Consider the following 288,358-nt stretch of genomic DNA (forward strand, 5'->3'; position numbering starts at 1 on the left):
TACGCATACGCATACGCATACGCATACGCATACGCATACGCATACGCATACGCATACGCATACGCATACGCATACGCATACGCATACGCATACGCATACGCATACGCATACGCATACGCATACGCATACGCATACGCATACGCATACGCATACGCATACGCATACGCATACGCATACGCATACGCATACGCATACGCATACGCATACGCATACGCATACGCATACGCATACGCATACGCATACGCATACGCATACGCATACGCATACGCATACGCATACGCATACGCATACGCATACGCATACGCATACGCATACGCATACGCATACGCATACGCATACGCATACGCATACGCATACGCATACGCATACGCATACGCATACGCATACGCATACGCATACGCATACGCATACGCATACGCATACGCATACGCATACGCATACGCATACGCATACGCATACGCATACGCATACGCATACGCATACGCATACGCATACGCATACGCATACGCATACGCATACGCATACGCATACGCATACGCATACGCATACGCATACGCATACGCATACGCATACGCATACGCATACGCATACGCATACGCATACGCATACGCATACGCATACGCATACGCATACGCATACGCATACGCATACGCATACGCATACGCATACGCATACGCATACGCATACGCATACGCATACGCATACGCATACGCATACGCATACGCATACGCATACGCATACGCATACGCATACGCATACGCATACGCATACGCATACGCATACGCATACGCATACGCATACGCATACGCATACGCATACGCATACGCATACGCATACGCATACGCATACGCATACGCATACGCATACGCATACGCATACGCATACGCATACGCATACGCATACGCATACGCATACGCATACGCATACGCATACGCATACGCATACGCATACGCATACGCATACGCATACGCATACGCATACGCATACGCATACGCATACGCATACGCATACGCATACGCATACGCATACGCATACGCATACGCATACGCATACGCATACGCATACGCATACGCATACGCATACGCATACGCATACGCATACGCATACGCATACGCATACGCATACGCATACGCATACGCATACGCATACGCATACGCATACGCATACGCATACGCATACGCATACGCATACGCATACGCATACGCATACGCATACGCATACGCATACGCATACGCATACGCATACGCATACGCATACGCATACGCATACGCATACGCATACGCATACGCATACGCATACGCATACGCATACGCATACGCATACGCATACGCATACGCATACGCATACGCATACGCATACGCATACGCATACGCATACGCATACGCATACGCATACGCATACGCATACGCATACGCATACGCATACGCATACGCATACGCATACGCATACGCATACGCATACGCATACGCATACGCATACGCATACGCATACGCATACGCATACGCATACGCATACGCATACGCATACGCATACGCATACGCATACGCATACGCATACGCATACGCATACGCATACGCATACGCATACGCATACGCATACGCATACGCATACGCATACGCATACGCATACGCATACGCATACGCATACGCATACGCATACGCATACGCATACGCATACGCATACGCATACGCATACGCATACGCATACGCATACGCATACGCATACGCATACGCATACGCATACGCATACGCATACGCATACGCATACGCATACGCATACGCATACGCATACGCATACGCATACGCATACGCATACGCATACGCATACGCATACGCATACGCATACGCATACGCATACGCATACGCATACGCATACGCATACGCATACGCATACGCATACGCATACGCATACGCATACGCATACGCATACGCATACGCATACGCATACGCATACGCATACGCATACGCATACGCATACGCATACGCATACGCATACGCATACGCATACGCATACGCATACGCATACGCATACGCATACGCATACGCATACGCATACGCATACGCATACGCATATACATACGCATATACATACGCATATACATACGCATATACATACGCATATACATACGCATATACATACGCATATACATACGCATATACATACGCATATACATACGCATATACATACGCATATACATACGCATATACATACGCATATACATACGCATATACATACGCATATACATACGCATATACATACGCATATACATACGCATATACATACGCATATACATACGCATATACATACGCATATACATACGCATATACATACGCATATACATACGCATATACATACGCATATACATACGCATATACATACGCATATACATACGCATATACATACGCATATACATACGCATATACATACGCATATACATACGCATATACATACGCATATACATACGCATATACATACGCATATACATACGCATACGCATACGCATACGCATACGCATACGCATACGCATACGCATACGCATACGCATACGCATACGCATACGCATACGCATACACATACATACACACTTTCGGAAATACATACATACATACATACATACATACATACACACTTTCGGAAATACATAGTAGATTTAATTTATATCAAGAACGTATTCAGCTAGTTGAGTAAATTGGGGTTTAGAAAACGGGAACAAAATGCACTTTACTGCTCCGGCCGGTTTCCATTCAATCTTAGCTTCGCAATGACAATTAATAAAGCGCAAGGACAGTCACTTAAAACTGCGGGAATTCATTTAGAAAACCCATGCTTTATGTGATTAGTTTAAGATGTAATTATGATAAAGCTTTTTTGTACACAATATTTTTAGTTTATCTGTTTGGAGTAAGTATGTACAGGTTATTTGCAGCTCCAACTCTTGAGCACGCCACATAATGCATGGGTTTTCTAAATTAATTCCCGCAGTTTTAAGTGACTGTCCTTGCGCTTTATTAATTGTCATTGCGAAGCTAAGATTGATTGGAAATTGCAGGTGTTTAAAATCAAATGGCATATCGGTTGGTATTATGGGTATGTGTGGAATGAATAGGGCCCGGGCAAAAGTGTCTGCGTGACACAGATAGAGAGGGGGGGGGGGCTGAGAAAAGAGAACGAACGCAAGCGAAAAGGGTAGAAGGTTGTGACATGCAGCAGCTAAGTGAGGCAATTAGAGCCAGAGATATAAACTCCCGTGTCTCTTAATACCCGCGTTTCTTGACAGCGTGAGGTCATGGGTTTCGGTCTTGCGGTCACCGGTTATTGGTCCCGTGGTAAAAAACTACGAAGGTTAGCAATCTCAAGACGCTCCTATAACCTGACGGCAGGGGCCACAATGCCACAGGCCAAATTTCGTGCGAATCGGACAATTATCTTGGGCGTGCATAGAAGGTAACAAATCAATATATATATATATATATATATATATATATATACAAACATCCGATTTTATATATATAAAAGACAAACATCCGATTTTATATATATAAAAGACAAACATCCGATTTTATATATATAGATATATACATACATATATAGATATATACATACATATATAATCGAACGTTCTTAGTTACCCGAATACGTTCCTGATATAAATAATATGATTAATATCATATTTCTCTTCTCTCATCATTTATCGCAATCACTAAAAAATTAGCTAAGCTGTTTCAGTCCGGTTAAGTTAATTAAATTTAAGCTCTCCTAAAAAACGAACCACCCACCAGAGGAAAACCACCAAAAATCACAATTTTCTTCATGGTGCCGAAACCCGGGATCATCACAAGTCAACAAACGGTATGGGTTTTTCGGAATCCGAAGAAGAAGAGCCGCCAATTTTGGAAGCATCCGCTTCAGGAAGGACCGCGAAAAACGTGGAACAAATAACGGCAATGGTCACGGACAAAACAACCGCAGACAAAGACAAAGAATCAGCCGACAAAACCGAAAAAAAAGCCGGTAAAACGGGAAAAACACGAAAGACCCGTTAAAAATAGTGGAAGCCTTACGGAGAAGTGCGCGCTCTGCAACTACAAGAAGAATAAACAAGTTGGAGGTTTCACTACAAAGCGTAGACACCGTTTCAGTAGAGGAATTGGAAGATGAATTAAGCCTCTTATTAGAAAAAGAGCTAAAACAAGCTGACGCAGAATTGGAGCTACTCATCGACGATGATGTAGAACTGGAACAAGAAACCGACGAAGCGATCGTATATATGGAAAAAATCAGTGAAATAAAACTGAAGATCAACCGAGCGCCCAGAAACAAAAGAGCGCCATCAACCAGCGCCGGACTCACGCCAAACCATGTGGTCCAGTCATCGCCAAACGCCGGGCTCTCGCCAAATATCGGAGTCCAGCCGCAGCCACTAACATCGGGAATCAGCCGCCGCTATTACCGTCAAACGTCGGCGTTCAGAAATGGAATAACTTCTGGGGAAGATTCAACGCTACAATTGGAAATCACCCAAGGTTCCGTAACGTAGAAAAATTCATATATTTGATATCTTATTTAGAAGGGGACGCTCTCAGATCGGTTGAGGGGTTAGTGGAGGATGACGCTTCTTACGAAGAAGCCGTTAGAATACTTAGATATACTTTTGATAAAAACGAGTTAGCGATACATACGCGTATGGAGAAGCTAAAGCAAATTCAAGCCGTTAGCGACCTCAGTGACGTAAAAGGGTTACGCAGCTTGCTTAATACGTGTGAAACTAGTATTAGAAGCTTAAAGGTGTTAGGATTTAATATCGCGGATAGAGCCACGTTTCTTTGCCCCGCCTTGTTGCAATGTTTGCCTATTGACATTAGAACGGAGTATTGTTTAAAAAGATACCATACAAATCCGGGGGCGCATTGGGACGCGGAAGAACTGATCACTTTCATGAGGGCGCAAATTGAGTGTAGAGAGATGGCACACTGTGAAAAATAAAGGTATTTCGTTGGTATTTTAAAATACCAGAAGGTTTTTCGAAGTACCATTGAAGGTATTATACATATTTCTTCTATTCCGTGGTTCGAAGAAATTCCTTTATAGGTTTTTGTCCATAATCAGTATTTTTCTATGCCTTTCTTGGTATACCTCGAGTGTTGTGGTATGAAAATCTCTCTTTTGGGGTTTTTCCCCTAATCTCAAGAGAGAGACAGAAATATCTCGTACGTTGTCCGATGACTTTTAATACACGATAACCCCCGCGGAGAGTAGTTTTCATGCGCGGATGTACTATAATTTTCGCAAATGTCGATAATTTCAAGCTAGTTTTCGTGGCGTACTATAGTTTTAACTGCGTACTATTAGTACGCAATTTTCGGAAATTCCGCTAAGGTGTACTAAAATTGTACTATAATTTTCGGATTTAGCGGAAACACGCTCATCAATCCAGCCATAGGGACTTTTTACCCAACAAAAGCCACTGAGCCCTCGCTACGCGAAATTTCCTGGTTCTGTTCAGTCCGGTAACGGCCTACTTTGATCAGCTCGCTCTCTCGCCGAAAATTGGCTGTAATAATTTTAAAAGTTATATTTAAACCAAGCGAGATTTTTGGTTCACACAGTGGATATTTCGATCACGGCCAAGATATTTCAAAAGTAACAAATAAATATTTCTTGATTTATTTCTTGTTTCGTGCAAGTTTGTTTATTTCAATGATATTAAAAATCGAGGTATGTCTAAAAAAGTACTAAACCCGACTACACGCTAAGGCGCGATAATTTTTAGGGTTGTACGATAATTTCCTCGGCCTAGTAATTTGATTTTCGGGACCTGCCAATGCTGCTTGACCCAGATCACGGCCAACTTTGATCACGCGCTGTTAGTGCTACAGCGGCCAACACATTCCTGGAAATTCTGCGAGCAAGGATTCCCCCCCCCCCTATAAACTGTACTATAACGTGTAGCAGTTCAGCGCCACACTCGGTTTTTATATTGGCTTCAATGTAAAAACTATTATAAAAATAATAATCCTTAGGGGCGCTCACGTCATACACATCTTTTGCTCATAGGTTAACACAGAAACGTCAACGAATGAGATGGCCGCTGTAGCGCGAGATATCGAAGTTGGCCGTGCCCAGGTCGGCGAGGCCAGTGTTGCCAATGTGCGGGAAATTTCCCTTTTTGCGGGAATTTTCGTCGTTAAATTGTCGGGGAGGGGAAAAGGGAATTTTTCTCGAAATCTTCATATTTTGCGGGAATTTTGGGGGGATAAGAGCATGGACACTGTATCTCTAACCGGACGGGAAAAGCAGCCTAAAAGAGGTACCCCCTCACTGTCCGTTTGCGGCCTACTTCGTATTAGCTGAAATAGTCGGCCGTACTCGTTTTGCAGGGCCGTCAAGGTCATTCGAAAGAATGTAAACCTTATTTCTTTATCTTTTGAAATGCGCCATCTACTGGGGATTCGCTAGGTATTATTGGTATCAACAATTTCGCGATTTCTGTCTGCTTAGCTAGGACTGTATAAATCGTCTGCTACTTAAGTTATCGGTAAGGCTTAATAAGTTTAGGTGTAAAATACGATTTTCAAACGAGATCGAGAGACAAAACAGGTAATTTATAATAAATAATTTCGCCTATTTTATTGAATGTTCAATTTTTAATGATAGTATATTATTTACAGTTCTTCAGAAACTCCCAAAAGGGGAGGAACAAGATGATGTTGTGTTATCGGTTGTGGGAAAAACAGCTACAAGAGTAAAGCTAGCTTTCATTTGTTTCCAAGGGACAAGACTTTGAAAGAAGAATGGATTAGTAGGATTCAATCAGCTCCTCATGATTTCTAAACCATGCACAAGTTCAAAAGCAAATTTTGAAACTGGATTCCTTCAGCAACTAGCAAAATCTGCAGATACCATTTCAACCCAGCTGGAGTTAAACATTACAATGATTTTCTCCCTTGTTACTTTCTTTTGAACATATTGTTTTAAAGCCTTTCAAAGGTTGGAAATTAACTTATAAGTATTTATTTATTTATAATAAATTATAACATTTTTACCTTGTTTTTATTCACAGTACGGTTAGGTTATAACTATCTGGTTCTTCCTCCGGATGAAACGTTGTCGCTAAGAGCAGATGTTGTTATTAACAACGAGGAAAGTACGTTACCAGTACCACAAATGAGCATGAAGAATGAGTTTACCATCAGCCACTGTGAACATTCATGTATAATAAAATACCATTACTCATCAATTATTAATGAAAAGGATGCTTTGATTAACCAGTTGATATTTGAAAATAAGGAGCTTAAAGAGAAGTCTTCAACCCTAGAAAAAAATAACGAAGACACCTTAAATGAATTAACGAATAAATGTAAACAATTAATAAATCTTGAGATGCAATTTAAGGTTTCCAACGCCACTAATAAGTCATTCAGCGTAACCACTAATCTACAAATAAAAACATTGTCATATTAAAACCTACATAGTAATAGCAACGGTAACTATATTTACACCACAGTCTATCCACTATAGACTCTGTTTACATTGTAAATGCAACTTACTTGTTTTGGTTTTCCATGTTTGAAATATGTATAAGAGATTTCTATTCCTCACATTACCACCTTGGCTTAAATTTCAACTTTAACTATAAAAATTTAATATTTTGTATAATTTTATGTACGAAAACTATAAAGAATAGTTTAGGAATAAATTGCTTACCTGTTTAAAGTATTCAACTTTTTCATTATCATTAAATAACCCTTTAAATTACGAAGATAATGCAGGAACGATTTAAAAAACTATTCCTAAGCAGACGATCTTTCTGAAAAAATTTCAAAGAACTCTTGGGAAAATTCGATTTCCCATAATTCTCAGAATAATTTGAATTTATTTCACCAGGTGTCGTATTCAAACGATAAAGAACGTTTTTTCGACCACGTGACGAATTATATGGCCTTGACAGCCCCGAAACTTTAAAAATTCTTGAACCCCCCCCCCCCCCCCTTTACAGAGAGACGGTGGCGGCGGCAGGTGATTTTGTATGGTGGAAGCTACAGCTTTTCCCGTCCGGTTAGAGATACAGTGTCCATGAGTGAAGGCAGCATGCGATAGTTTCGTCATGCGCAGTAGATTCCGGTTTTTCTATCCCCTCAAGGTCAAATCTGAAAGTCGCTGCTCCGCCATTGCGGCTCTCAAAACACAATTTTATAGCTTATGCCTGGTTTTTGTTGTCTTTTATTTAATGCGTTTTGTCACATATATGTAATTTTTTTTAATATTTTTATAATTTCATTAAAAATGTTAAATATTTGGTCGCTCCCGAAATATTGTGCCTGTTTTCCGAGGAGTTTTCATGAATGTAAGGGGGTTGGGGTTATGGAGGGAATTTTTGACCCAAAAAGGGAAATTTTTACCTTCTGAGAGGTAAATCTTACTTTCAAAACTTGGCAACACTGGGCGAGGCGGGTGCCTAACAACAAACGTTTTCTTGCGAACGCCGAGGTATGACCACATCTCGATCAGTGGATTTCTAAAATTCCTTTCAACTTTATTTCGCTTAAATTTTGCATTGTGGGATATTAAGTTTTAGAAGGTAAATCTTTACCGGTTATTTTTCACAATAGGTACTTTTAGTTTTTGTTTATTTTTTAGGTTTATTATTTGTCAAGGATTACAGTAATGCCAAAAGTTTTAACCGCAATTTATTATTTAGAAAGATGTGATAAATATAAAATTGTTACTAGCCACTAATTTTTACCTCGAAAATTACGACATATTTCGAGATTTTTCTACGTGTTTGATAAGGTAGGACTGATGACGAAATAGATTTAACGGCAAGATATTACAAAATTTAAGAAATATTGAGTAAAAGAGAACCAAAAGAACGCACAGCAACAAAACCGCAATGAAATTTGGACAAGGTAAAGTAACCGAAATCAAAAGTAAAACTTAATTTATCTGTCTAAAGCCAAACTACAACCGATAAGCAAGTTCCAAACTAATACATAGTTTTCACCTAGGCAAGCTTCCCCCAACTTCGATCCTGGTGTAGTGCTGCCAGGCATCGGTTGAGTCAAATAAAGCAGACGCCGCTTTTCGCGTGGTCGTAACTTTGGTACTTTTTGCCGCGTTTTCTCGTAGCGTCCAAGGCTTAGCAAACTCTACGTAGTCATTTCAAATAATACATCTAAAAAAACAAAACACAAAAAAAACAAAAGTACCTATTGTTAAAAAATCCCACGTTTTTAACCAGCGGGCACATAGAAAAAATCTGGGTAAAAAAATTTAAAGAGGACCATGTACTCGTCATAGGAAAAGTAGTCTTTGACCATTCTTAACATAGTTCATCCTAGGCATGATTTTTAGTTAACTTCTTGATTTAGGTAAAACATTCGCAAAAGGCCAACGAACCCCCTCTTCACAATTGGATTGTTGCTAAAGAGTGTGGAGTTGTGGAAACTGCTCATTGTTCGTGCATGGCGGGATTAGGGGAGTCATGCTCTCATGTTGCCGCAGTATTGTTCCTAATTGATGCTGGAGTTACACTTTTAAAAAATCAGTCGTCTACTGAGAAACTGAACAAGTGGCTAGTTCCACACTTAAAGCAAGTTCCATTTAAGCGTGCGCGTGATATGGACTTTTCTTCTTCAAATCAAAGGAAAAAGAGGCTAGATCGCTTATTAATTGAAAACTGACCATCTACTGTAGTAAACGTTAAAAAGAAAGCAAAGCCAGAAGTTCCTAAAGTCACAAAAGATGAATTAAAAGAATATTTGGACTGTCTTTCATCATCAGTTTCAAAGCCTGTGATATTATCATTGATTTCCCCTTACAGTAGTCAATATATACCTAAATCAATATTACTTCCTGAACCCTTAACTGGGCTACGAAATGAAGAAGCCAAATTTTTGCCATTTAACTGATGTAGCAAACCCCTCAGTCAGTTTACTTAAATTAATTTGCAATCCGGGAAGTTCATTTCAAAGTAATGCCACCGATTGGGGAAGAAACAATGAATCAAATGCTGTGATAAAATACTGACACTGTGAATAACAACCAAGATAGTGCGTTATATTGTTATTGTCAAAAAACATCTAGTGGAGATATGGTAGGGAGCGATGAGGAAAATTGCCCTTTTAAATGGTTTCATTTTAAATGTATGGGTATTAGTAAAGCACCAAAATCTACATTTTGGTATTGCCCCCATTGTAAACCAAAGAAGAATACTGGTAAAGCATAATAAAAATTTTATTTACCTGAAACTTAAATTTTTTTCATTAATCAAATGAAACATGATTTAACAATTTTATCTAGTTTAGTAACTTTTGCATCATGTGAGCTTTGCAGGTAATCAATGGGAATAGTGGATTGTAGAATTCTATATTTGTTGCGTACATGTCCAATAACCCTCTCTACATGAATTCGTACGTTCGCTATTTTTCTGGTACAATCAACATCTTTCGCGGATAATTGTTTTTTTCCTTTCGTAAACGCTGGTACAGCTACTTAGCACAATAAAGGCTTACACTTTCGGCTATGTTAAAACCACGATCAGCCAATATTAAATCTCCGGGAATCAATTTTTCAAGGATTTTACATTCTTCAGTTATATGTTTATCTGACGCTCGTCCACCCCATGCCATAGAAATGAATGAAACTGAACCTTGTGGGGTCACACCGATAAGGAATTTCATGGTGTTATGATGCTTATAGTGAGACCACGTCTCTGCCCTCGCATCTAACGATGATGGCCTTTCAATAAATATCTCGAAGCAGTCAATTATGACCACTACTTTATTTTCAAAAGCTTTTTTAAAACAAGTTGGCATTGTTAAACACAACTCTTCTCTAGATGGCCATCTAATTAATGGATCAAGTCTCACACTCATTACTTCTAACCATTTGTCACAAACTCTTGAAATAGTAGTGGTAGATACGTTAAACCTATAAGCGAGATCTTTCATGTCTAAATTTAGCCGCAGCTTCATAAGAATCACTATAAATTCTTGAAACAATGACAGCTTTGATTGTGCATTGACTTTCATATGAGCAGCAAGCAATTTAAAAGTACCCATAAGAATTGTAAAGGTTGTTAATCCAGTGTAATATGCCTGTCTTTCCTCATCCAATTTGATAAAATTTTCATCTATAAAATGGTTGTCTTTATAGACTTTAAAGGCACTATCTAAGTTATTTATGTCATCTAATGTTAGATCAGTTTGAGTAGATTTATTCTTGCCTTCTTGATATTGGTCAAATGTTTGGGTAGCGGCTTCTAGCTTTCTAGGATCAGTAGTCTGAATAGAAGGGGAACACTGGCAGGAAAAATCCATTAAATTGTTAAAAGTGTCCACTTCTTTGTCCGGATTACTGATACTTTTAGCAAAAGCCCTGTCTCGTTCATCAAACGTTCCAACACCTTCGTCTAAACTAGCATTGGCAATAATACAGTCAACTTCGTTGAAGCTCATCGAATCATCAATCTTTGTACCAGTGGATAACAATCTTTTTCTCTTGGGTCGTTCCAAGGCTCTGTTATATCGAGACAATTTAGATTCTGGAGTACTAGTTATTACGACACTATAAATTTCAGGGGGGTTTTAGGGGAGTCGTGGAGATTGGAAGGGAGGGAAGATTCAAAAAGTTCCAAATGTAACCTTGAGAATCTGACCCACGCACTAAACTCGAGGGAAATTTAAATACTATTTCCCCGTGCCGTATGTATCGAATTTATTTGTTCGGGATCCTTAGTGTCGGTATTGTCACAGAGTAGGTAAATGAAATCAATTGAAGTTATGCAAAAATAGAACTCTTGGTTTATTATTGGATTTATAGTGACAACAGATTCAGTTATGGTAATTATATAAACATTGGTAATTATTTGTAGATAATTAATACTTAAAGGCTATGACGGGCTCCTTGGGGTGTACAATGATTATAGTAGGGGTAACTTTGGATTGGTAATTAATTAAGTAGATTGGCTATGGTTGGCCGCATCTTTAAGTTAAATTTATACAAAATACACTTTAGAATAAATAACAAAAGAATGGAAAAATAACAATAGTTTAAAAAGTACTTATCGTTCTTCAAGTAACCGTCCTTAAACCAAGGAACGAACCGCACACAATTCTCTTCACCAAGAATTATCACGAAAAACCACGAATCCGACGCGAAATACCCGCACAAATACCGTGCACTTTAACCTTCACGTCGAACCGCGTCACCGGATGCTGTATACCACATCCTGATCAATAAACCCTTGAAGACACGATTGAAACAAAACTAAAGAAAAACTCAATGTTGTCCAAAGCTGACTTGGCTTTATATACTAGATAAATAGATGACCCCTTATCTTATCGGGGTGTGTAAAAATAAAAAAGCTACGGGACTGCCAGAATAGGCCGGAGAAATGAAATTAAACAAAAAAAAAACAATATAGGAGTGGTCCCTAGATGGCTATACTGCGGAAAAAACGATAAAAAGTAGAAAAATAACAAGATGATCACTCCCGAAAGTTAAAGGGTCGTGATATAGTGCAAAAACCAGTTTGATAACCCAAATGAAGTGATGGTACCCAATCAGGGTGCAAATGTTCATGAAGTTGAGATGGTTTTCCTAAGGTAGTTATTAGAAAAAAGTTTTAGATACTAATAAAGTTTATCTAATGTATAATATAAACAATTACCTGAGATAAAATGCTTACTACAAACTCTATGCCAAGTTTTAATTTCGAAATCCGGTTTCGCAAACTTCTCCAGATTTAAGGCACTAATCCATGCATTTCTTCTTTTTATAGAAGCCTCTTTTACAAAAGCCCCATTGTCACTAATTATGGCAGGTAATACGTAAAACGATAAACCTTCATTCTTCTCAGTACGACTTTTACAATTTAATACTAAACAAACAACCATAATAATTAAGTTAAACAAAGCTTCGACCGAAATGACTACGTAGAGTTTGCTAAGCCTTGGACGCTACGAGAAAACGCGGCAAAAAGTACCAAAGTTACGACCACGCGAAAAGCGGCGTCTGCTTTATTTGACTCAACCGATGCCTGGCAGCACTACACCAGGATCGAAGTTGGGGGAAGCTTGCCTAGGTGAAAACTATGTATAGTATAACTGAACTCGTAAACGAAGTATTGGCGACTAACGGCGTTGCGCACTCGCTTCGATCGAGCGCCAGTGAAGTCGTACCTAGTTTCTAGCGAATAGGTGGTTAAATTAACCCCTCTCTGACTGTCTTGCCCCCTGTTGAAAATGCTGCCAGATCCATGCATAGAAAATTCTCAGCTTTGGCAGTATAAAGATAAACCATAGACAAACAGGTTATAAGTCCAGTAGCGGTAGCACAAACTCTATAATCGGCGATGGATGATCTTTTATTTAAACGCCTATTGAATTCGCCGTAAAAAACACATTTCACTTTGCACACTTTTTAAAAATTCAGTAGTATCTTGCCGTTAAATCTAATTCGGCATCAGTCCTACCTTATCCAACACGTACAATACTTAGGTTTACGAGTTCAGTTTTACTATTAGTTTGGAACTTGCTTATCGGTTGTAGTTTTGCTTTAGACAGATAAATTAGTTTTTACTTTTGATTTTGGTTACTTTAGATTGTCCAAATTTCACTGGGGTTGTGTTGTGTGTTCTTTTGGTTCTCTTTTACTCAATATTTCTTATATTTAGTAATATCTTGCTGTTAAATCAGAGATACTGTTAAATCTTTTTCGTCATCAGTCCTACCTCATCCAACACGTAGAAAAATCTCGAAATATGTCGTATATTCCACATTGAGTTGGGAATAATACTATCTAGAGCCCCAATTCAAATTTTTCCCATAGGCTCTAACACAGCATTAGTGAAGATAGGAACGAAAATCATGGGAGGGTTATCAACTACGACAAAAGCCACCTATGATCGAAAAATGCAACTATTTAAATGAAAATTTCTTCGATGACCGCTGCCGCTACCTATTAGCGACTTTGTGAACTATTATAATTTAAAGCTAAAAAACAAAACAACGAAGTTTCTTGGTAAATCATATTTCATTTTGAAATAATTTAGAGTATTTTAAGAGATTAAATTGCACTAAAACTAAATAAAGTATGTAAAAAATGAATACAAATAAATAATAATGAATATAAATAAAAAAATAATGATTATAAATAAATAAATAATGAATATAAATAAATAAATATTGATTATAAATAAATAAATAATGAATATAAATAAATAAACAATGATTATAAATAAATAATAAATATAAATAATATACACTAACTATTACCGTTAACCTCAGCTAGTTTATATGGGAAGGGGAAACCGAAGACCTCGGGGGAAAACCCCTTTAACCAGTGGGGAGATAACTTACAAACTTTACGTAGAAGGAGTGGTTCCGGGTTTTCACCCAGTGCCACTAGCTGGGATCGTACCCGTCTCCTCTTGCTGCGAAGCGAAAGTGCTAACCACTCCGCCACCCCACTTTCTACTGTACGTTTTCTGTAAAAGGTTATCTAAGTAATGGTCTAATAATTTATTTTCTTCTTAAATAGTACCATGTCAGCTCTAAAATTTGTATTTAAGAAAAGTGAAGGTGTTGCGGTGTTTGAAAGCATTTTAAAAGTGGTGTTTTTCCTGAAGTCTTCCTCTGTAAAATGATCAAACTGCATCTGTTGCGTTTGGAACCCAGTCTGATCTTCCAATGGCTGTGAGCCTTTTTTGCAACAAAGGATTCACTTTACCTGGAAACCTTTTTGTAATTTTGAATAATTTAGAATAAAAATGTCTTCTATTTTTTTGGAATATTAGTGCTACTTCTACTTATGCCAAGAAACGTTTTTGTTTCTTCCATTATTTTCGCAAGACGAAACTGCACATTTCCTACCCATTATGCTTAAAATTTCACTCAAAATCGATGAAAAAAAAGTAAAGAACTCACAAAAGAAACCTTTATTGTGTTAATAAAGAGTTTTCAGATATACATGACTTTAATTTAAAAAACGCGTTTTCAAAAGTTTTCTTAAAAACGCGTCGCTTTCCCTCTTCAATTCAAAAGTTAAAATTATAATAGTTCACAAAGTCGCTAATAGGTGGCGGCAGGGGCCATCGAAGAAGTTTTCATTTAAATAGTTGCATTTTTCGCTCATAGGTGGCTTTTGTCGTAGTTGATAACCCTCCCACGATTTTCGTTCCTATCTTCACTAACGCTGTGTTAAAGCCTATGGGGAAAATTTGAACTGGGGCTCTAGATAGTATTATTCCCAACTCAATGATATTCCATGCGAAAACTATATTTGAATAATTCTCCATAATATAACACAGGTTTAATCAAAAGTCCCCAATGGATTAAAAATCCTTTAATAAACTTAAATAACTCCTTCGATACTTGGTATGTCATGCGTGGTATAGTTAGAAATCCCCAGAAAAATCCCAGAAACTAGATTTAATTTTAAAATTATAAATATTAAAATTAAATTAAAAAACCCATAAAACGGAAAAGTCTATTTAAAACCATAATTTAGCGAATCTATTCTACTCATTGTCCCACCTTCATGTTACTTTCCCCAAGATAGACAATCCGGCGCCCAGAAAAATAGATAAGAAACTCAGAAGGCCAGATTGCACCATGAGGCGACAGTTCCAAACAGAAAAGAGCGTCCGAATCCCCCCCCCCTTCTCATGCAAACTATATAGCGGCCGACCTCACCCCTGCCTTACAGTGTGAAAGGTCATATTCGGCTCTGGAAAAATCCCCGAAATTTAGTTGCCAAGGACGAAAAATAAACAGTCATCCAAAAGGGGTAGAAACAGAGACCCCTCCAGTATAATAACCACGCCTTCCAAACCCCGAGAAGACGTGACCACCAGAAAAATACACTACCAAGCCTACACTTCCGACACCCGATTTTTCCACCCCCCTAAACGGAAGAAGAACAAAACCAGAGAACGCCAAGGAAAAAGTTAGATTCTAACAGGAAGAGGTCCGGAACTAGAAGAGATCCACAACCCAGCCCGGGCTTAGGCCGCGATATCCCAAGAACGTAGTCCCCGATGTCCCAATAAAAGATGCATAATGCACAACCCAAAAGAGGCGAAATGCCCATCGCGTTTAATTTCAAATGAATCCCAGAATCCAAGAACGTTTTTTCCCGTGATGGAAAAACTATCAGCAGATCGAGTCAACTAAAGGCACCCCTCCAAATCCACTGTCGTCGAAGTATCATAAGCGTGGGCGTGTGTCTTGCGTAATCCGGAACCCCGTAACCCGGAAGCTCCCGTCACCCGGAATCCCGTAAATCGAAGAGCAGCCACGAAGAACCAGATATTCGAGACATCAAGAAAAAGAGCCAGCGAAAAGAAGACCAAATCCCATGACAGCGAAACCGTAACGTTGAAAATTTCCTTGAAAACCCCCCCTTACTATCCCCTTAAACGAAAAAACTACGTTTAAGAATATACGCTAATCCACGACAGGTTAAAAGATTGAGTCTAGAGCCCTTAAAACCCTGTTAAATCAATACTCCCCAATAATTCCTTCAATACCAAGTTAAGAGTGTTTTGTCAATATCCTGTCCCAAGAACGGGAAAAGCCCCGTGTCGAGAGCCCCGAACAATACCCCTTTATTCCAACCCGTATAAAAGCCAAACCCCTAACCCCAAAAGTATCTTAACAGATTTTTACCTCGCCACCAGTATAGTTTTGAGCTCTCCCCAATAATTTTATTAAATCTTAGTAATAGTAAATTTAAGCGCTTAACGCAAGTTTCTCTCTCTATTTTATTTAATCGCCCCCATTGTTAAGCGTTATTACCACAATCATGGCCACCAGGTATCCCGAGGATACACCAGATTTGAGTAAGAAGAGATCCCATTTTTAACTTTTTGTTCATTTTGTTGATCTTTTGTGTTATTTTATATATCAATAAAGACATTTCAATCGAGAATTTCATTGAGTATCCTAATCACTGTCCGCTATCATCTTCTTTCTTTTACTTATTACCATCAACGCACTGCCACGTATCGTAAATAAGAATCGATATAGGCGCGGGGCGAAGGTCGTAATACCAACCGCTTACCAAAAATATTTCATTTAACAAAAAAGTCAAACCTTTTTAAAAAAATTATATGAACAGCTATTAGCAAAGAAAGACTTTGTAACTGAAGAAAAAATTGCAGGTAAAAATTTTCAACTATTTGGAAGTAACTATAATAATGCTACTACCATTGTTTTTCAAGGAAGAGCCTAATTTTCTATTTACTTTCAATGTAAGTACAATTTATTTCGTTATATTATTTGACATATTATTGCAATAATTGCTTTTTTTAGGCTCCAAGCAATAAACATGCAGTGGTATATGTTGACAAAACTGCCTTTTTGGACAAATCAGTTAAAGTAATTTTAGAAACTGCAGAAATTTCATCAGGAAGTGTGATTAAAGGGTTTGTCACCCTTTTCATGACCTACTATACTCTCCAAAATTGGCAAAAACATTGTAATTTATACAGAAAGTTGTTTTAGAAATAGAAACAAACTCGACAAAATTGCCACAAACTATTAGGCTACGTGCATAACCCACGAGAAATGTAACTAGGTTTTTTTGAAAATAAGATGTACTATTGAAAGATAAATTTGAAATGATTTTAAAAAAATGTGTTAAATCTTAATCTTCTAAATTGGGAAATACTATTTTCGTAAACATTAATTTTCTAGTATAGTTTTGTCAAATACAAAGGATAATTTCAGAACTTTAGTTTGATGAAATAATACCTTTTTTTAATAGAGTATTTTATAGTACCTTTTAAGGTACTTCATTCTATTTTCAACGCTAGATTGAATTCCATAAAAGGCAAAAATGAACACCTTAATTGGCTTCGCATGATACCTTTTTTCCAATGGGATTTTCATGAAACCTTTAAAGGGCTTTTTTTGAGACTTAGAAAGGTACAAATTAATACCATTTTTTCCAAGGGACTTTTTATAAAACCTTTTAAAGTATTGGTTAAGACTTCGAAAGGTTCGAAATGATACGATTTGCTTAAAAAGGTTATAAACTAATCCTATAACGGTATTTAAAAATTCCAAAATAAGGTTTCTAAAATACTTTAAATGGTACTTATGTGTACCTCATGCTACAAAACTATACCTTTTAAAGGTGTTTAAAAATCCCAAAATAAGGTTTCTAAAATACTTTAAATGGTACTTATGTGTACCTCATGCTTCAAAACTATACCTTTTAAAGGTATTTAAAAATCCCAAAATAAGGTTTTCTAAAATATTTTAAATGATACTTATGTGTAACTCATGGTTCAAAACTATTCCTTTATGTAAAGGTATTTTATAATACTTTCATAGAAAGGTTTTATTTTGCACTTTAAAAGGGTCGTCTGGGGACGCAACGTAAAATACCTTATTTGGAATGAAATAGACATATTTTTTTTCACAGTGCAGTGATGCTCGGGGGGAAGAAAGGCCCAGTTAAAGATAAATCGAGAGTTGAAAATCATTCTCACGAAAATTATAGGCATGAAAACAAAACCACTACCCCTTCCGCGCTAGCGCTAGCTACCCAGGTTAAAAGGCCGGGTGGAAATCAGTATTGTATTTTTTGCAAAAATGAAACGCACAATAGTATTAATTGTACCCATCATACATTAGAACAAAAAGGACTATGTTGAGGGAAAGTTACAGGTGCTATATTTGTCTTCGCTATGGCCACGGGTTAAATAATTGTAGTTCAAAAAAAAATTGCTGGCAAAAACACAATTTTGCAGTATGCCGGGAAAATCCCGTTAATATTCCTAAAAGAGAAAATATGACTGACGAAACTAGCGAAGTCAAAGTAGGATCAGTAGTCAATACAATAGGCGCGGGGAACGAAGAGGGGGTAGTATTACTCCAAACAGCACTGGCAGTGGTAAAGAACCCTGTCACACTGAACAATACCGTAACGGCCAGATGTCTTCTAGACGGGGGGAGTCAAGGCACATTCGTCACCGAAAGTATTTCCAAAAAATTAAATCTTCCAGAATTAGGAAAAAGAGTATTAAACGTTTACGCTTTTGGTAGCAAAATCCCCGAAAGAAGGACCTGCAAAATAGTACGATTAAAATTAGAAAATCGCGAAAACCCAGACCTCAGTGTCGAAATTATAGGGCAGTAGAGGTTCCATATATCTGTCGCGCAGTCGAAAAAATGGACAGTGCGGATGTAAAAACTTGGATGCAATCGAAAGGGTTACAAATAGCAGACGGAAAGGGGGGCTCTGGAGACGCTTTAGACGTACTCATCGGGAGCGATTTCTACTGGAAGCTAGCTTCCGGCCACAATGAAAGAATCGGAGAAAATTTGGTAGCTGTAGAAACCAAATTAGGTTGGACCGTTCAGGGGGTCGTAGGGAAAAAAGTATGACAGTCAGGTGCTGTCCATATCAACAATGCTAGTTTCATTGGGCCACAAAATGGTAAATGAAACGCTAAAGTCGTTTTGGGAACTTGAAAATTTAGGAATAGATAGCCGCGAATTACAAGAAAAATCAGGTGACGCTATTGTCAATTCATTTTTCAAAGAAACGAAATTTGATGGGGACAGGTACACTGTAAAATTCCCCTGGCGAGTAGACAGAGAAACTCTTCCCGATAATTTCAAGGTCGCGCAAAAAAGAATGGGAGGGTTAATTAGAGTACAAAAAGGTCATAGACGGGTATTTAGAGACCGTCGTTGCTGAAATAGTCCCGCCAAAGAAGTTGAAATAAAAAACCCGGCACTAATTACCTGCCCCACCAAGGTGTGGTTCGCGAAAATGTGGCCACCACGAAATTACGTGTCGTACTAGACGGGTCATGCGGTAGTCCCTCTTTAAACGATTGCATTGCCCCTGGACCCAACTTAAATATAGAATTATTTTATTAATTTTAAAATTCAGGACCAACAAAGTTGCCATTGTTGCCGATATTGAAAAGGCATTTCTACAAATTGAATTGGACGAAGTAGATCGGGACGCGGTCAGATTTCTGTGGGTCCGGGAGGTAAATGGAAAGATAGACCCTACGCAAATTGTAGTTTTACGAATGGCTAGAGTGCCATTCGGAGTTACAGCTTCCCGTTCTTACTATCTGCATGTACGATCAAATTTCATTTGCAACAAACCAAAGGTATAGACTCGATAGTCAAAGAAAAACTAGAAAATGATATTTACGTTGATGATTTAGTCAGTGGGGGAAAAGACCACAATGAGGCTTACGAAATCTCTGTAGGCGCAGCAGCTAGAACCCTAAACAAAGCCGGAATGCGTTTGCGTAAATGGGGGACCAACTCCGCAGAGTTAAAGGGGCTGGAAAGTGGGGTTTTGAAAAACGTCATCCGTGACGTCATTAACGAAATTTGGCGCGTAGAACTACTTTTTCTCAAGTTCGCGAAGACGTAAACAGGCACCGCTGTGTTGAGATTTTTGTATGACGAAATCCAGCGTGGTCTTGGTTAGTGTTATAGCTGAGCTCGTAGGAAGTTTTCAAATTTCATTAATCTTTATTGAGATTTAGTTTAGTGAACAACAAATGTTTAACGAAAAATTCATTTGAGTGATAAGGTCTTTTGGTAGTAGTGTGTTCGTAATTTTTTAAATTATTATTTACTAGTTTCATCGAATTTTGTAAAAAAACGCTAGATGAATCGAAGCTAATTTCTTAGGGCCTTGGTTTCACTGGAGCATTTTGATAAACCTTAGTACTACACCACAGTTTTTTGCCTTTTCCCACTTATCTAATTCGCCAACAAGAGATATTTTCGTATCATCACGTTTCCGTTTTTTATTTGAATTAAACTCGTTCATTAACATCATTATAATTAAATAAATATTAAAATACTAGAACCAAAACCACGTCCACGAAGGCCCGAATATCTTAGTTCGCGTATGAATACCTGTCATTAGTCTCTCTCGGGTCGCTCCTCACTATTTTCAAAACATCTCCGTCAGAGCCAAATTCCTCAAGCGGGGAAAAAAGGAAATAAAGCAGGGTCCGGATTTTTTTGGAGATACCACGTCACTAGACGATTTCAAAACCCCACTTTTTCGGTCCGGAATTTTCCATGGTCGAGATTGACCATAGGGGGCAGGAAACGAGCGAGGTTTCGTCGAAATCGACGGGCCTTGCACAGGTATAGTCTTCAAAAAAGACGTTAAGTTTAGTCGGTCTCCAAATGAGACAATTTGCCAAAGCAAAACCTTGTAACAAAACCAAATCAGTTATTAATAAATACTTCTCTTCTCTCATCATTTATCGCAATCACTAAAAAATTAGCTTAGCTATTTCAGTCCGGTTAAGTTAATTAAATTTAAGATCTCCTAAAAAACGAACCACCCACCAGAGGGAAACCACCAAAAATCACAATTTTCTTCAGACTCTACATTTTTGGTTACCTAAATATGTTTTAGCGTGGGATAACATAATCTCTGGCGTCAATCTAACATTTCTGAAAAACATTGATGCGTGTGTGAAAATGACTTTGCATTTTTCACCGTCTGTGAGTAAACAAAACTCGTTTGAGCTTTTGATAAACTTGAAATTTAGGTCTATCAGGTTAGTAATAAATCGATTTTGTTGACAAATATCTGCTCGTACAACTCCTATCATGTCAATAACACCTTCTTGGTAGGGGTGTGCAACATATTTGGTCAGACCAAATAATTCGATCGAATACCAAATCGAATATTCGATTCGTCGAATCGAATAGCGCTTGGAAAAGTTCGCGAACAGTCGAATTTTTTGATCAAATAGTCGAATATTCGAAAAGATAGGGAAAAAGTATTTGGTATTTTCAAAGAGTTTGCAAACTGGTCGAATAACCGCGGGTCTTTTTCTAATTTGTTGAAGTTCAAGGCCATCCCAGGAGAGCGTAGTGAAATTTCCGAACTAGTCCTTATTTCTAGCACCTCTCTTTAGGCCGTAGCGCGAGGCAAGGTTCGTAAAATACTGCGTATAATAAGGTTGGCTTATAGAGCCGGTTCTGGGGAACGAGAGATCGGCGCGCAAAAAAAGGGAGGCAAACAACCGGTGTTTCCCCTTTCATGACGTCAGTGGATGCCACTGCCGAATAAACGAGCCTTCGCGTAGTCGCAGTATTTTACGAACCTTGATTTTGGGGTACCACAACAAAATCGGCGAGTGGCGTGTAGCAGAAGTTGGGATTTTACCCATTCGGACCGTCTATTATACGCAGTATTTTACGAACCTTGCGGACCGTCGGACGATGGATTGTCATCATGGCTAACCAATTTATAATTCAAACGCAGGTAAATATAAATTTTTTTAATTTTTAATGTAGTAAATAGCTTCGAGTATTATATAGGTTATAGTGGTAATTTGCAAGCTTAGTGATTTTATTGAATAATCTGTTGTAAATTAGTATTAGTTATTGCCGAGTCTTAACTTTGAAGCCTTAATTTGACTTGATTATTTTGAATTTAGAGACCACGTTTCGCCATTGATTTAGGATAATGCCAGGTCAACGCTGCTCAGTTTCTGGGTGTAGTAATTTTTTTAGGGGTAAGAATGTGTCATACCATCGATTTCCATCCGAAATAAATATCCGACAGAAATGGATAAAGGTATGTGGATCTTTACGAGACAACCTAAATTTAAAATGTGCCAGGATATGTTCAGAGCATTTCATCGAACAAGACTTTCAAAGAAATTTGATGGCAGACTTAATGAATTATAAATCAAAGAAGTTATTAATACCATCGGCTATCCCCTCAATCAACTTACCAATCAATGAAGCCGCATGCCAAACCATGGGAAGAAAATCAAGAGACAGGCGAAAATCAAGTGATCAAGAGGTTTTAAAAAATTAATCATTTTTTCATTAAAATATTAAACATAACATTAATCAATTTTTAGGTTGAGACCATTTCCAGTGAAAAATCAACCCCAGATGAACTTCTACCCCCCGAATATAATCTAACTACTGAAGAATGCTCTAATGAAAACCCAATATCAAATGTATCTTGTGATATACAGCCTACTGAAAACCAAGAAATTCTGAAAGACACCTGTAGTGAAAAGATCTTAAATTCCACTTGTGATAACAACCAAAATTCCTTGAACATTAGGTCTTCAATAAACCAACAAGATCCAAAAGAAAACTCTAGTGAAAAAGGGAACACAACCTTTACTTGTGATAATAATACCAAAAGTTCCTTGTCTACGGATAAACCACATGAACTTTCAAAAGAAAATGGAAATTCAAATTCTATTTGTGATACTTCCAAGAGTTCCTATTTTAAAGAGAGTGATTCACCTCATATCTCAACTCGTGCCTATAATTGCAATAGCTCAATTTTCAAAGATTTTAATGGTTGTCAGTCCACCCCTATTAGAAATAATACATTTAAAAATTATTTTCAAAATTTAGATTTTAATGATTTGTTACCAACTTTGAATTCTAAGGAATTACCATCAAACCCATATAGTACAAAGTTATTTTCTACACCAAACTTAAATGAAACTAGCTCATTATTGAATGTACCAACTGATTACCAAGTTTGCTCGTTAGACATCAACTCTAATAACTACTAGCTTTCTCTCTATATCACCAACTGTGTCATCGCCAACTAACCTTTGTTCTTTAACTAACCCCAGTAGTTAGTTGTAACTGTAATGCAATAGAAATAATAGGAAAACTTAAAAATTGGAGGAAAAGGTCAGAAAAAAGGGAAAGTAACCTCCGTAAAAGACTGCGTAGAAAAGATAAAACAATTTGTGACATGAAATATAAACTTTTTGATTTAACATATTCAAACCGCCGGCTTAAAAATCAAATCAAATTGCTTAATAGAAGGAATATTTTGCTAGAAAAGCAGAATAGCCATTTTCAAGCTTTACTTGGAAAAGTTTTTACTCCATGTCAAATGAGAATGATAATGGGAAAGAGAAAAGTCAAATGGGGTGATGATGATTTAGCTAATGCATTTGCATTAAGGTATTTGGGCAAACCAAGCTATATACAGGGTCTTTTTTTTTGCTCGGAAAAGTGTTTTTTTTTCAAAAACTATTTATAGTACCGATTTCAAATTTGGAAGGTCAATTCTCTATACCGGGGGACATCAGTTTGAGAAATTTGAGCGTTTTCGGTAATGTGTTTCACCAATTTTGAAAAATTATTTTTCGACCACTAGGTGCGAGATAAAAAATTTCTATTATAAAGTTGTAGGCCGTCATCGAAAACCCTTAAAAAATGTTCACTCGACGAAAAACAATTTATTTATCAGTGAAAATTCGAGCTTGAAAAATTTACAAGTTGGTGAAGCCAAATTACGATTGTTTGAAACGATAATTGAAACCGAATTACCTAATCCAGTTGAAACTTTGGTTAAAAAAACGACCGGATTTAAAAAACACGAGGCTATAGGTCAATCCTAAACATGCATTGGGTATTTAAAGGAAAACTTTGGGAGATTATTATCAGTGTTTGATAATATTTCGAACAATGCCTCGTTATTCAGTAGCTGAGCGTACCGAGATAATTGCCATTTACTATGGAGAAGCAGCGCAAAACCTTAGAAGAGTGACTGAAATCTTCGCAGAAAGACATCCAAATGGAGCACCATCTGTAAATACAGTAAGACGAGCAATTCACGATTTCAATCAATTTGGTAACTTGCAACCTAGGTTTCGCGGATTGGGTCAACCGGATTTAGACTTCGAGAACAATGTACTCGCGTACTTTGTGGCATATCCTCGTCACAGTTGCGCTAACGCCGCTGCTGATTTGGGTTGTTCTGCAAATCGTGTGTGGAAAATTCTTCGTAAGAATCGCTATCACCCATACAGAGCTACGCTCCACCAAGGACTAATTGACGGAGACCATCAAAGACGTTATGAATTTAGCAACTGGTTACTAAATGCTGTCCAAGAAGATAGACAATTTTTGCGCCATGTTTTGTTCTCCGACGAAGCGTCATTTTCTAGAGATGGGCACTTTAATCATCAAAACAGCCATCTTTGGTCTGACATCAACCCACATTGGGGTTTTGAATATCATCACCAGGTTCAATTTGAACGGGTCAATGTTTGGGTTGGACTTGTTGGAAACCGTTTGATTGGTCCCTTTTTCCTGCCGACGAACCTCAACGGCCAAAGGTATTTACATTTTCTACAGAACGAACTGAGTGACGCAATCGACGACCTTCCATTGGCTGAAAGACGTCAGTTGTGGTTTCAGCAAGATGGCGCCCCTCCGCATTTTTCCCGGCAAGTAACTGAGCACCTCAACGAGTTTCCTGAAAGGTGGATAGGGAGAAATGGTCCAGTGCATTGGCCAGCAAGGTCACCTGACCTAACACCGCTGGATTATTTTCTCTGGGGATTCGTTAAAACAAAGGTATACGCCACGCCCATTGAAACTAGGGAGGAACTCATTAGACGAATAATCAGTGCTTGCCGAGACGTCACACCAGAAATGGTAGAGAAAGCGTTTGAGAACTTAATTGTCCGCGCACAAACCTGTGTTGCAGCCAATGGTGATATTATTGAAAATGTTTTGTAAAAATTTATGTGAATAAAATATCTGCATTTAAAAACCAAACGTGTACATTTTTTCAAGTGTGAAAACTCTACTACGTTTGTATTAGACTTGTTCCCTTTTCAATTATCGTTTCAAACAATCGTAATTTGGCTTCACCAACTTGTAAATTTTTCAAGCTCGAATTTTCACTGATAAATAAGTTTTTTTTCGTCGAGTGAACAATTTTTAAGGGTTTTCGATGACGGCCTACAACTTTATAATAGAAATTTTTTATCTCGCACCTAGTGGTCGAAAAATAATTTTTCAAAATTGGTGAAAAACATTACCGAAAACGCTCAAATTTCTCAAACTGATGTCCCCCGGTATAGAGAATTGACCTTCCAAATTGGAAATCGGTACTATAAATAGTTTTTGAAAAAAAACACTTTTCCGAGCAAAAAAAAAGACCCTGTATATCTCCGAGAAAAGCTACATTATCCATTGCCTCACATTTCGACCTTAAAACGCTATGCAGTCAAACTAGATTTTAGTCAGGGATTACTGCATGATGTAATAAACATTATGAGAGCAAATGGGCAACAATGAATGTTAAAGAGAAGCTAGTGGTTCTGACTTTTGACGAGGTGAAGGTCAAATCTGTTTTAGAATATAACGTTAAAGATGACCAAGTAATTGGACCTCATTCCCAGCTTCAAGTCATAATGGCGCGCGGTTTGTTCTACAGCTGGAAACAGCCAATATATTTAGGACTGGGTCAAAAAATGACAAAATCTATTCTCTCAGCTGCCATTATTGATTTGAAAAAAGCTGGATTTGAGGTGGTTGCTTGTGTCAACGATATGGGTGGCGGGAATCAGGGATTGTGGAGGGAATTGGGGATCTCTGTTAACAGAACTTGGTTTTCAAATCCGGCAGATTGTAATGAAAAAATTTACTGTTTTGCTGACGCTCCACATCTCTTGAAATTAATACGAAACTGGTTTTTGGATACTGGTTTTATACTCGACGACCAAAAGATATCCAAAGAACCAGTCCTTACAATGTTTAAAAGTGATGTCGGTGAAATAAAAATGTGCCCAAAGCTAACCAATCTGCATTTCAACTGTGTTAAAACGCAAAGACAGAACGTTAGGCTAGCAGCTGAACTTCTATCGCACAACGTGGCAACAGCTGTTAAGAGAATGGGGCTCTGTAATGAAACAGCAGAGTTTATAGAAACAGTAAATAGTTGGTTCGATGTTATGAACAGCTTTGTTAAATATGACACCCCAGAATCCAAATGTGGTTATGGTATTAATTTTCAGCTCAAAATGAAATTTTAGATAAAATGTCATACACAATGAATGCTATGGTCTGTGATGGGAAAAAAAACGGGATTCTGCAAATTTTCCAGAAAAGTATTATAATATCGAACAAATCCCTTAAAGGTCTTTATTATGATTTAAAAAATAAGTATGGAATTAAATACATATTGACCCATCGGTTAAATCAGGATTGCTTAGAAAACTTTTTTTCTCAATTGAGAACGAGAGGAGGGTTGGACGATCATCCTACTCCTATAAATGCCTTTTACAGGATTAGGATGATCGTTCTTGGTAAAAATCCAGGAATAGTGAAATCAAATGTTAACTCTGTGTCTCAATCCTGCGATGAATACTTTGTTACAAATGTTCTCAAGCAATCTGATATAATAGTAGATGACGAAGACATAATGGAAAATATTGATGACATTCCGTCCTTACTTTCAAATGACATTAATGTACATTCAATATGTAGTATTAATAATGTAGTTTCTCCCACTCATTCTCCTATTAAAAAAAACCCAAAGTTAACGAACCTCACAAATTGTGTAATATTAAGACCAAGTCAAATGTCTAAAGAAATATTTACCTCACCCCCAAAAAATAGTAAACATGTACAAAATGATAACTATTCGCCCAAAACAAACAATAAAACTAAAGAGAATGGCGAAAAAAATTTGTCCCCACAAGAGGAAGGTGACATGGAATATTTAGCTGGTTGGGTGGCAAAAAAATTTGTGGAGAAATACCCCAATATTGATCTGAAATGTTCTTCAAACACTCTAAACGACCACTCGTATACCATTCCTTCATGGGTTACTCAATTAAGTTATGGTGGTTTGGTAATTCCGTCCAATACATTCTTAAACGATGTCAATAATTTTGAAAGTTAATTAGTATAAGTAAAGAAAAGGGTGTTGTAAAAAATTTTACCGATAAAATTTGCCAATTATTTACTCAATATCCAAAATACATGAATATTTTTCTCTTAAATGTATTTAACCAAAAACATTTTAACAAGGTTGTCTTATATGACATTTTCCTTTTTTTTTCATTTAATTAGTTGCCAAAAATAATCTAGTGAAAAATAACATAGTGAAAAAGTATTTGTGATATTTTAAAATTAATGTTAAAATATTTTTTAAGATGTATGACTTTGATTAAGACCGTTAAAATTAAAAGAATTTTGAATAAATTTTCCAACATTTAATACTTCATTAAAATAGTAATAAATCAAAACAAATAACATGCTTTTAACATTAAAAGCATGTTACTTCCGATTAAAGTTATATACTCGCATATTTAGTCTTATAAAGACAGATATAGTTTGGAGCTAAGTAAGACGGCTAGAATTTTGTGCGAATGCGAGGTACCTCTAAGATTTGGCATCCATCTACGTCATTGGCGACCGAGCTTAGAGGCTTTCGTCAATATCCAACAGAGAGAAAAACCGTTACTACGAATAATCCCCCCTTGAGCGCGAGGGACCATATAAAGAGTAGCTTGCACGTCCGTTATCCATACCGTTTGTATTAAAACTTATTAGCGAAAGGCAGAAGCTGTGCAAGGTTACTAAAGAATTTCTTATATAGGTTGGCGCATAGCGACCCTTTTCAAACCAGAAATTTCGTATACTCGCTTTGGAAAAAAATGGGGCGAGATTTCGAGTTTTCCCCCTTCATGGCACGTCACTGGATGTCAACCAAAAGTTCAAAACCCAACAAGATGTAGCGCTTCGTTTTTCGAGAGTTTATAAACTTCTCTTACTGCGCAAACGCGAGTGACGTCGCCGGAGTTTTACTTTATTTCACCCCGCGTATTCATAAAGGAATAATGTGCGCTAGGTTTAAACCTGGTATCAGTTGGGATTTCTTTAAAATGAGTTTTTGTATACCTATAACACCGGTGACCTGACAGCGGGAATAACGGCCGCGTACGTTCCGCGTCACTGAATGAGAAAATTTACTTCTATTGTGAGAATTGAGGAGAAAGGCCAAGGTCAAGGTTACCAGAGGCACATGTTAACGCTAAATGACAATTGAAGAATGGTCAGTCCCTCAATAATTTAACCATTAAAAAATAAGCTAAATAGCGGGTTAAAAAAATAAGTATTTATTTTTAGTGTTATTGTTTGTTTAAATCTGGAATTATAAAATAATGTAGTTTAAGAGACAAGATACTTCATGACTCGTACATAAAACGAATTCTAATATTCTAATTTATGAAGCAGTATTTATTTAGTAAAATTGTTACTCCAAAAGGAAGTTTTGGGATGGTCTCTTTGAAAAGTAGCGGAAGGATCACTGTTTTCAAAGTTCATTTTAGCCCATTCAATTTTATTATTTTGCTTTTAAGGTATATTATTTTTCACTCTCAGTCAAGGGTTCAATTAAAGCCCTAATTTATGAAGCAGTAGTTTATTTAGTCACATTGTAACTCCAAAAGGAAGTTTTGGGGTGGTTTTTCGAGGTTTAACACAATACTAATAAATTTAAAATATATGATTTTAAATATATGATTTGTGTTAAACCTCGACTTGAAAAGGAACTTCGGGTGCGAAATATCGTCAGACTTATGTATTTTTATACATATTAAATTCGTTTTATATACCAGTCATGAAGTATCTTGTCTCTTAAACTATATTATTTTATAATTCTGTTTTAACCGTGACTTCTAATAAATTTAAAATATGATTAAATCTGGAATGTTAATTAATTGGTTTCAATCAATTTTTCATACTTGATTTAAATTAAAATGTTATTTTTTAAAATTTTATAATTGGTTTGTTACAGAAAATGCCTGGAACCAAATGTGCTGTATTTGGATGCGTCAATTACTTAAATAACACCAAGAATGAGGGAATATCTTATCACAGATTTCCTAATGATGAAAACACCAGAATTATATGGTTGGAAAAATGCAATAACGTTAAAATTAAAAATTCTAATTGTAGTAGAATTTGCTCTACTCATTTTACGAAGGAGGATTTTGAAAGAGACTTAAAGTCAGAGCTGCTAAACACCAAACCGAAAAAAATAATAAAAAATAATGCAATTCCAACTTTAAATTTGCCCACAAATGAGATTGTAAACACAATTACTCAAAACACACCTAGAACGTCCAGGTTGCAAATATCGAAAAATTTAAGTTGCAAGCTTCCTAAGCCAAAGACGTTGGAATTTCCAATAAAAAGCTTTCCACCGATCATTTTCTCTCCTTCAAAATGTGTTCAGAGCTCACCATTGATGAATTCTAAAGCCAGAAATTCTTCAAATGAGTTCAATAAACCTTCATTAACCTTTGCTGGAGGTTCATCAATATCAACTACCAAGGATTCTTCGATGCAACTTTGTCCATTGGATACAATCGAAGAATTTACAGAACCATTCTATGACTCTTCCCACTTATCTAAAAATCAAGATTCTACGGACTCATCATTAAGCCAAGATTCTTCCAACTCATCATTAAGCCAAGATTCTTCCAACTCATCATTAAGCCAAGATTCTTCCAACTCATCATTAAGCCAAGAGTCTTCCAACTCTTCATTGGTTCAAGATTGTTCCAACTCTTCATTGGTTCAAGATTGTTCCAACTCTTCATTGGTTCAAGATTGTTCCAACTCTTCATTGGTCCAAGATTGTTCCAACTCTTCATTGGTTCAAGATTGTTCCAACTCGTCATTGCTTCAAGAGTCTACGGAGACCTCACATTCCAAGAAATTATTACAGGCATCCACATTAGAACACTTTGCCAAAGAATGTCTCTCAACCAATTCCACAGCTGCAAAAACCTTTCCTCATTTATCAGGAGCCTCAACTTTTTGTAATTCTACAAAGACAATTGTGATAAATAATGCAAATAAGTTTTCTGTGATAAAAGAATTAAATGTGCAAAAAATGCAAAATGAAGCACCTACCATAGAAGTATTAACCAAGCCGAAAGTATTAAACGAATCTTCAATAGTCAAGAATAGTTCAACTAGGAAAAATAATAATGGTCAAACATTTCTCGAACAGCTAAAAAAGAAAGTCAATATGCGTGATATTAGGATAAGTCGTTTGTGCCAAAGCTTTAAGAGAACAAATAACAAAATCCGCAACCTGGAATTAAATTTAAACACATAAAAAATTGTTAACAAAAATCTTAAAAAGAATTGAAACGGCTAAAGAATGAAAATAGAGACCTCAAATCCAACAAGTGCAAACAAAACGCGTGTAAATATTTTGCTACATTGCAAAAAGCGTTCACACCAAGCCAAATAAAAGCCTTATTAGGTAAAAAGAAAGTAAGGTGGGAAAATCAGGATATATCAAATGCTTTCACAGTTAGATATTTAAGTAAAAGAGCGTATATTTATTTAAGAGACAAGTGCAATATTCCATTACCTCATATAGCCACCCTAAAACGATACGCATCTAAACTAGATTTTAGCCAAGGCGTTTTTTACGATGTTTTAAACTTAATGAAAGCTAATTCAGTAAATATGAATATCGTAGATAAATTAGTTGTGATATCTTTCGACGAGGTAAAGGTTCGATCACTCTACGAATACGATGTCAAACTGGATCAGGTTATTGGCCCCCATAGTCAGCTTCAAGTAGCTATGGCTCGTGGCCTTTTTTCAAAATGGAAACAACCAATTTACTTAGGGTTTGATGATAAAATGACTAAAGCTACATTAGCTAAAGTTATCAAAGAATTAGACCAATCTGGGTTTACTGTAGTCGCTTGTGTTAATGACATGGGGGGAGGAAACATGGGTTTATGGAACGAGTTAGGAATCAAAATTGATAAGACATGGTTTACGAATCCAGCAAATACTAAAAAACACATATACATTTTTGCTGATGCTCCTCATATCCTTAAATTAATTCGAAATTGGTGCATTGACGCAGGATTCATTATAAATGAGAAAACCATTAATATAGAACTATTAAAAGCTGCCTTTGTTAAAGACTCGGCCAAAGTTAAAAGTCTCTACAAGTTAACAAAATTACACTTTGATTGTGTTCGTACCCAAAGACAAAATGTACGTCTCGCAGCAGAACTATTATCTCATAGTGTTGCCACAGCAGTAAGGAGATTAGGAGTAGGAGATATTGGGGACGCCACTGCTGACTTTGTCGAGACAGTAAACGAATGGTTTGATGTTATGAACAGTTATGTTGAGTTTAACGCTAAAGAGTCTAAAAATGCATATGGTACCAATTTAAAATCTCAAATTGAAATATTGGATATAATGTCAAACACTTTTAAAAACTTAAAATTTGAAAAGAAAAATACCAATTTCTCAAAATTTTCCAAAAAGGTCTTTTAACTTCAAATAATTCATTCGAACCAGAGGTGGATTGGATGATCATCCAACTCCTATAAACGCCCTTGATAGGATAAGGATGATCATTCTTGGTAAAAATCCCGGATTAGTGCAAAATAATACCAATACGGTTTCTCAAGAAGTAGACGAGTATTTTGTCACTAATCTACTAAAACAAGCTGAAGTCATTCCTGATGACTCGGACATTGAATCTGACGAACCAGATCTTTCGAACAACCTAGAAACTTTTTCCAAAACGGTCACTCCTACACAATCACCATTAAAAAAATTCCAAAACCAAATTTGAAATTTAACTATGTAGGAAATAGTTTTATCACTTTAACGCCTAAAAGTCCAAACTCTCTTTCATCAAACTTAATATTAAATAAGCCCAAAGACTTTGAAAAGGGGGAGGGTGGTAGAGAATAGTATATACTAAATGTAACGTTAAAAGGAACCACCTATGGACTGCATTGCAAAGGATGAAAAAATTAGCGAATAAGTAGAGAAGTCCATTAAGAAAAGGGATAAAAAAGCTAAACCCTAAGCATATACTATTCTCCACCGCCCTCCCCCTTTTCGGCTTTAAACAAGAGTCTCAGAGTGTTCGTGATAGATGTCAACAGAATAAACGACGGTTCATGATATGCAAACGTTTAATTTAAAATCATATTTACAGGAGACGAACAGGATCAAAAACTAACCCCTTTTTGAGATTTACAACGGTTTTTATACAGAATTTAAAAAATGTAATATTGATTAATAAATGCTAATATCTGATTGATAAGCGTTAAAAACAATTATGATATAAGAAAAACAAGAAGTCGCGTACGCCCAAACACAGAGTATTGATCCAATCTCCAATAAAAAGAGTTAGTGAACGAGACGAAAAGGTCTATATTAAAAATAAAGTAGCAAAAATATCAGCGTCCTACAATCTTGCTCTCAGTAAGCTTGCTGGTATACCAGAGGAAGCAACTTCTACGTACGAAAACTTTGAAGAATTTACGAATTTAATGAATATGATGCTAATACCGTTCACGCATTTTTGGGGAAAATGATAGGAAAGGTTCAAATAAAATTTCCGAATACCACGAAAATATTTTACTTCAGTGATGGCGCCGCGAGCCAGTATAAGAATTACAAGAACTTGACTACGCCACCTGGCTATTGATCTTTCCTCTCACTAGATGTCGAAGTAATCTACCCGTGATGCACTAGAATTTTTCATATCCCGCGGGCGGGCTGAAATCAGTTCGATTTTTATTGCCTCCCTCTCCTTGTACTATGGGAAAATGCCCCCAAATAAAAAGGAGGTCGTTGATAATTTCGGTTCATGTATTTCTGACGGTATCGGTGGTACAGTAAAACGATTAGTAGCTAAAGCCAGTTTACAAGCGGTGTTAAACAAGTCTCAAATTCAAACACCCGACGAAATGTTCCTTTGGTGTTGTTTGAACATAAAAAACATTGATTTTGGGTACCTTTCCAAAGGAGACGTTGCCAACCATGTGACAGAGTACATTGGTATTAAGTCTATTCCGGGAACGCGATCACATCACGCTTTTATACCAGCTTTTTAATTTATTGATACGATTTTAATTATTTAATCTAAAGATACAAATGTCATAAAAATTCTTAACGAATGGTTTTAAAATTGTCTAATATTGTTGCTAATATGGCACATTGGTCCAGGAACGCTTTTTGCACGGACGGGCTCAAGAAAAAGGGTTAGAAGCTCAAAGATTCAACCAGCAGTAGATTCCTAAAAGACTAGTGTCAGATGGACTGGCGTTTGAGTCTGTAGATATACGGCTAAGAAAAGTACAAGAAATTTGTATCTTTAAATTTAATAATTAAAATCGTATCAATAAATTAAAATGGCTTCAAACTCATTTTACTTCTAAAAGTACATTAATGAACTTTTGCCATTTGCTATTAAAGTTTCTCGCCTCACGGATCAAAAACAATTGATAGTTTAATGAAAACAATTTGGTTCAAGGAAGAATATTGTTTGCCAGATTTAAGGCTGTGCCCGGTTTTTGGGGTAGTTTTTTGGGAACCCATATCTCTAAAACGAAGCACTTTAGGACCCATGTTTGTTGGACATTTTTTACTCATATAGACCCATAGAATGCATATAGCAAGTTTCGATACTCGTATCCGTAACACCCTGTATATCCCACATTACGAAACAATTTTTTAAACGAATTTCCACCAAGTCTATAAATGTTACAATTTTTTTCATAAATGTACTCCTTTATAATATTTAATTATAAAGGCTCAAACATCGCACTTTGAATCGGCGCAAAAATGTTACGTGCACTAACAAATTTTCAAAAGACCATTTCTCCAAAAGTTGGGCCTAAAACTTTGGATTTCTTCCGACATATGTTCATTTTAATCGACCATATTCCTATTTACGCCAAGCGGTGAAAAGGGGGAAGCTCATCGGGGGACAATGGAGTTTTTGTGCGGGCCTAATAGGTTCAGAGGGATCTGACCGATTATTGAGTAGTCTCTGATCGTAGATTGTTAAAATGGCGGCGTAGTTACACTCGTCGTTTGTTTTGACAGTTTTTTCGACTGCTTCCATTACGAATGTTTGTCGTACGATCAAAGACATAATAAAGAAATAGACCCACGATACGGGAGCGATAACTAGCAGACAACCGGTATTTGTTCCGTATTCCTGTGGTACCACGTTTAAGCGACGCCTGTCGATAAGGTGAGAAAATAAAAAATCATCACGTGACACGTCACACATGTTCGTGAACTTCGTGTTTGTAATCTTTTAGGTACTCTGACGTGATTCGCGAATATTTTGGCTGTGAGAATTTAAAATAAGGCTAATTTTTATTATAATTTTTAAATAAGTCAATTAATTCTTTCAAAACCCAAATACAATTAAGCAGCAGATAATCTTATAATTAAAAACAAAAAAATAATTGCGAAATGATATTTTGTCAAAGGCTTAAGTAACTCCTGGACTATCTGGTGTGTTGTGGCTTGTTATGGGAATATTCTGAGATTCTAAATTGTAAACAAAAGTAAATGGAATTTTGATGAAATGGATGATTCTACCTTGGATTAATAATATGACTCCAAGATTCTACTAAAGGTATGTAACTATTGTCCTTGAAATAAAATTAGCTTGGATAATTTAAGTCTGATGGCTTGACCCTTCATTTCTAGATTTTTGTCCTTCGCTAATTTGCGGAGTCTGAGCTTGCAATATAAATTAATAACTTACTTAATGATGATGTTCGATTCCAACTTCAGCATCAAACATGTTCGTGGTGATCTGGGAAGATGTCCATGCCAACAATATTTCGTAATACAGCAATTTCTTTTATAGAGAGAGGAATATCTCTTCATAACAACTAAACAAAACGCTTAAGAATATTTATCCGGTTTAAAATCAGACGCAAAAACTTAAGGTGTGAATTTGATAAACGGGTAGTACTTTTATGTTAGCTAAGATGTTTCATAATTCGTTTTGGTGATTTTTTTTATTAAAAAGTTATAGAAAAGGGTTTTCTACTAAAAATCTGTTTTTATTTGGTAAAAAAAGGTTAATTTTAGTGTTTTTACGCATTGCAATAACAAGTAAAACAATACCGGAAAAGGTTTCATTCCATAAGTAGGATTAAACTATCATATTATTTCGATAAATATTCATTCTTATTTAAAATCTTATTATAACTATAGGTTTCCCTTATCTAAACCTACAATACCTTCTCAATGGACAATTGCTGTAAATCGCGACACATTCAAATCATGACTTAATTTGTAATGATCACTTTTTAGAACAGGATATACAAATTGTAAATGGCAAAAGGTGGGTCACACCAAAAGCCATTCCAACTCTGGTTTGGTTTCCATAGAATTAAAACAAGTAAAAATAGTCTAAACAATTTTTTTATTTAATTTAAAGAAATTACATCCAGTTGAAAGTGGAATAGAAAAAACCAGTGATGCTAACTTCTCACCTTTAAATTTTGACCAAGGATCATTTCGTGTAGGTTTAATTATGTTATTATGAATTGAGCAAGATCTCCTTGGTTTTTAAAAAATTTGTTTAGTTGTTATGAAGAGATATTCCTCTCTCTATAAAAGAAATGTAGTCTAAGAACTAGAACGTGCTGTATTACGAAATATAGTTGGCATGGACATCTTCCCACATCACCACGAACATGTTTGATGCTGAAGTTGGAATCGAACATCATCATTAAGTTATTAATTTATATTGCAAGCTCAGACTCCACAAATTAGCGAAGGACAAAAATCTAGAAATGAAGGGTCAAGCCATCAGATTTAAATTATCCAAGCTAATTTTATTTCAAGGACAATAGTTACATACCTTTAGTAGAATCTTGGAGTCATATTATTAATCCAAGGTAGAATCATCCATTTCATCACAATTCTACTTACTTTTGTTTACAATTTAGAATCTCAGAATATTCCCATAACTCTTTATGTTCTTGACACCCTACGTGTTCGCCCTTTTGACTTCAATATTATTGGTATCGATTGTCTGGCCGGAACCGACCTTTATGGTATCGAATCTGTCGCGGTACAAATTACTACCCCAACCTTAAGTACAATTGTTTGTGTACTATACCGCTCTAACAATATCGCCTATACAAACAAGCCTTATGTTATCTCCCTTATTCATACTCTTTGCTCCCACTGCGATGCTAATCATCTTGCCCTCCTTCTCCTAGGCGATTTTAATTATCCATTTATTGATTGGTTTAACTCTACTGCCGCAGTCGGTGCCAATATACAAACCCAACTTTTTCTTGATTGTATTAATGAAAATTCCCTCACTCAATTTGTCTTATCTCCCACTAGACATGGCGGTGCAATGTGTCGAGACAATATACTTGATTTAATATTCTCTTCAGACCCAGACCTTGTCTCTAATGTAAAAACTTTGCCGCCTCTTGGGTCCAGTGACCACGCTGTTCTTAGTTTTTCCTTTGCCCTAGCTTGTGACTCCCCCGTTTTTCGCCCTAAGCCAAATTTTTTTAAGGGTGATTATTCATCTCTTAATGCTCTTTTCTCCAAAATTGACTGGTAACTCGTGTTATCCAGTAGTTCTATAACAAATTCTTGGGCCTCTTTTCACTCGATTCTCCACGCCGGCATTAGCTCTTTTATCCCGACTACCTATCCCCTTCGTCGGCCAATTCTCTCACGCCGTACCGCCTTAAGCCGCAGGACCAAAACCCTTGCTTGGCACCGTTTATCTCTTTCAAAGAAACGCCTAGCTACCCTTCCCGTTATCTCTCACCACCTCGATACCTATCGCAAAGCCCGGAATGGTCACTCAAATCATTTGCGCACTCTTAGACGGAAGTCTGAATCTGCTCTCTCCAATCTCATCGCTGATAACCCCAAGTCATTTTACTCCCACATAAATAAATTCCGCGTGGCACGCTATAAACTTTTTGAGGTCCAAAAACCTGACGGTTCCTTTACAGTTTCCCCTAGGGATGCTGCTAACATTTTTAATAACTACTTCGCCTCAGCAGCCATAATTCAACCATTCCTCCCATGTCCCCCTCCCATTTCCCTACCCGACACATTGGTCCAGGAACGCTTTTTGCACGGACGGGCTCAAGAAAAATGGGTTAGAAGCTCAAAGATTCAACCAGCAGTAGATTCCTAAAAGACTAGTGTCAGATGGACTGGCGTTTGAGTCTGTAGATATACGGCTAAGAAAAGTACAAGAAATTTGTATCTTTAAATTTAATAATTAAAATCGTATCAATAAATTAAAATGGCTTCAAACTCATTTTACTTCTAAAAGTACATTAATGAACTTTTGCCATTTGCTATTAAAGTTTCTCGCCTCACGGATCAAAAACAATTGATAGTTTAATGAAAACAATTTGGTTCAAGGAAGAATATTGTTTGCCAGATTTAAGGCTGTGCCCGGTTTTTGGGGTAGTTTTTTGGGAACCCATATCTCTAAAACGAAGCACTTTAGGACCCATGTTTGTTGGACATTTTTTACTCATATAGACCCATAGAATGCATATAGCAAGTTTCGATACTCGTATCCGTAACACCCTGTATATCCCACATTACGAAACAATTTTTTAAACGAATTTCCACCAAGTCTATAAATGTTACAATTTTTTTCATAAATGTACTCCTTTATAATATTTAATTATAAAGGCTCAAACATCGCACTTTGAATCGGCGCAAAAATGTTACGTGCACTAACAAATTTTCAAAAGACCATTTCTCCAAAAGTTGGGCCTAAAACTTTGGATTTCTTCCGACATATGTTCATTTTAATCGACCATATTCCTATTTACGCCAAGCGGTGAAAAGGGGGAAGCTCATCGGGGGACAATGGAGTTTTTGTGCGGGCCTAATAGGTTCAGAGGGATCTGACCGATTATTGAGTAGTCTCTGATCGTAGATTGTTAAAATGGCGGCGTAGTTACACTCGTCGTTTGTTTTGACAGTTTTTTCGACTGCTTCCATTACGAATGTTTGTCGTACGATCAAAGACATAATAAAGAAATAGACCCACGATACGGGAGCGATAACTAGCAGACAACCGGTATTTGTTCCGTATTCCTGTGGTACCACGTTTAAGCGACGCCTGTCGATAAGGTGAGAAAATAAAAAATCATCACGTGACACGTCACACATGTTCGTGAACTTCGTGTTTGTAATCTTTTAGGTACTCTGACGTGATTCGCGAATATTTTGGCTGTGAGAATTTAAAATAAGGCTAATTTTTATTATAATTTTTAAATAAGTCAATTAATTCTTTCAAAACCCAAATACAATTAAGCAGCAGATAATCTTATAATTAAAAACAAAAAAATAATTGCGAAATGATATTTTGTCAAAGGCTTAAGTAACTCCTGGACTATCTGGTGTGTTGTGGCTTGTTATGGGAATATTCTGAGATTCTAAATTGTAAACAAAAGTAAATGGAATTTTGATGAAATGGATGATTCTACCTTGGATTAATAATATGACTCCAAGATTCTACTAAAGGTATGTAACTATTGTCCTTGAAATAAAATTAGCTTGGATAATTTAAGTCTGATGGCTTGACCCTTCATTTCTAGATTTTTGTCCTTCGCTAATTTGCGGAGTCTGAGCTTGCAATATAAATTAATAACTTACTTAATGATGATGTTCGATTCCAACTTCAGCATCAAACATGTTCGTGGTGATCTGGGAAGATGTCCATGCCAACAATATTTCGTAATACAGCAATTTCTTTTATAGAGAGAGGAATATCTCTTCATAACAACTAAACAAAACGCTTAAGAATATTTATCCGGTTTAAAATCAGACGCAAAAACTTAAGGTGTGAATTTGATAAACGGGTAGTACTTTTATGTTAGCTAAGATGTTTCATAATTCGTTTTGGTGATTTTTTTTATTAAAAAGTTATAGAAAAGGGTTTTCTACTAAAAATCTGTTTTTATTTGGTAAAAAAAGGTTAATTTTAGTGTTTTTACGCATTTCAATAACAAGTAAAACAATACCGGAAAAGGTTTCATTCCATAAGTAGGATTAAACTATCATATTATTTCGATAAATATTCATTCTTATTTAAAATCTTATTATAACTATAGGTTTCCCTTATCTAAACCTACAATACCTTCTCAATGGACAATTGCTGTAAATCGCGACACATTCAAATCATGACTTAATTTGTAATGATCACTTTTTAGAACAGGATATACAAATTGTAAATGGCAAAAGGTGGGTCACACCAAAAGCCATTCCAACTCTGGTTTGGTTTCCATAGAATTAAAACAAGTAAAAATAGTCTAAACAATTTTTTTATTTAATTTAAAGAAATTACATCCAGTTGAAAGTGGAATAGAAAAAACCAGTGATGCTAACTTCTCACCTTTAAATTTTGACCAAGGATCATTTCGTGTAGGTTTAATTATGTTATTATGAATTGAGCAAGATCTCCTTGGTTTTTAAAAAATTTGTTTAGTTGTTATGAAGAGATATTCCTCTCTCTATAAAAGAAATGTAGTCTAAGAACTAGAACGTGCTGTATTACGAAATATAGTTGGCATGGACATCTTCCCACATCACCACGAACATGTTTGATGCTGAAGTTGGAATCGAACATCATCATTAAGTTATTAATTTATATTGCAAGCTCAGACTCCACAAATTAGCGAAGGACAAAAATCTAGAAATGAAGGGTCAAGCCATCAGATTTAAATTATCCAAGCTAATTTTATTTCAAGGACAATAGTTACATACCTTTAGTAGAATCTTGGAGTCATATTATTAATCCAAGGTAGAATCATCCATTTCATCACAATTCTACTTACTTTTGTTTACAATTTAGAATCTCAGAATATTCCCATAACTCTTTATGTTCTTGACACCCTACGTGTTCGCCCTTTTGACTTCAATATTATTGGTATCGATTGTCTGGCCGGAACCGACCTTTATGGTATCGAATCTGTCGCGGTACAAATTACTACCCCAACCTTAAGTACAATTGTTTGTGTACTATACCGCTCTAACAATATCGCCTATACAAACAAGCCTTATGTTATCTCCCTTATTCATACTCTTTGCTCCCACTGCGATGCTAATCATCTTGCCCTCCTTCTCCTAGGCGATTTTAATTATCCATTTATTGATTGGTTTAACTCTACTGCCGCAGTCGGTGCCAATATACAAACCCAACTTTTTCTTGATTGTATTAATGAAAATTCCCTCACTCAATTTGTCTTATCTCCCACTAGACATGGCGGTGCAATGTGTCGAGACAATATACTTGATTTAATATTCTCTTCAGACCCAGACCTTGTCTCTAATGTAAAAACTTTGCCGCCTCTTGGGTCCAGTGACCACGCTGTTCTTAGTTTTTCCTTTGCCCTAGCTTGTGACTCCCCCGTTTTTCGCCCTAAGCCAAATTTTTTTAAGGGTGATTATTCATCTCTTAATGCTCTTTTCTCCAAAATTGACTGGTAACTCGTGTTATCCAGTAGTTCTATAACAAATTCTTGGGCCTCTTTTCACTCGATTCTCCACGCCGGCATTAGCTCTTTTATCCCGACTACCTATCCCCTTCGTCGGCCAATTCTCTCACGCCGTACCGCCTTAAGCCGCAGGACCAAAACCCTTGCTTGGCACCGTTTATCTCTTTCAAAGAAACGCCTAGCTACCCTTCCCGTTATCTCTCACCACCTCGATACCTATCGCAAAGCCCGGAATGGTCACTCAAATCATTTGCGCACTCTTAGACGGAAGTCTGAATCTGCTCTCTCCAATCTCATCGCTGATAACCCCAAGTCATTTTACTCCCACATAAATAAATTCCGCGTGGCACGCTATAAACTTTTTGAGGTCCAAAAACCTGACGGTTCCTTTACAGTTTCCCCTAGGGATGCTGCTAACATTTTTAATAACTACTTCGCCTCAGCAGCCATAATTCAACCATTCCTCCCATGTCCCCCTCCCATTTCCCTACCCGACACATTGGTCCAGGAACGCTTTTTGCACGGACGGGCTCAAGAAAAATGGGTTAGAAGCTCAAAGATTCAACCAGCAGTAGATTCCTAAAAGACTAGTGTCAGATGGACTGGCGTTTGAGTCTGTAGATATACGGCTAAGAAAAGTACAAGAAATTTGTATCTTTAAATTTAATAATTAAAATCGTATCAATAAATTAAAATGGCTTCAAACTCATTTTACTTCTAAAAGTACATTAATGAACTTTTGCCATTTGCTATTAAAGTTTCTCGCCTCACGGATCAAAAACAATTGATAGTTTAATGAAAACAATTTGGTTCAAGGAAGAATATTGTTTGCCAGATTTAAGGCTGTGCCCGGTTTTTGGGGTAGTTTTTTGGGAACCCATATCTCTAAAACGAAGCACTTTAGGACCCATGTTTGTTGGACATTTTTTACTCATATAGACCCATAGAATGCATATAGCAAGTTTCGATACTCGTATCCGTAACACCCTGTATATCCCACATTACGAAACAATTTTTTAAACGAATTTCCACCAAGTCTATAAATGTTACAATTTTTTTCATAAATGTACTCCTTTATAATATTTAATTATAAAGGCTCAAACATCGCACTTTGAATCGGCGCAAAAATGTTACGTGCACTAACAAATTTTCAAAAGACCATTTCTCCAAAAGTTGGGCCTAAAACTTTGGATTTCTTCCGACATATGTTCATTTTAATCGACCATATTCCTATTTACGCCAAGCGGTGAAAAGGGGGAAGCTCATCGGGGGACAATGGAGTTTTTGTGCGGGCCTAATAGGTTCAGAGGGATCTGACCGATTATTGAGTAGTCTCTGATCGTAGATTGTTAAAATGGCGGCGTAGTTACACTCGTCGTTTGTTTTGACAGTTTTTTCGACTGCTTCCATTACGAATGTTTGTCGTACGATCAAAGACATAATAAAGAAATAGACCCACGATACGGGAGCGATAACTAGCAGACAACCGGTATTTGTTCCGTATTCCTGTGGTACCACGTTTAAGCGACGCCTGTCGATAAGGTGAGAAAATAAAAAATCATCACGTGACACGTCACACATGTTCGTGAACTTCGTGTTTGTAATCTTTTAGGTACTCTGACGTGATTCGCGAATATTTTGGCTGTGAGAATTTAAAATAAGGCTAATTTTTATTATAATTTTTAAATAAGTCAATTAATTCTTTCAAAACCCAAATACAATTAAGCAGCAGATAATCTTATAATTAAAAACAAAAAAATAATTGCGAAATGATATTTTGTCAAAGGCTTAAGTAACTCCTGGACTATCTGGTGTGTTGTGGCTTGTTATGGGAATATTCTGAGATTCTAAATTGTAAACAAAAGTAAATGGAATTTTGATGAAATGGATGATTCTACCTTGGATTAATAATATGACTCCAAGATTCTACTAAAGGTATGTAACTATTGTCCTTGAAATAAAATTAGCTTGGATAATTTAAGTCTGATGGCTTGACCCTTCATTTCTAGATTTTTGTCCTTCGCTAATTTGCGGAGTCTGAGCTTGCAATATAAATTAATAACTTACTTAATGATGATGTTCGATTCCAACTTCAGCATCAAACATGTTCGTGGTGATCTGGGAAGATGTCCATGCCAACAATATTTCGTAATACAGCAATTTCTTTTATAGAGAGAGGAATATCTCTTCATAACAACTAAACAAAACGCTTAAGAATATTTATCCGGTTTAAAATCAGACGCAAAAACTTAAGGTGTGAATTTGATAAACGGGTAGTACTTTTATGTTAGCTAAGATGTTTCATAATTCGTTTTGGTGATTTTTTTTATTAAAAAGTTATAGAAAAGGGTTTTCTACTAAAAATCTGTTTTTATTTGGTAAAAAAAGGTTAATTTTAGTGTTTTTACGCATTGCAATAACAAGTAAAACAATACCGGAAAAGGTTTCATTCCATAAGTAGGATTAAACTATCATATTATTTCGATAAATATTCATTCTTATTTAAAATCTTATTATAACTATAGGTTTCCCTTATCTAAACCTACAATACCTTCTCAATGGACAATTGCTGTAAATCGCGACACATTCAAATCATGACTTAATTTGTAATGATCACTTTTTAGAACAGGATATACAAATTGTAAATGGCAAAAGGTGGGTCACACCAAAAGCCATTCCAACTCTGGTTTGGTTTCCATAGAATTAAAACAAGTAAAAATAGTCTAAACAATTTTTTTATTTAATTTAAAGAAATTACATCCAGTTGAAAGTGGAATAGAAAAAACCAGTGATGCTAACTTCTCACCTTTAAATTTTGACCAAGGATCATTTCGTGTAGGTTTAATTATGTTATTATGAATTGAGCAAGATCTCCTTGGTTTTTAAAAAATTTGTTTAGTTGTTATGAAGAGATATTCCTCTCTCTATAAAAGAAATGTAGTCTAAGAACTAGAACGTGCTGTATTACGAAATATAGTTGGCATGGACATCTTCCCACATCACCACGAACATGTTTGATGCTGAAGTTGGAATCGAACATCATCATTAAGTTATTAATTTATATTGCAAGCTCAGACTCCACAAATTAGCGAAGGACAAAAATCTAGAAATGAAGGGTCAAGCCATCAGATTTAAATTATCCAAGCTAATTTTATTTCAAGGACAATAGTTACATACCTTTAGTAGAATCTTGGAGTCATATTATTAATCCAAGGTAGAATCATCCATTTCATCACAATTCTACTTACTTTTGTTTACAATTTAGAATCTCAGAATATTCCCATAACTCTTTATGTTCTTGACACCCTACGTGTTCGCCCTTTTGACTTCAATATTATTGGTATCGATTGTCTGGCCGGAACCGACCTTTATGGTATCGAATCTGTCGCGGTACAAATTACTACCCCAACCTTAAGTACAATTGTTTGTGTACTATACCGCTCTAACAATATCGCCTATACAAACAAGCCTTATGTTATCTCCCTTATTCATACTCTTTGCTCCCACTGCGATGCTAATCATCTTGCCCTCCTTCTCCTAGGCGATTTTAATTATCCATTTATTGATTGGTTTAACTCTACTGCCGCAGTCGGTGCCAATATACAAACCCAACTTTTTCTTGATTGTATTAATGAAAATTCCCTCACTCAATTTGTCTTATCTCCCACTAGACATGGCGGTGCAATGTGTCGAGACAATATACTTGATTTAATATTCTCTTCAGACCCAGACCTTGTCTCTAATGTAAAAACTTTGCCGCCTCTTGGGTCCAGTGACCACGCTGTTCTTAGTTTTTCCTTTGCCCTAGCTTGTGACTCCCCCGTTTTTCGCCCTAAGCCAAATTTTTTTAAGGGTGATTATTCATCTCTTAATGCTCTTTTCTCCAAAATTGACTGGTAACTCGTGTTATCCAGTAGTTCTATAACAAATTCTTGGGCCTCTTTTCACTCGATTCTCCACGCCGGCATTAGCTCTTTTATCCCGACTACCTATCCCCTTCGTCGGCCAATTCTCTCACGCCGTACCGCCTTAAGCCGCAGGACCAAAACCCTTGCTTGGCACCGTTTATCTCTTTCAAAGAAACGCCTAGCTACCCTTCCCGTTATCTCTCACCACCTCGATACCTATCGCAAAGCCCGGAATGGTCACTCAAATCATTTGCGCACTCTTAGACGGAAGTCTGAATCTGCTCTCTCCAATCTCATCGCTGATAACCCCAAGTCATTTTACTCCCACATAAATAAATTCCGCGTGGCACGCTATAAACTTTTTGAGGTCCAAAAACCTGACGGTTCCTTTACAGTTTCCCCTAGGGATGCTGCTAACATTTTTAATAACTACTTCGCCTCAGCAGCCATAATTCAACCATTCCTCCCATGTCCCCCTCCCATTTCCCTACCCGACACCCTTGATAAATTTAGTTGCGAACCGTCAGACATCCTTAGCCTTTTAAACAAACTAAAAACCGATAAATCTCCGGGCCCTGACGCTATCCATCCACTCCTCCTTCGCAACTGTGCTGAATCTCTTGCTTTCCCCCTCTATCTGCTTGTCTCCCTTTCCTTCTCATGCTGTACCCTGCCGCCTTCTTGGAAAGAGGCCAATGTAACGCCTATTCACAAAAAAGGTTCACGTTCTCTACCGTCAAACTTCCGTCCTATTAGTGTTCTGAACCAAGTCCCTAAACTTTCCGAATCCCTAGCCTACGACCAATTAAGTGCTTTTTTGCACTCCTCAAATTTTTTTTCCTCTGCCCAACATGGCTTTCTCCCGAAACGCTCTTGCCTAACCAACCTCATATCCGCCACTAATCACTGGTCGAGCTGGCTTGACAAAGGCTTTGGCGTTGACGTTATTTTTCTGGACTTCGCCAAAGCCTTTGATTCTCTCCCCCACCCTGCTATTCTCTCCGCTCTTCGCGATGCTGGTGTTTGTGGTGACGCACTTGCTTGGCTCACTTCCTACCTTTCCCACCGCAAACAACGTGTAGTTCTACATGGTGAGAAGTCTGACTGGTCAGACGTTCTTTCCGGGGAACCTCAGGGCTCTATTCTTGCACCCCTTCTCTTCAATGTTTTAATAAACTCTCTTCCTGCTGCAGTTCGCGAGGCTTTCGTCGCACTCTTTGCTGATGACACCAAACTTTACCTTTGCATTAAAACTTCCTACTGATTGCCTTAGGCTACAATCAGACCTAAACGCTGTGGTTTCCTGGGCTACCTCTAAGTGTCTCTCCTTCAACTCAGACAAATGTTCGGTCCTACACCTTGGTAAAAAAAAACCCTAACCATATCTATACCATTAACGACGTCCCCATTAAAACCACACTTTCTGAGCGAGACCTTGGTATTTTGGTAGACCCTGATTTAAAATTATCTAGCCATGTCAATAAAGTCTGTAAAAAAATTCGCTCAACCACTGGTATTGTCCGGCGAAACCTCCTTTTCCGCTCTCCAAAACTAATCCGAACTCTCTACAACTCCCTTATTCTCCCCCACTTTGATTATTGCTCCCCAATCTGGAAACCCTCTCTTCTATCTGACATTACTGCCCTCCATAAAGCTCAAAATTCATTCACTAAACTTTCCCACAAACTATCTCATCATCCTGCCCCCACCCGCCTACGCCTTCTTCGTATCGACCCTGTCCGCCTTCGTCATCACGTTAACAACCTCTGCTTACTGTTTGATTTCCTCCATAACAATTTAACCCTTAACCTTTCTGACTTCTTCTCCATCAATACCTCCTCTACCCGTGGTCACTCCCTAAAATTATCTAAACCAAGGGTCTCCTCCGCCCAGCGCCTAAACCATTTTTCATCCGGGGGCATTAATGACTGGAATTCTCTCCCACAAGACATAGTCTCAATTTCCAATCGCCACACATTTCGCCGCCATGTCTCTGATTTTTTACGTAACAAATGTCCCCTTGAATTATTTAGTCTTCCACTTGTTTATTGTTTTGTTTTTTTTTTCTACCCACTGCCCCTTTAGCCGTGCCATTTACTTGTCATATTCTCCTAAATTTTGATCTCTTATTGTCACTGAATCTGAAAATACGTATTTTTTTTTCTGTCTAATTTCTTCTCATTGTTTCGAAGCTCCAAGAGAAGCCCACTCTGTGGCTTTTGGAGCCTTTGTATATTTAAATAAATAAATAACAAGCCATAACCAAAACACCCGATAGTCCAGGAGTTACTTAAGCCTTTGACAAAATATCATTTCGCAATTATTTTTTTTGTTTTTAGTTATAAGATCATCTGCTGCTTTGTATTTGGGTTTTGAATGAATTAATTGACTTATTTAAAAATTATAATAAAAATTAGCCTTATTTTAAATTCTCACAGCCAAAATATTCGCGAATCACGTCAGAGTACCTAAAAGATTACAAACACGAAGTTCACGAACATGTGTGACGTGTCACGTGATGATTTTTTATTTTCTCATCTAATCGACAGGCGTCGCTTAAACGTGGTACCACAGGAATACGGAACAAATACCGGTTGTCTGCTAGTTATCGCTCCCGTATATTTTTGGCAAATCAAACTCCGCGTAAGGTGTCTATTTCTTTATTATGTCTATGCGTACGATAAAGATAAGTTATTTATTTTATTCTTTTATACTTGCACTTTACTTGGAAAATATTCTAGAGTAAAATTTGATTTCTATCGTTTTTTCCCCCGAGATATTTCTATCAAGGACTTGGAAAATCCCATCCCACAAGCTGAAGAACCAATTATTGATTCCCAATATGTATATTGGATCTGACTATAGTACTATATCACTGGCAACTTAAAGTACCAATTTGTTTTTCAAACTGAGGCGAAAAGGGGAAATTGACTTAAAATAAATTTCTATGCAGCGATAAAACAATTACATTTTATACTAGATTTCCATCCTATGAACAATTTTGTGCTTTCTACCAATTTTTGTTGCCCGAGGCAGCCTCCGTATCATACATTGGCCAGGAGGGTAAAACTAAAGAAGTGCTTGATGAGATAGCGAATGTTAAACGTGGTCCAACAAGATAATTAACTCCTATGGAGGAATTTTTCATTGTAATAGTGCACCTCTGTAAAGTTATTATTAAAGTAAATATACATTTGGAAAACTAAATATTTTATTTTGCTTCATTTTGTACATAGTTTCACAATATTTGAAAATAGAAAAACAATCGAAACTTAAATTCTGATTTCTCAAATTTTTTAAATATCTCTCTACCACATATGGCACATTAGCTTTTTAATAAAATATGTATTGTGCAGAACACCAGTTGTTGTATGGCTACATTATCACGCTTCTGCCCATTTCATTCTAACATCTTCATCAGTTGGAAACTGAAAGAAATAATGATTTTGTGGACTGTTCCCTGGTGTCGCTATGACATCCTACCACACAGCATACTTTAACCATTCTGCAACATTGCAAAATACCTTAAGACTTAAATATTAAAAGATCTTAAGCCAAAAACAGTTAAGTTTAAAAAAATCTAAGTTTGCCATTTTTAATAAGACAAAAAGGGATTTATAATAATAGTACTCCTATTATTAATCCAATCTTAAATAACCCTATAGTTCATGCAATATTTGCCTAGGCTTAAGGAAAATACCTTGGGGGGGGGGGGAAACGATAGAAATCGAATTTCACCCTAGAATCTTTTTCCAAGTAAAGTGCAAGTATAAAAGAATAAAATAAATAACTTATCTTTATCGTACGACAAAAATTTGTAATGGTAACAGTCGAAAAAACTGTCAAAACAAACGTCGAGTGTAACTACGCCGCCATTTAAACAATCTACGATCAGAGACTACTCAATAATCGGTCAGAGCCCTCTGAACCTATTAAGCCCGCACAAAAACTCCATTGTCCCCCGATGAGCTTCCCCCTTTTCACCGCTTGGCGTAAATAGGAATATGGTCGATTGTGTATGGAGTATTGGAGTTCCAATAAAATCGGAGATGGTGCCGTGGGGACGTTGGTCGATTTCACATGGAATGACCCATCTGAAGCAATGATTTAATATTTAGATTCCCAATTAAAAGACCGACTTTAGTAAAGAAATGGCTTGACGCTATATAGCCACATATGATGCGACACCTGGTCCACAACAGGAAGACGCGTTTTGTGTTATTATCTAACTGTTATTTATTTATTTTAATATTATAAATTACGAGGCATTGTAAACATGAAACGTTCTATTTAATGTCCAAAAAACGTCTGCCTTACTTCGGCAAGTGGCGCCTCTATTGAGCGCGTCATACATTGAAGCGCGCCAAATTCAAACTGATTATACACGTTTTGCGGGGTTCATTTTGATCAGTCTGCATATCGTGAAAACACGAAAATTAGAGTACATTGAAATTTTATTTATTTAGTGTTAAGACGTTCCCGGCTTGTGTACAAACAAGCCAAAAAGATACAACATAATAATACATTCATAAATGAGATCAAACTGAATGTAAAATAATGTTGATACATGAAAATTGCTACAAAAAATACAAAGTAGATTTTGAAAAAGAGTAAATGCAACCTTTTTAGGAAATCGTCATACAATTGATGGACGGAAATATTCCTAGCCCTTACTCAAAGATGGAGGAAGATGGCAACAAAATGCGAGTCGTGGCCTTATCGTGGAGTGAATTAAATCATAGAGAGGGGGTTACATACAGGGGAAAGAAAAATCTTTATTTTACACTCATAGATAAACACTACACAAAGTAATAAAATTTGGGGGAAATCAAATATTATGGTTCTTTATTTATTTATTTGTTTGTTTCACTAATAGGATTCTTTTGATTAGTAGGATAGTTAGGCCATCACTATTACTATTTATTATTTTTACTTTTAAGTGGGGGATAACATGCACAATAGATATAAAAATTAAAACACTCTGACTAACTGGTTAATTAAAAGATTTTCTTACGATTCTCAATAGGGCCAGTTCAAACTTCTTTCGTTCAGCCATACTGACTTAATACAGCGGAGGGAAACAAATAAAATGTATACACTAAACTCTGATCACTACAATTAAAATAAAATACTACAATTATGGCCGACTACAATTAATTGTAAACTCCAAAAATCTTTACAAAAATATACTAAGGCGAGGGGAAAAACACGATTGACAAAAATTGCTCCTAGCACAGTGGCGTAACTAGGAACTCCGAGGCCCCCCCGCGAAAAACGACTTGCGGCCCTTTTAAATAGCACAGATTTTAATCATAAACGTTTGGGGGCCCCCTAGTTCTTGCCCCCCCCCCACGCCGCGGGGTCTGCGGGGGCGCTATTTACGCCACTGTCCTAGCAGTATAAAGATACGTACGGTCGGAACGGATATGAGCTCTCGAACTAGGGGGTTTATTTTAACCTTTCCTCGGACAATAGCGAGGGACTGCATCTTTCTTAGAAATTTTCTCTCTACGTTTAAACAGTTATTTCAGACTTGACCCTGGGTATTCTACGGGGGGAGGGGGAAACGAAATTTAGTACTTATCACTAGATTTTCTTCGTGGCTGTTCTTCGCTTTACGGGATTCCGGGTTCAGCTTCCGGATTACGCAAGACACACGCACACGCGTTTTCTTGAAGGGGCTCGACTGGGGACTTCTTGTTCGCGATGACAGTTCCAGTCCGTTTGTCTCGATTACGGTATGAAGGTCCGGATGACGACGACAAACTTCTTACGAGTGGCGTAGGTACTTCGGGTTTCCTTCTAAAACTTCTGGCTAGGTGAGGGATCTATTTATCATATCGTTGGATGCTTATTCTGGGATCATAGGAGAATCGGCGGTCAGCTGTGAGTTGACTCGTTCGAAAAGACTCATGAAACTGCTCTGGCTGACTATTCGGAGACTCAGTTCCATAAGTGGTGACTTTTGGGGTATTGTGGGGTCTGACTGGCGAGACCGCGCATGGATTTAGCGAACGGTCATTCCGAACTTGGGTTCCGAACCTTCATCCAGGATCGTGTCCTGTCATGAGACGGTGACGTTGTCCGATTTACGAAAGGTCGTTCGGGAGGGGGGGAATGTCAGAGAGTCTCGACGTTCCTGATTTTCTGTCTCCAGCGGAAACGTCCGGGCGCCCTCTCGACCCTGTGGCGACGGCCTTGGAAAACGATCGCTTTTGTTGGGTTATCGCTACCTGGTAGTGGATTAGATGCCCGTGAACATGATAATGGCTCTATGGGAACGCTGTTAGCTGAGGGGATATTATTGGTCTAGTTTGGAAAGTTTTTGGGGAAAATTTGGTTCGAGATGGCTCGGAAGGTATTGCACCACGGTAATACGACGAGGGGAAATACGCCAATTAGCTCTATAATGTGAGGGCTCTAATCTTAGTATTGCTGAAGGCATGAATTTAGTTTTTAATTTATTTTAAAAAACGGTTTAATTGATTAACTTAATTTTTATATTTAAGGGTAGGTTAGACCAGATCCTATGAGCTATGTAAATTATACGGGATTCCTATGTACCAGTCATAAATTATTTAAATTCTTAAGTTTAAGTTAATTTTAATTATTTCTAACTCGCGGGGGTTATTATTATGTTTTAGATCTTAAAATTATAAGACTTTTGGTGTAAGGTACGTTACGAGGGGTCAAGAATATCCATTAAAATTTATTAAATTAATACAAACAATATGTACAAGACCAGATTGGTCTGACGCGGGGGCTTTGAGAATCGGTAATCAGAGTGCGGGGAGAAAATGTAATAATAAAAGTAAATAACTCGCAGAAAAATTTAAGTATGCGGGGGAAAGTGAACCTGAAGGGTTACATAAAGCACAGAGCAAAGGAATCCACAAAGGACCACAAATACAATTAAAATATAAACCAAATTACAAAACCTGGGAAAATTAAACTAAAATTAAATGGAAAATTTATAAATTAAGCTTATATTTAAGGTCCTTAAGGATATACTTTGGTCATTGGTAATGTTGCTTGAGCTGGTGCAGGAAGAAGGGATAAATATCATCAACATGATTATTGCTTAACAACGAAAGGCCTAATAATTCTACGGAATTAGCCTAGCTGATTATTATTATTAATCATGAAGGGTTAATTCATCCATCTGAGAGTGTTGTTGAAATTCTTCAAATAAAGGAAAAATGCATAAGAGGCATTAAACTGGAAAATCAAGGGGCCTCAAATAAATGCCTTAATTACCTAAAAATTGAGTTGCTGGTTCGAAGGTGCCTCAACCATGATCATTTGGCCACGATGAAACACTTCTCCCATGTTTGACCAAGAGGTTGGTTTGAACTCATTTAAATTTCCCCGTCCCTAAAGTAATTAACTTAAAATAGCGAAGAATATTAATGTGAAGGTGAAAAGGGAATGCATTAGTAAAATACTAAATTGATATTGTTCAAAGGCCAAAAGTTATTTTCATTCTAACAGTTTGGAGTTATGTTAGAATAATACAATATTTACTTTTTATTATAATCAGAATATTAAACGTTATTTTGAGTTTCTTCCCAGTAAATTAAATATCTAAATACAAATTACCACTTCGATACACGTGAACCAGTGCTTCCACTTGGACAATCTCATTTCTCCCTCTGTCGGTTCTAATAAATCACTTTCACAATTTTCTAACTAAAGCATTAAGATTTATCATTTTTAGGCCTTATATAAAGAAAAAAAAATGTCTTACAAATATTTTAAAATCTATAACATAGATATAAGAAGATATAAGAAATGTATATAAAGGTCTAGATAAATTTCGGGGCGTCTAAGCCTAACATAAATACGGAATTGACACCTAGAAGACACCGAGGAAGGGACGTGACCAAGAGCGCGAGCTCTCTTAGCATTTTAGTACTAAGTGCTTGACCTTTCCGCAGGTCGTAGTCTTTACACACCATCTGTTGGTGACTTTTAGTATAATTTTTAAGCAGGAGACAAATCAGACATTGTCTCTCGCGACGATAGCACGAGCTTTCTTACCGATAGATAGCGCCTTATAAGGATAGCCTGCAGAAATTACGCGTTTCTGCTACTGCTAGCTGTCACCTCCAGACTTGGAAATAGTGATAACAGAGAGTGTAAAGATTATGAGAGGCGTCTCTCTTTCAAAAAAGCGTACTAACTTTTTTTTTCCCAAAAATGTCCACTACTACCGTAAGAGCGATGGCGCCACCAGTGGCGCCGTTCTCACAGCGCGTGCGTTTTGATGTTAGGTTTAAAAGAGACGCAAAAACTTTCCAGATTTTTAATGCTAGTTTTACAAGGTTTTTAAATAATTTAGTATGTCTGGGGTATATTGTTCCGTTTTAAATTGTAAAATATCGAAAACAAGAAATTCTTGTTTATCTTTTTTTAAGTTTCCAAAGGAAAAAGCCTGGTAAATTCGCATTTTCATTAGATAGGCTTATTGGCATATTAACTTAATATAAATTTTAGTTCTATTTTGTGGCTGAAAATTGTAAATAATGATGGGCTTACAAATAAAACTACGGAATATTTACACGTTAACCATAGAATTTGCGCGAATCATTTCATTGATGCCAGTTTCATGAATATTAGAACTAAAAATAGGCTCACACCATCCGCTGTGCCAACAATTTTCAGTCTTAATGACTCTACACCATTGGAAATTTCAGAAAATGGTAATTTCAATTCAAGCCTTGCTACTCCTCTGGGAAGATCTAAATGATAATTTTGGTTTTAAGTTTTTATTAACGGACAGGATTAGCCAAGATTTTGTAGATAATTTTCTTGGATCTATAAGACAGAAAGGAGGCAACCGTGATCATCCCAATAGACAACAATTTCGAGCTGCATACAGGGCTGCCTCTGTAATAATCTCTTGAAACCACCGGATTCTAATTGCATTGAGGATTTGGATGAGTTCATTTTAAACATTGACACTTTTAAAACTGCAACTCCAGGACCGGATGAAGATTTCTCCAATTTTGAAAATCTTGTAGTCTCGCAAAGCCAGGGGCAATGTTCCGATGAAGACTTAGAATTTTGTAAATCTATTGAAAGTCCAAACCTGCGAAAACAAAATGTTCTTAGTTACATTTCAGAATATCTAATTCACCGCTGTTACTCAAACCTTCAATGCTCTTCTTGCATAAGTCAACTCAAAAAATACAATCCAATTGTTGACCCAACAAATCTGCTCTTTTACTTTTAAGCTTTCAAACCAGCAAAGAATTCTTCTATCAGCTGTTCAGCAGCCTCATCGTACCAACTGATAGTTTCGTAAAATTTGTAACGGAGACAAATGAAGTATTTGACACCAGTTTTAAGCTTTTATCGCACATGACAAATATTAAAGGACGTTTGGAGAGATTCATCATTCAAAGAATTGACAAGAAATATTTTAAAGCTAATGAAGATTCTCCATGTGCAACTGCTTACCAAAACATGATATCTTTTTTCATAGAATTCTGCATACATAGTTCCCTTAAAAAACAAGATCTCAACCATGAATACATGAAAACCCAGAAAAGATAAGTTAGGAAACTGTTAAAAATACAATATTAATCACATTTTACCAACTTCAATGTTTCCTCGTATTTTTTAACTTATACCGCTCTGTTCTCGTTAAGCCTCGGCAATTTCATAAAATTTCCAATGAATTTCCTTGGTTAATCAAAGAAATTAATTCTTTTAGTATCAAAATATTATAAATAGTCCGCTTTCTTGTACTTACGTTTCTTTATTTTTCATGGAATTGAATTTTATTAATTTTAAATTAGCATAATTCAACTATGTTTAACAGCCATGACTGATGAAAAATACTTTCCGGATGTTTACAAAATTTAAAACATTTCCAGTAGCGACATCGTGTGTCGGATAGTATCGTAACCTCTCCTATGGGCGCGTGCTCTCAAAATCTTGTACGAAATTTTAACGTTACGGGAATAGGAAGAGACGCCTCTCATAATCTTTACACTCTCTGGTGATAATTTTAACGGGGGCACTTCGGGCTCCCGACCCCCCCTTAAGTTTATTTTTAATGAGGGTCAAAAGCCCAGGGGAGGTGAAAAGGGGGAAAACATTTTAAAATAGGGAGATAAAATACAAGAATAAGAATTGGTTACGTTACTTACGTAAACATTTATTGTCTTTAAAACGTTAACTTTAACGCTAGATTTCGCATTTGACTAGGGTAGGAAAACAGCGTTTCAGCAACGGCGTAAAAAAATATATTTCAGAAATTTCCGTTAAATTTTTAATAAATATTTTTATTTAATTTGGGAGCCCAGTTGGCCCGCAACCCCAGTTCGAATGATTTATTATAAGGGCCTCTGATTTTTTTTAAGAGCCATTGGCCCCAGGACTCCCGCTATTTCCAAGTTTGGTCACCTCCGTATTAACTTCCTTTGAAATATATTATCTAGACCTTTATACACGTTTCCTAAATCTATAAGCTTGGAGGAGAGAAGTACTATAAGCAGACAATATTTGAAAAAGTATAGTTTTTAGGAAAAGATAGAAGGCGCCACCACCGAATGATAAAGTTTACAATATGTGAAGAATTTGTCCCACCACTGCCTTCTATAATAGAAGGCAGTGGCTGAAGCCGTAATTGTATCTCTCAATGGTATTTTTACAATAGACCTTCCGAAAGGCGTAAGATTAATATGCTTTCTTTGGTTTATATTAATTATGTAAACGTGTAGATATTGCGTTTACAGGGTTTTAAAAAGATTGTATTTTATTAATGATTTATTAGATTTTGTGTGAGGAGACGTTGTATATCTTAAAATACAAATTTATCCGAAATGGCAGCTAATATGTACAGAGTTGGTGGTAAGCCTTAACCAGATCTTTTTCTTTTATACCAATATTAAATCAAGAACGATTACAAGTAGTCATATAATGTTTTTTAGCTATGGAAACATAATTTATTAACAGTATAAATAATCAATTTTAAACTGTCGATAATTTGGTCGCTCATACACTTTTAGTGAATTTTGGCGCACGCGTCCATGTTCAGTTTAATTCCCATTTGCTAAGTTCCTGCTTATGGACAAAGGTAATGGCGGACATGCGGGAGGGTTAATGTTTGCATAGACAGTAATAGACCAATTTTAAAGGAAGTTTCTGATAAATTTACATGGTCTGTTGCACTATTTGGAGTTATTGGGTAATTTTTAAGCGGGCATGAGTTCTATTTAAATGGCTGGTGGAATTATAGTCCGAGGTTTCTTCGTATTTTTAGACTCTTATATATATATATATATATATATATATATATATATATATATATATATATATATATATATATATATATATATATATATATATAATTACAGTCTTGAACTCATTGGCAATGGTATTTGACTACGTAATGAACAAACACTGCTAGTAATGGTTTAAATAATTTTTACCAGAGTCCCAGCATGGATTCGTCACTGGTCGGTCAGTTGAAACAAATTAACTTGTTTTACAAATTTTGTGGAACCAGTGGTATCTAGTCGTGGGCAGGTCGACACTATATATGTCGACTTGTCAAAGGCATTTGACCGAGTATCGCATCCCAGGCTACTTGTAAAGTTGGCACATCATGGTCTTGCGGGAAACTTTCTCAACTGGATTAAAGATTACCTCAGCCAACGACGCAACTATATAAAAATTAACGGCGAAATTACCAAGGTGTCATATGCGGAGTTCCTCAAGGACCATCTCTTGGTCCTCTACTATTTAATGTCTATATTTCGGACATCCCAGCCTTATTTCGGTAACTACACTCGCGGACTGTAGACGACTACAAACTGATCTTTATGAACTTGGAACTTGGTGTACTAGAAATAATATACCAATTAAAAATGAAAAAACAGTAGTTGTAACATATACCAGGAAAACGATAAAAATAATTTATAAGTATCAATTTGAAGGGAAAACCCTGAGCAGAAAGGATAACGTTAGGGATTTAGGGGTACATTTCGACTCTAAACTTTTATTTAACGAACACGTTAATCAAAAATGTATTAGAAGTAACAAATTATTAGGCGCGACATTCAAAATAGCCAAGCAAATAAAATCAGTACCATGTTTAATAGCCCTATACAAGTCCCTGATAATGTCCTCTGTTTTTTACTGCTCGGTAGTTTTTTCCAGTACATGTAAAACGAATCTACAAAAATTAGAGAACATACAAAAGAAATGCTTCCATCTATGTAAAATTATTTTAAACAAAAATAGAAATACCGAAAATTTGCTAAGCTACACTGAGTTTTTAACCCAACTTCCCATACATTACTGAAACGAGATATCAAATTTGTAAATAATCTCATTTTTTCCAAATATAATTAATATATATATATAATATATTACAAAGTCCCGGAAAATATATATAGCAAAAAATAAATACACGGATAAATTAAATTAAATTAAGATGTTGAGATTAGCAAGATTGCGGTTTTGTCATAATAATAAACCAAGTCGTTCTTAAACAAAACAAAAAAAAAGAAAAGTTAAAATATTTAAAAAACTACAAATATACAGTGATATCCGTACGTACAAGGACAAATTCTAAGCACACCTTGGACTTTATCTAATTTTATAGCTTTGTTATTTAGTTTTCGATTAGAAAATAAATCTACTTTGGAACCATAGTCGTTACAATTGTTCATGACACGAGTAAAAATTGTGCTGTTATGTTTTGACATATAAAAAAGTCTTTGAGTTCTAGTAGATTTAAAATTGAAGTGAAAGTTTATATTTTCTGTATTTCTGGGGAAACAATTCTACCGTTAATTGCGCGATGAATGAATTTAATGTCGTTTTTTATCAGACATGAAGTAATTGTATCTAGTTTTAGAACGTTCAAGATCTTATCATTATTAAAATTTTTAAAAGCCGAATTAAGATTTTTATAAAGAAATAAAAATTTCTTCTGGGTGCTCTCTAAACTTGCTATTGTTGTATATGGTTAGTGTATAATAATTTACTGTCAAAATTAAAACCAAGGTCTTTGACATTTTGTGCTCTTTTCAATTTAACTCCATTTAGGCTATAAGGATAATAGAATGGGTTGGTCTTACAAGTATAAGTGATCACAACTGTTTTTTTTCATTAATAGGTATATTATTTGTATTACACCAGGCGTTTAAATTTAACAAGTCATTTTGTAGGGAGACACAGTCAGAAGAAATTTTAACTTCATTCGCTAATTTGTGATCATCAGCTAATTGGTAAAGATTGCAATTCTTTATAAGGGACGGGATATCGGAGATATGTATATTAAATAAAAGGGGTCCTAAAGACGACCCTTGCGGAATTCCACAGTTGACACCATAAGTTATGTCAGTAAATTCGCCATTGATCTTAATGCGATTGCATCTATTACTGAGATAATCACTGAACCAAAGAATTAGAGACTCAGATAGACCATGGTGGGCTAATTTGCACAGTAAACAAGGGTGGGACACCCTATGAAACACCTTAGAGAGGTCAATATACACGGTGTCGACCTGACCACGATTATAAATTATAAGATCCAAATAATTAATAAAGTTAAATAGGTTAGTTTCGACACCTCGTCCTTTTACAAAACCATGTTGTGTGTCAGGGATATGCAACAACCATTTAGAACGGTGATTGGTCTAAAATTGCTGGCTCACCCTTAAAACCTTTTTTAAAGACAGGCGAAACTACAGCGGATTTCCACTTTTTTGGAAAAGTGCCAGAAGATAGCGATAGGTTAAAAATGTATATAAGTGGCTTCGAGATTAAGTCTTTACAGCCCTTTAACACAAAATTGGGAATTCTGTCAGTACCGGAGGTAGTTGTTGGTTTCAGTTTGTCCAAACCTTTAGTGACGTCATCTACAGTTATTATCACCTTAAAGAAGTTGTCGACCATAACAGGGTCTTGATTAAAAATTACATTTGGGTCAGAGGTGTCGGTGCCTACATTGGAAAAGTGTTGAGAAAAAACCGTGGAAATCTCGTTATTGTCCGTGATAAATTCATTATTTTGATAGTGTTAAAGAGCTTTTCTTATCGTTTTTCTTCTTGTTTACAAACGACCAGAATTTCCTGTTGTCATACCGAATTGAAGAGCTAATTAATTTCATATATTCGGACTTGTCCCGTTTTAGGAGATTTTTAGACAGGCATCTCTGATAATTATAATTGTCATAATTAGTAGACGAGGAAATTCTTTTGTATTTTCTGTATATATATATATGGCCGCTATATATAAACCTTTCAAATTTTAAATTATATATTAGGGTGTTTAAAAAAATGCAAATATCGAAATGTTTTGGTGCACATTGATTTTCTCGTTCATTTTGGTCGGAAAATGACACTGGAAAAATGTTAGGTAAATTCATTAATATTTAGGACTGCCTCAACGAGCTAAAGTTATAAACAAACCCATTTATAAGCAAAAAATAATTATGTCACTCAAATACTTTAACTGAACGAAATATTTAATATTTATTACTTACTTAAATTTACACAGGGTTTATTATAGTAATAAGTACTGGTACACAATAAAATAATTGGCAGAAATCCCCACAAAACCAGGTCCTAACTTGTGATTCTCAGCAGTTATGACCTGGTTTAGTGGGGCTTTCTGCCAAATATTTTATTGTGTACTGGTACTTATTTCTATAATAAACCTTATAAAAACTTAAATAAGTAATAAATATAAAATTTTTGGTTCAAGTAAAGTATTTAAGTGACATAACTGATTTTTGCTTATAAATGGGTTAGTTCATAGTGGTAAAACTAAATATTAATGAATGAACTTAAAATTTTTCGTGGGTCAGTTTCTCATCAAAATGAACAGGAAAATCCATGTGCACCAAAACATTATATATATATATATGGCCGCTATATATATATATATGCCCGCTATATATATATATATGCCCGCTATATATATATATATGCCCGCTATATATATATATATATGGCTGCTATATATATATATATGTGGCCACTATATATATATATATGGCTGCTATATATATATATATATATATATATGGCCGCTATATATATATATATATATATATGGCCGCTATATATATATATATATATGGCCGCTATATATATATATATATATGGCCGCTATATATATATATATATATGGCCGCTATATATATATATATATATATGGCCGCTATATATATATATATATATGGCCGCTATATATATATACCCTTACCGAAAAACGTTAGCCTAATAATCGTTAAAAAGTTGTTGCATTAAATCTTCCAAAAATTGCCTTCAAAGGTTGTTAAAAAGTTACCGAAATATTGCTCCACAGTTGCGCAACGGTTGCGCAACTGAGGCCCAACGGTTGCCTGATTTTAAGTTGTGTAAAAATTGTTTCCAAAAGTAGCTTGAAAATAGCGTTAAAATCAATGGGAAATTGCTTATGAATGTCAAAAAGTTGCCCAACCATTGTGCGTATATTGTCAAAACGTTGCTCAACCATTGTGCGTATTGAACCACTAATTAGTAGTAATTGTAGTAAAATAATTAAAAAATGATATACAACCAAAATTAACTTTAATTAAAATTAAACAAACTTTACAAGAGACTAGAATATTCGGACATGTCACTGTCACTAGTTTTTTCTCCTTGCAATGGGTTCATTTCACCACCACACTTTTCCTTGGCTTTTATCTTCCTCATTTGCCTCACGGCCACAGTCACTTTGTTGTTAATCTTTTTCACTAAATAGTTCTCCTTAAATTTAGAAGTCTTGAAATACTTTCCAATGAATGCTAAAAGATATAAATGTATAGTAACAGCAAACTTAATTTTGATCTTTAAAATAAATTATCCCTTATTTAAATAAGGATCTTAAAATATTAAATTTCAGGAGTAGATATATATTTTCCATTACATTTTACATGTAATTAAATTAAAACTGGGTTTGGACATGACCAGCCAACAGGACTGAGCGATATAATTAGTCTACACTAATAAGTCCTTCAGAAAAAAAACCTAAATAAACATGTTCTGGAAAATTATAGTTTTAAAATGAAATATATCTCATATCAAATTTATATTAATAATATATTAAAATGTTTACAAAAGATAAGATCAATTTAAGGAATTCGCAAATTTTTCTTTAAAAATAATTAGTTTAATATTTTAAAACCATCATAAAAACCATACACACCAGTGATTGCATCCCAAACAACCGGCTCTATCCCTTTTTTTGCCCCTTTTCCTTTAGCACTAAGTTTCGCCAATTCCCCGGTGGTGTACTTCGATCTTAAAATCGCACCAATTGCGGCTGATGCACTTTTCTCGTAATATCAAGAATGTATTTATTTATACTCAGGGAGAATGAATATGTCGAGATTATTTTTAGCGTTTCTCCAATTCCACCCATTGGGCCCCCCGGTATGCTCCTCGACATGTTCATTCTCCCTGAGTATAAATAAATAAATACATTCTTGGTAATATAAATATCTGATATTACTTACTTTGCCTCTGTGGTTCCAAATAAAGCTTCTCGGAGAAGTTTGTTTTCCAGCTCTAACCGTTGATTATTGCTTTCTAAAACTAATCACATGCGAAAATTAAATGTTTGATTCGAGAAAAATAAGTAAATTATGTGATTTATGATAATTACTTTCGTATTTCATTTTCAAATCGTCCAAAATGGCATCGTTCTCCATGATATAAGTGAAAGAGCCCCACCGGTGTTTTGAAAATTCACCCAGAAAATCAGGTAGTGGACGACGCGTTGTAGCTTTCTCTATGTCTTCAATTCGCGCGGGAAACTGACGAAATTCAAACGCCATCTATTGCGCGCGAAGCCACTGATTTCTTATATTAATAGTCTTTGGCAACGTTTTGATAATTCTGTGGCAATTTTTGAAACTCGTCTTGTGTCACCCTGAGTAGTCCTTTTGCATATCCTATACCTTTTTATCATTTACTATATTTTTTGCTGAATATTCAGCCTGCAATGTTTTAACAGCAACTTTAAGGCAATCTTTAGGAGACAACAGTTGAGGTGATTTTTGACAAACATTATAGCAACCTTTAAACCATTAATTTTCTTTATAAGTACTAGAAAGTCTCAACAAATAAAGTTGTGTTTGGTTGCCTATTAGTTGCCCCAAAAAGTCGAAGTTTCTCTATAGTTGACAAAATATTGTCAATTGGTTGTGTGAAATTTTTGTAAGGGTATATATGGCCGCTATATATATATATATATATGGCCGCTATATATATATATATATATGGCCGCTATATATATATATATATATATGGCCGCTATATATATATATATATGGCCGCTATATATATATATATGGCCGCTATATATATATATATGTGGCTGCTATATATATATATATATATATAAATGTGGCCACTATATATATATATATAAATGTGGCCACTATATATATATATATATATATGCCCGCTATATATATATATATATATATATATGCCCGCTATATATATATATATATATATATATGCCCGCTATATATATATATATATATATGCCCGCTATATATATATATATATATATATGCCCGCTATATATATATATATATATATATGCCCGCTATATATATATATATATATATATGCCCGCTATATATATATATATATATGCCCGCTATATATATATATATATATGCCCGCTATATATATATATATATGCCCGCTATATATATATATATATGCCCGCTATATATATATATATATATATATGCCCGCTATATATATATATATATATATATATATATATGGGCGCTATATATATATATATGGGCGCTATATATATATATATGGGCGCTATATATATATATATGGGCGCTATATATATATATATGGGCGCTATATATATATATATGGGCGCTATATATATATATATGGGCGCTATATATATATATATGGGCGCTATATATATATATATGGGCGCTATATATATATATATGGGCGCTATATATATATATATGGGCGCTATATATATATATATGGGCGCTATATATATATATATGGGCGCTATATATATATATATGGGCGCTATATATATATATATGGCCGCTATATATATATATATGGCCGCTATATATATATATGGGCGCTATATATATATATGGGCGCTATATATATATATATGGCCGCTATATATATATATATATATGGCCGCTATATATATATATATATATATATATATATATATATATATATATGGCCGCTATATATATATATATATATATATATGGCCGCTATATATATATATATATATATATATGGCCGCTATATATATATATATATATATATATATATATATATATATGGCCGCTATATATATATATATATATATATATATATATATATATGGCCGCTATATATATATATATATATATATATATATATGGCCGCTATATATATATATATATATATATATATATATGGCCGCTATATATATATATATATATATATATATATATATGGCCGCTATATATATATATATATATATATATATATGGCCGCTATATATATATATATATATATATATATATATATGGCCGCTATATATATATATATATATATATATATATATGGCCGCTATATATATATATATATATATATATATATATGGCCGCTATATATATATATATATATATATATATATATGGCCGCTATATATATATATATATATATATATATATATATATATATGGCCGCTATATATATATATATATATATATATATATATATATATGGCCGCTATATATATATATATATATATATATATATATATATATATATATATATATATATATATGGCCGCTATATATATATATATATATATATATATATATATATATATATATATATATATATATATGGCCGCTATATATATATATATATATATATGGCCGCTATATATATATATATATATATATATATGGCCGCTATATATATATATATATATATATATATATATATATATATATATATATATATGGCCGCTATATATATATATATATATATATATGGCCGCTATATATATATATATATATATATATATATATGGCCGCTATATATATATATATATATATATATATATGGCCGCTATATATATATATATATATATATATATATGGCCGCTATATATATATATGGCCGCTATATATATATATGGCCGCTATATATATATATGGCCGCTATATATATATATATATATATATATATGGCCGCTATATATATATATATATATATATATGGCCGCTATATATATATATATATATATGGCCGCTATATATATATATATATATATGGCCGCTATATATATATATATATATGGCCGCTATATATATATATATATATATATGGCCGCTATATATATATATATATATATATGGCCGCTATATATATATATATATATATATGGCCGCTATATATATATATATATATATATGGCCGCTATATATATATATATATATATATGGCCGCTATATATATATATATATATATATATATATATATATAGGAGCCTTATTACAATTTTTGGATCTTATTTTAGTCTATGGTATTATATCATAGGTAGATGGCGATAGCATCTCCGCAGAATGACAAAATCCAAAAGTACACTATTTTTGAACAGTGCTACTTACAAGGAGAGTACCCGAGATGTTTATTTCCGATTTTGTTCAAAGTCGGCCAAAAGGGGACGTCGTACTACCCATTCGTTTTGCCATGGCAACTGAGAATGTTTTTGACCACTTATAACCAAAATAAGACTTTTTTCCTGATTTTACCCCAAAATGTTCCAATTTACCCAAACTTGGTTAATTTTTCCTAAATCTAGTCCAAATTATCCATTTCGTGATTTCAATTTTTTTTAAATTTTCGTAGGTAAAAATACCGAAAAAATACCATGCTTTTTTAAATGTAGATTTTTTGGTTTTAAGTGGTTAAAAGATTTTCGGTTGCAATGGCAAATCGAATGGGTAGTCTCCTCTTGGGAAATATCATACCTCATACAGGTCTACATTACGGCCGACTTTGAACAAAATCGGAAATAAACAACTCAGGTACTCTCCTTGTTAGTTCCTCCATTCCTCACTACGAGGGGTTATTTGTTGGTTTTAACTACCTTCCTTCCCCAAGGCATACTTTCCCTTCTCCCCTCCCAACTTGTATTTCGCTGGTAACATTCATTAAGAAATAGGTCCGTAAATACATCTAGACTGGCAGCCTTATGAGGATGTATATATATTTTAGTTAGTTTTGGATGACCTTGAAGACATGGTTCAAGGTCATTGAAATTCTTAAATTAAAACCCTAAATCCTGATGAGGATGTGTAGCAAATTTCAGTACTCTAACACGAGTATCTTTAGAGTTATCAGCTCCCGAACCTCGCTTTCGACACGTTATCAACTTAATGACCTTCTTGTTTTTCATCTAGCATTTCTCGGCTTCCTATTGGTCAAATCCGATCACGTCAAAGCTATTTGTACTTAAAAAGTCACGTGGAACGCTTTTCTAATTGGAACCAACTTTGTAACACTTACGGTTCTCGAGTTAGTTTTTGGATGACCTTGAAGACATGGTTCAAGGTCATCGACATTTTCGCAGTAGGTTTCCCCCTACATCTTGTATACGACTTGAAAATTTCAAAATCGTACCTAAAACACATTTTGAGATATTCGCTCTGGTTCATTTTTAGTGGACACCCTGTATATTAAAATTAAGCAAAATTATCATGTTATATATTTCAAATTTTAGATTATGTCTACTTCGAGATTTCCTCTAGTTTGCCATACCAAATTCGTCGGATTGAAGAGCTCATTAAGGTAATACTTTTTTTTAAAGTTTAAAGGTGTTTAGATTTCTGTTTTAAAATTACTTTGTGCCATGTTTATAGTTTTTGTATATGTTTTTCATTGAACATTCATAATCTTGAGTTTTGTTATTCTGTCTTCTGAATGGGAATTGTTTGGGGCAGTCTGTTTCTAAATCCATGCTTTAATTTTATTACAGACTCCAAATGGAAATGTTGAAGCAAAAGTTATGTGTTTCTATAGAAGAAGGGATATTTCAAGCTCATTGATGACTTTAGCAGATAAACATCAAAGTATGTATTTTTTGCTGTAACTTATACTATAAATAAGGTTAAAGGTATACATATCTTATGGCATATACACTGCAACTTATATGGTATTAAAAGTACGAAGTTATAAAGGGAAATAAACTTAAATCTGATGATGAGATTCATAATTTTTCATTTTTGAGGAAAAGTACTTACGTGATTCCGGCTATGATACTTCCTATTTTTGTCATGCCTTTGATGATATCTCCAAATTGTTACGAACCTTAATGTGTGGCTTAAGTCTTGTACTTCTATGCAGCCCATCTTTCCATATAACGGTACACATCCTAATAAGATGGTAAAAACCATTGAAAACGTTTATTATTTATGTAGTATTTTTGCTGATGAAATTTATGATTAACATAAATATCTCTGATGAATTCAAACTAATTTCAACCCCTCAACCAGATACTATTTAATGAAATGATAATAAAACGTTTTGATACTCTATGGCTTTCTCTTTGCCAATTGATCTAACAACTAGTGCTGGATGTATAAAAAAATATAATATTTGAGCCTTTCATGGACTATAAACCTCGTTCGTTGCCTGAAAGCCAAAACCATGCAACATGACATTTTTTTTCGCTATAAAGAATTGTAAGAAATCTATGGCACTGAAACGTATTTACAGCAAACTAACACATTTGTGAAGATATCAATTTTATAAAAAACATAATCCTTAATTATCACACACTGTTTCAATTATTTTATCAGCATTATGTAAAATGACTGCCAAAATCCTTATGTCAGATAAAATTATCAACCCGATAATGGACCAACTATGCAATATGAAAATATAAAATTACCCGGAAAAATAGCTTTTCAATTATTTACTCTGGGTTATTTTTTAGTGAACATCCTGTATACATTATATTCATATATGTATATATTATATTATAGGTATATTATATATATGCATATATGTAAACATATTATATGTAATTATTATATATGTACACATGCGTATATGTATACATAATATTTATATATTTGCATGTATGTATTTATTATATATGAATATATGTATACATATTAAAGGCCATCATTTTTTAAAAACCTTTCTTTTTAAATGTTTAACTATGAACTTTGAAATTTGGTCAATCATTTAAAGTAGATACAAACTATTCACTGTTTTTTTTTCTAATTTTGATGACGCACTTTTTAAAATAAATTCAAAAAATAATTTAAAATTTGAAAAATAATGTTTTTAAAAAAATGTACATATGTAGTATATCATTGGAAATGGCATACATAACTGAGTAAAATGACACCATTTGCAACTCTGTAGCGTAATTAAAACAGCTGCTATGGGGATTAGATTTTGGCCATTTTTTAAAATTTTAAACAGCCATATTTTGAAAACCGTTTGAGATAATTCAATAAAACTTTGCATTTTCCTTGAATTCCCTAGACATTATCTATATGCTGCAAAATTTCACCAAAATCCGAGATTGTCAGGATTTTTAGTGTGTTGATTTCACATGGAATGCCCCATTGGATTTTATTATAATTTAGAATTGTTAAACTAGCTTCTGAAGAAGGACCATGGTCCGAAAGCTCCTGTAAGTTTGTAAATAAATAGGTTTTCCTAAAAATTATTCCATGAAGTAGCAGCCTTTTGAAGTGCTAGTGGTTCTGCTAACTGGGGTATATGAACTATCTTGTTATAGGATAGTGTTTGATCTTTTACGTGATTGGTTTCACTGGGCACATTTTTTTGTTACAAAGGTGCCTTAGAAGAAGAAGAAGAACTTGACCTTGAAAGCCTCTCTGATGAAGAGCGTCATCAGCTTAATCATCGGGAGTTATTTCTTTCGAGGCAGGTAGAAAACTTACCTGCAACACACATTCGTGGAAAATGTTCTGTTACATTGCTCAATGAAACTGAATCGCGTTTATCATATTTAAATAAAGAAGTAAGTGATTTTATATAAGTTAAATTTAAGGCTAATATCATTACTATAGCATTAAGGCTAATATCATTAGTTTACTATTAAGGCTATAGCTTCAAATTTCTGTACTAATTTACCATGATCTTATGTAGAATTGTATTCGTTACGTCTCCGAGTCTGTGGCAACCACCTTGCTCTCTACCTTGTTGCCAAACAAACTTCTAGTACATGTAATTCAATATTCACTAGCAGCAAAAGTAAATAGAGGGAGAAAGTCTATCACTGCCTTCAGATTTTACCTTCCACCATGTTTGACACCCTTTTTAAAAAGCTAGTGATCACGTGATATTTCTAACCAATAAGGATAGTCGTGCATTTGTGGTATTCCGGTCCGCGCTCAAGCTGAAAATTTTGAATATTATTCCCTGGCAGCCATGTCACCGCCTCGTGATTTCAAATAGTCTCTCTGTCAAATGCTGACCATTATTTCCTTCGATAACGGTTGATTTTAATTAATAAATACTATATCAATTGTAAAATAAACGAAAAAAGCTCGTAGCTATAGCTATTATTTCAGTTAAACTGGCAAATTGTTAGGCCTTAACATCGTAGATATACCAATTAGTCCTGATCTCTGCTCTTAGATGGCGCCATGCCCTTACCAAAAAATAAGTTGGTTTTTAGTTGGTATTCACATTTAAGTTGATATTAAGTTGGTTTTAAGTGGTCAGCATATTTCAGTAAACTAGTTAAGTTGGTAATAAGTTGGTTTTAAGTTGGTGGGAAAATGCCTTTTTCTTTAAGTTGGTATTTAGTTGGTTTTTAGTGGTCAGAAAATTACATATTATTTTTTAAGTTGGCTTTAAGTGGTCTTTATTAAGTAACATTTTAAGTAAGTTTTTAGTTGGTTTTAAGTTGGTGGGAAAATGCCTTTTTCTTTAAGTTGGTATTTAGTTGGTTTTTAGTGGTCAGAAAATTACATATTATTTTTTAAGTTGGCTTTAAGTGGTCTTTATTAAGTAACATTTTAAGTAAGTTTTTAGTTGGTTTTAAGTTGGTGTTAAGTAGGTTTTTAGTTTGTATTTAGTTGGTATTTGTCTCAAATACAAACTTAAAACCAACTTAAATAGTTCTTAGACCTCTTATTTTTTGGTAAGGGCACGCTCTCCACGATTTAAGTGAGCGTTTTTTTAGTTACGGTTTATTTCTTTTCAAAAGTCGTGTTATTACTTTTTAAATGTCGCATTTTAGTTTCTATCATATATCTACTTTATTTAGGAACTAAATTAACCAAATTATCGAAAGCAAAAGTTTAATATTCACGTATTTTATAGATAACTATTTTTCATTGTGGCGGAGTACAACCGATACCTTTGTGTCCCTGTAAAGAGGCGAGGTAGAAGTCATTTCCGAAGGCCCAAAATTTTACCCCTCAAATAAGACTTCGTGCGGCTGGACCCAAGTGCCCAACTTTCTCCCAATATTTACTTTTGCTAGCAGTGCATAGTCTTACCCCTTATGACTGACACACATTTTGCCAAGTTAGAGACCATTCTATAACCATCTTAGACCCAAGTTGCATAGCAACCTTTAATGCCTCTAAATCAGGCGGCTGCAGGTTATAGTGTAAGAATGTATATGAAAAAATTCAACTATTTTGATTTTATCAGTACCGATTAAGTGACCTTTTTTCGTGAAACTTAGGTCAATTATTAATATTCAATCGGTTACTTCCATTTTATTTCTAACTTTTGAGGTTCTTCATTTATTATTTTTTTTCTAAAGTATAAAAATGATTAGTGGGTGGCTAATTTTGATTTTGCACTAATACTTTTTCCCTTTTTCAGGATGCATTCTTCTATTCACTGGTTTATGATCCACAACAAAAAACACTTTTAGCAGATCGAGGTGAAATCAGAGTTGGGCAGAGATATCAAGCTGAAGTACCATCGTCTACCATTTCTAAGCCAGGTAAAAGCACAACTAAAATTTTTTTCAATAAATTATTTGTCTAAACAAGTTATACATTACAATTCAGAAAAGGCAGTGGAACATGACTTAAGTGAACAATAAAGTTATTTCGAGAATTTAAATGAATTAGATATTATTATGATAAAAATTATAACACTTTAAACAAAAAGTAAAGAACTAGTGTATAGTGATCATAATAGGTGTTTCTATAAAATACGGGAGATCATGCACATGTAAATGTTTTTCTACGTCACTAGCTATAGTTATTGAAGATAGAGAGTGTGGGCTAGAGTCGATATAGATTTTGGAAATTAAGTCAATAAAGTACTAAAAAGCTTAATATCGTGACTGGAAAATATTTTTTCATGCTGTCTCAGAAACACTGTTTTCCTACCCTAGTCGAGAGCGAAATCTAGCATTAAAGTTAACGTTTTAAAGTAAATAAATGTTTGCGTAAGTAACGTAACCAATTTTTATTCTCGTATTTGTCCTTCCCTATTTTTAAAATGTTTCCCTCATTTCACCTCCCCCCCCCCCCGTAGGCCAGTGGCCCTCAATAAAAATAAACTTAAGGGGGCCGGGAAACTGTAGGGCCCCGTTAAAAATATCACTATAATAATAATAATAGTAATAAAATAAGCTTTTATTGGATAAATCCTACTAAGTTGAAAAAACTTTTTTACAGAGGGATCCATTACATTAAAATTAAATTAAATTTAAGAGATATACCAAAAATGATAAAATTGTCCAATTACGTAGTCTTTAGCATTCTGACGAAAACTCCCTAATGATTGACTATTTTTTAAATCTCTGGGCAGTTCATTCCAATATTTTACCCCAGAGACACTCAGATTTTGCTTACTGAATTTATTGACCTTAGGGGCCAGAGAGAAGTTAGTCAGTTTCTCACGAGTACTGTACTTATGATGTACATTTTTTCAAATAAGTCCAGAATATATTCTGGTACTTTTGATATATTCACCCTGAACATGAAAGTTAGAAGCATCCAAATGTATCTCTGTTCCAGTGTCATCCAGTCCAGTTCCGCATGCATTTCTGTTGCAGATGATCTTCTATTTTTATGTCACATAAATTTACCACATTTATTGTGGATTACTTGAAGTTTCCTGATGCATAATTTAGGTCCGTTCATATATAGAAGGTTGCCGTAATCAATTATTGATAAAATACGCGAAAAAGTAGATTAGTCCATAATTAAAAGGGATAATATATCTAAATCCTAAACAAATTTGAAGAAATTAAAAAACTTACTAATAACTCGTACCGATAGGTCTTCGAGCGAATATCGGATCAAATAGATCTTCGAGTAATAAACTACATAAAAACTAAATAAAATAGCCAGAAATTCCAACGGTAGACCGGTTTCATTCTATTTGGAACTCATCAGTATCGTGCGGGAAATTGGCTGGCGACTGTTATATCGAAAAGAGAAACTAAGCCTAAACATTAAAAATTTCAAAACGCATTGCATGTTTAGGCTTAGTTTCTCTTTTCGATATAACAGTCGCCAGCCAGATTTCCCTGAATGAACCTGAAAACTCTGCAGACGTCATTGCCGCATGTTGTACAGAGGTTAAAATCCCATTGAATTATGAAGAAGCCATTACGTCACCACAATACATGGAATGGACGAAAGCTATGGACCTAGAGATGAACGTTCTGGAAGAAAGACAAGTGGCTACTTAAACGCTGAAACCACCGGGAAAGATTATGGGCTGGAGATGGGTGTATGCGTTAAAAAGAAATCATGAAGGTGACATAGTCCGATACAAAGCTCAAGGCTACGGGCAGGTGGAAGGCATAGACTATGAGGATGCGTTTTCCCCTGTGGTTAATTTTTCACTGATAAGATTATTTGTATCATTATTTGTCATTTGTTTGGGATGGGTCCATACGCATATGGACGTCACGAATGCTTATTTGTACGGAACACTTGACAAAAAGGTCCTGATGAAACAAATCCCTGGCTATGAGAAGGCAGATCAAGACAAATACTGTCTAAGTATACAAAAATCACTGTACGGGTTACCACAAAGTGGAAGGCAGTGGTTCCTCGAGTTGGATAAAAGTTTTAGAGAACTGGGTTTCTCTAAGGTTATCAGCACGAACTGTATATACCATAAATCGTTTAACATAATAATACTTGTTTACGTTGATGACCTGGTGGTTTTGGCGAGAAATCAAGCTTTGGCTCAAGAAGCTTTTCAAACCATGTCTACAAAATATAAACTGAAATTGTTGGGTCCAATTCGAAACCTATTGGGTGTGGTTTTTGATTTTAGACAAGACGGAACCCTGAAGATGCATCAAATGACATATGTAAACAAGATTAGTCAGAAGTTTGGTTTTCGCGACAAAAATCCAGTTAGCCTGCCCCATGATAAAAGACATAATTTTAACAAAACAGGATTGTCCGGTAACAGAGGAAGATCGAGAACTAATGAAGGATATCCCATATCGACAAGCAATTGGCAGTTTATTATTTCTGGCCCAATGTACCCGTCCAGACATCCTATATGCTGTTATCATGTTATCGCAGTATAACAGTAATCCCGGTCAGAAGCACTGGTTTTATTTGCAACAGTTGCTGCATTACGTTATCTCTACAGCAAATTATGGACTGTTATATCAGAAAGTCAATAATCCCCAACTTGTGATCTACAGTGACAGTGACTGGGCGGCAAATAGAGACACGAGATGTTCCCATAGCGGGTATATAGTTAATCTTAGATCCTCACCTATAACATGGCACTCAGTGAAACAAAAATCAGTTGCGTGCTCAACCGCAGAAGCCGAGTACGTTGCATTGACAGAAGCTATAAAGGAACTGTTGTGGTTATATCCAATAATGAATGACTTAAAATTGTTTAATGTTCGCTTTAATAAGCCGTTTATCTTATGTGATAATCAATCAGCCATTGCTTTAACTAGAAATAATGTCGAAAACCAGCGTACCAAACATATTGATATAAAATTCCGTTTTGTCTGGGAGCATATTGATCGGGGTAATTTTTAATTGAAATATGTTAATACTGCAGATAATATTGCAGATATTTTTACTAAACCCTTAAACAAAACTAGTTTTCAGAAGTTTCGCTCATTGTTAAAAATTGAAGTTTAATTTTATTTTAAATGACTGATATAAGTGTACCCTAACTATGCCAAAAAAGGGGGAGTGATAAAAAACATGGTAAGCAACCCTGTATTGTTTTTTTTTTTTGCCATATGGACTTATGTAATAATGACGTCATTCTGAATCGTCTTTTTATGGGCGGCCATCTTTGTTTTTGCCGCCATGAATATTACTCACTAATCTCTCAACTGTCATTGACAATGCATGTATACAATTTCTTTAACGTTTTAATCCTTTACAAATAAATTATTATCAAGTTTAATGTTGATACCGTCGTTGTTATTAAATACCTCCTTCACGACTAAAGTATTAAAAGTTGTAGACTAAACTGTGATTTGAGTTTTGGTATTATATTATATGATGTATACAGCGGGAAATCAGTATTTTGTAACAAGATGAAATAAAAACGATGTTAAAGTGAAGTAGCGTAGAACTTGTAACTCGTTAAAGTGCAAATGTAAGTTGCACATGGGATAACGTTATTATAACATGTTTGAATTTTCGGGAATATCTATAAACTATAAAAATCCATACTAATTAATTTTCACGGCTAACATATATAGGATAAAAGTAAATAAAAATTCGAAGAAAAACCCGTGAATTAAGGATAAAAAGAAACTAGTAATTTTATTTAAAAAATGTTGAGATGTTTCAAGCCGTGGCTCGTCATTTTTAAATAAAAATACTGGTTTATTTTTATCCTCAGCTCACGGGTTTTTCTTCGTATATTTATTTACATTTATCTTAATAACTATTGAGGTTTTAAAATTAAATTTTCCTGTCATAGCCTAAGTAGAATCGTAGAATTAGCACAAATTAAAACTTATTATCTATAACGGTATATTAGTATTACCTAAAAAATATTATTCGTCTTGTGTGGTTGTGCACCCTACTACATCATAATTCATTAAAAAGTATGGAACGTTTGAGGGAAACGCGAAAGATTTAGTTTCACTTTCGAATACGTAACGTCCATGGTCCACCCTCGTTTGGCTTTCGATTTAAAACGGTTCATTCAGGATTATTACACTTTGTAAACCAATTAATATATGTATTATCAAAATCATGTAAATTTGATGAATTAATAAAAATACAGAAAATAAAAATAACTTACAAATAAAAATGTCAGCTATTGTAAACTGCCAAATGAGTGATGTACAGCGTAAAGAGTATCGAACTAATACTATCTGTATAATCAGTTTCCGTTATAGTAATATAAAGATTGAACATGTTCGGCTAAAACTTCGACGGAGTCGGACGGACTTCTATTTCACGGTTATTACTACATTAGTAGCCACTGGACCCAGGAAAGCCATATTTTTATTTGGATAATTATAATATGGATGCATTTATATTTATGTTTTATTATTTTCGAGTTATTCACATATGTTTTATTTTCGAGTTTTAGTGAAATATTTTCATGGCCCGAACCTTTTTGGCCAATTGACCCTAGGGCGATTCGCGATCGGGGGAATTATGTTTGGCGCTTTAGGGGCGCCGAGCCCTTTTTTAAGGTGTACTATGTAACTGGTTCTCTTGGGAATCTAGTGGTATTTTATGTAATGCAGAAATTCAAGACTACGCGTATACTATTAATCGTCCCAAAATTATGGGAAACGATTTGTTCGTTAGTAAAACCACATTGAAGAAATTAAACCAAATGGTTAAATGAGACAAACATATTTTTCGCTTTTAAATTGACCATTTAGCAAATAATAGTTTAATTTAGTTTGGTTAAACAATCGGCAGTAATTAAGCTAAACTTGTTTAAGACTACTTTACAAGTTTTGTACCAATTCATATTTAAATCAAGATTAAAATTTGTAAAAATTATTAGCTTGTGATATTTTATGATAAAATTTTAGACCGGTAGACTTAATTTCGTTTAGAGTATAAAGCTTGGTTTCCACTAGCACGCGTCATTATGTTAATTTTTTGGCGCACATAAGATATTCGGACACACCAATTTGGATCTGGCCGCTCTTGCCTTTGGCTTTAAAAATGTTTGGCGCCACTGTACAGGGACATTTGAAAAATTGAAGGGGTCTTCCGTAAAGATTGCTTTGCAGGTTATATTCCCTTTAAGTAAGCTCAAGTTGTCAGCATATTTCAAGTTACTAGTTGAAGGGGTAATAAGTTGTTATTCAGTTGGTAGGAAAATACTTCTTTTGCTAAGTTTGTAATTAGTTGGTTTTTAGTAGTCAGGAAGTTACATATTATTTTTAAGTTGGTTTTAAGTAGTTAAATGTAAAAGTTGATTCTGGTTTAGTTGGAAATAAGTTGATTAATAAAGACGATTTAAGTTATTTTTTAGTCCCAAATACAAACTGAAAACCAAGTTGAAATACAAGTTGTCGTAAGTGGTTTTTAGCCAACTTATTTTTTGGTAAGGGCAGGCCCCTTGGATTTATCACAGACCAAAATTATCAATTATGGGTGTGATAGTTGAGACTGAACATTGGTTGTTGTGTCCATCTTTCTTGTTTGTACATAATAACCATGGTCATCCCCAAAAACTATATCCATTCTGTTTGAAATGTGGGGTCAATATGTTTAATTGAAATATATCAGTATGTCTATTTAAACTTCCTTTAATCAATTGCAGATGATGATGATAGAGTTTTGGAAGACCTAGAGGAGCTTGTGTATAATCCGTATCATGGTTTACAAGATAGACAAATAGACCAGTTTCTTATTATTTGCAGGTAATTTGATGCCTTCTTTAAAGGTGTACTTGCGGAGTTGATTCATCAATATTAAAGTTTTTATTATATGAATATCTTACTCTTTTCTGTGTAATATTGTTTATAGAAGGTCACTATTTATTTCTTCTTACTTATAAGTTGATGTTAAAAATATAGATCTGTTGGAACATTTGCTCGTGCATTAGATTGCTCAAGTTCTGTGAAACAACCTAGTCTTCATATGAGTGCAGCGGCAGCCTCAAGAGATATTACACTTGTAAGTTATAATTACACTCATTACAGTAGATGTTTCTATAATGTAAAAAGTAGAAATATAAAATGTTGGTCTTACATCACTGGGCACTGACAGAGCTTTATTTATAGTCTTCTGAGCTTGATTTGCATGCACTTTAGAAAATCTTAAATTTTAAGTGACAGTGATATAAGAGTTACATTGAAACAAGTAGACCTGACATGTTTATTTTATCGAATTAACAATTAGGCTACCATCTTGACCTTGCCCCTTACCAAAAAATAAGTGGTCTAAGAACTATTTAAGTTGGTTTTAAGTTTGTATTTGAGACAAATACCAACTAAAAAACAACTAAAAACTTACTTAAAATGTTACTTAATAAAGACAACTTAATATGTTACTTAATAAAGACCACTTAAAGCCAACTTAAAAAAAAATGTAATTTTCTGACCACTAAAAACTAACTAAATACCAACTTAAAGAAAAAGGCATTTTCCCACCAACTTAAAACCAACTTATTACCAACTTAACTAGTTTACTGAAATATGCTGACCACTTAAAACCAACTTAAATGTGAATACCAACTAAATACCAACTAAAAACCAACTTATTTTTTGGTAAGGGTGGTCCCCAACCCCAACATTGGTACTGATGATGGTTAAAAAAAGAGGCTATTTTTTTCTCATTGGGGTTGCTGTTGAAAAAAATTTCAAACCAGTTTACATTTATACATTTTAGCTTGAATAATTCAAAAAACTATTTGGGCATTATCAAGGATTATTTAATTTCCTCCCATAAGTTTTGTTTATTATTCATTTCAAAATGGGTTAAAACAAAACTTTTAGCTCGATCTGTTTCTTTAATAGTTTCATGCTATGGATCTGCTTCATAAGCATAAATACAACATCACAAATGCCATTTCCAGTCTGGTGCCTGCCAGTGGTCCAGTTCTTTGTCGTGATGAAATGGAAGAATGGTCTGCGTCTGAAGCTAACCTCTTTGAAGAAGCACTTGAAAAATATGGCAAAGACTTCAATGATATTAGACAAGATTTTGTGAGTAATCCTACATTTTTCTATAATGCTAAAGTATTTATTTTTGGACCAATATATTGTTCTAAATTTTTCTATTGGAAATGGTTTGCATTTAAATTTAATTTGGAAATGGACAATGGGCTCATTTAGATTTTTTAAACTTTAAATAACAGTGTATACATTGTTTGTACTTTCAGCTGCCTTGGAAAAGTCTAAAGAACATAGTTGAGTATTATTACATGTGGAAAACTACTGATCGATATGTACAACAAAAAAGGGTTAAAGCTGTTGAAGCAGAGAGCAAACTTAAACAAGTGTACATTCCAAATTAGTAAGTAAAAATATAAAAATACTTTACTATTTAAGTATACAATCAGTCATTGAGTTCACTTATAATGAAAAATAAGTGTTATAGAACTAATAAAAAATATTTTATCCAAACTGGGTTTTGAATCAGGAGCTAATTACTGCTCAGATGTTTTCCAATAATTATTGGGGGGTGATTTTAATATAGTGAAGAATCCATACCACAACCTAAAAATTGCTATCTTGTCGTATCCTCTATGTTAAGATCTTGTGTATTGATTAGGTCCCGCCCACCCTCACCATACTACTGTCTTTTGTACTATTTCGTCTTGCATAACTTATGTATCAACCATTACAGTTTTTACACTTTTTTACTTGTTTCTAGTTGGTTCACTTAGTTTTAAATTATTCTTTTTGGTTTCAGCAACAAGTCTTCCAATTTGGAAGGAAGTGGTACCGTAGGTGCCGAAACTCCGGCTGTTGGTGGAAGGCCTTGTGAGGGATGTTGTGGTAAGTGTAGTTTTTTTAATGTAATTTTATAAAGGGTCAGTATCAGCAAATTTTGCGGTGTAAAGCCTTTTCTGTACTAAATTTCCACTCCTATTGTTAAGATGAACTTTAAGTAATTTGGTGTAATACAAATACTAAGCATTTTTACAGCTGTCAAGCTAAGTTTTTAGAACTTAAGCAACAACTTTGAAATTGAATTTTACTTTCTCATGAAACCACATGGAACTAAAGGAGCTAGAAAACATTTAAAACAAAATTCATGCAGCCCAGCTATTTGTGTAATTAAGGTTAAGAAATTGTTTGTGTTCTAGCAACAAGTTCAAATCAGTGGTATGCATGGGGACCTGCACATATTCAGTGTCGCTTGTGCCATAACTGTTGGGCATTTTGGAAAAAATATGGAGGCTTGAAGCTTCCAACACCAAGGCTAGAAAGTTTGGATCTTAGTTGTGGAAACTCGTCTGCAGACCGCATCTCAAATTCTTCTTCAATTCATTCAGGGTCATCTCACAGACCTCATCGATGTTCTGTAACTGGATGTGGAAAAGTAAAAACTGTCATTTTATTTTTCGTTTCTTAATAGTATAGGTGATCTAGGGTTTTGTACAAATAAATATATTTGCAAAGCCAGTAAAATTCCCATAACTCACATTGACATGAAAGACAGCCAATATTATAAAAATAACTGTAGAAACAACCCTCTGTTGATTGTAATAGTAGTCCGTTATTTATTAATGATTCATTTAATGCATTCACACAATATTTTTGTTATTTTAGTCTCCAACTAATATATTGTGCAGTTTTCATTGATAGAAGATAGAATTAATTCATGTAAACCCAGAATATGCAATTGCAACTATAGTCTCTGCTTTTGTCGTTTACTAATGATATTCAATCCTTGACTGTTATGGTTTCCATGTTGTCCAGGGCTAGATAGAAAGGAAACATACCATAGAGTGCAAAATGCCGCGGAATAAATACTTGGAATAATCTGCCAACTGTTATAAAGAAATTAAAACCCCTAAGTGAATTTAAACACCATTTGCGTCTACATATTTTAAAAGACAAATGATTTCTATTTAAATTAACTCTTAATTAAATATAGAAACTATTTTATAATTTATGTTACGGGCCTCCTTGTAAATCAGGCATGTCCTGAAGGTGAAACCCAATAAAAGCATTTTTATTATTATTATAGCTCAATCAACCATGCCAGACACCCTTAATGCAATAACTTCATTATTGCAATACAATAGCAAACTTGGATTTATTAATTATCAACATGGACAAAAGGATTGGTTTACCATTAACTACATATAGCAACAGTGATTGGGGTTTTGAATTCTATGATGTCATTGTGATTTGTGATTTTTGTAAATGCATGTGCCTTAACCATTTCTTGTGCCTTTACTAGTTAAGATTTCTTTCCCACTCAATTGGTAATTTTTTTATAGGAATTCAAACTCAAAGCACATTTAGCTAGGCACTGTGCAACTGTTCATGGAATGGCCATTCGTTCTGGTAGTCCTCGTCCAATTGTCAAAACTAGAGCTGCGTTTTATCTTTGTAGTACTAGATTAACGCGATTTGCTCGAAGGATTTGTAGAAACATTCTTAAATCTAGAAGAGCTGCTAGAAATCCCTTTCAGCCCATTAATGTAGCAGCCATTAAGCTTGAATGTGAGTTTTTAAACTAAAACCAGATGTTTCGCAAGTTCACTGAAAACACTATTTTTTTTAGGTCAAAATAAAATAGTTGAAGGTGTAGTTCCAAGTTTTCCAAAATTGCGGGAAAGAGAAAGAGGAAAAATTGTTGATATATCACTGAGACTAGGGACACCAAGCCTACCAAGCCCGGATTGGCTTGTTGCAACCCCGAAAGATAAAATTCCTCAACCTGATAGACTTGCTTTTCCACCTCCACCAAAGGGAGAAGGTATATATTTTATATTTTTCAGATCCTACTTTTATATCTAAAATTTTGTTTTAATCAAATGTAAGTGTGGCTTCTTTGATCACTTAGCTTAAACCAGCCAACATTAAATTGTGTACTAATTTGTAACTATTGGGTATTGATACTCCTCAGCATTGACCATTTGGTAAAATGACCTTAAAAAGAAGTAGAAAATATTGCTACTTGCTGAATAATAGGGACTTGAAGCTATTTTGTGGACCTTGTGGGAGCCCTTCTTTATTTAACCTCCCTCTCGATGTACCCAAAAGTCAACAGCCACTCTATCAAAGTACGTCAAAAACTAACTGACCTGCACCACTCCAAGCAAAACCTAAAAAGATCTGTCAACAGACAAATTGCATTAATTCTCCATATTTGGCAACTTTCCAGTGGCAATAGACTTTGCTATCTAAAATTACAATCTTTGTGTGAATTTCACATTCATAATGATATCTCTTAAGCCTTCCTGGCCCACTATAACGTCAACCAACTTTCCCTCTTCTACTTAACACAAGATACGTTTGTGCTATGCTTCAACCCATCATAAAAATAACTAAAATCCACATTTTCATACAGAATCAACTGCATTGGAACTTTCTTCCAACTGACAGAACAAAAGACATAAAACCAATTGAAAATCGTTTCCTTAATATGCTACCAAACGAAACTGTAGGCAACAATTGGTTGCTTTCGCACTCTCCTAATAAGAAGTACATTGAGAAATTAACAATGATGGTGTATAAAGAAAAAATATTGTGGGTAATTCCAGGAGAGTTCAACCAACACATTGAACCCTACCCCTTTCAAGTTTCTCCATATTTTGTATAAAGGTTTTTTGGATTGGGAAACTAATCTGAAAGTTTTACGGCTATTGGTCAAGGCATTCTTGAGAAACATCATTGACCTTTTTCTAAAAAAATTACCACTATCCCTAAAATGTTTTATTTTGTTTATCTGCTTGTATATGTCGGCCGTTAATGGGTCAGAGTGTGAATCGGGGTCCGGCTCTTGTAAACGATAAGGGCAGTGGTGCACTGGGAGATGTTAGCTCTGATCAAAAGGTCATATCTCCACTTCGGTCAGCTACGGGCTGGAAACTGGGTTTCTGCTCAGGCTAACGGAGAGGGTTCAGGAAAACTGGTCGCCTCAGAGGATTGGGTAGCCTGTGATGGGGTGGCAAGTCTCCGTATCAGGCGCAGTGTTCCTGTTTCTCGGCCTTTTGGGGTAACACCGGGTGTCTGGTGCCAGCTGTGCTGGGTTATGTGGGCCGCTGTGTGCCCGTTGTTCCCCTTTAGGAGCTCTTTCTGAGGGGTGTGGCTCTATTTACATAGGTAGGGTGCTGGCTGGAGTTGCTATAGCATCCACTCTCTATCCCACAGCTGTGCGCGAAGTGGAAGCTGGTTGCCCCATTGTTGTGCCATTTGTCGGGATGAGTGGCTTCCATTGAGGGTGAGATCATCAGTAGTAGGTGTTGAAAGCTAACTTTGACATAATGACATAATGAACTATTTATAGTGTAGCAATAGCCGTTAGATGGCGCTAGGAGCTAAGCTTTTGAACCATGTAGAGGTACAAGTATAGTCTATGGTGTATGTATACAGAGTAGGCCTAATTAGGTAGTCTTTGTAAAGAGTCAGAAAAAGTTGGCAACACTGAAGTAGACATAGTGGGTCAGTAGTCCTCTAGCTTTGGCAGTGATAACTTTATACTTTTGTAATGGATTAATCAATACTAATTATGCTAAATTAAATCAATGATATTTTAATTGGTATGTTAATTTATCCTACGAACCACTATTAACAGTAGGGTCCTACTACCCATGCTGGATTTTTCATCGGTGTGGGCTTGTGGACGCTGGCGTAGGGCATTCTGATGAGACCACCGGTGTAGTAGGCTGTTTGGTCGCTTGGAGCACCGGTATATAAATTTCTGACCACATGCTTGTATATGTCGTACAAAATCGTGCTAGTTCTCATTTTATAGAGTTTTTCCAGCCAAAAAATTATTTATTCAAATAATTTTTTTAACTTGGTTTTTAATTTCTTTTTCAAAATTCGACCTGTTTCTCTTCTTTTTTTTTCAAACTTTCCACCATTTTCAAATTTCTCAACCTCTCGTACAACAGCTCCCTACCCTAACTATTAACGTTAACCTCAACATGTTTTTATGCAATTGGAAACCGAATAGCTTGTGTGAAAACCCCTTAAACCAGTGGGGAGAAAACTTGCAAACCCACTCAGAAGTTGTTCAGAGTTTTCACCCAGTGCCACAATCTGGGATCGAACCTGGCTCCTCGTGCTGCGAAGCAAAAGTGCTAACCACTCCGCCACCCCAACTTGTTGATTTAGCAGATAACTATTCGTTTGTTATTAAAGATGAAACACAAGGATTTCATTGGGACAACCTGCAGGCCTCTGTGCACCCATTTGTTATACATTTCACTTAAGTTGAAAATGGAAATCTCGAACATAAGTTTCTGTTATAAGTGACACCAGAGTACATTCAAATCCTACTGTCTACTCCTTTATCTCCAAATTGATACCAGAAATTAAATAACACGTTCCCAGAGTAAAGAAGTTGATTTATTTTTCCGATGGCGGCCAGTACAAAAAGAGGTGCAATTTCGTAAATCTTTGTTTTCATACATTAGACTTTGGTTTGAAGGCAGTGGCATTTTTTGCCACTTCACTCAGAAAGGGCCCACGTGACCGTATCGTGGGAACTGTAAAATGCAAAACTGAGAAGACTGGTCTTCAATGGCATGTAGCTGGACAAATACTAACTCCCAAGGACATGTATATACCCTTACCAAAAATAAGTGGTCTAAGAACTATTTAAGTTGGTTTTAAGTTTGTATTTGAGAAAATTACCAACTAAATACCAACTAAAAACCTACTTAAAAACAACTTAACACCAACTTAAAACCAACTAAAAACTTACTTAAAATGTTACTTAATAAAGACCACTTAAAGCCAACTTAAAACTTACTTAAAATGTTACTTAATAAAGACCACTTAAAGCCAACTTAAAAAATAATGTAATTTTCTGACCACTAAATACCAACTTAAAGAAAAAGGCATTTTCCTACCAACTTAAAACCAGCTTATTACCAAATTAACTAGTTTACTGAAATATGCTGACCACTTAAAACCAACTTAATATCAACTTAAATGTGAATATCAACTAAAAACCAACTTATTTTTTGGTAAGGGTATTTTCTATTTGACAGCTTTTGAAAAAATTTAATTTATTTTTATCTCTATCAACAAAGTGATAAAAAATACCGAACTATTGAGAGAAAATTTTTTGAGCACCATCATTATAAAAGGAACTCAACGTTTTACCAGGTCATTCTTAAGACTACAAACTAAGTAATGTAGGCACCGTTGTCCTTAGACTATGTTCTAAAAACGGTGACAGTATCTACTTCCGGAGGCGGAAAAATTAACTTACCGGACTATTTAATTAAAAGTGACCATAAATTAAGAATAACTCATATAAAATTCAAATAACTTAAAATCATATCAAATTGCTGTTTTAACATAAAAATATTAAATAAAACCTTTGTCTTAGAATATTGAGTTTTTATATTATTTTTGGAAATTTTAGATATGAGGGGTAAAACTCAGGAACAAAAATTTTACATTGAGATTTTAAGTGTTTCTTATGCACAAGAAGTCGAGAAACTTGAAAATGGCAGAATGTTTGGAAAAAAAAGTATAGAAACAGGTCAAATTTAGAAAAAAAAATTTCAAAATTTTATAATTTAAAAAAAATAATTTGAATGAACAATCTTTTTTTTGGCTGCAAAATGAGTACTCGCACGATTTAGTACAACATATACAAGCAGAGAAACAAAAAACATTTTAGGGGTAGTGGTCATTTTATAGAAAATGGTCAATGCTAAAACTCAAATAGCAGTAAAGCTTTGAGAATCGAGTTTCCCCATCCAAGAAACCCTTTATACAAAAAATATGGATAATTGTTTTTTATTTTTTGGCTTATATTTAGAATAGAGTATATTATGATTTGTTTAAGAGAGTTATATAGTTAATATATTTTCAGATGGACAGTTTGTGTATGTCAGACTGCCTGAAAAAGAAGAACAAAAGTTTTCTATTCATGGTACTTTAGGCAGTGCTTCATCTTCAATACTAAGGAAGAGAAACTATGAACAAAGTGGTCCTTTGGGATTAAGCAGTGCAATTATAGATCAAGATTATAGTATTGGTAACTATCTTTATTTTTCTATGTGTTGTAATTGAAAGTTCATCTATTAGAGCAATGATAGTATGGAATGGGTTCAGCACCGTGAAACTCAGCCTCCACACCCTATGGCCAGAGTATTGGCTTTCTCATTACCATAATGCCATCTTTGACCACGCATCCAATGACATTTTACTTTATTATAAGCGCCTAGCTCAGAGAGAAGATCCAAGCAGCTCCAAAAAGTTAAAATTTATTGAACTAGAGCCTTAAGTTATCTGAGAAGGTTTTTACTTTTCCACATTGACAACACAGGGGAAAGAGTGGTGATTTCCTCTCAAGATCACTTAAGTACATTTCCCCATCAATGGCACATGGAAAAGCAAGTTTCTCGTCACTAGGTCATATAAGCACATGTTTCAATTGATGGGATGCTGAAAATAAGGGTTGCAGTGCTGATCTTGTAATTATTTTTCAAAAAACCATAAATGGCTGGACAAAAATAAGAGATGCAGCATTTAATAATGTAGGGTTTTCTGACTCAAATCAAAGTGATTTAATTCAAATTATTTTTATTTATTTGTACTGTTGTTGTATTGGAATTAAAAAAATTAGAATTTCTTGGCCTGGCTCTGAATAACACAATGACTAGAAATTTAAAACTTAGCACACAAAGGCTAAAGCCTATTTTGTAGTTTGGTTATTGCAACTCCATGACCTTACTACTAACTGTGCTCAGTGTCTCAGGAAAGGTACACGTGTAATAATAATCAGCTAAGCTAATACCCAAGGCACCACCTTAGGCATAACTCATCAAGCGGCTTTTAAAGCCATTAATTCAGGTTACAATGCGTAGGAGGGTGATGGCGCAAACTTAACTCAGGAGTTGTTCAAAGTTTTCACGCAGTGCCACAAGCTGGGATCTAAACCGGCTCCTCTTGCTACGAGGTGAAAGTGCTAACCACTCCGCCACTCTACCTTATGTATTGAATAATAACTATAATCTCATTGATAAGTGATAAACCAATAAATTTTAGTCATGTTAGGAAATAACCTTTACTTTTTTAAAAACTACTGCTTTGTGATATTTGTGCTAACCACAATTTTAGTGGCTGTAAATAGTTTTTCATAAATTCAGTTACGCTTGCAGAGCTTGTTTAATGTTGCTCTTATGTCACGATGTCATAGCTTTGACACATGTGGTTTGCACGTGCACGTGAAAATCTCTGCTGGTTTATCACGCACTGAGTCGCACTCGTAATATTACCAAGTTAACGTTCTGACGTAGTAGCTACATTAAAACAAGAAGGGTATGTTAATTTATAAAAACACCAACTGGATTTGAATAAATATTGTACCATTGTTAAAATGTGATGTATAGTATGAATCCTCAATGATGATTATCACTCAGGGTTAACATTAATTTAGGGTCCCAAAAGAATCAGCTTCACTCTCTTGTCAGGGCTGAAAATAACCTGTATACTTCAATTTCGTCTATCATTGGGGCAAAATGATTTTTACTAGACATGCAATTTTGTCACTCCATTTTCTCTTTAGAATCTAATGGATTTGAGTTATTTAACCATTTTAGACGTACTTAATACTTCTAAATAATTGTAATTTTCATTACAGGATCTACTTTTCCAAAGCGTAGGCTTATGTCAAGCAGTGTTATTAAGTCATCAGTAGGTGCAACTGTTCCTGACATTTATAGCAATCTTGGAACTCTTCCTCGGGGAACAAGTTCTACCTTATCTTCTGGAATTACTGTTATTGGGCAGCCAACTACTCCAGTAAATGGTCGAGCAAAGGTTGCTACAATAACTCGAATTGGAGGGAGAAAACAAATGATTTCTTGGGTTGATGCTCCAGATGATGTATATTTTGTGGCAACTGAAACTACTAGGTAAAATTATAGTTGGTATTCATGCATATTTTCTTATGATATGGCCATTCATAGTTATTGGTCACATGAGTGCAGTTTATTAAGGCGATATCTGTTGAAAACTTTAGGTTAAACAGGTTATATTAATAACTGGAAACTGACACTAACCAATAGAATATTTGAACCAAAAAATAATTGTGAAACATTCATTACTTACATAAGAAAAAAATAGTTTTAATTTGATTTTTTTATTTCAAATGTACTTATAATAATAGATTCTGGTTTGGGAGAGTTGGGCCTGCTCTGGCCCCAGGTACTAATTTATAGGTACTCTTAGTTTAGTTTCATTCTAAATAGTTAATGGTAAAACCACATTATTGCTATTGATGATACCTTGTCAGTTATTGTCCAACCTGCTATTTTGGCAAATTTAACATGGAAATTGTCAGAACTTTAGGATTTTCCACCTACTTGTTAATTTGTTAAAATTAACTGTTTTAAATTTGACTGATAACCGGTAATGAGTAAGTGTCAAGTGTATTTGCACAATTATAGAATTTTGAAAATATGTTGAGCTAATATCGAAACAAATCATTGAAATATTAATGTTAGTGACAAGTTCATGTTATTTAAAATAAAAATTGCATTTATTTTTTTTACTTATTGAACAGATTAGTTCGGAAACATCTGACTATTCCTGAACTACGGCGAGCAGCAAGAAGGCCAACTAGAAAACTAAACTTAAGGCTCCCATTTATTCCACCGCCCTCCTTGGGAATGAGCAGTCGTGCTACAGGAATTGGTGGCATTGTTTCTTCGACACTTCCACCTAATTTAGGAGGCATCTTGCCTCCAGCTTTAAACTTGGGGGGAAATTTAGATAGATTAACCAGCCAAATTACTGATCCAGTTGTAGTTCTAGACTGAATCCCTGTATAATATAACTGCAATTGACAGATTAGATCAAATTTAAAGATTTTTGGTAATTTCAGTTAATTTTTTTATTCATTACAGGCAAAATATTTTATGCATTTATGTACATGGTTTTAAATCTTGGTAAAACAATTTACTTATGCACGGTCATTGTGTAATTTTATATAAACATTTTATCATCACTTGTATTTTCCATTTTTAACTGAATTAAAACAGGGTGGTTTTCAAATATTTGCACAATCATAAAATATCCCAATTGGTATTTATTTTTCCAAACATTATCTTCATGATATCATATGAAAAAAAGATGCTGAAAAAAGTGATTAAATTTTATATCAGCATTCTATAAATAAGCATCAATACAAATTGAAAAAAACCAATCCACAGAATTATCCTATGCAGCCATGCAAAATTTTCTCTATTGATAATTAAACATCTTAAAAATTGAATAACAATAATTTCATGAAAGAAATTAAAAAAAATTGCACCGGGTTAAAAAAAAACTATTCGCTGACTCTTAAAATCATCTAAAACTTTAAATTCTTAGGTATATCACTTCTTCATTTGAATCTTGTACTGGTAATTCAACAGCTAAATTCATGTTAGTAGAAGTACCCGGTGTAGTATTACACTGACTTGCAATTGTTACTGGTAATTTAGGACCATCTGTACACTGCCTAGAAAAAATAATGTTAACCTTAGACTGAATTTGCCTGAATGAATAACTGCTACTGTTAAGATTATAATTTGCTCCCAATCCAACATTCTGTATTTCTTCATTGTTGTAACTAGAACTTTCTTGCAAATTATTTGAAGATAGCTCACAAAGTCTAGATCCATCATTAATTTCGAAATTTTTTATTACAGTATTGTCTTTAACTTTAGTTGCTGGTATTGTCTCTACAGAACCGCTTGAGAAAATTGTCAAATTTCTTAAATCTACTTTCATAACTTTGATTTGACCACTGCCACTAGGGCATGCCTCATTGGAATCAGGATCATTACAGAACATTGCAACCTTAGAATCTTCAAGCTTAAATACTGCACTTCCTGGTCCTTTTGTGTTTGTTCTGTCAATTCTAACAGTGCCATCTGCATTTAAACCAAGTTTTGCCATATGATGAGCAAATTTAGCTCTTTCTTGCTCTCTTCTACGATATTCCGGATCCTAGAAAACGTTTTACCAATTATATATTGTAATTAAATATTTTCAATACTAACCAAGAAATACTGTGGTGATTTTTACCATTCTAGCTCTTCTCTTGCTTTCTGTATTCCGTGCTTGTTCTTTTTTTCTATATTCTGGATCCATTCTTGCAACACGTTTAGACATTGTGTTTCTTTCTTGCTCTTTCTTCCTATAATCTGGATCCATTCTGGCAACACGTTTTTGAGCAGTATTTCTCTCTTTTACCTTCTGCTTTTGTTCTGTGTCCTCGTAATGTTCCAATGAACTACTATCTGATGGACAATTTTGGCTTTATAAAGAATTTAATTTATTAGATTTTTCTAAAAACATTCAAAATTACAAACTTAAGTAATAAGAAGCAAATATAATTTATTACTTTAATAAAATTATAAATAACCTATAACGTAATGCAATAAAAACTAAACTTCAAAGGGTCACAGAAGCAAATGTCACATTTCATAATTTACTTAATAATGGTTTTATGTTGGACAAATAACTCTTGGTTTATTGTTATATACTATGGAGACTATATATGGTGTAGAAATCTGAATAGCAAGATCACCATAGGGGAAGTAATCAAATACATCCCAAAATGAAGCATACGGTCAGTCCATGATGATTTTCCATGTTATATTGTCCAAACATGTAAAATTATTTTTCTCTAGAACACTTCCGTTGAACTGAATCTTTTGTTTAAGAGGTCCATTCATAACATATCACCCCAGAAGTGTCCACTCTAAATTTGGTCCAGTGTTTTTATGAAAAAAGGATTTTTCGAAATGACAGTAAGTGCTTTGACTGTACTCAAAAAACCACAAAAATTAAAAAAAGTTCAAATTGCTTTACGTGATATTGCTTGAGTGAGAAGTAGATAAGTAATTGCATAGAATTGTTGTTAATGAAAAAAAAACTGTACTTAGGAATGAATTGCTCTGAACTATAGAATATTACCATAATGCATTTTTGACGACAAGTGTTTACTCATATTGAGAAAATAATGCACAAGGTCGCTATGACAATAATTTTATCTAGCATAGGCGGTAATATAAGCAAGCGCGGGACAGGGGAAGTGTCCTATTTGGTCGAACGTACGTTTTTAATTTAATATAGTGGTGAAGAAATTTATTTGGAATTTGAATTTGGGTGAGAATTTGTCTCTCGTCTGCTTTTATATTTTTTTAAATTGACGCAGGTTGTAAGAGTTCGTCGCATACGCGTAACGGTTATTAAGTGTTGAAAATAGTAATTTCTTAATTGATTAATCATTCCTTGCTATGACCTCACAATCATTAACCCTAGGGTGGCTCCATCTAGTGGCGACATTATCACATTAAAGATGACTAATGTTTTTTATTACTAATGAGTTAGTTGTCAAGGAGAACTTGAGCTCACAGGGTGTGATGAATTAGCTTCCCCAAATACATTAACTAGAACATAGGCCTTTGTGGTCTTGTAAATATGTATAGTACTTTTAACTTTAACCTTAACGAAATACAATAATAAATCAGTTTATGTAAATCAGGTTTGATTTATTCACCTACTTTCCAACATTAAGGCTTAGAATGATTTTAGATTTTAAAATTTAACGTTTAATAAAATATTATGGAATAATTGAAATTCCTGTTAACTACAAATTACATTAAAATAAAAATTCAAATTTAAAATGTATGTAAATTTATCCCATTTGCTCTGCTGTTACTTTGGTGTAAAAACCAAGAAAATAGGTGCTCTAGTTCTAAATTTGTCTTAGTAATGGCAGCACTACACGACGTTCAACCAAAATGAAACAGCGTCCTGAGCTGGGAAACTAAAATTTTCCCCTCCAAGATTTTATAAACACTGAAATTGGGTTCACCTTTGTAATTTATTTGCCTGTTTAACTAGTTTACTTAAATGTGAATAAGCAAATGATAACAGCAACCACAAATAACTTTTAGTTGGTAGCTCTGCATTGAAATGAAACTTATTTCAATTCCACCTATGTGGTTCAAAACCTCTAACAAGATGTTAGGTTCCAATCTAAGTAGAGACTTAGCATTGTATGCAGTTCATCATTACTCATCGTTCTTATTGAAGTTTATATAAAAATATATTAATTGGAAACTATTTACCAAGGCAATGGTGTAGCTAGAAGCCAGCTAGTAGTAATATAATTATTAATAAATGTAATAGAATACCTTTTACGTTGGAATCTCTTATTATCTTTAATATCCGTAATAAAATCATTGATAACTTGATCAATCAAATTCACTTTACTCTTTCGTTTTCGTGGTATATGTTTCTTAGTAACTGTTTTGTTTTTATTTTTTGTGGAACTTTCACCAGCCATTTCTGTTTAACCACTAACTTTTATTAATTTACAAAGGCGAAATTGATCAACGTAATATATCAATGTTCGGTCCCTCTCCAGGGTCAATTTTCGATGAATTTGAACGAAAATGATTAACTACTTCAAGCAGACGACCCCTTTCAACAAAAGAAACCAGCAATATGCCACAGAAATAAGCCTTTCCATTTTGGTCTGGGTTAACCACATAACACCAATGCTGGCCTAATAGCATATGTAACATAATTACTCATAAGTATGCCACTGTACCTTTATTCCATTCAAAAATCTTCACTAACGGTTTGTTTCACCATGAACCAGTAAAAAGGTGGACTACGTTAGATTTTAACCTTTTTATTAATCCTAGTAATTTTGGAAGTCACCCTATTGGCTACTAACATATTTATTTAAGCCAATGGAGAACCTCTAAATTGAGAAGGAATTTTTTGCGTCGGAATTTTAGTCAGCCCAATCAGCTTTATTGAAATTTATAAACTCGCTCGGTTTGTGCGGATGAAGTTAAATAATGAGTAGATTAGAAAAATAAAAGGTTGGGGAAAATGACCAATACGGTTCAGTGATCGCTTTCCAAAAATGAAACAAGTTGTCGAAGTGGGATATTCCCAGAGCCGTAGCTAGAGAAAATGGCGCCAGGGGCGAGCTGCAATTTTGGCGCCCGCTAATATAATAATATGGACCAATTTTGGTGCACCTATACCCTAGCTACGGCGCTGGATATTCCACCAGCGTTATTAAAACCATGGATGTTCATTACTACATCCATGTTAAAACCTTTATCAATATCAAGCCTAGAAGAGTTAGGCCTAGGCTCAAAAGAATCTGCAAACTTTGCAAAGACTCCAACCTTGTAGATGCTCCAGAAAAGCTCAACCTGAATTTAAACTATTTTTTCCAATAAACCTGCTTCTTTTATTTGACAATGTAAATTTATTTTAGAACGTGAGTCTCCGAAAACTTAATTAATTTGCAAATTCATTGCATTAACAGCACTGGACACTATATTGTATCTCATTTTAACTCCTAAGCCTTGGTTGTTCAAACAGGTTTGTTTACTAAAATAATGGCCGTCGATTTATCAGACGTAGAGCTAATTTTGCGATTGCATAATCGGCATTCGAGATTCGATGACGTCAAATATTACGTAAAGTACGGATGACGCAATATCTGTGAAACAAACCGTTAGTGAAGAAATAGAGCTAGTGGCATACTTATGAGTAATTATGTTACATGTGCTAATAGGTAATAACAATAATTATAATCATAATAGGAGTTTATTGTCTTGTGCAATAATAAAATAAAATTGGTAAAAATAAACATGTAATAACCATCCCTTTTCTCCATTTTAATTTAATATTATGACCAAGGTTATTTTTCTCCATCTATAATTCGTGACCGAAAACTATCGCTACGACCCCTTTCGTTGAAAATAACGCTCTTATGACTTTTAAATTTGTATCATAGGCGCAACCTCGGGGATGACGACGGACATAAGCACTATACAAAGTCTTAAACGATTTAGCACTAAAAAAAGAGAAAGATCGCTTTAATAGATAAAGGGCTCTCATTCCCTGGGCAGAAGCAGCTTTGCTGTGAGTGTCCGAGTGTCCCCCAACATTCTGCCCGAGAGCATCACCCCCAAATCACGAATGATATTTTGAGATTCGATTAGTCTGCCACCAAGAAGATACTGGAAGAGGGGGTTGTTACTCCCACAATGCAGAACTAATGATTTGGTGGAGTTGAAACTCATACCTTTCGAGCCCACAAAATAATCTAATGCATTGACATCTGATTGAAGTAAAAGAGCATCAGACACAGAGGTGATTCCACGGCCAGCCTTGCTGTCATCAGCAAAAAGTTTCAAAAACGACTCCTTGACCACAAAGGGGAGATCATTGACATAAATTACAAAAAGTGTGGGGCCCAAAACAGACCCCTGGGGAACACCACTAGTGTCCGAGCACCAGGACGAAGTGACGGCATGAAGAACAACACGCTGAGACCTATTACTTAGGAAATCAGCAATCCAGTTAACAATGATTGGGGAAACCTCTAAGAGCTCCAATTTGCGAATAAGTAGGGAGTGGGGGACTGTGTCAAATGCTTTCCGTAGGTCTAAGTAGATAAGGTCAACGGCGTCCCCATTATCAAGACAGCGCGTGACAGCCTCCAAAGTTGAGAACAGATTCGTGAAGCAGGAGCGTCGGAGGAGAAAGCCATGTTGGTCATTAGAAAAGAACGACCGTTTTGAAAGGAAAGAAACAAGAGTGTCACGAACATGTGTTTCGAGCTCTTTACTGGGGAGACAGGTCAAACTAATAGCTCGAAAATTGTCTACCGAGCAGGAATTGGGGGACATTTTGATGGCAGTGACATTTGCCGGTTTCCAAATGGACGGCCGCCGACCCGACGCAATAGAGAGTGTAAATATCGATAACAGAAGGGATGCAAGAATGGCAGCGCCCTCTTTGAGAAGACGGGGATGAAGATAATCCGGCCCAGGGGATTTACTAATGGATAATCGATTAAGATAACGCTTTACAGTGGCATAAGAAAGACCAAAGTCTGTGGGGCAAGAAACTTCATACGTGGAGAGATTGTAGTTAGTAGACGAGAGAAAGTCTCCCAGCAGGACCGCTTCAGGATGAGACTCAACCGAAAAAACAGATTGGAATAAACTGTTCAGGGCCTCCACAATTTCAGACGGGTGACGGATGACCATCCCAGCTGAGTTCTCAACCACTATTAGAGGTTTTTTAGGCTTATTGGAGCGTGCAATGTGAGCGTATAGGGCCTTAGGGTTGCTAGGGATGACATTAACTAACTGAGCCTCATACTGGAATTTAGAAGAACGAATGTGACTGGTAAGAAGGTTCCGTTTGGTCGTGAAAGCGTGCCTAGTCAAAACAGACGGGAAGAGACGAAATGTTCTAAACGCGGCACGCTTTTCCCTAATTAAATCATCGGTGTCAACTGTCCACCACGGTTCCCGACGAAGCCACTGTGGGGATACTATCGTCGCGAGCCTCAGCGACAAGGCGTAAAAAGGTAGACATCATATCATCGAGAGAGGGGGAATTATGAACTGCAGACCAGTCTTTCGTTAAAAGGGAAGCGCTAAAAAGGTCGAAATTCCCACGGTTGTAAACAAAACGTACAGGCAAGGTAGGAGAACTACGGAATGCATGATTTACACGTGATCGCTTTTCCATAAAGGAGCTAGGTGGGCTAGATCAGTAATAACGTCCCAATCAAATGTAAAAATTAAATCAAGTATAGAGGGTAGGTTGGTCCCCCGTTGCCTGGTTGGGGCAAAGACAAACTGTCGCAATTTGCAGGAAAGGGAGACGTTTTTCAACCGATCGAACCCCTCTCGAGGTAGAGGCAGAGCTCCAATCAATACAGGGAGCGTTGAAGTCACCCAAAATAATAACTCGATTGGCCAACATACTGCCTCTCTCAATTGTCCACAGGAGTGTTTTAAGGAAGTCTAGGGAGGAAGAAAGACTACGGTAACAACAAAGTAGAAGCAGCAATTGATCATCCAGTTTAAGTTGGCAGACTAGTATGTTAGGGGAAGTGAGCGAGCGATTAAGAGAAGCAGCAAGGGACGAACGGAAGTAAAGCGCACAACCCCCACGATTGGTAGTAGCACAGTCAGAGTGAAAAATGTCATAACCCTCAATAGCGGGAAGTTCAGAGGGAGTGTCCTTCTTCAACCAAGTTTCGCTAAGCGCAATGATGTTTGGAACACGGTCCCAAATCAAGAGTTTTAGTTCATAAAGTTTATTAAGTAGTGATTCCACATTAGTTAAGATGGAGAAAGAAACACACGTGGTTGAGAAGAATTCGGCCGCACATGGATAGAGGGAGGAATGGAGAGGAGAAGATTGTCAGTGCCGCCGTTGAAAGTTAGGAGAGCCCAGGGGGAGATAATTGGGAGAAGCGTTAGCCCTCCCCCCCCCCGTGGGAGCTTGTAAGGTGTGAGGGGAACCCCACTGCCAGCTGGACTGGGAACGTTGGGACATCGGATATCGCGTGTAGGGATAAATGGGTGGCGGCCCCTGAGGGGCAGAGTGCCGAGAGTCTTGCGTTGAATGATCCGGCCCCTGGGAGCGCACGGGGGAGGATGGGCGGTTGGTAACTGCGGCAGTAATAGGCACTACTTTTTAGTTCCGGATGCCAGGACCACGTTCACCTGCAGTAAGTCGGGTCAGAGATGTGCTTCAAAAATCCCCTTTTTTGGGAATCGGTATGGAAGAGAATTTTGATTGGTCTAGGAAAACGCCCAGGAGGCACAGGCAGCGCCATAGGAAGCCGAAAGAAAGAGATATGCAGAGGGAGGTTACTAAATTTCAGATCTAACGGCGGAGAGCTCAGATTTCAACAGATCGGTCATACAAACGAATTGAGCCCTATTTGAAAGTTCAGCTTGGTAAAATTTCTGTTCCAGTTTGAGAACACTGGCGTTAAACGTAGAAATGTCAGCGTTAGTCTGCTGAATAGTAACATCAATGCCATCGATTCGAGAGTTAACCGCACTGTTATCAATTCGCAAGGAGGCAGTTTCACCGCGGAGAAGAGCAAGTTTATCTACAAGATCAGCCTGTGCCTTTAGAATACCACAAAGTTTACACGTGAAAGTGGTATCGTCATCCACCTCAAAGGGAATCGTGCCAAAGACTGAGGAGTTCTCAAAAAGTTCCCAACGGGGACAGGACTTATATCCAATCCAATCGATAGTAGAGGATACCACATCTCGTCTGGTACGGGCAGACCGAGAACCTTTGGTCAGCACCGACTTGTTGTCGTCCTTCGTCATAATGGAACCACGAGGCACAAAGGCTTAGCAGCCTGGCAGGAAATTAACAAAAGTTGCGGCGTACTCACTGCCAAATGACTTAGTGTTGATTGTCAACAAGTAGGAGAGGATTAGCGAGAAGTAAATTTAACACAATTTAAATTAACAGTTAGAAAAAAATACAAAATAATTAAAAAAACTCAAAACGTTTTTGGAGCAGGAAAAAAAAGCGTCGCCCATAAACCGGGTTGCCAAAAGTTCTCCCAAGAGGCGTCTCTTCCTATTCCCGCAATGCACGGCCCCCTGCACGCGCTCACGCTGCTCGCGACGATAGCGGCCCCGGCGATCGACTGAAAATTGCGAAAGTGAAATTAGTTAACTTTTTTCCTACATCGACCTTTGGCGCTGACGTAACAACTAAGAAATGGATGGAGTATATGGCGAAAACGTTCCAATTTTTAGAGTTTCATTAATTATTACTAATTGTGTAATTTTAGGGTTATAATTTCTTTCCGTAATCTTTAAATTACTTATTAATAAATAAGTAAAATACGTTTGGATATTTTTAAATCAAAATACGCGCCGAGAAAACCAGACAAAGAAGACGCTGTCGACGTTAATAATGTAAACAAAAGAACTAGTCATGTGTCCGCTTATCAGCTGTTGTTTTTCGATTTTATTCTTAGAGTTCTTTGATAGTAAGTTGTTTTAATATTTACAAAGTTAACTTCAATTTAAGTAAATAAGTAGTAAATGTAATGCAGATTATAAAACTAGAATATTATTTTTACAGTTAACAAAGTCAGACAATGTTGAAGATTGCTGAAAATATATGTATGAGACATGTAAGCATTCTAAATCACAGACTCACTAGCAGTGATGTTCCAAGCGGTACATTTGTACTTTTTTAATACATTTTTGATTTTGAAGTACAAAAATACATTTGGAGATTTTTAATACGTATTTAGTACATTTTGTAAATTTATGATACCAAAGTAAACTTTCAGATACGTATTTAGTACATTTTGAAAATATATGAAACGAAAATACATTTTTATATTTTTGACATATATTTAGTACATTTCTTTAATTTGGGGGATTGTTTTAAATTTAACCATCACAAATTTTCTGCTTATCTCCGAATTTCCATTGTAAACCCCCGCTCTCCCACCCTCCCCACCTCAGCCACCTGTATAGATAGCGAAATTTCGCTCATAGCTCGGACTTATTGGAATACTGGTTTTCAAGGGCAGCTGCGTTTTAAAGGCAGTTAATATTTCGGACTTCTTCTTTTGACCGTTCATCAGTATCAATAGGGGGGGGGGGGGTCAACCCCTTTTGCAGACATAGAGCAGCTTTAAATGCAAGAAATTGATAGTGAAATCTACTTGGCCACTCTGAATCACTCGCGGGGTAACAGGTGTACATTTGTTTTGTGGAATGTTTTGTGTACTTACTATTTTACTGTTTCTTTTCGGGTTTTCACCACACTATAGAGGGGGTGGGTTTTAGGAGACTTTGGACAGTTGGGCTTATGAAAATCAAGGAGACTGTAAACAAGTTTTTGAAAATATGCAAACAAATTTTAAGTCCACATTTTTGTTTCTACTCATTTCTTGTATTTACAATTTTCGCGTCCATCATCTAATTTTGTGTAATGTAACATCTGAGTTCTACCTACGAACATCTGCGTTATTAAAGTTTGTTCTTTTATTATAGCATATGTAACATAATTACTGATAAGTACATAGAAATCTCATAGGTAACTAGAATGCTGCCGCCTACGGCCGAGCTTGACGCCAGTTCGCCTTGAACCTTCAGCCAATGAGAGGCCGTAGAGTGGTTCCGCCAAGGAGGATAATAATCCTCCTTGGTTCCGCTACTATAGCGGGAGTTAGGTGATGTCATTCTCTCTGAAGGCATTAAATTCATGGCAGAACCACTCTTTGAGCTCTGATTGGCTGAGATCTAGCTATCGTCTGCCACGGCGTTTGGTCCATTTGCCAGTTACACGGCAGCATTCTAGTTACCTATGAGATTTCTATGGATAAGTATCCCTCTCAAAAATACAGAAATGCTTATAATCCTTGCGCTATTGAAAAGGTTACCATGGAAATAAAATCATGTGATCGCGAGGCACGAGCTAAACTTGACATGGGACAAAGCCAGAAACGCGTGAGGAATTCTCACTAACTTCCGTTTCCAATCGGTAAAGTTGATGACGCGTATTTCGTCACGGAGTTGTAAGTGACGTAATTTACGTCATATTACGTGAACGAAAATGCTTTTATGGCATCCTTATGAGTGATTATGTTACATATGATTATAGCAATAAGAAAAGTTAAAAACTAGAAACGTTTTGAAATTTCCCGCTCTCTTTAGTAATAACGTTTTGAAATTTCCCGCGCTTTTTGGTAATAAAACTCGAGGGCGCGCGCCGCTCAGCTTATAAACGAAAAGTACATTTTATCCTCCAAAAGTACATTTTGACCTAGGTGGAAAGTACATTCCTAAATCGCGGCGGAACATCACTGCTCACTAGTCTCAGAGATCCTGGCAGTGAGTCTGTGATTTAGGATCTCTGCTAGTCTCACTCACAGTTCACAAATCACAATATGGGTTAGGCCTAAATGTAGAGATTCCCATTTTTTTTACCAAAATTTAAGTTAAAATTGGTTTTGGTTAATTGCCTTTAATCCATTCCTGACTAAGAATCTCGATAACTTAGTAGTCCCACGCTCACATTAAAGTAATCAGCTTTTTTAAGTAAAATTCATTAAGATTCAATTAAAATTACTGGATGATGTAGGAACATGCTGGATGATGTAGAGAATATGCTGGATGATGTGGATAAACATTCTTTTCGTTTCTGATGGTAGTTATATTCGAATTTGAGACCTTATCGTATATTGGCTCATATGTAATGCCACCAATTAAGTAATGGGTAGTGACGTACATCTGGTTCCAAATTCTACGATTACGCATTAGCCTCACAACAGACTATCATTAACTGAAGTACCTTAAAATGCAAACCACAAACCAATCTTCCATGTGAAGTGTATGCTTCGTTGACTACAAAATCATTCCTAGAGATGCTCTTAATCCACAGTTTGTATAAATTTTCATCAGCGGGTAACTGATGAAATGACACTTTGGCCTTCTTAAAAGTAGATGAACACAATGGAACAGAACAATGCTGGTATTTTTTAATTGGGTAAATTGGAGGGGCAGGTCACTTCCTTGATTAACGACGCATCTCTCAAAAGATTAAATCGTGATTATTTTGATTAAATTCAATTTAATCACGATTATGTTGATTAAATCATGTTTAATTAATTAATATAATCTTTAAATCTGATTTAATCATGACTAAATGATTAAATCTTATATAAATGATTGAAATGATTAAATCGTGATTAGTATGATTAAATCGCGATTAGAAATTAGAACGAGAATCAGAATGATTATATTGCTGATTGGAATGATTATAATTGTGCGTGATTTTATCGAGCTTATTAGAATAATTTACTAAATGATTAGAATTATTATTTCGTATTTACCGCGCTCGATAAAATCTCGATTCGACCGATTATATTGATTAAATCGTGATTAAAATGTTTAAATCATGATTAAGTTTAAATTGTGATTAAAATGTTTAAATCTAATTAAAATGTTTAAATCTGATTAAAATGATTAAATCCTGATTAAAAAGATTAGATCCTGATTAGAATGATTAAATCTCGTTTAAAGCGTGATTAGATTTTCTAATCTTGATTAATTTTTGTTAAAGTCATTCAACAGTACTAGTCTGTTCTTACTAGTCAGTTTTCTGTTGTACTACCATCGTTTCATTAATTGTAATGTATATATATATTTTAACCAAGTCGAAAATAAACCGTTCATTACTTGTAGCTGATGTCACTGGATTTATTTCGGTATCTGCGCTCTGCTCCGTGTTGCTGTTGAAAACTTGAACAATTTTTTTAATTTTAATTACCCTGATTTAATCACGATTACCTTGATTTAATAATTTTACTATGATTAAGACGCACCCAAAATGGAAGTGACCTGCCCCTCCCGGTAATTTTCACTTATTAAAAAAACAGGATGTAACGCAGCCAGGGTAATAGCATTTGAGCAAAGTATTAATGTTTTATCTTATGCAAATTATAAAGAACAAAGATTGGTGAATATGACAAACATTATGAGCAGTTATCATAATTATAGTCTTAAATAACTACAAAATACAGTTTTTAATAACTTGAAAACTCATTGCCAATAAAAAACTTAAACCATTTATGGTTAGGCTTAGCAATAAAATGTTACCACTCAAAATATTGAGATATTTATTAAAAAAAAAATTTGAAATGAAAACTTACATACTTAAAAAGTGTTATTACTAATTGTTTGTTACAAACTTCTCCAAATTCAATAAAACAGTTGGAAAAAAACTTCACTAATGCAAATTCATCGCCATTGAAACGTATGTTAAACTTCCCGCCTCTTTGATAGATTCCGGTTGTTACACCAGCGTTCCAAGCGACGGAAAATCGCTGTCGCGAAAATACATGGGGAGGAAATTCTTTGCCGGGGCCGCTATCGTCGCGAGCAGCGTGAGCGCGTGCAGGGGGCCGTGCGCAATGTTAAAAGGACATCGCACTTCTTCTATGGGATTTCGCTTTCGACAGATTTTTTTCAAAATGAAACATGTTGCTAAGCTTGATCAAAGGAGCAAAATTGTCTATGGCCATTTTCCCTAGCTCCTATAGTTTGTCCAGTATCAGCGGTCAAAAGTGGACAATAGGAGTCAAGACCCATCGGTTAGCGCTCTACGCTCGCGCGTCGCTAGTCCGGGCTCACTATCAATAGAATTTTCTTGCCAAGATTTTTACACTCTACTTCATTATTTCTTTTCTCGCAACTTATTATTCGATGAATTTTCGTACGTGGAATTATTTATTATTCAATATTTTATGAGCAATAATAAAATAAAAGAAATACTAAAGAAATCAGAATATATATGAGTAACCGTTTCGTTGAATCCCACATTCAACACTCGCTTATAGGTAAGAAACAGTCTCTCAACAACAGATCAAACACTTATTTATCGATACAGCACATAGTCGGTTAAAGTCACGGTCACACACACGACAGTTAAGACTCAATACTTAACTATTTATCTACTGAGTTCGTTCATCGTGCGATCAGAACGTCGTACCAAAGATAATTTAAACTCGTACCCTAGATTCGAATACTGAGAGCTTTCCCATTTACGGGTTTGTTACGAAGCGTTTACCCTTTTCCGGTACGTGACCTCAGAAAAATCGGGCTCCATCGGTTGCGGTAAGGCGCAAACCATGGAGCGAATTTATTCTGAGTTCCGGCGGGAAGGGGGTAAACGCTATCGGCAAAGCGCGAGAGAGTGATTTCGAATCTAGGGTACGAGTTTAAATTATCTGGTCGCACGAACAGAACGAAAGCTTGGTTTTGGGAAGCACCCGAAATTTCGGCAAGAAACCTCTATTGATAGAGCCCGGACTAGCGACGCGCAAACATAGAGCGCTAAGCGATGGGCCGAGACCAGTGTTGGAAATAAGCTTTTTAAAAGTACTGGTCAATATGACCACAATACCCCCTACTTAAAAAATAATTTACTGGTCATGACCATTCTTTTCTACCCCACTTATCTCCCTCCCTATTTTATTTTTCTTTTGAAAGTTAATGGCAATTAGGAACTATAATGATATTTATTTAACACAAACCAAAGAGCTTCGATATTTATGACATTTAAAATATTTCATCATCTTGTTCTTCGAATAAAAACTTATCCGTATTTACAGTTTTAGATCATCTTCTAGTCCTTCGAATCAGTTTTACTCCTTTCTGACTTTCTTTTTGTTTCTAAAAGCCATAAAGAAATTGGCGGATAGGCATCAATGTCTTCTATGTTTCTTAAACATATTCTTAATGATTGTTCTAGATATTTTGCATTTAGCTCGACGAATCTGACTGATTGTAGCAGAAGAACGGCAAATTGCATTACTGCCAGCGGGGGGTAAAAACGTACGCGAAATGCGTTGTCTCATGCGATTCCCTAGTGGGAGAGGTGGGGGTGGAAGTTTAGTCTGAAAAAGTGAAAAGTTTCAGCGGGTTCGTCTGCTTCGGTATCTGGACCTCGTTCGGGCCTCGGGCTAAAAATGGATCACGCTTATTGTCAAAAGAAACAACCCAAATCTAAAAAGCCGAATGGTTAGTATTACAATTTTAATAATATCGATGTAGTCATAAATTGTTTGTTTTAAATATAATTTCTGGGGTAAACTTTAAAAAACGCTGCCCTCTATAAAAAAAAATCGGGTAGGGGCAGCTATTCTACACTTTAGCCCTTAAAACAAAACCTTTGAAATCCAATCAGTAAAATAAAGAAAATTTACGCTTCAAATCAAACTTGGTCGAACCCTTACCCTCGGGGCTCAGGCGGTCGGGCCTCGTCCTCCAGTCCCGATTTTTTTTGTTTAGACCATAGAAATAGAAATTAGACTAGAAGCACGATTGGATTGAGCGGGGTCGTACCAGCTAGAAGGCTGCCATCAGAGTGGAATCGCGATAGTTGCGCCATCTCATAGAAACAATTTAAACTAAATAAGTCAATATGGTCACGTGGAATAACATAAAACAGAGCTTTAGTCCCATTCGACCGAAATCCCATTCGACAGAAGGCGGTTTTTGAGGTGTCCCATTCGACCGAATTCCGCCGAAACGTGCGGTTTTTATGTGTCCCATTCGACCGAACGCTTTTAAAATTAACAACAAATTCAACACAAAACCAGCTTTTTTCCCATTTCTTCAAATACTACAGGATTTGCAAGTCGAATACCACTGCTTAAAGCTGGATCTGGATGTTGGTAAACCACCAAAACAAATGTCAAAGAAATACGCTGAAATGAACTTAAGGTATGCAGCCGCAATCAAAAACTACTACAAAGACCGCGAGAATCCTTTGAAATCTCAAAATGAAGTAGCACTCTCCCTACTAGATGCAGTAGCTATGAATTTAGCTATGCCATTTTAATATCTTTGTACTATGCATTTATTTGAAAATAAAATGGAATGAGCATGAATTATATTTTTATCTTCCCCTAGTCAAGAAAAGTAACTGAACCAAAACTGAAATAGTAAACTTAACCAACTCTAACCTAACCTAACCTAACCTAACCGAACCTAACCTAACATAAACATGGATCTTCGATAGTACATACCTTATAAATAAAATACCAAATCACCCCGCCAATTGGGCTACATTTTAAAATTCTTTCGGTCGAATGGGATTCGGTCGAATGGGATTTCGGTCGAATGGGAATAAACGAAAACAGATCGTAGGCATTGTAATAAAAACTTTTTTTTATTTATTTGACATTATATTAAGTTATTTAAACAGCTTTAGGAAAATCATAAAAATCTCAAGAATCTACTATATCTACCGTGTCAACCTTAAAGTCACCCGTTAACTTTGCGCAATCATTGTAAGTCTGAGATACCACAAATCATCACAGTTTAACTAAATTTTAATTATTTCAGTGTGGTTTAAAATATGCCTACATGAGATTCCAAAACCTTGATTTCAGTTTATTGAATAATTTTGTTGATTGTGCCGCGTTTTGACCATGACGGGTAGAAAACCCGCGGTGAAAAAAACGTCCCGTGAGATCTGTCGCTTGTGTAAAAAGAACATCGTACAATATGAAGAAACGATTCCTTGCCGACTATGTAAATAAAAGTCGCATGCAACATGTCTTGGAGCTACGACTAAAGAGGAAATTGAACTTTTTTACAACAATAAGATAAGTAATCATAAATGTAAACAATGTATATCGAAACGAAATGAAAATTCGCTAATTGACAGCCCAAAACCTCGCGGTAACAAAAATAAACAGTCCGAGAGATGGCGCGTACATTGCGATTCCACCCTAATGTCAGCCTTCTAGCTCGCCTGTTTCCCTTGGGATTGGCGGAAAGCGCAGTGCTTCTAGTCTAATTTATATTTCTATGGAGAAAACGTTATCATATGACCCGTGGCGCCGTCCATTATTTTTGAAAAAAAAATCTTTTAGCCGGAAAACGCGTCTTATTTGAACGAACCATTGAGAGATAGATGGCGCCACGGGTAGAATGATAAAGTTGTCTCGTCATTTGGGAGCAGACACAGTATTCTTATTTTTTAATAACTTGTTTCGCGAAATACTGAAATCCGACGTTTTGATTGGACCCATAGAAATCTCATAGGTAACTAGAATGCTGCCGCCTACGGCCGAGCTTGACGCCAGTTCGCCTTGAACCTTCAGCCAATGAGAGGCCGTAGAGTGGTTCCGCCAAGGAGGATAATAATCCTCCTTGGATCCGCTACTATAGCGGTAGATAGGTGACGTCATTCTCTCTGGTGACATTAAATTCTTGGCAGAACCACTCTTTGAGCTCTGATTGGCTGAGATCTGGCTATCGTCTGAAACGGCGTTTGGCCCATTTGCCAGTTACACGGCAGCATTCTAGTTACCTATGAGATTTCTATGATTGGACCTCTAGATTAATATTCCCAACTCAATGGTGTAGCTTCTACGAATGCATGTTAACTTTTTACTACTGCGAAAATTGACGGGAAAAGACTGAAATCTAAACAGAGTTGAGGTTCTATAAGCTTTATATGCTTTTAAAATGAGAATTTCAGCCTTTTGAAGATTTCCACCGACCAAAAAGTTGGAGGGGGCAATAACATTAGCTGCCCCTCCCCACTGTACATTTATTCCATTCAAAAATCTTCACGAACGGTTTGTTTCACCACGAACCAGTAAATAGGTGAAATACGTTAGATTTTAACCTTTTTATTCATCCTAGTAATTTTGGGAGTCACACTATTGGCGACCAACATATGTATTTAAGCCAATGGAAAACATTTAAATTGAGAAAGAATTTTCGGTGTCGGAATTTTAGTCAGCCCAATGTAGCTTTATTGAAATTTATAAACTCGCTCGGTTTGTGCGGATGAAGTTAAATAGTGAGTTATTTGGAAAAATAAAAGGTTGGGAAAAATTACCAATAAGTCGAAGTGGGATATTCCACCAGCGTTATTAAAAACATACCAAGCTTAGAAGAGTTAGGCCTAGGCTCAAAAGAATCTGCAAAGACTCCAACCTTATAGATGCGCCAGAAAAGCTCAAACTGAATTTCAACTATTTTTTCCAAATATCGAAGCTCTTTGGTTTGTGTTAAATAAATATCATTATAGTTCCTAATTGCCATTAACTTTCAAAAGAAAAATAAAATAGGGAGGGAGATAAGTGGGGTAGAAAAGAATGGTCATGACCAGTAAATTATTTTTTAAGTAGGGGGTATTGTGGTCATATTGACCAGTACTTTTAAAAAGCTTATTTCCAACACTGGTCTCGGCCCATCGCTTAGCGCTCTATGTTTGCGCGTCGCTAGTCCGGGCTCTATCAATAGAGGTTTCTTGCCGAAATTTCGGGTGCTTCCCAAAACCAAGCTTCGTATTTGGTTTCGTTCTGTTCGTGCGACCAGATAATTTAAACTCGTACCCTAGATTCGAAATCACTCTCTCGCGCTTTGCCGATAGCGTTTACCATAGAAATCTCATAGGTAACTAGAATGCTACCGCCTACGGCCGAGCTTGACGCCAGTTCGCCTTGAACCTTCAGCCAATGAGAGGCCGTAGAGTGGTTCCGCCAAGGAGGATAATAATCCTCCTTAGATCCGCTACTATAGCGGTAGATAGGGGACGTCATTCTCTCTGGTGACATTAAATTCTTGGCAGAACCACTCTTTGAGCTCTGATTGGCTGAGATCTGGCTATCGTCTGCCACGGCGTTTGGCCAATTTGCCAGTTACACGGCAGCATTCTAGTTACCTATGAGATTTCTATGGCGTTTACTCCCTTCCCGCCGGAACTCAGAAAAAATTCGCTCCGTATTTTGCGCCTTACCGCAACCGATGGAGCCCGATTTTTCTGAGGTCACGTGCCGGAAAAGGGTAAACGCTTCGTAACAAAACCGTCAATGGGAAAGCTCTCAGTATTCGAATCTAGGGCACGAAGTTTAAATTATCTTTGTTCGTACCTACAACCATAATGTTGAGAATGTACAGTCAGTCGAATTTGCCAGTCAGAACTACAGAAGGCACAAATCAAACACTCCAAGGAGTATAATAATCAGTAAGCCTACTAGGAGTACTATAACCAACGGGGGGGGGGGGGGGGAGTTAAAAAAGTAACTTTCTAAAATTATCGCAAAATATCGGAAATATAGTTAAATTATCGCAAAAAGCGTACGCGATTGAAATTTTAGTACGTAAAAATTGAAAGGATAAATTATCGCAATGTACTATAATTATAATACGGTTGGCAACGCTGATAGGGTCTTGGGCGATCTCAGAGCACCCAAGAGCTGGAAATGGAACACGCGAGTAATATCAGGTGCCCTTTTTCATATTACTGGTTCTAATTGAATACTTTACATTTAAATTATAAAAAATATATATAAAAGGCCAGATGGCGCCCCTTCGGAGCTCGGCGCTCTAGGGCTTAGCCCTAAAGGCCTGCGCAAAACTTTATCGGAGGAGATACGAGCACGCAAATGGAACATAAAATATTGATCAGAGCGATCTAGACTGTTCGAGAGCAGTCAAATAGAAAACATTATTACTAATCTGCAAACCGCACACACACCTTAAAGGGCAACGCAAGTGAGCTGGCATTTGTGTGACTATGTATGCAAAGTGCGAAATTTACGGTTAACTCTGCGTGGTCTCGCTAGTACCGAGCATAGATATCTTATAACATAGAATGATTCCGTATAAATACAAAATGGGCCAATTACATTTTCGGAGGTTTCGTCATTATTAGCCAATCACGATTCAAAGAGTGACTACGGCAACGACTCGTTGCCATCTAGTTTGAGTTACTGAAAATAATAATTCGATTTTAGATTACGTCACCTTAAGAACCTGCATTTGATTGGCCCACGTCAATTGAGTTAGGGCTCCCTGCACGCGCACACGTGAGCGTGAGCGCGTGCAGGGGGCCGTGATCGAGTTTAAAACATTATTAATCATGGTAGACTGTTTCTTTACTCGGCGGGGCAATTGGAAATGTTAACAAACGGCGGGCTTTCAAATTGATGATTTGGTAAAAATTACTTCAGGAAGCTCAGTGAGCCTAGTGGAACAATAACTCAGAACTATAATTACTGCAATATCCGTTTTTTAAAAAACACTTTATTTAACATAGTTAATATCGGTCTTCGTTGAGTACTATCTCTTATGTTGTTTAACAGTGGAATGTTGAATTTAAGCAGAGTGCGAGACATTGATCTTGGCTAAGCTTCTAAGAGAAAAAGCATATTATTAAATAGAAGGTAAAGTTTTGAAAAATAAGACAATTATCAGTATGATTGTTGCTGTTGAATTCAATGACTGTCGTCAATTCGTCATAAGTGTCATTCTTTAGTGTAATGTATTTTTTCTGGGATATAATTACTCTTTCATAAGGTTTTTGTTTATCCAAATTTCTACAAACATTATAATAAATATAATATTACTTACTTTATATGTGAAATAGCCTTTAAATACAAAGGTTAATATTAAGGACCTTCAGTCACTGCTTCTCCCAAAACTGCCATTGACATTGCCTGCTTTTTAAAAGTTGGGCCTATGTCAGGCCTAGGCTTAAATATTTTAAAAGTGATCCTAAACGAAATCTTATTTATCTTCCTCACAATGACATTTAAATATTCCTTATAATAAATAAATATGAAAACAAAACTAAAAGTTCAAAAAATCTTAACACTATTATTAAATAAAAATCCAAAAACGTTGAAGTGGTTCATGTGAAAAGGTCCAGCAAAAACCTATGGGAATTCTGCGAGCTTGGATCGGAGGGATCCTGTAAAAATCGTCTGAACTTCTACTATTTTTAACCGCCATGTTATGGCGCTAGCGACTTGCCGTAGTCAATGAATGGCCTCTGATTGGCTGAAGTTTAAGCAAAGACTATATGATCATTAGTCGTTGCTACAAAATGTCTTGGCGTCAGGTTCTCCCGTAGACGGGAGCATTCTAGGAAGGAGTATAAGATTTCTATGGTACCGAGTGGGGGTGTAGGGGGTTAAAAAGCACGGTGCTTTTTCTTTTTTTTTGCCACAGAGCTTGCGTTGCCCTTTAATAGGTCAGACTTTCCCACTCATAAAATATTTTTAATATATAATATCTTTCTGCAAGGTAAATAAGTGAGTCTTATTATTATAATACCTATCGTGACATCACAACCGGAAGAAGTAATAATCATTGAACAGATTCAACTGTTACGGTTTTTTGAATCGAAAGGTTGTTGAACCCATAGAACGTATTCCAGTTGTCACTAAATCCAGAGATCGTCTAAATCGGAACATCAAACAAAATAGGAAACAGCCCATATTTCGCTTAATGCTTTTGCACTTTTTCGGCCCACTATTTCTATTCTACATGTGCATACGCGTGATGGAACGAAGCGCTTCTGAAGTTACGTTTTCGTGAACATTTTTCGCAGATTTATAAACCGGCTAGAACAAACTATCCTAAATTGACACTCTTTTCAGAAATTCACGATTTTAATTGTAATTTATGATGCCTCTTAATATAAATTTAAGTAAAGTGGCGTCTTAGCTCTGTTTTGCTATGTCCAGTTCTAAACCTTGGTCTGTCAATTGAAATGAGACGCAAAGTAAAGTACTTGGTACTTTTGATTGGCTTCAGCACTTGGGTGATAACTGTTATTTCGTATATTCATCTTCACAAGCGTAATATTCAGGTAGATTTTTTGGTTTTTAACATTCTATGCTATGCCTACGTTTTGTTCATCTCACGTCTCATATTTACACCTCTTGTCATTAGTCCGTATTAAAACTTTAAATTCAAATTCAAACCATTTATAATGTAGACTGGTTACACCCAACAAAACAACTGTTTCAAAAAAGTAAAATTTTAAATATTGAGCAGATATGCAATTATAGTAATTTACTTTTAATTTTTAAAAACATAAAAAAATCTATAACTAGAACCAATAATATTTTAATTTTACCCCAATGTAAGACAACGAAAAAAATTTGTTCTATTTTTTATTACGGTGTTTAATTATATAACTCAATATCTGAAAAAATCCAAGAATGCAGGACTCTTCACGCAATTAAAAAGTTTTTAAAATTGGAAATTATGGAAAATAATATGTTTTAATAATGTTGTTTTTGGTGTTTATAATTTTTTGCTTATCATTCTTTTGGTTTTGTTTATCTAATTTTAATATTATACAATTGTTCTTTTAAATAATAAGTAATTACTTTTGTTATTCCAATTGGAATACAAATTTAAAAGCAAGGGCTATAAGTCGATAATCGACTTGGCCCTTAACACTAAAAAATGTATAAATAACGTATTAATGAATAAATTTGAATTTGAATTTGAATTTGATACAAATCATGGTGCTGATATTACTGAGAATGTTTAATTTTTTGTGATAAAAATATTATTATGATTATTATTCTGTACATTATATGGCATTTTGAAAGTTTTATTTTCAGTTTTCTTTAGTTATATTTAAGAAAAGCTGCTTCAATCTGTTAGGCAGAAACTTATGTTTTGACTATAATTCGCTACTACAGTGAAAGAAAAGCACTTACTTTCAGAGCTATAATTTTACATGGTGGAACTCTTTTGTTGGAAATTATTACTGTGTTGGATGTAGCAGCTTTCTTACTTCCCCTGTAACCAGGAGGCACATGCCCCCCAAGACCAAAATTCTGGCTATGCCACCGCTTGAAGGGGGTTTGTTATAGACTACTTATTTTGTGTAACACCTGCATAGTTCTAGTTGGTGTAAGTTACTATCTTATCTATGGACTTTAAGGTAAATTGATATACATTGTCAGAATGCTCTCCGATTGGATTTAATTTTCCTTTACTAATCTGAGACCAATTTCAATATTTATTTAACACTGAAGGAGTTATTATAATATAAATTAATACCCATCAGTTTTTACAAATTTGATCATTTTCCCTTTTTTTATTTAAAACATTTTTAAATATTTTTTTCTGGAATATGTTTTCTAACATTTTTAAAATCCATCGTAGGAACTACGCAAGGCGTTTTAAAATAGACCAATTAGCTCATACATAAAGATGGCAAAAACTTTAACAAAGCTTTAGCTCAAAAATAAACTATAAACGACCAGAGCTTTTTCCCTATGACCATGTTTATAGGATGTGGATCTTGGTTTATAAGAAATCTGTTCCTAGAGATGCAGACATTTTGGAGAAAAGTTGAAAAACCATGTGTTGTAACTTAATTTCCCTGAGGAGGCTCCCATTTACATAATAGGGACAAGGCAGTTGGGGGAGGTAGAACGTCACTACGCTCTATCTCAAACTCCTGAAAATCCACCCACTGGGGGAAAAGCGCGCTAAATTAGCTATAACGGTACGATGTCGTGACGTTTCCCTCCCTCAAAATGGCGTCAAGTGCCTTGTCCCTATAGTTAAAAGTGGGACATTTCCTATTTGTCTAGCTAACACTAATTTTTAATGAGTCTGTTTTGTCAATTACCATACAAATAAAAACAAGGCTAGGGAGTTAAAAACTTGCTCCAAGCTATTACTAATGTATGGAACTGTCAGGCAAAGATACAAAAGAAATCATACTTAAGTGTCATATGTATTTTTTATGTTCCTTATGCTAAGGAATTTTTTAGTTTTTAAAATTAATTTGTTTTGTTGGTTATGTTTAACACAGGATACAGAAAATAAGGCTTTACGTTTAAAAGTGACGTATTTATCTGAAGAAATCAAATCTGGTAGTTTTCAGGCACTCACACCCGTTGGCTTAGATAATGGAATATCTTGGCAATATTTTGATGAACAAGCGTACATAGATAAAACAGCAGTTAAACCTGGTGATGATCCCTATGCACGAAATAAGTTTAACCAAGATGCAAGTGACAAGATAGCTAGCAACAGAGAACTTCCTGATACTAGACATTCACGGTAATGTATGATACCATGTTTTAAAACAAATTTTTTCAGAAGTTAACAAAATTAGTTGGAAAAAAACTTAACTTTTTCAGAGTTTTACAAAAAATCAATTTTCATAAATTTTATTTAAGGTAAAAAAATTGAGGGTTTACTCTTTCCTTAATTTTTTTAGCTGTTCTTCCAAAGTATATCCTGATAACTTACCCGCCACAAGTGTGATAATTACTTTTCATAATGAAGGTAGATCAACATTGTTAAGGACTATAGTAAGGTAATTATACTTGTTTACTTTCATGTATATGTATGTAGTAAATGATGAAAGTTTTCTTTTGCTGTTCATATTTTTCTTTTGTTTTTAGCATTTTGAATAGGAGTCCAGAAAAGCTCATTAAAGAAATCATACTTATTGATGACTTCAGTAATGATCGTAAGTATTAGCTTAGTTTGGAAAATTAAATTCCTTAACCTAAATGGTCATAAAAAATTATCAATTAGTGCATGAGTGGGGAGGCGAAGTGGTTAGCACCAGTGGCGTAGCCAAGGGTGGGGGGTATCCGGGTCCAGACCTCCCTTTGGGCCTACCTTTGACTGTACTAAATTTCCACCCCCTTCTCAACCCCTCTCTTAAAATTCACATACTTTGACCTCCCTAACGCCACTGGTTAGCACTCTCGCCTGTCAGCAAGAGGAGCCAATTTCATTACCTGCTTGTGGAATTAGGTGAAAAATTGGAACCACTACTTCTGCGTTTAGTTTGTAAAATCTCTCCTGGCTGGTTAGATTGGTTTTACCCCAAGCTCTTCAGTTTCCCCTTTCCATATAAACTTGCTGAGGTTAACTGGTTAAAATCACCCTCCTATGCAATTTAAACCAACCACCGGTAATTATCTTCACAAATCACTAGTTGACTTAGACCTGTGTTGTTCCTTGCGTATTAGATTAGCTGATTATTATTATTGTTAGATAATAAAACTTTTCAGAAATTAATTTTTAACATCAGTATTTCGTTTATGGTCAGAGACTGAAATTAAAATTCAAGATCTAACCACAAACTTTTATGATAGTGAACTAAAAACTACATGTATATAGTGTAGAACATAGTAGTCAGATGGCGCCAGTAGTTAAGGTTTAGTCATTGGCCTTTGTAAATACTTGTCTAGGTTATTAGTCTTTGTAAATAGACATTATGCTATCCAGATTTTGTTGTTACTAGTAGCTCTCCAGTGATAAGATAACGAATGTCATAAATACCCCTGGTATGAAAGACATTCTCATGAAGCAGATACCAGGTTTTGAAACACATGATACCAACTCCTATTGTCCGAAACTTATAAAAGCCCTACATGGACTGCCACAAAATGGTAGACAATGGTATGTTGAGTTGGATTGCAAGAAACTAATTGCGTTTATTCTATGTTTGGGCAAAATATGAACAATGCCAAGAAGAAAATCAAAGGTAACACTTTAAAACTGGTAAAAGTAGAAAAGTTAATTGAGAAGATATTGGAAGTTATTATTATTATTATTGATGATTGGGGAGAAGGGAGAGCGATATGCCCATTCCTGCACTTCGACCAGTGGTCCATTGTGCAACCCCAGACCTTATGACTTAAAAAGTCCAATATCCGACACAAAATGGAGAATCCATTTGGCCGGCATGTTATAGAAATCAGATGTTTCCAACTGATGCATACCAAGATGCTCAGAACCTTTGGGCCGCGTAATAATAGCATCTACAAAGGACTTGAAAGGAAGTTTCCTACTCAACCTAACAAGCCCTACAGATTGGGTCATTATGGATTCCAATCAAGTAAAGATGTCTGTTAAGTAGGCAGTGGCCTGTTAGTAGGCCAACCACCAACCTGATACAGTGGAGTATAAAACCATATGAGAAGGAAATGACCTGCATGAAAGGAAACCTCAACTAAGGAAATAGGTGTAGAAAATAAAAAAAATTGTGAGAGCAAAACAAGGACTGAGACCTTCAAGATTAAAACGGTTGAAAGCCACCTGACATACTTCATTAATGGAAATTTTTAAGTGCTTTGTTCACTCCTATGCAGTTCAGAGAAAATGTGATTTGATATTAAATTAGTTTTTTTTTTAAATGTTTTTCATTGTAGCAAGCGATGGATTGGAACTTGCCAGTATAAATAAAGTCAAAGTGTTAAGAAATAATAGGAGAGAAGGTATTATTATATTCCAAATAGTTTTCGTGAAAGAAGTTGCTTGAAATTTTCTGTTGGGTTTTGATAAAATTGAGGTTAAAATTAGTTTTTTATGTTTTATTTAATTGATGAAAGTGGCAGACTCAAGATAAATATAAATTCACATTTTCTTATTGGGTTTCATCACAGGTAAAAGGAATTTAATTTCATTATAAAACTTAAAACTAAATTGCATTTGTCTTTATGAATGGAGAGTGGGTGGGATGTGCCAAACAATACACTATACAGGGTGTTTCAAAGGGTTATGGAAAAATTTTAAGGAGTTGTAGGGGGTGATTTGAGAAGTATGCCTGTTTTTTGCCATTTTCCTACGATGAGTTTAAAGAGCGCCAGAGCTTCAAAGTGTGGCCTACTAGCCCCTGGAAGTAGACTGCAACAAGCACAAAACCAAGCAGCATGGACTTAAAATACTGTTTAAGTATACTTTTTTATGCTGGTTACCTCTATTTGTTTACAAAGTCCTTTGTTACCTATGACACGAACCTAAACCTTAAATGTTTGCATTTCGCTGCTGCTTGGTTTTTTTTGCTTGCTGCAGCCTACTTCCAGGGGCTAGTAGGCCACACTTTGAAGCTCTCTGGCGCTCTATTAGGAAAATGAAAAAAACAAAAAAACAGGCATACTTCTCAACCCACTCCCTACAACTCCCTAAAATTTTGGCGTAACCTTTTGAAACACCCTGTATTTAGTAATATTTCTTTTATTTGTTTGAGCCATTAGATGAAAATGAGGATGGAAAAAAATTTAAATTAATGATTTAAAACAGCAAATTTTACAAAACACAACAAGCAAGAAAATTCAAATGGCTTAGGTATTCAGAAAGCTCTAACTAGGATTTTATTAAATTATTTTTGTAAAGGATTGGTTAGATCACGTGTTAAAGGAGCTGAAGCAGCTGCTGCTGAGGTTTTAACGTTTCTTGATAGTCATTGTGAGTGTAATGTTGATTGGCTGCAACCATTGCTAGCTCAAGTTCAAGAGGTAAAAACCATTTTTTTCTTTATTTTGGTATATTTAATTATGGTTTCCCAGTATACTATTGTTCTGTTGTAAATTTCCAGCTATTATTACCATTAATTTTCCAAAGTTTTTCCCCTTACGAGGCTGATGGAACCCTTTTAGGGTGATTTGAGGATTTTAATTTTGGTCATCAGCTTTTAAGGTTTTTCTTCTCTGGTGGTTTTCAACATTTGGGTGATTTTTGTGGTTATTTTGGTTGCTTTTTGACCTTTGGGTGAGTTTAATGAAACGCTATGAGATAGACTGTGTCCAAATATTTGCTCAATGGACCTGCTTTCCTTTCCCTTTACATCCCTGGTGGAGATAGCCTAGATACAATACAAGATTGTATTTATTTGAATTATATAATACTTCCAGTATTTCTCCCTCCACGCTGGGGGTAACTGCCCCATAAATAAAAAACGTTATATCCCACGTATACAAATATAATTTTAAGCATATTACAGACAGAATGTTTGTTTAAATTACAGAATCCATATTGCATTGCTAGTCCTGTCATTGATGTGATTAACATGGATGATTTTAAGTACTATGGAGCTTCCTCAGATCTAAGAGGAGGTATGCTTTTTTCAGATCTTTTTTATCATAACTTTCAATATGTATTGAAGATAGCAAGTAAGCTGGGTTGATTTAAATCAAGTGAGGTTTAAAAATGGATTTAAATCACCTCACTTAGTTTTATTTATTATATGTACGGTTCCCTTTTGAATTATTTTATTTTACTTTGTTAATTCATATGGTATTAGTTAGACATAAACCGTATTATATATATATATTGTAAGAGGGCTATAAGTCGCAAGTTGATTTGGCCCTCTAACCAAAAATACAAAAAACTTAAAAAAATATAATTGAATTGATATGTTCTTGAATGTATTTCTGAAAATATACAAAAGTAGATTAGCGCAATGTCAATTCAAAACAAACTAAATTAAATTTAGTTTTCATATAGTAATTAAATTGATGAAATGAAGATAAATTTTAATTAATATTACCGCTTCACAAAATTATATTTGTAAAGAAAATGAGGCATTAAACAATCAATAAAATTAAAAATGAATTAAAGTCAATTGAAACCACGGCAAGTAATTTTCAAAGGTACTATACCCTTACCAAAAAAACCACTTAGGACAACTTGTATTTCAACTTGGTTTTCAGTTGTACTTAAAAATAACTTAAATCCTCTTTATGAATCAACTTATTTCCAACTAAACCAGAATCAACATTTACATTTAACTACTTAAAAGCAACTTAAATCCTACTAGGGAAACATCTAAAAACCAACTTAAAAATATTATGTAATTTCCTGACTACTAAAAACCAACTAATTATAAACTTAGCAAAAGCAGTATTTTCCTACCAACTGAATAACAACTTATTACCCCTTTAATAGTAACTTGAAATATGCTGACAACTTGAGCCTACTTAATACCAACTCAATATCAACTAATAATGTGTATACAAACTAAATACAAACTGAAATCCAACTTATTTTTTGGTTAGGGTAGTAGATTTTTCCAAGATCATTTTTTAGGCTGTGGGTGTTTCATTTCTGCCCATAGGCCTTAAGTTCAATAAATAAATTTTTTTAAGTTATTTGAAATGTTTTCCTTCATAGAAGACATCCTTTAATTATTCAGCAAATAAAATTGTTTTTAGGGTTTGAATGGAACTTGGTGTTTAAATGGGAATTTTTGTCTCCTGACGAACGTCAAGCTAGAGTTAGAGATCCAACCAGGCCAATCAAGTAAGTAACGCAGTAACTTACTAGATAACAATACCTTTTTATTTTTTCACAAAAGGAGTTTTCCTCTGAGTACTTCGGTTAACTCTTTCCATAAAAACTTTAAGATATTTTAAAGTAATAGTTAGTGTAGGGACACTAGTAGTTATCTGTGACAGGGCTATAGTCACAACCTTCCCATCCAGACTTAATTTTCCCTGTATTGCAATGCAGGTTATAAACATTGTTTATTATTATTATTGCCTTTGTAAGGAGCTAAAGTCGGCCTTATGTGAATTAAGGGCAATAACGACGATTGCGTATTTTGTATTAACAACTTAGACTATTTTACTCACATATCATGTTAGATACTCGTTGTGGTCTGGGGGTGCTTCTTGTTTCGCTGCTGCTGCTCGCTACGGCGCCCAAAAACTCTCTGCCAACTCCCGACCAAACGTCCCCCGGGATCCTCTAAAGGGGCTAGGTGGCGCTACTAATTAAATTCACCGCCTCTATGGCTTGGCGCCACCTAGGGGCCTTACATCTCCCACCCCTCGAAATGCCTCCAGACCACAACTACAAACCAAATTAAATACTGGTCAAAATAAGTACAAAACGCGCGCAGAAAACCATAATAGGCCAGTTTAGTATAAACAATATTGAAAAGGTTAGTTCAGGGCTACACAAAATTCGAATATGTACAGAATGCGCACAGAAAACCAATTAGGCCAATTAATAATCAGGGTTATAAAATAGGAAAAGTCCAATAAATTTAATTGTTCAATTTCAATGTTAGTATGGTGGAGATCTTCTCACTGTACTTAATGATGGTAACGTCGGTGCAGCCCACGTATGTAGGAGTATGGTTGCTGGAGTTGGTGGTTGTCAACTGCTGTCAACCTGTGAACTCTTCACTGTTCATGTGTTCGAACAACTCGCCTCTGGACTTGGTACTCACGCACCCGGTGGCCTTTGTGCCCACACTTATAGCAATGACCTCGGAACGCACTAAGGCGTGATCTGCTACTTGCCGGCTGGACCGCGTGGTGACGGTATTGTTGGCGGTGTTCAGTTGCTCTTGTACTCACTACACGAGTGTCTCGGGTGTCAACACCTGTGTCGACAAATGTGACGGTCTAATGCACTGGCGACGGGCTGTTTCTGGCTTCGGAGGTGTCGGACAGGAGGAGGACATCTTTGTCCGTGACCTCGGGTATGGTGTAGGGAGGCTCTTCATAGTGTTTTTCCAATGGATTAAACAACGCATAATCAGCAGCGGCGTTTAAGTAGATTTTGCTAGCGCGCATGTCTTGCGCCACTCCAACTTGGCTGTACATAACGATGTCCCCATGGCATAACGGAATGTCGGACATAGTCCACTGAACTCCAGGTACGCCGTATCGTATCGGGTCGGTGGAGGACGTTGGTTTGGCTGCGGACCGCTTGACTCTGTCATGGACCTCTTGGGAAATGATGGGGAATGGCAGGTGCGCTAGTTTGTGGCTTTCTAAAGGCACCTCGTCTACTCCTACGAATATTATCATATTGCCTATCTGCAAAAGAAAATGGTTAGATCTTCCATTGCACTGGTAGCCTAGCTTACCGGGCATTTCTTATCAGTTCCTGTTGAGTAGTGGCCCCAGGAACTGGCTCAGGCTTAAAACAGAATGAATCAAGTTACATGTCTTTGACATATCCAGCTTCTATCAGATAGGGCCAAGCCCGTTCTATTTGTTTGCGGGAACGAAACTGCTTTGAAGTAGGTACAGGTGTGTAATAGTAAACGTCACCTATACGTCCCTGGTTGGCATTCTTGCGATAAACCAACTCTCGAGTTCATCCCTGTTTCAATGGTAATAAATATTGTGGTGATGACATGCGTATGGTGTTCTGGTTGTTAGGTTGTAAACCTTCATCGGGCTCTGGTTCTAGTATGCTTGTTTCGACCAATTCCTCGTCAGAATCAGGCTCAGATGTGGTTACTGCCCTCATTTCTCCATCACTCATCTTCCTCCGAGTCGTCCTCATCCATTAACAACGATAAGTGATCTGTTTGCTCGTCCGTTGGTGCAGCGTCTTCTTCATCTTGCGATATGAAGTATTTTAGCTGCTCAATGTGCCACTTTCCAGCATTATTTCCGGTTCGGACTTCCTCCAATTCATATGTCACTGGACTGTGCTTACGTATGATTTTGTACGGGCCTTGCCATTTGGGTAGAAGTTTTGCCATGACACCTGCAGCCGTGTTGGACAGCTTATGCGTACGTTTCCAGACTACTTGCCCTTCTTCCATTTCCGATCCAGAGTACTTCAGATCATAGTAGTATTTTTGTTTTTCTTGGGCTAGTCTGGCAAACTGCTGGGCATATGTGGTTCTCGGCCGTAAGTGAGGTAGAAAGGAGAAGCTTTAACAGTCGTATGATGAACGCTATTGATTGCAAATTGATGCAACTCCAACCCCAAATCCCAAGTCTTATGCGCATTACGAACATACATACTCATTAGTTCGCCTAGAACTCGGTTCACCCGTTCACTCAGGTTGGTCTAGGGATGGTATGGCGTGGTGAAATTCGGTGCTACTTTCATGAGGCGGCACATCTCCTGCCAGACTGCTGAAGTGAATTGCGTACCATTATCAGAGAGGACTCGTTCGGGACAACCGTGACGTGTGACGTATTTCACGAAGACATTCGCCACGGTACAAGCTGTAATATTACGTATTGGAAACAACTCTACGTATTTAGTGAAATAATGCACTATTACTACAATGAATCGATTGTTTCGTGCAGTCGTTAATAGGGGTCCCATCATATCAATACCTAATAATTGATTCGGGCCATTAGTTGATGTGTTGATAATCATTTTACCTGGGGTTTTCGCATTTCTGGCTTTGTATTGTTGACAGGTGTTACACCTTTTCAGCCAATCGTATATGATTTTTCTGAACCCAGGATAATAGTATTTTCTGGTTATCTTTCTTTCTGTAACCAGCCGTCCTCGATGTCCAGCGGTGGGGTGATTATGATACTGATCAAAGAGTCGTTCATGGAGCGACTGAGGTATCACTGCTTTGGCGGGCTTAAAAGGCGTTGACTTGCGATATAGGATATCGTTGTGCAATTCGTAGACGTCATGGGTTACACCATCTCGGAGAGTAGACAGGGTAGGACTCCAAAGATCATCTGCTTCCTGAGCGATCTTCAGATCGTCTAATAGAATAGGTTCGAGCATTTGTTGCCCTGCTGCAAGATAAATCGTTAGCAATTGTTTCAGTGGTATTGTCTTATCCTTTTCAAGTAACGTAACAGATCGGGATAGAGCATCGGCAACTCTATTTGCCTTCCCTGGAATATATACCACATTGAAGCTAAATTCTTGTAAGAGAAGCACCCATCGGATCAGTTTGCTTTTTGGGTTCTTAAGATTATTATTATTATTATTATTGAGTGGGGTGGCAAGCCAAACACTTCGACCTAAGGTCCATTGTGCATCCCCAAACTGGGTGACTTAAATAAGTCCTATTGCCGACATATAGTTCAAAATCTGCCTGGCCGTGATATTAGAGACGTCAAACGTCTCCAACCGATGCATACCCAAATGCTCAAACCTCTGGGCCGCATAGTAATCGCAGCTACAGAGTACATGTGAGGCAGTTTCCTCCTCAGCTAGACAAGCTCTGCAAATTGGGTCATCATTGACCCCAATAAGCGTTAAATGTCTGTTAAGATGGCAGTGGCCTGTAAGTAGGCCAATAACAATCCCAATACTAGCCCTAGAGAGCGAGAGTAATTCTCTGGCTCTCTCCCTAGAAGGGCCAAGAGTAAACTCTTTGGCCTGCCTTTGACCCTCAATCTCAGACTATTGTCTGAGTTGACGATCTGACATAAACTTGGAGATCAAGCCGCGCACAAGTCCCCGGGAGATGGGGAGAGCAGGTTCTGGTCCAATGAACCCAGCCCACGCACCCTACAAAATTGAACTTTATTGTGCAACCCAAGAGCGCAGAGGAAATCTAAGCAGCAGTGGTGCAAATTAATTTGCAGCACCTTTACACTCATCTTGGTTAAGGTGAGCTCGGTTGCTGGCCTTAGATGTCTATTCAGACACAGTGGTGGTTGTGGAGACCCCAACACACCCACCGGTCCGACTTGCATCCCCAGCCTGCCCCCCTGTTGCACCCTCCAGTGGTACAACCTCTTTTTTCTCGTCGGTGTCCGACAAGTCAAAGGCCTTTAGCTCCTCCACGAGAGAATTTTCCATTGGAATGTCCTCTCCGAAGTCCCCGCCAGCCAGAGCCTCGTCTTCCATCCTTGAGATCTCCAAGGCAGAGGGTTCGACTGAACCACCCTCCTTTACAGGATCGACCGGAGCTGTCGGGTCAGGTTCATGAAGTATCTTAAAGATACCACTGTCCAGACCCGTTAAGGCTCGGTGTCCTGCCTCCTTGATAGCCTTAACCGACTCTCCATCCACCTGGAAGATCCAGCGGATGGCAGTCGGCTCATCGGCTTTATTTACGACCTTCCAACATTGCGTATTTAGCGAGTTGTTGTAGGTCCTGAGTCTACGAAGGAGGACATTACCATCCTTGGTGTAGACGTCCTTGGTGGGGAAGGCTACCTTGAAGGGCTTCGGTAGGTCGACGGCCTTCATTACTAAAAGCCGTGACCCCCCGGAGACCAATTCCTTCTGGTCAAATCCTCCCACCAACCAATCCGCTGTAAACACATCCTTACAGAGGTAGTGAATGGCGCCCCCAACCAGCTGAAAGTTTCCAAAACGAGGTAGAGGGTCTCCCGAAGGTGACCCATCTATCCGCTTCAGGATCCCACGCTAGATGGTGCCCATTTCCTCTGCGGAGATGGTCTTCACAGGATAGCCTTCTTTAACGATGGCCATCTTTGTGGAGCTTAAGGTTTCACTATAGGTTTGGTCGTGAGACTTCACCTTTTTGGAAACCTGAGACTGGGAATCGGGGGAGTCATTTTCCCTAGAACGTTTTGGAAGTGATGGCGGGGGGTCGTCCTTACCAGAGACCTCCTCCTGCATCAATCTTTCCCTACGGCGTCGATTCCGCTTTTGACTTTTATTGAGGGGCTTATCCCCCTTGAACCCTTGCTTCACCGACTGGTTCTTGCCAGAGGCAGACCCTTGAAGGCTAGGCCGGGTTCCTACAGGGGTAAGTCCCCTCTCAAGGTTAGGAACCGGGGGGGGGGGGGTAGCATCAGAAGATGATACCGCCCCTTGCTTTGGGTCGGGTTCTTTTGAACCCTCCCCTTGCTTTGGGTTGGGTCCTCTCGAACCCTCCCCCTGCTTTGGGTTGGGTTCTTTCGAACCCTCCCCTTGCTTAAGGCCGGGTTCTTTCGAACCCTTGCCCGGTTTTTGTTTTTTTTGTTAGTTTTTGTGTTTCCATATTTGGTCCCACGAGAAAAGAGGAAAGTAAAAAGTCACCGCCCTTAATCCTCTGTCCAGGCGGAAGGCTAAAATACAACGGGGTGTCGCCTGGTGCCCCGAGGGGATCGTTCACGATACCGTATTTTCGCTTCCCCGGTACCACTCAGCCCTCAGCACGATACCACACACCTTAGCTTAAGGAAGAAGCAGAGCCTTAGTTGGCCAGCATGAAGGGTTGCCCCTCCACCTGTTACTCCCTCCCACCACGAAGAGGTACAAGGTTGCAGTTTATGGAAGGGGTTCTTAAGATTAAATAACCACGTCAATGCCTTGTGATCCGTGACAACAGTAAACTCTCGACCTTCGAGATGATATCTGAACTTTTCCAGAGCATACACGATCGCAAGACACTCCTTCTCCGGATTGCTGTAGCGTTCTTCAGCCTCTCGAAATATGCGGCTTGTATAAGCAAGTGGTACCTCTTTGCCGTCCTGAATCTGAGACAGCATCGCCCCTATAGCGTGTTGACTGGCATCCGTGGTGACGATAAATGGTTTATCTGGATCTGGGATATGAAGAACAACCGCATTAGCTATACTTTCCTTGATATATAGACAAGCCTTCTTCTCCACATCGCTCCATCTCCAGGGTATGTTCTTTCTTTTTAAGTATTGTAGGGTGCAACGGCCTCAGCGAAGTTAGGAATGAATCTTGTGTGATATGTCACCATACCCAGGAATGTAGCGAGCTCTTCTACATTCTTCGGTGCAACATAATCTCGTATGGCTTGTACCTTATCTTCGTTAATCTTCGCACCTTCACTGCTAATGACATGCCCCAATACATTTACCTTTCCGCATGCGAAGGCGCATTTCGATATTTTAATTGTGAGCCTGGCCTTCTCCAGTTGTGTGAACACAAATCTCAGTGAGATGTTCGGCCCATGTTTAACTGGCGATGATGTCATCCAGGTACCAATAGACTCCTAAGCGGTTTCCATGTTTTAGGACTTGATCCATGAGACGCTGACAAGTGGAAGACTAGTTTTCAGACCAAAAGGCATACACTTAAATTGGTATTTGCCACTGTCCACTATGAAACCTGTGTACTTCTCACTCTTCGGATCCATTGGAACCTCCCAGAAACCGGCTCTCAAATCCAGTCTTGTCACAAATGTGGGTTTCTTTAATTTCTCAAAAATGTCATTAATACGAGGCAGGGGATATGGGTCATCTTCGATTAAGTCGTTTACGGACTTGTAATTGACACAAACTCTTCTACCTCCGTCCTTCTTACCCACGATGTGTATTTGACTCGCCCATGGAGAAGTAGAAGGAACTATGACGCCATCTTGTAACATCGCTTCGACTTCCTCGTCAACGATCTCTCTCTCCGTGTGAAACGTCTTGGTTTCTTTTGTACTGGTTTCGACCCTGGTTTTAATTTGATTTCATGATGCATCCAGTCGGTACGTCCTACTCGATCGGTGACAACTGCTGGAAATTCTTTAAGCAGATGCATTAGTTCACACCTTTGTTGTGGAGTCGTATTATTTATATCTAGGACTTTGTGCACATCCTCCAGCACGTGCAAGGGAATGTCTTCCTGTTCCTTGTTTTGTTCACAGTCCATTCGGAAATCGTTAAATCGTCCTTGTTATATGTCATTAAATGGTGGGCATAAATTGGTAAAACATTATATTTCAGAGTAGTAACCAACTCAGATTGAGGTATAGGTTGCCTTAACATTAGGTTTTTTGTATTACTCGGTCCATGAAGTTACTGACCGTTTCCTCATTTGACTGCCGGGTGTTTTCAATCTGGAATCTCAGACTTTTCTCACGTCCGTCGGGATGAACATTTTCCCAAATGCTTGTTCAAAGTGCGGCCAAGTCCAGGTTGTTGGTGAATAAGTTGATTCAAAACCATCGTACCAGATGCGGGCACTCCCAGAAAAAATTGTCCTGGCAATAGCAGCTAAATCGGCCATCTCCAGTTGCTTAACACTCATGTATATCATTAGTTCCTTGAGAAAAGCTCGGGGATTGTCTTCCGAACCCGAAAAAGTTGGTATGGGTATTTTAATACTACTCACGCTTGAACTCAAAACAGTGGCTCCAAATTGTGATCCCATCGACGGTTGTCCTCTGGAACCAATAGTCGAACCCAAAGACAACCGGTTAGGTGGCAATGGTTGTATACCACTCTGGTGGTTCTGCTGGCCAATCGGGCTACTGAAGTGAACAGTAAAAGGAGATCCCCCTTGTGGAGCGGTAGGAGTTGTCAGGGGCTGAGTATAAGACCGTAGGCTCTGCAACCTTTGCATCATATTAGGTGATGCTGGTACAGGCTGTTGTGGCGTTCCGCCTACAGAGGGAGGTGGTACAGGCGAGGTTGGAGGAGGTGGAGAGACGAAGTTCATCGCCTCCTGCAATACTTTGATTAGCTCAGCTAGGGTATATATTGTTGCTGCTGTTGGACTTGCCATCGACCCACTAGCCGTTGGAGAACTTGACCCGGCTGCTGTGATGACACCTGGCGTTGACTGAGCTACCAGCGCGCCACTCGGCTGATTCGGAGCGGTGGTACACCAGGACCATGCCCTCTGATAACCTCGGTCAATTGTCCATAAACTAGGTATCACTATTCGATTACCAATAAGACTGGCTAACCTTAGCACCAATAAAACGAGCAGCCCAACCGTCAACGGGAACCAATCCATTATCGTAATAACCAATCGTAATCGATTGTGACCTGGCCCGACGTAATACCGCTTAGCTCGCAGACTGAAATAGATGAGGGTCCAACATAACACAACCCAAACCACCTTCTACAAATAATTATTAATGCCAGCATTATAAACCATTAATAAAGGCAATATCGATACGCAACGCAATAAAATAGTATTAATAACTAAAGATGATACATGCAATCGCCAAGGCTCAGTTGAAACTTATTAACAGCTTATTCTTTGCGAGGAGACCAGCCAACAACAGATTTGAGACAAATAAAATGGCGAACTAGTTGTTGTTTTCAATCACCCCCAAAAGACCAAATGGTCAAGCGTTCTTCCTCCCTTCTCATTGGCTGACGGGGCCACGTGCTCGAGTGAGTAATGAATTTGGCGCGAAAACGGCAGCACAAACAAATATGGTGGCGACGGAATGTAAGACCAAAACGCCCCCACAAACGACCATGAGGTTCGAACAAAATAAGGTAGGCGACTTTACGCTTTCGTAATATGCATTGCCCTTGGCAATTCTTGTAGCATATCCTCACTCGGGGCACCAAAATGTAAGGAGCTAAAGTCGGCCTTATGTGAATTAAGGGCAATAATGACGATTGCGTTTTTTGTATTAACAACTTAGTTTTATTTTACTCACATATCTTGTTAGATACTCGTTGTGGTCTGGGGGTGCTTCTTGTTTCGCTGCTGCTGCTCGCTACGGCGCCCAAAAACTCTGCCAACTCCCGACCAAACGTCCCCCGGGATCCTCTAAAGGGGCTAGGTGGCGCTACTAATTAAATTCACCGCCTCTATGGCTTGGCGCCACCTAGGGGCCTTACACCTTTTAAAGCTGAAATTTGCTGTATATCTTGTACTAACTGGGAAGCCTGTCCTTCGGCCTTGGAGTAGAGAAGTTGACTGGAGGGGAAAAGAGGGTGGGAAGTCTGTAAGCTCAACGTTACCCAGAAACCTTTGCTCCGCGGTAGGGGCGCCTTAGTGTCGCCCTCATTCGGGTTTTTATTGAAATAAAATTGTAAATATTCGCCAAGCTTTAGTTTTGAAGCTTGGAGTAGTTTAGAATTAATTTTTTATTTCCGATTGTATTAGTTCTTTTTATAATGGATTGTTTTAGTTTAATTTTTTTTGGATACCAACAGGCTCACACACATATCAAATTTTCAAAAATTATTAAAAAAAATGAAGGTAAATTTTGTTCTATTATCTAACATTGTACTATAAACCATGGCCTAACAAGTTTTTTTTTCTCTTTTATAAATTAAAATTAAACTAAAGGGGGTAACGTCCTTTCCCCCTCGAATTCATCCCCTGTGCTTCTCCCCGTACAGTACTGCCAGTAATTTGTGAGCGCGCTTTAGCAGTCGACGGTCTGACTCGCCATTGAAATTTCAATACAAGTCGTAGGCTTAGCTTCATAGATAGTTTAAAAATGAGTTCTATTAAATCAAAAGAGTGTTTAGGGAAAGAAGATAGAATATTATATAAAAAAAAGTATTTAAAATTTGTTGGATTTGATCCATATGAAGAAAATGTAGACAATTATACATCTGATGCTTCACAATGGCCTAAGGTGTAGTTTCCTGATATCTCAATGTACTTGTTGCATACTACAAATTCTGTTACGTTAGAGGAAATGAAGAACCATAAACGTATGGAATCACATACTTTCTTAACAAGCGGACATATTAAAAAAATTGTAGAAAAAAAACTAGATGGAAACTTAGTCCTCGTATTGGGAATGGTAAGTTATTATCTTAAATATTTAACTCTAAAAGTAACATTGCTAAAAAAAATGCATTACATTTTTAGGTAAAGCACTCTCAGAGAGCTAATGAAGAGTATTTACATAATTGGATCTTAGTGAGAAGCTGCGGTGAAATCTTAACTGCTCATTGTACCTGTATGGCTGGACTGGGGGAGTCATGTTCCCATGTTGGAGCTAACAAATTTTTTTCAGCAAAGATGCCGAAGGATCTGACAGCTTAGTTCGGCAAGCTGCTTTAAATTTTGAAGCCGTTACTCTACCAATACGTTCTGAGAACCAATCGCTACTTTTAGATTGCTCTCTCGTTTGTTCTTCAATTTTTTCAGACTCCTCGGTGGTTATTGATATTTTTTGTTTAACGGTCTTACACAGTTCCAATACCTTTTGCAATGGTAAATCGTTGGCAGATTTGTCTTGGAGACTAGATAATGGAGGTGGTAAAACAACGCACTTGGGGATAAATTTCTCATTGTATGGACTAGTAATAGATAATATCACAGGCTTTGAATTTAAACTAGCTAAAATATCAAAATAATTTTTCAATTCCTCTTGTGGTTTCAGGAATTTCTCGTTTCTTTTTTGGACTCTTTATCTCAGAAGGACATACATTTTCAAATAACAAGCGGTCTAGTCTTTTTTTCCTTTGCTTAGATGAAGAAAAATCAATATCACATGGCGTGCTTATAAGGAACTTGCTTAACGTTAAAGTTTCTCAGTACAAGATTGATTTTTTAAAACTGAAACGCCAGCTTCAATTAAGAATAACATAGCTCCAACATGGGAACATGACTCCCCCAGTCCAGCCATACAGGTACAATGAGCAGTTAAGACTTCACCGCAGCTTCTCACTAAGATCCAATTATGTAAATACTCTTCATTAGCTCTCTGAGAGTGCTTTACCTAAAAATGTAATGCATTTTTTTTAGCAATGTTACTTTTAGAGTTAAATATTTAAGATAATAACAACTAACCATTCCCAATACGAGGACTAAGTTTCCATCTAGTTTTTTTACTACAATTTTTTTAATATGTCCGCTTGTTAAGAAAGTATGTGATTCCATACTTTTATGGTTCTTCAGTTCCTCTAACGTAACAGAATTTGTAGTATGCAACAAGTACATAGAGATATCAGGATATTGCACCTTAGGCCATTGTGAAGCATCAGATGTATAATTGTCTACATTTTCTTCATATGGATCAAATCCAACAAATTTTAAATACTTTTTTTTATATATATATATATATATATATATCTTCTTTCCCTAAACACTCAAAATAGCCCTTATAAAATTCTTTTGATTTAATAGAACTCATTTTTAAACTATCTATGAAGCTAAGCCTAGGACTTGTATTGAAATTTCAATGGCGAGTCAGACCGTCGACTGCTAAAGCGCGCTCACAAATTACTGGCAGTACTGTACGGGGAGAAGCACAGGGGATGAATTCGAGGAGGAAAGGACGTTACCCCCTTTAGTGAAATCTATGTATTAATTGAATCACTTTTGAAATTTTTATAACAGCAGTACTTTTTCATTATGAACAATTCTAACTATGTCAATGATTAAACCATATAATACCGTCTTTAAAACATGATTTTGATTGTAACAAATTTGCCATTCAAACCTCTAAGTTCAAACCTTTAACGGTTTGTTCGGCCTTGGTTCTAAAAAATCAAGATCAAATATTCACAACACCCTCGGAAATAACTCTCTTTTTCGTCGCTAGAGTAAGGTAAAACGTAGGCCCCTACCAAAAACGCAATGCATGCTGTTGGGCTTAGGCCGAATTGATGGGTGAAGAGACTCAATGCTACAGATATGGGAATTTCCCCTCCAGTCAACTTCTCTACTCCAAGCTTCGGCCGGGCCCCAGCTAGAACTAAAATCCCGTGAAGACTGAGTCATGGCATAAACAAAACAAGCAGCAACTAAATTGACGGAGGCAGAAAAATATTGATCGTATAGGTGTATGTAGGTTGCAGGATTCACTGTACCTTTCCAGGGGCAGAAAAATATTGGTTGTATAGGTGTATGTAGATTGCAGGATTCACGACACCTTTCCATTGGCAGAATTACATGATTTATTTACTTAACTTAATTGGAAATCGATGAAAATAGCGCGACTCACTGCCTTTGTGCCATAAGAATAGCTGTGAGGATTTGGCGGTCCTAGGTTGAACGGCTCGGACGTCTATAGAGAAACAGACGCAAGACAGAAGAAACTTAGGAATATAGTATAGATTTGAGAAATTTTAGCCCCGTATAATTTTATAATAAAATGTAGTGACCTGTATAATTGTATTTAAATTATTGGCTTGGCTTTTAGAAGAAAATGATAAAGACAATTTAAATGAAACTTACTAATTAATTTGTTACTATGTATAACTAATTTATCTTCTTTACATTTAAGAACTCCCATGATTGCTGGTGGATTATTTGTTATGAACAAAACCTCTTTTAATACACTTGGAAAATATGATACAGCTATGGATGTATGGGGTGGTGAAAATTTGGGTATGAAACTTTTTTTTCTAAGATATCAAACTTTAACCAAGAAACTATCGTTATATGAAATTCTTGGTAGTGATTATGTAAAGTTGTTACACAAGTTTTTGTATTGTATTGGTGTTATTTTCAAATTAAATCTTTGAAATTGTGGTATTTTATTTAAATTGCTGCATTTGATTTCTCCTAAGTTCTAAAACCAATGGTGATGTCACACTTATTATAACTGAACTATTTTTTTATTCCATTCCTTGATACCATAATGGGTGCTCGGGGCTTTTTATTTTGTTGTACTGTTAAAATTACTAGTGTGTGCACCTATTTTATATTTCAGACTTACTGCTGATTTTTGATAGTTTTCCCAGAAAGTTTGATCCATTATATTGCTGTACTTCATATTAAAAATTAATTTGGACATAATAGTTATTATCCTTTTCAGAAATTTCTTTCCGTGTTTGGCAATGTGGAGGAAGTATGGAAATAGTTCCTTGCAGCAGAGTTGGTCATGTATTCCGAAAACAACATCCATATAATTTCCCAGGTGGAAGTGGCAATATTTTTGCACGGTAATATTTGACACTAAACATATATACAATAATTATTGATTAACTAATTGTAGTAGCAGACTTGGGTATATTAGCTTAGCTGATTATTATTCTTACTTCACATTTTAAAGAGAAGCAATTAAGGTGTGATAGCTACGCTATGCTTAATAATATGCTTTACCTAGTGGGTGAAATAGGTGATTATTATTAATATTAATGAGAGGGGAGAAGGGCTAAAGACATGCCCATTCTCGCACTTCGAGCAGTGGTCCATTGTGCTACCCCAAACCTTATGACTTAAAAAGTCTGATATCTGACACAAAAAAGAGAATCCTCTTGGCCGGCATGTTATGGAAATCAGAGGTTTCCAACTGATGCATACCACGATGCTTGAATCTTTGGGCAGCGTAATAATTGCACCTACAAAGCACATGAGAGGCGGTTGCAGTAGTGTCACCAGCAATAGGCACAGGTGCTTACGTTGAAATATTTTGGCCCTACTTGGGGGCCCCAAAATTTCAAAACTTTCCAATAGGGCCCTTAAAATGTGTTAATAATGTGCCTATTAAAAGCCTGGGTCTTAAATTTTGTTTGGAAAATAACCTGGGTTTTTTTTAAAGAAAAGGTAGGTTTACTGTATGTGTTTAGAGTGTTTCTCTAAACCTGCCAAAGGTCATCTCGAACTCTAGTATACTTTTCCATTGTATAAAATATTTATCAATGTTATATTCCAAGAAGAGATTAGAACTGGTTTGGTTCCAGATTGCCGGATTTCTCCATTTAGCTGAACAAATACAAATCTAATCAACCTGGTATTTTGACACCTGCAATTTTAGGGGGAAGGGTGAGTAGGCCAGATTGTACTTTGACTATTTGAGTTAAGTTAGAAGAAACCACCTATGGACTGTGAGAAGGATGATAAAATACGCGAAAAAGTAGATTAGTCCATAATTAAAAGGGATAATATAACTAAATCCTAAACAAATTTGAAGAAATTTAAAAACTTACTAATAACTCGTACCGATAGGTCTTCGAGCAAACAAAAAACGCGAAACTCGGATCAAATAGATCTTCGAGTAATAAACTAAATTAAAAATAAATAAAATAGCCAGAAATTCCAACGGTAAACCGGTTTCGTTCTATTTGGAACTCATCAGTACTGTGCGGGAAATCTGACTGGCGACTGTCAAATCTAAAAGAGAAACTAAGCCTAAACATATATGTTTACAATTTTACTCCCCACTGCCTAATCTTCCCTTTTGGTACGTGCAATCCTAATGGGAAGGGGATCAGTCAGTACTGCTCGTGATTTTGGAGTCAGGAAAGTGAACATCTAATATATGAGTTAGTGGGAATATCAGAAATATTCTTAGACACTCCTCCATGAGTCCCTCTTGGCCTTGCGGTGGCCTTATGGTAGGCAGTGAGGGTATGCTTGTAGGTAACCGTCACCCGACTTTTTAGCTTTGTTAAAATGCCCCCTAGTTTCTTTGCGAAGTCTACTTCACTGGACAGTTGTGATGGTAGGAGTCGATAAAGGCATGTTGCATACGATCAACAGCCAAATCGATATCCAGCACTGATGACAGCCTAAGTTTATCATCCTTCAGATGAAAATTTAAATCATCCCTATAACCAGGCCAATTGGTTCGGCTGGGATTAATTGCGAAGTTCGGTATTAACCTGAACTAGATTCATCCTGACTGTATAGCAAATGTTTCTGTGATCCGACAATGACGGTTCGCTAGACACATGCAAGTCCGAAATTAGAGTTGCAGCATTTTCTGTGCACAGAGTGAGATCAATGACCTCACTTCTGTTACGAATAACAAAAGTTGGCTCATTGTTCTTATTGAGAATATGAAGTTTGGTATTTCCACGTGAAATAGGTGAAAATAACACCTAAGGAGAATATAGACCAGTGGCGGAGCCAGAAATTCGTCCAGGTGGGGTTGAAGTATGTGAATGTTAAGAGGGTGGAAATTTAGTACAGTCAAAGATTAGCCCAAGGGGGGTGTCTGGACCCGGAACCCCCCCTTGTCTAGACACTGCCTTATATGGCTAATGTTATCTGCTTAAAACACATACCTTCCCAGGCTTTCTCTGATCTTAAAAAATGTTTTGAAAGAAAACATAGAGCAAGATCCATTCTAAAACTATTTAAATAAATCCATATTCTTATTTTTACATTTTATTTTGCACAGTGCGTAATTCAGCACTACTCTCGACACCAAACCATGTCAGCATGGGCCTTATTATCATAGTATAGATCCAATAAACAACCTTTGGGCTAAGACCCCAAGACTTGCTTACCCTCCAGTATAACATTTTAGCATTCGTGATACTAAGATCAAGATGAGGCTATAATAATTATCAGCTAGGCTAAGTCAACAAGCGACTTTTAAAGCCAGTTTACAATGCATAGGAGGGTGGTGGCAATTAGCCCTTCATGTCACATGAGCCTACAGCTCCCTACACTAACTATTACCTTAAACCTCTACAAGTTTTTATGGAAGGGGAAACGGAAGAGCTAACATGTTAGCTAAAAAGTCAGAACTCATATAATTTTTGGTCTTTGTTAAAAATATAAAAATTGAAAATTGGTGACAAAATTGTACTATTTTATTTATCCTTTCTTTGTTTTTGGATTTTAGATTTAATTTAAATTAATAACACGGACTCCTATGTAAACCAGTATTTAACTGATATTAATATCCTGAAATAAAGCTTTTATTATTATTATTATTATTACTGTCGAGAGACACGAGGTATTTAGGTGGGTTGGCGGAGTGGTTAGCACTTTCACCTCGCAGCAAAATGGGCCGGGTTCGATCCCAGCTTGTGGTACTGGGTGAAAACTCGGAACAACTCCTGCGTTGAGTTTGCAAGTTCTCTCCCCACTGGTTTAAGGGGTTTTCCCCCAAGATCTTCAGTTTCCCCTTCCACAAAAGCTTGTTGAGGTTAACGGTAATAGTTAGTGTAGGGAGCTGTTGGCTCGAACGCGTGGCATGCAGGGCTTGCCACCACGCTCCTACCCATTGTAACCCGGCCACCTGAATTAATGGCTTCAATGAGACATGATGACTTAGGCCTAAGGTAGTCACGCCTTGGGTATTACCCTAGCTGATAATTTATTATTATTATTTTACCTCAGTTGACCCCAAAGAGTCCTAGTTGTATAGTACATAACTAGTTGTAGTATTAGCCTAGCTGATTATTATTAAGACACGTTTTAAAAATAAGCAATTAAAGTGTGATTACTATGCTATGACCACGACTCTCCAAGCTCTCAACAACAGGCTGCCATAAGCTCTAAGCCAATGACCTTCAGTGAAGCTGTGGGTTCGATGTGGATGGCCATCATAAAAGAAGGCTTTCCCTCGGACTGCTTAACCGAAGCAGAAATGGGTACCATCCAGCATGGAGTTTTGGAGAGGATAGACGGGATATCCTTGGGTAACCCTTTTCCTCAATTCTTGCAATTCCGGCTGAAAGGAGGTGCCTGGTTTACCTGTGCAAGGATGACTTCACAGGTAACTGGTTAAGTCAGGAGTTCGACCGCAACGAACAAGTTCTCCAGGGAACAAGACTTTTGGTAACAAAGGCCAGTGACCTGCCGAAACCTTTTAAGGTAGCTCTCCGAACAAGGGACCTCTGGACAAAGGACCCTAAAGTACTACTCATGCGTCTTCAAACCTTTAACGGTGCGCTGAACACCAGCTGTTGGAAGGTGCTGGGCAAAACTGAGGAACCGGCTGCCACCTGTTGGATTTTTCTAATGGATGGTGAGTCGGTCAACGCCATCAAAGCGGCAGGATTTACTGCTCAGACAAGTTTGGATAGGTTTATCTTTAAGATACTCAGTAACCCAAATCAAACTTCAGTCGTAAGTTTATAGAAACTATTTTTTGGGAAATATGAGACATACATGTAGGTACATATCAGTTGTAAAATGTAAAAAACTTGAGATAAGGGCCTGAGATTTTAAAGGGATAATAAAGCTCAATTTTATGGTGGACCAACGAATTAGAAATTGATTGCCACTAGGTCTAAAGCAAGATAGGTTTAAACATGTCAAAACGTGTGTTTTCAGACGATATTTTGATTTATTGACTGGAAAAAGTTGAAGAATATATGAGTAGTCTTTGACCTCCACCAGTTAATAATAGGTATCAAGAATAGATAAATTTCCTTTATCGTAGCTTTGAAGGAAATACTGGGCACTTATGACAGGAACGGTGACACCGGTCAACTTCCAATCTAGACCCGTCGCCATGAGCATTAAGGTGGTGCAGATAAATCTTCATAACTGCAAGGCAGCCTCCGCTGTACATTATCGGAGGCTTGCTAAGGAGCAAATTGATGTTGCTCTTATTCAGGAGCCTTGGATTGCCAAGGGTAAAATCCTTGGTCTTAATAGCGCAGGTAATGTCTATTATGACTATAATTCCGTTTCACCTAGAGCTTGTGTATTGGTACATAAGAACATTCGTGCCGTTCCGCTCTCAATCTATCACTCTAGGGACACTGCCGTGGTTAAAATCAAAAAGGAAGATTGGGCGGTGGCGAATAAAATTGTCACGCACTCGACTTATTTGGGCAATGAAGTCTAAAGCACTATAAGTCTCCGGGGCCGGATGGGATAATTCCCATTCTGTTGCAGGAGGGCATTGATATTATCTGCCCAATGTTGAGTAGAATCTATAGAGCTTGTATTGCCCTTGGATATATTCCTAGCACCTGGAAACTTCTAGGGTGATCTTTATTCCGAAGCCAGGGAAATTAACTATCTCGAGGCTAAGGCCTTTAGGCCAATCAGTTTGACTTCCTTCTTTCTAAAGATTTTGGAAAAATTGGTAGACAACTATATTATGGGGGAGGTTATTTCTCATATACCTTTCTCGACGGCTAAGTATGCCTACCAAAAAGGCAAATCTACTGAGACTGCCCTTCATGGCATATCTAACTGCATTGAAAGGGCTATTAACTTTAAGGAAATAGCGTTAGCAGTTTTCCTTGATATAGAGGGCGCTTTTGATAAGGTGTCCAGCGCAGTCATCATGAAGGCTGCAAAGCGCTTTAGCTTCAGGACAGTGTCTTTGGATCAAAGCTATGCTGACGAATCGTGTGGTGGTATCCTCCCTGCTTGGTGAATCCCTTATGGTCACCACCAGCTGTGGTTGCCCGCCAGGTGGTGTTCTATCACCTCTGCTGTGGTGCCTGGTTGTGGATGAACTTTTGTTGAGGCTAAACAGGGATGGGTGCCGCTGCTTCCCCTTACCAAAAAATAAGTTGGTTTTTAGTTGGTATTCACATTTAAGTTGATATTAAGTTGGTTTTAAGTGGTCAGCATATCAGTAAACTAGTTAAGTTGGTAATAAGTTGGTGGGAAAATGCCTTTTTCTTTAAGTTGGTATTTAGTTGGTTTTTAATGGTCAGAAAATTGCATTATTTTTCAAAGATGGCTTTAAGTGGTCTTTATTAAGTAACATTTTAAGTAAGTTTTAAGTTGGCTTTAAGTGGTCTTTATTAAGTAACATTTTAAGTAAGTTTTTAGTTGGTTTTAAGTTGGTGTTAAGTTGTTTTTAAGTAGGTTTTTAGTTGGTATTTGTCTCAAATACAAACTTAAATAGTTCTTAGACCACTTATTTTTTGGTAAGGGTCGCCTATGCCGACGATATTGCCATCTTTACGGGAAAGTTCCCCAACACTATTAGCGATTTAGTAAGAAGGGCTCTTGCATCAGTGGAAAACTGGTGCAGGGAAGTTGATCTTACGGTTAATCCTAATAAAACGGTGCTTGTTCCTTTTACTCGTAAAAGGTTGCAAAACTCTTTTAATAATATCTCCTTATTTGGGACTATTTTGAGCGAAGGCACGGAGGTGAAGTACCTTGGTGTTATTCTTGACAGCAAACTAACGTGGAAGCCTCACCTTGACTCTATAGTTAAGAAGGCTAAGATGTTACTTTGGAGAACCTGCTGAAGTTCATAAGCACCAAACCCGCGGTTCTAAACTAGACTTTTATTCTGACCATCTAAAAACATCCTAACGTAATAAGAGTTCTAAACATCGTGGAATAAGTTTGTGGAACAATATGAAAAGCGAAATTTAAACAAATAGACCATTTTAAACAATTCAGGGAAGATGTGACAAAATATAATTGTATTGAGACTATATTTCAGTGTTTAAATTCCTTATTTTATTTTTATTTTATTTTTAAATTAATCAGATTTTTTTCTGAAAGAGACATCCAATAAAGCCTTTTATTATTATTATTATTATTATTATTATTATTATTATTATTAAGTACAGTTAGCAGGTCATGGGGACTTAGCCCTAAAGTGGTGTTCTGGCTGTACACCATGATCATCAGACCATTGCTCTCCTATGCTGCAGTGGTCTGGTGGCCTAGAGTCCGAATCAAGACTGTGCAGAGCGATCTGCGCACCCAACAAAGGCTGGCTTGTGTCAGCATCACAGGAGCTATGAGAACAGCCCCAAGTGCTGCTCTAGAAATTCTCCTGAACATTCTTCCTCTTCATCTTTTCATAGAGGAAGCTGCTGCTATGGGAGCTTATAGGCTCAACCAGAATGGTTGGTGGAAGGCGAATATTTGGGATGATAGCCACACCAAGATCTACTGGGAAATTTCAAGTCCGCTACCTGTCTACCTAATGGGTTCTGATATGATGGCTACAAAGTTACATTTAGTTAGCCTTTCAATACTTATTTTCCAAGCCATACGGAGTGGGCCAATCATAGTACCCTCGGGACCAGAGGAGGAATCGTCTGGTTTACCGATGGGTCTAAGACCCACTCTGGCTCTGGTTTGAGGATGTATTGTCTTACTAGCAATCTCTGCTTCTTTGAAAGCCTTGGTGTTTATGCTAGTGTTTTTAAAGCGGAAATTGCCGCTATCTGCTTCTGTGTTGACTTTTGTCTTCAAAAGAAGCTTCATGACAACTAGGTGCAACAAACACAAGAAGAACGCAGCTAGCCTTTAAACATGGTAACGAAGGGTTGTGTACGAATTTCATTGGACGAGCGTCATGAGCCTTTACGATGAACGTTTTACGGGCGGGGGCAAGACAATTTCAAAATTTTCCCCTTCCGACGGCAGCAGGCGCTAAAGCGTCTAGCCAATGAAAAACGTACACAAGAAAATCCACAACTTTTGGGGTGTTGTGTTTGTTGCTCCTAGATGGCAAGGTTATCCAAATTTATTCGGATAGTCAAGCAGCCCTCAAGGCTCTCAACCAGTTTCAGGTCTCTTCAAAACTGGTTTAAAGCTGTTTGAATCTCCTCTCAGAGCTAGGCACCAACAATAAAGTTCAGCTCTATTGGGTTCCTGGCCATGGGGGGTACTATGGTAATAAGAAAGCCGATATGTTAGCCAAGAAGAGGGCAGAGGCTGGGTTCTTTGGTCCTGAACCTGCCGTTCCTATCCCCTCTAGCATAGTTCGCGGCCTTATCTCTAACTCCATGACTGACCGTCAACTCAAGCTTTGGCTTGAGATGGATGGCCAAAGGCAGGCTAAAGAGTTCATCTCGGGTGGCCCCTCTAGGCAGAGAGCTAAGGAGCTGCTCGCGCTTTCCAAATCTAATATCAGGTTGGTTGTTGGCCTACTAATAGGTTATTGTCTCCTTAACAGACATCTCTACCTGATTGGAATCAGTGATGATCCAATCTGTAGGGCATGTCAGGCTGAGGAGGAAATCGCCTCTCATGTGCTTTGTAGGTGTGATTACTACGCGGCCAAAAGATTCGAGCATCTTGGTATGCATCAGCTGGAAACTTCTGATTTCTATAATATGCCGGCCAAGAGGATTCTGTTTTGTGTCGGATATCGAGCTTTTTAAGTCTTAAGGTTTGGGGTTGCACAATGGACCTCTGGTCGAAGTGCGCAAACGGGCATGTCCTTAGCCCTTCACCCCTTTCACTAATAATAATAATAATGCTATGTTTCGTAATATTTTTTAAATAATAGATTGTATACTTTGAGCACTGCTTAGATTCTTTTCTGATAATATTAATAATATGCAATTTTTATAACCCTGAAGACTTGCACAGCAATACAGGGGAATCTTAACAGCTTGGCAGAGTTGTGGCTAGCCTTGCCACAGCTAACCACTAGTGTCCCTCAGTGGGTTCTTAAGAAAGGGGAAACTAAAGTATTCTGAGGAAAACCCCTTTAGCAGACAGCAAATTCAACACTGCAGTGGTTCCCAGGTTTTCACAGACTAATTAAAACACTGCCACCCCGCTTTAAAGAAATATTTGTGTTATTTAACATTAAAAAAGCTTAAAACTTCATCTACCTCACGGCATTTAAGTTCCTGAAAAATAGCAACGGAATTACTTCTAGGTTGGGTTCTAGTTTATAACACCTGATAATATATAGATTTAACCTCGAAAGACATTAATGATATAATTTTTTACCTTTTATCTAGTCTACCTAAGATTTTTTACTAGTTCCGACACTGCTTGACCTTACAGATGATAGTTCATTTATTTTTTAATCTAAGGGAGGTTTTATTAAATTAAGGTAGTGTTTAGTTGAAGGGGCCTTAGAATAATTTGAAAATTTTTAAGCACAATTTCAATGATAGCAGATCTGACTTAATAAATTCTGGAGACTAGCAGTGGAAATTACTAAAATTCAAACGATATGGTTTCTCTTTAAACAAAGATTAGGCTTTTCAAGCAATTTCTTAAGTAAACCCAAAAGCTATTCAGTTATTTTTATACAGCTTCAAACTAAATAATGTGGATTTTATTTCATGTTCTTAATTTTGGTATGCTAGTAATACGAAAAGGGCTGCTGAAGTTTGGATGGATGAATATAAGAAATACTACTACAACGCAGTTCCTGTATCAAAAATGGTAAATATTGGAGAGTAAGTATTTTGACAAAATTTATGCTGTTGAAGTTAGAAAGTAACTCTTTATATTATAAAGTATTCTGTGAATTTGGCACCCTCGAAAGAATTTCACAAATACAATTTTATTAAGAAGCTAGGCAGTGGCCTTAGGCTTTATCAGGCGGGATGCAAAGTTACCTAAATTTAGTGAAATATGTTTTGGACACTTAAACTTCACTATGTAAAAATTCAAAACATTTGAGGATTTTGAAACTTTAAATTTAGTTCAAGCATTGTATTGTTTTGTATATTTTACACTACAGGAAAAAAGTTTATTAAAATTAGACTTAGCTTGCGTCGCTACAGTTTTGGTTTGCTAGGGAAATCCAAATCTCTGTGATCCATTTGATAGTTGGTTATAACAAAATGACCATATTAACTATATTTGAAATAGAGGCTAGAACCAAAACCTTGGTAAAGTTAGTATGAAAACGCTATTAAGTTTTTTTTCTTTTTGTAGCATCTCCGAAAGACTGGCTCTAAGAGAAAAACTAAATTGCAAACCATTTAGTTGGTATCTGGAAAATGTCTATCCTGAACTGAAGTAATATTCTTTTAATGTTAACATAATATTTAACTAGTAGAACACCAAAGTAGCGGGTTACTCTAAGTAATCAGTGGCCAAAACTAAAATCTCAGCCCTCCCACAACTTTTCCAGTCAAACTCATTTCAGGACCTTTTATATTAAGTGATGTTTTCAGAGAGAAAAAACACCAATTGTTTATTACAAGATGAGAGCACCCACCTTCCTTGACATGCTAAAAGTCAAACCACCACAACCTATTATCTTTCTACTACCTATGAAACTCTCCTGCAAAAAGTCACTTATCTAAACAGGGTTGTTTGATTTAAATGAGTGATTTAGTGTTATTTAAATCTGGATTTTGGAAAAAAATCAAGTAGGTTCTCTAGCAATGTCAATTTAGAGCATACTAAATTAAATGTAGTATATTCAAGTAGTAATTAAATTAAAATTAAAATTTTAGTATACATAACCGCTAAACTCAAATTAATAATCATTATCAAGAAAAAGAGATGTATAATATAAAGGTCAAATTATAAACAAACGCAAAATTTAACCATGGTTAATTTAAACTGGTAAATAGTAAGTAATATACTATAGAGACAGATACTTCATGGTTTAAAATAAACTTTTATTAAAAAAGAATATTGGGGAAGCTTTTTGAGCTCACTCGCTCCTTTTCAACCCTTAGATAGAAATGGCAAAAAATCCAAATACAACAAAAAGATAGCAAGATCAGCGTACAGTTAGTTTTGTTGCACGCGCTCGCTTTTTATGGCCTAAAAACCTTTTGAAACTGCCCCAATTACTCACTTTCACCTTTCCCCCGTTTAGGTTCATACCCCCTCTGTCAGCAATAAAAATGCTTTCTTTGAAGTTCCGTCTGAACCAATTTTTTTCTTTTTCCAACACACTCGCTTCTTCCCACTTGATGGCGTGTCCGTCGCCAAAACTCCATGTGTTCGGCTATCCCATTCTCCCTATTGCCCTCTTTTACACAAATCTTATGCTCTTTAATCCTTACATTTAAATAGCGCTTCGATGAGATCGGTTGCAAACACGGAAAAAAATATGTAGGTGTATCGAAGCGGTATTTAAATGTAAGGATTAAAGAATATTTAAGATGGTAAATATGTGAAAATTTATCTGAAAGACTATGTGCCGGCAGAAAAACGTTTGAACAAACACACCTTAAGGTGATCACAGTATTGACCAAGAATATTTGGTTACAATAAGCATGATTTAAATTGAAGTGCTGCTGTATGTTAGCCAATTCAGAATGAGTTTAATTATGGTGATCAGCAATAGGTCTTTCTATAATGTTTTTTTTTACATCATGAAAAATTGAGGATTTTTGAGTGAGTTTATACTGCGCATCCTATGCTTATACTAATAATGCAAAGTCTTGTGACGTACATCTAATGATAGCAGTGACATAAAATCTATCCGTAAATACGTTCTGATTACCTAAATTGTGTGCTTTGAGCTGAAGCAGTGAATTCCAAGGGCTCCTTTTAGTTATATTTTTTTAATGTTTTCTAAAATTTTGAGCATAAAATTATTTGACTTTAACTATATATTAAAGTATGCGAATTAGTAATTAATCATATCAGAGCATTTACTTCATGATAGTTCTTGATACATTGTATATTGCTCCTAGACTGGGGTTAGTGCTATTGCCCTGTACTTCCATGTGAGATATGACACCATTATAATAATAATAATAATAGTCTTTATTTGGATATCCCCTTCAGCGAACTGATTTCCAAGGGGGTCCAGAACTATTTTACATTTATACATTATTAAATTAAATGTTTTACAAAGTATACACACAATCAATTTGTGATAGTTGCGTTAATTGTTTTTTTAAAATTAGTTCCCTTGATCTCTTGTATAAATGAAGGAAGCTTATTCCATAGTGTTATGCCTCTGCTCTTGAGGGAAATATTACGAAGTTTCATATCTAGTTCTTCAACATAAAAATTACGCTGGCTACCTCTGGTTTTGTGATGATGAATTGAATTTGGTTTGTGAAAAAGTTCAGAAATATAGTCTGGGACCAGATCATTAAATATTAGGTACATAAAGACCGTAAGATGTAGATACCTTTGCTGATCAAGAGGAAGAATTAATAATTGGTTTCGGGCCGTAGTAGCGGAAGATCGTCGAGGCTGACCGTTAATAATTTAACATATATTATTTTGTTGTATTTGTAGTTCTTCTAGTTTATTTGATGAGGCAGAACCAAACAGCACATGTTGTATAATAGAATTAAATAGCATTTTTAACGTTGCTACATCAAGGCTTGGTCGTAAAGATCGAATAATCCAAGACCAAGTTAAATGTTCATAAAATTCTTAGCCGAGGTATTTAAATGTTGTCACCCTTTTTAGTGTAGAATTAGGGAGAGTCAGAAAACCGTCCAAGTCAAAATAATTTTGAAAAGTGTGTATTTTTTAACCTTGGGAATATATCCCATTTCTTTAAAATACTTGCTATAAATCCCTTTAAATTCCTTAAAATAATTACTGGAGCCATTTAGATTCTTTATCCGTGATAACACCTTTTAGCAATCAATTTTCATATGCTATCCAGGCACCTCACATTTGAACAGCAAATTTTTTCCACTTTTGCATCATTTATTATTTTCATATTTGCAGAATTCCTCGAAACAATGTACTAACTCATGGCTCCGTTCAGCAAGGACTTCTATGCCTCGATACCTTAGGTCGGTCCCAAGGTGAAATTGTTGGGCTGTTTAACTGTCATGGAACTGGTGGGAATCAAGTAAGCTAAATTGCATGTTCAATAATACTTATCTTGTACTAGAGAAAAATTTTACTTAAATAATTTATTTTCTTTTGAAAATATTTAAGGATTGGGCATTAACCAAAGAAAATACTTTAAAACACGGGGAGCTCTGTTTAACTCTGAGTACCAATCAAGTACCACTGACGCATTCATTTGTTATTTTGTCACTTTGCAAAGCAGGTGATGCTACGCAGGTAAAGTAAAAATCAATTTATGGAAACTCTGGATAACTCATTATTTTCTTGCTTTAGAAATTTCATTGGTCAAAATCTTCTCGTGCTCTTCACAATGTTCCATTTAACTTATGTTTAGATGCGAATAATGGGTATGTTGCAGCTGTATCGTGCAGTGTGGGATTACCTAGTCAACAGTGGACTCTTGATGAAACCAAAGCTTAACTTATGAAATATAAGGCTTAAGTAATTGTTTAAGAAAATCATAAGTCAGTTCCTTACATGTATAATAAATTCCTGTAATTTTCCATTAAATTTAAAACTAAGAGGCTGTATGTCTCAAGTGTTTTTTAGACATTAGTTTGATACACAACACTTGGAAATCACATCTTTCTTTGGTTTTACAAGACTTCAAGCGCAATAAATGAAAAAAATAATGCATGTGGCCTTGTGCAGCTTATGTAAACTATGGCAGATGAAGCCCAAAAGTGTTTTGTAGACAGATTCCTATGGTTCCCATTAAATATAATAGGTTTAAAAGAATTTGAGATTTATATAACTTTCTATACAAGATTGTAGTTGTCAATTAAATAATTTTGGATGATTTATGCGTTATGATGGAACATAGGTTTCTTGTGTTCTGGGTATGAATCTTGATAAATTTATATCCTTAATGTATCAGTGGGAATAAGGCAAATTTTTATTAAATTGAAGCTTATATTAGTTATTATAAATATTCTAAACATCTACACCCTCTCCAGTCTGACAAAGTGAGCAAAACTTTTAATATGACTGATGAAATGCTGTCAATTCCTTTTTTTAATCTTATGCGGAATATGAAATTAATATTTCTACTGACACTTAAGAAATCTTTTTCTGAGAGCTGGTACATGCAATAATTTGAACAAAAAACTGAGCTGGTAAACCATAGGACTCTATTTCAGTCAGTAAGTTTTGTTATGGGCAACCTGCAGGACCTGGTTGGGTTGGCATTCCTTTTATACAAAGCCTAACCTAGCCCTTTGACCAGAGGTCCATTGTGTAAGCCTAGCCTTTTAGACATGAATCTGAGCGCAAAATTTACTTCGCTGAGATATTGGCAAGATTGCTCGTTTCCAGCCTATGCATTCCAAGATATTCAAACCTTTGAGCCACATAAAAATCAGACACAAAGGCCATGAGAGGAAGTTTCCTCTGCAAGGCATGCCCTGCACATAGGACTCGCACTGATTCCAATCAGATGCAGATGTTAATTTCGCTGGCAGTGTCCTAAAAGTTGGCCTGTAAACACCCTAATTCTACTCTTAGAGCTAGAGCAACTCAGCTATTATCTGTCTCAAGCCAAAGCCTAACCTGTCCCTCAGCCATAGTGCAATTCACATGGCTGCGAACCCAGGGTATGGGAATAGCAGGTTCAGCACTTAAGAACCTACCTTTTATACATTTTGAGAAAAATTAAATTAAGTGCAAAAATTGCAATGGCCGAAGACTTTTTGAACAGTGATTGACTGCCATGTGTGTTCTTAGGTTTTTTTGAATGAGGCAAATTTTTATAGGTAGGCACTCTACTCTTCATCAACTACAATGTTGTAGAGATTATAATTTGCAAATTACATTTGAGGTATAGTTTGTGTTTATAAGTTAATTACGTTTCCATTTTTACTTTCTAGCTTTAAAGAAAATTAATACCACCTCTCATACTTGCAATGATTATCTTGCATCTTTGAAAATAGTGACCACAGAAGCAGCTAAAATATCTAAAGAACTAATCAACCAAATAAATGTTTTCATTTTAGGGAGTATAATAACTAACATGTATTTATAGAACTTCCTCTTATAATAGTCAATTCTTCTCTTCTCATTTGTGCTGTTATATAATATTTAGTGATTTGGGATCATAAAGATGGCTACTGAAGTATTTTTAGATTTGTAAGCATTACTAGATGAAACTGTTGGCATAGCTCTGCATTATAGGGGCTCCAAAGTTCGGTGGGAAAAAAAAAAGAAAATTGAGCATGCTTTTCATTCCCCCCAACCCCTCACTCGGCAGAGTCAACCGTAAATTTAGCACTTTACTGACTTTACACACATTTTGCCTCCGAACTTTAATTAATTTTATGTATACCATTTATTTCAGTTAATGCATTTTCTTCCATATCCATCTTGGAAATAAAGTTTTAGCATAATAAATAATAATCAGCTAGGCAAATACCCAAGGAACCACCTTAGGCCTAAGTTATCAAGCGATTCTTAAAGCCATTAATTCAGGTGGCTGGGTTACAACGTATAGGAGGCCAACAGTTCCCTACACTAACTATTACCTTTAACCTCAACAAGTTTTAATGGAACCGAAAACCCCTTAAAACAGTAGGGAGAGAACTTGCAAACTCTATAAGAGTTGTTCCGAGTTTTGACCCAGTGCCACAAGTTTGGATCGAACCCGGCTCCTTTTGCTTTCGATTTACTGGTTGAATTATGTAACTTAATTTCTTTTCAGATTGCCATTATTATCTTTATACAATAAAGTTAAAGCTAATGTGACTTGCACCTTCATATTCAAAAAAATATTTTTCTTTTTACCTGAAACTATTAGTTAAGCAAGTGATTCTTAGAATTATGTATAAATGCAAGTGTTTCTATTCTAGTAATGGTTTACGCAGACCAATAACCATGCAACCCAAGAATCTTTTATATTAAAATTAATTCATTAACCTGCGGTGTAGATAATTTAATACTACTTAATTTCATTTTCAAATTGTCTCTAACTTAACCAGATTCGGGGTGGTAGTTGAGTGCATGTGAGGAAAAAAAACATCGAAACTAAGTTATTTCCATCTCCAAGGTGAGGTTTAGATGGGAAATATAGCAGGAATAGATATAAATGGGTGCAGTATAAAAGTTGAATATTCAAATCCATAGAAGATGTTCTTGCTATGCCTTAAAGTAACAAAAACCTCTTTTAGCACCACCCCTTACTATGCATTAAGGGTGTGCGACTATCAATTTTTGACTACCGAGTCGAGTTTGAAAAACCTAGAGTTTACGAGTTTCAAGCCCTTAATGACTTTCCATTAAATCACTTCATCCATGATTGAAATGCCATTTAAGTTGTTGACAAGTTGGAAGAAATAAACTTTTATTTACTTATGAAACCATTCAGAATTGACTAAATGACAATCGACGTTGTTCGCGTTGTATTTTAATTTATTTCTGAAACCAAAAGTAAAACTGAAAACGACACAGCCAATGAAAAACCAGTAGCAGATAAAGTATGACACCCGAGGTTTTGTGAGCCCTAATTGGTAGTTATGTAATATTTTAGAAACTCTATAAGAAGAACGAAAGCTCCGCTCCATTTTTGATCAGAGTACTCGAACTCGATTCGAGTAATCAGTTTAAACGAGTGCTCGCGTCGCCCTGAAACTCTGTAATAAGAAAACTGCTGCAACGGATGGAGAAAATGTAAACCCTACTTACCCTAGGCTTAGTGGCTTTTGCCACTAGGACACGCCTGGACACTCCTACACCTACTTTATTATTATTGAATATTTTTAGTTACTCGCCACTCCAGAGACGACGAAAACGCCAAAGTTCAGGGGAAGCTAGTATATATAAGCTCAAGTCTGAGCGTAGTTTTTTTCCTCTCTCGACAAGTGGGACTACTAGCAGACAATTAATCCGGAGTAGCTGGCCAGACTTTCCCTGGCAGCCCTGTTCCTTCACTTATTGGACTTCTCTGATGACGCTCTCTCATGGTTCAATACGTATCTCAGAGGCAGAACGCAAAAGGTTGATATCGGCAACCACTCATCTACAAGCCTACCTACCAGGTATGGAGTACCTCAGGGAAGTATCCTGGGCCCCCTACTTTTATCAATCTATATCAACAAAGCCCATCTTGCAATCACCGAGGAGGGTCTCCTCATGTTATATGCCGATGACCAGGCAATGCTATCTTCAAGCCTCAATCCACAGGATCTTATAGCTATTTTTGACAAAATACCCTCAACGTGCAAAACTATCTACTCCAGCGGAAGCAGGTCTTAAATCATTCTAAAACTTTTTTCATGCACAAAAAAACAACCGAAGGCTTAGAAAACTATGACACTCTTCCTAATTCAAAAATCCAGCGTGTAAAATCATTTAAATATCTTGGACTGGAACTTGATGAAAATCTGACATGGGGTCAGAACATCATCAATACGTATGAAAAAGTTAATTAAGATCCTGGATCTTCAGATCTCTTCGACCAAATCTTGATACTCTTACATTCACGATGCTTTACAACTGAATTATACAGCCCCTACTCGACTACGGGGATATTCTCTACGCTGCGGCAACTGCTACAAAACTTGACAAACTCAACAAAATGCTATCTGTAAGTCCATTCTCAGTCAACCAAGGCATTCCTCTGCTACCACAGCTTGTAACACTATATCGGTTCTCCCTCTCAAGCTGCGACGAGACAACAACATGGCAATCTTTATGCACCTAGTTACAATTGCTCGAACTCCTGATTATATTACCGAACTCTTTCGAATACCTGCTTCACTTCATACCCACTACACAAGTGGATGTCAGATAAGGCCAAATCTAGTAAAGATAAGTGGAAGATCGTTAACTCGGTTACTGGTAGAATGAAAGCATCTAAAACTATTCCTGATTCTATTACCGCAAACGAGATGAATACACACTTCACTACAGTAATTAGCTCTAAAACTGATTTTAACAATCAAATAAATGTGGACATAAATAACTCAACTTGTGCGCTTTTCGAACTTACGGAAATAGAGGTCAGAACAATTATCAATAGCCTACCGCAATCTAGTTCCCCTGGCCTCGATGAACTACACCCAAAGCCTATCAAATTTGTGTTAGACCACATAATTACCCCCCTATTGTTTCTTTTAAACCTATCTTTTAGTAAAGGGGTATACCCAGATAAACTTAAATTGACATCAATAACTCCAATTTTTAAGAAAGGGGATCCTCTAATGCCCACCAATTATAGGCCAATTGTTTTCTCTTAAGATTAGATTCCTTTTGTAACAAGCATAATTTGCTATTGAATTCTCAGTTTGGATTTAGATCTGGTAGGAATACCGAACAGGCTGTTACTAGTGTATATAGTAAAATCTTAAATGCCCTGGATGTATCCAGTTATTGCATAGGAGTCTTTCTTGACCTGGAAAAGGCTTTTGATAGCGTACCGCACAAAAGACTTCTTCGTAAATTAGAACTTCTGGGTATTAGAGGAATAGCTCTTAACTGGATAAGTAGCTATTTAACTGGCAGGAAGTGTGTCACTAAAATTAATAACATCTTATCCTCCCCAATGGAGATCTTAGTCGGCTTACCTCAAGGTTCAATTTTATCGCTGACATAATAAATATTGTTCCCCACGATTCTTTAACGCTATATGCAGATGATACTGTGCTATTTTTAAAAAATGCCTGTCTGGAACCTCTAATAAATACTGCAAATAAGTATCTAGAATTAATTAACAGCTGGCTTTATGAAAACGGTCTTAAATTAAATAAAAATAAAACAGAATATATAATATTATGTAAAATTAATATAAATGGGGTAGAAATAAAAAAGGTATCAAAATATAAGTATCTAGGAATTTGGTTGGATCAAAGGTTATCCTGGACTGACCATATAAACTCGATAAGCAAAAAATTAGCCTATTCTTCTTATTTAATTAAAAAATGTAAACAATTTTTCCCAAGAAGAATATTGTTTGATCTTTATTACTCGTTTTTCTTCTCGTATATTACTTATTGCACGGTTACATGGGGAAACACCACGAAAAATAATCTAGATAAAATTAAAATACTACAGAAACGAACCCTAAGATCAATTTTCAATAGGAAATGGAATGCCCCAACTAAAGAATTATAATAAAAGTAAAATTTTTAATATTCACCAAGTTTATGAATACTCATGTATAAATTTCATCTATAAAACTATAACTAACGGTCCAAATTATTTATTTGAGTTAAAACCGTGACTAGACTAGACGACTTCATTAGACCTCCTAAATGTAATATCTCTAAAAAAATTAACTCTGTATTTTACTTTGGAGTAAAACTTTACAACCAAATACACATTGACCTAACAAAAAGCAAAACTTATCAGGCAGTAAAACGTTTAATCAAGTCAAATGTCTTAAAAAATGTATAAATATTTTTTTTAAATAACACTGTCTTAAGTAAATGGAATTTTTCGGAGTGTTCTTTTCTGTATAATTGTTTTTTGATATATATTAGCGGTGTATTCATCAAAATGTTGTAATTTTTTCTGTTGTAATTTGTTTATTTTTATTTTGTTAATTGATTTTTTATATTCATGTTATAGATTTAAATGTATACCGGAGGGCTATAAATCGCTAGTTGACTTTGCCCTCCACTCCACTTTAATAACTCATTGAATAATAAAAATTAAACATTAAACATCCCTTAATAAAGACCATATTATTATTAGCAATTAGGCAGTGGTGGGTCATTCTCCCTCAACTTTTATAGCAATCCGCTGACATGGCGCGCTCCTCTCTGGTAAAGTTATTTCTTTAACTGATATGTTTTGTGTACATCTTAATTTACTTGTAAACCCCTCTTGACCCCTAATAAAGACTTTATTTATCGGGTTTAACCTTGGGCAAATTTTAAACTCTAGCGTTTGGCGAGGTTCTGGACAAGGCTTTGTAACGGGGAGCTGTTTCAGGAAGCCTCGGTGGGTTTGTTTATGTTTACAGTTTGTTCATGAGTGGAGGGATGGCGCCACCGGTCGGACAGCGCACGGCTTAACTTGGGTTCAATGGTCAGCTGCGGCGGGCTCTTTTGGAAGCTATATAAGGAACATTCAAGTGAGGCCGCGGGTCATTGTGAATCGGGAGACCGACCAACGATTGATTTACCTCTTGTATTTTATGAGTTTAATTTGTACACGTGTTAATCGGCTGGTTGAATAAAGAGTTTTTAAGAGATAATTGTTTGGTGAATGAGGTTTTTAATTCGGTTCAACTAACGAAACTCAACGGTCAAACTCGATTAGAGTACTCAATTTAAGCGAGTGCTTGCACACCCCTACTATGCATATGGAAAAAATATTGGATAGCTACTTAACTAGACTCAATATTTAATTTATAGACACGTTCACTTGCCCTTTAAAATCAGCTTTTATTTCGTACTGTTTTAAGCCCAAACAGAAAAGACCATGTAAAGAGTAGCTTGCACATCGAAGCAATGTGATATAATACTTCCTACTGAATTGCATTGTAGATTTAATGATCCTGTGGTAAAACTAAACAATTGCTAATTGGAAGATTAATTTTCTAGAGTATTTCACTCAATAATTAACACAATTCATCCAATATACTTACCTACCAACACTGAAACCAGAAGGTACAAGTAAGTTAGTGTAGGGAGCTGTTGGCTCATTCGCGTGGCATGCAGGGCTTGCCACCACCCTCGTACGCATTGTAACCCAGCCACCTGAATTTATGGCTTCAAAGGTCGCTTGATGACTTAGGCCTAAGGTGGTGCCTTGGGTATTAGCCTAGCTGATTATAATTATTATTAAACTTCCAAGGGTTAAATAGTTTTCCCACCCTTTGCTGAAAGTAGTAGTTGCACGAATCCCAAACACAATATATATCTATCTTATTTAGAAATATGTAACTTACAAATTAAAATTCCGCCGCTAAGTTTTTTATTTTTGCGTTCGAAACTGACTTTTTTCGCCCCCCAAAATCCAGAAAATTTGCACTTTCAGAACACTAGCATAATTTTCCAGCCCCTGACATCACTGCTTTGGAGTTGAGTCTGAATCTTACTACTGTCATAGAAGGATTTTGAAGCTATTTTCTCCCAAACTAGAAGTTTTCAACCTATTGAAAACGAGCGGCGCCTGTAACATAATTCTTCAGTGGCATGCGTTTTGTAGAATTAGAATCCAAAAAGTTTTCGCTTTCCTCAATATCAGAATTATCATTTACACTCTCACCAAAGGCTGAATAACAAGTTTAATTTTCAATTTCACTCGCCATTACAATGAGTTATATTGTAGACAAAAAGTTTCGCTTCCTTAAAAAAAAGGTCTAAAAAGTGGACTTTTCAAAACACTTGCCGTTAGCTTGCGACAGAAAAACCACTTAAATATTTCCTCTGTCGGATTCTTTAGGAGGAACTAAAACCTCTTTCTAATAATGGAAATGTATTGAAGTACTAAAACCAATCATACGTATCCCATCTCCAGACGTCAGCAGCAGAAAATTGATTAAATAATTCCCGAAAACAATTGCTTCTAATTGTTATAATCAATTAACGGTTCTACCAATTTTTATAAAATTTTTTATATTATACGTTATTGAAATCCGCTTTATCTTATGGATTTTACGCTCAACTACCACTTTAACTATAGAAATAAAGTTGAAGAGCTAATTTCCACCCCTCTCATCTTGTACTTATTTTTTTGACGAGTGACAACTGATTTTTTTCTCTGAAAACTTGCTTGACAGGTCTGACAACTAACTTAACAGCTCGGACAGATTGAGTGATGCTCAAAAACAGTGTGCTGTCAGTCACACTGCCACTACTCAAGAAATTGACAAGTTAAGTTTTTCGGGGGTCAAAATTAGCGCACGAGAAAATAGAATCTTTTCTTGGCCTTTAAGAAAATCTATTACAGTATAATTGTCCAATTTTCATGTTAAAGTAGCCAGTCTGAAACAAGTATTTGTAGCTTTTCTTTAAAAATTCGAAATTGAGCAAAAATAATCCACCTCAAAATAGGATTCCTCCCCCGTTGTGGGTTCAGCTGTGCAGTCATAGACCAAAGAAAGCAAACAAAGTCTGCCTAACTTGCACACCTAGATATGATAGATGTAACATAAATTATCTAATTTTGGGAACTTTAACCCATTGTAGTTAAATAGAATTACACCAACTCAAAATTCGAAATAATGAATTTTTTAAAATGAATTTTACAATTGTGGAATGACAATCTAAGATCATGAACTATTGTAAATATTTAAGACGACTTCAATGACTTGGATAATATGAAGCAGGATACGTCCCCCAGGCTTGTTGATAGTTGTAAGCCTTTGAAATAAATAAAAAATAAAAATAAATTTACCAAAGTATATTTTCATTGATAACTAACTTGAGGATAATTAGCCCATGACTGTGCATAATTATATGCAGCTGCACTGTTGGCATCACTGGCTATTGTGGCTGTTCCTGATGCCATTGCTTGGGTTGAAGAAGCATTAGCTACTGCTCCAGCTGGGTTTACAGTACCAGTCAGTGAAAGTAATGGTTCATTGTCCCCTCCACTTCCATTAACTTCCCCTTTTAGCTTCTTTTGAGCTAGTTCTTCAGCACTAAATGAGAAGTTTAACAGTCATTCTAAATGGGTGGTGTAGATTTACCATATAAACCTAGCATTTTATAGAATTCGGGTGTTGTCAATAATAGATATTAAAATTAATTATACTACATATTAAAAATCTTTGCTAGAAGTTGGGTTTATCTACTAAAATGTTTTGACTCATAACTGTTTTCAACTACAGTGTAATTCACTAATTTTAGGCACATGGCAATTAACAGAGCTAAGGTTTATTTGAAAAAAATCAAAAAAAAAAACTGGACCATTTTCATTTGGGTAAAATTCTCCCCAAAAAAAAATTACAATACTTACACTCCATCAAGTTGTCTTTTTTTAGATGATGCTCCCAAGTTCTTTGAGTATTTGTAATATTCATCAAATGCTTCTTGAATCCTAAGAAACAAATCAAAATTTAGGGTGTTATATTGGGTGAATAAACAAATTTGTACAAAAATGTCTTAAGGGTTTAGTGTTGTATAATTGTACCTTAGACTTTAGAAAATGGAGTGTTTTAAAATTTGCAAGAGCCTAGCTCGAAAAAACCAATTGGCACTATATTGTCAATTAGGTTAAATATTGTAGGTGTGGCTTATCTCAACTTTATTTTCCTACAAAAAGTAATCCCACAATTCTGCTTGTCAATAGAAAAGCGTATCTACATGAGATTTGTGTAAATTAAAATATATAAATTTACAAGCCGTAAGATACAACAGCTTAGAAGATGACCTACATATCCTAGCAGTGTTTCTTTCCAAAATCACCTAGGTTATGAAGAGATCCACATAAAAACCCAAATTTAAAATTTTAAGGGTATTTTTTCAAATAAAACTAATTAATAATGTTTTCTGAGAAGAAACTAACTTAAACGGATCCATAGCAAAATCTTCTAAAAATTCCAGCTTCCTCTGTGCAAAGATTAGCTTCTCATCTTCATTCATTTCACTTCCGAGAGCTACATCGAATGCTTCAACTAAAGCCTTTTCATCAATTTCTGGTCTTTGGAAAGCTACATCCACAAGTTGCATGTGAAGGTGTGAATTTGTCTAAATGATAAAAACATCGGAACCAAACAAAGAAAAAAATTCACATTAATATACTATAAGAGAAGAATATAATTCAGATACATCTGGTTTCAAAAGTAAAAATACCCACCAATTTGAGGGAAAAAAGGTTTTAAATGATGTAATACCAAAATTCATATTTTAGACATAAACCTTACTGTCCTGCAGGCCAAGGCTAGCAACTAAATGCTACACCCATGACTCAATGTAGTCCAGTGAAAACCAAAACAGCTTTTACTACTTCCTTGAACTATATATAGGCTAACTAATCTAACAAAAGTTGACAAACTATAAATCTTCAATGCAAAGTTAAAACAAATACAAATTTATTGTTTTTGATTAAGTATTTTAACTTATAAACCAATTACATTTAAATACCAATTTTTTAAACTTTGCATGTTCAGAAATACAATAAATTCTTACAGATACAGAAAAAAATTATTAGTAATTTTTAATTAAAAACCAACAGCTAAATTATTTTCTTACCGGATCTCGTTCAATTGCAGATTTCAGAACAGCAACAGCTTTATTGAAGTCTTTTCGCACCTGTAATTTGAATATTAAAATGTCTTACATAATGAATTACATATCCTGGGGAAGAATTAAGGAGCAATGTCCTAGTAGTCGTATATTTTCCCAATAAATAATAACAACTCTCATTTGGTTTCTTTATCTCATTTTACCTTTCACAACAGTAGTGGTAGTACTAGAAGTACAGTGAAGAAGTTAGGAATCTGAGCTCTGGGCCATTTTTGAAAAACCCAACTCACAAAATAGCTGCACATAAAAACCCTAGCATTAACCAAATAAAACGGAACTGAAAATTTCAACGACTTTGAAAACCCGAAATTTTGTTCCTTTATATTTATGGTATTAAAATTGCCCAAAACTGCTGCAAATTTCGTCTCCAACATCTTCTCGAGCTGAATTTGAAGATAATTATCCGGGGAATTCAAGGGATTTGGAAAAAAGAGAAAATGACTTATCGGTAGAATTATTTTTTAAGGCCCACATGATATACCTTATACAGAAATCTGGAGAGTTTGACAGAAAAATGAGATGCCATGTGCGCAGTCCTTGCAGTGGTGATACAATCTGAGTATGCTTTTTCTACATTTTCAAAGTTGCCTCTTCTCCGTTCTATGTTAATTCTCCTAAGCTTGGTTTCTAGAAGGTCAGGATGATTCATTTCAATTCTTTCCAGTGCTTCCAACGCATCTTCATGATGGCCTTTTGAATGAAAGTTTATAATTAAAATATGGTTACAGATCAGTGAGTGAGTGACAACAAATAGTGAATGAGAGCTTATTTCATATGAAGGCAGACTATGACTTCAACTTCAACTGAAGAATGCTAGAATATTGCTAGACTATGACCTGAACGTAAGAAAATTGCTTCAATTAAAAGTGTATGATATTTTATAGTAGTACAGCCTGATTTAAATTAATTTGCTTTTAATAAATCAGAAATTTCTAGAACATATTTGATTTAAATCACCTATTGTACTTCAATGTAAGTTTGGAAAAAAACTAATTTTGTTTTGTAAATATGCCAATTCAAAGCAAACTAAATTTTAGTAGCAATAAAAGTTAATTAAGGTTATTATAAATTAAAATTTTCAATGCATGTTAATTATTTATTAATTTTCTGAGGGAAAAAGGTTTAAAATCAATTAAAGAAATCTGATAAATTTTGATATTTCCTTTTCATGTACTTTTGATTCATGTACAGTAACTTCAAACTATTTCTTGTAGAACAGTATTACTGCTATGCCACACACTTTTTCACGTAAGCCAGCTCTAGTTATCAAAGGTGCAAATGATTACAAAAAAAATTGTCTTATCAAGAAATAGAAAACAACTGGTTTTAAAAACCAGCTGTAAAACAGACCAAATGACTGTTTTGATATCAAATAATGCCAATTTAATATAATCATCCTGAAGTGCTTGTACTGTAATTTAAGGCGTGGTGGATTTAGAGTGTTAATAAGATATCAAAGCCAATGATTCAACTTTTCTAACAAAACAAATAAGGCACTGAATTACTACCACTAACAATGTAATCGTAAATAGTTCTAAATCTTAAATTTAATTTAATGTAACAAATAAATATCAGCTCATCACTGAATAAAATACATACCATGTCTTTCCTCATAAGCTACCCATGCAAGATTAACAGTGGGTTTACGTTTTAGATGAACCAAACAAGCACGCTCAAATACACTTCTGACTGCTTCCGGACTTATAGTTTCCATGTATTTTGCATACTTATGTTAAAAAAAATCAATAAATCCATTGTTGTACTCAAAGTTTGAATGAGAGTTCAAAATATATAAGTACCTTCATCCACATATCTTCATACAATGCACAAGCTATCATGCATCTTTCGAAAAGAATCACAATTTTTTCATGAGAACTATTTTGAATCTCAAAATCTAAATAGTCACGCCAGTTTCGAAGCTGGGCACGTTCCAAAGGTTTAACATGAAAGTAAGGTCGTTTGATCTGTTCATAAAGTAAATTATTTCCTTTGTAATAATTTTTCGAAAACCAACTTAATATTTAGAAATTAAACTTTAATTTTAATAATACAAAGGACCTGGGGTAAAACTATTACTTATTAGTATTTGAACCTGACTTTGAAAAGTATTGAGAACATGGAGTGCTATAATTAAAATGTACAAACCCCTTCCTCATAATTCCATCTTTTACCAACTTCTTCTTCATTAAGTTTAAAAATATCTCGCCTCTTCTGAATGGCTTTTCGTCTTATGTAAACCGTTTCCTCATTGTTTGACTAGAAATATTAATTTTCATACATAAGAAATTATAGTTAGTGTTACATACATAGTATAAAGGTATTCACAATAACTCCATACTTTGTCTTTCTCTGGTCTGTCATTGGTTGTCAGGCCAGGTGGAACGTCCTCCGCATCAACTCCTGGAGGTAGGGCATCACCACCCGAATCGGCAACCACCTCTTCCTCTTCAGTGCCGATATCAGGAGTACTGCTTGAGCCAATCGGTTTCTTTTTACTATTTAGATAATCTTGGCGAAGTTGTAAAAATTCATCGGTGGATAATGTGTCTTTTGGTGGGTTCAGATTTATGTGGTCCTGAAATCTTAAAACCCAATAATTTTGATTAATTATCAAATTTTTTTTTTAAATAAAACAAGAAGAAGCTTTAATGCTACCTACATACATCATTGCTGAAAGTAATTTTTGTATGGAAAAAGTTTTATTGCTGTCAGACATACCCTCACCTACAGTGATCCACAGATACTGTATAAAACATCTAGCCAGTGGGACAATTTACATTCAACCAGCCAGTGTTTAGTTTACAGTTTCGGTTATTACAACAAATACAATTACTAAATAAAAGGTTAAAGTATACATTAGAATATTGTAAGCATACTTCTCAAAATGATGAATGTAGAGTTGTGTGGGTGTATTAAGAACTCTGTCGTAAATGGCAGTGACTTCTTTAAATTTCACATTTTCCTGTTCCCAGCTGATGTACAAATCCCACAGTCTATCAGAGCGGAATTCACCTCCACAAGATGACAAAGCACGCTCAAAAAGGCTAAAAGAATAAAATTGCCACCTGAAGTAACAAATCATACAGAGCAAATGGCAAATACTGTTGACTATCAATTAATGCTGTTAGTTAAAAATGTATTTTAACAATATACTCTTATTACTATACTCTATACTAATTTGTTTGACTTTGACCACTGATATTGGACAAATTATGGGACCTAGGGAAAATTTGCTGTAGAAAAACTGCAATATTAGGTAGGCCTCACTGGTTAAGAGTGGTGAAGTAAACTACAATGGCCTAATTGTTTTTAATTTTTTTTGGCTTGCGCCTAGTAGACCTTGTTAGGTAGATAGCGTGGGTATTTTTTATTTCGGCAGCAAATGATTTAATTTTTTTATATTTAAAAGTTTAGCAAATTTTTAGGAATTTTTACATTTTTTATTGTAATTATTTTTGTCATGCGTCCAACGTGTTATTCTGCTAGTTTATAAAAATAAATTAAGTATGTCTTCAGGTGGTTCTAGTGGTGAAATTGTCGGTAAGTCCTAATAAAGTTTTTCGCCTTGAAGGCCTATCGGCCGAAGTACCGCATCTTTTTCCCCAATAAAGCTTAGTTTTTTAGAGTGAATGGTAAGGGAATGATTTCATTCTTTCTCTTTGTCATCCTTTATTGAGTCATTGTGTGGCAAAACTATGCCAACTGGAATAGGTACACTTACAGGTTCGTCACTTGTAATTCCATACCTCCTACAAATTTGTTTTATATATGAAAATTAGTGCATTTTCACTGATCCATCCTTCGGGAATTGAAAAAATTCCCAATAGCTAACGTATTTGCCCGAGGAGTGCAATATCAAATCGTTGGGAAATTCTTCTGGTCATTTCGTTTACACTTTCTGTATTTCATGCCAACACAACCAAATCATCCACATGTACAAAGGCTTTCATTGGGAGATAATACACACAATACATTCCTTTTTATTGGGTAAATCCCATGGCTTGAGAACTTTTATCTAATTCAATAAACCACTGTCTCCGACTTTGGGGTATGCTGTATAATGATTTCAGCAATTGTAGACTGTGTAGAAGAATCAGCTGACTCAAATCCTGAGATTTGTTTCATGAGCACCTCAATGTCTAGGCTTCCATAAAGATAAGTGTTTTTAACATCAAGATGACAGTGAATCCAACCAAAACAGGTCATGAATAAAGCAAGGAAAAAACCGATAAGACTTAAAACTGATAACAGGAGCGAATGAGTCATCATAGTCCACACCCGCTATTTGGTCATATCCCTGTGCAACCAATCTGGCTCTATACCTGTTGATTTAACCTTCCCTGTCAAGTTTCACGGCATAAACCCATCTACAGCCTATGACTATCTTCGTCACTTTTCGTTTTTCCAGTGTTTCGACTTCATTTTAAATTGCTTTGGCCCAAAGTTCAGCCTGTGGTGATTCCATTGCTTCGTGATATGTTTTTGGTACTATGATATCACAGCAATAAACATGATATGTATCTTCTTTTTCTTCTGAGAGATACAAATTTAAGGATACAGTACAATAGTTTTCCATTAGATATCTCTCTACTTCTGGTTTGGAGCGTAGCCTTTTTCTTTCCGGGGTATAAAAAGAGATATCAGCAACACCTTTACTGACTTCATGTTGTCGTATGACGACTTCTTTCTTCCAGCCCTGTGGTAGGTCTGTTGATTTCGTTTTAGTGGCAGGACAATTTCATCAATTGGTAACTCTTCTGATGTTAGTGAATCGTGGTCGGCCTTATCATTAGCTATGACATCAGTATATTCTTCTGATCACCTAGTTTAGATTGTTTTGTGTGATTTTCAATATGTGCAGATTCATAGGTGCTTTGGTATCCTCTAAGAAAGCTCTTACCATACTTAATTACGTCTAATTGATCCGATCTGCCACGCTATTCATTGGTGGTGAATAGGTATTAGTCCTCCCGTGTTTTATATTCCCCAGTAATATTAGTTTAATTGCTTCTGGGTTGAACTCTGAATCTTCAAACTGATATATTTGAGATACTAAAGCGTAATATGCACTTGCTAGTGTGCCGATAATTTTGTATGCAATGGTGACTTGTCCAATTTATTGCCAGCTTCTTCCAGTTCTTGACATGATATATACAGCCCATAAACTCTTTGTACGTAATTGCATAGAACTCTGTTAATAATGCGCCTACTCTTGCTCTGGATACTAGCTGGTTCAAATGAATCTCGTAATGTCTCCCAGATTGTAGTGGCACTTCTTATGCACATAAAAAACTTAGAAGTTCATGCCTAACCGCTAGGGCTATCATGGAAAAAGCTCTTGATTATTTTTCTTCATATTTAATGACATCTGCTATTGATGCGGTTTTTCAACTTGTGACCAAGTAATAATTCCATTTTGTATTTCCAAGAATCATAATAAACAGAACTAAATTTAGTAATGTGACTCACAGCCATTATAGAACCACCATCCGCCATATTCAAGTAACCCAAAGCTGCGCTAGACTGGGGATGGGTCCGCTTCCACACCAAGGAACCGACGTCCGGAACCCAGTCTAACCTACTCTTGCATTTTTTTGTTTCTGCTTGGCCAATTCCACAACCTCCCTGATGGATAATAAACGGTCCTCAAGTGGCCCTAATACACTACTAGCGTATTCGGCTGCACCAGCGTCGATATCTATATTGGGTACCAACGACTGTTCAAGTTTCAAGTTTATTGAATTTTTTATTAAGATACAAATGTGGTGTAGGGCTAAGTCATTGTTTGACTTGTAAGCCCTTGTTTGTTTTAAATAATATTTTTTTATAATTTGATGGCAATAGTAACAATTTTTTTTAAAGGTTAACAAATGTAATACATAAAATATAAATAATAAAATGAAAATATTAAAACAGAAAATACCGCGTTGAAAAAGGTTACAAAAAAGAATTGATTTAATAAAATTTATACATCTCTTTCCATTAGGACAGACTTAAGATCACGTTTAAATTCATTATATTTTTTATTTATGTCTATTTTGTTTGTCAAGTAGTCTAGGAGTTTTATTCCACTATAGTAAATAGATGTAAATTTTTTATTCGTGGCACAGTGTGGAATATCAAACATATAATTATTTCTTAAGTTGATAGTGTTTTTTTTTAATTTTTATAATTTTTTGTTCACCATGATAATCTTTATACAAGAACAACATTGATAAGTAATCGTATAATTGATATATAGTTAAAATTGCTTCTTTTAAGAATAGTTCCCTTGTGTGCGCTAGGTAGGGGAGGTTGTTTATAGCGCGAATAGCACGTTTTTGAAGAATACTGATTCGATTTAAGTTGTGTTTATTTGTATTCCCCCATATACAATAGCCGTAGCTCATTTTAGCGTTAAAAAGGGCATAGTACACTTCTTTCAAAATTTTGTGAGTCATTATTGTTCTGCATTTGTATAAAATTCCACTTATCATTCTTAGAGTTTTACATATGTTCTCGACATGGAAATTCCAGTTTAAGTTATGATCGAAGATTATTCCTAGGTATTTGTACGTGTATACTCTATTTATTGTTTGGTTGTCTATGGTTAATTCAATTGAGGTGTTTGTATTTTTTCCTATGTTGCTAAAAATAATATATTCAGTTTTTGAATGGAAGCCTAGCCTCCCTACCCTGGGTTAATCAGAATGGGGACTGCTTAGTCACTTCATGTTTGGCGGATTTCTAGCGGGGGAGGCACTCATCCCACTCCCTGTGCCTAATAGTCACAAAGACGCTGATCATATCCCCGATTTCACGATTCACCTGCTCCGTTTGGTTCGTCTGTGGATGGTTAGGTGACTTAAACGTATAAATAGTCTGCATCTGGCACAGGTGTCGCGCCACATGTGTGCTATAAACTACCCCATTGCCGCACTACTCTCTCAACCAAGGCTCCTGACACTGTTGTGGCATTAGCCACCCTCAAAGGAACAAACTCCACCCATCTCCAACAATAGTCCGTAAACATGAGTAAAAACTCAGAGGTAACGGACCCATTAAATCTACACCCACCATAGACCAAGGGGTAACGACCAAATTAGAAACCATCTGACCCGGGGAACGATAATTTCGACACTTTCTCTGTTGACAAGGTATGCAGGACTTGATGTAATGGGCGAACATTTACTAAACCCGGACCACCAAAAAGGGCTAATTACCGGCTCGATGGTTTTGTAAATACCACAGTGCCCGGCTAAAGGATGATCGTGTACTTGACACAGCACTACCTCCTGCATACTCGAAGGAACCACTATCCTATGCCCCCCTTGCGACGCAGGATCTGATCAACAACTATATAATACCTGGATTCAATACTAACTCCAGGGACGCCCCCGGAAATTACGATGTCATGGATTCGCTTAATTTTAGGATCATCTGCTTGTGCCCTACGAAACTCAGCAATTGTTAGAGTTGGTGACGAAGCAACCCTTGATCCATCAAGAACCATCACTGAACTCCGGGCGTAGGACATCATGCCCAACATGCCCGGTTTGTTGACTATAGACTCGGCAGATGGCCTCGCAGTCCCAACCACCCCAGAGTCACATGGCTCATGAACCCTCGAAAGAGCATTGGCCACTACATTCAACTTGCCCGGCCTATACTTAACATACATATCAAATTCTTGAAAAAAAAGCGCCCACCGATCCAGACGAGCCTGTGGATTTTTAAGATTCAGCAGCCACTGTAGTGACGAATGATCAGTAATTACTTCAGAACAGACGCCTTCTAAAAAATGACTTACAGCTTAACGGCCCAAACAATTGCGAGACATTCCTTCTCCGTAGTTGAATAGTTACGCTGTGCGGACTGCAATACGCAGCTGATATGACCAATGGGAACCTCTAAGCGATCTTGCACCTAACCCCGCCTCCGATGCGTTAGTCACTAGAAGAAAATGACAGCCATCTCTAGTCGTGCCTAAGCTTTATCATGCCTTGCAGTCCACTCCCACTTCCTACTCTTTTTCTTAAGATCATACAACGGGCTCGCGATATTGTTCAATAAAACGTTGATGCCAACCAGCAAAACCCAGGAATCTCCAACTGCTTGACATTTCTAGGTTTTGGGTAGCTACGTACGCCCTGCAATTTACCCTGATCAATACATACACCATTTTTGTCAATAAGATGACCCAAGACCCTTGCTTCTGACTGAACAAACACACACTTCTCTAAACACAACGTTAGCCCAGTGTCTAAAAGGCACTGTAACACTTATTCTAAAGCGATCAAGTGCCCCTCCCACGTCACATGACCAAGGATGATGTCATCAAAATACAGTACCACACCATAGTGGCGTCTATCTTTCATCACGTGCTGCGTCATCCTATTAAAGGTCAACCCACTATTAATATGACCAAAAGGCATCCTTAAAAATCAAAATTACCTGCATGGGTGGTAAAACTGGTCTTTTCTCTACTGTCAGGATGCATGGCCACCTGCCAATATCCCGACCTAAGATCTAAGTGTGACACCAAACGTGGTTGTCAACTTATCAATTCGCGCCACCGGATAAGGATCCTTAACAGTTATACGACACATAACCTGGACACATCAACTGGTTTCTGACCAACACACTCATAAGGAGTTGCTGTAAATGCAACTTAGGGTCGTCATCAGCCTTTCCAGAAAACTAATAATTTGGCAAAGGCTTTCGGCTGGTTACCATCTCAGTCAACAACTCTATGACTTTTCCCATATCAGCACCTTCTGATACACCTTGTTCCCCTTCCTGACTTATTTCACTGTTTGATAGCCCACATAATTTATATAAGGCAGTATTAAATTGACTAATTCTCAAATCAGTAGAATCCACTGAAGAACCATCAATTGCGTCAGTTCTAACCAAACCAATGCCGACAGGCTTATTTTCCATAAATCAATTAAAAAGTGTTTGAAATAATAAAATGAAAAAGTGAATCGCAACACAACAAGGTTAAATAAAAATAGATAAAAATAAATGTAACGCAATTACGGAGAATTACAAACTCACTCAATCTATTACAAAAAGAAAAATAGAAAGATCGCTAAGCCAATCCCAACTAACCTTAGAACTACCAAACAGGCGGTAAAAAAGGGGTCTTCGCCGTCAACTACTGGCACCGCAAAACAATATGGTGGCCAACCAAACAAGGAACAAAATCTACTACACAACGCCAAAAATGTATAAATATGAAGGAATGTCACCAGAATCACATCAAACAAGAGGTCCACCAGACCTCATATATGACATTAATAATAACAAATTAACATTTTACTGTTGCCACCAATTATATAGCCACTCTACTCTAGAAGGTTGGATAACGTGCCTTCGGAGGCCTTAGAGCGAGCTACACAATAGCTAAACGAAGGCCCAAGCTTCACCTTAAACTTAGCCTATTAAGTATGTGAAATGATAAGGAACGAACTCACGGATGGAATGACAAATGTGTCGTCTCTTGGAACGTGGTTGCGGGCTATAGCCATTGTAATGAACTCTTCTACGTAGCTAATATTACAATAAATTACTTAGATTTTAAATATAAGAGACGCCTGAGTTTGGTTAAACAACATAAATTATATTTTATTAGCACTCACTAGTTTACTCAACGATCCTTTCTTACGCTTAATTGTTCCGCCGCTTGTCTCATACCTTCCCCTCTCTAGTCTCGTCTTCATCTATATCTATTTCTCCTGCACCTCTGGTATTTAACCACTAGAGGCGTTGGAGTTTGCCCCCTCCTGGGGCGCCCTCTATGGCGGTCCTTACACCATGTCGAATCTTTAACAATAACTCTAATAACACCGGAGGAGCTACGGCTCAGCTCGACTTCAAGAACTAAACTGCCCGTGTGACTGCAAGGCAGGTTTACAGGGCTGATAGGAAAAGGGCTAGGCATGGCTACACTCTTGCTCTGGATACCTGGTTCAAATGAATCTCTTATGTCTCCCAGATTGTAGTGGCACTTCTTATACACATAAAAACATCAACAGTTCATGCGTAACCACTAGGGCTATCATGGAAAGAGCTCTTGATTATTTTCTTTTATATTTAATGACATCTGCAATTGATGCTGTTTTCCAACTTTTGTGACCAAGTAATAATTCCATTTCGAATTTCCAAGAACCATAATTAACAGAACTCAATTTAGTAATGTGACCACCATCCGCCATATTCAAGTAAGCTTTTTGCTAGTGACACAATGTTCAAGGCATATGAATTCTTACTAAGCCTATAGCCGCTCTTACTCTTGAAGGTTGGGTAACGTGCCGTCGGAGGCCTTAGAGCGAAATACACAATAATTATCCTATTATAATAAGATGCTGATAATTCTTAGATATTCCCACCAATGGAAGAGAATGTAACCTTGCAGCCACTGGGGGAATACTATGCCAACTAGCAGGCCAGCTGGGAGTTAACCACTCCCATACTAATTCCTAACTGCTAACTAATGTTCTGCCTCTATGCTCTTAATGCCCCGATCTCTCTCTCTCTCTCTCTCTGCTTATCTCCTTTTATACTAGCTCCACACTGGCGCCACCACCGGTGCCCTTGGGAGTTAGGCCTGATAAGCTAAGGGGTTTGGCCATTTGGCCTACTATCAATATGACTGCCACTGACCATGGTGGCTACAGTTGTAGTTGATTTATTTGAAGTCCAGGAAATTCCAACCACGCTCTGCTACCATTTGTTCCGTATTAGTATGTTACAATAAAACAACTACTTAATAATAAATGACATTAGTTTATTAACAAAAATATTATCTGGCCTGGAGGAGGAGGATGACTCAAGTGAAGTGCAGTGGGACTGCTGACTAACTAATATAAGGCCTATGGTGCCCCCTGTTAGCTATAACCTAAACTATATATGGTCAAAGTTATCATAAATTCATAAACAAAATTTCACAGAAATGTAGCAAGAAAAAATCTTTTGGCAGAGGGCTTCGATTGTAAGAAATGCAATTATACCCAGACGACTCGGCGTTTAGTATGAAGATGTGTCAGGTAACTACACCGTACCGAAACAAAATTATAAAATTCAGAGATATTTTGCTGACAATTTACCTTTTCACATTTAATATACCACAAACCTGCAAATTTAAAAAGTGTCCATTTCGCGGTGGTACCAAGACTGCAGAGAGGTGGTTTGTGACGCTGCCATTCTCAAAATTTGGGAGATGGAAGTTCAATTGCAGCCGTCGAGTTGGAGGACAGTGGGTGTTTGGACGAGGGGATCAAGAGAGCACAGCATTTTATATGGTGCCCGTCACTTAGAGAGATGCCAATATACTAATCCCCCCTCTCATTGACACATAGATTGTGCTGGGTTCTATCATAAATTCGGATTGCTGGAAAAGTTATGACGGGGTTTAGATTGTAATCCTAATGTAAGGCACTTTAAAGTTAACCATTCGTTACACTTTTAAGATCCTGAAACTGGGATCACAATCTAACCGTATAGAGGGCTTTTGGGCACATGCCAAAAGATCTTTGCCACCTTCAGGTAGGAGGAAACGGTTTATCCCCGTTGTGTTTAGAAGCAGGGCAAAACAGCATGGAAAACACATGTTTTTGAAATTTTTGAAAGCTGTGACTTTGCTCCATTCACACGTTTTATCACTTTCAAAGTTAAAATTAACACTTAGCTTGGCCAAATAATTTATCGTAACGTAAACAAAGCTATTAGAAATATGAGTTGTGTTTCTGCAGGTCTCACGCAAGGACAATGCTCTTAACTTTACTTAGCGGGATCTTATGTTAGGCTTATGGCAATATGAAAAATTACACGTTAATCAACATATTTTGCAGAAGATCAGTTATTAAACCATCTATTTTTGATGAAAATGAAAAGGTTTATAGGCTTTCCATTGTAGCTGGGTTGTCTTTAATTGTTTTAGAAAGATTTATCCAAGTTAATATCAGATTTGTCGAAAATGGATTAAGGGAGAGCATAGAGGTCACATGATCACAGACTACCACATATATTTCTCATAATAATGTTTAATTCCTAATAAGTACTTCAATAACTTTGGTTTGTGTTAAAAATATTAAAAGGCAAAGTATATATACTTACTCTTTTACTTTTTGATAATGATCTTCACTGTCTTTAGTATAAACTTTATAAAAATTGATAAAATGACACCACAAATCAACACTCAGTGGAATTGCTTTCAGACCCCTTTCAAAAACCTTAAAGAAATTAAAATATTAAGTAAACTAGGTTGTATCTAGAAATCCGATACTGAAACCAAGTAAGGTAATTAGTAACTTGACTAATAAATGATTTAAACACAGGGTTTTTACAAGTGAATTTTTTTATGAAAACTACTTAAGGTACAACTATGAAATTTTTAGGGTTAAGTAAATACACTGGAGGACACTGATAGGTGAAATTCCATAGTTTTCTAAAATATTTGCACACTTCAAAATTATTTTTTTACCACTAGGTGCTAGATCAATGTCAATTGAGTATTTTTGTAGAGCATCATCAGGAAGAAAGACCTATTTTCCACTGAAAAACGCGACTTGATCCAGAAAAGAGATAGCAAAGATGTGCAATCATTCACGTATCTTGGGAATCGATGGAAAACTCCAATAAAAGAATACCTGCAATAGTTTAAAAAAGTCTAGCGGCGTCAGATCAGGAGACCTTGCAGGCCAAAGAGCTGAACCATTTCTTCCATTCCATCTGTAAGAAAACTCCGTTGTTTAGGAATTCAGTCACCTCTCTGTGATAATGTGGTAAGGTACCGCCATCTTGCTGAAACCAAATTCTGAGTCTTTCAGCCAAATTAAGGTCAGTAGCGCCACCAGGATTTTTCCCAAGTAGGCACCGATGAATTTAGAGGCCCCCCTCAACGCAATAATTTCAATCAATAACTTCACGCTTTTTTCTTTTAACTAAACTCTCCGTTTTGAAAGAGTTCACCATGTTTCTTATTACAAAATTATGTGAAGCTAAAATTAAATTAATCTTTTCACTTCTACCCTAGTTTAACCAAAATTTAGATATCCAATATCCCCAATTCCAATAATCCCTTATTTTAAATATTAAAGTCGTTTTACTCAATGAATGACAATCTGCGATTAGAGCTCTTCCCAAATTCATCAACCACTAACATCAGATGTTCTTTTAAATGATTCGATAAATACACAGAACAACTTCATAGTACTTAACTAAGTCGGGAAAGCCACCTTCCATTGTCATAAGATAGTGATAACAGTCTGTTACGCTTTTCAAACTTTTCGATTTTATTAAATTTCCTGCTATTTTAATTTGACCTTTCAATGAATCTAGGTCGAAATTAAAGCGAGTGTATATTTGGCAGTGGGCTACGACGTCATTTTCTACGAGAAAGTTTTCCGAGTAAGGGTCAGACGCAGTTATTCCTTTAATTAGGCTATTATTTTCTAAAAATTGGTTTTTCATTTCTGATATAAATTTATCGATTATTTGGTAGTAAGTTGATCTTGTTGTATATGTAAGGTGATGAAAGTAAAAAGCTTTATCGACAATACTAAAGTAAATTTATTAAGTTAGACTAAATGAATTTAACATGGTTAACGGAGAGAACAAAACTTAACGAGTTATCAGAGCGTCCGACCCTAGTTAGTTGATTACCGGTTAGCCAGGCATTGCAGGTCTGCCGGGCATTAATACGGAAATAGCAAAGACTAAATTATATAAATATATTTAACAGATCTCAACTGTTCATTTAAGGTCTTTGCTTCAGTGTCTCGGTTTCCTGTTGTACACGTTACCACACTATGCTTTAGTCTTTGATTAGGGATTATTTTTCGTTTTCTTAAAGCTAAAGGTGCAGTGTTGCAATCGGGAACCGTGTTTAAAAACAGATTCTTCTAACTTAGAAGCTCTAAGGTAGTTATGGTAGCTTTGCAAATAGCGATAGCTACAGTTAGAACGACTTTCGAACTTTGTAAATATTCTGACAAGGATTTGGTAATACCTAATATTTCATCTAAAGCCGTAATCAAAATCGAGTTAGTGAAGTTTTGTAATTGCAATATGTACCCTCGACACTCACAGCTTCCTCGGGCCTACCATTTTCAACCAAGTTCTCCAATGCTAAGAGAACAGAATCAAATCTACTTCTGAAGTAATGAAGACCTTTTTTTTGCTCCACCACCTAGTGTCACAGCTTTGCGGCATTTTAAGAACTATTTCGTAGCCCAGATCTTTTTGAGAATTATCAAAATATTCACTCCTAATAACTAAATTGCTTTGGAAATTATAGATCACTTGAACTAGTCCGAGTAATTCCCTAACCGCGACTATATTGGAGCAGCATTCAACCAAAACTAAATTTAAATGATGGGCATAGCAATGGACTTTCAAACAATTTCCACCTACTGCCTTCTCTATTTGAACCCTCACCCCTTTTACGTGCCCACTCATTACACTGGCCCCATCATAAGCCTGAGCAATGCAATTTTCAATTTTCCGTCCATTCTCCGTCAAAAGGGTAATTATAGCCAAGCTGATGCTTTCAGAGTCGAACTTATGCAAATCTGTGTATGCTTAAAATGCTCTACTACGCCAATTTCCTTTCTAGTATACCCAATGCAAACACTCAGCTGTTCTACTTCCGCATTATCTCTAGTATTTTTAAACTCAGAATAAGCTTCTTCAGTAACCTTTAGTAGGACAAGTGAAACTATTTAAACCGATAGTTGTAGATTAGAGCGTCGATGGACTTTGCACTGGAGGTTAGAAACTTGGGTGGAGTTAGAGGGGATCGCCCATAGCTTTGCCCAGGGGCCTCCAATTAGGTAAAGACGGCCCTGCTACTCCCGCATTATCTCTAGTCTCATCGGCAATTACGGAAAAGAAACTACCTGATTCATTAACCTCCGTTTACCATCATTCGCCTAGCAAAGTTTCCACTAAGGTTAATCAGCTCATTTTGGACAGTGCTATGTATGTATTTAGCATTATTTGGCATACTTTTGCACTTGGCTTTAAAGTCGGGACAATTTCTCTTTAATAAATCTAAAATTTTAACGAAATTGCCACTGTTCCCATTTTCATCGTCCAACCTATACCCCCGAGGAGCGAGATCTAGTTGGGCGCACAGTACTATTATCTATACGTGAGCACCTAAGACATATCTATTTCTAGCAACGTCAGTTTTATGATGCTGATCAACCTGACATACTATTGAACCTTGAGATTTCGATTCCAAATAGTCTGAATATTATTTATAAGACTGTTGGTGTAAATTGTATAAAATTTTTAAAAAAAAAACTATACAAAAAGGGCTATAAGTCACTGTTGACTTGGCCCTTGCAACTCTTAACAATGTGAAATCAAATGATAAACAATAAACTTGAACTTGAACTTGTTCTTCAAACTTTTTGGCCATATTTTTCCAGTCCAAAAACCCCTCAATAAATCCCCTATTTCTGCCACCTAAAAAATGCTGACAACAAAAACAATAAACTTTATCGTTTGCTACAGAATATTCGATCATTTGGTATTTGGTGTACCAAGAAGAATTGAAGCCTCGTTTTTACCACAAATTAGGGTTTTGGGAAAAGACGCGAGGTTAGGTTGAACGGGCAGACAATCCTTATCTAAACTAATATCTAAAGCAATTAATCGTCTTACGTTTTAATTGTCTATCTTTGCACTCGAGGCTCTGTTAGAGGATTCAACCAAAATTTCCAATAACTCAGAATTTAGAACTACCTCCTTAGCCGGACTGACATTGACATTGGGTAAAACGTCAACAACATTGTAACAGATTTTGAGCCAGGGGGAAACTGAATCGGGTTGAATAGAATTTAAAAATACCTTATTATCATAAAGTCTTTATTCAGGGTCACAATGCGGTTTACAGTATATAAAGAAGCTTATCTTAATCTATCAACGGATTGACAAAAATATTGGGTTAAGAAATTATTCAACGTTACCAGAGAGGAGAGCTCCATGTCAGCGGATTGCCTCAAAAATTGTGTGGGAGAATAAGTGCACTATTTAACAGTATAGGGCTGCCAGGAAAAGTCCGGCCAGCTAATCAGGATCAACTCTATGCTAGAAGTCCCCCATTCAGACTCCCAAAAAGCCTCTCGGCACGGACTTGAGCTTATATATACGAGCTTCCTCCGACCTTTGGCGTTTCCTCCCCTCTGGCGCCATCTCCCGAGAGAGGCGAGTAACTAAGGAAAATATAATAAAGTAGGCGTAGGAGTGTCAAGGCGCCTCCTAGTGGCAATAGCCACTAAGCCTAGGGTTTACATCTGCTAAAGAGAAACATTTTTTTACTGTTTTCAGTCTCTGTAAAACCTAGAGTCTCCCCTGAATTCAGTTTATTTATTTTAGCTGACGGTTGAAGACATCGTTTCTTTGAGTCTTTTTGACTACTAGCTATGCTCGCTTCTCTTACATTTTTGGCGTTTTTGGGCCTCAACATAAAGTTTCAGGAAGTCCTTCTGGTTTTAGTTTTTAAAGTCAAAACTCCAGATATTACGCTTTTGAAAAATGGTACCACTATAGTCTTAAAAAAACTAGTTTTAAGAATGGTACCACCCTCGGTACTACCAATAGTTTGGTTCAAAATATCTAGCTACTAAAAGCTTGAAAAAAGCCAACTATATAAACTAGCCCGAACAGTTTTTATTTAAAACAAACGCAGTACGGCTTCTTTAAACCTCTAGGAAGTAGAAGTCGGCTCTTTGCCAAAAATATTAAAACAAAACAGACACCACTAACATAGTTTTGTTAAAAAATAACTAGGTACTAAATAAAAAGCTTGAAAAAAGCCAACTATCTATATAAACTCGCCCAAAATGTTTTTAATTAAACCAAGCGCAGTACGGCTTCTTTCAACCTCTAGGAGGTAGAAGTCGGCACTTGAGAAAAATATTTAAACAAAAAGGACAGTAAATTGACTGAGAAAGACTCGAAATGTAGAGAATGGCTTTGAAGAAGCGCACATAATGAAATGATAAGAGTGACCACCAGCCTTATGAACACGTGACCCAGTGGGCGAATCACAAACCCCCAAATAAGCTGGAGCTTTCCAGTTTTACCACCATGGTGGACGACCACCCCTTTTTAGGACGATATTGCGCTTATCAACAAACGACATTCTTGACAACATGATAGCTCTCGGACGAACAGGTGTCAGGTGCGGGCACTGCAGTGGTCCCCTTTCTCGATTTGCATCTTGTGGGGGGGGGGGGAGACATTTCGCTCTTTGAACTTGCCAAGAGGTTGAGGGGAGCTAAGGTCAGAGGTCATTTTTATGTTTTCCGATAACGTGTGCAGCTTATGGAAGCAGCTGTTTTTCCCTGAATTACAATGATCCCCCTTTATGAATAAACTTACCTACCCTTTTTAGGCTGCAGGGGGCCCTTGAGGGGGCTTGTTTTCTAAATTGGAAAGCAAAGATTACCGGCCATTCAGGAATAAAAAAAACTGGTAGTCAACTAGTCATCTTTTCAATTAATTTTAGGCTGACAGAAGACACCTTTTTCGTAACTTAAATTGGAGGCCCCATAAGTTTTCCAATGTAGGCACGTGCCTACCGCTGTCAGCGCTTCTGAGTAAGGTCGTTTATTGCACCTGTAAGCTCGTTCTATAAAAAACGCTCATTGTTCTGGCCATTGAGATTTTGAGGCAAGAACACTGGACCAATCAAACAATTTCCTAAAAGTCCAGCCCAAACATTTGGAACTGAATTTGTTGATGTTTGAATCCTCAGTGAGGGTTTTCATCCTACCATAGGTGATTATTTTGATAGTTGAAAGGTCCATCTCTAGAAAAAGAACATTAGTCTGTGCAGAGAATGTGGCATCCAAATTGCGGATCGTCATTCACCCCATTAAGCAGCCAGTTGCAGAGGTCGTAACATCTATGAAAATCCCCATCAAACAGTCCTTGGAGAAGCGTAGCTCAGTATGGACAGAACCAAAACATTTGCATAAAATTTTCCAAGGCTATGGGAGTGTCAGTTATGGGTATATCTCTTGATAGGAGATCAGCCACTACATTTTCAGACCCATTTTTACACCTGATGTTAAAGGCAAAGGTTTGGAGATACATGACCAAGAAAGGCCTTCCCTCTAAAAATTGCTTATACTTAATAATTGCCCAGTATATGGCTAAGCATTCCTTATCATAAGTGGAATAGTTTTTTCTGCCTGGTTTAATACCCTTGATGTATATGCTATGGGATGCTTATGATTGATCGCCATCTTTCTGTGATAGCCTCACCCCAATAGCAATATTACCCAAGTGTCACTAATGTAAACCCAACTTGCTTAGTGGCTTTTCCACTAGGACACGCCTCTACACTCCTACACCTACTGTATCATTGGTATTTTCTTTAGTTATCGCAACTCCAGAGAGATGGCACCAGAGAGGAGAGAAACTCCAAAGGTCAGGGGGGGGGCCTAGTATATTTAAGCTCAAGTCAGAGCCGGGAAAGAGGCTTCTTGACTTTTCACTTTTAGCTGGTGGTTAGACCAGAGTAGCTGGCTGGATTCTTCCTGGCTGCACTGTTACCTTACTATAGTTTTGGCAGTGGTAGGTAAGACTTCGCCACATTTTCAACATTGACTCTTTCCTCTCTGGTAATGTTAATTTATATTTCTACGGCTTATATATTTATTTTACATCCGTTGATAAATCAAGATAAGTTTCTTGATAAATGTAGTACCGTTTATCCTCTAATAAAGACTATTTATGAAAATAAGGTTATTTTATCTCAATTGAACCCGATTCTGTTTCGCCTAGGCTGTAAATCGGTTACAGAGGTCGTAACATCTATGAAAATCTCCATCAAACAGTCCTTGGTGAAGCGTAGCTCAGTATGGACAGAACCAAAACATTTACATTTTACTGCAACTTCTTTGAGGGTATGCAGCAAAATATGGAAAAACAGTGTTCTCAAAGTAAAAATTAGGCGGACCCAATATACGAAACCTAGGTTCTACATTACCAAGCTATTTTAAGTCGCTGACAGTTCGCTTTGCTGTAATTCGGGACGGCCTTCGGTTTGGATGACACACTTGAAAAATCTCACACTACTTGGATTTCGGCCACCTTCTCCAAAGTACAGGGCAACAATTTTGGTACACTCCACTCTTGATTAACGAACCATAATTTGAAAGATTGATGATGTTTCCATTTAAATACCAAAAATGTATGTTAACTTTAACCATTTATGTCTAATTAGAAGTTTCAAAATCCTTTAGAAGTCTAAAAAACGTTTGCAACAAAAATAATGATTGAAATTTTAGATGAGTAAGCTATGCTTTTGTAATAAAGTGCCAGGATCAAACTAGTTTATTTTGGCTTGCCTAACTTCTCATTTTTCAAGTCGCACTTTTCAGTGAAAAATTTGTCTTTTTCCATCGAAACAAAGGTTTGTAGGTTTCTGATGATGCTCTACAAATTCTCAATTGACAAAATTGATCTAGCACCTAGTAGTAAGTGAAAAAAATAATTTTTCTAAGTGTGAAAACATTTTCAGAAAACAATTAAATTTCACCATAACGTATGAAAGTTAATGGAATCTGATTTGAATTTTTTTTGCTCATGGATTCCTTAAGGTTTTACATAAAATTTCAATAAAATTATATGTATACTTCACATGCGCTCGCTAATGTTATTAACTTTCATCACAAGAGACGCACCTGGTGTAAGCCTAACTATAATTCAAATTGGTTAAATTTTAATAAGTAACGAATTAAAGAAAATTTTGCCATTTAATAACAAAGCATAGCTTCAATTACATAATAAATAAAACTGGTAAATATAGCAAAATTTTGTTTAGACAATGCTCACAGCCATACATAAGGCATATTTCTAACATGTCTTCTTCATTGTTATACCCTGATTTAGTAAAATATATAAAAATTTTATTCAAACTATACTCTTTTTAAAAATATTTATGAAAAAAAGACCTGCTACTTCATGGAGTTTAATTTTTTTATTTTGATTAAAATATTTCGGAAGCTTTCGGACCGTAGCCCTTCGTCAGCCGCTACCTACATTAATGATTATAATTTTACATAATTTTTAGAATACGACATTACCCTGGTGTCAGTTTATTTAACCATTTTAATTTTTTAATTTAAATCCCCCCAACCTTTTATGTCTATTGACCCCTCTTCTAGATTTAAATTTCCCCTATCTCGAATAAATACAGCCTCTTTGAAACATCTCTTATACCAATTTGTTTAAACATAGTACTTTGGTCGAGTCCCATTCAATATCATGGTTATTTTCTTTTTTAATATGCATACCTAAACCGTTTTTTCCTCTAGTTTCTTTACACAATTTTATGTTCTTTCTTTCGTTTCAGTAATTGCCTCTTGGTTTGTCCTACGTATATTTTGCCGCAATTGCACTTAATTTCATACACCACTCCGTTTTTTTTTATATCCTCCGTTTTTGGTTTATTTTTTATTAACTCTGTTTTTAAAGTGTTTTACTAACTAAATTAATATTTAATTTTTTTAATTGTCTTCGAGTTTTTTCCGTTATACCACTAATGTAGGGGAGAGAGATGATATGTTCCGGTTTGTCTTTTTTATATTATTTTTTACATTACCAAAAACCTACCCACTCCAAACGTTTTTACACTTTCAGTCCTCCCATAAAAAGAATATAAAAATAGCAATTGTAAAAACATTTAAAATAGAAATGAGAATTTATCAGATGATTCAATTGGTGACAAAAATATTTTATAAACACAATTTTTAAACAGTGGCTATCCTAAAGAATTAGTAAATGTAATATTTAACGATCATAATGTAAAAAATAATATAAAAAAAGACAAACCGGAACATGTCATCTCTCTCCCGTACATTAGTGGTATAACGGGAAAAAACTCGAAGACAATTAAAAAAATTAAATATTAATTTAGTTAGTAAAACTATAAACACTTTAAAAACAGAGTTAATAAAAAATAAACCAAAAACGGAGGATATAAAAAAAACAGGAGTGGTGTATGAAATTATGTGCAATTGCGGCAAAATATACGTAGGACAAACCAAGAGACAATTACTGAAACGAAAGAAAGAACATAAAATTGTGTAAAGAAACTAGAGGAAAAACGGTTTAGGTATGCATATTAAAAAAGAAAATAACCATGATATTGAATGGGACTCGATCAAAGTACTATGTCAAGAAACAAATTGGTATAAGAGATGTTTCAAAGAGGCTGTGTTTATTCAAGATAGGGGAAATTAAAATCTAGAGGAGGGGTCAATAGACATAAAAGGTTAGGGGGGGATTTAAATTAAAAAATTAAAATGGTTAAATAAACTGACACCAGGGTAATTTCGTATTCTAAAAATTATGTAAAATTATAATCATTAATGTAGGTAGCGGCTGACGAAGGACTACGGTCCGAAAGCTTCAGAAATATTTTAATCAAAATATAAAAAAATTTAACACCATGAAGTAGTAGGTCTTTTTTTCATAAATATTTTTAAAAATATTATGAATTCACCATGGAACAGAACTTTAAAATTCAAGACAAGGAGCCACACAGGCCTGAGTCAACTAGTGACTTGTGAAGCCAATTACGCTTGGGTGGGTTAAATTGGGTAGGAGGGTGATAAGCCCTTCAATATACGCGAACCAACAGCTGCCTAAACTCACTAATACTGTAAACCTCAGCAAATTTTTATTGAAATGGGAAACTGAAGAGCTTGATGGAAAACCCATCTAACCAGAAGGGAGAGAACTCTTTGTTCCAAGATTTCATCGAATCTAGCTACTCTTGCTGTGAGCCAAGAGCGTTTAACACTTCGCCACCCCACCAAATTATTTATTCCATGTTACCCTCACACTATAATTGTTACAAGTTACTACAAGTTTACATACCTCTTCTGCTTTTTCTTGTGTGTTGAGTTTTTTCTCCAGATCAGCATATTTTTTCCAATAACCATAACAATAAGGATAGTTTTCTAAAAAGGCATCAAATGCTTCTCGTGCATCAACCAAATTATTCTATAAAATAGAATTAAAAGCTTTAACAAAACTAATTCAAAGATACATTCAATGATTGCTATAACTAGAAAAAACATCGCTTCTGTGAATAAAATATGCTCTTCTAAATACAGTTTCAATGAATTATGTACCTTAAAGGAAAAGGGCAATTCAAAAACCAATTTTAGACAACTTCTAAAAGTTACGTCAAAAAATAAATTAAAACTATGGATATATACATACATTTTCTTAATCAGAAAACCAAGCTCTGTAATAATCCTACTTTAGAAAGTTTTGAGTATTTCCCCCAAAAACCCGAAATACGAATTGACAATAACTTAAGAATTATAATTATCTTTTAATGAAAACTTTGGAATATCTATATTCTATAATGTTGCAAAGAAAGAGCCTTAAGACCTTTTGACATGAACATATAACTCATTACATACTATATATAATTTGCTTACTTCTTGCTCAACATATTGCAAAAGGTATGTCCATCCAGTAAAATCAGAAGGATTATCTTTCACAGTTTGCCAGAATTTCTCTAATTCGGAAGGTTTACTTTCATCATCTATTTTATCTTCTAGAAAAATATAAAAATAGAATAATTTTATAATAATAAGAAATAATGGGTTAAAATACATATATTTAATCTATTATACTATAGTTATACCAGGAAACTATTTACACTTGGAACGTCTAAGAAAACCTGGCCCTGATGATTCTCATAGAAACTGGTGTGCTTTACGGCGGAGATTTCCACTCCCAACATGCTAAGCTATAATAGCATAATCAACATTAAGCCTTGTCACAAATTGAAGTCACCTAAATATGTGATTTTATCCAGAACTAGATCAGTTTTGTGAAGATGGTGACAAATTATGCAAGATGTACAGTTTGAGGACAAATAAGGTTTCTTTAACTCATTTTCCCGAGTCTCCTGCATTTTATTCCTGCCATGGTAGCCAGCCAAATATTTACATTTATAATTTCCTGGTTATACTATATTAGATGGATAAATTCTGGTTCTCTACATCAGGGAAAGTGGGAAACGTATAAAAATTGTGCAGCGTTCCACAGTGGCAAATAGTTATGAAAATAGTGGAAATTTTTAGCCCTGAAAATAATGAATTCTCTGGATAGTGAGGAAAATATTGGACCAAAAAAACACAATCCTAAAATTTATACATCAGACTGATTATTAATATTCCTTCTTTTTGTTCTATCCTTGCTACTACTCTAAAGTAAATATTAATAACATTTTCAGTCAATCTAGTTGTTTTTAGATTTTACCAGTAATATTCCTATACCAGCCATTGCACTATTTGCCACTCTCCTAGAATTTTATTAAAAAAAAGTGAGTTGAATTCAAATTGCAATAAATATTCTCATACTTTTCTTCCTAAAAACCCTACACTACAATTAGACAAAATTGTTAGCGATAAATAATCCTTTGCTAGACAATGAGCCTTTCTCTCAAATACAGTAGCCGGGACCTCAAGCGCAAAGAACAGTTTCACAATAGGAAAAGTGATGGTTGATAACAATAATTAAGCTTTTTATTGAGAAAAAAAACCTCGTCTGCAACAGTCGCACTTGCTCCCGCTTTAGGCCTAGGCCTTGCTTATAAAAATAACTAAAATGTACTGCCTAGATACTGGTTGTCTATATTTTAGAAAAGAGAAGTCTAGTAAACAAACAATGGTAACCTGTGTTTTATGCTTGATATACTTTCATTTGGAATGTATTAATCTGATTTCTACACAAGCAAAACGCTTTTACGCATGTAAAGCATGTAGGACGATGCTTCAATATCTTAGGACTTGGCAAATGAAGAGCAAGCTAAGTAATGTTAGTGTTGATAAATCTCAAGAAAATTAAGTCCAAAAGGATATTAAAGATATTAAAGAAGAGATGCAAATCCTAACAGCTACTGTATCAGATAACTCAGCAAATATCATAGAATTGTCAGAGACTCTATCAAACAAAAAAAATTAGAGCAACCTTGGAGTTGGATCAATATCAGTACTTACGGACCAAGTTGAAGAAAATGTTAAAAGCATACATAAGCAGAAAAAAGGATATGTGGAAATGGCAGATAATTTTAATTCAATAGATAAGGGACACAAAGTACTTGACGACACCTCAAATGAGGCGCAAATGGAATTAGATATAGAATCTACAAAGAGTGTAATTGCTGAGAAGGTACTGACAAGCCAATCTTGGAAACAAGTATCTAAGAGAAATAAAAAGGATACAAGAAAACTATCAAACTCCGATACTGAATGGCCCTCAAGGTATAGAAACTACCAAGAAAAATTACAGTAACAAAATAGGTCACCATAGTAACAAAATAGGTCCATCAGGGAAAACTCGAACCTTAGAAACTGTTGGAAATGAAAAGACCACAACACAACAAATAGTTAAAAAAACCTTTAGGGTAAAAGCTGTTGAATCTACCATTTGTTTCTTTATCGGCAACTGTGATAATAATACGAGCATAGAAGCTATCCATGATTTCTTAACAGACCAAGGAATAGAAGTAACTGGGATACGGCAATCAATGAAACAACACTTAGATGAAGTCCGATGTTTCGTACTAAATACTCCTAATAAGACAAACTTTGTTCAACTCAGTTTTTTGGCCAATTGGAATATCATGCCCCCAAAAGTTTGAGGTTCAAAGGTGGAAGAAATTGATGGTTTTGCCGGCGCCTCTCCATACATTGAATAGGATATAGTCAACCTTATTAAAGGAACAACAACTGAAGATATAACTGAACACCTTGAGAGTCTGGAATTGGACTACTGTGAAATAAAGCCTCTAGACGGAAATCGATGGAGAGTCTTTTCGGATCCAATGCCACAGATCACAGGAAAGGAAGAAATAAAAACCACTGGCCCAATGGTATTAAAATATTTTGGACACTGATGAAAAAAACCCAACTAGGACCTCTTACAAAATCTCCAAACAAGTGACAACACCATAAATCAAGCGAATAACTCTAATTTAAACAACATGCATAAAAATAATGAAAACAAAGGGCCTTAGCAAAAGCGACATAAGACCCAAAAGTGTGTCAGTACAGTATAATGTTTAACGAGACCTTGTTGCGAAGTAAAAAGAGAGAGTGGGAGAGGGGGTTGAAAATATGCCATCAAAATTTGAAATTTTCTCCACTCCAGCGCGTGTGAGGCGTTTTAGAACGTATGTCTACGGGCGAGTAAATCAATGAGAGAAAATCGCGCCAGACCATAGACTAAATATACCGTTGCTAGTACTATTCAAACTAGTAGGTTATGTAGTCTATTGTGATACTAGCTCTCAGTAAATATTTTAAGGGGCGCAAATGTAGAGTGGACACACTTTTGGGTCTTATAATGTCACTTTTGGCCTTAAGGTTGCTCACTTAAATGTAAGAAGTGTAAAATCCAAAGTTGTAAGTGTGGAGTATTTATTAAATTTCCATTGTATAGATATTTTAGGATTCACTGAAACGTGGTTACTGGAAGGGGTCCCTGATGTGATCTGTAATATCCCTGGGTACACCCTTGTTAGAGAGAACAGGTCATATAAAAGACGTGGTGGGTTAAGTATTTTCTATAAAGACGGACTTCCAATTTCAAAAATTGTAATAAACAACGATCAATGTAGCGAAGCCTCTCCTATTGAGGTATTATGGATAGATGTAAATCTCCCAAACTCTAGTAAATTCATAATTGGTTTTCTTTACATACCGCCTCAAAACACGCTCTAAGACTATCTATAGCCTTAGCAAAAATATTCATGAACTCCTAATAAACCCAAAAACAGAGATAATATTAATGGGAGATACTAATTGTAATGTAATTGCAAGACCAACCTCAGTTAAAACAATTTTATTACTAAAAAATCTGGCTGACTTTAAACAACTTATTACCTCTCCAACTCGAATCGCTATTAAGGGAGCAACCCTGATCGACCATATCTATACAAATACTACAGACAGGATTCAGTCAGTTAGTGTTATTACGAACAGTATCTCTGATCATGACATTATCTGCCTTGATCGGAAAAAGATGTGCCCTAAAATCAAGAGTGATTTAAAACGCTAGAAGCTTTAAGAAAATGGACACTGATGGCTTCGTATTGGCAGTTCAACGGTCTCTTAATAGAGCTATTAGTTAAATTTCAAATGTTAATGAAGGTGTATAAAAATTTAATTCGATTGTTACGGAATGATATTTTTGCACCTATACGGAAGAGATATATCCCTGAGAAACACTCTCCATGGATGACACCAAACATCAGCCAGCAAATACATATACGAGAAAAATTAAAAACCAAAAGCCAGAATGTAAATACTGGACTGGTTGTGAATTTGATCAAAAAAAAACAAAAATAAATACTTTGAAGAAAACCAGGGAAAAGATAAAGGTACTACACATTTTTGAAAAACGCTAAAACCATAGCTGAAAACAGAAAAAAATAACAAAGAATTGATAAAATATTATACAATAATAAAACTACATCAGATCCTAAAGAAATAGTCAACTATATGAATGAGCATTTTATAGGAATCTCAGAAAAGTTACTATCTAGCCTAAATTGTAATCTTCCAGTACAAGACTATCAAAATGGCAGTGATAACTATAGTCCTGGGTCTCCAGAATTAGGCAGCTTTACAAATGTGACGGAAAAAGTCGTCTTAAACATTCTAAAAAGGATAAAAACTAATAAGTCCACCGGAATGGATGGATTATCTCCAGTCATCATTAGAAATTTAGCGGCAGTAGTTGCAAAATATATTACAAGCCTCATAAATCTTTCTTTTTCAAGCGGAGTTTTTCCAGACTCCTGGAAAACCTCTAGGGTTATACCGGTGTATAAAAATGGAGATAAGACAGATCCAGAAAATTATCGTCCCATTAAAGGGGCTCCAAATTTCGGTGGCAAAAAAAAAAGAAAATTGAGCATGCTTTTCATTCCCCTCAACCCCTCACTCAGCCTTGGAAGAGGTCGGGCAGAGTCAACCGTAAATTTCGCACTTTACTGACTTTACACACATTTTGCCACCGAACTTTGGAGCCCCTTTAATGAACTTGCAGCACTATCAATTTCCTGCGAAAGAGTTGGATACAAGGATGTATACCAATTTTTAGAGACAACCGGCGCTTTCTTTGAAAATCAATCGGGATTCAGAAAGGGTTTCTCTACCACCACATCTATATTTAATATCTATGAACAATTATTAAATAACCTGGAAAATGGGAGATACGTAATAATAACATTTATAGACCTGTACAAGGCATTCGATACGGTGAAACTTGACTTGCTGCTAGATATGCTCAGAAATTATGGTATAACAGGGAAAGTATTATCATGGTTCCAGTCATACCTGAGTGATAGATCTTAAATAGTCTCACATGATGGTAATTCCTCAAATATTATGACTTAAAAACGGGGTACCCCAAGGAAGTGTTATGGGTCCTATGCTATTAAACCTATATACAGCCGATCTCCATAGTGTGCTTGAGAATACCACTGCCAATGAATACACAGATCATGACGCGATACTTGGAGCAAACACAAATCTGCAAGTAGCAGTGGCTAATATGGAAAAGGATCTTGACAAATTAAACGATAAACTCCTGACAAAAAGACTCTTCTTAAACAAAACCAAAACAAATTTTATGATCTTTAGTCCAAATAGAACAATGAGAAAGGTAGCATCTAGCTTAGAAGCCATATGTAGAAGAACTATTAAAAGAACGAACTCATTCAAATACCTGGGACTTTGGTTAGACGAAAGCCTGACCTGGTCTACTCACCTGGCTTAGAAAGTAAAATCTGGATTATGGCTCTTGAAACTGCTACAAAGCTCATTGCCCATAGACACGCTTCAATTATTATATAAGGTACTAATACAACCAATACTAGATTATGGAATTTTTTACTACCAAACTGAGAGTAAATCTACACTAGACAAACGGCAAGGTGCTTTTAATATGGTAGTAAAACTAATAGTTAAAAAACAAAAAAACACCCTTCGCTCACAGAGGCTACTAAATTAGCCAATATAAACAGCCTTAGCCATAACTACCAATTAAATTTACTTATCTTTATTTATAAAGTTAAACATGAAAGAGTACCACAATATATCTTAAATTGGTATAAAGCTAAACATGACATTGAAATTGCTCCTTCAACAAGAAGCCCCAAAATAAACTTCTATGTAGAAAAAAAAAGGAAATTTGGTTACAAAAGTGTCAAAAGAAACTATTGCCCTATGGAATACGTTAGATAAAAATTTTAAAACTATGAAGTCCTATAAGGGATTTAAACAAAAAATAGATAATTATCTATGTGAAAATAAATAAATATGCTCCAACCTAACCTAACTTAATTTTTAACAACTGACTATGGACCCTTTTGTAAATAAGTGTACACTTAAAAGGTGATCCAATAAAAGCATTTTATTATTATTATATCCTTTTTAGTGCGTGCACTGATTTACAAGTGTCTCATATTGCTTAATTTTCAATACAAATTAAATTACATTCCAATATAGTACACTTAGTCAGTTAATCATTCAGTTCAAAATTCCACCACACTAACTTAATGTAATATTTTTTGGTAAATTAAGCAACAATTTTATACCATTTCATTTCGCACTTTGGCTACACAGGGTTTTCTTTACAGTTTTTGGCTTTTCTATAAACGATGTTGTGAATTAAATTCCCTTTTTGAAATAAATTCAAAATATAATCACATCAATTGTAATATAAACAAAGTTCATCTATATCAACATTCGATGGGCAATAATTTGTTAATTTCTTCAGAAAGCAAGCCCCATGATAAATGAAATGTAATCTTTTAAAATGTTTTACATTAATAGGAAAATAAAAAGTTATACCGTACATTATAATTAGTAGAAATTTATAAAGAGTGGTTGTTCCATGATAATTTTATGCCAAGATATTTAAATGATAGTACCCTTTCATTATCAAGTTACGATAATAATATAACAACCCATTTGGATGAACCAAAAATTTGTACATAGCTGATAGCCTCAACTTATGGTACTACTACTAATTGATTAGAAGTTAATAGTTTGAACTACTAATTGATTAGAAGTTAATAGTTTGAACACTCAAAAAATAATGAATTTAATGAAAACACTGGTTTTCAAATTATAAAATTGTTTAATTATTAAAAATTTCACAGCATTACAGACAACTTGGCATGCAGTTGCCTTTCCCAAAATGGCAATTTTAAGAGTTTTTCGTAAAGTGAGTGATTCTTTTCTATAACCTTACCTGAATTTTCAGATTTCACTTCAGCTTCTGGTTGCATATTTTTCTACAAGGAAATTTAATTAATAAATATTGCCAAGGTGTAGTTTAAGGCTATAAAGAAGGGAAGGAATTAATTGGTCAGAAAAGAAGTCCATTAATGGTTTGAGATCCGTTTAGAAGTGATAACTGTAAGAATGTGCAGTCATTTGAATCAAGAGAAAACTATGGAAACTGAAATCATAAGTTTTCATTCCACGTTGAATGGGTCAGTTAGTTGGAAGATGGGGGTCAACTAGAGAGGATAGTGAGTTTGGTATTGTTGAGAAGCTTCCAAACAATAAGGTAAATACCATGTCTTGAATAATAAACTCATGAGAATATATTTTATGACTCTTTAATTATGTTAAGACTGTGCACCAAACAATTTTTGCCTTATGAATTTTCATAGAAAAAAACGCCTATATCATTTTTGCTACCTGATGCAAAGGTGAACCAAAAATGCCTGTATTACGTTATTGTCCTACAAGCGCTCCATAAACAATGATACGGTGCTATGTAACTAAAAGTAATTGGGTGATTATGATACCAGAGGCAATAGTTAGTTAGTTGATAGCTAACACTAGATTCTGTTTATATTCCAATAAGCTGCTTTGAAACATGCGAAAATACCAAATCATAATTTTAGAAGTAAAATTCTTGGCCCTGAATTTCCTCCATGTATTCTCTCTCTGTAGTTGAAATCAATTAAATAAAAATTAAAAAATACTTAAACCTGTATATGTTAAATAAGCGCCTAATCCATTAAAAGTCAAATTGCAGAAATGCATAAACTTCTAGTGTAGTGCAATTGATAGATCTTTAAGGGTGTGCCTTTCGTGGCAAGAAAAACTAAAGAAAAGGATTCAGTAACTAATTAATCTACTAATGAAAGGAGCCTACGAAATTATCCTAGATAAATTAGATCTCAGGATTTACATATTTAAAGTGAATAACCCTACCAGTATTGGGAGATGGGTATACCCAGATTGTAGTGTCTACGCTTTCTTCCATACTCTCAAGACAGTTACAGTTTTAATAACATTTAAAAATTGATAATTATTGCCAATTTATTTGAGTTTCTTCACTATGTGTATCCCTAAACATATTAGCCTGTTTGCGTCCGAAAAATTGAGGCACCGTTACAATAAGGCCCACGCTTACGCGGTCACTTTCTCTTAAGTCTCTCTAGTCTTAGAATTCTATTTAACATTCGAAAAATTACGAACACAAACAATGATTAAGATAAATGACCCAATAAAATTTAAGTGGATAACGTACCAATCTTTTTCTAACACTCTTAATCAACTTTCATAAATCAAAAACAAACAATGTAGTGATTCGCCAAGGCGTAAACTCCGGTGTCAACGGCAGGGTCTCACTCGTTACAGAGCTCGCATTTTACCGCTAGGTGCGCCACTTATAGCGTTTTCCATTGGGTCGCTCGGAGACCGCTCGGGATTTTACGATGACGTCAGGAGTCTTACTCGGACCACAGCCAACTTTGATCACGCGCTGTTCGCGAGAGATGCGCGAGACATCAAAGTTGGCCGTGCTCGGACCGACGTGAATAGGCATTTCTATAAAATAAAACAATAAAAATAATGTTTTTATCAGCGTCACGAGCGCCAGTTATTTAAGTGCTTTACTTGCGCGCGAGTTTTGCACGCGGGTTTCAAAATCCGAAACGTCTCGCGACTGCAGCGCGTGCTCTCTAGCTTCAAGAGCTACAGCTATGCGACGTAGACAAAACATTATCACATGACCCCTCGTATTTTATAGAAACACCTATTTGCGAAATCCTTGTGAGAGCAAAAAAAGTTGCTCCGTAACCATAGTAATCTTATAACATAGAATGATTCCGTATAAATACAAAATGGGCGGTGGCACTTTTGGAAATAGTCGATCTCGGCGGGAAAAATGAATTAGAAAATTTTTAAAAGGGTTGTAAATCATGGAAAAAGGTTTATTCTACCTCTGACATCGACGAATATATCGAATAGTTTTCAATAAATTCCTTAAAGTAACGAAAAACCATAATCGTTATATTCGATTCTATGCTAATAGTTAGGTCCGGAGGTGGCTCCAGCGCCTCCGTAGCTGCAAAGAACGAATTTCGCTATTTTTGATCTTTTGGGTAGGCCGCCTGGTGCGAGCGTAGTGAGCGCGCGAAGTTGGCCATGGTCTGGGCGAGCCGGTTCATTTGCAGCATGACGTCACAACGTTAAGGAAAGTAATGGTGTTTAACCGATTGCGTGAGTACAGAAAATCGTTCAGTAGCTCTTGACGTAACGCTGCAAACGATATGCAACGGTTCAGAACCGCTTCAGGGTCCGATTACTCTTACTGAACGCAGCCCTAGTTTGAGTTACTGAAAATAATAATTCGATTTTAGATTACGTCACCTTAAGAACCCGCATTTGATTGGCTGTTTCTTTACTCGTAAACATTTGTCTCTTATACGCGACATAAAAAATCGCGACCAAAATGGTGACCATGGTCAAAGCTACGGAGTGCCCTTACTCTATTGCGTTGTTTGTTGTTATGGCTCCTCGATGTTTTATTTCCACATGTAGAAAACGATTTGCAGTGGACGGTAATGTGTCGTTGTAGAGGTAAAAGTTTGGGTTTCCTTAAGCCTCGGGGCAATTTGAAATGTTAACAAACGGCGGCCTTTCAAATTAATGATTTGGTAAAAGTTACTTCAGGAAGTTCAGTGAGCCTAGTGGAACAACAACTCAGGACTATAATTACTGCAATATCCGTTTTTTAAAAAACACTTTATTTAACATTGTAAATATCGGTCTTCGTTGAGTACTATCTCTTATGTTGTTTCGTGTTATTTAACAGTGGAATGTTGAATTTAAGCAGAGTGTGAGACATTTATCTTGGCACGGCCAACTTAGATCTGTTCTCGCTGTACTCGCACAAGAACAGATCTAAGACCTTCTCACGCGCAGTCGCATGAATTTTCTTTTCTCGCGCTCTTTTTCAAATTCGTTTATTTTTCGATTCCTAAAAGTTAGGCTTAGCAAAATTATATAAATATATTTTATATTTTAATTTCTCTTGCAATTTACGCCGAAGCTCATAGCGGCCGCGGGTTTCCATAATGGCGAAAGATAAACCTTTCAAGACTAAAAGAAAAAAGCGAGATATATTGGAACAACCTCTCGATTGGATCCGATGTGAAACATGTGCCAGGTGGGAATTATTTGACAATTCCCCTCTCCATGATACTATTACTTTCGATGAGGTAGATGATGACACCTCGTTTGTCTGCAAACTGTGTGCCATTTCTGAAAACCATAGGCTCCTCCAAATGGAGGTGTCTTTCCTCCGCGATGAAACCACTTCTCTCGGAAAGCATGACCAAACTATTGACGACAAAGTGTCATCTCTCGAAACTCTCATGCAGACTACGTTGAGTGATATTAACCAATTTAAAAACTGTGTCCATAATCTTGAATCTGCACTGACTAAACTCGAACAGTCGCATAACGCTAAATTTGACTTGTTATCTAACCAAATCACTGTGGAAACGAATGCGTTTAAAGTCGGCCTTGATTCACGCCACAATATCCTAACTGACAAAATTGACACTCAGGCTTCGAATATTGCCTCGGATGTCTTCGCACGCCTGGATTCGGCCTTACAATCGCGTGAAGCATCCTACGTTTCTAAAATGGAAAGTCTGATTGACATCTCCAAAATAACAAATAATGTTTTTGAGAAAATTGTTCCTCTTCTTCAAAAACGAGAAACGACCCACTTATCTGAAGTTAACGCTAAGGTTCAGGAGATTGTCGACAAACGTCAAGAAGACTTACGGAAAAATAATGTGCTACTACTTAACGTCCCCGAAGATCAACAATCTTCTGATGATTGTTCAGGACGCGCTCAAGTTGCAGACTTATTACGTCAGTGCGAGCTACCCCAGCAGATCAAATACTTTCGCCTCCCACGTGACCGTCCTTCGCTCTCGGGTCATCCTAGGCCTTTCAAACTTTTATTTGACAATGGACAAAATAAATCTAAGTTCCTTCAACATATATCCTACCTTCGCCAAGATCCAACATTTGAACTACATACTCGCCCTGATCGTACAATAACCCAACAGCGCCTTTACCACTCTGCTGTAAGTGAATTACAGCGACGCCTTCAGAATGGTGAAAAAAATCTTCGCGTTTGGAATTACAAAGTTGTACCAATACCGTTAGCCTCCAAACCTCATCGAAATGCTACACCACGTCTCCCATTTACCCCTACTCATACAACCGGAGCTATCCGCAAAGTACCTTCCCACCTAAACCATGGACACTTCAACTCTCAAAACCTCAACAATTAGGGGTACATTCATCACCTACTCACTTTCCACCAAGTCCCCAATGGTCCCATCATGCATCGCACCATCCTCAACACCTATCGAACCTCCCACAATTCGTCATGCCTACCATTCCTCAACCACACAGTTACTGCTCAACTATTTCCCCAAACTTTGTACCCTTGGGGTATGAACAATACTCACTCCCGTCGGCATCGTCCAACTCAGGGCAACAATGCCCCCCTCAACAATACTGACAAGCATTTCCTCAAAAAACCATACCGGCGCCACATTCTTTTACTCAAACAACAATTCCTGCATCACATTCATCTACTCAAACAACCATTCCTGCACTACATTCCTTTACTCAAATAACCATTCCTGGGCCACATTCATTTACTCAAACAACCATTCTGGCGCCACATTCGCACCCGATGGGTAACCTTCCTCCTGCGCCTTTCCCTTCCTCAAACTATCTACTTTTAAACGCTCGAAGCCTCCGTACCTGTGAAAAGCGAGGTGAGCTATCATTTTTGCCAACTTTACTAAATTGCCCGGAAACTGACTGGAAATCTCTAACTAACCCTGTGGATTCGTCCAAGCACGATAATGTTCTTGTCACGGCTATTGATTCGACTCAGGATGGTTGTCTTCCTGCGGTTCCTGTAAATACTGCTAATACTCCTCAATCTTCTTGTCTGAACCCCCTTTCGGGGCTGTTTATTCCCAACTCACTGAGTGACTCTTCCCGACGTCAACCGCTTTTGCTTCTGCTGACCAACCCCTGTACTCTAACCACCTACAAGACGTCGGAACTTGCCTCTATAATCTACACCAACCACGTCGATATAGTTGCTCTCACGGAAACTGGTCTCAAACCTGAGGTCTTTGATGGCGAACTGAGGCTGCCGCAGTTTACTATATTCCGCCAGGACCGCTCTGGTTCCCAAAAGGGAGGGGGTGTCGCTCTCATGTTTCCTACTTCCTGCACTGTGCTGCAGCACCATATCCTGTCACCATCTGACTCAGACACCCTCTCCTCCCAGTACGGGCTGGATTTCCTGATTGTTCAGTGTTCCGTCCCGGGACGTTCGTTCCTGTTCTGCCTTCTTTACCGGTCTCCCTCCTTTGACAACCACACTAAACTGCTAGACGTCCTACAAGCCACTCTCCGCTTCAATGCAACTCTTCGCTCGGAGTTAATACTGCTGGGGGACTTTAACTATCCCTACGTAAACTGGTCCTTAGGACGCACTGTTCCCCCAGCTGATGCCGCCACTAAGCGTTTTTTCGAAATGGTCACTGACGCCAACTTAACACAGTCCATCTACTGTCACACCCGTTTGGGATATGTCTTCCAGCGCCCTAGTACACTGGACCTTGTCTTCTCTATTGAAGAACACCTTGTCTACGATGTCAAACAGCTCCCTCCGCTGGGTAAAAGTGACCACAATGTCATTCTCTTATGCATCGCCTGCCCAACACCATCGGTGCCTCACCGCCAATGTCGTGACTTCTTCAGAGGGAACTACGACTCGTTCGGTACCTTTATCTCCCAGGTCGACTGGCGAGCTGAATTTGGCTCTGGCGATGTTGAATTCTGCTGGTCCCGTTTTTCGGCCATCCTTCATGACGGTATTCAGCGTTTTGTTCCTCTTCGGGTCATCCGTCCTCTTCGTCCGGCTCATTTCTCTGCACGCTTCCAGAAATCTTTTTTTTTTAAAACCACTACCTGGGCGAAGTACGTGCGTTCTAAACGCCGTGGGTACTCCCAATCTCGGGTTGAAAAGGACTACGCTGCGTACAAAAGTGCCAGGAATGCCGTAACTAATGCTAGTCGGAACTTTAAGCGCAAATTTGGAGCTGACCTCACTGCGCAAATTGCTTCCAATCCGAAGGTCTTCTACAGTCATGTTAATAGATTGCGGCGAACTAAATTCACCATTACAGCGATGAGGGCCTCTGATGGCCAACTTGTCACTGAACCTAGTTTGATGGCTACTATCCTCACTGACCATTTCATCTCTGTTTCCTCTACTGTCAATCAATCATTTTCGCCCTCTACTGTGCCTCCCACACCGGGCAGTACCCAGCCTTCTCTCGACTCCTTTTCTTGTACCGCGGCTGATGTACACAAACAACTGCTGTCGTTGAACTCTACCCAATCTGCTGGCTCCGATGGGCTACACCCGTTTCTGCTTAAACTCCTAGCCAATGCGCTCGCCTCTCCGTTATGCATCATGTACAATATGAGTTTCACTACAGGGATTGTACCCCAGCAATGGAAGAGTGCCAACATCACTCCGATTCATAAAGCTGGCTCCCGTGACAACCCTGCCAATTACCGCCCTATTGCCAACACCTGTCACGTTGCTCGAATTGGAGAACGCTTGGTTGATAAACCCATCCGTGCCTTCCTGGAGGTCACCAGTTTTCTCCATCCGTCTCAACATGGATTTCGCGTCAAACATTCTTGCACCACTAATCTCTTGTCCGCCACCAACGACTGGACCACCTGGTTGGATGAGGGAAGCCTGTCGATGTCATTTATCTAGACTTCAGAAAAGCGTTCGATACCATTCCCCATCCTGAATTGATTGCTGCTCTGCAGAAAGCCGGAATTACGGGAGCTGCTCTCACATGGCTCTCCAACTTCGTCATCGGGCGTCGGCATTCTGTTGTCCTTCAAGGGTATGCTTCACCACCACAAACTCCTCTCACAGGGGTTCCCCAGGGGAGTGTGCTTGGTCCGATCCTTTTCACCGTTTTCATCAATTCCATGCCGCAGGTGGTCCAGCACTCTCGACTCTACTTATTTGCCGACGACTCAAAATTAGCAAACCAGGTTTCCACCTCATTAGATCAACAGCGCCTCAATCAAGACCTCCAGGCTGTGGCGGCCTGGGCTAACGCTCACAAAATGGAATTTAATGTCTCTAAATGTGGAGTGCACCACCTTGGGCGTTCTAATCCCTGTGCTTCGTACTTTTTGGGTGGTTCTACTATCTCGACCAGTGATTCTCCGGTGCGCGATCTCGGAGTTTGGGTGGACTCCTCCCTCAACTTCAGTCACCACTGCACAAAAGCTGTTAAAAAGATTAATTCTATCACCGGCTTGACACGTCGCTCTTTTTATTTTCGCTCCCCACGGCTGATACGTACCCTGTACAACTCCCTTGTCTTGCCCTATATCAACTTTGGATCCGAAGTGTGGAGCCCGCCCCTTCAAGGGGACCGGGACAACCTTACAAAAGCCCACAACCGTTTTACTAAACTCACTAAGGGCCTTGAGTGCCTTCCTCCGGTTGCGCGGAATGAGGCCCTCAAGCTGGACTCCCCGCTTCTCAGACACGCGATTAATGACCTGGTGTGTATCTGGAGCATGTGGTCGGGTCAGTCTGCTCTCCAGTTGTCCACCTTCTTCAAATTAGACACTCTTCGCAAGACCAGGGGTCATGCAGCGAAAATATTCAAACCACGGGCCCGGACCAAACAACGTCAATGGCACCTTGCTTTCCGTGCTATCCAAACTTGGAACTCCCTCCCCGCAGATGTACTTTCTGCTCAATCTCGTTGGACTTTCCGCAGCCGCACTCGGGAGTTTCTCCATTCTACCGTTTAATTTTTTTTTTCTTGCTTTTCCACTTGTGGGTTATATACAAGCTATTCTAGCTTCGTAACTTGTATTTTTCTTAATAATAATAAGTTGGCCGTTAAATGTTAAACTGAAGCAAGAAATACAGGAGCTGAATAATATCAATCGCAAAAAAAGTTGGTCTGTTGAAAAAGTACAGAATGATGATAATGTTTCGAAATTATACACAGGAATGCCTACATTTGCTGTATTTCTATGGTTTTTTAAGTAAGTTAATGTGCGAGTATCACTTTTTGGCTAAAGAAAAAAATATGAAATGCGACTCGGTAGCGTTTGATATTATTCAACTCCTGTATTTCTTGCTTCAGTTTAACATTTTCTTCCACATGAGGATCAGTCATGGTTTGTAAGCCAAAGCCTAACCAAAATAAAGAAGTGAGATTATTGATATTTAACGGAAACAACTTAAAAATTACTTCGTAAGGATTTTTCATTATTTTCAATAAATACAGGTTGAAACTGGTTGTCTCCAACATAGTCATGAAATGAATGTGATGATTGAAGAGATAAATTGTCCCAATTTCTATCAAATAACTCTTTTTCCAATTTTCTCTATAAAATATTACATTAATAATTAGTTCCGAGTCAATAATTTAGAGATGTAAAAGCATACCTTATTTTTTATCCGATTTTCATATCTACTTTCTCGTGAGCGCTCTAAGACATTACTGCTCAAGTTCGCATCAGATGGGTTAATTATTTCAAAAGAATCGTTCTCTACACTGTTTTCAGATACAGAATTTTTATGGGTAACTTTATAATAGGTTTCATAAAAAGTGTTGGTACTCAGTCAACATCCGATGGTTCGCACCCTGGATACCCACTAACAAAATGCCTGCTGCAAACTTTATCATCCCGTGCAGCTTTCCACTCTATACGTACGATTAAATAAATTTAATATTACTATCACCATAGGTAGAGTGACTTTTGCAACCCACTACACAGCGAGATGGCATATCTCCAAGGCTTAGTTATAATCGCTTCTTCTGGGAAATTCTGTTAGTTTCCTTTTAGAAAACAGTTCAAAATATCACGACAACGATACATTTATATTTATTTAAGTAAAAACTATGTTGATATAACATAAATATACACGATTAAACTTAAATGGTCACGCAGCGTTATCAAACCGCATTAAATTCCCGCACAATAACAAACCATCGTCTGGTAACTTGGCCCCCAACAGCTATTTGCGCATGCGTGAGCGTTTATCCCCCATTACGACCCCTAGGTTTGCGAAAAGGGTTATTGAGCGTAGTCAGGAATTCATACCTCTAACTTTTAATGGTTATCCGGCCGTATTCCCTATGGTAAGATCTCGGGGACCGTTTTCAGTGACGTCTATGAGAAAAAAAAATCGCCCCCTCGCACGCGTCTCCCCTCTTTAGGAGTTTTTACCTCGCGCAACCTCCCGTTTTTACAACTGTAGTTTTCAAATCAAATCAAATCATTTTATTTTAAATTTGTTACATATTTTTGTAGTAAGAGGGCCAAGTCAGCATGTGACTTATAGCCCTCGCTTTTTTGAGTAAATATAATAAATAACTATCAAATGAGGAAAAAAAAACTCGTAAAATTAACAGTTAAATGTAAAGTTAAAAAAAAAGAATGTAGTTACATAACGGAACAACATTAAGAAGTAAGCATTATTTTTAGATTGGAGCTAATTACACAAATTATCGTTTGAGATTTAAGGACTCCTTAACATTATTTGAAAAAGTCTTCAAAAGCTTGTTTTTTAAAAATTCGTTTAACAGAGGAGTAATTTTTTACATCTTTTATCGTTTCATACATTTCATTATACATTTTTACACCGCGATAAAATATTGAATTAATTGATTTTGAAGTTTTACATATTGGTAATTTCAATAAATCATTATTTCTGGTGATTGTGGTTAAATTGTTAAGTGTAAATAATTTTTCTTGGTCAGTCGTAATATTTTTGTGTATAAAATTTAAATTTGCATAATTGTTGTTCGACTCCCGGCCATTTCGAGAAAATGGGGCGGAGAAGGGGAAGGGACGTGAGCATGCGCCAAACATATTCTTGTTTCTTTTAGACGCCATATTTGAAATCGCGCCAGCTATTTTGTATGGGGAAAATTCAGGGGTAACTTCGAAACACAAGTTATTAAATTAAATATGGTTTGATGCAGTATCTTTGGTTGTAAAAGTATTTATGGAGCTCAATTAATTATATTTAATCGCTTTCCAAAGAAGATAACTCGCCTTTAGGCAAGAAAAAAACACAGAAAAAATTGGAGCCCAACGCCGAGTTTGAGGGTTTGTAGCAGACATTTTCGGAGCCCAAGGACTGGATTCCAACGCTAAATTTACCATCTAGTATAATAATACTCCAATCAAAACGTGAATTAGTGGGGAAGAAAGTCAGCTAGATATGAATAAATAAATATGAAATTGGATAGTTACGAAATATTAAATGAATTTGGTTCCTTAACTTAAGCCTTTTTAAGTTTTTAGTAACTTAAATTTCTAGAGATAATTCGATTATGCCTTCTTTCTAGGAAGAGTATAAAGTTTTTATGAATGAATTGGTTCAGCAGCAAAGATTTGGTATATCACAAAATGTTCATAATAATTACATGTCACTTGTAGAGATATAACCATAGAAGATAATATGGAAAACTATTCTAAAGAAGTTGAAAACTCGTCCCACCGTACACCACCACAAGATAGTATTAAAAAGACAACCATATCACCAATAGATAATTTGCATGAAAATTTTATCCAGAAATGAATGGAAATGTGCCTACGGAAGTTAACCTATTACCCGAGGCTTTTCGATTAAAGTTTTGTTATAAAGGAACCCAGACAGACTACAGATGATTCAACCTGAATTTGAGAACCGAACTTTACGAGAGCATTAGAGCACTGAAAGAGGAAACATCACCCATGCTTTTTCCTATAGATAAAAAATTGCCCTCAAAATGGCGGCCATAGCCCAAAGCTACAGAGCGATATTACTCTATTGTGGATCAATTTATCACTGTCATGATGAGACTGAAAGTCCAATTCGAGTCTTAAATTTATTCCGAGTCTACAATTTGCAGTTGAGCCCAATCTGAGCCTTATATTAGTCAGAATCATTCCAAAAATTAAATCAGTAATTAAAATTTAAAATTAGTACCAATGTAGTTAAACATTTTTAAGTATTACGAAGTAATTAACTAATTTTCTTTAAAAATGTTTTTTAAATTTCTAGATTTGTTGGTTTCTAACTTACAACAGGAGTTGTTTAATATTCACACGCAGGTCAGCAATATACCATAGAAAAATAGAATATATTTTACATTTCCATTTCACAAAATCAATGTTAGAAATCTCACAATTCTAATCTGAGTCAAATATTAATGTATAAAAAAACCTAAAAGAGCTTAGAAAGGAACTTTGTTTTAGTTAGCTGTATAATTTTATATCACATTGAAATTATTTTTAAATTTCCTATAAAAATAAAGATACAGGAGTTTATAATTTTCAATCTCTTAAAACTTAAATCCTTAGTAATCCTAATGAAGTGGGTAGAGTAAACCATATCAGTTATTGTTCCACTCCGGTGTACCTTTCCATGTAAAAGAGTAGCGAACCTGCATGACTCTGATGTTATAATATACCAAAAATATATAAACCATTAGAAAAATTTTAGAACTTGCTAATAAGTTACAGAAAATATAAGACACAATTATACCCAATAACCAAATCGCAAGCCCCACCACAAATAGTTCTATAAAAATTGTCAAGTCCGAGGCGTACCAGCCTGGGTTCAGGAGTACATTTTGAACCGTGCGCCAAAAACACTCCTATCTTTAGAATATCAAAGCTAATTATAATTTGTTTTATCTAGAACCGGTCACCATTTACCCACAGTACGCCTCTGGGTCAAGTACCATAACCACAAGGTAACTGACAGATCTCATAGATGGGTAACATCTTGATTTGATGCAAAGAAACTGCCCATTAATTTATTTATTTAGATTGAAAAATTAGTCACGAATTAAAGCAGGAATAAATTAATCGATATCACTATCAACTCACCACACAAAAATTGTAGAGCTTCCTCAAATTTTAACAAAATACTAAATAGTTTAATGTGCTACTGCTTTCCAACTTCTGTAGAAATAGAAGGCCGAGCAACATCCACGTTTTCGTCAAGGCCTAGATTTTCATCATGATCTAAGTCCGGCAAACCGTACCTGTTACCACTTACATGTAATATTTTCTCGTGTTCGCTCTTTTTTTCTTAAATTCAGTAATATAATCACTTTTTTTCATTTAAATTTAATTCCTAAATTTGTTATAACACTTTCAACGTTTTATTATAAGTTTCACTAAACATTCGTTATCCATGGTTAACATAGGGAGAGATGGCGTCGTCTGCTTCTAAGAAACATTGGGCCGTAAGCGCATGCGCGTAATTAAAACCAAAAAGGTGTATTGATAGCGACGGGTCAGCTCGCTCTCCCGACCTCTCCATGTGGAAGGATTAAGTCCGGTATTGTTAGCGCTGTCAAAATTGTCAGCAGTTACAATGCCCTTGAGAAGCGCGAAGTCCGAATTGAGAGGTGACTGTCGCTATCAATAGAGCGATAGCGAAGGGAGAAGCAAAAAGATGTTTGAACCCTTTTTCGACACTGGGGGATGAAATTATCTGAAACTAGGATTTAATACCATTGAAAATCGTATGAGAAAACACAGAATGCTCTGACGTCAAAATGATGGGGAAAAAAACGGTCCCCTAGATAGAGACGGAAATCGGGCGAGATAACTATTCCAAGTTAGAGATATGAATTCCTGGCGTAGTATAATTACCTCTCCGAGGGGACTATGTCTAGGAGGGGTTTTACAATCACCGTGTCTGTGGGTGTGTCTGTCTATCTGGGCTGCAAAGGCGTACGCATTTTCGGGGCAAAGTGTAATCACTGCGTTCACTGCCTTCGCAGTTTCTTGGAATTAGGGAAAAGGTTTTTCCAAAAGAGCCCTCGTTTTGTTTTTGGGTGTAGTATAATTACCTCTCAGAGGGGTTTTACAATCACCGTGTCTGTCTGTCCGCGCTGCGAACGCGTACGCATTTTCGAGGCATGGTGTAATCACTGCGTTCGCAGTTTCTTGGAATTAAGGAAAAGGTTTTTACAAAAGAGCCCCCTTTTTGTTATTGTGTGTAGTATAACTTTCTTATGGGAATTCTGATTGTACGTGACGAATCTTTGACGTTTGGGGGGACCGAGTGTTATGGTTAACGTCTCAACGTCCAAATGGGTTTCCACCAAATATTCACAGTATACGTCATGGAATAATTTTGCGATCGCATCGGGTGAGTTTCGAACCCTAGCCCTCCTGCATGATAGGCGAGTGTTCTACCACAGTACCACCAATACATGTTACGCTTCATTGAAAATTATAAACTCAACTTAAGCGGAAGAGTATATTAATATTTTTTAAAGTCTTACATGTTTTACGTATGGAATTATAAAGGTGAAATCTTGTTTAAGCGCAGTCAGCAGAGAAAAAAGGGTTAAAGGGTAGAACCCGTGGGTGCTCCACTTAGTTAGTTTTTTGTCTATCGGTACCTTTGAACCGTTAAAGGGAATATAACCTCTGGTATTTCTGTCGCCCTCCCGAGGGTTCCAATATTGTCCGCTGCCTCCCATGGCTTTTCACACTTGCGGCGCTGATAATCGCTGATTGTGAAGGGAATAAAGGAAATTGATGGGGTCTTCCATAAAGAACGTGTTGGAGGTTCTATTCCCTTTAAGGGTCATTTATGAATACAATTTCAAGGGCTATACAACGCGCTTTTTTCGTTTTGCTTACATTACTCGTAAGTCGTAACTTCGTAATTTATTTTACGTGTTTTCTTATCAGCTTTAAATGTGCGATACATTTTTATTAATGGGTTACGTTGGTTCTATGGGTTCTATTTATTTTGAGATATGCGCTGTTGTTTAGCCTTAACTATAGCAAAAGCGACATAAGACCAAAAAGTGTGTCAGTACGGTATAATGTTTAACGAGACCTTGTCGCGAAGTAAAAAGAGGGAGTGGGAGAGGGGGTTGAAAATAGGTCATCAAAATTTGAAATTTCCTCCACTTCAGCGCCGCCGAGTGAGGCGTTTTAGAACGTATGTCTACGGGAGAATAAATCGAAGAGATAAAATCGCGCCAGACCTACACTAAATATAAAGTTGCTAGTACTATTCCAACTTGTAGGTTATGTAGTCTATTGTGAGACTATCTCTCAGTAAATATTTTAAAGAGCCCCAAGGTAGAGTTGACACACTTTTGGGTCTTATGTTGCTTTTGACTATAGGTAGCTTGCTCGTGGGTGTGTCCTAGTTTCGTTTCCATGGTAACGAGTGAAGGATCCACCATTTCATTTCGACGCCATTCTTGATCACGTGATTTTTGTTCATGTGATCGTTTTTAAGCAGACGACCTCTTGGTCCATAGTTCCTAAATATTTGGTATGCCTCCAAAAAGTGATTATAAAATACCATTTTGCGATGGTTATGCAGAAAAACTATTAAACTGTGATAAAATAAGGTATCTGAAGAAAAAAATTTTGTGTGGAAGATATGGGTCGCAACGTTAGGAATGTGCAACAAGCCTTGGGCTTCAATATAGATATATGGCCCAAGATAGAAAATTTAGATATAGTCAACTATCTAGTCTTAGCAATAAGTTTTTTGTCGCCAGCACAAATGAAAGCCTATAAGAGTTTGGATGCTCACAATTTTTTTACTAGCGGGTGGGTGCAAAATGACATTATCGCAAAGAAGTTACCCGATGGAAATATCCTCCTTCTTGGAAAGGTATCGTATGAATTATACAGCGTTATTGGTTCCTTTTTGACTAATTATACTCTCTTTACAACCCAGGTTAATCATTCTCAGTCACTTAGAGAAGCACCACTTAGAGCCTGGGTTCTCGCTAAGATGGACGGAGAAGTTTTAATGGCACATTGTACCTGTATGACCGGATGTGGAGAGGCGTGCTCTCATGTGGGTGCACTTCTTTTTGCAGTTGAAACGGGGGTGAAAATTAGGGATTCTGTGACTTGTACCAGTAAGGCCAACTCTTGGCTGCCTACCTCTTTGAAAGCGGTCTCTTATTTACCATTAAAGGACGTCAATTTTACATCTGCAAAGAAAAAGAAGCGTAACCTAGATGAAGCAATCAACTCGATTAGCAACGAATATGAAAATAATACAAGTCCAACGGAATGTAACATATAACCTCTTCTTCTCGTTTTCGTTATTGTTTAACCAATTAACGATCTCAACGATACTTTCTCCAAGGCTAAGGGAAGATGATGGTAATTGCAAGTCGTGGCCTTTGGTGGGGTGAAAGATATCGGAGCGAGAGAATGATTATAAAATAAGGGAAGGGGGAAAAAAGGGGGAGGTTCGGATTTCAGTCTGGTAACACTTTGCCTGCGATTAAATTCCAAAAATCTTTATTTACGTATTAAAATATATATACATACAATGAACAAATATCGGACGGTAAGGATATTATAGCGCGGGAATTAAAATGCAATACAGTAAATTAGGGCGTGGGTTAATATTATACACTCTACGGAACACAAAATAATAAACGAAAGAGAAATGGAAATCTAATTCTGATTTCCAATCATTAGCGCGGGACATTCAAATGCTCTGACCACAATTTTAACATTCAAATAAAAATAATTGGTGACTTCACTTTTTCCAGTGGTCATTGGCTGGTTGGTTTCACGTGGTTGCGGGGGTTTCAGAGGTCTTTCCATTACTTTTGTTTTTGAAGAAAACATCCGGGGTTGAAATTCGGCCCTTGACAACGGATATAAGCGGGGGTATCAGTTTCTATCTTGGAGTAGGCCAAACTCGCTTCTCTGGTCTCTTTAGGGTTACCTGGAAGCCTGAACGGACAATAGCCACTCGGAAATATCTCCATGGAGTCGCGGTCCGCTGAGGGTATTAAGTAATTAAAGTAGACCTTGCCCGGGCGCACCTCGTGATTGTTGAAGGTATTTTATGCGTCCGCGCCAGCAAGTCTACGTATGTTGGGAAATACTGAGCCACGAAGAGGAAAGCCTTTAATTAGCACCACCTTGGCGACGGATTAAATATTAGCCTTGTGGAAGGCGGGGATTTAGTTTATAATTTATTTGACCTATACTATTTAAATGATCAACTTAATTTTATGTTTAAGGGCGAGGGTAGATCATTTGCTATGATCCTTATAAATTTCACTTAATTCCAACAGATCGTTCCGAAGTTATTTAATTTTAATTTTAATGTTAATTGTAAATTAATTTAGTCAATTTGGGATAATTGTTATCGGTTGGGGGTGAAGATTTCCGTTATTTTGATGTATCGAGCGTATTGATTAATTAATCGTTACTATAAAAAGGGGGCTTTTAACATAAATATTGTTATATATAAGAGAATCATGTGGCGTAATCATGAGCGTATTTAAATAACACTAGTAACAAAAGTAAATAAAAAAATAAGTATGCCTGAAGGGTTACAAACATCACAGCAAACCCGAAGAAACGTTTTCAAGTTGAAATTGCAAGTAAGGATGAATTGGACATTTTATTTACAAGTTGCTTTGATAGCAACGAAGGGTCGGTTTCTCTGATACTTTTGCCAAAATACAGCCACGCATTCATACCACCTTCAATGTCAAGCTCTCATTTAACGCAGTATTTAAAAATGATAACCAAGATTTATCGTGGGATAAATTGTTACAAAAATCAGAAGAAATATTTAAAGAAATATCCATCACTGAAGAATTCGCAAATAAAATTGAAGAAGCCACTAGGCTGCAAAGCAAATGCAAGGAATGGTTGAACCAAAGAGCTGGTAGAATTACTGCATCACGGATGAAGAGTGCATGCCATTCACATCTGGCAAATCCTTACCAAAACCATATGCTACCCTGACAAACAAGCCTTTACAACTGCAGCGACTAAATGGGGCATTCAAAAAAGAAAAGTTTGCCCGTCAAGCAGCTTACGATCAAGTTTGGAAGGGAAAACATGATAACTTCAAAATAGCTGATTCTGGATTCGTAATTGATCCAGATCTACCATTTTTTGGAGCTTCGCCAGATGGTAATTTATCGTGTCAATGCTGTGGAGTAGGAATATGTGAAATTAAATGTTCATTTAAGTTCAAAGATTACACAGTAGCAGAAATTTTAGCTCAAAAAGTAAACACTTCTTGTTTACGCCAAAATTAAGATAAATCTATTCATTTATCACCCACCCATGAGTATTACTATCAAATTCAAACCCAGATCAGAGTTTGCAAAGCTAGTTATTGTGATTTTGTGTTTTGGACCACTAAAGAAGTCCTAGTAGAAAGAATTTATCGAGATTTACCATTTTGGCTAGAATGCGAGACAAAAGCAACACATTTTTTTAAGGAAGCAATTTTGCCAGAGCTTCTAAGTAAATGGTTTTCGACCAAACATGTATTAAGTGATATTGGAACCAACGATATAAATACGTTGAATTTAACCAACAAACTGTACTGTTTTTGCCAGCAGCCCGAAAGTGGGAATATGGTTTGTTGCGACAACAAAGACTGTGATAAAAAATGGTTTCATTTTGATTGTTTAAAAATAAAAAAAGCTCCAAAATGTAAAGAGTGGTTTTGCCCAGACTGCAGAAAGTTCAATATCTCTAAATCAAAACGAAAGAGCTCTACCAAAAAAAAAACTTAAGTGATGAATTTATGGTAATGTTCCTGTTATGAAAATAGCAATATAAAATTAACTTTGTGATATTAGACAGATTAACAGAACGTTTTAGAAGTTTTTAAATTTATAATTTTAGATCAGGGTTTGTTTTTGTACATGGTTTTTAAAAAATAATTATAAGTAAAAAGTAGCTCATTCGTGCTGTAAAACATAGATGTCGCACTGTTCTCCATTAGTTGTTAAATCGAAAGTGCGTTCACAGATTTTAAAGAATTTTTGTTTGATAAAAACTATTAAAAAAGGTCTTTCATTTTCATTTACTATTTTAAAAAGTTTTTAATTCCAAAGAAATGTATTTTTAATTGCATTTTCAAGATTTACATAAAAAATTTCAAAAACCAATTTACTGTTTTTTTATATGGGTATACTACCGAGCATGGACTAATTAACAACATGTACCGAGGGACATAAATTTGTCAACGCACAAGCAACTCTAGCAATTTTATCAAGGGGCGTAACATTGTCACCTTCCTTTTTAGTTACCATTTCAACCGGCAGGCAAGCTTGTAATATTTGAGTTTTATTTCTAACCAAGCCTATAACTCTTTCTACATGAATTCGTAGATGCGCTATTTTCCTAGTATTCACGATTTCCAAAGCCGGTAGTTGATCTTTTCCTTTGGTAAATGCTGGTATTGCTAATTTAGCACAACAGAAGCCTAAGGTTTCAGCAATATTAAATCCCCGGTCTGCCAAAACCAAAACATTAGGCAACAAATGTTTTAGTAAACCAGAATTTATCACTAGTTCGTCCCCCCCAGCCATCAGAAATAAAACTAACAGAACCTTGAAATTTACAAGTATTGTGGTGTTTGTATTGCGACCACGTTATGGCTCTAGGAAGGAGTGACGTTGGTCTATCTATGAATACCTCGAAGCAATCTATTATGACCGCTACCTCACTGTCAAAAGCATTTTTGAAGTCTGGTGGCATTGTTTTATAAAGATCTTCCCGTACAGGCCAGTAAACAACATTATATAGGCGTTTATACATGGCTTCAAGCCACTTATCAAATATTCTACTTGTCGTTGATTCAGAAATTTGAAAACGGTACCCTAAATCTTTCAAAGGTAAATTCAATCGTAAGCGCATTAGAAAAATAATAAATTCTTGAAACTGAGTCAAAGAGTTGCGATATGAAAAGGATACACTTGTGCAAACAAATTTGAATATATTCATTAGAATTGTAAACGATTGCAAGCCAGTGTAAAATTTTACCATTTCGTCATTTTCTTCAAAAGTCTTCTCCTTGAATTCAAATTGCAGTGCTTTTTGTCTAAGAGCGTACAATTCTTCTCGCAAACACAAATTATCTTCCTCTAGAGCAACTATTTCACACGCCAAGAGATCATTTTGACATTTCACACTGCGCGTATAATTGTAGGGATCAATATTTGTAGTAATTGACACCGACACATTAGAGGTTGACGTTGAGTTATCCTTGGTTGACACTGATCCATCGCCAGTTGATGTTGAGCTGTCCTTGGTCGAAACTGAACTATACAGTAATGGAGTTGAGTTATACGTAGCTGGAGTAGAGCTATATACAATCGGAGCCGAGTTATTCATAGTGGCATTATAGCCATCTATTAATATAGGAGAGATGCAAGTTCCACAATCAATAACAGAAGTTCCATGGTTTATTACAAGCTCACTATCTTCTTCAGAATTTTCTTTATTAACCACTCCAAATGCTCCTCTTCCGGAAACAGTTTTAGATAAGCAGTTTGAAGATTTGGGTGGCCTACTGGGTGGGCTGTTCATATCAAAGAGTAAACGCCGTTTCATTCTAGTATTTCCTGGAGAAACACCTTGGAAAATAACCTTTTCGTTTCTATCATCCAATTTCAAAGTTGGTACCCAGTCAGGATTTGAATCATCAAACAATTGGGCAGGTTTTCCTGTAATTTAATTTGTATTAAATCCAAGGTTTAGCAGCTGAAAAAAGCCTAGACTTACCAGAAATAAAATGTAATCCACAAACAACTGTACTTGGTTTTGCTGTGTGCTCATTAACATCCTCACGATTAATAATCTCAAAACACTTCAGCCTCCGTAATGTTGATAGTTCCTTAGTTTTAGCGCACTGATTAGTAATTGCGGCTGGTATTTTAAAATATGACAGCGTACTCTTCCAATTTCTTCTACTGTTACAACTACTGATTATACACTTAGACATTGTAGAAAACTCTAATATTATACGAATTTAATTCAAACGTTTACTTTATCTTACAAGGTATAAGTTCAACGTTGTAGCTAAGGCTTAAATTAAAACCCGATGCACCGCTAGAATGATCACGTGGTTTTTTACCGCGAACCTGTGACGTATCAAAATAATATGGCGGCCGTTTTAAGGCGGAGCTTAGCTATGACGTATGCCTATGACGCTACGAACAAGCTACCTATTCAGTTAAGGGTTTTTTGTGTGCGTTATAAGCCGGGAATTGTTAACGGTAAGGTATTTTTGGTTTTTTCTATTACAATTTTCACTACCGTGGGTATATGGATTGACATTTTCTGGTTTTTTAAGTATTTGAATTACCAGGTTGTTTGATTGGGTTATTATTATATATTTTGTATTGCATATTTCTGCTAATACCATGTTTATTACTGTGGGTATTTAGATTGATTTTTCTTGACTCCTAAGTATTTTAATTAACTTGTTACTTGGTTAGGTTATTATTATCATAGCTTATGTTATTATATATCTTTCTATTGGTTATTTTTCTTGTTTTATTTCGTCTATCGAAAGTGTTGATAATGTGGGGGATAATTCATGTCTACGATTTTTTATTTGCATTGATTTTTATCGGCTTCATTGGGTTGTCGTCATGAGCCCACGCAGTTTTTATTAGTGTTTTCACTTATAGTTTTGGTTTTCGCTTTAACTTTTGTTTTCCATATAAATTTGATTGTTTAAAACCTATAATGCAATGGGTTGGTTTTTGTCTATAAAATAGTTTCTCGCATGTATATTTTACGTTTCGTGAGCGTTCTAATAATTTTAAATTTTGTATTTGCTATTTCTCATATTGTTGCTTTGTTAATTTAAAGAGCAAGTATCAAATTATTCGTTACCGCCTTAATATTACTTTTAAACGAAGAAACTACGTTTAAAATACCCGAATATAAAGTTTCGTTACTTTACGTTTCGTAGATAATTAGAAATAATTAAAAGAACGGGAATTTTTTTTTTGAATTTTGCCGTGGTCATTGACGTCATTGACAAAGAGTTATCTCATTGGTCGCTTTACCCAACATAAGAGTTTAGGCTTGCATACAAATTCTTGATGCCACTATGATGCTACTAATTCCGTGTACGAAAACAAAAAAAAACCCTATTGAACAATGGGATGCTACTAACAGAATTTTTATACGGTGCTCGTGCTCCGTGCGCGGCGTACAGTGCGCCGTAGAGTCGAGCAATTCGAAAGAAACGAGGCTTAAGCTCTTAACAATGGCTAGCGTTAGTAGCGACGAAGAATTTTTTCGGGTGTATCTGGGAACGATTCGGATGATACCAGTATTATAGACAATTTTGAAGATAGCGATTCAGAAGTAGATGATGAAGACAACATGAACCTTGGCGATGAAATTGAAGTTGGTGTGTTACCATACCAATTTGAACCTTTGGCGCCGGTGGAGGAAGCTGATGGTGTACCCATTGAAAATATTGATGTTGAGCGTAATATTGAACCTCACGATAGATTGGACAACACTGACTGGTAAGAACATAGAAATTTATATCTAATTAAATTATAACAATCTAAAGAATATTTTGTCCAGGTGTACGTGTGGCGAATGCCACTCAATGCCCACATACACTGAAAGTCAGTGTTGTCGTGAGATGCCCTCTGTGGATAGCAAAATAACGCATGGAAGTTGCATAACCCAGCATGCGGATTTTCGCAACGTTTGCCTAAATCGGCTCATGCTGGAGTTGGCCTACATCGCTCATTATGATCCCACGAGGTAGAGGTGGCGACAGAGAGGAACCGCCTGAAGGCTATATCCATATGTAAGTCAGTAGCCTAGCTAGGATTTGGTTTCGGGGAGGGCACACAATAAAAAAAAGTAAAACAAAAATAAAAAATTGTACATACAAATTTTTATTGAAGTTTAATTTTAAATAACTCTTTAGAGCTTACAGATACCAAGCGTATTATCGCTTCATTAAATGGATATTTGGACACGATTAGAGCTGAATACCCATCTGATGATTATTGTGGGTTCCGGAGGGCATTCTACATCAGTATTTCTAACACTGGTGTCAATGGTTCATTTTGTTGTGGTCAAGTACCAAAGTCAATATCTTTGCCGAGGCATCTGTTGTAACCTTTGCGAAAAAGTAGATTAGTCCATAAATAAAAGGGATAATATAGCTGTATCCTAAACAAATTTGAAAAAATTAAAAAAACTTACCAATAACTCGTACCAATAGGTCTTCGAGCAAAAAACGCGAAACTCGGATCAAATAGATCTTCGAGTAATAATCTAAATTAAAAATAAATAAAATAGCCAGAAATTCCAACGGTAGACCGGTTTCGTTCTATTTGGAACTCATCAGTACCGTGCGGGAAATCTGGCTGGCGACTGTCAAATCTAAAGGAGAAACTAAGCCTAAACATTAAAAATTTCAAAACGCGTTGCATATAGCAACGGAAAGCCGAAAAGGGGGGAGTGTGGTGGAGAATAGAAGGTGGTTTTTTTTTCGCCTGTTCTGGGTTTTTTGAGAAGGTTAAAAAGTGTAGCCATATGACGTAATTTTACTTCAATTCTGTCTTGACGAAAAAATCGAGTTGGAGTAGGAAGGGAGTAGTTAAAGGTTAAAGGTTATTTATAAAAAGTTTCCCGTCATATTTTCGTGCAACGAAATTTAAGCAGACGACAAAACTAGATTACTAACTCTACACCTCCTTTCGAGGAGGAGTAAAAAGAGTAACCCTAATACTCCGAAATTGATTTTAAATACGGAAAACGATATCGAAATAGAAGGTTTTATAAAATCGGGGTCAATTGGTTTTGCCGATATATTTATATTCACGCAAGGTAGAACTGATTGGTTTTAAACTATTTTAATAAACATTACTAGGCCTATTGAAAGAAACAATAATTGGCCGGTGAGCTCCGATACGAGCCGAGCGAAATTGATTTTAATTACAAAAAAAGTTCTCGAAATAGAAGGTCTTATAAAATCCTGGTCAATTGGTTTTGCCGATATAATTATATTCTCGCAAGGTAGAACTGATTGGTTTTTAATTATGTTAATCTGCATTACTAGGCCTATCGAAAGAACCAATAACTGGCCGGTGAGCTCCGACACGATCCGAACGAAATTGATTTTAATTACGGAAAAAGTTCTAGAAATAGAAGGTCTTATAAAATCGGGGTTAATTGGTTTTGCCGATATATTTATATTCTCGCAAGGTAGAACTGATTGGTTTTTAATTATGTTAATCTGCATGACTAGGCCTATCGAAAGAACCAATAATTGGCCGGTGAGCTCCGACACGAGCCGAACGAAATTGATTTTAATTACGGAAACAATTATCGAAATAGGTCTTATAAAATCGGGGTCAATTGGTTTTCCCGATATATTATATTCTCGCAAAGTAGAACGGATTGGTTTTTAACTATGTTAATCTGCATTACTAGGCCTATCGAAAGAACCAATACCTGGCCGGTGAGCTCCGACACGAGCCGAACGAAATGGATTTTAATTACGGAAAAAGTTCTCGAAATAGAAAGTCTTATAAAATCGGGGTCAATTGATTTGGCCGATATATTTATATTCTCGCATGGTAGAACTGATTGGTTTTTAATTATGTTAATCTGCATTACAAGGCCTATCGAAAGAACCAATAACTGGCCGGTGAGCTCCGATACGAGCCGAGCGAAATTGATTTTAATTACGGAAAACGATATCGAAATAGAAGGTCTTATAAAATCGGGGTCATTTGGTTTTCCCAATATATTTATATTCTCGCAAAGCAGAACGGATTGGTTTTTAACTATGTTAATCTGCATTACTAGGCCTATCGAATGAACCAATAACTGGCCGGTGAGCTCCGACACGAGCCGAACGAAATTGATTTTAATTACGGAAAAAGTTCTAGAAATAGAAGGTCTTATAAAATCGGGGTTAATTGGTTTTGCCGATATATCTATATTCTCGCAAGGTAGAACTGATCGGTTTTTAATTATGTTAATCTGCATTACTAGGCCTATTGAAAGAACCAATAACTGGCCGGTGAGCTCCGACACGAGCCGAGCGAAATTGATTTTAATTACGGAAAACGATATCGAAATAGAAGGTTTTATAAAATCGGGGTCAATTGGTTTTGCCGATATATTTATATTCACGCAAGGTAGAACTGATTGGTTTTAAACTATTTTAATAAACATTACTAGGCCTATTGAAAGAAACAATAATTGGCCGGTGAGCTCCGATACGAGCCGAGCGAAATTGATTTTAATTACAAAAAAAGTTCTCGAAATAGAAGGTTTTATAAAATCGGAGTCAATTGGTTTTGCCGATATATTTATATTCTCGCAAGGTAGAACTGATTGGTTTTTAACTATGTTAATCTACATTACTAGACCTATTGAAAGAACCAATAACTGGCCGGTGAGCTCCGATACGAGAATAGCGAAATTGAGTTTAATTAAGGAAAACGATATCGAAATAGAAGGTTTTATAAAATCGGGGTCAATTGGTTTTGCCGATATATTTATATTCACGCAAGGTAGAACTGATTGGTTTTTAACTATTTTAATAAACATTACTAGGCCTATTGAAAGAACCAATAACTGGCCGGTGAGCTCCGACACGAGCCGAACGAAATTGATTTTAATTACGGAAAAGGTTCTAGAAATAGAAGGTCTTATAAAATCGGGGTCAATTGGTTTTGCCGATATAATTATATTCTCGCAAGGTAGAACTGATTGGTTTTTAATTATGTAAATTTACATTACTAGGCCTATTGAAAGAACCAATAACTGGCCGGTGAGCTCTGACACAAGCCGAACGAACTTGATTTTAATTACGGAAACAATTATCGAAATAGAAGGTCTTATAAAATCGGGGCCAATTGGTTATGCAGATATATTTATATTCTCGCAAGGTAGAACTGATTGGTTTTAAACTATGTTAATCTACATTACTAGGCCTATTAAAAGAACCAATAACTGGCCGGTGAGCTCCGACACGAGCCGAACGAAATTGATTTTAATTACGGAAACAATTATCGAAATAGAAGGTCTTATAAAATCGGGGTCAATTGGTTTTCCCGATATATTTATATTCTCGCATGGTAGAACTGATTGGTTTTTAACTATGTTAATCTACATTACTAGACCTATTGAAAGAACCAATAACTGGCCAGTGAGCTCCGAAACGAGCCGAGCGAAATTGATTTTAATTACGGAAAACGATATCGAAATAGAAGGTTTTATAAAATCGGGGTCAATTGGTTTTGCCGATATATTTATATTCACGCAAGGTAGAACTGATTGGTTTTAAACTATTTTAATAAAAATTACTAGGCCTATTGAAAGAAACAATAATTGGCCGGTGAGCTCCGATACGAGCCGAGTGAAATTGATTTTAATTACAAAAAAAGTTCTCGAAATAGAAGGTTTTATAAAATCGGAGTCAATTGGTTTTGCCGATATATTTATATTGTCGCAAGGTAGAACTCATTGGTTTTTAATTATGTTAATCTGCATTACTAGGCCTATCGAAAGAACCAATAACTGGCCGGTGAGCTCCGACACGAGCCGAACGAAATTGATTTTAATTACGGAAAAAGTTCTAGAAATAGAAGGTCTTATAAAATCCTGGTCAATTGGTTTTGCCGATATAATTATATTCTCGCAAGGTAGAACTGATTGGTTTTTAATTATGTTAATCTGCATTACTAGGCCTATCGAAAGAACCAATAACTGGCCGGTGAGCTCCGACACGAGCCGAACGAAATTGATTTTAATTACGGAAAAAGTTCTAGAAATAGAAGGTCTTATAAAATCGGGGTTAATTGGTTTTGCCGATATATTTATATTCTCGCAAGGTAGAACTGATTGGTTTTTAATTATGTTAATCTGCATTACTAGGCCTATCGAAAGAACCAACAACTGGCCGGTGAGCTCCAACACGAGCCGAACGAAATTGATTTTAATTACGGAAACAATTATCGAAATAGGTCTTATAAAATCGGGGTCAATTGGTTTTCCCGATATATTATATTCTCGCAAAGTAGAACGGATTGGTTTTTAACTATGTTAATCTGCATTACTAGGCCTATCGAAAGAACCAATAACTGGCCGGTGAGCTCCGACACGAGCCGAACGAAATTGATTTTAATTACGGAAAAAGTTCTCGAAATAGAAAGTCTTATTAAATCGGGGTTAATTGATTTGGCCGATATATTTATATTCTCGCAAGGTAGAACTGATTGGTTTTTAATTATGTTAATCTGCATTACAAAGCCTATCGAAAGAACCAATAATTGGCCGGTGAGCTCCGATATGAGCCGAGCGAAATTGATTTTAATTACGGAAAAGATATCGAAATAGAAGGTCTTATAAAATCGGGGTCATTTGGTTTTCCCAATATATTTATATTCTCGCAAAGCAGAACGGATTGGTTTTTAACTATGTTAATCTGCATTACTAGGCCTATCGAAAGAACCAATAACTGGCCGGTGAGCTCCGACACGAGCCGAACGAAATTGATTTTAATTACGGAAAAAGTTCTAGAAATAGAAGGTCTTATAAAATCGGGGTCAATTGGTTTTCCCGATATATTATATTATCGCAAAGTAGAACGGATTGGTTTTTAACTATGTTAATCTGCATTACTAGGCCTATCGAAAGAACCAATAACTGGCCGGTGAGCTCCGACACGAGCCGAACGAAATTGATTTTAATTACGGAAAAAGTTCTCGAAATAGAAAGTCTTATAAAATCGGGGTTAATTGATTTGGCCGATATATTTATATTCTCGCAAGGTAGAACTGATTGGTTTTTAATTATGTTAATCTGCATTACAAAGCCTATCGAAAGAACCAATAATTGGCCGGTGAGCTCCGATATGAGCCGAGCGAAATTGATTTTAATTACGGAAAAGATATCGAAATAGAAGGTCTTATAAAATCGGGGTCATTTGGTTTTCCCAATATATTTATATTCTCGCAAAGCAGAACGGATTGGTTTTTAACTATGTTAATCTGCATTACTAGGCCTATCGAAAGAACCAATAACTGGCCGGTGAGCTCCGACACGAGCCGTACGAAATTGATTTTAATTACGGAAACAATTATCGAAATAGAAGGTCTTATAAAATCGGGGTCAATTGGTTTTGCCGATATATTTATATTCTCGCAAGGTAGAACTGATTGGTTTTTAATTATGTTAATCTGCATTACTAGGCCTATCGAAAGAACCAATAACTGGCCGGTGAGCTCCGACACGAGCCGTACGAAATTGATTTTAATTACGGAAACAATTATCGAAATAGAAGGTCTTATAAAATCGGGGTCAATTGGTTTTCCCGATATATTTATATTCTCGCATGGTAGAACTGATTGGTTTTTAACTATGTTAATCTGCATTACTTGGCCTATTGAAAGAACCAATAATTGGCCTGTGAGCTCCGACACGAGCCGAACGAAATTGATTTTAATTACGGAAACAATTATCGAAATAGAAAGTCTTATAAAATCCTGGTCAATTGGTTTTGCCGATATAATTATATTCTCGCAAGGTAGAACTGATTGGTTTTTAATTATGTTAATCTGCATTACTAGGCCTATCGAAAGAACCAATAACTGGCCGGTGAGCTCCGACACGAGCCGTACGAAATTGATTTTAATTACGGAAACAATTATCGAAATAGAAGGTCTTATAAAATCGGGGTCAATTGGTTTTCCCGATATATTTATATTCTCGCATGGTAGAACTGATTGGTTTTTAACTATGTTAATCTGCATTACTAGGCCTATGGAAAGAACCAATAACTGGCCGGTGAGCTCCGACACGAGCCGAACAAAATTGATTTTAATTACGGAAAACGTTCTAGAAATAGAAGGTCTTATAAAATCGGGGTTAATTGGTTTTGCCGATATATCATATTCTCGCAAGGTAGAACTGATTGGTTTTTAATTATGTTAATCTGCATTACTAGTCCTATTGAAAGAACCAATAACTGGCCGGTGAGCTCCGACACGAGCCGAACGAAATTGAGTTTAATTAAGGAAAACGATATCGAAATAGAAGGTTTTATAAAATCGGGGTCAATTGGTTTTGCCGATATATTTATATTCACACAAGGTAGAACTGATTGGTTTTTAACTATTTTAATAAACATTACTAGGCCTATTGAAAGAACCAATAACTGGCCGGTCAGCTCCGACACGAGCCGAACGAAATTGATTTTAATTACGGAAAAAGTTCTAGAAATAGAAGGTCTTATAAAATCGGGGTCAATTGGTTTTGCCGATATAATTATATTCTCGCAAGGTAGAACTGATTGGTTTTTAATTATGTTAATCTACATTACTAGACCTATTGAAAGAACCAATAACTGGCCAGTGAGCTCCGAAACGAGCCGAGCGAAATTGATTTTAATTACGGAAAACGATATCGAAATAGAAGGTTTTATAAAATCGGGGTCAATTGGTTTTGCCGATATATTTATATTCACGCAAGGTAGAACTGATTGGTTTTAAACTATTTTAATAAAAATTACTAGGCCTATTGAAAGAAACAATAATTGGCCGGTGAGCTCCGATACGAGCCGAGTGAAATTGATTTTAATTACAAAAAAAGTTCTCGAAATAGAAGGTTTTATAAAATCGGAGTCAATTGGTTTTGCCGATATATTTATATTGTCGCAAGGTAGAACTCATTGGTTTTTAATTATGTTAATCTGCATTACTAGGCCTATCGAAAGAACCAATAACTGGCCGGTGAGCTCCGACACGAGCCGAACGAAATTGATTTTAATTACGGAAAAAGTTCTAGAAATAGAAGGTCTTATAAAATCCTGGTCAATTGGTTTTGCCGATATAATTATATTCTCGCAAGGTAGAACTGATTGGTTTTTAATTATGTTAATCTGCATTACTAGGCCTATCGAAAGAACCAATAACTGGCCGGTGAGCTCCGACACGAGCCGAACGAAATTGATTTTAATTACGGAAAAAGTTGTAGAAATAGAAGGTCTTATAAAATCGGGGTTAATTGGTTTTGCCGATATATTTATATTCTCGCAAGGTAGAACTGATTGGTTTTTAATTATGTTAATCTGCATTACTAGGCCTATCGAAAGAACCAACAACTGGCCGGTGAGCTCCAACACGAGCCGAACGAAATTGATTTTAATTACGGAAACAATTATCGAAATAGGTCTTATAAAATCGGGGTCAATTGGTTTTCCCGATATATTATATTCTCGCAAAGTAGAACGGATTGGTTTTTAACTATGTTAATCTGCATTACTAGGCCTATCGAAAGAACCAATAACTGGCCGGTGAGCTCCGACACGAGCCGAACGAAATTGATTTTAATTACGGAAAAAGTTCTCGAAATAGAAAGTCTTATAAAATCGGGGTTAATTGATTTGGCCGATATATTTATATTCTCGCAAGGTAGAACTGATTGGTTTTTAATTATGTTAATCTGCATTACAAAGCCTATCGAAAGAACCAATAATTGGCCGGTGAGCTCCGATATGAGCCGAGCGAAATTGATTTTAATTACGGAAAAGATATCGAAATAGAAGGTCTTATAAAATCGGGGTCATTTGGTTTTCCCAATATATTTATATTCTCGCAAAGCAGAACGGATTGGTTTTTAACTATGTTAATCTGCATTACTAGGCCTATCGAAAGAACCAATAACTGGCCAGTGAGCTCCGACACGAGCCGAACGAAATTGATTTTAATTACGGAAAAAGTTCTAGAAATAGAAGGTCTTATAAAATCGGGGTCAATTGGTTTTCCCGATATATTATATTCTCGCAAAGTAGAACGGATTGGTTTTTAACTATGTTAATCTGCATTACTAGGCCTATCGAAAGAACCAATAACTGGCCGGTGAGCTCCGACACGAGCCGAACGAAATTGATTTTAATTACGGAAAAAGTTCTCGAAATAGAAAGTCTTATAAAATCGGGGTTAATTGATTTGGCCGATATATTTATATTCTCGCAAGGTAGAACTGATTGGTTTTTAATTATGTTAATCTGCATTACAAAGCCTATCGAAAGAACCAATAATTGGCCGGTGAGCTCCGATATGAGCCGAGCGAAATTGATTTTAATTACGGAAAAGATATCGAAATAGAAGGTCTTATAAAATCGGGGTCATTTGGTTTTCCCAATATATTTATATTCTCGCAAAGCAGAACGGATTGGTTTTTAACTATGTTAATCTGCATTACTAGGCCTATCGAAAGAACCAATAACTGGCCGGTGAGCTCCGACACGAGCCGAACGAAATTGATTTTAATTACGGAAAAAGTTCTAGAAATAGAAGGTCTTATAAAATCGGGGTTAATTGGTTTTGCCGATATATTTATATTCTCGCAAGGTAGAACTGATTGGTTTTTAATTATGTTAATCTGCATTACTAGGCCTATCGAAAGAACCAATAACTGGCCGGTGAGCTCCGACACGAGCCGTACGAAATTGATTTTAATTACGGAAACAATTATCGAAATAGAAGGTCTTATAAAATCGGGGTCAATTGGTTTTCCCGATATATTTATATTCTCGCATGGTAGAACTGATTGGTTTTTAACTATGTTAATCTGCATTACTTGGCCTATTGAAAGAACCAATAATTGGCCTGTGAGCTCCGACACGAGCCGAACGAAATTGATTTTAATTACGGAAACAATTATCGAAATAGAAAGTCTTATAAAATCCTGGTCAATTGGTTTTGCCGATATAATTATATTCTCGCAAGGTAGAACTGATTGGTTTTTAATTATGTTAATCTGCATTACTAGGCCTATCGAAAGAACCAATAACTGGCCGGTGAGCTCCGACACGAGCCGTACGAAATTGATTTTAATTACGGAAACAATTATCGAAATAGAAGGTCTTATAAAATCGGGGTCAATTGGTTTTCCCGATATATTTATATTCTCGCATGGTAGAACTGATTGGTTTTTAACTATGTTAATCTGCATTACTAGGCCTATGGAAAGAACCAATAACTGGCCGGTGAGCTCCGACACGAGCCGAACAAAATTGATTTTAATTACGGAAAACGTTCTAGAAATAGAAGGTCTTATAAAATCGGGGTTAATTGGTTTTGCCGATATATCATATTCTCGCAAGGTAGAACTGATTGGTTTTTAATTATGTTAATCTGCATTACTAGTCCTATTGAAAGAACCAATAACTGGCCGGTGAGCTCCGACACGAGCCGAACGAAATTGAGTTTAATTAAGGAAAACGATATCGAAATAGAAGGTTTTATAAAATCGGGGTCAATTGGTTTTGCCGATATATTTATATTCACACAAGGTAGAACTGATTGGTTTTTAACTATTTTAATAAACATTACTAGGCCTATTGAAAGAACCAATAACTGGCCGGTCAGCTCCGACACGAGCCGAACGAAATTGATTTTAATTACGGAAAAAGTTCTAGAAATAGAAGGTCTTATAAAATCGGGGTCAATTGGTTTTGCCGATATAATTATATTCTCGCAAGGTAGAACTGATTGGTTTTTAATTATGTTAATTTACATTACTAGACCTATTGAAAGAACCAATAACTGGCCAGTGAGCTCCGATACGAGCCGAGCGAAATTGATTTTAATTACGGAAAACGATATCGAAATAGAAGGTTTTATAAAATCGGTGTCAATTGGTATTGCCGATATATTTATATTCACGCAAGGTAGAACTGATTGGTTTTAAACTATTTTAATAAACATTACTAGGCCTATTGAAAGAAACAATAATTGGCCGGTGAGCTCCGATACGAGCCGAGCGAAATTGATTTTAATTACAAAAAAAGTTCTCGAAATAGAAAGTTTTATAAAATCGGAGTCAATTGGTTTTGCCGATATATTTATATTCTCGCAAGGTAGAACTGATTGGTTTTTAATTATGTTAATCTGCATTACTAGGCCTATCGAAAGAACCAATAACTGGCCGGTGAGCTCTGACACGAGCCGAACGAAATTGATTTTAATTACGGAAAAAGTTCTAGAAATAGAAGGTCTTATAAAATCCTGGTCAATTGGTTTTGCCGATATAATTATATTCTCGCAAGGTAGAACTGATTGGTTTTTAATTATGTTAATCTGCATTACTAGGCCTATCGAAAGAACCAATAACTGGCCGGTGAGCTCCGACACGAGCCGAGCGAAATTGATTTTAATTACGGAAAACGATATCGAAATAGAAGGTCTTATAAAATCGGGGTCAATTGGTTTTCCCGATATATTTATATTCTCGCTAAGTAGAAAGAATTGGTTTTTAACAATGTTAATCTACATTACTTGGCCTATTGAAAGAACCAATAATTGGCCGGTGAGCTCCGACACGAGCCGAACGAAATTGATTTTAATTACGGAAACAATTATCGAAATAGGTCTTATAAAATCGGGGTCAATTGGTTTTCCCGATATATTTATATTCACGCAAGGTAGAACTGATTGGTTTTAGACTATTTTAATAAACATTACTAGGCCTATTGAAAGAAACAATAATTGGCCGGTGAGCTCCGATACGAGCCGAGCGAAATTGATTTTAATTACAAAAAAAGTTTTCGAAATAGAAAAATTTATAAAATCGGAGTCAATTGGTTTTGCCGATATATTTATATTCTCGCAAGGTAGAACTGATTGGTTTTTATTTATGTTAATCTGCATTACTAGGCCTATCGAAAGAACCAATAACTGGCCGGTGAGCTCCGACACGAGCCGAACGAAATTGATTTTAATTACGGAAAAAGTTCTAGAAATAGAAGGTCTTATAAAATCCTGGTCAATTGGTTTTGCCGATATAATTATATTCTCGCAAGGTAGAACTGATTGGTTTTTAATTATGTTAATCTGCATTACTAGGCCTATCGAAAGAACCAATAACTGGCCGGTGAGCTCCGACACGAGCCGAGCGAAATTGATTTTAATTACGGAAAACGATATCGAAATAGAAGGTCTTATAAAATCGGGGTCAATTGGTTTTCCCGATATATTTATATTCTCGCTAAGTAGAAAGAATTGGTTTTTAACAATGTTAATCTACATTACTTGGCCTATTGAAAGAACCAATAATTGGCCGGTGAGCTCCGACACGAGCCGAACGAAATTGATTTTAATTACGGAAACAATTATCGAAATAGGTCTTATAAAATCGGGGTCAATTGGTTTTCCCGATATATTTATATTCTCGCATGGTAGAACTGATTGGTTTTTAACTATGTTAATCTTCATTACTTGGCCAATTGAAAGAACCAATAATTGGCCGGTGAGCTCCAACACGAGCCGAACGAAATTGATTTAAATTACGGAAACAATTATCGAAATAGAAGGTCTTATAAAATCGGGGTCAATTGGTTTTCCCGATATATTTATATTCTCGCATGGTAGAACTGATTGGTTTTTAACTATGTTAATCTGCATTACTTGGCCTATCGAAAGAACCAACAACTGGCCGGTGAGCTCCGACACGAGCCGAACGAAATTGATTTTAATAACGGAAAAAGTTCTAGAAATAGAAGGTCTTATAAAATCGGGGTTAATTGGTTTTGCCGATATATCTATATTCTCGCAAGGTAGAACTGATTGGTTTTTAACTATGTTAATCTACATTACTTGGCCTATTGAAAGAACCAATAATTGGCCGGTGAGCTCCGACACGAGTCGAACGAAATTGATTTTAATTACGGAAAAAATTATCGAAATAGAAGGTCTTATAAAATCAGGGTCAATTGGTTTTCCCGATATATTTATATTCTCGCATGGTAGAACTGATTGGTTTTTAACTATGTTAATCTACATTACTTGGCCTATTGAAAGAACCAATAGTTGGCCGGTGAGCTCCGACACGAGTCGAACGAAATTGATTTTAATTACGGAAACAATTATCGAAATAGAAGGTCTTATAAAATCAGGGTCAATTGGTTTTCCCGATATATTTATATTCTCGCATGGTAGAACTGATTGGTTTTTAACTATGTTAATCTACATTAATAGGCCTATTGAAAGAACCAATAACTGGCCGGTGAGCTCCGATACGAGCCGAGCGAAATTGATTTTAATTACGGAAAACGATATCGAAATAGAAGGTCTTATAAAATCGGGGTCAATTGGTTTTCCCGATATATTTATATTCTCGCATGGTAGAACTGATTGGTTTTTAACTATGTTAATCTTCATTACTTGGCCTATTGAAAGAACCAATAATTGGCCGGTGAGCTCCGACACGAGCCGAACGAAATTGATTTAAATTACGGAAACAATTATCGAAATAGAAGGTCTTATAAAATCGGGGTCAATTGGTTTTCCCGATATATTTATATTCTCGCATGGTAGAACTGATTGGTTTTTAACTATGTTTATCTGCATTACTAGGCCTATCGAAAGAACCAACAACTGGCCGGTGAGCTCCGACACGAGCCGAACGAAATTGATTTTAATTACGGAAAAAGTTCTAGAAATAGAAGGTCTTATAAAATCAGGGTCAATTGGTTTTGCCGATATAATTATTTTCTCGCAAGGTAGAACTGATTGGTTTTTAATTATGTTAATCTGCATTACTAGGCCTATCGAAAGAACCAATAACTGGCCGGTGAGCTCCGACACGAGCCGAGCGAAATTGATTTTAATAACGGAAAACGATATCGAAATATAAAGTCTTATAAAATCGGGGTCAATTGGTTTTCCCGATATATTTATATTCTCGCATGGTAGAACTGATTGGTTTTTAACTATGTTAATCTGCATTACTAGGCCTATCGAAAGAACCAATAACTGGCCGGTGAGCTCCGACACGAGCCGAACGAAATTGATTTTAATTACGGAAAAAGTTCTAGAAATAGAAGGCCTTATAAAATCGGGGTTAATTGGTTTTGCCGATATATTTATATTCTCGCAAGGTAGAACTGATTGGTTTTTAACTATGTTAATCTACATTACTTGGTGTATTGAAAGAACCAATAATTGGCTGGTGAGCTCCGATACGAGCCGAGCGAAATTGATTTTAATTACGGAAATAGTTCTCGAAATAGAAAGTCTTATAAAATCGGGGTCAATTGGTTTTCCCGATATATTTATATTCTCGCAAGGCAGAACTGATTGGTTTTTAACTATGTTAATCTACATTACTAGGCCTATCGAAAGAACCAATAACTGGCCGGTGAGCTCCGACACGAGCCGAACGAAATTGATTTTAATTACGGAAAAAGTTCTCGAAATATAAAGTCTTATAAAATCGGGGTCAATTGGTTTTCCCGATATATTTATATTCTCGCATGGTAGAACTGATTGATTTTTAACTATGTTAATCTGCATTACTAGGCCTATCGAAAGAACCAATAACTGGCCAGTGAGTTCCGACACGAGCCGAACGAAATTGATTTTAATTACGGAAAAAGTTCTAGAAATAGAAGGTCATATAAAATCGGGGTCAATTGGTTTTCCCGATATATTTATATTCTCGCAAGGTAGAACTGATTGGTTTTTAACTATGTTAATCAACATTACTTGGCCTATTGAAAGAACCAATAATTGGCCGGTGAACTCCGACACGAGTCGAACGAAATTGATTTTAATTACGGAAAAAATTATCGAAATAGAAGGTCTTATAAAATCAGGGTCAATTGGTTTTCCCGATATATTTATATTCTCGCAAGGTAGAACTGATTGGTTTTTAACTATGTTAATCTACATTACTAGGCCTATTGAAAGAACCAATAACTGGCCAGTGAGTTCCGACACGAGCCGAACGAAATTGATTTTAATTACGGAAAAAGTTCTAGAAATAGAAGGTCTTATAAAATCGGGGTCAATTGGTTTTCCCGATATATTTATATTCTCGCTAAGTAGAAAGAATTGGTTTTTAACAATGTTAATCTACATTACTTGGCCTATTGAAAGAACCAATAATTGGCCGGTGAGCTCCAACACGAGCCGAACGAAATTGATTTTAATTACGGAAACAATTATCGAAATAGGTCTTATAAAATCGGGGTCAATTGGTTTTCCTGATATATTTATATTCTCGCATAGTAGAACTGATTGGTTTTTAACTATGTTAATCTTCATTACTTGGCCTATTGAAAGAACCAATAATTGGCCGGTGAGCTCCGACACGAGCCGAACGAAATTGATTTTAATTACGGAAACAATTATCGAAATAGAAGGTCTTATAAAATCGGGGTCAATTGGTTTTCCCGATATATTTATATTCTCGCATGGTAGAACTGATTGGTTTTTAACTATGTTAATCTGCATTACTAGGCCTATCGAAAGAACCAACAACTGGCCGGTGAGCTCCGACACGAGCCGAACGAAATTGATTTTAATTATGGAAAAAGTTCTAGAAATAGAAGGTCTTATAAAATCGGGGTTAATTGGTTTTGCCGATATATCTATATTCTCGCAAGGTAGAACTGATTGTTTTTTAACTATGTTAATCTACATTACTTGGCCTATTGAAAGAACCAATAATTGGCCGGTGAGCTCCGACACGAGTCGAACGAAATTGATTTTAATTACGGAAAAAATTATCGAAATAGAAGGTCTTATAAAATCAGGGTCAATTGGTTTTCCCGATATATTTATATTCTCGCATGGTAGAACTTATTGGTTTTTAACTATGTTAATCTCCATTACTAGGCCTATTGAAAGAATCAATAACTGGCCGGTGAGCTCCGACACTAGCCGAACGAAATTGATTTTAATTTCGGAAAAAGTTCTATAAATAGAAGGTATTATAAAATCAGGGTCAATTGGTTTTGCCGATATAATTATATTCTCGCAAGGTAGAACTGATTGGTTTTTAATTATGTTAATCTGCATTACTAGGCCTATCGAAAGAACCAATAACTGGCCGGTGAGCTCCGACACGAGCCGAACGAAATTGATTTTAATTACGGAAAAAGTTCTAGAAATAGAAGGTCTTATAAAATCGGGGTTAATTGGTTTTGCCGATATATCTATATTCTCGCAAGGTAGAACTGATTGTTTTTTAACTATGTTAATCTACATTACTTGGCCTATTGAAAGAACCAATAATTGGCCGGTGAGCTCCGACACGAGCCGAACGAAATTGATTTAAATTACGGAAACAATTATCGAAATAGAAGGTCTTATAAAATCGGGGTCAATTGGTTTTCCCGATATATTTATATTCTCGCATGGTAGAACTGATTGGTTTTTAACTATGTTTATCTGCATTACTAGGCCTATCGAAAGAACCAACAACTGGCCGGTGAGCTCCGACACGAGCCGAACGAAATTGATTTTAATTACGGAAAAAGTTCTAGAAATAGAAGGTCTTATAAAATCAGGGTCAATTGGTTTTGCCGATATAATTATTTTCTCGCAAGGTAGAACTGATTGGTTTTTAATTATGTTAATCTGCATTACTAGGCCTATCGAAAGAACCAATAACTGGCCGGTGAGCTCCGACACGAGCCGAGCGAAATTGATTTTAATAACGGAAAACGATATCGAAATATAAAGTCTTATAAAATCGGGGTCAATTGGTTTTCCCGATATATTTATATTCTCGCATGGTAGAACTGATTGGTTTTTAACTATGTTAATCTGCATTACTAGGCCTATCGAAAGAACCAATAACTGGCCGGTGAGCTCCGACACGAGCCGAACGAAATTGATTTTAATTACGGAAAAAGTTCTAGAAATAGAAGGCCTTATAAAATCGGGGTTAATTGGTTTTGCCGATATATTTATATTCTCGCAAGGTAGAACTGATTGGTTTTTAACTATGTTAATCTACATTACTTGGTGTATTGAAAGAACCAATAATTGGCTGGTGAGCTCCGATACGAGCCGAGCGAAATTGATTTTAATTACGGAAATAGTTCTCGAAATAGAAAGTCTTATAAAATCGGGGTCAATTGGTTTTCCCGATATATTTATATTCTCGCAAGGCAGAACTGATTGGTTTTTAACTATGTTAATCTACATTACTAGGCCTATCGAAAGAACCAATAACTGGCCGGTGAGCTCCGACACGAGCCGAACGAAATTGATTTTAATTACGGAAAAAGTTCTCGAAATATAAAGTCTTATAAAATCGGGGTCAATTGGTTTTCCCGATATATTTATATTCTCGCATGGTAGAACTGATTGATTTTTAACTATGTTAATCTGCATTACTAGGCCTATCGAAAGAACCAATAACTGGCCAGTGAGTTCCGACACGAGCCGAACGAAATTGATTTTAATTACGGAAAAAGTTCTAGAAATAGAAGGTCATATAAAATCGGGGTCAATTGGTTTTCCCGATATATTTATATTCTCGCAAGGTAGAACTGATTGGTTTTTAACTATGTTAATCAACATTACTTGGCCTATTGAAAGAACCAATAATTGGCCGGTGAACTCCGACACGAGTCGAACGAAATTGATTTTAATTACGGAAAAAATTATCGAAATAGAAGGTCTTATAAAATCAGGGTCAATTGGTTTTCCCGATATATTTATATTCTCGCAAGGTAGAACTGATTGGTTTTTAACTATGTTAATCTACATTACTAGGCCTATTGAAAGAACCAATAACTGGCCAGTGAGTTCCGACACGAGCCGAACGAAATTGATTTTAATTACGGAAAAAGTTCTAGAAATAGAAGGTCTTATAAAATCGGGGTCAATTGGTTTTCCCGATATATTTATATTCTCGCTAAGTAGAAAGAATTGGTTTTTAACAATGTTAATCTACATTACTTGGCCTATTGAAAGAACCAATAATTGGCCGGTGAGCTCCAACACGAGCCGAACGAAATTGATTTTAATTACGGAAACAATTATCGAAATAGGTCTTATAAAATCGGGGTCAATTGGTTTTCCTGATATATTTATATTCTCGCATAGTAGAACTGATTGGTTTTTAACTATGTTAATCTTCATTACTTGGCCTATTGAAAGAACCAATAATTGGCCGGTGAGCTCCGACACGAGCCGAACGAAATTGATTTTAATTACGGAAACAATTATCGAAATAGAAGGTCTTATAAAATCGGGGTCAATTGGTTTTCCCGATATATTTATATTCTCGCATGGTAGAACTGATTGGTTTTTAACTATGTTAATCTGCATTACTAGGCCTATCGAAAGAACCAACAACTGGCCGGTGAGCTCCGACACGAGCCGAACGAAATTGATTTTAATTATGGAAAAAGTTCTAGAAATAGAAGGTCTTATAAAATCGGGGTTAATTGGTTTTGCCGATATATCTATATTCTCGCAAGGTAGAACTGATTGTTTTTTAACTATGTTAATCTACATTACTTGGCCTATTGAAAGAACCAATAATTGGCCGGTGAGCTCCGACACGAGTCGAACGAAATTGATTTTAATTACGGAAAAAATTATCGAAATAGAAGGTCTTATAAAATCAGGGTCAATTGGTTTTCCCGATATATTTATATTCTCGCATGGTAGAACTTATTGGTTTTTAACTATGTTAATCTCCATTACTAGGCCTATTGAAAGAATCAATAACTGGCCGGTGAGCTCCGACACTAGCCGAACGAAATTGATTTTAATTTCGGAAAAAGTTCTATAAATAGAAGGTATTATAAAATCAGGGTCAATTGGTTTTGCCGATATAATTATATTCTCGCAAGGTAGAACTGATTGGTTTTTAATTATGTTAATCTGCATTACTAGGCCTATCGAAAGAACCAATAACTGGCCGGTGAGCTCCGACACGAGCCGAACGAAATTGATTTTAATTACGGAAAAAGTTCTAGAAATAGAAGGTCTTATAAAATCGGGGTTAATTGGTTTTGCCGATATATCTATATTCTCGCAAGGTAGAACTGATTGTTTTTTAACTATGTTAATCTACATTACTTGGCCTATTGAAAGAACCAATAATTGGCCGGTGAGCTCCGACACGAGTCGAACGAAATTGATTTTAATTACGGAAAAAATTATCGAAATAGAAGGTCTTATAAAATCAGGGTCAATTGGTTTTCCCGATATATTTATATTCTTGCATGGTAGAACTTATTGGTTTTTAACTATGTTAATCTACATTACTAGGCCTATTGAAAGAATCAATAACTGGCCGGTGAGCTCCGACACTAGCCGAACGAAATTGATTTTAATTTCGGAAAAAGTTCTATAAATAGAAGGTATTATAAAATCAGGGTCAATTGGTTTTGCCGATATAATTATATTCTCGCAAGGTAGAACTGATTGGTTTTTAATTATGTTAATCTGCATTACTAGGCCTATCGAAAGAACCAATAACTGGCCGGTGAGCTCCGACACGAGCCGAGCGAAATTGATTTTAATAACGGAAAACGATTTCGAAATAGAAGGTCTTATAAAATCGGGGTCAATTGGTTTTCCCGATATATTTATATTCTCGCAAGGTAGAACTGATTAGTTTTTAATTATGTTAATCTGCATTACTAGGCCTATTGAAAGAACCAATAACTGGCCGGTCAGCTCCGACACGAGCCGAACGAAATTGATTTTAATTACGGAAAAAGTTCTCGAAATAGAAGGTCTTATAAAATCGGGGTTAATTGGTTTTGCCGATATATCTATATTCTCGAAAGGTAGAACTGATTGGTTTTTAACTATGTTAATCTACATTACTTGGTGTATTGAAAGAACCAATAATTGGCCGGGGAGCTCCGATACGAGCCGAGCGAAATTGATTTTAATAACGGAAAACGATATCGAAATAGAAGGTCTTATAAAATCGGGGTCAATTGGTTTTCCCGATATATTTATATTCTCGCAAGGTAGAACTGATTAGTTTTTAATTATGTTAATCTGCATTACTAGGCCTATTGAAAGAACCAATAACTGGCCGGTCAGCTCCGACACGAGCCGAACGAAATTGATTTTAATTACGGAAAAAGTTCTCGAAATAGAAGGTCTTATAAAATCGGGGTTAATTGGTTTTGCCGATATCTATATTCTCGCAAGGTAGAACTGATTGGTTTTTAACTATGTTAATCTACATTACTTGGTGTATTGAAAGAACCAATAATTGGCCGGTGAGCTCCGATACGAGCCGAGCGAAATTGATTTTAATTACGGAAATAGTTCTCGAAATAGAAAGTCTTATAAAATCGGGGTCAATTGGTTTTCCCGATATATTTATATTCTCGCTAAGTAGAAAGAATTGGTTTTTAACAATGTTAATCTACATTACTTGGCCTATTGAAAGAACCAATAATTGGCCGGTGAGCTCCGACACGAGCCGAACGAAATTGATTTTAATTACGGAAACAATTATCGAAATAGGTCTTATAAAATCGGGGTCAATTGGTTTTCCCGATATATTTATATTCTCGCATGGTAGAACTGATTGGTTTTTAACTATGTTAATCTTCATTACTTGGCCTATTGAAAGAACCAATAATTGGCCGGTGAGCTCCGACACGAGCCGAACGAAATTGATTTTAATTACGGTAACAATTATCGAAATAGAAGGTCTTATAAAATCGGGGTCAATTGGTTTTCCCGATATATTTATATTCTCGCATGTTAGAACTGATTGGTTTTTAACTATGTTAATCTGCATTACTAGGCCTATCGAAAGAACCAACAACTAGCCGGTGAGCTCCGACACGAGCCGAACGAAATTGATTTTAATTACGGAAAAAGTTCTAGAAATAGAAGGTCTTATAAAATCGGGGTTAATTGGTTTTGCCGATATAATTATATTCTCGCAAGGTAGAACTGATTGGTTTTTAATTATGTTAATCTGCATTACTAGGCCTATCGAAAGAACCAATAACTGGCCGGTGAGCTCCGACACGAGCCGAGCGATATTGATTTTAATAACGGAAAACGATATCGAAATAGAAGGTCTTATAAAATCGGGGTTAATTGGTTTTGCCGATATATCTATATTCTCGCAAGGTAGAACTGATTGGTTTTTAACTATGTTAATCTACATTACTTGGTGTATTGAAAGAACCAATAATTGGCCGGTGAGCTCTGATACGAGCCGAGCGAAATTGATTTTAATTACGGAAATAGTTCTCGAAATAGAAAGTCTTATAAAATCGGGGTCAATTGGTTTTCCCGATATATCTATATTCTCGCAAGGTAGAACTGATTGGTTTTTAACTATGTTAATCAACATTACTTGGCCTATTGAAAGAACCAATAATTGGCCGGTGAGCTCCGACACGAGTCGAACGAAATTGATTTTAATTACGGAAAAAATTATCGAAATAGAAGGTCTTATAAAATCAGGGTCAATTGGTTTTCCCGATATATTTATATTCTCGCATGGTAGAACTGATTGGTTTTTAACTATGTTAATCTACATTACTAGGCCTATTGAAAGAATCAATAACTGGCCGGTGAGCTCCGACACGAGCCGAACGAAATTGATTTTAATTTCGGAAAAAGTTCTATAAATAGAAGGTCTTATAAAATCAGGGTCAATTGGTTTTGCCGATATAATTATATTCTCGCAAGGTAGAACTGATTGGTTTTTAACTATGTTAATCTGCATTACTTGGCCTATCGAAAGAACCAATAATTGGCCGGTGAGCTCCGACACGAGCCGAACGAAATTGATTTTAATTACGGAAAAAATTATCGAAATAGAAGGTCTTATAAAATCAGGGTCAATTGGTTTTCCCGATATATTTATATTCTCGCATGGTAGAACTTATTGGTTTTTAACTATGTTAATCTACATTACTAGGCCTATTGAAAGAACCAATAACTGGCCGGTCAGCTCCGACACGAGCCGAACGAAATTGATTTTAATTACGGAAAAAGTTCTCGAAATAGAAGGTCTTATAAAATCGGGGTTAATTGGTTTTGCCGATATATCTATATTCTCGAAAGGTAGAACTGATTGGTTTTTAACTATGTTAATATACATTACTTGGTGTATTGAAAGAACCAATAATTGGCCGGGGAGCTCCGATACGAGCCGAGCGAAATTGATTTTAATAACGGAAAACGATATCGAAATAGAAGGTCTTATAAAATCGGGGTCAATTGGTTTTCCCGATATATTTATATTCTCGCAAGGTAGAACTGATTAGTTTTTAATTATGTTAATCTGCATTACTAGGCCTATTGAAAGAACCAATAACTGGCCGGTCAGCTCCGACACGAGCCGAACGAAATTGATTTTAATTACGGAAAAAGTTCTCGAAATAGAAGGTCTTATAAAATCGGGGTTAATTGGTTTTGCCGATATATCTATATTCTCGAAAGGTAGAACTGATTGGTTTTTAACTATGTTAATATACATTACTTGGTGTATTGAAAGAACCAATAATTGGCCGGGGAGCTCCGATACGAGCCGAGCGAAATTGATTTTAATAACGGAAAACGATATCGAAATAGAAGGTCTTATAAAATCGGGGTCAATTGGTTTTCCCGATATATTTATATTCTCGCAAGGTAGAACTGATTAGTTTTTAATTATGTTAATCTGCATTACTAGGCCTATTGAAAGAACCAATAACTGGCCGGTCAGCTCCGACACGAGCCGAACGAAATTGATTTTAATTACGGAAAAAGTTCTCGAAATAGAAGGTCTTATAAAATCGGGGTTAATTGGTTTTGCCGATATATCTATATTCTCGAAAGGTAGAACTGATTGGTTTTTAACTATGTTAATCTACATTACTTTGTGTATTGAAAGAACCAATAATTGGCCGGGGAGCTCCGATACGAGCCGAGCGAAATTGATTTTAATAACGGAAAACGATATCGAAATAGAAGGTCTTATAAAATCGGGGTCAATTGGTTTTCCCGATATATTTATATTCTCGCAAGGTAGAACTGATTAGTTTTTAATTATGTTAATCTGCATTACTAGGCCCATTGAAAGAACCAATAACTGGCCGGTCAGCTCCGACACGAGCCGAACGAAATTGATTTTAATTACGGAAAAAGTTCTCGAAATAGAAGGTCTTATAAAATCGGGGTTAATTGGTTTTGCCGATATATCTATATTCTCGCAAGGTAGAACTGATTGGTTTTTAACTATGTTAATCTACATTACTTGGTGTATTGAAAGAACCAATAATTGGCCGGTGAGCTCCGATACGAGCCGAGCGAAATTGATTTTAATTACGGATATAGTTCTCGAAATAGAAAGTCTTATAAAATCGGGGTCAATTGGTTTTCCCGATATATTTATATTCTCGCTAAGTAGAAAGAATTGGTTTTTAACAATGTTAATCTACATTACTTGGCCTATTGAAAGAACCAATAATTGGCCGGTGAGCTCCGACACGAGCCGAACGAAATTGATTTTAATTACGGAAACAATTATCGAAATAGGTCTTATAAAATCGGGGTCAATTGGTTTTCCCGATATATTTATATTATCGCAAGGTAGAACTGATTAGTTTTTAATTATGTTAATCTGCATTACTAGGCCTATTGAAAGAACCAATAACTGGCCGGTCAGCTCCGACACGAGCCGAACGAAATTGATTTTAATTACGGAAAAAGTTCTCGAAATAGAAGGTCTTATAAAATCGGGGTTAATTGGTTTTGCCGATATATCTATATTCTCGCAAGGTAGAACTGATTGGTTTTTAACTATGTTAATCTACATTACTTGGTGTATTGAAAGAACCAATAATTGGCCGGTGAGCTCCGACACGAGTCGAACGAAATTGATTTTAATTACGGAAAAAATTATCGAAATAGAAGGTCTTATAAAATCAGGGTCAATTGGTTTTCCCGATATATTTATATTCTCGCATGGTAGAACTGATTGGTTTTTAACTATGTTAATCTACATTACTAGGCCTATTGAAAGAATCAATAACTGGCCGGTGAGCTCCGACACGAGCCGAACGAAATTGATTTTAATTTCGGAAAAAGTTCTATAAATAGAAGGTCTTATAAAATCAGGGTCAATTGGTTTTGCCGATATAATTATATTCTCGCAAGGTAGAACTGATTGGTTTTTAACTATGTTAATCTGCATTACTTGGCCTATCGAAAGAACCAATAATTGGCCGGTGAGCTCCGACACGAGCCGAACGAAATTGATTTTAATTACGGTAACGATTATCGAAATAGAAGGTCTTATAAAATCGGGGTCAATTGGTTTTCCCGATATATTTATATTCTCGCATGTTAGAACTGATTGGTTTTTAACTATGTTAATCTGCATTACTAGGCCTATCGAAAGAACCAACAACTAGTCGGTGAGCTCCGACACGAGCCGAACGAAATTGATTTTAATTACGGAAAAAGTTCTAGAAATAGAAGGTCTTATAAAATCGGGGTTAATTGGTTTTGCCGATATATCTATATTCTCGCAAGGTAGAACTGATTGGTTTTTAACTATGTTAATCAACATTACTTGGCCTATTGAAAGAACCAATAATTGGTTGGTGAGCTCCGACACGAGTCGAACGAAATTGATTTTAATTACGGAAAAAATTATCGAAATAGAAGGTCTTATAAAATCAGGGTCAATTGGTTTTCCCGATATATTTATATTATCGCATGGTAGAACTGATTGGTTTTTAACTATGTTAATCTACATTACTAGGCCTATTGAAAGAATCAATAACTGGCCGGTGAGCTCCGACACGAGCCGAACGAAATTGATTTTAATTTCGGAAAAAGTTCTATAAATAGAAGGTCTTATAAAATCAGGGTCAATTGGTTTTGCCGATATAATTATATTCTCGCAAGGTAGAACTGATTGGTTTTTAATTATGTTAATCTGCATTACTAGGCCTATCGAAAGAACCAATAACTGGCCGGTGAGCTCCGACACGAGCCGAGCGAAATTGATTTTAATAACGGAAAACGATATCGAAATAGAAGGTCTTATAAAATCGGGGTCAATTGGTTTTCCCGATATATTTATATTCTCGCAAGGTAGAACTGATTAGTTTTTAATTATGTTAATCTGCATTACTAGGCCTATTGAAAGAACCAATAACTGGCCGGTCAGCTCCGACACGAGCCGAACGAAATTGATTTTAATTACGGAAAAAGTTCTCGAAATAGAAGGTCTTATAAAATCGGGGTTAATTGGTTTTGCCGATATATCTATATTCTCGCAAGGTAGAACTGATTGGTTTTTAACTATGTTAATCTACATTACTTGGTGTATTGAAAGAACCAATAATTGGCCGGTGAGCTCTGATACGAGCCGAGCGAAATTGATTTTAATTACGGAAATAGTTCTCGAAATAGAAAGTCTTATAAAATCGGGGTCAATTGGTTTTCCCGATATATCTATATTCTCGCAAGGTAGAACTGATTGGTTTTTAACTATGTTAATCAACATTACTTGGCCTATTGAAAGAACCAATAATTGGCCGGTGAGCTCCGACACGAGTCGAACGAAATTGATTTTAATTACGGAAAAAATTATCGAAATAGAAGGTCTTATAAAATCAGGGTCAATTGGTTTTCCCGATATATTTATATTCTCGCATGGTAGAACTGATTGGTTTTTAACTATGTTAATCTACATTACTAGGCCTATTGAAAGAATCAATAACTGGCCGGTGAGCTCCGACACGAGCCGAACGAAATTGATTTTAATTTCGGAAAAAGTTCTATAAATAGAAGTTCTTATAAAATCAGGGTCAATTGGTTTTGCCGATATAATTATATTCTCGCAAGGTAGAACTGATTGGTTTTTAATTATGTTAATCTGCATTACTAGGCCTATCGAAAGAACCAATAACTGGCCGGTGAGCTCCGACACGAGCCGAGCGAAATTGATTTTAATAACGGAAAACGATATCGAAATAGAAGGTCTTATAAAATCGGGGTCAATTGGTTTTCCCGATATATTTATATTCTCGCAAGGTAGAACTGATTAGTTTTTAATTATGTTAATCTGCATTACTAGGCCTATTGAAAGAACCAATAACTGGCCGGTCAGCTCCGACACGAGCCGATCGAAATTGATTTTAATTACGGAAAAAGTTCTCGAAATAGAAGGTCTTATAAAATCGGGGTTAATTGGTTTTGCCGATATATCTATATTCTCGCAAGGTAGAACTGATTGGTTTTTAACTATGTTAATCTACATTACTTGGTGTATTTAAAGAACCAATAATTGGCCGGTGAGCTCCGATACGAGCCGAGCGAAATTGATTTTAATTACGGAAATAGTTCTCGAAATAGAAAGTCTTATAAAATCGGGGTCAATTGGTTTTCCCGATATATTTATATTCTCGCAAGGTAGAACTGATTGGTTTTTAACTATGTTAATCTACATTACTAGGCCTATTGAAAGAACTAATAACTGGCCGGTGAGTTCCGACACGAGCCGAACGAAATTGATTTTAATTACGGAAAAAGTTCTAGAAATAGAAGGTCTTATAAAATCGGGGTCAATTGGTTTTCCCGATATATTTATATTATCGCTAAGTAGAAAGAATTGGTTTTTAACAATGTTAATCTACATTACTTGGCCTATTGAAAGAACCAATAATTGGCCGGTGAGCTCCGACACGAGCCGAACGAAATTGATTTTAATTACGGAAACAATTATCGAAATAGGTCTTATAAAATCGGGGTCAATTGGTTTTCCCGATAAATTTATATTCTCGCATGGTAGAACTGATTGGTTTTTAACTATGTTAATCTGCATTACTAGGCCTATCGAAAGAACCAATAACTGGCCGGTGAGCTCCGACACGAGCCGAACGAAATTGATTTTAATTACGGAAACAATTATCGAAATAGGTCTTATAAAATCGGGGTCAATTGGTTTTCCCGATATATTTATATTCTCGCATGGTAGAACTGATTGGTTTTTAACTATGTTAATCTTCATTACTTGGCCTATTGAAAGAACCAATAATTGGCCGGTGAGCTCCGACACGAGCCGAACGAAATTGATTTTAATTACGGTAACAATTATCGAAATAGAAGGTCTTATAAAATCGGGGTCAATTGGTTTTCCCGATATATTTATATTCTCGCATGTTAGAACTGATTGGTTTTTAACTATGTTAATCTGCATTACTAGGCCTATCGAAAGAACCAACAACTAGCCGGTGAGCTCCGACACGAGCCGAACGAAATTGATTTTAATTACGGAAAAAGTTCTAGAAATAGAAGGTCTTATAAAATCGGGGTTAATTGGTTTTGCCGATATATCTATATTCTCGCAAGGTAGAACTGATTGGTTTTTAACTATGTTAATCAACATTACTTGGCCTATTGAAAGAACCAATAATTGGCCGGTGAGCTCCGACACGAGTCGAACGAAATTGATTTTAATTACGGAAAAAATTATCGAAATAGAAGGTCTTATAAAATCAGGGTCAATTGGTTTTCCCGATATATTTATATTCTCGCATGGTAGAACTGATTGGTTTTTAACTATGTTAATCTACATTACTAGGCCTATTGAAAGAATCAATAACTGGCCGGTGAGCTCCGACACGAGCCGAACGAAATTGATTTTAATTTCGGAAAAAGTTCTATAAATAGAAGGTCTTATAAAATCAGGGTCAATTGGTTTTGCCGATATAATTATATTCTCGCAAGGTAGAACTGATTGGTTTTTAATTATGTTAATCTGCATTACTAGGCCTATCGAAAGAACCAATAACTGGCCGGTGAGCTCCGACACGAGCCGAGCGAAATTGATTTTAATAACGGAAAACGATATCGAAATAGAAGGTCTTATAAAATCGGGGTCAATTGGTTTTCCCGATATATTTATATTCTCGCAAGGTAGAACTGATTAGTTTTTAATTATGTTATTCTGCATTACTAGGCCTATTGAAAGAACCAATAACTGGCCGGTCAGCTCCGACACGAGCCGAACGAAATTGATTTTAATTACGGAAAAAGTTCTCGAAATAGAAGGTCTTATAAAATCGGGGTTAATTGGTTTTGCCGATATATCTATATTCTCGCAAGGTAGAACTGATTGGTTTTTAACTATGTTAATCTACATTACTTGGTGTATTGAAAGAACCAATAATTGGCCGGTGAGCTCTGATACGAGCCGAGCGAAATTGATTTTAATTACGGAAATAGTTCTCGAAATAGAAAGTCTTATAAAATCGGGGTCAATTGGTTTTCCCGATATATTTATATTCTCGCAAGGCAGAACTGATTGGTTTTTAACTATGTTAATCTACATTACTGGGCCTATCGAAAGAACCAATAACTGGCCGGTGAGCTCCGACACGAGCCGAACGAAATTGATTTTAATTACGGAAAAAGTTCTCGAAATATAAAGTCTTATAAAATCGGGGTCAATTGGTTTTCCCGATATATTTATATTCTCGCATGGTAGAACTGATTGATTTTTAACTATGTTAATCTGCATTACTAGGCCTATCGAAAGAACCAATAACTGGCCAGTGAGTTCCGACACGAGCCGAACGAAATTGATTTTATTTACGGAAAAAGTTCTAGAAATAGAAGGTCATATAAAATCGGGGTCAATTGGTTTTCCCGATATATTTATATTCTCGCAAGGTAGAACTGATTGGTTTTTAACTATGTTAATCTACATTACTTGGTGTATTGAAAGAACCAATAATTGGCCGGTGAGCTCCGATACGAGCCGAGCGAAATTGATTTTAATAACGGAAATAGTTCTCGAAATAGAAAGTCTTATAAAATCGGGGTCAATTGGTTTTCCCGATATATTTATATTCTCGCAAGGTAGAACTGATTGGTTTTTAACTATGTTAATCTACATTACTAGGCCTATTGAAAGAACCAATAACTGGCCAGTGAGTTCCGACACGAGCCGAACGAAATTGATTTTAATTACGGAAAAAGTTCTAGAAATAGAAGGTCTTATAAAATCGGGGTCAATTGGTTTTCCCGATATATTTATATTCTCGCTAAGTAGAAAGAATTGGTTTTTAACAATGTTAATCTTCATTACTTGGCCTATTGAAAGAACCAATAATTGGCCGGTGAGCTCCAACACGAGCCGAACGAAATTGATTTTAATTACGGAAACAATTATCGAAATAGGTCTTATAAAATCGGGGTCAATTGGTTTTCCCGATATATTTATATTCTCGCATAGTAGAACTGATTGGTTTTTAACTATGTTAATCTTCATTACTTGGCCTATTGAAAGAACCAATAATTGGCCGGTGAGCTCCGACACGAGCCGAACGAAATTGATTTTAATTACGGAAACAATTATCGAAATAGAAGGTCTTATAAAATCGGGGTCAATTGGTTTTCCCGATATATTTATATTCTCGCATGGTAGAACTGATTGGTTTTTAACTATGTTAATCTGCATTACTAGGCCTATCGAAAGAACCAACAACTGGCCGGTGAGCTCCGACACGAGCCGAACGAAATTGATTTTAATTATGGAAAAAGTTCTAGAAATAGAAGGTCTTATAAAATCGGGGTTAATTGGTTTTGCCGATATATCTATATTCTCGCAAGGTAGAACTGATTGTTTTTTAACTATGTTAATCTACATTACTTGGCCTATTGAAAGAACCAATAATTGGCCGGTGAGCTCCGACACGAGTCGAACGAAATTGATTTTAATTACGGAAAAAATTATCGAAATAGAAGGTCTTATAAAATCAGGGTCAATTGGTTTTCCCGATATATTTATATTCTCGCATGGTAGAACTTATTGGTTTTTAACTATGTTAATCTCCATTACTAGGCCTATTGAAAGAATCAATAACTGGCCGGTGAGCTCCGACACTAGCCGAACGAAATTGATTTTAATTTCGGAAAAAGTTCTATAAATAGAAGGTATTATAAAATCAGGGTCAATTGGTTTTGCCGATATAATTATATTCTCGCAAGGTAGAACTGATTGGTTTTTAATTATGTTAATCTGCATTACTAGGCCTATCGAAAGAACCAATAACTGGCCGGTGAGCTCCGACACGAGCCGAACGAAATTGATTTTAATTACGGAAAAAGTTCTAGAAATAGAAGGTCTTATAAAATCGGGGTTAATTGGTTTTGCCGATATATCTATATTCTCGCAAGGTAGAACTGATTGTTTTTTAACTATGTTAATCTACATTACTTGGCCTATTGAAAGAACCAATAATTGGCCGGTGAGCTCCGACACGAGTCGAACGAAATTGATTTTAATTACGGAAAAAATTATCGAAATAGAAGGTCTTATAAAATCAGGGTCAATTGGTTTTCCCGATATATTTATATTCTCGCATGGTAGAACTTATTGGTTTTTAACTATGTTAATCTACATTACTAGGCCTATTGAAAGAATCAATAACTGGCCGGTGAGCTCCGACACTAGCCGAACGAAATTGATTTTAATTTCGGAAAAAGTTCTATAAATAGAAGGTATTATAAAATCAGGGTCAATTGGTTTTGCCGATATAATTATATTCTCGCAAGGTAGAACTGATTGGTTTTTAATTATGTTAATCTGCATTACTAGGCCTATCGAAAGAACCAATAACTGGCCGGTGAGCTCCGACACGAGCCGAGCGAAATTGATTTTAATAACGGAAAACGATTTCGAAATAGAAGGTCTTATAAAATCGGGGTCAATTGGTTTTCCCGATATATTTATATTCTCGCAAGGTAGAACTGATTAGTTTTTAATTATGTTAATCTGCATTACTAGGCCTATTGAAAGAACCAATAACTGGCCGGTCAGCTCCGACACGAGCCGAACGAAATTGATTTTAATTACGGAAAAAGTTCTCGAAATAGAAGGTCTTATAAAATCGGGGTTAATTGGTTTTGCCGATATATCTATATTCTCGAAAGGTAGAACTGATTGGTTTTTAACTATGTTAATCTACATTACTTGGTGTATTGAAAGAACCAATAATTGGCCGGGGAGCTCCGATACGAGCCGAGCGAAATTGATTTTAATAACGGAAAACGATATCGAAATAGAAGGTCTTATAAAATCGGGGTCAATTGGTTTTCCCGATATATTTATATTCTCGCAAGGTAGAACTGATTAGTTTTTAATTATGTTAATCTGCATTACTAGGCCTATTGAAAGAACCAATAACTGGCCGGTCAGCTCCGACACGAGCCGAACGAAATTGATTTTAATTACGGAAAAAGTTCTCGAAATAGAAGGTCTTATAAAATCGGGGTTAATTGGTTTTGCCGATATCTATATTCTCGCAAGGTAGAACTGATTGGTTTTTAACTATGTTAATCTACATTACTTGGTGTATTGAAAGAACCAATAATTGGCCGGTGAGCTCCGATACGAGCCGAGCGAAATTGATTTTAATTACGGAAATAGTTCTCGAAATAGAAAGTCTTATAAAATCGGGGTCAATTGGTTTTCCCGATATATTTATATTCTCGCTAAGTAGAAAGAATTGGTTTTTAACAATGTTAATCTACATTACTTGGCCTATTGAAAGAACCAATAATTGGCCGGTGAGCTCCGACACGAGCCGAACGAAATTGATTTTAATTACGGAAACAATTATCGAAATAGGTCTTATAAAATCGGGGTCAATTGGTTTTCCCGATATATTTATATTCTCGCATGGTAGAACTGATTGGTTTTTAACTATGTTAATCTTCATTACTTGGCCTATTGAAAGAACCAATAATTGGCCGGTGAGCTCCGACACGAGCCGAACGAAATTGATTTTAATTACGGTAACAATTATCGAAATAGAAGGTCTTATAAAATCGGGGTCAATTGGTTTTCCCGATATATTTATATTCTCGCATGTTAGAACTGATTGGTTTTTAACTATGTTAATCTGCATTACTAGGCCTATCGAAAGAACCAACAACTAGCCGGTGAGCTCCGACACGAGCCGAACGAAATTGATTTTAATTACGGAAAAAGTTCTAGAAATAGAAGGTCTTATAAAATCGGGGTTAATTGGTTTTGCCGATATAATTATATTCTCGCAAGGTAGAACTGATTGGTTTTTAATTATGTTAATCTGCATTACTAGGCCTATCGAAAGAACCAATAACTGGCCGGTGAGCTCCGACACGAGCCGAGCGATATTGATTTTAATAACGGAAAACGATATCGAAATAGAAGGTCTTATAAAATCGGGGTTAATTGGTTTTGCCGATATATCTATATTCTCGCAAGGTAGAACTGATTGGTTTTTAACTATGTTAATCTACATTACTTGGTGTATTGAAAGAACCAATAATTGGCCGGTGAGCTCTGATACGAGCCGAGCGAAATTGATTTTAATTACGGAAATAGTTCTCGAAATAGAAAGTCTTATAAAATCGGGGTCAATTGGTTTTCCCGATATATCTATATTCTCGCAAGGTAGAACTGATTGGTTTTTAACTATGTTAATCAACATTACTTGGCCTATTGAAAGAACCAATAATTGGCCGGTGAGCTCCGACACGAGTCGAACGAAATTGATTTTAATTACGGAAAATATTATTGAAATAGAAGGTCTTATAAAATCAGGGTCAATTGGTTTTCCCGATATATTTATATTCTCGCATGGTAGAACTGATTGGTTTTTAACTATGTTAATCTACATTACTAGGCCTATTGAAAGAATCAATAACTGGCCGGTGAGCTCCGACACGAGCCGAACGAAATTGATTTTAATTTCGGAAAAAGTTCTATAAATAGAAGGTCTTATAAAATCAGGGTCAATTGGTTTTGCCGATATAATTATATTCTCGCAAGGTAGAACTGATTGGTTTTTAACTATGTTAATCTGCATTACTTGGCCTATCGAAAGAACCAATAATTGGCCGGTGAGCTCCGACACGAGCCGAACGAAATTGATTTTAATTACGGAAAAAATTATCGAAATAGAAGGTCTTATAAAATCAGGGTCAATTGGTTTTCCCGATATATTTATATTCTCGCATGGTAGAACTTATTGGTTTTTAACTATGTTAATCTACATTACTAGGCCTATTGAAAGAACCAATAACTGGCCGGTCAGCTCCGACACGAGCCGAACGAAATTGATTTTAATTACGGAAAAAGTTCTCGAAATAGAAGGTCTTATAAAATCGGGGTTAATTGGTTTTGCCGATATATCTATATTCTCGAAAGGTAGAACTGATTGGTTTTTAACTATGTTAATATACATTACTTGGTGTATTGAAAGAACCAATAATTGGCCGGGGAGCTCCGATACGAGCCGAGCGAAATTGATTTTAATAACGGAAAACGATATCGAAATAGAAGGTCTTATAAAATCGGGGTCAATTGGTTTTCCCGATATATTTATATTCTCGCAAGGTAGAACTGATTAGTTTTTAATTATGTTAATCTGCATTACTAGGCCTATTGAAAGAACCAATAACTGGCCGGTCAGCTCCGACACGAGCCGAACGAAATTGATTTTAATTACGGAAAAAGTTCTCGAAATAGAAGGTCTTATAAAATCGGGGTTAATTGGTTTTGCCGATATATCTATATTCTCGAAAGGTAGAACTGATTGGTTTTTAACTATGTTAATATACATTACTTGGTGTATTGAAAGAACCAATAATTGGCCGGGGAGCTCCGATACGAGCCGAGCGAAATTGATTTTAATAACGGAAAACGATATCGAAATAGAAGGTCTTATAAAATCGGGGTCAATTGGTTTTCCCGATATATTTATATTCTCGCAAGGTAGAACTGATTAGTTTTTAATTATGTTAATCTGCATTACTAGGCCTATTGAAAGAACCAATAACTGGCCGGTCAGCTCCGACACGAGCCGAACGAAATTGATTTTAATTACGGAAAAAGTTCTCGAAATAGAAGGTCTTATAAAATCGGGGTTAATTGGTTTTGCCGATATATCTATATTCTCGAAAGGTAGAACTGATTGGTTTTTAACTATGTTAATCTACATTACTTTGTGTATTGAAAGAACCAATAATTGGCCGGGGAGCTCCGATACGAGCCGAGCGAAATTGATTTTAATAACGGAAAACGATATCGAAATAGAAGGTCTTATAAAATCGGGGTCAATTGGTTTTCCCGATATATTTATATTCTCGCAAGGTAGAACTGATTAGTTTTTAATTATGTTAATCTGCATTACTAGGCCCATTGAAAGAACCAATAACTGGCCGGTCAGCTCCGACACGAGCCGAACGAAATTGATTTTAATTACCTAAAAAGTTCTCGAAATAGAAGGTCTTATAAAATCGGGGTTAATTGGTTTTGCCGATATATCTATATTCTCGCAAGGTAGAACTGATTGGTTTTTAACTATGTTAATCTACATTACTTGGTGTATTGAAAGAACCAATAATTGGCCGGTGAGCTCCGATACGAGCCAAGCGAAATTGATTTTAATTACGGAAATAGTTCTCGAAATAGAAAGTCTTATAAAATCGGGGTCAATTGGTTTTCCCGATATATTTATATTCTCGCTAAGTAGAAAGAATTGGTTTTTAACAATGTTAATCTACATTACTTGGCCTATTGAAAGAACCAATAATTGGCCGGTGAGCTCCGACACGAGCCGAACGAAATTGATTTTAATTACGGAAACAATTATCGAAATAGGTCTTATAAAATCGGGGTCAATTGGTTTTCCCGATATATTTATATTCTCGCATGGTAGAACTGATTAGTTTTTAATTATGTTAATCTGCATTACTAGGCCTATTGAAAGAACCAATAACTGGCCGGTCAGCTCCGACACGAGCCGAACGAAATTGATTTTAATTACGGAAAAAGTTCTCGAAATAGAAGGTCTTATAAAATCGGGGTTAATTGGTTTTGCCGATATATCTATATTCTCGAAAGGTAGAACTGATTGGTTTTTAACTATGTTAATATACATTACTTGGTGTATTGAAAGAACCAATAATTGGCCGGGGAGCTCCGATACGAGCCGAGCGAAATTGATTTTAATAACGGAAAACGATATCGAAATAGAAGGTCTTATAAAATCGGGGTCAATTGGTTTTCCCGATATATTTATATTCTCGCAAGGTAGAACTGATTAGTTTTTAATTATGTTAATCTGCATTACTAGGCCTATTGAAAGAACCAATAACTGGCCGGTCAGCTCCGACACGAGCCGAACGAAATTGATTTTAATTACGGAAAAAGTTCTCGAAATAGAAGGTCTTATAAAATCGGGGTTAATTGGTTTTGCCGATATATCTATATTCTCGAAAGGTAGAACTGATTGGTTTTTAACTATGTTAATCTACATTACTTTGTGTATTGAAAGAACCAATAATTGGCCGGGGAGCTCCGATACGAGCCGAGCGAAATTGATTTTAATAACGGAAAACGATATCGAAATAGAAGGTCTTATAAAATCGGGGTCAATTGGTTTTCCCGATATATTTATATTCTCGCAAGGTAGAACTGATTAGTTTTTAATTATGTTAATCTGCATTACTAGGCCCATTGAAAGAACCAATAACTGGCCGGTCAGCTCCGACACGAGCCGAACGAAATTGATTTTAATTACCTAAAAAGTTCTCGAAATAGAAGGTCTTATAAAATCGGGGTTAATTGGTTTTGCCGATATATCTATATTCTCGCAAGGTAGAACTGATTGGTTTTTAACTATGTTAATCTACATTACTTGGTGTATTGAAAGAACCAATAATTGGCCGGTGAGCTCCGATACGAGCCGAGCGAAATTGATTTTAATTACGGAAATAGTTCTCGAAATAGAAAGTCTTATAAAATCGGGGTCAATTGGTTTTCCCGATATATTTATATTCTCGCTAAGTAGAAAGAATTGGTTTTTAACAATGTTAATCTACATTACTTGGCCTATTGAAAGAACCAATAATTGGCCGGTGAGCTCCGACACGAGCCGAACGAAATTGATTTTAATTACGGAAACAATTATCGAAATAGGTCTTATAAAATCGGGGTCAATTGGTTTTCCCGATATATTTATATTCTCGCATGGTAGAACTGATTGGTTTTTAACTATGTTAATCTTCATAACTTGGCCTATTGAAAGAACCAATAATTGGCCGGTGAGCTCCGACACGAGCCGAACGAAATTGATTTTAATTACGGTAACAATTATCGAAATAGAAGGTCTTATAAAATCGGGGTCAATTGGTTTTCCCGATATATTTATATTCTCGCATGTTAGAACTGACTGGTTTTTAACTATGTTAATCTGCATTACTAGGCCTATCGAAAGAACCAACAACTAGCCGGTGAGCTCCGACACGAGCCGAACGAAATTGATTTTAATTACGGAAAAAGTTCTAGAAATAGAAGGTCTTATAAAATCGGGGTTAATTGGTTTTGCCGATATAATTATATTCTCGCAAGGTAGAACTGATTGGTTTTTAATTATGTTAATCTGCATTACTAGGCCTATCGAAAGAACCAATAACTGGCCGGTGAGCTCCGACACGAGCCGAGCGATATTGATTTTAATAACGGAAAACGATATCGAAATAGAAGGTCTTATAAAATCGGGGTTAATTGGTTTTGCCGATATATCTATATTCTCGCAAGGTAGAACTGATTGGTTTTTAACTATGTTAATCTACATTACTTGGTGTATTGAAAGAACCAATAATTGGCCGGTGAGCTCTGATACGAGCCGAGCGAAATTGATTTTAATTACGGAAATAGTTCTCGAAATAGAAAGTCTTATAAAATCGGGGTCAATTGGTTTTCCCGATATATCTATATTCTCGCAAGGTAGAACTGATTGGTTTTTAACTATGTTAATCAACATTACTTGGCCTATTGAAAGAACCAATAATTGGCCGGTGAGCTCCGACACGAGTCGAACGAAATTGATTTTAATTACGGAAAAAATTATCGAAATAGAAGGTCTTATAAAATCAGGGTCAATTGGTTTTCCCGATATATTTATATTCTCGCATGGTAGAACTGATTGGTTTTTAACTATGTTAATCTACATTACTAGGCCTATTGAAAGAATCAATAACTGGCCGGTGAGCTCCGACACGAGCCGAACGAAATTGATTTTAATTTCGGAAAAAGTTCTATAAATAGAAGGTCTTATAAAATCAGGGTCAATTGGTTTTGCCGATATAATTATATTCTCGCAAGGTAGAACTGATTGGTTTTTAACTATGTTAATCTGCATTACTTGGCCTATCGAAAGAACCAATAATTGGCCGGTGAGCTCCGACACGAGCCGAACGAAATTGATTTTAATTACGGAAAAAATTATCGAAATAGAAGGTCTTATAAAATCGGGGTCAATTGGTTTTCCCGATATATTTATATTATCGCAAGGTAGAACTGATTAGTTTTTAATTATGTTAATCTGCATTACTAGGCCTATTGAAAGAACCAATAACTGGCCGGTCAGCTCCGACACGAGCCGAACGAAATTGATTTTAATTACGGAAAAAGTTCTCGAAATAGAAGGTCTTATAAAATCGGGGTTAATTGGCTTTGCCGATATATCTATATTCTCGCAAGGTAGAACTGATTGGTTTTTAACTATGTTAATCTACATTACTTGGTGTATTGAAAGAACCAATAATTGGCCGGTGAGCTCTGATACGAGCCGAGCGAAATTGATTTTAATTACGGAAATAGTTCTCGAAATAGAAAGTCTTATAAAATCGGGGTCAATTGGTTTTCCCGATATATCTATATTCTCGCAAGGTAGAACTGATTGGTTTTTAACTATGTTAATCAACATTACTTGGCCTATTGAAAGAACCAATAATTGGCCGGTGAGCTCCGACACGAGTCGAACGAAATTGATTTTAATTACGGAAAAAATTATCGAAATAGAAGGTCTTATAAAATCAGGGTCAATTGGTTTTCCCGATATATTTATATTCTCGCATGGTAGAACTGATTGGTTTTTAACTATGTTAATCTACATTACTAGGCCTATTGAAAGAATCAATAACTGGCCGGTGAGCTCCGACACGAGCCGAACGAAATTGATTTTAATTTCGGAAAAAGTTCTATAAATAGAAGGTCTTATAAAATCAGGGTCAATTGGTTTTGCCGATATAATTATATTCTCGCAAGGTAGAACTGATTGGTTTTTAACTATGTTAATCTGCATTACTTGGCCTATCGAAAGAACCAATAATTGGCCGGTGAGCTCCGACACGAGCCGAACGAAATTGATTTTAATTACGGTAACGATTATCGAAATAGAAGGTCTTATAAAATCGGGGTCAATTGGTTTTCCCGATATATTTATATTCTCGCATGTTAGAACTGATTGGTTTTTAACTATGTTAATCTGCATTACTAGGCCTATCGAAAGAACCAACAACTAGTCGGTGAGCTCCGACACGAGCCGAACGAAATTGATTTTAATTACGGAAAAAGTTCTAGAAATAGAAGGTCTTATAAAATCGGGGTTAATTGGTTTTGCCGATATATCTATATTCTCGCAAGGTAGAACTGATTGGTTTTTAACTATGTTAATCAACATTACTTGGCCTATTGAAAGAACCAATAATTGGTTGGTGAGCTCCGACACGAGTCGAACGAAATTGATTTTAATTACGGAAAAAATTATCGAAATAGAAGGTCTTATAAAATCAGGGTCAATTGGTTTTCCCGATATATTTATATTATCGCATGGTAGAACTGATTGGTTTTTAACTATGTTAATCTACATTACTAGGCCTATTGAAAGAATCAATAACTGGCCGGTGAGCTCCGACACGAGCCGAACGAAATTGATTTTAATTTCGGAAAAAGTTCTATAAATAGAAGGTCTTATAAAATCAGGGTCAATTGGTTTTGCCGATATAATTATATTCTCGCAAGGTAGAACTGATTGGTTTTTAATTATGTTAATCTGCATTACTAGGCCTATCGAAAGAACCAATAACTGGCCGGTGAGCTCCGACACGAGCCGAGCGAAATTGATTTTAATAACGGAAAACGATATCGAAATAGAAGGTCTTATAAAATCGGGGTCAATTGGTTTTCCCGATATATTTATATTCTCGCAAGGTAGAACTGATTAGTTTTTAATTATGTTAATCTGCATTACTAGGCCTATTGAAAGAACCAATAACTGGCCGGTCAGCTCCGACACGAGCCGAACGAAATTGATTTTAATTACGGAAAAAGTTCTCGAAATAGAAGGTCTTATAAAATCGGGGTTAATTGGTTTTGCCGATATATCTATATTCTCGCAAGGTAGAACTGATTGGTTTTTAACTATGTTAATCTACATTACTTGGTGTATTGAAAGAACCAATAATTGGTTGGTGAGCTCTGATACGAGCCGAGCGAAATTGATTTTAATTACGGAAATAGTTCTCGAAATAGAAAGTCTTATAAAATCGGGGTCAATTGGTTTTCCCGATATATTTATATTCTCGCAAGGTAGAACTGATTAGTTTTTAATTATGTTAATCTGCATTACTAGGCCTATTGAAAGAACCAATAACTGGCCGGTCAGCTCCGACACGAGCCGATCGAAATTGATTTTAATTACGGAAAAAGTTCTCGAAATAGAAGGTCTTATAAAATCGGGGTTAATTGGTTTTGCCGATATATCTATATTCTCGCAAGGTAGAACTGATTGGTTTTTAACTATGTTAATCTACATTACTTGGTGTATTGTAAGAACCAATAATTGGCCGGTGAGCTCCGATACGAGCCGAGCGAAATTGATTTTAATTACGGAAATAGTTCTCGAAATAGAAAGTCTTATAAAATCGGGGTCAATTGGTTTTCCCGATATATTTATATTCTCGCAAGGTAGAACTGATTGGTTTTTAACTATGTTAATCTACATTACTAGGCCTATTGAAAGAACTAATAACTGGCCGGTGAGTTCCGACACGAGCCGAACGAAATTGATTTTAATTACGGAAAAAGTTCTAGAAATAGAAGGTCTTATAAAATCGGGGTCAATTGGTTTTCCCGATATATTTATATTATCGCTAAGTAGAAAGAATTGGTTTTTAACAATGTTAATCTACATTACTTGGCCTATTGAAAGAACCAATAATTGGCCGGTGAGCTCCGACACGAGCCGAACGAAATTGATTTTAATTACGGAAACAATTATCGAAATAGGTCTTATAAAATCGGGGTCAATTGGTTTTCCCGATAAATTTATATTCTCGCATGGTAGAACTGATTGGTTTTTAACTATGTTAATCTGCATTACTAGGCCTATCGAAAGAACCAATAACTGGCCGGTGAGCTCCGACACGAGCCGAACGAAATTGATTTTAATTACGGAAACAATTATCGAAATAGGTCTTATAAAATCGGGGTCAATTGGTTTTCCCGATATATTTATATTCTCGCATGGTAGAACTGATTGGTTTTTAACTATGTTAATCTTCATTACTTGGCCTATTGAAAGAACCAATAATTGGCCGGTGAGCTCCGACACGAGCCGAACGAAATTGATTTTAATTACGGTAACAATTATCGAAATAGAAGGTCTTATAAAATCGGGGTCAATTGGTTTTCCCGATATATTTATATTCTCGCATGTTAGAACTGATTGGTTTTTAACTATGTTAATCTGCATTACTAGGCCTATCGAAAGAACCAACAACTAGCCGGTGAGCTCCGACACGAGCCGAACGAAATTGATTTTAATTACGGAAAAAGTTCTAGAAATAGAAGGTCTTATAAAATCGGGGTTAATTGGTTTTGCCGATATATCTATATTCTCGCAAGGTAGAACTGATTGGTTTTTAACTATGTTAATCAACATTACTTGGCCTATTGAAAGAACCAATAATTGGCCGGTGAGCTCCGACACGAGTCGAACGAAATTGATTTTAATTACGGAAAAAATTATCGAAATAGAAGGTCTTATAAAATCAGGGTCAATTGGTTTTCCCGATATATTTATATTCTCGCATGGTAGAACTGATTGGTTTTTAACTATGTTAATCTACATTACTAGGCCTATTGAAAGAATCAATAACTGGCCGGTGAGCTCCGACACGAGCCGAACGAAATTGATTTTAATTTCGGAAAAAGTTCTATAAATAGAAGGTCTTATAAAATCAGGGTCAATTGGTTTTGCCGATATAATTATATTCTCGCAAGGTAGAACTGATTGGTTTTTAATTATGTTAATCTGCATTACTAGGCCTATCGAAAGAACCAATAACTGGCCGGTGAGCTCTGACACGAGCCGAGCGAAATTGATTTTAATAACGGAAAACGATATCGAAATAGAAGGTCTTATAAAATCGGGGTCAATTGGTTTTCCCGATATATTTATATTCTCGCAAGGTAGAACTGATTAGTTTTTAATTATGTTATTCTGCATTACTAGGCCTATTGAAAGAACCAATAACTGGCCGGTCAGCTCCGACACGAGCCGAACGAAATTGATTTTAATTACGGAAAAAGTTCTCGAAATAGAAGGTCTTATAAAATCGGGGTTAATTGGTTTTGCCGATATATCTATATTCTCGCAAGGTAGAACTGATTGGTTTTTAACTATGTTAATCTACATTACTTGGTGTATTGAAAGAACCAATAATTGGCCGGTGAGCTCTGATACGAGCCGAGCGAAATTGATTTTAATTACGGAAATAGTTCTCGAAATAGAAAGTCTTATAAAATCGGGGTCAATTGGTTTTCCCGATATATCTATATTCTCGCAAGGTAGAACTGATTGGTTTTTAACTATGTTAATCAACATTACTTGGCCTATTGAAAGAACCAATAATTGGCCGGTGAACTCCGACACGAGTCGAACGAAATTGATTTTAATTACGGAAAAAATTATCGAAATAGAAGGTCTTATAAAATCAGGGTCAATTGGTTTTCCCGATATATTTATATTCTCGCAAGGTAGAACTGATTGGTTTTTAACTATGTTAATCTACATTACTAGGCCTATTGAAAGAATCAATAACTGGCCGGTGAGCTCCGACACGAGCCGAACGAAATTGATTTTAATTTCGGAAAAAGTTCTATAAATAGAAGGTCTTATAAAATCAGGGTCAATTGGTTTTGCCGATATAATTATATTCTCGCAAGGTATAACTGATTGGTTTTTAAGTATGTTAATCTGCATTACTTGGCCTATCGAAAGAACCAATAATTGGCCGGTGAGCTCCGACACGAGCCGAACGAAATTGATTTTAATTACGGTAACAATTATCGAAATAGAAGGTCTTATAAAATCGGGGTCAATTGGTTTTCCCGATATATTTATATTCTCGCATGTTAGAACTGATTGGTTTTTAACTATGTTTATCTGCATTACTAGGCCTATCGCAAGAACCAACAACTAGCCGGTGAGCTCCGACACGAGCCGAACGAAATTGATTTTAATTACGGAAAAAGTTCTAGAAATAGAAGGTCTTATAAAATCGGGGTTAATTGGTTTTGCCGATATATCTATATTCTCGCAAGGTAGAACTGATTGGTTTTTAACTATGTTAATCAACATTACTTGGCCTATTGAAAGAACCAATAATTGGCCGGTGAGCTCCGACACGAGTCGAACGAAATTGATTTTAATTACGGAAAAAATTATCGAAATAGAAGGTCTTATAAAATCAGGGTCAATTGGTTTTCCCGATATATTTATATTCTCGCATGGTAGAACTGATTGGTTTTTAACTATGTTAATCTACATTACTAGGCCTATTGAAAGAATCAATAACTGGCCGGTGAGCTCCGACACGAGCCGAACGAAATTGATTTTAATTTCGGAAAAAGTTCTATAAATAGAAGGTCTTATAAAATCAGGGTCAATTGGTTTTGCCGATATAATTATATTCTCGCAAGGTAGAACTGATTGGTTTTTAATTATGTTAATCTGCATTACTAGGCCTATCGAAAGAACCAATAACTGGCCGGTGAGCTCCGACACGAGCCGAGCGAAATTGATTTTAATAACGGAAAACGATATCGAAATAGAAGGTCTTATAAAATCGGGGTCAATTGGTTTTCCCGATATATTTATATTCTCGCAAGGTAGAACTGATTAGTTTTTAATTATGTTAATCTGCATTACTAGGCCTATTGAAAGAACCAATAACTGGCCGGTCAGCTCCGACACGAGCCGATCGAAATTGATTTTAATTACGGAAAAAGTTCTCGAAATAGAAGGTCTTATAAAATCGGGGTTAATTGGTTTTGCCGATATATCTATATTCTCGCAAGGTAGAACTGATTGGTTTTTAACTATGTTAATCTACATTACTTGGTGTATTGAAAGAACCAATAATTGGCCGGTGAGCTCCGATACGAGCCGAGCGAAATTGATTTTAATTACGGAAATAGTTCTCGAAATAGAAAGTCTTATAAAATCGGGGTCAATTGGTTTTCCCGATATATTTATATTCTCGCAAGGTAGAACTGATTGGTTTTTAACTATGTTAATCTACATTACTAGGCCTATTGAAAGAACTAATAACTGGCCGGTGAGTTCCGACACGAGCCGAACGAAATTGATTTTAATTACGGAAAAAGTTCTAGAAATAGAAGGTCTTATAAAATCGGGGTCAATTGGTTTTCCCGATATATTTATATTATCGCTAAGTAGAAAGAATTGGTTTTTAACAATGTTAATCTACATTACTTGACCTATTGAAAGAACCAATAATTGGCCGGTGAGCTCCGACACGAGCCGAACGAAATTGATTTTAATTACGGAAACAATTAACGAAATAGGTCTTATAAAATCGGGGTCAATTGGTTTTCCCGATAAATTTATATTCTCGCATGGTAGAACTGATTGGTTTTTAACTATGTTAATCTGCATTACTAGGCCTATCGAAAGAACCAATAACTGGCCGGTGAGCTCCGACACGAGCCGAACGAAATTGATTTTAATTTCGGAAAAAGTTCTATAAATAGAAGGTCTTATAAAATCAGGGTCAATTGGTTTTGCCGATATAATTATATTCTCGCAAGGTAGAACTGATTGGTTTTTAATTGTGTTAATCTGCATTACTAGGCCTATCGAAAGAACCAATAACTGGCCGGTGAGCTCCGACACGAGCCGAGCGAAATTGATTTTAATAACGGAAAACGATATCGAAATAGAAGGTCTTATAAAACCGGGGTCAATTGGTTTTCCCGATATATTTATATTCTCGCAAGGTAGAACTGATTGGTTTTTAATTATGTTAATCTGCATTACTAGGCCTATTGAAAGAACCAATAACTGGCCGGTCATCTCCGACACGAGCCGAACGAAATTGATTTTAATTACGGAAAAAGTTCTCGAAATAGAAAGTCTTATAAAATCGGGGTCAATTGGTTTTACCGATATATTTATATTCTCGCATGGTAGAACTGATTGGTTTTTAACTATGTTAATCTGCATTACTAGGCCTATCGAAAGAACCAATAACTGGCCGGTGAGCTCCGACATGAGCCGAACGAAATTGATTTTAATTACGGAAAAAGTTCTAGAATTAGAAGGCCTTATAAAATCGGGGTTAATTGGTTTTGCCGATATATTTATATTCTCGCAACGTAGAACTGATTGGTTTTTAATTATGTTAATCTACATTACTTGGTGTATTGAAAGAACCAATAATTGGCCGGTGAGCTTCGATACGAGCCGAGCGAAATTGATTTTAATTACGGAAATAGTTCTCGAAATAGAAAGTCTTATAAAATCGGGGTCAATTGGTTTTCCCGATATATTTATATTCTCGCAAGGTAGAACTGATTGGTTTTTAATTATGTTAATCTTCATTACTTGGCCTATTGAAAGAACCAATAACTGGCCGGTCAGCTCCGACACGAGCCGATCGAAATTGATTTTAATTACGGAAAAAGTTCTCGAAATAGAAGGTCTTATAAAATCGGGGTTAATTGGTTTTGCCGATATATCTATATTCTCGCAAGGTAGAACTGATTGGTTTTTAACTATGTTAATCTACATTACTTGGTGTATTGAAAGAACCAATAATTGGCCGGTGAGCTCCGATACGAGCCGAGCGAAATTGATTTTAATTACGGAAATAGTTCTCGAAATAGAAAGTCTTATAAAATCGGGGTCAATTGGTTTTCCCGATATATTTATATTCTCGCAAGGTAGAACTGATTGGTTTTTAACTATGTTAATCTACATTACTAGGCCTATTGAAAGAATTAATAACTGGCCGGTGAGTTCCGACACGAGCCGAACGAAATTGATTTTAATTACGGAAAAAGTTCTAGAAATAGAAGGTCTTATAAAATCGGGGTCAATTGGTTTTCCCGATATATTTATATTATCGCTAAGTAGAAAGAATTGGTTTTTAACAATGTTAATCTACATTACTTGACTTATTGAAAGAACCAATAATTGGCCGGTGAGCTCCGACACGAGCCGAACGAAATTGATTTTAATTACGGAAACAATTAACGAAATAGGTCTTATAAAATCGGGGTCAATTGGTTTTCCCGATAAATTTATATTCTCGCATGGTAGAACTGATTGGTTTTTAACTATGTTAATCTGCATTACTAGGCCTATCGAAAGAACCAATAACTGGCCGGTGAGCTCCGACACGAGCCGAACGAAATTGATTTTAATTTCGGAAAAAGTTCTATAAATAGAAGGTCTTATAAAATCAGGGTCAATTGGTTTTGCCGATATAATTATATTCTCGCAAGGTAGAACTGATTGGTTTTTAATTATGTTAATCTGCATTACTAGGCCTATCGAAAGAACCAATAACTGGCCGGTGAGCTCCGACACGAGCCGAGCGAAATTGATTTTAATAACGGAAAACGATATCGAAATAGAAGGTCTTATAAAACCGGGGTCAATTGGTTTTCCCGATATATTTATATTCTCGCAAGGTAGAACTGATTGGTTTTTAATTATGTTAATCTGCATTACTAGGCTTATTGAAAGAACCAATAACTGGCCGGTCATCTCCGACACGAGCCGAACGAAATTGATTTTAATTACGGAAAAAGTTCTCGAAATAGAAAGTCTTATAAAATCGGGGTCAATTGGTTTTACCGATATATTTATATTCTCGCATGGTAGAACTGATTGGTTTTTAATTATGTTAATCTTCATTACTTGGCCTATTGAAAGAACCAATAATTGGCCGGTGATCTCCGACACGAGACGAACGAAATTGATTTTAATTACGGAAACAATTATCGAAATAGAAGGTCTTATAAAATCGGGGTCAATTGGTTTTCCCGATATATTTATATTCTCGCATGGTAGAACTGATTGGTTTTTAATTATGTTAATCTACATTACTTGGCCTATTGAAAGAACCAATAATTGGCCGGTGATCTCCGACACGAGACGAACGAAATTGATTTTAATTACGGAAACAATTATCGAAATAGAAGGTCTTATAAAATCGGGGTCAATTGGTTTTCCCGATATATTTATATTCTCGCATGGTAGAACTGATTGGTTTTTAACTATGTTAATCTGCATTACTAGGCCTATCGAAAGAACCAACAACTGGCCGGTGAGCTCCGACACGAGCCGAACGAAATTGATTTTAATTACGGAAAAAGTTCTAGAAATAGAAGGTCTTATAAAATCGGGGTTAATTGGTTTTGCCGATATATCTATATTCTCGCAAGGTAGAACTGATTGGTTTTTAACTATGTTAATCTACATTACTTGGCCTATTGAAAGAACCAATAATTGGCCGGTGAGCTCCGACACGAGTCGAACGAAATTGATTTTAATTACGGAAAAAATTATCGAAATAGAAGGTCTTATAAAATCAGGGTCAATTGGTTTTCCCGATATATTTATATTCTCGCATGGTAGAACTGATTGGTTTTTAACTACGTTAATCTACATTACTAGGCCTATTGAAAGAACCAATAACTGGCCGGTGAGCTCCGACACGAGCCGAACGAAATTGATTTTAATTTCGGAAAAAGTTCTATAAATAGAAGGTCTTATAAAATCAGGGTCAATTGGTTTTGCCGATATAATTATATTCTCGCAAGGTAGAACTGATTGGTTTTTAATTATGTAAATCTGCATTACTAGGCCTATCGAAAGAACCAATAACTGGTCGGTGAGCTCCGACACGAGCCGAGCGAAATTGATTTTAATAACGGAAAACGATATCGAAATAGAAGGTCTTATAAAATCGGGGTCAATTGGTTTTCCCGATATATTTATATTCTCGCAAGGTAGAACTGATTGGTTTTTAATTATGTTAATCTGCATTACTAGGCCTATCGAAAGAACCAATTACTGGCCGGTGAGCTCCGACACGAGCCGAACGAAATTGATTTTAATTACGGAAAAAGTTCTCGAAATAGAAAGTCTTATAAAATCGGGGTCAATTGGTTTTCCCGATATATTTATATTCTCCCATGGTAGAACTGATTGGTTTTTAACTATGTTAATCTGCATTACTAGGCCTATCGAAAGAACCAAAAACTGGCCGGTGAGCTCCGACACGAGCCAAACGAAATTGATTTTAATTACGGAAAAAGTTCTAGAAATAGAAGGTCTTATAAAATCGGGGTTAATTGGTTTTGCCGATATATCTATATTCTCGCAAGGTAGAACTGATTGCTTTTTAACTATGTTAATCTACATTACTTGGTGTATTGAAAGAACCAATAATTGGCCGGTGAGCTCCAATACGAGCCGAGCGAAATTGATTTTAATTACGGAAATAGTTCTCGAAATAGAAAGTCTTATAAAATCGGGGTCAATTGGTTTTCCCGATATATTTATATTCTCGCAAGGTAGAACTGATTGGTTTTTAATTATGTTAATCTACATTACTTGGTGTATTGAAAGAACCAATAATTGGCCGGTGAGCTCCGATACGAGCCGAGCGAAATTGATTTTAATTACGGAAATAGTTCTCGAAATAGAAAGTCTTATAAAATCGGGGTCAATTGGTTTTCCCGATATATTTATATTCTCGCAAGGTAGAACTGATTGGTTTTTAACTATGTTAATCTACATTACTAGGCCTATTGAAAGAACCAATAACTGGCCGGTGAGTTCCGACACGAGCCGAACGAAATTGATTTTAATTACGGAAAAAGTTCTAGAAATAGAAGGTCTTATAAAATCGGGGTCAATTGGTTTTCCCGATATATTTATATTCTCGCTAAGTAGAAAGAATTGGTTTTTAACAATGTTAATCTACATTACTTGGCCTATTGAAAGAACCAATAATTGGCCGGTGAGCTCCGACACGAGCCGAACGAAATTGATTTTAATTACGGAAACAATTATCTAAATAGGTCTTATAAAATCGAGGTCAATTGGTTTTTGCGATATATTTATATTCTCGCATGGTAGAACTGATTGGTTTTTAACTATGTTAATCTTCATTACTTGGCCTATTGAAAGAACCAATAATTGGCCGGTGATCTCCGACACGAGCCGAACGAAATTGATTTTAATTACGGAAACAATTATCGAAATAGAAGGTCTTATAAAATCGGGGTCAATTGGTTTTCCCGATATATTTATATTCTCGCATGGTAGAACTGATTGGTTTTTAACTATGTTAATCTGCATTACTAGGCCTATCGAAAGAACCAACAACTGGCCGGTGAGCTCCGACACGAGCCGAACGAAATTGATTTTAATTACGGAAAAAGTTCTAGAAATAGAAGGTCTTATAAAATCGGGGTTAATTGGTTTTGCCGATATATCTATATTCTCGCAAGGTAGAACTGATTGGTTTTTAACTATGTTAATCTACATTACTTGGCCTATTGAAAGAACCAATAATTGGCCGGTGAGCTCCGACACGAGTCGAACGAAATTGATTTTAATTACGGAAAAAATTATCGAAATAGAAGGTCTTATAAAATCAGGGTCAATTGGTTTTCCCGATATATTTATATTCTCGCATGGTAGAACTGATTGGTTTTTAACTACGTTAATCTACATTACTAGGCCTATTGAAAGAACCAATAACTGGCCGGTGAGCTCCGACACGAGCCGAACGAAATTGATTTTAATTTCGGAAAAAGTTCTATAAATAGAAGGTCTTATAAAATCAGGGTCAATTGGTTTTGCCGATATAATTATATTCTCGCAAGGTAGAACTGATTGGTTTTTAATTATGTAAATCTGCATTACTAGGCCTATCGAAAGAACCAATAACTGGTCGGTGAGCTCCGACACGAGCCGAGCGAAATTGATTTTAATAACGGAAAACGATATCGAAATAGAAGGTCTTATAAAATCGGGGTCAATTGGTTTTCCCGATATATTTATATTCTCGCAAGGTAGAACTGATTGGTTTTTAATTATGTTAATCTGCATTACTAGGCCTATCGAAAGAACCAATTACTGGCCGGTGAGCTCCGACACGAGCCGAACGAAATTGATTTTAATTACGGAAAAAGTTCTCGAAATAGAAAGTCTTATAAAATCGGGGTCAATTGGTTTTCCCGATATATTTATATTCTCCCATGGTAGAACTGATTGGTTTTTAACTATGTTAATCTGCATTACTAGGCCTATCGAAAGAACCAAAAACTGGCCGGTGAGCTCCGACACGAGCCAAACGAAATTGATTTTAATTACGGAAAAAGTTCTAGAAATAGAAGGTCTTATAAAATCGGGGTTAATTGGTTTTGCCGATATATCTATATTCTCGCAAGGTAGAACTGATTGCTTTTTAACTATGTTAATCTACATTACTTGGTGTATTGAAAGAACCAATAATTGGCCGGTGAGCTCCAATACGAGCCGAGCGAAATTGATTTTAATTACGGAAATAGTTCTCGAAATAGAAAGTCTTATAAAATCGGGGTCAATTGGTTTTCCCGATATATTTATATTCTCGCAAGGTAGAACTGATTGGTTTTTAATTATGTTAATCTACATTACTTGGTGTATTGAAAGAACCAATAATTGGCCGGTGAGCTCCGATACGAGCCGAGCGAAATTGATTTTAATTACGGAAATAGTTCTCGAAATAGAAAGTCTTATAAAATCGGGGTCAATTGGTTTTCCCGATATATTTATATTCTCGCAAGGTAGAACTGATTGGTTTTTAACTATGTTAATCTACATTACTAGGCCTATTGAAAGAACCAATAACTGGCCGGTGAGTTCCGACACGAGCCGAACGAAATTGATTTTAATTACGGAAAAAGTTCTAGAAATAGAAGGTCTTATAAAATCGGGGTCAATTGGTTTTCCCGATATATTTATATTCTCGCTAAGTAGAAAGAATTGGTTTTTAACAATGTTAATCTACATTACTTGGCCTATTGAAAGAACCAATAATTGGCCGGTGAGCTCCGACACGAGCCGAACGAAATTGATTTTAATTACGGAAACAATTATCTAAATAGGTCTTATAAAATCGAGGTCAATTGGTTTTTGCGATATATTTATATTCTCGCATGGTAGAACTGATTGGTTTTTAACTATGTTAATCTTCATTACTTGGCCTATTGAAAGAACCAATAATTGGCCGGTGATCTCCGACACGAGCCGAACGAAATTGATTTTAATTACGGAAACAATTATCGAAATAGAAGGTCTTATAAAATCGGGGTCAATTGGTTTTCCCGATATATTTATATTCTCGCATGGTAGAACTGATTGGTTTTTAACTATGTTAATCTACATTACTTGGTTTATTGAAAGAACCAATAATTGGCCGGTGAGCTTCGACACGAGTCGAACGAAATTGATTTTAATTACGGAAAAAGTTCTATAAATAGAAGGTCTTATAAAATCAGGGTCAATTGGTTTTGCCGATATAATTATATTCTCGCAAGGTAGAACTGATTGGTTTTTAATTATGTAAATCTGCATTACTAGGCCTATCGAAAGAACCAATAACTGGTCGGTGAGCTCCGACACGAGCCGAGCGAAATTGATTTTAATAACGGAAAACGATATCGAAATAGAAGAACTTATAAAATCGGGATCAATTGGTTTTCCCGATATATTTATATTCTCGCAAGGTAGAACTGATTGGTTTTTAATAATGTTAATCTGCATTACTAGGCCTATCGAAAGAACCAATTACTGGCCGGTGAGCTCCGACACGAGCCGAACGAAATTGATTTTAATTACGGAAAAAGTTCTCGAAATAGAAAGTCTTATAAAATCGGGGTCAATTGGTTTTCCCGATATATTTATATTCTCCCATGGTAGAACTGATTGGTTTTTAACTATGTTAATCTTCATTACTTGGCCTATTGAAAGAACCAATAATTGGCCGGTGATCTCCGACACGAGCCGAACGAAATTGATTTTAATTACGGAAACAATTATCGAAATAGAAGGTCTTATAAAATCGGGGTCAATTGGTTTTCCCGATATATTTATATTCTCGCATGGTAGAACTGATTGGTTTTTAACTATGTTAATCTACATTACTTGGCCTATTGAAAGAACCAATAATTGGCCGGTGAGCTTCGACACGAGTCGAACGAAATTGATTTTAATTACGGAAAAAATTCTAGAAATAGAAGGTCTTATAAAATCGGGGTTAATTGGTTTTGCCGATATATCTATATTCTCGCAAGGTAGAACTGATTGGTTTTTAACTATGTTAATCTACATTACTTGGCCTATTGAAAGAACCAATAATTGGCCGGTGAGCTTCGACACGAGTCGAACGAAATTGATTTTAATTACGGAAAAAATTATCGAAATAGAAGGTCTTATAAAATCAGGGTCAATTGGTTTTCCCGATATATTTATATTCTCGCATGGTAGAACTGATTTGTTTTTAACTACGTTAATCTACATTACTTGGCCTATTGAAAGAACCAATAACTGGCCGGTGAGCTCCGACACGAGCCGAACGAAATTGATTTTAATTTCGGAAAAAGTTCTAAAAATAGAAGGTCTTATAAAATCAGGGTCAATTGGTTTTGCCGATATAATTATATTCTCGCAAGGTAGAACTGATTGGTTTTTAATTATGTAAATCTGCATTACTAGGCCTATCGAAAGAACCAATAACTGGTCGGTGAGCTCCGACACGAGCCGAGCGAAATTGATTTTAATAACGGAAAACGATATCGAAATAGAAGAACTTATAAAATCGGGATCAATTGGTTTTCCCGATATATTTATATTCTCGCAAGGTAGAACTGATTGGTTTTTAATTATGTTAATCTGCATTACTAGGCCTATCGAAAGAACCAATTACTGGCCGGTGAGCTCCGACACGAGCCGAACGAAATTGATTTTAATTACGGAAAAAGTTCTCGAAATAGAAAGTCTTATAAAATCGGGGTCAATTGGTTTTCCCGATATATTTATATTCTCCCATGGTAGAACTGATTGGTTTTTAACTATGTTAATCTGCATTACTAGGCCTATCGAAAGAACCAAAAACTGGCCGGTGTGCTCCGACACGAGCCAAACGAAATTGATTTTAATTACGGAAAAAGTTCTAGAAATAGAAGGTCTTATAAAATCGGGGTTAATTGGTTTTGCCGATATATCTATATTCTCGCAAGGTAGAACTGATTGCTTTTTAACTATGTTAATCTACATTACTTGGTGTATTGAAAGAACCAATAATTGGCCGGTGAGCTCCGATACGAGCCGAGCGAAATTGATTTTAATTACGGAAATAGTTCTCGAAATAGAAAGTCTTATAAAATCGGGGTCAATTGGTTTTCCCGATATATTTATATTCTCGCAAGGTAGAACTGATTGGTTTTTAACTATGTTAATCTACATTACTAGGCCTATTGAAAGAACCAATAATTGGCCGGTGAGCTCCGACACGAGCCGAACGAAATTGATTTTAATTACGGAAACAATTATCGAAATAGGTCTTATAAAATCGGGGTTAATTGGTTTTCCCGATATATTTATATTCTCGCATGGTAGAACTGATTGGTTTTTAACTATGTTAATCTTCATTACTTGGCCTATTGAAAGAACCAATAATTGGCCGGTGAGCTCCGACACGAGCCGAACGAAATTGATTTTAATTACGGAAACAATTATCGAAATAGAAGGTCTTATAAAATCGGGGTCAATTGGTTTTCCCGATATATTTATATTCTCGCATGGTAGAACTGATTGGTTTTTAACTATGTTAATCTACATTACTTGGCCTATTGAAAGAACCAATAATTGGCCGGTGAGCTTCGACACGAGTCGAACGAAATTGATTTTAATTACGGAAAAAATTCTAGAAATAGAAGGTCTTATAAAATCGGGGTTAATTGGTTTTGCCGATATATCTATATTCTCGCAAGGTAGAACTGATTGGTTTTTAACTATGTTAATCTACATTACTTGGCCTATTGAAAGAACCAATAATTGGCCGGTGAGCTTCGACACGAGTCGAACGAAATTGATTTTAATTACGGAAAAAATTATCGAAATAGAAGGTCTTATAAAATCAGGGTCAATTGGTTTTCCCGATATATTTATATTCTCGCATGGTAGAACTGATTTGTTTTTAACTACGTTAATCTACATTACTTGGCCTATTGAAAGAACCAATAACTGGCCGGTGAGCTCCGACACGAGCCGAACGAAATTGATTTTAATTTCGGAAAAAGTTCTAAAAATAGAAGGTCTTATAAAATCAGGGTCAATTGGTTTTGCCGATATAATTATATTCTCGCAAGGTAGAACTGATTGGTTTTTAATTATGTAAATCTGCATTACTAGGCCTATCGAAAGAACCAATAACTGGTCGGTGAGCTCCGACACGAGCCTAGCGAAATTGATTTTAATAACGGAAAACGATATCGAAATAGAAGAACTTATAAAATCGGGATCAATTGGTTTTCCCGATATATTTATATTCTCGCAAGGTAGAACTGATTGGTTTTTAATTATGTTAATCTGCATTACTAGGCCTATCGAAAGAACCAATTACTGGCCGGTGAGCTCCGACACGAGCCGAACGAAATTGATTTTAATTACGGAAAAAGTTCTCGAAATAGAAAGTCTTATAAAATCGGGGTCAATTGGTTTTCCCGATATATTTATATTCTCCCATGGTAGAACTGATTGGTTTTTAACTATGTTAATCTGCATTACTAGGCCTATCGAAAGAACCAAAAACTGGCCGGTGTGCTCCGACACGAGCCAAACGAAATTGATTTTAATTACGGAAAAAGTTCTAGAAATAGAAGGTCTTATAAAATCGGGGTTAATTGGTTTTGCCGATATATCTATATTCTCGCAAGGTAGAACTGATTGCTTTTTAACTATGTTAATCTACATTACTTGGTGTATTGAAAGAACCAATAATTGGCCGGTGAGCTCCGATACGAGCCGAGCGAAATTGATTTTAATTACGGAAATAGTTCTCGAAATAGAAAGTCTTATAAAATCGGGGTCAATTGGTTTTCCCGATATATTTATATTCTCGCAAGGTAGAACTGATTGGTTTTTAACTATGTTAATCTACATTACTAGGCCTATTGAAAGAACCAATAACTGGCCGGTGAGTTCTGACACGAGCCGAACGAAATTGATTTTAATTACGGAAAAAGTTCTAGAAATAGAAGGTCTTATAAAATCGGGGTTCATTGGTTTTGCCTATATATCTATATTCTCGCAAGGTAGAACTGATTGGTTTTTAACAATGTTAATCTACATTACTTGGCCTTTTGAAAGAACCAATAATTGGCCGGTGAGCTATGACACGAGCCGAACGAAATTGATTTTAATTACGGAAACAATTATCGAAATAGGTCTTATAAAATCGGGGTCAATTGGTTTTCCCGATATATTTATATTCTCGCATGGTAGAACTGATTGGTTTTTAACTATGTTAATCTTCATTACTTGGCCTATTGAAAGAACCAACAACTGGCCGGTGAGCTCCGACACGAGCCGAACGAAATTGATTTTAATTACGGAAAAAGTTCTAGAAATAGAAGGTCTTATAAAATCGGGGTTCATTGGTTTTGCCTATATATCTATATTCTCGCAAGGTAGAACTGATTGGTTTTTAACTATGTTAATCTACATTACTTGGCCTTTTGAAAGAACCAATAATTGGCCGGTGAGCTCCGACACGAGTCGAACGAAATTGATTTTAATTACGGAAAAAATTATCGAAATAGAAGGTCTTATAAAATCGGGGTCAATTGGTTTTCCCGATATATTTATATTCTCGCTAAGTAGAAAGAATTGGTTTTTTACAATGTTAATCTACATTACTTGGCCTATTGAAAGAACCAATAATTGGCCGGTGAGCTCCGACACGAGCCGAACGAAATTGATTTTAATTACGGAAACAATTATCGAAATAGGTCTTATAAAATCGGGGTCAATTGGTTTTCCCGATATATTTATATTCTCGCATGGTAGAACTGATTGGTTTTTAACTATGTTAATCTTCATTACTTGGCCTATTGAAAGAACCAATAATTGGCCGGTGAGCTCCGACACGAGCCGAACGAAATTGATTTTAATTACGGAAACAATTATCGAAATAGAAGGTCTTATAAAATCGGGGTCAATTGGTTTTCGTGATATATTTATATTCTCGCATGGTAGAACTGATTGGTTTTTAACTATGTTAATCTGCATTACTAGGCCTATCGAAAGAACCAACAACTGGCCGGTGAGCTCCGACACGAGCCGAACGAAATTGATTTTAATTACGGAAAAAGTTCTAGAAATAGAAGGTCTTATAAAATCGGGGTTCATTGGTTTTGCCTATATATCTATATTCTCGCAAGGTAGAACTGATTGGTTTTTAACTATGTTAATCTACATTACTTGGCCTTTTGAAAGAACCAATAATTGGCCGGTGAGCTCCGACACGAGTCGAACGAAATTGATTTTAATTACGGAAAAAATTATCGAAATAGAAGGTCTTATAAAATCGGGGTCAATTGGTTTTCCCGATATATTTATATTCCGCAAGGTAGAACTGATTGATTTTTAATTATGTTAATCTGCATTACTAGGCCTATCGAAAGAACCAATAATTGGCCGGTGAGCTCCGACACGAGCCGAACGAAATTGATTTTAATTACGGAAACAATTATCGAAATAGAAGGTCTTATAAAATCGGGGTCAATTGGTTTTCCCGATATATTTATATTCTCGCATGGTAGAACTGATTGGTTTTTAACTATGTTAATCTGCATTACTAGGCCTATCGAAAGAACCAACAACTGGCCGGTGAGCTCCGACACGAGCCGAACGAAATTGATTTTAATTACGGAAAAAGTTCTAGAAATAGAAGGTCTTATAAAATCGGGGTTCATTGGTTTTGCCTATATATCTATATTCTCGCAAGGTAGAACTGATTGGTTTTTAACTATGTTAATCTACATTACTTGGCCTATTGAAAGAACCAATAATTGGCCGGTGAGCTCCGACACGTGTCGAACGAAATTGATTTTAATTACGGAAAAAATTATCGAAATAGAAGGTCTTATAAAATCGGGGTCAATTGGTTTTCCCGATATATTTATATTCTCGCAAGGTAGAACTGATTGATTTTTAATTATGTTAATCTGCATTACTAGGCCTATCGAAAGAACCAATAACTGGCCGGTGAGCTCCGACACGAGCCGAACGAAATTGATTTTAATTACGGAAAAAGTTCTCGAAATAGAAAGTCTTATAAAATCGGGGTCAATTGGTTTTCCCGATATATTTATATTCTCGCATGGTAGAACTGATTGGTTTTTAACTATGTTAATCTGCATTACTAGGCCTATCGAAAGAACCAATAACTGGCCGGTGAGCTCCGACACGAGCCGAACGAAATTGATTTTAATTACGGAAAAAGTTATCGAAATAGAAGGTCTTATAAAATCGGGGTTAATTGGTTTTGCCGATATATCTATATTCTCGCAAGGTAGAACTGATTGGTTTTTAACTATGTTAATCTACATTACTTGGTGTATTGAAAGAACCAATAATTGGCCGGTGAGCTCCGATACAAGCCGAGCGAAATTGATTTTAATTACGGAAATAGTTCTCGAAATAGAAAGTCTTATAAAATCGGGGTCACTTGGTTTTCCCGATATATTTATATTCTCGCAAGGTAGAACTGATTGGTTTTTAACTATGTTAATCTACATTACTAGGCCTATTGAAAGAACCAATAACTGGCCGGTGAGTTCCGACACGAGCCGAACGAAATTGATTTTAATTACGGAAAAAGTTCTAGAAATAGAAAGTCTTATAAAATCGGGGTCAATTGGTTTTCCCGATATATTTATATTCTCGCTAAGTAGAAAGAATTGGTTTTTAACAATGTTAATCTACATTACTTGGCCTATTGAAAGAACCAATAATTGGCCGGTGAGCTATGACACGAGCCGAACGAAATTGATTTTAATTACGGAAACAATTATCGAAATAGGTCTTATAAAATCGGGGTCAATTGGTTTTCCCGATATATTTATATTCTCGCATGGTAGAACTGATTGGTTTTTAACTATGTTAATCTTCATTACTTGGCCTATTGAAAGAACCAATAATTGGCCGGTGAGCTTCTACACGAGCCGAACGAAATTGATTTTAATTACGGAAACAATTATCGAAATAGAAGGTCTTATAAAATCGGGGTCAATTGGTTTTCCCGATATATTTATATTCTCGCATGGTAGAACTGATTGGTTTTTAACTATGTTAATCTACATTACTTGGTGTATTGAAAGAACCAATAATTGGCCGGTGAGCTCCGATACGAGCCGAGCGAAATTGATTTTAATTACGGAAATAGTTCTCGAAATAGAAAGTCTTATAAAATCGGGGTCAATTGGTTTTCCCGATATATTTATATTCTCGCAAGGCAGAACTGATTGGTTTTTAACTATGTTAATCTACATTACTAGGCCTATTGAAAGAACCAATAACTGGCCGGTAAGTTCCGACACGAGCCGAACGAAATTGATTTTAATTACGGAAAAAGTTCTAGAAATAGAAAGTCTTATAAAATCGGGGTCAATTGGTTTTCCCGATATATTTATATTCTCGCTAAGTAGAAAGAATTGGTTTTTAACAATGTTAATCTACATTACTTGGCCTATTGAAAGAACCAATAATTGGCCGGTGAGCTATGACACGAGCCGAACGAAATTGATTTTAATTACGGAAACAATTATCGAAATAGGTCTTATAAAATCGGGGTCAATTGGTTTTCCCGATATATTTATATTCTCGCATGGTAGAACTGATTGGTTTTTAACTATGTTAATCTTCATTACTTGGCCTATTGAAAGAACCAATAATTGGCCGGTGAGCTCCGACAGGAGCCGAACGATATTGATTTTAATTACGGAAAAAGTTCTAGAAATAGAAGGTCTTATAAAATCGGGGTCAATTGGTTTTCCCGATATATTTATATTCTCGCTAAGTAGAAAGAATTGGTTTTTAACAATGTTAATCTACATTACTTGGCCTATTGAAAGAACCAATAATTGGCCGGTGAGCTATGACACGAGCCGAACGAAATTGATTTTAATTACGGAAACAATTATCGAAATAGGTCTTATAAAATCGGGGTCAATTGGTTTTCCCGATATATTTATATTCTCGCATGGTAGAACTGATTGGTTTTTAACTATGTTAATCTTCATTACTTGGCCTATTGAAAGAACCAATAATTGGCCGGTGAGCTCCGACACGAGCCGAACGAAATTGATTTTAATAACGGAAACAATTATCGAAATAGAAGGTCTTATAAAATCGGGGTCAATTGGTTTTCCCGATATATTTATATTCTCGCATGGTAGAACTGATTGGTTTTTAACTATGTTAATCTACATTACTTGGTGTATTGAAAGAACCAATAATTGGCCGGTGAGCTCCGATACGAGCCGAGCGAAATTGATTTTAATTACGGAAATAGTTCTCGAAATAGAAAGTCTTATAAAATCGGGGTCAATTGGTTTTCCCGATATATTTATATTCTCGCTAAGTAGAAAGAATTGGTTTTTAACAATGTTAATCTACATTACTTGGCCTATTGAAAGAACCAATAATTGGCCGGTGAGCTATGACACGAGCCGAACGAAATTGATTTTAATTACGGAAACAATTATCGAAATAGGTCTTATAAAATCGGGGTCAATTGGTTTTCCCGATATATTTATATTCTCGCATGGTAGAACTGATTGGTTTTTAACTATGTTAATCTTCATTACTTGGCCTATTGAAAGAACCAATAATTGGCCGGTGAGCTCCGACAGGAGCCGAACGATATTGATTTTAATTACGGAAAAAGTTCTAGAAATAGAAGGTCTTATAAAATCGGGGTCAATTGGTTTTCCCGATATATTTATATTCTCGCTAAGTAGAAAGAATTGGTTTTTAACAATGTTAATCTACATTACTTGGCCTATTGAAAGAACCAATAATTGGCCGGTGAGCTATGACACGAGCCGAACGAAATTGATTTTAATTACGGAAACAATTATCGAAATAGGTCTTATAAAATCGGGGTCAATTGGTTTTCCCGATATATTTATATTCTCGCATGGTAGAACTGATTGGTTTTTAACTATGTTAATCTTCATTACTTGGCCTATTGAAAGAACCAATAATTGGCCGGTGAGCTCCGACACGAGCCGAACGAAATTGATTTTAATTACGGAAACAATTATCGAAATAGAAGGTCTTATAAAATCGGGGTAAATTGGTTTTCCCGATATATTTATATTCTCGCATGGTAGAACTGATTGGTTTTTAACTATGTTAATCTACATTACTTGGTGTATTGAAAGAACCAATAATTGGCCGGTGAGCTCCGATACGAGCCGAGCGAAATTGATTTTAATTACGGAAATAGTTCTCGAAATAGAAAGTCTTATAAAATCGGGGTCAATTGGTTTTCCCGATATATTTATATTCTCGCAAGGCAGAACTGATTGGTTTTTAACTATGTTAATCTACATTACTAGGCCTATTGAAAGAACCAATAACTGGCCGGTGAGTTCTGACACGAGCCGAACGAAATTGATTTTAATTACGGAAAAAGTTCTAGAAATAGAAGGTCTTATAAAATCGGGGTCAATTGGTTTTCCCGATATATTTATATTCTCGCTAAGTAGAAAGAATTGGTTTTTAACAATGTTAATCTACATTACTTGGCCTATTGAAAGAACCAATAATTGGCCGGTGAGCTCCGACACGAGCCGAACGAAATTGATTTTAATTACGGAAACAATTATCGAAATAGGTCTTATAAAATCGGGGTCAATTGGTTTTCCCGATATATTTATATTCTCGCATGGTAGAACTGATTGGTTTTTAACTATGTTAATCTTCATTACTTGGCCTATTGAAAGAACCAATAATTGGCCGGTGAGCTCCGACACGAGCCGAACGAAATTGATTTTAATTACGGAAACAATTATCGAAATAGAAGGTCTTATAAAATCGGGGTCAATTGGTTTTCCCGATATATTTATATTCTCGCATGGTAGAACTGATTGGTTTTTAACTATGTTAATCTGCATTACTAGGCCTATCGAAAGAACCAACAACTGGCCGGTGAGCTCCGACACGAGCCGAACGAAATTGATTTTAATTACGGAAAAAGTTCTAGAAATAGAAGGTCTTATAAAATCGGGGTTCATTGGTTTTGCCGATATATCTATATTCTCGCAAGGTAGAACTGATTGGTTTTAAACTATGTTAATCTACATTACTTGGCCTATTGAAAGAACCAATAATTGGCCGGTGAGCTCCGACACGAGTCGAACGAAATTGATTTTAATTACGGAAAAAATTATCGAAATAGAAGGTCTTATAAAATCGGGGTCAATTGGTTTTCCCGATATATTTATATTCTGGCAAGGTAGAACTGATTGATTTTTAATTATGTTAATCTGCATTACTAGGCCTATCGAAAGAACCAATAACTGGCCGGTGAGCTCCGACACGAGCCGAACGAAATTGATTTTAATTACGGAAAAAGTTCTCGAAATAGAAAGTCTTATAAAATCGGGGTCAATTGGTTTTCCCGATATATTTATATTCTCGCATGGTAGAACTGATTGGTTTTTAACTATGTTAATCTGCATTACTAGGCCTATCGAAAGAACCAATAACTGGCCGGTGAGCTCCGACACGAGCCGAACGAAATTGATTTTAATTACGGAAAAAGTTATCGAAATAGAAGGTCTTATAAAATCGGGGTTAATTGGTTTTGCCGATATATCTATATTCTCGCAAGGTAGAACTGATTGGTTTTTAACTATGTTAATCTACATTACTTGGTGTATTGAAAGAACCAATAATTGGCCGGTGAGCTCCGATACGAGCCGAGCGAAATTGATTTTAATTACGGAAATAGTTCTCGAAATAGAAAGTCTTATAAAATCGGGGTCAATTGGTTTTCCCGATATATTTATATTCTCGCAAGGTAGAACTGATTGGTTTTTAACTATGTTAATCTACATTACTAGGCCTATTGAAAGAACCAATAACTGGCCGGTGAGTTCCGACACGAGCCGAACGAAATTGATTTTAATTACGGAAAAAGTTCTAGAAATAGAAAGTCTTATAAAATCGGGGTCAATTGGTTTTCCCGATATATTTATATTCTCGCTAAGTAGAAAGAATTGGTTTTTAACAATGTTAATCTACATTACTTGGCCTATTGAAAGAACCAATAATTGGCCGGTGAGCTATGACACGAGCCGAACGAAATTGATTTAATTACGGAAACAATTATCGAAATAGGTCTTATAAAATCGGGGTCAATTGGTTTTCCCGATATATTTATATTCTCGCATGGTAGAACTGATTGGTTTTTAACTATGTTAATCTTCATTACTTGGCCTATTGAAAGAACCAATAATTGGCCGGTGAGCTCCGACAGGAGCCGAACGAAATTGATTTTAATTACGGAAAAAGTTCTAGAAATAGAAGGTCTTATAAAATCGGGGTCAATTGGTTTTCCCGATATATTTATATTCTCGCTAAGTAGAAAGAATTGGTTTTTAACAATGTTAATCTACATTACTTGGCCTATTGAAAGAACCAATAATTGGCCGGTGAGCTATGACACGAGCCGAACGAAATTGATTTTAATTACGGAAACAATTATCGAAATAGGTCTTATAAAATCGGGGTCAATTGGTTTTCCCGATATATTTATATTCTCGCATGGTAGAACTGATTGGTTTTTAACTATGTTAATCTTCATTACTTGGCCTATTGAAAGAACCAATAATTGGCCGGTGAGCTCCGACACGAGCCGAACGAAATTGATTTTAATTACGGAAACAATTATCGAAATAGAAGGTCTTATAAAATCGGGGTCAATTGGTTTTCCCGATATATTTATATTCTCGCATGGTAGAACTGATTGGTTTTTAACTATGTTAATCTACATTACTTGGTGTATTGAAAGAACCAATAATTGGCCGGTGAGCTCCGATACGAGCCGAGCGAAATTGATTTTAATTACGGAAATAGTTCTCGAAATAGAAAGTCTTATAAAATCGGGGTCAATTGGTTTTCCCGATATATTTATATTCTCGCAAGGTAGAACTGATTGGTTTTTAACTATGTTAATCTACATTACTAGGCCTATTGAAAGAACCAATAACTGGTCGGTGAGTTCTGACACGAGCCGAACGAAATTGATTTTAATTACGGAAAAAGTTCTAGAAATAGAAGGTCTTATAAAATCGGGGTCAATTGGTTTTCCCGATATATTTATATTCTCGCTAAGTAGAAAGAATTGGTTTTTAACAATGTTAATCTACATTACTTGGCCTATTGAAAGAACCAATAATTGGCCGGTGAGCTCCGACACGAGCCGAACGAAATTGATTTTAATTACGGAAACAATTATCGAAATAGGTCTTATAAAATCGGGGTCAATTGGTTTTCCCGATATATTTATATTCTCGCATGGTAGAACTGATTGGTTTTTAACTATGTTAATCTTCATTACTTGGCCTATTGAAAGAACCAATAATTGGCCGGTGAGCTCCGACACGAGCCGAACGAAATTGATTTTAATTACGGAAACAATTATCGAAATAGAAGGTCTTATAAATTCGGGGTCAATTGGTTTTCCCGATATATTTATATTCTCGCATGGTAGAACTGATTGGTTTTTAACTATGTTAATCTGCATTACTAGGCCTATCGAAAGAACCAACAACTGGCCGGTGAGCTCCGACACGAGCCGAACGAAATTGATTTTAATTACGGAAAAAGTTCTAGAAATAGAAGGTCTTATAAAATCGGGGTTCATTGGTTTTGCCGATATATCTATATTCTCGCAAGGTAGAACTGATTGGTTTTTAACTATGTTAATCTACATTACTTGGCCTATTGAAAGAACCAATAATTGGCCGGTGAGCTCCGACACGAGTCGAACGAAATTGATTTTAATTACGGAAAAAATTATCGAAATAGAAGGTCTTATAAAATCGGGGTCAATTGGTTTTCCCGATATATTTATATTCTCGCAAGGTAAAACTGATTGATTTTTAATTATGTTAATCTGCATTACTAGGCCTATCGAAAGAACCAATAACTGGCCGGTGAGCTCCGACACGAGCCGAACGAAATTGATTTTAATTACGGAAAAAGTTCTCGAAATAGAAAGTCTTATAAAATCGGGGTCAATTGGTTTTCCCGATATATTTATATTCTCGCATGGTAGAACTGATTGGTTTTTAACTATGTTAATCTGCATTACTAGGCCTATCGAAAGAACCAATAACTGGCCGGTGAGCTCCGACACGAGCCGAACGAAATTGATTTTAATTACGGAAAAAGTTATCGAAATAGAAGGTCTTATAAAATCGGGGTTAATTGGTTTTGCCGATATATCTATATTCTCGCAAGGTAGAACTGATTGGTTTTTAACTATGTTAATCTACATTACTTGGTGTATTGAAAGAACCAATAATTGGCCGGTGAGCTCCGATACGAGCCGAGCGAAATTGATTTTAATTACGGAAATAGTTCTCGAAATAGAAAGTCTTATAAAATCGGGGTCAATTGGTTTTCCCGATATATTTATATTCTCGCTAAGTAGAAAGAATTGGTTTTTAACAATGTTAATCTACATTACTTGGCCTATTGAAAGAACCAATAACTGGCCGGTGAGTTTCGACACGAGCCGAACGAAATTGATTTTAATTACGGAAAAAGTTCTAGAAATAGAAGGTCTTATAAAATCGGGGTCAATTGGTTTTCCCGATATATTTATATTCTCGCTAAGTAGAAAGAATTGGTTTTTAACAATGTTAATCTACATTACTTGGCCTATTGAAAGAACCAATAATTGGCCGGTGAGCTATGACACGAGCCGAACGAAATTGATTTTAATTACGGAAACAATTATCGAAATAGGTCTTATAAAATCGGGGTCAATTGAATTTCCCGATATATTTATATTCTCGCATGGTAGAACTGATTGGTTTTTAACTATGTTAATCTTCATTACTTGGCCTATTGAAAGAACCAATAATTGGCCGGTGAGCTCCGACACGAGCCGAACGAAATTGATTTTAATTACGGAAACAATTATCGAAATAGAAGGTCTTATAAAATCGGGGTCAATTGGTTTTCCCGATATATTTATATTCTCGCATGGTAGAACTGATTGGTTTTTAACTATGTTAATCTGCATTACTAGGCCTATCGAAAGAACCAACAACTGGCCGGTGAGCTCCGACACGAGCCGAACGAAATTGATTTTAATTACGGAAAAAGTTCTAGAAATAGAAGGTCTTATAAAATCGGGGTTAATTGGTTTTGCCGATATATCTATATTCTCGCAAGGTAGAACTGATTGGTTTTTAACTATGTTAATCTACATTACTTGGCCTATTGAAAGAACCAATAATTGGCCGGTGAGCTCCGACACGAGTCGAACGAAATTGATTTTAATTACGGAAAAAATTATCTAAATAGAAGGTCTTATAAAATCAGGGTCAATTGGTTTTCCCGATATATTTATATTCTCGCATGGTAGAACTGATTGGTTTTTAACTATGTTAATCTTCATTACTAGGCCTATTGAAAGAACCAATAACTGGCCGGTGAGCTCCAACACAAGCCGAACGAAATTGATTTTAATTTCGGAAAAAGTTCTAGAAATAGAAGGTCTTATAAAATCGGGGTCAATTGGTTTTGCCGATAAAATTATATTCTCGCAAGGTAGAACTGATTGGTTTTTAATTATGTTAATCTGCATTACTATGCCTATCGAAAGAACCAATAACTGGCCGGTGAGCTCCGACACGAGCCGAGCGAAATTGATTTTAATTACGGAAAACGATATCGAAATAGAAGGTCTTATAAAATCGGGGTCAATTGGTTTTCCCGATATATTTATATTCTCGCAAGGTAGAACTGATTGGTTTTTAATTATGTTAATCTGCATTACTAGGCCTATCGAAAGAACCAATAACTGGCCGGTGAGCTCCGACACGAGCCGAACGAAATTGATTTTAATTACGGAAAAAGTTCTCGAAATAGAAAGTCTTATAAAATCGGGGTCAATTGGTTTTCCCGATATATTTATATTCTCGCATGGTAGAACTGATTGGTTTTTAACTATGTTAATCTGCATTACTAGGCCTATCGAAAGAATCAATAACTGGCCGGTGAGCTCCGACACGAGCCGAACGAAATTGATTTTAATTACGGAAAAAGTTCTAGAAATATAAGGTCTTATAAAATCGGGGTTAATTGGTTTTGCCGATATATCTATATTCTCGCAAAGTAGAACTGATTGGGTTTTAACTATGTTAATCTACATAACTTGGCCTATTGAAAGAACCAATAATTGGCCGGTGAGCTCCGATACGAGCCGAGCGAAATTGGTTTTAATTACGGAAATAGTTCTCGAAATAGAAAGTCTTATAAAATCGGGGTCAATTGGTTTTCCCGATATATTTATATTCTCGCATGGTAGAACTGATTGGTTTTTAACTATGTTAATCTTCATTACTAGGCCTATTGAAAGAACCAATAACTGGCCGTTGAGCTCCGACACGAGCCGAGCGAAATTGATTTTAATTACGGAAAACGATATCGAAATAGAAGGTCTTATAAAATCGGGGTCGATTGGTTTTCCCGATATATTTATATTATCGCAATGTAGAAATGATTGGTTTTTAATTATGTTAATCTGCATTACTTGGCCTATCGAAAGAACCAATAACTGGCCGGTGAGCTCCGACACGAGCCGAACGAAATTGATTTTAATTACGGAAAAAATTCTCGAAATAGAAAGTCTTATAAAATTGGGGTCAATTGGTTTTCCCGATATATTTATATTCTCGCATGGTAGAACTGATTGGTTTTTAACTATGTTAATCTGCATTACTAGGCCTATCGAAAGAACCAATAACTGGCCGGTGAGCTCCGACACGAGCCGAACGAAATTGATTTTAATTACGGAAAAAGTTCTAGAAATAGAAGGTCTTATAAAATCGGGGTTAATTGGTTTTGCCGATATATCTATATTCTCGCAAGGTAGAACTGATTGGTTTTTAACTATGTTAATCTACATTACTTGGCCTATTGAAAGAACCAATAATTGGCCGGTGAGCTTCGATACGAGCCGAGCGAAATTGATTTTAATTACGGAAATAGTTCTCGAAATAGAAAGTCTTATAAAATCGGGGTCAATTGGTTTTCCCGATATATTTATATTCTCGCATGGTAGAACTGATTGGTTTTTAACTATGTTAATCTGCATTACTAGGCCTATCGAAAGAATCAATAACTGGCCGGTGAGCTCCGACACGAGCCGAACGAAATTGATTTTAATTACGGAAAAAGTTCTAGAAATAGAAGGTCTTATAAAATCGGGGTTAATTGGTTTTGCCGATATATCTATATTCTCGCAAGGTAGAACTGATTGGTTTTTAACTATGTTAATCTACATAACTTGGCCTATTGAAAGAACCAATAATTGGCCGGTGAGCTCCGATACGAGCCGAGCGAAATTGATTTTAATTACGGAAATAGTTCTCGAAATAGAAAGTCTTATAAAATCGGGGTCAATTGGTTTTCCCGATATATTTATATTCTCGCATGGTAGAACTGATTGGTTTTTAACTATGTTAATCTTCATTACTAGGCCTATTGAAAGAACCAATAACTGGCCGTTGAGCTCCGACACGAGCCGAGCGAAATTGATTTTAATTACGGAAAACGATATCGAAATAGAAGGTCTTATAAAATCGGGGTCAATTGGTTTTCCCGATATATTTATATTCTCGCATGGTAGAAATGATTGGTTTTTAATTATGTTAATCTGCATTACTTGGCCTATCGAAAGAACCAATAACTGGCCGGTGAGCTCCGACACGAGCCGAACGAAATTGATTTTAATTACGGAAAAAGTTCTCGAAATAGAAAGTCTTATAAAATTGGGGTCAATTGGTTTTCCCGATATATTTATATTCTCGCATGGTAGAACTGATTGGTTTTTAACTATGTTAATCTGCATTACTAGGCCTATCGAAAGAACCAATAACTGGCCGGTGAGCTCCGACACGAGCCGAACGAAATTGATTTTAATTACGGAAAAAGTTCTAGAAATAGAAGGTCTTATAAAATCGGGGTCAATTGGTTTTCCCGATATATTTATATTCTCGCATGGTAGAAATGATTGGTTTTTAATTATGTTAATCTGCATTACTTGGCCTATCGAAAGAACCAATAACTGGCCGGTGAGCTTCGATACGAGCCGAGCGAAATTGATTTTAATTACGGAAATAGTTCTCGAAATAGAAAGTCTTATAAAATCGGGGTCAATTGGTTTTCCCGATATATTTATATTCTCGCAAGGTAGAACTGATTGGTTTTTAACTATGTTAATCTACATTACTAGGCCTATTGAAAGAACCAATAACTGGCCGGTGAGTTCCGACACGATTCGAACGAAATTGATTATAATTACGGAAAAAGTTCTAGAAATAGAAGGTCTTATAAAATCGGGGTCAATTGGTTTTCCCGATATATTTATATTCTCGCTAAGTAGAAAGAATTGGTTTTTAACAATGTTAATCTACATTACTTGGCCTATTGAAAGAACCAATAATTGGCCGGTGAGCTATGACACGAGCCGAACGAAATTGATTTTAATTACGGAAACAATTATCGAAATAGGTCTTATAAAATCGGGGTCAATTGGTTTTCCCGATATATTTATATTCTCGCATGGTAGAACTGATTGGTTTTTAACTATGTTAATCTTCATTACTTGGCCTATTGAAAGAACCAATAATTGGCCGGTGAGCTCCGACACGAGCCGAACGAAATTGATTTTAATTACGGAAACAATTATCGAAATAGAAGGTCTTATAAAATCGGGGTCAATTGGTTTTCCCGATATATTTATATTCTCGCATGGTAGAACTGATTGGTTTTTAACTATGTTAATCTGCATTACTAGGCCTATCGAAAGAACCAATAACTGGCCGGTGAGTTCCGACACAATTCGAACGAAATTGATTTTAATTACGGAAAACGTTCTAGAAATAGAAGGTCTTATAAAATCGGGGTTAATTGGTTTTGCCGATATATCTATATTCTCGCAAGGTAGAACTGATTGGTTTTTAACTATGTTAATCTACATTACTTGGCCTATTGAAAGAACCAATAACTGGCCGGTGAGCTCCGACACGAGCCGAACGAAATTGATTTTAATTACGGAAAAAGTTCTAGAAATAGAAGGTCTTATAAAATCGGGGTTAATTGGTTTTGCCGATATATCTATATTCTCGCAAGGTAGAACTGATTGGTTTTTAACTATGTTAATCTACATTACTTGGCCTATTGAAAGAACCAATAACTGGCCGGTGAGTTCCGACACAATTCGAACGAAATTGATTTTAATTACGGAAAACGTTCTAGAAATAGAAGGTCTTATAAAATCGGGGTCAATTGGTTTTCCCGATATATTTATATTCTCGCTAAGTAGAAAGAATTGGTTTTTAACAATGTTAATCTACATTACTTGGCCTATTGAAAGAACCAATAATTGGCCGGTGAGCTATGACACGAGCCGAACAAAATTGATTTTAATTACGGAAACAATTATCGAAATAGGTCTTATAAAATCGGGGTCAATTGGTTTTCCCGATATATTTATATTCTCGCATGGTAGAACTGATTGGTTTTTAACAATGTTAATCTTCATTACTTGGCCTAGTGAAAGAACCAATAATTGGCCGGTGAGCTCCGACACGAGCCGAACGAAATTGATTTTAATTACGGAAACAATTATCGAAATAGGTCTTATAAAATCGGGGTCAATTGGTTTTCCCGATATATTTATATTCTCGCATGGTAGAACTGATTGGTTTTTAACTATGTTAATCTTCATTACTTGGCCTATTGAAAGAACCAATAATTGGCCGGTGAGCTCCGACACGAGCCGAACGAAATTGATTTTAATTACGGAAAAAGTTCTAGAAATAGAAGGTCTTATAAAATCGGGGTTAATTGGTTTTGCCGATATATCTTTATTCTCGCAAGGTAGAACTGATTGGTTTTTAACTATGTTAATCTACATTACTTGGCCTATTGAAAGAACCAATAATTGGCCGGTGAGCTTCGATACGAGCCGAGCGAAATTGATTTTAATTACGGAAATAGTTCTCGAAATAGAAAGTCTTATAAAATCGGGGTCAATTGGTTTTCCCGATATATTTATATTCTCGCAAGGTAGAACTGACTGGTTTTTAACTATAATAATCTACATTACTAGGCCTATTGAAAGAACCAATAACTGGCCGGTGAGTTCCGACACGATTCGAACGAAATTGATTTTAATTACGGAAAAAGTTCTAGAAATAGAAGGTCTTATAAAATCGGGGTCAATTGGTTTTCCCGATATATTTATATTCTCGCTAAGTAGAAAGAATTGGTTTTTAACAATGTTAATCTACATTACTTGGCCTATTGAAAGAACCAATAATTGGCCGGTGAGCTATGACACGAGCCGAACGAAATTGATTTTAATTACGGAAACAATTATCGAAATAGGTCTTATAAAATCGGGGTCAATTGGTTTTCCCGATATATTTATATTCTCGCATGGTAGAACTGATTGGTTTTTAACTATGTTAATCTTCATTACTTGGCCTATTGAAAGAACCAATAATTGGCCGGTGAACTCCGACACGAGCCGAACGAAATTGATTTTAATTACGGAAACAATTATCGAAATAGAAGGTCTTATAAAATCGGGGTCAATTGGTTTTCCCGATATATTTATATTCTCGCATGGTAGAACTGATTGGTTTTTAACTATGTTAATCTGCATTACTAGGCCTATCGAAAGAACCAACAACTGGCCGGTGAGCTCCCACACGAGCCGAACGAAATTGATTTTAATTACGGAAAAAGTTCTAGAAATAGAAGGTCTTATAAAATCGGGGTTAATTGGTTTTGCCGATATATCTATATTATCGCAAGGTAGAACTGATTGGTTTTTAACTATGTTAATCTACATTACTTGGCCTATTGAAAGAACCAATAATTGGCCGGTGAGCTCCGACACGAGTCGAACGAAATTGATTTTAATTACGGAAAAAATTATCTAAATAGAAGGTCTTATAAAATCAGGGTCAATTGGTTTTCCCGATATATTTATATTCTCGCATGGTAGAACTGATTGGTTTTTAACTATGTTAATCTTCATTACTAGGCCTATTGAAAGAACCAATAACTGGCCGGTGAGCTCCAACACGAGCCGAACGAAATTGATTTTAATTTCGGAAAAAGTTCTAGAAATAGAAGGTCTTATAAAATCGGGGTCAATTGGTTTTGCCGATAAAATTATATTCTCGCAAGGTAGAACTGATTGGTTTTTAATTATGTTAATCTGCATTACTATGCCTATCGAAAGAACCAATAACTGGCCGGTGAGCTCCGACACGAGCCGAGCGAAATTGATTTTAATTACGGAAAACGATATCGAAATAGAAGGTCTTATAAAATCGGGGTCAATTGGTTTTCCCGATATATTTATATTCTCGCAAGGTAGAACTGATTGGTTTTTAATTATGTTAATCTGCATTACTAGGCCTATCGAAAGAACCAATAACTGGCCGGTGAGCTCCGACACGAGCCGAACGAAATTGATTTTAATTACGGAAAAAGTTCTCGAAATAGAAAGTCTTATAAAATCGGGGTCAATTGGTTTTCCCGATATATTTATATTCTCGCATGGTAGAACTGATTGGTTTTTAACTATGTTAATCTGCATTACTAGGCCTATCGAAAGAATCAATAACTGGCCGGTGAGCTCCGACACGAGCCGAACGAAATTGATTTTAATTACGGAAACAATTATCGAAATAGAAGGTCTTATAAAATCGGGGTCAATTGGTTTTCCCGATATATTTATATTCTCGCTAAGTAGAAAGAATTGGTTTTTAACAATGTTAATCTACATTACTTGGCCTATTGAAAGAACCAATAATTGGCCGGTGAGCTCCAATACGAGTCGAACGAAATTGATTTTAATTACGGAAAAAATTATCTAAATAGAAGGTCTTATAAAATCAGGGTCAATTGGTTTTGCCGATATATCTATATTATCGCAAGGTAGAACTGATTGGTTTTTAACCATGTTAATCTACATTACTAGGCCTATTGAAAGAACCAATTTACTGGCCCGTGAGTTCCGACACGAGCCGAACGAAATTGATTTTAATTACGGAAAAAGTTCTAGAAATAGAAGGTCTTATAAAATCGGGGTCAATTGGTTTTCCCGATATATTTATATTCTCGCTAAGTAGAAAGAATTGTTTTTTAACAATGTTAATCTACATTACTTGGCCTATTGAAAGAACCAATAATTGGCCGGTGAGCTCCCACACGAGCCGAACGAAATTGATTTTAATTACGGAAACAATTATCGAAATAGGTCTTATAAAATTGGGGTCAATTTGTTTTGCCGATATATCTATATTATCGCAAGGTAGAACTGATTGGTTTTTAACTATGTTAATCTACATTACTTGGCCTATTGAAAGAACCAATAATTGGCTGGTGAGCTCCGACACAAGTCGAACGAAATTGATTTTAAATACGGAAACAATTATCGAAATAGAAGGTCTTATAAAATCGGGGTCAATTGGTTTTCCCGATATATTTATATTCTCGCTAAGTAGAAAGAATTGGTTTTTAACAATGTTAATCTACATTACTTGGCCTATTGAAAGAACCAATAATTGGCCGGTGAGCTTCAACACGAGTCGAACGAAATTGATTTTAATTACGGAAAAAATTATCTAAATAGAAGGTCTTATAAAATCAGGGTCAATTGGTTTTCCCGATATATTTATATTCTCGCATGGTAGAACTGATTGGTTTTTAACTATGTTAATCTTCATTACTAGGCCTATTGAAAGAACCAATAACTGGCCGGTGAGCTCCGACACGAGCCGAACGAAATTGATTTTAATTTCGGAAAAAGTTCTAGAAATAGAAGGTCTTATAAAATCGGGGTCAATTGGTTTTCCCGATATATTTATATTCTCGCAAGGTAGAACTGATTAGTTTTTAATTATGTTAATCTGCATTACTAGGCCTATCGAAAGAACCAATAACTGGCCGGTGAGCTCCGACACGAGCCGAACTAAATTGATTTTAATTACGGAAAAAGTTCTCGAAATAGAAAGTCTTATAAAATCGGGGTCAATTGGTTTTCCCGATATATTTATATTCTCGCATGGTAGAACTGATTGGTTTTTAACTATGTTAATCTGCATTACTAGGCCTATCGAAAGAATCAATAACTGGCCGGTGAGCTCCGACACGAGCCGAACGAAATTGATTTTAATTACGGAAAAAGTTCTAGAAATAGAAGGTCTTATAAAATCGGGGTTAATTGGTTTTGCCGATATATCTATATTCTCGCAAGGTAGAACTGATTGGTTTTTAACTATGTTAATCTACATTACTTGGCTTATTGAAAGAACCAGTAATTGGCCGGTGAGCTCCGATACGAGCCGAGCGAAATTGATTTTAATTACGGAAATAGTTCTCGAAATAGAAAGTCTTATAAAATCGGGGTCAATTGGTTTTCCCGATATATTTATATTCTCGCAAGGTAGAACTGATTGGTTTTTAACCATGTTAATCTACATTACTAGGCCTATTGAAAGAACCAATAACTGGCCGGTGAGTTCCGACACGAGCCGAACGAAATTGATTTTAATTACGGAAAAAGTTCTAGAAATAGAAGGTCTTATAAAATCGGGGTCAATTGGTTTTCCCGATATATTTATATTCTCGCTAAGTAGAAAGAATTGGTTTTTAACAATGTTAATCTACATTACTTGGCCTATTGAAAGAACCAATAATTGGCCGGTGAGCTATGACACGAGCCGAACAAAATTGATTTTAATTACGGAAACAATTATCGAAATAGGTCTTATAAAATCGGGGTCAATTGGTTTTCCCGATATATTTATATTCTCGCATGGTAGAACTGATTGGTTTTTAACTATGTTAATCTGCATTACTAGGCCTATCGAAAGAACCAATAACTGGCCGGTGAGCTCCGACACGAGCCGAACGAAATTGATTTTAATTACGGAAACAATTATCGAAATAGAAGGTCTTATAAAATCGGGGTCAATTGGTTTTCCCGATATATTTATATTCTCGCTAAGTAGAAAGAATTGGTTTTTAACAATGTTAATCTACATTACTTGGCCTATTGAAAGAACCAATAATTGGCCGGTGAGCTCCAATACGAGTCGAACGAAATTGATTTTAATTACGGAAAAAATTATCTAAATAGAAGGTCTTATAAAATCGGGGTTAATTGGTTTTGCCGATATATCTTTATTCTCACAAGGTAGAACTGATTGGTTTTTAACTATGTTAATCTACATTACTTGGCCTATTGAAAGAACCAATAATTGGCCGGTGAGCTTCGATACGAGCCGAGCGAAATTGATTTTAATTACGGAAATAGTTCTCGAAATAGAAAGTCTTATAAAATCGGGGTCAATTGGTTTTCCCGATATATTTATATTCTCGCAAGGTAGAACTGACTGGTTTTTAACTATGTTAATCTACATTACTAGGCCTATTGAAAGAACTAATAACTCGCCGGTGAGCTCCGACACGAGCCGAACGAAATTGATTTTAATTACGGAAAAAGTTCTAGAAATAGAAGGTCTTATAAAATCGGGGTTAATTGGTTTTGCCGATATATCTATATTCTCGCAAGGTAGAACTGATTGGTTTTTAACTATGTTAATCTACATTACTTGGCCTATTGAAAGAACCAATAATTGGCCGGTGAGCTCCGACACGAGTCGAACGAAATTGATTTTAATTACGGAAAAAATTATCTAAATAGAAGGTCTTATAAAATCAGGGTCAATTGGTTTTCCCGATATATTTATATTCTCGCATGGTAGAACTGATTGGTTTTTAACTATGTTAATCTACATTACTAGGCCTATTGAAAGAACCAATAACTGGCCGGTGAGTTCCGACACAATTCGAACGAAATTGATTTTAATTACGGAAAACGTTCTAGAAATAGAAGGTCTTATAAAATCGGGGTCAATTGGTTTTCCCGATATATTTATATTCTCGCTAAGTAGAAAGAATTGGTTTTTAACAATGTTAATTTACATTACTTGGCCTATTGAAAGAACCAATAATTGGCCGGTGAGCTATGACACGAGCCGAACGAAATTGATTTTAATTATGGAAACAATTATCGAAATAGGTCTTATAAAATCGGGGTCAATTGGTTTTCCCGATATATTTATATTCTCGCATGGTAGAACTGATTGGTTTTTAACTATGTTAATCTGCATTACTAGGCCTATCGAAAGAACCAATAACTGGCCGGTGAGCTCCGACACGAGCCGAACGAAATTGATTTTAATTACGGAAACAATTATCGAAATAGAAGGTCTTATAAAATCGGGGTCAATTGGTTTTCCCGATATATTTATATTCTCGCTAAGTAGAAAGAATTGGTTTTTAACAATGTTAATCTACATTACTTGGCCTATTGAAAGAACCAATAATTGGCCGGTGAGCTCCAATACGAGTCGAACGAAATTGATTTTAATTACGGAAAAAATTATCTAAATAGAAGGTCTTATAAAATCGGGGTTAATTGGTTTTGCCGATATATCTTTATTCTCGCAAGGTAGAACTGATTGGTTTTTAACTATGTTAATCTACATTACTTGGCCTATTGAAAGAACCAATAATTGGCCGGTGAGCTTCGATACGAGCCGAGTGAAATTGATTTTAATTACGGAAAAAGTTCTAGAAATAGAAGGTCTTATAAAATCGGGGTTAATTGGTTTTGCCGATATATCTATATTCTCGCAAGGTAGAACTGATTGGTTTTTAACTATGTTAATCTACATTACTTGGCCTATTGAAAGAACCAATAATTGGCCGGTGAGCTCCGACACGAGTCGAACGAAATTGATTTTAATTACGGAAAAAATTATCTAAATAGAAGGTCTTATAAAATCGGGGTTAATTGGTTTTGCCGATATATCTTTATTCTCGCAAGGTAGAACTGATTGGTTTTTAACTATGTTAATCTACATTACTTGGCCTATTGAAAGAACCAATAATTGGCCGGTGAGCTTCGATACGAGCCGAGCGAAATTGATTTTAATTACGGAAATAGTTCTCGAAATAGAAAGTCTTATAAAATCGGGGTCAATTGGTTTTCCCGATATATTTATATTCTCGCTAAGTAGAAAGAATTGGTTTTTAACAATGTTAATCTACATTACTTGGCCTATTGAAAGAACCAATAATTGGCCGGTGAGCTCCAATACGAGTCGAACGAAATTGATTTTAATTACGGAAAAAATTATCTAAATAGAAGGTCTTATAAAATCGGGGTTAATTGGTTTTGCCGATATATCTTTATTCTCGCAAGGTAGAACTGATTGGTTTTTAACTATGTTAATCTACATTACTTGGCCTATTGAAAGAACCAATAATTGGCCGGTGAGCTTCGATACGAGCCGAGCGAAATTGATTTTAATTACGGAAATAGTTCTCGAAATAGAAAGTCTTATAAAATCGGGGTCAATTGGTTTTCCCGATATATTTATATTCTCGCAAGGTAGAACTGACTGGTTTTTAACTATGTTAATCTACATTACTAGGCCTATTCAAAGAACTAATAACTCGCCGGTGAGCTCCGACACGAGCCGAACGAAATTGATTTTAATTACGGAAAAAGTTCTAGAAATAGAAGGTCTTATAAAATCGGGGTTAATTGGTTTTGCCGATATATCTATATTCTCGCAAGGTAGAACTGATTGGTTTTTAACTATGTTAATCTACATTACTTGGCCTATTGAAAGAACCAATAATTGGCCGGTGAGCTCCGACACGAGTCGAACGAAATTGATTTTAATTACGGAAAAAATTATCTAAATAGAAGGTCTTATAAAATCAGGGTCAATTGGTTTTCCCGATATATTTATATTCTCGCATGGTAGAACTGATTGGTTTTTAACTATGTTAATCTACATTACTAGGCCTATTGAAAGAACCAATAACTGGCCGGTGAGTTCCGACACAATTCGAACGAAATTGATTTTAATTACGGAAAACGTTCTAGAAATAGAAGGTCTTATAAAATCGGGGTCAATTGGTTTTCCCGATATATTTATATTCTCGCTAAGTAGAAAGAATTGGTTTTTAACAATGTTAATTTACATTACTTGGCCTATTGAAAGAACCAATAATTGGCCGGTGAGCTATGACACGAGCCGAACGAAATTGATTTTAATTACGGAAACAATTATCGAAATAGGTCTTATAAAATCGGGGTCAATTGGTTTTCCCGATATATTTATATTCTCGCATAGTAGAACTGATTGGTTTTTAACTATGTTAATCTTCATTACTTGGCCTATTGAAAGAACCAATAATTGGCCGGTGAGCTCCGACACGAGCCGAACGAAATTGATTTTAATTACGGAAAAAGTTCTAGAAATAGAAGGTCTTATAAAATCGGGGTCAATTGGTTTTCCCGATATATTTATATTCTCGCTAAGTAGAAAGAATTGGTTTTTAACAATGTTAATTTACATAACTTGGCCTATTGAAAGAACCAATAATTGGCCGGTGAGCTATGACACGAGCCGAACGAAATTGATTTTAATTACGGAAACAATTATCGAAATAGGTCTTATAAAATCGGGGTCAATTGGTTTTCCCGATATATTTATATTCTCGCATGGTAGAACTGATTGGTTTTAACTATGTTAATCTTCATTACTTGGCCTATTGAAAGAACCAATAATTGGCCGGTGAGCTTCGATACGAGCCGAGCGAAATTGATTTTAATTACGGAAATAGTTCTCGAAATAGAAAGTCTTATAAAATCGGGGTCAATTGGTTTTCCCGATATATTTATATTCTCGCAAGGTAGAACTGACTGGTTTTTAACTATGTTAATCTACATTACTAGGCCTATTGAAAGAACCAATAACTGGCCGGTGAGTTCCGACACGATTCGAACGAAATTGATTTTAATTACGGAAAAAGTCCTAGAAATAGAAGGTCTTATAAAATCGGGGTCAATTGGTTTTCCCGATATATTTATATTCTCGCTAAGTAGAAAGAATTGGTTTTTAACAATGTTAATTTACATTACTTGGCCTATTGAAAGAACCAATAATTGGCCGGTGAGCTATGACACGAGCCGAACGAAATTGATTTTAATTACGGAAACAATTATCGAAATAGGTCTTATAAAATCGGGGTCAATTGGTTTTCCCGATATATTTATATTCTCGCAAGGTAGAACTGATTGGTTTTTAACTATGTTAATCTTCATTACTAGGCCTATTGAAAGAACCAATAACTGGCCGGTGAGCTCCAACACGAGCCGAACGAAATTGATTTTAATTTCGGAAAAAGTTCTAGAAATAGAAGGTCTTATAAAATCGGGGTCAATTGGTTTTGCCGATAAAATTATATTCTCGCAAGGTAGAACTGATTGGTTTTTAATTATGTTAATCTGCATTACTATGCCTATCGAAAGAACCAATAACTGGCCGGTGAGCTCCGACACGAGCCGAGCGAAATTGATTTTAATTACGGAAAACGATATCGAAATAGAAGGTCTTATAAAATCGGGGTCAATTGGTTTTCCCGATATATTTATATTCTCGCAAGGTAGAACTGATTGGTTTTTAATTATGTTAATCTGCATTACTAGGCCTATCCAAAGAACCAATAACTGGCCGGTGAGCTCCGACACGAGCCGAACGAAATTGATTTTAATTACGGAAAAAGTTATCGAAATAGAAAGTCTTATAAAATCGGGGTCAATTGGTTTTCCCGATATATTTATATTCTCGCATGGTAGAACTGATTGGATTTTAACTATGTTAATCTGCATTACTAGGCCTATCGAAAGAATCAATAACTGGCCGGTGAGCTCCGACACGAGCCGAACGAAATTGATTTTAATTACGGAAAAAGTTCTAGAAATAGAAGGTCTTATAAAATCGGGGTTAATTGGTTTTGCCGATATATCTTTATTCTCGCAAGGTAGAACTGATTGGTTTTTAACTATGTTAATCTACATTACTTGGCTTATTGAAAGAACCAATAATTGGCCGGTGAGCTCCGATACGAGCCGAGCGAAATTGATTTTAATTACGGAAATAGTTCTCGAAATAGAAAGTCTTATAAAATCGGGGTCAATTGGTTTTCCCGATATATTTATATTCTCGCAAGGTAGAACTGATTGGTTTTTAACCATGTTAATCTACATTACTAGGCCTATTGAAAGAACCAATAACTGGCCGGTGAGTTCCGACACGAGCCGAACGAAATTGATTTTAATTACGGAAAAAGTTCTAGAAATAGAAGGTCTTATAAAATCGGGGTCAATTGGTTTTCCCGATATATTTATATTCTCGCTAAGTAGAAAGAATTGGTTTTTAACAATGTTAATCTACATTACTTGGCCTATTGAAAGAACCAATAATTGGCCGGTGAGCTATGACACGAGCCGAACAAAATTGATTTTAATTACGGAAACAATTATCGAAATAGGTCTTATAAAATCGGGGTCAATTGGTTTTCCCGATATATTTATATTCTCGCATGGTAGAACTGATTGGTTTTTAACTATGTTAATCTTCATTACTTGGCCTATTGAAAGAACCAATAATTGGCCGGTGAGCTCCGACACGAGCCGAACGAAATTGATTTTAATTACGGAAACAATTATCGAAATAGGTCTTATAAAATCGGGGTCAATTGGTTTTCCCGATATATTTATATTCTCGCATGGTAGAACTGATTGGTTTTTAACTATGTTAATCTTCATTACTTGGCCTATTGAAAGAACCAATAATTGGCCGGTGAGCTCCGACACGAGCCGAACGAAATTGATTTAATTACGGAAAAAGTTCTAGAAATAGAAGGTCTTATAAAATCGGGGTTAATTGGTTTTGCCGATATATCTTTATTCTCGCAAGGTAGAACTGATTGGTTTTTAACTATGTTAATCTACATTACTTGGCCTATCGAAAGAACCAATAATTGGCCGGTGAGCTTCGATACGAGCCGAGCGAAATTGATTTTAATTACGGAAATAGTTCTCGAAATAGAAAGTCTTATAAAATCGGGGTCAATTGGTTTTCCCGATATATTTATATTCTCGCAAGGTAGAACTGACTGGTTTTTAACTATGTTAATCTACATTACTAGGCCTATTGAAAGAACCAATAACTGGCCGGTGAGTTCCGACACGATTCGAACGAAATTGATTTTAATTACGGAAAAAGTTCTAGAAATAGAAGGTCTTATAAAATCGGGGTCAATTGGTTTTCCCGATATATTTATATTCTCGAAAGGTAGAACTGATTGGTTTTTAATTATGTTAATCTGCATTACTAGGCCTATCGAAAGAACCAATAACTGGCCGGTGAGCTCCGACACGAGCCGAACGAAATTGATTTTATTTACGGAAACAATTATCGAAATAGGTCTTATAAAATCGGGGTCAATTGGTTTTCCCGATATATTTATATTCTCGCAAGGTAGAACTGATTGGTTTTTAACTATGTTAATCTACATTACTTGGCCTATTGAAAGAACCAATAATTGGCCGGTGAGCTTCGATACGAGCCGAGCGAAATTGATTTTAATTACGGAAATAGTTCTCGAAATAGAAAGTCTTATAAAATCGGGGTCAATTGGTTTTCCCGATATATTTATATTCTCGCAAGGTAGAACTGACTGGTTTTTAACTATGTTAATCTACATTACTTGGCCTATTGAAAGAACCAATAATTGGCCTGTGAGCTCCGACACGAGCCGAACGAAATTGATTTTAATTACGGAAACAATTATCGAAATAGAAAGTCTTATAAAATCGGGGTCAATTGATTTTGCCGATATATTTATATTCTCGAAAGGTAGAACTGATTGGTTTTTAATTATGTTTATCTGCATTACTAGGCCTATCGAAAGAACCAATAACTGGCCGGTGAGCTCCGACACGAGCCGAATGAAATTGATTTTAACTACGGAAAAAAGTTCTAGAACAAGAAGGTCTTATAAAATCGGGGTTAATTGGTTTTGCCGATATATCTATATTCTCGCAAGGTAGAACTGATTGGTTTTTAATTATGTTAATCTGCATTACTAGGCCTATCGAAAGAACCAATAACTGGCCTGTGAGCTCCGACACGAGCCGAACGAAATTGATTTTAATTACGGAAACAATTATCGAAATAGGTCTTATAAAATCGGGGTCAATTGGTTTTCCCGATATATTTATATTCTCGCATGGTAGAACTGATTGGTTTTTAACTATGTTTATCTACATTACTTGGCCTATTGAAAGAACCAATAATTGGCCTGTGAGCTCCGACACGAGCCGAACGAAATTGATTTTAATTACGGAAACAATTATCGAAATAGAAAGTCTTATAAAATCGGGGTCAATTGATTTTGCCGATATATTTATATTCTCGAAAGGTAGAACTGATTGGTTTTTAATTATGTTTATCTGCATTACTAGGCCTATCGAAAGAACCAATAACTGGCCGGTGAGCTCCGACACGAGCCGAATGAAATTGATTTTAACTACGGAAAAAAGTTCTAGAACAAGAAGGTCTTATAAAATCGGGGTTAATTGGTTTTTCCGATATATCTATATTCTCGCAAGGTAGAACTGATTGGTTTTTAATTATGTTAATCTGCATTACTAGGCCTATCGAAAGAACCAATAACTGGCCGGTGAGCTCCGACACGAGCCGAACGAAATTGATTTTAATTACGGAAACAATTATCGAAATAGAAGGTCTTATAAAATCGGGGTTAATTGGTTTTCCCGATATATATATATTTTGGCAAAGTAGAACTGATTGGTTTTTAATTATGTTAATCTGCATTACTAGGCCTATTGAAAGAACTAATAACTCGCCGGTGAACTCCGACACGAACCGAACGAAATTGATTTTAATTACGGAAAATGTTCTAGAAATAGAAGGACTTATAAAATCGGGGTCAATTGGTTTTGCCGATATAATTATATTATCGCAAGGTAGAACTGATTGGTTTTTAATAATGTTAATCAACATTACTTGGCCTATTGAAAGAACCAATAACTGGCCGGTGAGCTCCGACACGAGCCGAACGAAAATGATTTTAATTACGGAAAATGTTCTAGAAAAAGAAGGTCTTATAAAATCGGGGTCAATTGGTTTTGCCGATATAATTATATTCTCGCAAGATAGAACTGATTGGTTTTTAATTATGTTAATCTGCATTACTAGGCCTATTGAAAGAACTAATAACTCGCCGGTGAACTCCAACACGAGCCGAACGAAATTGATTTTAATTACGGAAAATGATCTAGGAATAGAAGGTCTTATAAAATCGGGGTCAATTGGTTTTGCCGATTTATTTATATTCTAGCAAAGTAGAACTGATTGGTTTTTAACTATGTTAATCTACATTACTAGGCCTATTGAAAGAACTAATAACTGGCCGATGAGCTCCGACACGAGCCAAACGAAATTGATTTAAATTACGGAAAATGTTCTAGAAATAGAAGGTCTTATAAAATCGGGGTCAATTGGTTTTGCCGATACAATTTTATTCTCGCAAGATAGAACTGATTGGTTTTTAATTATGTTAATCTGCATTACTAGGCCTATCGAAAGAACCAATAACTGGCCGGTGAGCTCCGACACGAGCCGAACGAAATTGATTTTATTTACGGAAACAATTATCGAAATAGGTCTTATAAAATCGGGGTCAATTGGTTTTCCCGATATATTTATATTCTCGCATGGTAGAACTGATTGGTTTTTAACTATGTTAATCTACATTACTTGGCCTATTGAAAGAACTAATAACTCGCCGGTGAACTCCGACACGAGCCGAACGAAATTGATTTTAATTACGGAAACAATTATCGAAATAGAAAGTCTTATAAAATCGGGGTCAATTGATTTTGCCGATATATTTATATTCTCGAAAGGTAGAACTGATTGGTTTTAAATTATGTTTATCTGCATTACTAGGCCTATCGAAAGAACCAATAACTGGCCAGTGAGCTCCGACACGAGCCGAATGAAATTGATTTTAACTACGGAAAAAAGTTCTAGAACAAGAAGGTCTTATAAAATCGGGGTTAATTGGTTTTGCCGATATATCTATATTCTCGCATGGTAGAACTGATTGGTTTTTAATTATGTTAATCTGCATTACTAGGCCTATCGAAAGAACCAATAACTGGCCGGTGAGCTCCGACACGAGCCGAACGAAATTGATTTTAATTACGGAAACAATTATCGAAATAGAAGGTCTTATAAAATCGGGGTCAATTGGTTTTCCCGATATATATATATTTTGGCAAAGTAGAACTGATTGGTTTTTAATTATGTTAATCTGCATTACTAGGCCTATTGAAAGAACTAATAACTCGCCGGTGAACTCCGACACGAGCCGAACGAAATTGATTTTAATTACGGAAAATGTTCTAGAAATAGAAGGTCTTATAAAATCGGGGTCAATTGGTTTTGCCGATATAATTATATTCTAGCAAAGTAGTTTTTAACTATGTTAATCTACATTACTAGGCCTATTGAAAGAACCAATAACTGGCCGGTGAGCTCCGACACGAGCCGAACGAAATTGATTTTAATTACGGAAAAAGTTCTAGAAATAGAAGGTCTTATAAAATCGGGGTTAATTGGTTTTGCCGATATATCTTTATTCTCGCAAGGTAGAACTGATTGGTTTTTAACTATGTTAATCTACATTACTTGGCCTATTGAAAGAACCAATAATTGGCCGGTGAGCTTCGATACGAGCCGAGCGAAATTGATTTTAATTACGGAAATAGTTCTCGAAATAGAAAGTCTTATAAAATCGGGGTCAATTGGTTTTCCCGATATATTTATATTCTCGCAAGGTAGAACTGACTGGTTTTTAACTATGTTAATCTACATTACTAGGCCTATTGAAAGAACCAATAACTGGCCGGTGAGTTCCGACACGATTCGAACGAAAGTGATTTTAATTACGGAAAAAGTTCTAGAAATAGAAGGTCTTATAAAATCGGGGTCAATTGGTTTTCCCGATATATTTATATTCTCGCTAAGTAGAAAGAATTGGTTTTTAACAATGTTAATCTACATTACTTGGCCTATTGAAAGAACCAATAATTGGCCGGTGAGCTTGTATACGAGCCGAGCGAAATTGATTTTAATTACGGAAATAGTTCTCGAAATAGAAAGTCTTATAAAATCGGGGTCAATTGGTTTTCCCGATATATTTATATTCTCGCAAGGTAGAACTGACTGGTTTTTAACTATGTTAATCTACATTACTAGGCCTATTGAAAGAACCAATAACTAGCCGGTGAGTTCCGACACGATTCGAACGAAATTGATTTTAATTACGGAAAAAGTTCTAGAAATAGAAGGTCTTATAAAATCGGGGTCAATTGGTTTTGCCGATATATCTATATTCTCGCAAGGTAGAACTGATTGGTTTTTAACTATGTTAATCTACATTACTTGGCCTATTGAAAGAACCAATAATTGGCCGGTGAGCTCCGACACGAGTCGAACGAAATTGATTTTAATTACGGAAAAAATTATCTAAATAGAAGGTCTTATAAAATCAGGGTCAATTGGTTTTCCCGATATATTTATATTCTCGCATTATAGAACTGATTGGTTTTTAACTATGTTAATCTTCATTACTAGGCCTATTGAAAGAACCAATAACTGGCCGGTGAGCTCCAACACGAGCCGAACGAAATTGATTTTAATTTCGGAAAAAGTTCTAGAAATAGAAGGTCTTATAAAATCGGGGTCAATTGGTTTTGCCGATAAAATTATATTCTCGCAAGGTAGAACTGATTGGTTTTTAATTATGTTAATCTGCATTACTATGCCTATCGAAAGAACCAATAACTGGCCGGTGAGCTCCGACACGAGCCGAGCGAAATTGATTTTAATTACGGAAAACGATATCGAAATAGAAGGTCTTATAAAATCGGGGTCAATTGGTTTTCCCGATATATTTATATTCTCGCAAGGTAGAACTGATTGGTTTTTAATTATGTTAATCTGCATTACTAGGCCTATCGAAAGAACCAATAACTGGCCGGTGAGCTCCGACACGAGCCGAACGAAATTGATTTTAATTACGGAAAAAGTTCTCGAAATAGAAAGTCTTATAAAATCGGGGTCAATTGGTTTTCCCGATATATTTATATTCTCGCATGGTAGAACTGATTGGTTTTTAACTATGTTAATCTGCATTACTAGGCCTATCGAAAGAATCAATAACTGGCCGGTGAGCTCCGACACGAGCCGAACGAAATTGATTTTAATTACGGAAAAAGTTCTAGAAATAGAAGGTCTTATAAAATCGGGGTTAATTGGTTTTGCCGATATATCTATATTCTCGCAAGGTAGAACTGATTGGTTTTTAACTATGTTAATCTACATAACTTGGCCTATTGAAAGAACCAATAATTGGCCGGTGAGCTCCGATACGAGCCGAGCGAAATTAATTTTAATTACGGAAATAGTTCTCGAAATAGAAAGTCTTATAAAATCGGGGTCAATTGGTTTTCCCGATATATTTATATTCTCGCAAGGTAGAACTGATTGGTTTTTAACCATGTTAATCTACATTACTAGGCCTATTGAAAGAACCAATAACTGGCCGGTGAGTTCCGACACGAGCCGAACGAAATTGATTTTAATTACGGAAAAAGTTCTAGAAATAGAAGGTCTTATAAAATCGGGGTCAATTGGTTTTCCCGATATATTTATATTCTCGCTAAGTAGAAAGAATTGGTTTTTAACAATGTTAATCTACATTACTTGGCCTATTGAAAGAACCAATAATTGGCCGGTGAGCTCCGACACGAGCCGAACGAAATTGATTTTAATTACGGAAACAATTATCGAAATAGGTCTTATAAAATCGGGGTCAATTGGTTTTGCCGATATATCTATATTATCGCAAGGTAGAACTGATTGGTTTTTAACTATGTTAATCTACATTACTTGGCCTATTGAAAGAACCAATAATTGGCTGGTGAGCTCCGACACGAGTCGAACGAAATTGATTTTAATTACGGAAACAATTATCGAAATAGAAGGTCTTATAAAATCGGGGTCAATTGGTTTTCCCGATATATTTATATTCTCGCTAAGTAGAAAGAATTGGTTTTTAACTATGTTAATCTTCATTACTTGGCCTATTGAAAGAACCAATAATTGGCCGGTGAGCTCCGACACGAGCCGAACGAAATTGATTTTAATTACGGAAAAAGTTCTAGAAAAAGAAGGTCTTATAAAATCGGGGTCAATTGGTTTTGCCGATATAATTATATTCTCGCAAGATAGAACTGATTGGTTTTTAATTATGTTAATCTGCATTACTAGGCCTATTGAAAGAACTAATAACTCGCCGGTGAACTCCAACACGAGCCGAACGAAATTGATTTTAATTACGGAAAATGATCTAGGAATAGAAGGTCTTATAAAATCGGGGTCAATTGGTTTTGCCGATTTATTTATATTCTAGCAAAGTAGAACTGATTGGTTTTTAACTATGTTAATCTACATTACTAGGCCTATTGAAAGAACTAATAACTGGCCGATGAGCTCCGACACGAGCCAAACGAAATTGATTTAAATTACGGAAAATGTTCTAGAAATAGAAGGTCTTATAAAATCGGGGTCAATTGGTTTTGCCGATACAATTTTATTCTCGCAAGATAGAACTGATTGGTTTTTAATTATGTTAATCTGCATTACTAGGCCTATCGAAAGAACCAATAACTGGCCGGTGAGCTCCGACACGAGCCGAACGAAATTGATTTTATTTACGGAAACAATTATCGAAATAGGTCTTATAAAATCGGGGTCAATTGGTTTTCCCGATATATTTATATTATCGCATGGTAGAACTGATTGGTTTTTAACTATGTTAATCTACATTACTTGGCCTATTGAAAGAACCAATAATTGGCCTGTGAGCTCCGACACGAGCCGAACGAAATTGATTTTAATTACGGAAACAATTATCGAAATAGAAAGTCTTATAAAATCGGGGTCAATTGATTTTGCCGATATATTTATATTCTCGAAAGGTAGAACTGATTGGTTTTTAATTATGTTTATCTGCATTACTAGGCCT

General features: G+C 36.2%; 8 protein-coding genes, 2 long non-coding RNA genes and 2 pseudogenes across 14 annotated transcripts; 6 read left to right on the plus strand and 6 right to left on the minus strand.

Moving 5' to 3' along the window:
• Nucleotides 1-10,266: 10,266 nt before the first annotated feature.
• Nucleotides 10,267-14,877, minus strand: LOC149947459 (uncharacterized; annotated as a pseudogene).
• Nucleotides 14,878-53,404: 38,527 nt separating this feature from the next.
• On the minus strand, nt 53,405-54,883 carry LOC149947460 (uncharacterized). 2 transcript variants are annotated; one of them, XR_016480479.1, is made up of 4 exons: nt 54,794-54,883; nt 54,499-54,723; nt 54,191-54,387; nt 53,407-54,127 (listed from the first exon to the last, which is right to left on the minus strand). It is a non-coding gene; the product is annotated as an uncharacterized LOC149947460 (long non-coding RNA). The 2 variants fall into 2 exon arrangements; XR_016480478.1 differs by having other exon boundaries at nt 53,405-54,127; nt 54,191-54,723.
• An 828-nt stretch (nt 54,884-55,711) lies between these two features.
• Nucleotides 55,712-87,170, plus strand: MTA1-like (metastasis associated 1-like). Its single transcript, XM_090170984.1, has 16 exons — nt 55,712-55,896; nt 65,824-65,891; nt 66,079-66,172; nt 67,916-68,103; nt 69,927-70,050; nt 75,810-75,909; nt 76,066-76,165; nt 77,008-77,196; nt 77,373-77,506; nt 77,906-77,991; nt 78,303-78,538; nt 79,446-79,671; nt 79,733-79,927; nt 84,011-84,175; nt 85,784-86,057; nt 86,708-87,170. Exons 1-16 carry the CDS (start codon nt 55,869-55,871, stop codon nt 86,961-86,963), a joined length of 2,463 nt encoding a protein of 820 aa, XP_090027110.1. The 5' UTR covers nt 55,712-55,868; the 3' UTR covers nt 86,964-87,170.
• Nucleotides 61,175-61,978, minus strand: LOC149947462 (uncharacterized). Its single transcript, XM_090172156.1, has 3 exons — nt 61,693-61,978; nt 61,544-61,622; nt 61,175-61,328 (listed from the first exon to the last, which is right to left on the minus strand). The coding sequence occupies exons 1-3, from the start codon at nt 61,862-61,864 to the stop codon at nt 61,193-61,195; spliced, it is 387 nt and encodes a 128-aa protein (XP_090028282.1). The 5' UTR covers nt 61,865-61,978; the 3' UTR covers nt 61,175-61,192.
• LOC149947463 (uncharacterized) lies at nt 84,182-84,772 on the plus strand. Its single transcript, XR_016480250.1, has 2 exons — nt 84,182-84,396; nt 84,467-84,772. It is a non-coding gene; the product is annotated as an uncharacterized LOC149947463 (long non-coding RNA).
• A 204-nt stretch (nt 87,171-87,374) lies between the features above and the next one.
• LOC149947464 (uncharacterized) lies at nt 87,375-90,595 on the minus strand. Of its 2 annotated transcripts, none has more exons than XM_090170986.1 (3): nt 90,336-90,535; nt 88,216-88,430; nt 87,375-88,137 (listed from the first exon to the last, which is right to left on the minus strand). In XM_090170986.1, exons 1-3 carry the CDS (start codon nt 90,382-90,384, stop codon nt 87,505-87,507), a joined length of 897 nt encoding a protein of 298 aa, XP_090027112.1. In that variant the 5' UTR covers nt 90,385-90,535; the 3' UTR covers nt 87,375-87,504. The 2 variants fall into 2 exon arrangements, with proteins under 2 accessions (XP_090027112.1, XP_090027111.1); XM_090170985.1 differs by having other exon boundaries at nt 87,377-88,137; nt 88,216-88,447; nt 90,336-90,595.
• Nucleotides 90,596-107,613: 17,018 nt separating this feature from the next.
• LOC149947465 (polypeptide N-acetylgalactosaminyltransferase 2-like) lies at nt 107,614-141,327 on the plus strand. Its single transcript, XM_090171232.1, has 15 exons — nt 107,614-108,156; nt 110,131-110,381; nt 110,542-110,640; nt 110,729-110,796; nt 112,493-112,558; nt 113,457-113,578; nt 114,088-114,175; nt 115,274-115,361; nt 127,651-127,754; nt 128,185-128,311; nt 137,099-137,191; nt 137,676-137,759; nt 140,400-140,526; nt 140,616-140,744; nt 140,802-141,327. Exons 1-15 carry the CDS (start codon nt 108,058-108,060, stop codon nt 140,946-140,948), a joined length of 1,692 nt encoding a protein of 563 aa, XP_090027358.1. The 5' UTR covers nt 107,614-108,057; the 3' UTR covers nt 140,949-141,327.
• Nucleotides 141,328-149,673: 8,346 nt separating this feature from the next.
• Prp39 (pre-mRNA processing factor 39) lies at nt 149,674-182,494 on the minus strand. 3 transcript variants are annotated; one of them, XM_090171473.1, is made up of 16 exons: nt 182,306-182,486; nt 181,010-181,052; nt 174,175-174,290; nt 173,603-173,728; nt 163,814-163,929; nt 154,591-154,758; nt 154,053-154,296; nt 153,860-153,970; nt 153,514-153,678; nt 153,314-153,440; nt 152,196-152,404; nt 151,661-151,720; nt 150,975-151,156; nt 150,426-150,506; nt 149,889-150,108; nt 149,674-149,827 (listed from the first exon to the last, which is right to left on the minus strand). In XM_090171473.1, the coding sequence occupies exons 2-16, from the start codon at nt 181,044-181,046 to the stop codon at nt 149,768-149,770; spliced, it is 2,022 nt and encodes a 673-aa protein (XP_090027599.1). In that variant the 5' UTR covers nt 181,047-181,052; nt 182,306-182,486; the 3' UTR covers nt 149,674-149,767. The 3 variants fall into 3 exon arrangements, 2 of the variants coding, with proteins under 2 accessions (XP_090027599.1, XP_090027598.1); XM_090171472.1 differs by having other exon boundaries at nt 174,175-174,293; XR_016480290.1 differs by lacking the exons at nt 149,674-149,827; nt 149,889-150,108; nt 150,426-150,506 and adding an exon at nt 151,858-152,097 and having other exon boundaries at nt 151,105-151,156; nt 174,175-174,293; nt 182,306-182,494.
• Nucleotides 182,495-185,782: 3,288 nt separating this feature from the next.
• Nucleotides 185,783-187,903, plus strand: LOC149947467 (uncharacterized). Its single transcript, XM_090170899.1, has one exon. It carries the CDS (start codon nt 185,783-185,785, stop codon nt 187,901-187,903), a length of 2,121 nt encoding a protein of 706 aa, XP_090027025.1.
• Nucleotides 187,904-188,127: 224 nt separating this feature from the next.
• Nucleotides 188,128-191,627, plus strand: LOC149947468 (uncharacterized). Its single transcript, XM_090170900.1, has 2 exons — nt 188,128-188,715; nt 191,529-191,627. Exons 1-2 carry the CDS (start codon nt 188,128-188,130, stop codon nt 191,625-191,627), a joined length of 687 nt encoding a protein of 228 aa, XP_090027026.1.
• Nucleotides 191,628-199,148: 7,521 nt separating this feature from the next.
• On the minus strand, nt 199,149-200,947 carry LOC149947469 (uncharacterized; annotated as a pseudogene).
• Nucleotides 200,948-202,344: 1,397 nt separating this feature from the next.
• On the plus strand, nt 202,345-202,744 carry LOC149947470 (uncharacterized). The gene is made up of 2 exons (XM_090170901.1): nt 202,345-202,493; nt 202,555-202,744. The coding sequence occupies exons 1-2, from the start codon at nt 202,345-202,347 to the stop codon at nt 202,742-202,744; spliced, it is 339 nt and encodes a 112-aa protein (XP_090027027.1).
• The last annotated feature ends 85,614 nt before the right edge of the window (nt 202,745-288,358 follow it).

The sequence above is a fragment of the Leiobunum rupestre genome, chromosome 4, assembly GCF_980474605.1.
Source record: "Leiobunum rupestre chromosome 4, qqLeiRupe1.1.hap1, whole genome shotgun sequence".
Taxonomy (NCBI): Eukaryota; Metazoa; Arthropoda; class Arachnida; order Opiliones; family Sclerosomatidae; genus Leiobunum; species Leiobunum rupestre.

Coding starts and splice junctions, on each gene's coding strand:
- MTA1-like (XM_090170984.1), top strand. CDS start 55,869: ATGGCAGCTAATATGTACAGAGTTGGTG. Junction 68,104..69,926: donor TATCATATTTAAATAAAGAA/GTAAGTGATTTT, acceptor TCCCTTTTTCAG/GATGCATTCTTCTATTCACT. Junction 77,197..77,372: donor ATGATATTAGACAAGATTTT/GTGAGTAATCCT, acceptor TTGTACTTTCAG/CTGCCTTGGAAAAGTCTAAA.
- LOC149947462 (XM_090172156.1), bottom strand. CDS start 61,864: ATGGCGTTTGAATTTCGTCAGTTTCCCGCGCGAATTGAAGACATAGAG. Junction 61,623..61,692: donor TTTGAAAATGAAATACGAAA/GTAATTATCATA, acceptor GCATGTGATTAG/TTTTAGAAAGCAATAATCAA. Junction 61,329..61,543: donor TTTGGAACCACAGAGGCAAA/GTAAGTAATATC, acceptor TGCGATTTTAAG/ATCGAAGTACACCACCGGGG.
- LOC149947464 (XM_090170985.1), bottom strand. CDS start 90,487: ATGGCTGGTGAAAGTTCCACAAAAAATAAAAACAAAACAGTTACTAAG. Junction 88,448..90,335: donor AAGAGATTCCAACGTAAAAG/GTATTCTATTAC, acceptor TTCTTTATAAAG/CCAAAATTGTCCATCAGATA. Junction 88,138..88,215: donor GCAAGAGAAGAGCTAGAATG/GTAAAAATCACC, acceptor AACGTTTTCTAG/GATCCGGAATATCGTAGAAG.
- LOC149947465 (XM_090171232.1), top strand. CDS start 108,058: ATGAGACGCAAAGTAAAGTACTTGGTACTTTTGATTGGCTTCAGCACT. Junction 137,192..137,675: donor AAAATGGTAAATATTGGAGA/GTAAGTATTTTG, acceptor TTCTTTTTGTAG/CATCTCCGAAAGACTGGCTC. Junction 140,527..140,615: donor ATGGAACTGGTGGGAATCAA/GTAAGCTAAATT, acceptor AAAATATTTAAG/GATTGGGCATTAACCAAAGA.
- Prp39 (XM_090171472.1), bottom strand. CDS start 181,046: ATGCAACCAGAAGCTGAAGTGAAATCTGAAAATTCAG. Junction 153,971..154,052: donor ACAGACCAGAGAAAGACAAA/GTATGGAGTTAT, acceptor TAATATTTCTAG/TCAAACAATGAGGAAACGGT. Junction 149,828..149,888: donor CATGGGCTAATTATCCTCAA/GTTAGTTATCAA, acceptor TTTATTTCAAAG/GCTTACAACTATCAACAAGC.
- LOC149947467 (XM_090170899.1), top strand. CDS start 185,783: ATGGGTAACCTTCCTCCTGCGCCTTTCCCTTCCTCAAACTATCTACTT.
- LOC149947468 (XM_090170900.1), top strand. CDS start 188,128: ATGCCGCAGGTGGTCCAGCACTCTCGACTCTACTTATTTGCCGACGAC. Junction 188,716..191,528: donor GACACGCGATTAATGACCTG/GTGTGTATCTGG, acceptor CCTTCTTTCTAG/GAAGAGTATAAAGTTTTTAT.
- LOC149947470 (XM_090170901.1), top strand. CDS start 202,345: ATGAACCTTGGCGATGAAATTGAAGTTGGTGTGTTACCATACCAATTT. Junction 202,494..202,554: donor AGATTGGACAACACTGACTG/GTAAGAACATAG, acceptor TATTTTGTCCAG/GTGTACGTGTGGCGAATGCC.